At 48.2% G+C, this 249,112-nt stretch overlaps 9 protein-coding genes and 1 long non-coding RNA gene across 16 annotated transcripts; 6 read left to right on the forward strand and 4 right to left on the reverse strand.

The window, feature by feature from the left end:
- Positions 1-24,146: 24,146 nt before the first annotated feature.
- Positions 24,147-31,127, forward strand: LOC125449165 (zinc finger protein 239-like). The gene has a single exon (XM_059641892.1). The coding sequence runs from the start codon at positions 24,389-24,391 to the stop codon at positions 24,977-24,979; it is 591 nt and encodes a 196-aa protein (XP_059497875.1). The 5' UTR covers positions 24,147-24,388; the 3' UTR covers positions 24,980-31,127.
- A 19,187-nt stretch (positions 31,128-50,314) lies between these two features.
- LOC125448910 (zinc finger protein 850-like) lies at positions 50,315-109,938 on the forward strand. Its single transcript, XM_059641894.1, has 6 exons — positions 50,315-50,432; positions 51,887-52,795; positions 57,012-57,015; positions 80,061-80,326; positions 104,823-105,353; positions 108,991-109,938. The coding sequence occupies exons 2-6, from the start codon at positions 52,233-52,235 to the stop codon at positions 109,895-109,897; spliced, it is 2,271 nt and encodes a 756-aa protein (XP_059497877.1). The 5' UTR covers positions 50,315-50,432; positions 51,887-52,232; the 3' UTR covers positions 109,898-109,938.
- Positions 72,137-95,326, reverse strand: LOC125449160 (zinc finger protein 239-like). 3 transcript variants are annotated; one of them, XM_048524836.2, is made up of 5 exons: positions 95,233-95,326; positions 93,496-93,601; positions 87,899-88,779; positions 72,942-73,154; positions 72,137-72,857 (listed from the first exon to the last, which is right to left on the reverse strand). In XM_048524836.2, the coding sequence occupies exons 3-5, from the start codon at positions 88,738-88,740 to the stop codon at positions 72,251-72,253; spliced, it is 1,662 nt and encodes a 553-aa protein (XP_048380793.2). In that variant the 5' UTR covers positions 88,741-88,779; positions 93,496-93,601; positions 95,233-95,326; the 3' UTR covers positions 72,137-72,250. The 3 variants fall into 3 exon arrangements, with proteins under 3 accessions (XP_048380793.2, XP_059497872.1, XP_059497871.1); XM_059641889.1 differs by lacking the exons at positions 72,137-72,857; positions 72,942-73,154; positions 95,233-95,326 and adding an exon at positions 94,654-94,779 and having other exon boundaries at positions 85,098-88,779; XM_059641888.1 differs by lacking the exons at positions 72,137-72,857; positions 72,942-73,154; positions 95,233-95,326 and adding an exon at positions 94,554-94,661 and having other exon boundaries at positions 85,098-88,779.
- A 2,525-nt stretch (positions 109,939-112,463) lies between the features above and the next one.
- On the reverse strand, positions 112,464-115,342 carry LOC132206753 (zinc finger protein 664-like). 2 transcript variants are annotated; one of them, XM_059641705.1, is made up of 2 exons: positions 115,239-115,342; positions 112,464-113,386 (listed from the first exon to the last, which is right to left on the reverse strand). In XM_059641705.1, exon 2 carries the CDS (start codon positions 113,195-113,197, stop codon positions 112,685-112,687), a length of 513 nt encoding a protein of 170 aa, XP_059497688.1. In that variant the 5' UTR covers positions 113,198-113,386; positions 115,239-115,342; the 3' UTR covers positions 112,464-112,684. The 2 variants fall into 2 exon arrangements, with proteins under 2 accessions (XP_059497688.1, XP_059497687.1); XM_059641704.1 differs by lacking the exon at positions 115,239-115,342 and adding an exon at positions 114,519-114,819.
- Positions 115,343-118,158: 2,816 nt separating this feature from the next.
- LOC125448908 (zinc finger protein 850-like) lies at positions 118,159-182,435 on the reverse strand. Its single transcript, XM_059641732.1, has 13 exons — positions 182,237-182,435; positions 176,045-176,545; positions 161,905-162,091; positions 157,088-158,788; positions 155,129-155,229; positions 148,010-148,097; positions 141,678-141,952; positions 141,450-141,596; positions 136,750-137,373; positions 130,688-130,760; positions 127,538-128,300; positions 121,221-121,508; positions 118,159-120,222 (listed from the first exon to the last, which is right to left on the reverse strand). The coding sequence occupies exons 4-13, from the start codon at positions 158,514-158,516 to the stop codon at positions 119,256-119,258; spliced, it is 4,755 nt and encodes a 1,584-aa protein (XP_059497715.1). The 5' UTR covers positions 158,517-158,788; positions 161,905-162,091; positions 176,045-176,545; positions 182,237-182,435; the 3' UTR covers positions 118,159-119,255.
- Positions 162,621-168,536, reverse strand: LOC125449158 (zinc finger protein ZFP2-like). Of its 2 annotated transcripts, none has more exons than XM_048524832.2 (2): positions 168,468-168,536; positions 162,621-165,385 (listed from the first exon to the last, which is right to left on the reverse strand). In XM_048524832.2, the coding sequence occupies exon 2, from the start codon at positions 165,160-165,162 to the stop codon at positions 164,128-164,130; it is 1,035 nt and encodes a 344-aa protein (XP_048380789.2). In that variant the 5' UTR covers positions 165,163-165,385; positions 168,468-168,536; the 3' UTR covers positions 162,621-164,127. The 2 variants fall into 2 exon arrangements, with proteins under 2 accessions (XP_048380789.2, XP_048380788.2); XM_048524831.2 differs by having other exon boundaries at positions 162,621-165,428; positions 168,468-168,517.
- Positions 182,436-185,201: 2,766 nt separating the features above from the next.
- Positions 185,202-190,677, forward strand: LOC125449175 (uncharacterized). The gene is made up of 3 exons (XR_007246855.2): positions 185,202-185,299; positions 188,337-188,447; positions 190,561-190,677. It is a non-coding gene; the product is annotated as an uncharacterized LOC125449175 (long non-coding RNA).
- Positions 190,678-199,509: 8,832 nt separating this feature from the next.
- On the forward strand, positions 199,510-203,271 carry LOC125449162 (zinc finger protein 501-like). The gene is made up of 2 exons (XM_048524839.2): positions 199,510-199,657; positions 201,755-203,271. The coding sequence occupies exon 2, from the start codon at positions 201,803-201,805 to the stop codon at positions 203,093-203,095; it is 1,293 nt and encodes a 430-aa protein (XP_048380796.1). The 5' UTR covers positions 199,510-199,657; positions 201,755-201,802; the 3' UTR covers positions 203,096-203,271.
- Positions 203,272-215,864: 12,593 nt separating this feature from the next.
- On the forward strand, positions 215,865-221,781 carry LOC125449163 (zinc finger protein 235-like). Of its 3 annotated transcripts, none has more exons than XM_048524842.2 (2): positions 215,865-215,912; positions 216,850-221,781. In XM_048524842.2, exon 2 carries the CDS (start codon positions 217,174-217,176, stop codon positions 217,930-217,932), a length of 759 nt encoding a protein of 252 aa, XP_048380799.1. In that variant the 5' UTR covers positions 215,865-215,912; positions 216,850-217,173; the 3' UTR covers positions 217,933-221,781. The 3 variants fall into 3 exon arrangements, with proteins under 3 accessions (XP_048380799.1, XP_048380797.1, XP_048380798.1); XM_048524840.2 differs by having other exon boundaries at positions 215,870-216,139; XM_048524841.2 differs by having other exon boundaries at positions 215,870-216,139; positions 216,859-221,781.
- A 14,688-nt stretch (positions 221,782-236,469) lies between these two features.
- LOC125448906 (zinc finger protein 235-like) lies at positions 236,470-244,622 on the forward strand. Its single transcript, XM_059641733.1, has 4 exons — positions 236,470-236,747; positions 237,380-237,647; positions 241,149-241,912; positions 244,289-244,622. Exons 1-4 carry the CDS (start codon positions 236,470-236,472, stop codon positions 244,620-244,622), a joined length of 1,644 nt encoding a protein of 547 aa, XP_059497716.1.
- Positions 244,623-249,112: the final 4,490 nt, after the last annotated feature.

Below are 249,112 nucleotides of genomic sequence, written 5' to 3' on the forward strand. Positions count from 1 at the left end.
CCGAAAAGTCGGGGATTGATCAGCGGTAGTTAGCATGGATCAGTTCGAGGGAGACCAATTTAGTTCAGTACTTTTTGCAAAGGTGATTACACAGATTGATAACAGAAATACAATTGGTATGGTTTACAGAGACTTCAGTAAGGCCTTTGACATGTTCCTACATGGAAGGCTGGTCCAAAAAGTAACAGCCCATGGGATACAAAGCAAGTTGGCAAACTGGTTCCAAAACTGGCTAACAAACGGGAAGTAAAGTGTGAATAGTGGAGTGTTGTTTTGGAATTGGAAGCCTGCGACCAGCAGTACACCACAGATGCCAATGCTGGGACCCTCGATGTTTGATTTTGTACACTAATGACTTGGATGTGAATGTAGAACTTACAATTGGTAAGTTTGCAGATGACGCAAGAATTAGGGATGGTCTCGAGTTGCACGCTGATTTTGATCAGCTAGTAAACTGGGCTTAGCAAAGGCACATGGAATTTAATCCCTCTAAGTGCAATGCATTTTTGGAGGTCTTACATGCACAATGAATGGCAGGTCAGTAGGGAGTGAGGAACAAAGGAATCTTGTCATATAAAGTCCATAGATCCCTGAAGGTATCAGTACGGGTGAGATGGTGTAGGCTGCATAGTCTTCATTAGCCTGCGCGTAGGATTTAGGAAGTCTTGTCACAACTTTATCAAACATTGGCTAGGCCGCAGATAAAACCCTGTGCACAGCTCTGGTCGCCACACTGTTGGAAAAATGGAGAGGGTGCCGAGGAGATTCAAAAGATCTTGCTTGGGATGAAAAGTCTCAGGAATGAGGAAGGACTGGTTCGGCTGGGTTTGTTTTCCCTGGAAGAGAGGAGGCTGAGCGTGGATCTGATTGATACAAAATTATGAGAGGCGCAGACAAAGTAGATCATGGCCAAGATGTCAAAGACCAGACCTTTTAGGGAGCATCTGGATGAGTACTTAAAATGCTACAGCATTGTCAGCTATGGACCAACTGCAGGTAACTGGGAGTGGTGTTACTTGGTCAGTAAGCCCTACCCTTCCTTAGACCCCAGCTCCTACACACTAGAGTCAGCCGAGCGAACCTTCTTTGGACTGCTTCCAATTCAAGTGTATGCCTCGAGCAGTGAGACCAAACAGCATTCATCTCCTTCATCAGCACTCTGAAGCACCCACTTCATCCTCCATCACCCCAAAACCTTGCCCCCGGCCCCCGGCCACTGCACCTTTGCAAGTAATCGCAGCAGGTCCAGCACATTCCCTTTAACCTCCTTGCCCCTCAGCATCCAAAGCACCGAACGCCTTCCGAGTAAACCAGCAACTCGCTCGCTTTGCTGTTGATCACAGTGCAGTCTCCTCCAAACTGGTGTCCGCTTTGTGGGACGTCTCTCACCGAGTCCGCAAGCACAACTCCGACTTTCCGAAAGCATGCCTTCATAAACAAACAGGTACAATCTTAATGTGAAATAGAACATAGAACAGTACAGCACAGAACAGGCCCTTCGGCCCACGATGTTGTGCCGACCATTGATCCTCATGTGTGCGCCCTCAAATTTCTGTGACCATATACATGTCCAGCAGTCTCTTAAATGACCCCAATGACCTTGCTTCCACAACTGCTGCTGGCAACGCATTCCATGCTCTCACAACTCTCTGTGTAAAGAACCCGCCTCTGACATCCCCTCTATACTTTCCACCAACCAGCTTAAAACTATGACCCCTCGTGTTAGCCATTTCTGCAGAATTTCTGGGAAATAGTCTCTGGCTATCAACTCTATCTGTGCCTCTCATTATCTTGTATACCCCAATTAGGTCCCCTCTCCTCCTCCTTTTCTCCAATGAAAAAAGTCCGAGCCCAGTCAAACTCTCTTCATAAGATAAGCCCTCCAGTCCAGGCAGCATCCTGGTAAACCTCCTCTGAACCCTCTCCAAAGCATCCACATCTTTCCTATAATAGGGCGACCAGAACTGGACGCAGTATTCCAATTGCGGACTAATCAAAGTTTTATAGAGCTGCAACAAGATCTCACGACTCTTAAACTCAATCCCCCTGTTAATGAAAGCCAAAACACCATTTGCTTTCTTAACAACCCTGTCCACTTGGGTGGCCATTTTAAGGGATCTATGTATCTGCACACCAAGATCCCTCTGTTCCTCCACACTGCCAAGAATCCTATCCTTAATCCTGTACTCAGCTTTCAAATTCGACCTTCCAAAATACATCACCCCCCATTCAACCAGGTTGAACTCCATCTGTCACCTCTCAGCCCATCTCTGCATCCTGTCAATGTCCCGCTGCAGCCTACAACAGCCCTCTATACTGTCAACGACACCTCCAACCTTTGTGTCGTCTGCAAACTTGCTGACGCATCCTTCAATCCCCTCATCCGAGTCATTAATAAAAATTACAAACAGTAGAGGCCCAAGGACAGAGCCCTGTGGAACCCCACTCACCACTGACTTCCAGGCAGAATATTTTCCTTCTACTACCACTCGCTGTCTTCTGTTGGCCAGCCAATTCTGTATCCAAGCAGCTAAGTTCCCCTGTATCCCATTCCTCCTGACCTTCTGAATGAGCCTACCATGGGGAACCTTATCAAATGCCTTGCTTAAGTCCATATACACCACATCCACAGCTCGACCCTCATCAACTTTTCTAGTCACATTCTCAAAGAACTCGATAAGGTTTGTGAGGCATGACCTGTATGAAGGATGTAGGAGGTTTAGCAGGATTTGGAGAAAATAATTTTAACTCAGGGTGGTGGGAGTGTGGAAGGCACTGCCAGGGAGAGTGGTGGAAACAAGTCAGCTCACAAGCTTTCAAAGCTGCTTGGATGAACTTTCAAAGTGTCATTAACTTTTGAGGCTATGGGCTTAGTGTGGGAAAGTGGGTCTAGTGCACACAATAATGCATTTTTGGCTACACAGGCTGGATGGGCTGAAGGACCGCTTCTGTACTGCATAACTGAATAAATTCACCGACTTACTCCTCGCAAAAGACATTTCTGCACTCGGTCTGCAGCACTGTTCCCCACAGGCTGCAAGGACCGTGCCTGGCCTTCCAATTCAGCATTTCATTGCCTTCCTGACTCAAAATCATGTTCGACACATTTTAATGTGTGAACACTGTCTCCCCCACTCTCATTTATTTATTGTTTTGCTACACGTCATTCTAGATCTCTCGGAGAAACTACTTCACCCTTGGAAAGCTATTGCGTGAAAACATTCTACGTTTTCAAGAAGGGGCGAAAGGGATCGTTTGATTTGATTTATTTTATCACGTGTACCTGAGTACAGTGAAAAGTTTTGTTTTGCAAGCAGTACAGTGAAATCATGATACGCAAGGGCCCACAGATTGTTCACAGGTTGTTCAGACAGAGGCATACAAGGTAATGACTGCACAGGAGGTACATAAAGGCAAGGTCAATGTTAGATTGAAATTAGAGAGATCCATTCAGCAGTCTAATAGCAGCAGGGAAGAAGCTGTTCTTAAACCTGTTGGTGCATGTGTTCAAGCTTCTGTATGTTCTGCCTGATGGAAGGGGCTGGAAGAGAGTATTACCAGGGTGGAAGGGGTCTTTGTTGACGTTGGCAGCTTTCCGCTTCAACAAGAAGGGTGCATGGAGCCCGTGGATGGGAAGTGGGCTTCCGTGACGGCCTGGGCTGCGCATGCAACCTTCGGGAATTTCTTATGCTCCTGGGAAGAGCAGTTGCCATGCCAAACCGTTACGGATCAAAGGTTGTCGGGGGCAAGTGGGGACAAGCTGTTGAGTTAGCCGATCAGCCATGATCATATTGAATGCCAAAGAAGACTCGAAGGTCCAAATTGCTCACTCCTGCTCCCATTTTAACATTGCTACGCTTTTACCTTCCTTGAGCTTTGAGGCAGATATGTTCATTCTTCTGGCATAAACACCCAGTGTGAACCAATGATTTGTTTCTTGACCAACACCATTACCAATGACTGCAGGTCATACTTGACATTGACCATCTCCTGTCCTGTCCCTCATCCATTTTGTTGCCCATCCACCTACAGGACAGTGCACGCGCACTTTCACAGCACCGCCTCCAAAAAATGATGGCGGCCGCTAACCCGTTGCCTGAAGGAGGACGGCAGCCACCTCCCCATCACCGTTTGGAGAAAACGGAGGAACCGGAAATTCCGTGCCTGTGCTTGAGACCCACGCCGGGTGTTCATGTAAGCTTACCGGCCAAACAGGGTGATGACTGCAAGCTCGATAAAAGGTGCAATGGAGAGCACTAACGTTTGGCATCTGTGCCATACTTAGAGAAGAGCTTGTTACAGGAGATCAGGATGTGGAATCGGTTTGGGTGGAGATGAGGAATGGCGGGTTAGGGAAGGTGGGTCTGGATGGGATGCTCTTGGGAGTGTCGGTGTGGACTCGAATGGGCCGAATGGCCTGCTTCCACACTATGGAATGATGTGGAGGTGCCGTTGTAAGATGGCGGGGGTGGATAGGGTCAGTAATCACACCACACCAGGTTAGAGTGCCATGGGTTTGTTTGAAAACACAAGCTTTCTATGCCTCACTCCTTCAGGTATTAGTGAGAGAGATCGTATCAGACACAGAACTTATATGGAAAAGATTAAAGGGTCACACTGCTGATCAGGAAGTATTAAACAACAGCAACCCTGGCTCACAGTCACCACAACAAGACTGAATTCCACATGCTGTTGAAGAGGAGAACATTGGACCTGAAACTAGTGTTTTGAGTCTCAATAAAGAATGCAATATGGGCATAGAAGCTGAAAGAGGTGAAGTGAGCAGGCATTCTAGGGATAGATCAATGGAGACCCAGTTGCAGATACTTCAGATAAGTATAATCCTGCCATCAAGAAAAAATTCAAAAGGGGTGACCGACTGTCTATAGAAGTTTCAGAAAGCATTAAACTCAAGCAAAAAAAAAACTAACTTGTTTTAGAGACATTGAAAATATTCACAGTGTCTTCATAACAAACAATTTATTTGATTTTATCCAGAATATTAGCCCTATAACATCAGCAAAAGCCTACGAAAATGTTTCAATGTGATTTACTTGAAAGTGAACTGTAGGAGTCAACCACTTGTAGTCACTTGTGAATTCGCTGGTGTCTCACCAGGCTGGAAGACTGAGTGAATTTCCTCCCACACAATGAGCAGGTGAATGGCCTGTCCCCACTGTGAATTCGCTGGTGTCTCAGCAGGGTGGAAGAGGTCGTGAATCCCCTCCCGCACTTGGAGCAGGCGAACGGCCTCTCCCCAGTGTGAACCCGCTGGTGTGTCAGTAGGTTGGACGACTGTGCGAATCCCTTCCCGCACTGCGGGCAAGTGAACGGCTTCTCCCCGGTGTGGACCCGCCGGTGAGTCAGCAGGTCGGTCGACTGGGTGAATCCCTTCCCACACTGCGAGCAGGTGAACGGCCTCTCTCCAGTGTGAACTCTCTGGTGCACAGTCAATTGAGATGCTTGCCTGAAGCCCGTCCTGCACTGAGAACACCTGAACGGCCTCTCGTCGGTGTGAACACGTTGATGGGACATCAGTTCCCCGGAACTTTTGAAGGCTTTTCTGCAATCTGGGCATTTGAAAGGTCTCTCCTCAGTGTGGATGCGTTCGTGGCACATCAGTTCCCCAGAGCTTTTGTAAGACTTCCCACAGTCGCAGCATTTAAAAGGCCTCTCATTAACATGAACTCGCTGATGGGTCAGCAGGTTGGAAGACCGAGAGAATCCCTTCCCACACTCGAAGCAGGTGAACGGCCTCTCCCCAGTGTGGCTGCGCTGGTGAATTTCCAAGTCAGACGGCGATCTGTATCCTTTCCCACAGTCGCCACATTTCCACGGTTTCTCCACCATGTGGCTGTGTCTGTGTCTCAGCAAGGCAGACGACTGGCCGAAACCACATCCACACACAGAACACGTGTACTCCCTGCAGCGAGCGGTGCGTTTTCCTGCCATGTTCAAAATCCTCTCCTTCCAAACCCCTTGTGTGAAACTGATTTGAAATGGTGGGGGAGAAAGGGAGTGAGATAGAACCCACGCAAACACAAAGGCAGTTTAATGTTGTAGCAAAGATTTGTAGCTTCGATCGTGTTTGGAGTTCTTGGGTGGTCCACTGAGCTGACTGGTTTTCTTCCAAATGTTTTGTCTCCCTTTTTGGGTGATGAGGCTGGGTGGCCTCCAACGAAGCGCTGTTGTTTTGTCTTGCTCGGAATTTGTACAGTCCAGCCTGTCATGGCGCGTAGTCCTGTTTCCGGTTTTGCATGCTCATGGTATTCTATTTCAACACGTTTGTTTATCACACTGGTGGTCGAAAACCAAGCCTCCAGGAATTCTCATGTTTTGCTCGTCCTAGTACTGTAACCTTAAACTGATGTCCTTCTATAGCAGAGTGAACAGGAACGAGGGAGAGTTAGCTGTGACGTTTGCTTTGATTTGGTTTTCATGGATCTTGCTGGCGAGTTCCATGTAGTGTTTCTCGCAGTTGCTGCATGGTATTTTGTGTATCACGTCTGTCCTGCTCATTGTGGGCATGGGGTCTTACGACTTTGAGAGTAGGTGGTGAAGTGTGGGTGTTGGTTTGTGCATTAACATTATTCCAAGAGGTCGCAGAGGTCTGGTAGTCAGTTCCACCGTGTTTCTAGGGGACAGAGGACAGTATATTGGGGCATGCGGTGTCTTCTTGGTGTTGTTTATTGGCCAGGCATCGGCAGATAGCCATTGTTTGGAAGGACTTTGTACAGGCGCTCCTCTTTGTTTAAGCACAGCTCTGAGGTGCTGCAGTGTGTTATCGCTTGTTTAAACAGAAGCTCGACACAGCTGTTTGTGGACGCTGGGGTGGTCACTTCTGTAACTCAGAACTGGGCCTCTGTGTGTGTCGTCTTTCTGTATACGCTGGTAAGGAGTTCAGTGTGAAATGTGAGGAGGATGTTATGAGAATACAGGGTGACTTGGACAGGCTGGGTGAGTGGATGGATGCATGGCAGGTGCAGTTTAATGTGGATAAATGTCTGGTTATACACTTTGGTGGCAAGAACAGGAAGGCAGATTACTATCTCAATGGAGCCAAGTTAGGTAAAAGGGAAGTACAACGAGATCTAGGTGTTCTTGTACATCGGCCAATGAAAGCAAGCATGCAGGTACAGCAGGCAGTGAAGAAAGCTAACAGCATGCTGGCCTTCATCACACGAGGAATTGAGTACAGGAGCAAAGAGGTCCTTCTGCAGCTGTACAGGGCCCTGGTGAGACCGCACCTGGAGTATTGTGTGCAGTTTTGGTCTCCAAATTTGAGGAAGGACATTCTGGCTATTGAGGGAGTGCAGCGTAGGTTCACGAGGTCAATTCCCAGAATGGCGGGACTATCATATGTTGAAAGATTGGAGCGAGTGGGCTTGTATACACTTGAGTTTAGATGGATGAGAGGGGATCTGATTGGGACGTATAAGATTATTAAGGGATTGGACACTCTGGAGGCAGGAAGCATGTTTCCGCTGATGGGTGAGTCCAGAACCAGAGGACACAGTTTAAAAATAAGGGGTAGGCCATTTAGAACAGAGTTGAGGAAAAACTTCTTCACCCAGAGAGTGGTGGATGTATGGAATGTTCTGCCCCAGAAGGCAGTGGAGGCCAAGTCTCTGGATACTTTCAAGAAAGAGATGGATAGAGCTCTTAAAGATAGTGGAATCAAGGGTTATGGGGATAAGGCAGGAACAGGATACTGATTGTGGATGATCAGCCATGATCAGAATGAATGGTGGTGCTGGCTCGAAGGGCTGAATGGCCTACTCCAGCACCTATTGTCTATTGTTTGTCCCACCATTATGTCTAGGAACAGGGGCTGACTGTTACGCTCTTCTTCCTTGATGAATTTGATCCTGGTGAATATGCTGTTGGTAAGGTGGGGTGTTTCTAACTTTGCTCGTTTAATGATCAGAGACGTATCGTCCACGTATCTAACACATAGTTTAGGCTGGGTGTGGTGCAGGCTTGTGTGTTCAAGGTCTTGCATTACAGCTTCCGCTAAGAGACCCGAGATGGGTGAACCCACAGTTGTCCCATCAATTTGCTGATATACCTGGATGTTGAAGACCAAGTGCGTGGTAAGGCACGGGTCTAATAATTGTAGCGTGTTATCCTCACTGACGGTTTCACTGGAGGTTTGTGTTTTCGGATTGTCTGGTGATGTGCCCCGTGTCTCCTTTTCTGGTGTCATGTCGATAGTGGGGGGGGGGGGACTAGTGCTGTCGCATCGAAGAAGACCATCATTTCCTCCTTGTCGATTTTTATGTTTCCGATGTTATCCAGGAAATCCTGTGCTGAGTTCAAAAAAATCGAAACAATTCGAAAACACAAACCTCCGTCAGCAAGACCAAGATGCTAAAAAGACTAGACCTATGCCTTACCATGCACTTTGTCTTCAGCGGCCAGGTATATGAGCAAATTCATGGGATAACCATGGGTTCACCCATCTCAGGTCTCATCGCGGAAGCTGATATGCAAAGACTTGAACGCACACTCTTCCCCCAGATCCAGCCTAACCTATGGGCTAGATACATGGACGATACTTTGGTGATCATTAGACAAGCAAAGTGAGAAACACACCACCCTTATTAGCAGCATATTCGCCAGGATCGAGTTCACCAGCGAAGGAGCGAACAACAATCAAACAACTCCCATTTCTAGACAGAATGGTGGAACGAACAAACAACAGCGTACACAGAAAGACGACAAACACAGAGACCAAATCCTGAATTACAACAGTATCCACCCCAGCGTCCACAAACAGAGCTGTGTCAAGCCTCTGTTTAAACGAGCCATAACACACAGCAACACCCCAGAGCTGCGCAAAAACAAAGCGGAACACCTCTACAAAATCTTTACGAACTACGGCTATCCGATCAGCTTCATTGCCGATGCCTGGCAAATAAACAACACCAAGAACACACTCTAATGTACTGGCCACCCTACCCTACGTTCGAAACACATCAGAACTGACTGCAAGACGTCCGTGACCTCTTGGAATGACGATAAAACACAAACCAACAGCAGTTACTCTCAAAGATGAAAGACCTCCAAACCCACAATGAGCAGGACAAATGTGATACACAAAATACCATGCAGCAACTGCGAGGGACACTACATGGGACAGATGGGCAGGAACCCGACACCAGGATACACAAACGCCAACTTGCAGCAAATGGCACGACTTACCCTCCCTCGTTTCCATTCACTCTGACATAGAAGGTCATCAATTTAACTGAGACAAAGTACAGGGACAAGCGAAACAAAGACCAGCACGAGAATTCCTGGAAGCCTGGTTTTCAACCGCCAATGTAATTAACGAACGTGTCGAAATGAACCCCAGTTACATCCCCACTACGGTACAAAACCGGAAACAGGACGACCCATCATGGCAGACCGCACCAGATAAATTCAGAGCGGGACGGAACAGCAGTGCTTCAGCAGATGCTAGCCAGCACTGAAGACGTCACCCAGAAACATTTGAAGAAAACCAGTCAGCTCAGCAGACCAACCAAAAACTCCACACAAAGGCAGACTGTGAAATCGAACTGAGTGAATGTGATCATTTCTGTGAAGCTGATACTGTCTTGTAACTCCTTACTTAATAGGGACTACGGGGACAACTTCATCTCATGAACTGTAGCAGTTTATCTTCTTGCGGGCAACTGCCGCTTTACAAGAGTCATAGAGTTGTACAGCTCGGAAACAGGCCCTTCGGCCCAACCCGTCCGTGCCGACCAGATATCAGAAATCAATCTAGTCCCGTTTGCCAGGGTATTCTTCTAGTGGGTTGGCACTGTTGCCTCTCAGCGCCAGTGACCCGGGTTTGATTCCACCCTCGGGCGACTGTCTGTGTGGACTTTGCATGTTCTCCCCGAGTCTGCACGTGTTTCCTCCGCTTTCCTCCCACAGTCCAAGAGTGTGCAGGGTAGGTGGAGTGGCCGTGCTAAACTGCCCACGGTGTCCAGGAATGATTAGGTTAGGTGGGTTAGACACGGAAAACGCAGGGGTAAGGGAATGGGCTTGGGTGGGATGCTCTTCGGAGGGGCAGTGTGGACTTGTTGGGTCGAACAGCCTGTTTCCACACTGTAGGGATTCTATGATAATCATGTACCCATCAACCTGCCTTTTAAATGTTGTAACTGTGCTACTTCCTGTGATAGCTCGTTCCACACATGTACCACACCCTGCGTGAAAAAGTTGACCCTCAGTCCCTTTTAAATCATTCCCCACTCACCTTAAACCTATGCCCTCTAGTTTGGGACTCCCTTACCCTGGGAAAAAAGGACCTCGGCTATTCACCCTATCCATGACCCTCAGGATTTTATAAACTCCTATAAGCTCACCCCTCAGCCTCCGAAGCTCCAGGGAAAATAGCCCCGGCTCATTCAGCCTGTCCCGGTGGCTCAGACCTTCCATCCCCTGAAACATCCTTGTAAAACTATTTCTGCACCCTTTCAAGTTTCACAACATCTTTCCTACTGCAGGGAGACTGGGATTGAACGCAGTATTCCAAAAGGCGGCCCTAACCAATGTCCTGTACAGCCGCAACTTGACCCTCCCAGCTCCTGTACTCAGTGGACTGACCGATAGAGGAGCAAACACCTTTTTTGCTCCCTGTCTACTTTCCAGGAACTACGAACCTGCACTCCAAGATCTCTTTGTTTGACAACACCCATGAGGACCCTACCATTAGCTGTACAAGTTCTGCTTTGATTTGCCTTTCCAAAATGCAGCACTTCGCGCTGAAAGCTGCTGGGCCCCATAGGGCTCCGATGTCCTTGGAGTTTTAAACCCAGCAGCTTCTTCTTCAGCTCTAATCGATACAACAGCACTTAAAAGCTCTAAGTTGTAGATGAACAGTCAAGAGTACTCACCCCTGAAACAATATTGCTGGTTTTCAATCCCCTGCAGCTGAAAAGATATCAAATACATTGGAATTAGAATAAACACAAGCAGAAATTGCTGGAAAAACTCTGGCAGCATCTGGGGAGAGTAAACAGGTGTTTCAGGTGCAGTTGAACAGATAAGACCATAAGACATAGCAGTGGAAAGGCTATTTGGCCCATCGAGTCAATAGATAAGCAAGGCGCCTGGATACACACGAACACAGAGCATGCGTCACTACAAATTAACAAAAGCTGCACTTCATAAAGGATGTAATGGCACCGGGCCGGGAATGCAGTGAGATTTACCGGAGTGGTTGGAGGGAGGAAACATTTAAATTTCAAGGTCAGATTGCGGGGGGGTGGAAAATCGAGGAATGATTTTGATTGAGGTGCGCATAGAATCAGAGAATCCCTCTGGTGTGCAAGCAGGCCATTCAGCCCATTAAGTTTACACCAACCCTCCGAAGAGCGTCCCACCCAGACCCACCCTTCTACCCCGCATCTAAATCCACCCTCGCCTCATTGAACTGGGGGTGGACTAAGTCAGAAATCACAAGACACCAGGTTATAGTCCAACAGGTTTATGTGAAGTCACAAGCTTTCGCAGCGCTGCTGCTTTGTCATGGGAAGTGGAGGATAGCGCGCAGGCTCGGAATTTCTGTGCAGAGAGGTGACGGCCAGATAATTCTAGGGAATGAAGAGTGTCAAAAGATGAGTACAAATTGTGTGAGTGGAGAGGCGACAGGCTGAAATAATAAGTCTTTGCATAGGGCTTCCCTTCACTTGCTATTCAACTGTTGATACTTTACTCTCACCGTCTGACACTTTTGATCACCTGCAAAGACTACCCTCCACTTCATATGAAGAAGAAGAAAGGGTCTGAAAGCTTGTGATTTCAAATGAACCTGTTGAACTGTAACCCCCCTGGCATCGTATGACTTTTTACCTCACCCTAGCCTACACAACCCCCAGTCACTACAGGCAATTTAGAACATAGAACATAGAACATAGAACATAGAACAGTACAGCACAGACAGGCCCTTCAGCCCACAATGTTGTGCCGACCATTGATCCTCACGTATGCACCCTCAAATTTCTGTGACCATGTGCATGTCCACCAGTCTCTTAAATGACCCCAATGACCTTGCTTCCACAACTGCTGCTGGCAACGCATTCCATGCTCTCAAAACTCTGTGTAAAGAACCCGCCTCTGACATCCCCTCTATACTTCCCTCCAACCAGCTTAAAACTATGACCCCTCGTGTTAGCCATTTCTGCCCTGGGAAATAATCTCTGGCTATCAACTCTATCTATGCCTCTCATTATCTTGTATACCTCAATTAGGTCCCCTCTCCTCCTCCTTTTCTCCAATGAAAAGAGACCGAGCTCAGTCAACCTCTCTTCATAAGATAAGCCCTCCAGTCCAGGCAGCATCCTGGTAAACCTCCTCTGAACCCTCTCCAAAGCATCCACATCTTTCCTATAATAGGGCGACCAGAACTGGACGCATTTAGCATGACCAATCCAATTAACCTGCACATCTTTGGACTGTGGGAGGAAACCGCAGCCCGGAGGAAACCCCACGCAGGCACAAGGAAGAATGTGCAACTTCCACAGAAGCAGTCACCCCAGGGTGGAATCAAACCCGGGTCCCAGGTGCTATAAGGCAGCAGTGCTAACCCGAGCTTATGACGGCTTTTGCTTCAATAGATTAAAGTTCTTCCCTTTAGCTAACTGTGAAATAACTACAGGACAACGGTTGAGGAATTTTGCCACAGCAGGGTTGTCAAGAAAGCCGTTTAAACTTGCTTGGCACTCAACACTCACACTTAAAGATCAGACTCCTGACGAATCGAGTGATTCTGAGTTTCTTCTTGCCAAGTAACGTCCAGAAAGAGGAAGTTTGCGAAATCCATTAATATCTTTCCAAGATACAAATTCAGGGAAACTAACACTTTTCTTAGTTTGTGTTTGCTGTGTGTAAATTATCCCCCTCTAACCCTTCATAAAATGAGTTTCCAAAATCCTTCACTGTCTGTCCAGAGTAGAATTTCACAACCACAGTTCTCGATCCAAAATATTAACTCTGATTTCTCTCCGACCTGCCGAGCTCTTCCAAGCAACTTCTGTTTCGGTTTCTGATTGATGGCATCCGCAGTTCTTTCGGATTTTATTTGGTTAGCATTTCACAATGATCTCCCCTCCTGCTCATTGGCTGAAGACGACTGCACACTGCCCCTAATAAGGCAGTTAGCCTCTCCGTTAGGAGATGACGTCTCCTCACAGTTGTTAGTTCTTGTGAGGGGCCTTCACATGACTCAGCCGAGCTGAGTCAAAGATGTTCATAAATCTGGGGCTGAGCTTCGCATGAGGAAACTGGACCTGAGGGGCTTGTTTCCTTTTTCTTCATTCCCAAGGGTCACGAACAAGGAGCCGCACTTTTTGAGAAGTGAAATGCCAGACATTTAGCGGGGAATTTGAGAAATAGTTTTACACCCAGAGGTTGGTGAAGAATGCCCTGCCGAGGAGGATAGCAAACCTCATGACTGTTAAAAAGTACTTGGATGAATACTTGAAGTGTCATAATATTCGAGGCTATGAACTTCGTGTGGGAAGTTCAGTCCAGTGTACGTAAAATTTAAAAAAAACTCCGGATGCTAGAAATCTGAAAGAAGGGGGTTTGAGATGTAGAAGCTGAATAGGGTGGTGATATTTTTTCTCCTGGAGCATTGGAGGTTGAGCTGTGAAACAGAGGTTTGTGAAGTCATGAGGGATATGGATAGGGTAAACAGCCAAGATCCTTTGCCCCAGGGTAGGGGAGTCCAAAACCAGACAGCACAGGTTTAAGGTGCGAGGGTAAAGATTTAAAAGGAACCTGACGGTCAACTTTTTCACACAGAGGGTGGTGTGTGAGTGGAATGAGCTGCCAGAGGAAGTGGTGGAGGCTGGTACAATTACAACGTTTAAAAGAGATCTGGATAGATGTGTGAAAAGGAAGACTTTAGAGGGTTATGGGCTAAATGCTGGCAAATGGGAATAGATTAGTTTCGGATATCTGGTTAGCATAGACAAATTGAACTGAAGGGTCTGTATCCATGCTTCATGCTCTGTAACTCCAAATTGCTAGAAAAACTCAGCAGGTATGGCAAGATCTGTGGAGAGAAAGGAGAATTAACATTTTGAGTCCAGTGACCCTTTTGGTTTTGGGCGTCCATATCTATGGGAGGGCATGCTAACATTGGAGGGGGTCCAGAGGAGATTTACGAGCATGATCGACAATATCAATGAAACATACAGAATGCTCAGAGGTCTGGATAGAGTGGATACGGAGAAGATGTTTCTACCAGTAGGAGAGACTAGGATATAAGGGCACTGCCTCAGAGTGAAGGGACCACCCTTTAGAACAGTGATGAGGAGGAATTTCCTCAGCCAAAGGGTGTTGAATCTGTGGAATTCATTGCCGCGTAGGGCTGTGGAGACCATGTCATAGAGCATGGAGACAGGCCCTTCGGTCCAACTCGTCCATGCCAACAATATTCCCAAACTAAACTGGTCCACCTGCCCGCGCTTGGTTCATGTCCTGCTAAACATTTCCCAGTCATGAATTTGTCCATATGTCTTTTGAACATTGTAACTGTATTTGCATCCAGACACAAACCACTCTGTGTAAAACACTTGCGCCTCAGGTCATAGTGTGGGGGCAGGCCATTCGGCCCACTGGGTCCAGAGCAACCCTCCAGACAGCATCCCACCTGGACCCATCCTATCCTCATAACCCTTTATTTCCCATGGCCAATCTACCAAGCCTGGACACTACCGGGCAATTTAGTGTGGCCAATCCACCTAACCTACACATCTTCGGACGGTGGGAGGAAACCCACGCAGACACGGGGATAGAAGATGCAAACTCCACACAGACAGTTGCCTGAGGCTGGAATCGAACTTGGGATCCTGGCGCCGTGAAGTTGCTGTGCCAACCACTGAACCACCATGCTTGCCCCAATGAAATTTAAACATGTCCTTTTAAAATCTTTCTCCATTCACCTTAAAAGTATGTCTCCTCGTTTTGACCTGCCCCATCCTAGGGAAAATGGCCTTGTTATTCACCTTATCTACACCCCTCATGATTTCAGAAGTGTATTTAAGACGAGAGACGGAGAGGGTCTGGATTAGTAAGGGGATCAAGGGTTACGGTGAGAAGGCAGGAGAATGGGGTTGAGAAACACATCAGTCGTGATCCAGTGGTGGAACAGCCTCGATGGACCAAACAGTCTAATTCTGCTCCTATAACTTACTGATGAACCTTTTCTGATGAAGGGTCTCAGTCCGAAATGTCAGCTTTTGTGCTCCTCAGATGCTGCTTGGCCTGCTGTGTTCATCCAGCCCCACTCTTTGTTATCTCCTATAACCTACTGTTTTGTTTCAGTATATTTATTGGCAATACGGAAGTCCTTCTGTAGTGCCAATCAATACCATTTCCTGCTATTGCTCTGCCGGATCAATCACACACTGGGAGTCAAAACCTGAAGCAGTTTGATGGACAGGTTGTCCCCATTCTGAACACTAGGCGGCAAAGCTCCGCCCACTCATCCGCAGACATTGCCCCCTACAAACATGGCGATCGCATATGCGCTTGCTCGTGCAGCGCCCCCAACAAACATGGCGACCGACCAAACCAGCTCGCTATGTCTACGAAAACGCGTCGGGCGCGTGGGGATGGGCGCTCTTGGTAAATTAGTTTTCGGGGCTTCCCTTGTGTTTGAGATGTTCCCGGTGGGCCCAGCGCTCCGTCTTTCCCTCCTGCCCCATCTGATCCTCACCCCATCTGATCCTCACCCAAGTGTGGTCGTCAAAAAAGGGAGCATCCCTCCATCGCCGTTCCACTTTCCGCGCATGCTCTGAGCACGGAACGCCCGCGCCTGCGCGCCGCTTTCCCGTTTGTTGGACTGAGGCCGCCCTCTCGCGTGGGGGAAGCTGGGTAGCACCCCTGAAACTGAAGGGCCACATTCCTGGGTCACTTCGTTCCCCTGGTGCAAGAGTAAAGTCCCTAATGGGCCAATCAGAAATCAGGGACAATAAAACCTGCTGAAACCCACCTCAGGGCACAGTGCAACAGGGGAGGTGATGGCCTAGTGTTATTATCATTGGACTGTTAATGCAGAGATCCAGATTATGTTCCGGAAACCAGGGTTAGAATCCCACCACGGCAGGTGGTAGAATTTGACTTCAATAAATATCAGGAATTAAGAATCTAATGATGACCATGAATCCACTCGCGGTTGTGAAGGAAAAACCTATCTTGTTCACTAATGTCTTTGGGGAAGGAAACCACCATCCTTACCTAGTCTGGCGTACATGTGACTCCCGACCCATGGCAATGTGGCTGACACTTAACTGCCCTCTGGGCAATTAGGGATGAGCAATAAACACTGCCTGGCCAGCGATGCCCTCATTCTGTGAATGAATAAAGGGAAAATTATGTAATCTGCCTTTTCTTTCAACTCTCTCCAAAAATTCAGAAAGCAATACAAAGCCAAATGGTCCAGAGTTTTGTTTTACTGATGCAGCAGGATGGAGTGTCTCTGCTGGGCCAATATTTCTCACACATTCCAAACTGCCTTTTGAGTGACTTCCTGGGGCAGTAAGAAACCCACTGATGACTGGCAATTGCAATGGTTATTTTTGTGCGAATTGTATTAGAACATTGAACACAAAAATGGGAACTAATGACAAACTTGGTTCTTTCATTTCTTAATTGATTGATTTATTTCTTTTTGTCACATGTACTGAGGTAGAGTCATACAGCATGGAAAAAGACCCTTCGGTCCAACTAGTCCTTGCTGATCATAATCCCAAACCAAACTAGTCCTACCTGCCTACATTTGGCCCATATCTCTCCAAACATTTCTAACTTATGTATGTATCCAAATGTCTTTTAAACACTAAAGGTACCCCAGTGCACCACTTCCTCTGGAAGTTCATTCTACACGCAAACCACCCTCTGTGTGAAAAAAAATTCCCCTCATGTCTTTTTTAAATCTTTCTCCTCTCACCTTAAAAATATGTCCCCTGGTCTTCAAATCCTCTACCCTAGGGGAAAAAAACACCTGCCATTCAACTTATCTATACCCCTCATGATTTTGTAGACCTCTATAAAGTCATCTCCCAACCTCCTATGCTCCAATGAAACATATCTCAGTCTATCCAGCCTCTCTTTACAACACAAATCCTCCATTCCTGGCCACGTTCTGGTAAATGTGGTAGATACAGAGCAAAATGTTGATTTGTGTAATATACAGGCAAATTGTACCATACAAACTGCATCAGGTAACTGAACAGAGTGAAGAACACAGTGTTGTAGGTACAGAGAGTGACAGAGATCAGAATTCACATTTGAGAGGACAAGGTGTAGAGCTGGATGAACACAGCATGCCAAGCAGCATCACAGGAGCAGGAAGGCTGATGGTTCGGGCCTCAACCCTTCTTGAGAAAAGGGGGAGGGGATTCTGAAACAAATAGGGAGAGAGCGGGAGGCGGACAGAAGATAGATAAAGGAGAAGATAGGTGGAGAGGAGACAGAGAGATCAAAGAGGTGGGGATGGAGCCAGTAAAGGTGAGTGTAGGTGGGGAGTTAGGGAGGGGATAGGTCAGTCCAGGGTTGACGGACAGGTCAAGGGGGCAGGATGAGGTTAGTAGGGAGGAGATGGGGTGGGGCTTGTAGTGGGCAGAGGGGATAGGTGGGAGGAAGGACAGGTTAGGGAGGTGGGGTCAAGCTGGGCTGGTTTTGGGATGCGGTGGGGGGAGGGGAGATTTTGAAACCTGTGAAATCCACATTGATACCATTGGGCTGCAGGGTTCCCAAGCGGAATATGAGTTGCTGTTCCTGCAACCTTCAGGTGGCGTCGTTGTGGCAATGCAGGAGGCCCGTGATGGACAAGTCATCTAAGGAATAGGAGGGGGAGTTGAAATGATTTGCAACAGGGAGGCGCAGTTGTTCGTTGCAAACCGAGCGGAGGTGTTCCACTAAGCGGTCCCCAAGCCTCCGCTAGGTTTCCCTGATGTAGCGGATACAGTATACTACATTAACTTCATCAATTTCACCTCCAACTTCCACCCTGCCTTCACTTTCTCCTGGTCTATCTCTGACTCCTCCTGTACCTTCCTCGACATTTCTGTTTCCATTTCTGGGGAGAGGCTGGCCAGTAATATCCATTACAAACCCACTGACTCCCACAATTACCTGGACTATATATCCTTACAACCCACTTCCCGTAAAGACTCCATCCATTCTCTCAGTTCCTCCATCTCCGTCGCATATGTTCGGACGAGGCCAACTTTGGCAGGGGAGCCTCCGAAATGTCCACCTCCTTCCTCATCTGAGGAATGCCCCAGCTCCATTGTTGACAGGGCACTCAACCAGGTCTGACCCTTCTCCCGCACTTCCACCCTCACCCGTTCTCTTCCCTCCCGCAACAGCGATAGGCGTCCCCTTATCCTCACCTACCATCCGACCAGCATCCACATCAAGAAGATCATCAGATGCCATTTCCGCCACCTCCAGCGAGATGCCACCACCAGACACATACTCCGCTCCCGTCCCCTCCATTGTCCGCCTTCCGCAGGGACCATTTCCTCCAGGACGCCCTGGTCCACACTAACATCAGCCCAACACCTCCCCACAGCCCTATGGCACCTTCCCCTGTAACCGGTGAAGAGGAGGCATTTACCTCCTCCCTCCCCAGAATCCAAGGGCCCAAGCATACCTTCCAGGTGAAGCAACACCTCACCTGCACTTCCAAGAATCTAGCCTACTGCGTTCGCTGCTCACAATGTGGCCTCCTCCAAATTGGGGAAACGAAGCATAGACTTGCCGACTGCTTCACAAAACATCTCTGTTCTGCTCACAAAAAGCAGACCCTGAACTACCTGTGGTCAGCCTTGCTCAGGGACTCTTCCCTCTGGGACACCCTGGTCCACTCCAAATACATTCCCACATCCCAATGGCACCTTCCCGCACATCATTCATCATCATTGTTCCCCGACAGATGAGGATTGCTCTCTTCCAGTCTCAGGGTGAGTCCGTAAGTGACTGTACAGACCAACATGGCTATTGCAGTCTCTGTTATACTTGGGGCAGGAGGCGGTCACGGGAAGCGTTGGTGGGGCATTGGTGTGGCAATGTGCTCCTTTCGCTGTTTGAGCCTGGCCTCCAATTTTTTTTCCCTAAAGAGGAGCTCGATGCCTTCCCAGATGTTCCTCCTCCACTTTGGATGGTTTTGGGCCGGTGACTCCCAGGTGTCCGGGGGAATGCCACACTTCCCCAGTGAGGCCTTGAGGGTATCGCAGAAATGCTCCCTCTGCCCTCCTGGGGCTTGCGTGCCATTTCGGAGCTGGGAGTAGAGGACCTTCTCAGGGAGTCTCGCATTGGTCATATGGACAACATGCCCAGCCCATCACAGCCAATTGAGGGTGGCCAGTGCCTCGACGCTCGGGGATGTTGGTCTGGTCAAAGATGCTGGTGTTGGTGGGTCTTTCTTCCCAGTGGATTTGAAGGATCTCTCACAGGTAGCATTGGTGGTCGACATCCACTGGGGTCTCTGAAATGGGCTCCAGCGTCTCGGTCACGGGCCTCTGCCAGCAATCTCACGTCAGGGCTGTTGGGCCATTCAAGCTGGTCTCAACTCTCTCTCCATCAGCCATCAGAGACAGCCCCAGCTCCAGAATGCTGAAAGGGACAGCAACGGCTGCTTTCAGTAGGTCCTGGTCAGTTCACATGTCAAAAGGAACTGGGAGAGTCCAGCTGAATAATTCTCACTAAAGTCGAAGCTGATTCTGTTCTCCGTCCCTATTTGCACTGAGTTCCAAATGGCTTGAATCCTACCACACTTCCACTTCCTGTAACTCAACTTCTCGTCTGGGTTCCAAGTCTACCCTGGTGTTCATGACGTTTTCTCCCTCACACTGGGCACTGACTCTGCTGTGGCCCTTCCCGGGGAGGTACAGAGCGCAAAGAGAGTGATGTTGGAGGGTTGCTTTTCGGACTGGAGGCCTGTGACCAGCAGTGTTCCACAGGGATCGGTGCTGGGGCCACCTTTCTTTGTCATTTGTACAAGCGATTTAGATGAGAACTTCGAAAGTATAGTTTAGTACGTTTGCCGGTGATACCAAAATTGGGCGGTATGGTGGACAGTGAAAAAGATTAGCTAGGATTACAAAGAAAACTTGATCAGTTGGGTCATTGGGCTGAAGAGTGGCAGACGGAGTTTAGTTTGGATAAATGTGAGCTAATCTACTTTGGTAAAACAAACAAGGACTGGACTTACACAATTAAAAATAGGATCTTAGGCAATGTTATAGAACAGAGAGAGACCAAGGAATTCAGGTGCATAATTCTTTGAAGTTTGCACCACATATGGATAAGGTGGTTATTAAGAAAGTGTTTGACACACTTGCCTTCATTGCTCAGATCTTTTGCATATATAGTTGGGACATTATGTTGAGATTGTATAGGATGTTGGCGATGCCTCCTCTGGAGCACTGTATGCAGTTCTGTTCACCCTGTTACATTAAGCTGGGGAGGGTTCATAAAATGTTGTGGGGAATGGAGAGTTTGTTTTGTAAGGAGAGACTGGATAGGCTGGAGCTCTTTTCATAGGAGGTTGACAGGTGACCTTATAGAGGTGTATAATATAATGAGGGGAATAGATGAGGTGAATGGCAGTTGCCTTTTCCCTGGGTCGACGATGTCAACACTGGGGGGGATTTTATAAGGTGAGAGGATAAAGATTTAAAAAGTCATGATGGGTTTTTGAACAGAGAGTGTTGCATGTGTAGAATGAACCTCCAGAGGAAGTGGTGGATGCAGGTACAGTTGCAATGTTTAAGAGACATTTAGATAAGTACACAAAGAAGAAATGTTTGAAGGAAAATGGGACAAATGCAGGCAGGCAGGACTAGTTTCATTTGAGATTATAGTTAGCATGGACTGATTAGATCGAAGGGTCTGTTTCTGCGCTGTTGGACTGTAACTCTTCCCAGGCTCGATCCTTCAATGACGGTATGATCTGCCCGTTGCTGTAAGCAAAATAAAATTTTTCACTGTACCCTGGTACGAACTCCAACAGTAGGTTCACTAATGGCCACCACCATTGTAAGCCGGATATCAAACAATTACGAGATTGAATATTGGAAAGAGATAGACTGCCTCGTGGAAATGGTATAAAGATAACAATTTCTCCCTCAATGCCAGGAAAATCAGAGAGCTAATCATCAACTTCAGGAAGCAAGGAGGAGGCCACACAGTGATCTACATCAACGGAGTTGAGGTGTAGATGATCAACAGTATCAAGTTCCCAGGAATGACGATCATCAGCAAACTGTCGTGGACCACCCACATTGATGCAATGATCCAGAAGGCATAACAAATGCCCCTTCGACCTCGGGAGGCTAAGGAAATTGGGCATGTCCATAAGGACTCTTACATTAACACCATAGAAAGTATTCTTTCTGGATGCATGACAGTTTGGTACGGTAACTGCTCTGCCCAGGACTGTGAGAAACTACAGAGAGTTGTGAACATAGCCCCAGACCATGACACAAGCCATTCCATGAATTGACTGCACCTATACTTCTTGCTGCCTCATAAAGGCAGACTACCATCAAAGAATCCTCCCAACCTGGTCATAATTTCTTCCAACCATTTCACGGGGCAGAAGATACAAAAGTTTAATCAAACAAAACCAACAGATTCGAGAACGTTGGCTTCCCTGCTGTTATCATACTCCTAAATGGACCTCTCAAATTATAAATGTATTGTTGATCTTCCTTTTGTGCACCTTCTCTGCAGCCATAACTTTCTGTTCCCTGTTCTGTTGAGTCTGTGTATGGCATGATCTGCCTGTGCTGCATGGAAAGCAAAACTTTGCACTGTACTTAGGTACATGTGATGACAATAAATCAACGCAAAGGAAATCAAATCAAACCATTAATTCCAAACTTGCCAGCATAAATAAATGCCACATTTTTCCAAGGTGCTCTCAGTTCTGAAGAAGGATCAGTTGGCTCGGAAAACACTTTTCTTGTAATCTCTCAATGTCTGCTTTTGTTTGCTGCGTTGATTCTGATTGGTTGGAGGACCAGCGGCCGGTTAGGTCCTCCATCCCCGCCCCGCATTCCCTGCTCTCCGATTGGCTGGAGGATCAGCTGCTCATTCGGGTCCGCCGGGCCCGCCCATCGCTTCGTTCCGATTGGTTGCAGAACCGGCCGCACCAAATCAGTCCTCCAGCCTCACCCCTCTATTCACTCTGATTGGTTGGTAGGCTAACTACCGCCCCCGAAGGAGGCCCCGCCCACTCTTCCTCCTATTGGCTTCGACGCACCGTCAATCACCAGGCGGGAATCGTGAGTAGGAGCATGCGCGCTGTTGAGACCAGATCTGACTTGAAACGCTCGCGTTGGACGTCGTATTGCGAATACAACTGTCGGTCGGACACGGAAAGACGGGTTCGGCATTTGGGTGAGGTAAGAGGGTTATATCAACACCCGGTGTGAGCCTCGATGTCGGAATCGCGAGCTACCACTCCGGCGTTTCAGTGGATAGGAATTGCTCGGGCTTTGTCTGGGTTTCACGGTCGGTTGCTCTGCGGGGTTAATGGCTGCATCCGGGCACTTTGCCTCGCAAGCCCCGCCCCCATCCCGCACTCTGGTTGGGGCATGTTGCATATCAGTCATCCGGCTGCCGTCTTCCTATTGGCCAGGACCCGCTGTCACTCACGGACTGGCGCGCCGTGATTGGAGTGTGAGCCGCCGTTGATTTAAAGGGAACCTACTTCTGTTGGTCGCCTCTAGGGCGCGACGGAGCAGTCAGCTGACCAGTGTTTGGGGGGGCGTTGCCGGCGGGTTGGGACCACGTGATTAGAGCTGCCAGACCCTGATTCCGGGTCAGCAGCTCCTTGGCTTACAACTGCAAGGCTCTTCCTTCCGTCTGGGGTCCTGCACCTCTTCCCGGAGAAGTCTGGGGCATCGACAGGAGTGGGAGGCTGACAGTAACTGCAAGAGGTTATTAAAACAAAGAACTGCTGATGCTGGAAAGCTGAATTGGCAATAAAACTAGGTCCACTTTTGTCATTCATATAAATGATTTGGATGAGAATTTTGGAGGTATGGTCAGTAAGTTTGCAGATGATATCAAAATTGGTTGTATAGTGGACAGTGAAGAAGGTGAGATTTTTTTTCTCTCTGAAGAAGGGTCTAGGCCCAAAACGTCAGCCTTCCTGCTCCTCAGCTGCTTGGCTTTCTGTGTTCATTCAGCTCTACACCTTGTTATCTCTATTGAAGGTTATCTTGGATGGCAAAGAGATTGTGATCAGTTGAGTCAATGGGCTGAAGACTGGCAGATGGTCTTCAATTTGGATTAATGTGAGGTAGTGCAATTTGGTAAAATGAACAAAGACAGGATTATACAGTTAATGGTAGAGCTTTGGGCAGTGTCATTGAACAGAGAAACCAAATGGTTCGGGTTCACATTCTTTGAACTTTGTGTCACAAGTAGATCGGAAGGTTAAGGTGTTCAGCATGCTTGCTGTCTATTGCTCTGACTATTCGGTGTGGGAATTGGGACAGCATGTTGAAGTTGTACGGGACATTGGTGTGCTGTCTTCTGGAGTTGTGTGTACAGTTCTGGTTGCCCTGCTATAGGAAGGATATTACTAAGTTGGAGAGAGTTCAGAAAAGGTTGACCAGGATGTTGCTGGGAATGGAGGGTTTGAGCTATAAGATAGGCTGGGACTTCTTTGACTGGAGTGTGGGAGGCCAAGGGGTGACCTTTGCAGACGTTCACAAAATTGAGGGTTATTGAAAAGGTTGGTAGCAAAGACCTTTTCCCTAGGGTGGGAATTGCAATTCTAGGGACGGTATTTTTTGGGTGAGAGATTTTTAAAAGGATAGAGGGCAGCAGAAGTGGGATATGCAAGTACAGTTAAAACATTAAAACACATTTTGTATAGGTATGTGAATAGGTAACTTTCTGTGGGAAGAAAGTATATGGGATGTTGATTTGTAACTTTGGGGGTACAAGAATGAGGGGGAAAAAGCAATTCTGTAATGTTTGTTCTAAAAATCTACCTGTATGTACCACTAATTTTGTATGCTCCTATTCCAGGCTTTTGGAAGGAAATGATTTGAATTAAAGGAAACTAAAACGTCACATCAAGATTTAAATCACTTGATTCAACAGGACCTGACGATTATCAGATTTGAAATGTGTAAGGAGAAATATATCTCCGTGTCCATGGGAGAACATTTCAATCAGTGAGGCTGGAAAAGCATTGAGACACACGTACAGAAACGCAGTCTCAAGGGAGAGCGTTCCAGCATCTTTGCTGTGCAAAGAACCTGAAAGCCTGAAAAATATCGTCTTTCCAGTGGGGAAAGGAATCGTTTGTGTGTTCTGCGCGTGGACGGGGAGAGACAAAGACACCAGCACCATGGAGAAACCGTGGAAATGTGAGGACTGTGGGAAAAGATTCACTTGTTCATCCCGGCTGGATATACACCGACGCATTCACACCGGGGAGAGGCCATTCACTTGCTCCGAGTGTGGGAGGAGGTTCACTCAGTCATCGGGCCTTTCTCTGCACCAGCGGGTCCACACTGAGGAGAAGCCATTCAGCTGCACAACCTGCGGGCAGGGGTTCAAGTCAGCCTCCCTGCTGGCCGAGCACCAGCGGATTCACACAGGGCAGAAGCCATTCGCCTGCTTTGTGTGTGGGGAGAGATTCGATCAGATAGACGCCCTCCAGACCCACCACTACTTTCACACCAAGGAGGATCCGTTCATCTGCGCATCCTGCGGGAAGACCTTCAGGCGGACAGCAGACCTCAAAGAGCACCGACGCACTCACAGGGGGGAGCAGCCGTTCACCTGCTCTGTGTGCGGCAAAGGGTTCCCCTGGTCGTCCCAGCTGCTGACACACCAGCTGGTCCACAGCGTGGATCGGCTGTTCAGCTGCTCTGTCTGTGGGATGGAGTTCACTCAATCGCAGCACCTCCTGAGACACCAGCGAATCCATAGGTAACCACACTCCGCTGCATTTTATAATGTTAATCGCATCCGGGATGGACAGCCTAACAATATTGGGCTTGCGTCTGATGTTAACAACCGTATAAACTGGCTGGAGTTTACTGTTTTTATGTGATAGAAAGTACTGGAGGAAGCGTTTTCAATTCTGATGTGACTATATTCTTCAGAACTTGAGGATAAACCATCTCAAAATGGGAAGGAACAACTGCGAGGACATCTTACTCATTGTGACGGGGTCACGTTTAAAATACTCTATCTACTTGTAGATTGATGTGGTTCTGTGCCAGCAGATCATCAGAGGAAAGTGATCATCTTCAGTGGAAGTGAACCTTCGAAGCTGCCTTACACCTGTGAAGGCTCAATAATTTTTGCATCTCTGGAGGTTTCTGCTTTTCAGGTTGAAAACCTGGCTACAACCTACCAACTGATTGGTCCAACAACATCAAGGCTACAGCTTGCCAATGAAGACTAACTATTTTACTCTCAACAATTGCTTGTAAAAGGACACATTTTGTTGAAGCTTTTATCTTTGTCTTGCGCTCATCAGAGCAACGAGCTTTTTTTTTCAAATCCTCAAGTTCTGAACAACCATATTTTTAGTCTTCAGCTTTGTTATAGTCATTTGCAAAGCTGCCTGAAGAAAGAACAGAAAGGAAGTGACACTTTTGGACAACGCTGGATATTTTAAAACAAACATGCACGATCGGTAAAATGAAGAATGGTTTTTGAAAAATAGTCAATGCATCCGTGCACTTTTTTGAGAACGCTTGGTGTGGTCTTTGGAAATCAAGCAGAAAGGTTTTAAGCCTTTTTCACTGATCGGGTGGTGGTAATTTTAAAGTGAGGAATGTTTCCTTTTACAGAGTTGTAGAGAGGGATTGGAAGATCATGTTCACAGCTGCCGCATGTTCTGTGATGAATTCCAACTGTCTCAGGGCAGCGGTCCCTCAGTGGAGGGTCAGCCTGGAGGAGGAGCTCATGTTTATTCATGTTTTCTGCTACCATGGAGCTGGCCCGTTCGGAACCAATGGGCTCTATGATGTCCCACTCAGCTGGTGCTATGACCTGGATTAAGCAATGACAGCAAGGCCTTCATGGTGAAAGTGGGCTTTGTTTGCGAAGCACTGAGGCTGCTTACTTTTTAAATCTCCAAAATGCCATTCACGGAAATGAAAGTGAAGGCAGCACACAGACATCGAAATTCTGCTGTAAATTGTAAAGACAAGCGACGATGCAAATTTTGTCAGTTTAATTTCAGCGGAGCGTTGGATCACTGGGTCGAAACAGCATCGTAATCTTTCTCTTTGCAAACTCTCTCCACCAAAATTGTGCAGTTTTAGTATCTTCTGTAATTATGGCAGAAAATGTAGAGGCTAATGTCGTCCTGTATTTTGCACGATCTCCTTGTTGGGATTGATCACTGAGTGGTAATGGCAGTCGTTATAAATGTGTCTTTGTTCGCCTTGTCGCAGACGTTCATTGTGTAGATTTTTTTTTGAAAAACGTCCAGAGAAAGGAAGTGAACTGGATGGTCAGTCTCTCACACGAGCCCCGGACTGCTTTCTCGTAATTTCTCTAGCAACCTGAGCCTACAGGTACCAAAATTTTAACCAACCAGACAAATACCGAGGTTTAGTGTTGGCCACCCAATTGGACAGAAGTGTGAGTGTGTGTGTGTGTGTGTGCGTCTCTCTCTACGGTGGTGCGTGTTGTATCGGAAGGGTGTGTTGGTGTGCCTGTGCGTATTTCTGTACTCTGGGAATCCCATTAAGTGTGTTGAATGGTACCACGGTTGAAGGATGCGAGGGGATCTGATTGAGACATATAAGATTAAGGGATTGGACACTCTGGAGGCAGGAAGCATGTTTCCGCTGATGGGTGAGTCCAGAACCAGAGGACACAGTGTAAAAATAAGGGGTAGGCCATTTAGACCAGAGTTGAGGAAAACTTTCTTCACCCAGAGATTGGTGGATGTATGGAATGCTCTGCCCCAGAAGGCAGTGGAGGCCAACTCTCTGGATGCTTTCAAGAAAGAGATGGATAGACCTCTTAAAAATAGTGGAATCCAGAGTTATGGGAATAAGGCAGGAACAGGATACTGATTGTGGATGATCAGCCATGACCATAATGGTGGTGCCGGCTCGAAGGGCCGAATGGCGGCCTCCTGCACCTATTGTTGACGGGTTGGTGCTCCTACAGCAGGGTTACTGTGTGCTGTGTAATACCTGACATTTCCCATCTGCCCAGTCATTCCATTCAGTTGGCACTTGACTTGTCTGTCTGTTTCACCACATTCCCACATCTCAGTGACATGATTTCTCATGTCACTGAAAACCTGATTCTGTTCATTTGAACACGTGGCCAAGAAGATAAATGAAGGCAGAGCAGTTACCTGCATGGACTTTTCACAAGGTTCCACAGGGTAGACTGGTTAGTGAGCTTTGGATAACGTGGGGTCCAGGGAGAGCCGGGCAATTAGATACAAAATTGGCAGGACAGTAGGAGACAGAGGATTATTCTCATTCGGAGTGGCATTTTGGTTGAGGCTGACGTTACAGCTGTACTTAAGAAGGATATTCCTGGGAGTACGTCCAAGGAGGTTATTTGGGTGGAATTTAGAAATACGAAAGGGTTGATCACCTTCATTGGGGTTGTCTTATAGGCCCACCGTTAGTTGGCGGGAAATTAAGAAGCAAATTTGAAAGGCGATCTCACTTATCTGTAAGGATAATAGGGTAATAATGGTATGGGATTTTAACTTTCCAAACATAGACTGCCATAGTGTTAAGGGCTTGGATGGAGAGGAATTTGTGTGTACAAGAAAATGCTCTTATTCAGTGTGTGGATGTACCTAACGGAAGGAGCAAAACCTGACCTCTTGGGACATAAGGCAGGGAAAGTGACTGAGGTGTCAGTGAGGGTACACTTGTAGCCAGTGATAATCATTCTACGAGTTTTCAAATAGTTATGGAACACGATAGACCTAATGTAAGGTTAATATTCTAAATTGGAGTGAGGCCAGTTTTGACTGTATTAGGCAAGGATTTTCAACAGTTGATTTGGGGTGGATAAAGGGATGGCTGGAAAGCGGGAGGCCTTCAAAAACGAGAACCAGAGTGTAGAGACAATATTTTCCTGTTCGTGTGAAGGGCAAGGCTGGTAGGTGTAGGGAATACTGGATGACTAGAAAAATTTGAGGCTATAGTCAACAAAAAGGAGGTAGTTATAGACAGCTGGGATCAAGTGAATCTCTCCAAGCCAGTAGGATTATACTGAAGAGGGAAATTTGAGAGGCCAAAACAAGGGACGTGAGAGGGCTTTGGCAAATTGGGTTGAGAGGAGAATCCAAGGGACTGTACAAATACATTAAGGACAAAAGAGTAACTAGGGAGAGATTAGGGCCCCTTAAAAATCAACAAGGCTGCCTATGTGTGGAACCGCAGGAGATGGGCGAGATACTGAATGAGTATTTTGCACCAGTGTTTACTGTGGGGAAGGATATGGAAGTTAGAGAACGTGAAGAAAGGTAAATGGTGATATCTTAGTTTCCACGCTGCAGAGGAGTAGGTGCTGGACATCTGAAAACGCAAATGGGGGGGAAAAATCCCCGGGATCTGATCAGGTGTGTCCTCGAACTCTGTGGGAAGTGAGGGGAATGATTGGGCCTCCTGCTGAGATATTTATTTCATTGATAGCCATGAGTGAAGTGCTGGAAGGTTGGAGGGTGGCTAATGTGGTACCATTATTTAAGAAAGGTGGTAAGGAGAAGCCAGGGGACCTCCAGGCTTGTGATCCTTTCATCAGTGGTGGGTATGTTGTTGGAGGAGATTCTGCAGCACAGGATCTACATGTATTCGGAAAGGCAAGGACTGATACGGGATAGTCAACATAGTTTTGTGTGTGGGAAATTGTGTCTAACTAATTTTTGTCTTTTGAAGAAGTGATGAAGAAAGTTGAAGGCAGAGTGGTGGATGTTGTCTATAGGGACTTCAGCAAAGCGTTCAATGAGGTTCTGTCTGGTAGACTGGTTTGTAAGGTCTGATCATATGGAGTCCAGGGACAGCTAGCCATTTGGAATAAAAATTGGCTTGAAGACAGGAGACACGGAGATGGCGGAGTGTTGTTTCTCAGACTGGAGGCCTTTGACCACTGGTGTGCCACAAGGATCGGTATTGGGTCCATTGCTTTTTGTCTTTAATATAAATGACTTGAATGTGAATCTAGGAAGAGTGGTTAGTAAGTTTGCTGATGACACCAAAATTAGTGTAGTGGACAGTGAATGAGGTTATCTCAGAATACACTGGGATCTTCATCATCAGATGGGCTGAGGAGTGGTAGATGGAGTTTAATTTGGATAAACGTGAGGTGTTGTGTTCTGGAAAAGAAGTCAGGGCAGGACTTACACTCATAATCGTAGTGTCCTGGGGATGTTGCTGAACAAAGAGACCTTGGGGTGCAGGTTCCCAGTTCCTTTTTGAAGGTGGAGTCACAGGTAGACAGGGTATTGAAGAAGGCTTTGGTACATTTGCCTGTATTGGTTAGTGCATTAAGTAGGAGTTGGGAGCTCATGCTGCAGTTGTACAGGACATTGAGGCCTCATTTCAGAATACTGCGTTCAGTCCTGGCCTTCCTGCTACAGGAAAGATGTTGCACTTGAAAGGGCACAGAAAAGATTTACAAGGATATTGCTGAGGTCAGTATTGTGTTTAATATTCTGAACATGCCAGAGTATTTCCACTTAACACTGAAGGCCACACATGCATGATGGAGAACTCAGATGCCCAAAGGGGAACTAGCAGATATTTCTTCAAACAGATAGGAGGTAGAATGTGAAAGTCACAACCGGGGGATGTGATTGTAGTTGTCTCCAAGTTACCTCAGCAGGTAACTAACTGAACGTGAGAGAGAATGGGATGAAAAGGTAAGATGAAAGAGAATAGGAGGAGAATCTTTATTCACGTGACTGACCCACGTGAAGCTGGCAATGTGGTGGAGGACGTGAACGTGGCCATTGTCGGCCCAGCAAGCAAGAGGCAAGAGGACAGCAAATTTGCAGAATTGTGGCATGGTGTTTAGCACTGCTGCCTCAGTGTCAGGGACCTGTGCTCGATTGTAGCCCTAGGCAACTGTCTGTGTGAAGTTTGCACAGTCATCCCCCCACCCCACTGTCTGTGTGGCTTTCCTTCCGCAGTCCAAAGATGTGTAGGTTAGAATGAATTGGCCACGCTAAGTTGCCCCATAGTGTCCGGGGATGTGCAGACTGTGTGGGTTACAAGGATAGCATCGAGTGGGGTCCTGTTCAGTGAGTCAGTGTGAACTTGATGGACTGAATGGCTTGCGTCCATGATTCTATGAATTTCAATCTGAGATTGACTGACGGGGATAGGGTTTGTAAGAACTTTCAACAGCAAGCTTAAAAACATGCGAAACTACATTTGTTCTTAAGACTATTTAACATGTTCAGAATTTTATGTGGACAGTAAAATGTTTCCATTTGTTGGCATATTCAGTACTAGGGCATAAGGACACAATGCAGTTAAAAATATTCAAAGAAAACTGACCACATTGTTTGTTTAACACACGACTGATTTATCTGATATCATTTAAGAATGTCAAACCCTGTAGCTGGGCTGCAGTTGATCAACTTGAGCAGAAGCAGATATCAATGGACTCAGTTCAGTCATGGGTGTGATTAACATCAGAAACGACAGAGGTGGGGGTGATTTTTGTGGTAATGTGCCATCAGAACCCAGGCTGTGGTGGGTGGAGAAATTTGAATTAACTAAATTTCTGGAACTTAAGCTAACTTTTTTAAAACCAAACAGTGCTCCCGAAAGTACTGTCATTTGTAATTCTTGCAAATGTTGTGTTAATCACCGGCAAAAATTATGTACCTCCAATACCGTGAAGTTCATTGTATTATTCTGTCCAGTTGCTATGGCTTTCTTTTATTTACCTTGATTATAAATATACTTGTTCAATTGAATGGCCACATGAACTGTCAACAGTTGATTCAAATTCAAGTCACTTTCTCATTAACACAACGTCCAATTCATCTGTTGAGGGTGCAAATGATGAGGCTCTCTGCTGGTAAGTTTTATTTAAGGCAAAGTTGCATTATCATTTAAATAAAGTATAACAGTGACGTGTATCTCCTGCATTACATTTCTATTACTGAATGTGCGTTTTTATACATTTTAATAATGTGGGCCTTTTCTATCAGGAATATCTGATCAACGGCACACTCCTGCTCCTATGGGTGCTGGTTAATAAATGTTTGCAGTACAGAAAACCCATGGTAGTTCACAAATGTGCCACGGGGAATGAAATCTGGCATCCCCCACCCCAGACCCCTCGCTCAGTCTCGTATGTCCGTCCAGACCCAGAGAAAATGTGGTTAGACTCACAGCACACAAACCAACTCATGGGTCCAATTGAACAATGTTGACCAGATATCATAAATTAATGTAGTTCTGTTTGCCAGCATTTTCCCATATCTGTATAAATGCTTCCTATTCACGTACCTATCCAGACGCCTTTTAAATTTTGCAATTTCATAGCAGCTTGTTCCATTGATGCATAAGTTAGGTCCTCTTTATATCTCTTTTCCCCCCCCCCCTCACCTTTTTTATGTTAGGTTTGTTTTTCAGAGACCCTCACAGATTTAATGCAAGAGTAAGACCCTGGTTACAAAAACACAATCCTTTATTGGCGGAGGTGGAGGAATTGGGAATAGGGGATGGAATTTTTGCAGGAGGGTGGGTGGGAGGAGGTGTGTTCTAGGTAGCTGTGGGAGTCGGTTGGCTTGAAATGGACATCAGTTGCAAGCTGGTTGCCCGAGATGGAGACTGAGAGGTCCAGGAAGGTGAGGGATGTGCTGGAGATGGCCCAGGTGAACTGAAGGTTGGCGTGGAAGGTGTTGGTGAAGTGGCCTCAACCTCTCCACCCCTCTCACCCACTCCAACCTCTCCCCTGCAGAACAGGCAGCCCTCCGCTCCAACCCCAACCTCACCATCAAACCTGCAGACAAGGGTGGCACAGTGGTAGTATGGCGCACTGACCTCTACATCGCCGAGGCCAGACGCCAACTCTCTGACACCACCTCCTACCGCCCCCTCGATCGTGACCCCACACCCGAGCACCAAACCATCATCTCCAACACCATTCATGACCTCATCACCTCAGGGGACCTCCCACCCACAGCCTCCAACCTCATTGTTCCCCAACCCCGCACGGCCCGTTTCTATCTCCTTCCCAAAATCCACAAACCTGCCTGCCCTGGTCGACCCATCGTCTCAGCCTGCTCCTGCACCACCGAACTCATCTCCACCTATCTGGACTCCATTTTCTCCCCTCTGGTCCAGGAACTCCCTACCTACGTCCGTGACACCACCCATGCCCTCCACCTCCTCCAGGACTTCCAATTCCCTGGCCCCCAACACCTCATTTTCACCATGGACGTCCAGTCCCTATACACCTGCATTCCGCATGCAGATGGCCTCAAGGCCCTCCCCTTCTTCCTGTCCCGCAGGCCCGACCAGTCCCCCTCCACCGACACCCTCATCCGCCTAGCCAAACTCGTCCTCACCCTCAACTTCTCTTTTGACTCCTCCCACTTCCTACAGACTAAGGGGGTGCCTTGGGCGCACACGTGGGCCCCAGCTATGCCTGCCTCTTTGTAGTTTACGTGGAACAGTCCCTCTTCCGCACCTACACAGGCCCGAAACCCCACCTCTTCCTCCGGTACATTGTTGACTGTATCGGCGCCGCCTCTTGCTCCCCAGAGGAGCTCGAACAGTTCATCCACTTCACCAACACCTTCCACCCCAACCTTCAGTTCACCTGGGCCATCTCTAGCACATCCCTCACCTTCCTGGACCTCTGTCTCCATCTCAGGCAACCAGCTTGTAACTGATGTTCATTTCAAGCCCACCGACTCCCACAGCTACCTAGAATACACCTCCTCCCACCCACCCTCCTGCAAAAATTCCATCCCCTATTCCCAATTCCTCCGCCTCCGCCGCATCTGCTCCCACGATAAGGCATTCCACTCCCGCACATCCCAGATGTCCAAGTTCTTCAAGGACCGCAACTTTCCCCCCACAGTGGTCGAGAACGCCCTTGACCATGTCTCCTGCATTTCCCGCAACACATCCCTCACACCCCGCCCCCGCCACAACCGCCCAAAGGGAATCCCCCTCGTTCTCTCACACCACCCTACCAACCTCCGGATACAACGCATCATCCTCCGACACTTCCGCCATCTACAATCCGACCCCCACCACCCAAGACATTTTTCCATCCCCACCCCTGTCTGCTTTCCGGAGAGACCACTCTCTCCATGACTCCCTTGTTCGCTCCACACTGCCCTCCAACCCCACCACACCTGGCACCTTCCCCTGCAACCGCGGGAAATGCTACACTTGCCCCTCTCCCTCCTCACCCCCATCGCAGGACCCAAGATGACTTTCCACATTGGCACATGTGCAGGTGAACCTCTGCTTAATGTGGTATACTGCATCCACTGTACCGGGTGTGGCCCCCTCTACATTGGGGAAACCAAGCGGAGGCTTGGGGACTGCTTTGCAGAACACCTCCGCTCAGTTCGCAACAAACAACTGCACATCCCAGTCGCAAACCATTTGCACTCCCCCTCCCATTCTTTAAATGACATGTCCATCATGGGCCTCCTGCAGTGCCACAATGATGCCACCCGAAGGTTGCAGGAACAGCAACTCATATTCCACCTGGGAACGCTGCAGCCTAATGGTATCAATGTGGACTTCACCAGTTTCAAAATCTCCCCTTCCCCCACCACATCCCTAAACCAGCCCAGTTCGTCCCCTCCCCCCACTGCACCACACAACCAGCCCAGCTGTTCTTCCCCCCACCCACCCACTGCATCCCAAAACCAGTCCAACCTGTCTCTGCCTCCCTAACCTGTTCTTCCTCTCACCCATCCCTTCCTCCCACCCCAAGCCGCACCCCCATCTACCTACTAACCTCATCCCACCTCCTTGAGCTGTCCGTCTTCCCTGGACTGACCTATCCCCTCCCTACCTCCACCTATCTTCTTTTCTCTCCATCTTCGGACCGCCTCCCCCTCCCTATTTATTTTAGAACCCTCACCCCATCCCCCTCTCTGATGAAGGGTCTAGGCCCAAAACATCAGCTTTTGTGCTCCTGAGATGCTGCTTGGCCTGCTGTGTTCATCCAGCCTCCCATTTTATTATCGTGGGGGAGAGGAGGCCAGTTAGCATTTCAATTTCCTTCCAGCCAAATGAATACAACAATTAATATTTGATTGAAAGAAGGATTGAGGGTTGTCTGGTGGGTGGGGAACCGTAGAACATGTGGAGAGGGGAAGACCATAGAATAATTTGAAAACAAGGGACTTTTTTTCTTATACATCAAAGCATAGTTAAAATTGGGACTTGGTGGCAACGGGATGGGAGTTTGAAGCAGGGACTGGGATCATGCTTCTGGTTTCCCAATATTTTAATGGAAGAGATTTCTGCTTCTCTGGTACTGGACGACAGATCCAGTCGTGCATGATCTGGATGGGAATTTGGACATGATGGTATTCACGTATATGTGCAACCTTGGCCCTAAAAGGGAGAAGGTTGGGGAGATCGATCCAGAATATTGACATCCATAAAATCCTTCTTGCACCTAACTCTTCTCCCCTTATAGAGTCACACAGCACAGAAACAGACCGTACGGTCCAACCAGTCCACGCCGAAAGTAATCCCAAACTGCCTGCTTCTGGCCTGTGTCCCTCCAAACCTTTCTTATTTATGCACTTATTCAAATGTCTTTTAAATGTTGTAACTATGTCCACATCCACCACTTCCTCAGTAAATTCATTTCATACGCGAAACACCTCTATGTGAAAAAACATTTGCCCCTCGTCATTTTTAAATGTCTCTCCTCTTGCCTTAAAAATGTGCCGCTTGTCTTGAAAGTCCCCAGCCTAGGAAAAAGACATATCATTAATCCTATCTAGACCCCTCATGATTTTATAAACTCTGCAACCTCCTCTGCTCCAGTGAAAAAATTCCCAGCTTATCCAGCCTTTCTTCATAACTCAAACCTTCTGTACCGAGGTCTGGATCAAGCAGAAGATTCCCCACACTGAAGGACATTAGTGAACCAGTTGAGGTTTTTATGATAATCCAGCGGCCTTAATGGTCAATCTTCCTGATGCCAGCCCGATAAATAGCCAGATACAGATGGCCCGGTGGTATTATTACAGGACTATTAATCTCAGGACCCGGGTTCAAATCCTGCCGTGGCAGATGGTGGAATTTGAATTCAGTAAAATATCTGGATTTAAAAGATTCTAATGATGACTGTGAATCAATTGGCTGAAAACCCATCAGGTTCACTAATGTCCTTTAGGGAAGGAAACTGCCACCTTTACCTGGTCTGGCCTACATGTGACTCCAGACCCACAGCAATGTGGTTGGCTCTTAACTGCCCTCTGGGCAATTAGGGATGGGCAATAAATGCTGCCTGGCCAGCGACGCTGTCATCCCATGAATGAATAAAGGAACAGAAAAACAAATTGCCTCTCTGGGTTCTCTCTTTTCTGTTTTACACACATTTCACTGGTTGTCAGAATCTACAGTCAGAAATTCAAACCAAACATCGCATTAGGATGTGACAGAGTCATCTAATTTCTGACGACCTGTGGATCATCGGATTTTGAACATGGAAGCAGAAAGCACTGTCCACAGCGGAGAGAAGCTGTACTTGTGTTCTTTGTGTGCGGACGTGGCTTTAGTCAATTACCTGGCCTGTCAAGACAGAAACACAGTCGTAGGGAGGGGAAAGCATGGAAATGTGGAGACTGCGGTAAGGGGTGCAGATCATCAATGCAGTCACACTGGGGAGAAGCCATTGACCTGCCCCGAGTGCAGGAAGGGAGTCTCTCAGTCAGCTAACCGACTGAAACACCAGCAGGCTCACACCTAAGAGAGACATTTCAAATTCCAGGCCTGGGAGAAGTCCTTTAAAAGCTCCTGAGGATCATCAGCGTGCTCTCACTGACACCTTTCAAATGCCTGGACTGCATTAACGGGTTTGCATTGATGAGAGACCTTTCAAGTGTTCAGACTGTGGGAAGTGCTGTTGAACCTCGAGCGACCCACTGACCTGTTCACACTGACGGCAGACCACTCGAATGCCCTCACTGCAGGACTAGATTCAGTGCGGGACTAGCTTCAGGTGGTTGACTCAGCTCACCGTGCACCAGGGGGTTCATACCAGAAGAGGCTGTTTTTTTTTGGTGGGATAGGGGTTCATTCAGTCCTCCCGCCTGCTGAAGCAGCAGCGAGTTCATGCGTAACTACAATGCAACCAAAATGGCAGCAGGGCAGAGCGCATCTGCTTTTCCTTCTCCTCTTCTCACTATTATTTTTCCCCCTTTCCTTCCTTTTAGTTTCATAGGATCCTTCACAGTGTGGAAACAGGCCCTTCACTGAACCTCACCCTGACCCATCCCTCTATAATCCACCTAATCTACACATCCCTGAACACTATGGGGCAATTTAGCACACCCAATCCATTGGACCTGTGCATTTTCTGGCCGTGGGAGCAAACAGGAGCATGTGGAGGAAATCTGCACAGGCACAGGAGGAGAACGTGCAAACTCTGCACAGAGACAGCCGCCCGAGGGTGGAATCGAACCCAGGTCCCCGGCGCTGTGAGGCAGCAGTGCGAACCGCTGAGCCACTGTCCCACCAGTTTGTCTTTTTTTCGGCTTTCTCTGATTACCTCCGGCATGGAGGCTGCGGCAGCAACTGCAGGGCCACTGGGACTTCGGTGGCTACGTGGCGGCTCGTCGCACTCAGCAGCATCGCGGCTTCTTCGCTGTGTACAGCGACACTGCGGCTAGGCCGTGAGCACGGCGGTCACTCCACATGCACCCAAACGGCTGCGGTGGCGAAAGCTCATGGCATCATCGGGGGCGTAGGTAGAGTTAATGGCAGTTGTCTCTTCCATCAGGTGGGGGATTTCAAGACTAAGGGGCGCACGTTTAAGGTGAGAGGAGAGAGACTTGAAAAAGACATCGGGCAATTTTTTTTATACAGAGAGTGGTCAAGTGGGGAACGAACTTCCCGAGGAAGTGACGGATGTAGGTTCAGTTACAATGTTTAAAAGACATTTGGATAAGCACATAAATAGGAAAGTTTCGGAGGGATGTGGGCCAGGAGCGGACTAGTGTAGTTTGACATTAAGTTCGGCATGAGCTGGTTGGACCGAAGGGTCTATTTCTATATTGTGTAACTCTACGACTCTATTCAAACAGATAAATAAGTAAAATTCAACTTGTGGTGAATTATCTGTCTTCCTGCAATGGCGATTTGGTTATGAATTATGGTTGGACAAGGCACACTTCAGAATGATGCATCACATATTTTTCCTTTTATTTAACTCAGTGGTCATTCGCTGAAACATAACTGCTCAAGGCTGTAGATTTTCTTAAACAATAAAACAGAAGATTGTATAAAAAGGAATACAATGAAACAAATCAAATTATCTATGGAACACAGTTCAAAGAATCTTAAAAACATACAGCGAAACAAAGTCTAATCTATTCGCCAACACCACCACCTTCCAGTGCCTTAGATTCATAGAAACATCTGTTCTGTATCAAATCTTCAAGATTAACTCGTCTGTTCCTGTCCACTGAATCACATTATTCACAAAACAGAAAGCTTGGATTTTTTCAGACTTGAAATAACATGGCAATTTCTCATCAAACACTCCAGGTCTGGAGTAAGTTTTACAAGCAAACCTTCACACCAGCTTAACCGTGGTGTCCGCAAACCATCCTGTGCTTCTGTATTTGAAAGGAATTATATTTGCTTCTGAACCCAGTCATGTCTCCTTCAAAACTGACCCAATTTTCTTTCTCCTTCTCTGGATATTTCCAAATTTATAATCAAATCTGATTTATTTCAAGTTTGAAGCAAACCTATGCCTTCCAATTTTTACTCCCCCAGTCTTAAACCCTACAGTCTCAAAAAATTTCCATTAACACTCCAGGGAGTTTGCTTTGTGACACTTTCTGAAGTGGCTGCCCTGAAAGGACTCCCCGTGATCTTGGTTTTCTCTAAATCCCTCACAAAAACAATGAACAACCAGTCTGAAATCCAATCGCAATACCAAATATATACAAAAACCACATGCCTGTTATGGGTGGCACGGTGGCTCAGTGGTTAGCACTGCAGCCTCACAGCGCCAGGGACCCAGGTTTGATTCCAGCCTCGGGTGACGGTCTGGGTGGGGTTTGCACATTCTCCCTGTGTCTGCGTGGGTTTCCTCCCACAGTCCAAAGATGTGCAGGCTAGGTGGATTGGCCATGCTAAATTGCCCAGAGTGCTCAGGAGTGAGTGGGTTATAGGGCGATGGGTCTGGGTGGGATGCTTCAAGGGGCGGTGTGGACTTGTTGGGCCAAAGGGCCTGTTTCCACACTGTAGGGAATCTAATCAAAACTAACGTACACATCCTTTATTCCAAATACATTGCAACTCTGTTGGAGTTAGAGATTGATGAACTTAACAGACATTTATCATTTTATGTAATTGTAGTGTCACATACATTTTTAAAGGACTTTTTTTTAAAACAAGCCTAACCAAGCATTTTTTTAAATTAAATGTTGACTCACCTAATGACTTCAATTACAATATATTTCAGTTGTAGAGTCATAGACTTGTACAGTATGGAAACAGACCCTTTGGACCAATTATGAAAGGTATGGATAATATTAACAGCCGAGGTCTTTTTCTCAGGGTAGGACAGTCCACCAGTGACAGGGAAAATTGTAAAAGGTATCTAAGGGGCAACTTTTTCCCACAGAAGGTGTGTGTGGATTGAGCTGCCAGAGGGTGTGGTGGGGGCTGGTACAGTTACAACATTTAAGTGGCATCAGGATGGGTACATGAATAGGAAAGGTTTAGAGGGACGTGGGCTAAATGCCGGCAAATGGGGCTAGATTAATTTAGGACATCTGGTCAGCATGGATGTGTCGGATCAAAGGGTCTGTTCTGTGCTCAAACACTCCAACCCTGGCAACATGTTTTTCTGCACCCATTCAAGTTACACAACATCCTTCCTATACCATGGAGACCAGAATTGAATGCAATATTCCAACAGCAGGCTCACCAACGTCCTGTACAGCCGCAACATGATGTCCGCTAAAAAAATCCTCTGTTGCTAGCTTACTGTCACTGCAGCAAGGTTAATTAAGTGGTTACTCTCAAGAAATAGCTACTTCTACGGTGGTTTCCTGTGGTCCTTTTTGCTCACTCGGGAAGTTTGATTGTGAGAGTGACTGAATTTTCCTCTCAAAGCCACCATCTAAATCAGCTCCACTCCCATCTCAAGACCTCACACTGTCCTCTGGTACATCGGAACCAGTCATGGTACTTCAACTAAGGCGAACTATAAAAGCTGGATTTATTAGCCACCCATCTCATTGCTGTTTGCGGAATCAGACTCAAACTGCCGTGAAATAGTCAACCCGCTGTTGAAATACACGTTGTTTGTCTGGTACAATCATAAAAATACCCCAAGGGGAGTTTCAGTTGGCAAATCCTTTGACAGTGAGCCGCATGGAAAATGATAACAATGTTGGTTGGAGACAGCACTGGTCAGAGCATTGAGCACAGGAGCTCACCCTACCCACGCCCCTCATGATTTTATAAACATCTACAAGGTCACTCCCCAGCCTCCAACACTCCAGGGAAAGGAGCTCCAGTCTCTTCCCTGCACGGGTACATGAACAGCAAGGGTTTAGAGAGATATGGGCCAAATGCAGGCAAAGATTGAATTCAGGACATGCGGTTGGCACGGACGAGTCGGACCGAAGGGTCTGTTTCCACGCAGGACAGCTCAAACCCTACAACTCCGACAACATCTTTTCTGCACCCCTTTAACAACATCTTTCCCGTAGCAGGGAGACCAGAAGTGAACACAGTATTCCAAAAGTGGCCCTAACCTACAGCTGCAACATGACCCTCCCAACTCCTACATTCAATGCACTGCTCAATAAAGGCAAGCGTGGGAAATGGTTTCAAAAAAGATGTGTGTACTGAACACGCGGCTGATCAATTTGACATTTAACCCGAGTATTAACAGCTCGCTCTGGGCTGAAACTCGAGCAGAAATTGATCTCGATGAAGACCTTTGTGTTCCGGTGGCATAAACGGACACAATCCAGCGCCTAGTGCAGTCACTTGTGAACTTACTGGTGTCGGAACAGATGACCTGACTGTGTGGATCTCCTTCTGCACTGGGAGCAGCGAAACGGCCTCTCCCCAGTGTGGACCTGCCAGTGCACCGTGAGATCGGGCGCCCACTTGAAGCCCAGCCCGCAGAGCGAGCACTTGAAAGGTCTCTCGTCGGTGTGTATCCTCTGGAGGGTCAGCAGCGTGGATGACTGAGAGAATCCCTTCCCACACGTGGAGCAGACAAAAGGGTCTTTTCTTGTTCTGACCTTGGTGTTTTCCCAGCTCGGGCAGGTCGCTTAATACCTCCTGGCAGTCCCCACTCTTCCATAGTTGCTCCCCTGCATGGCTGTGCTTGTGTTTCAAGAGGCTGGAGGCTCGGCCGCACACAGGACACGCCTGCAGTTTCCCATGGCTGGCACTTCTCCCTTCCATGTTCAAAAGTCCCAGGACGTGCAGGTCGTGATAAAATTCAGCAGCCCAGTCAGATCTCAACGTGACAGTTTGAGATCCCCACTCTTTCCAATCCCCTGTGAAGTTGGTTTAAAATAATTGAAAAGACAGGTGATTAGAGTGTGCCCAGAAATGAATATGAAGGCGGCGTGTGGAATTGAGCTGAACGACTCACAATTTGCAGGAACCACTGTGACAGATTAAACATGTTGTTTCTGCAGGTAAGGATGAATGGTGAGGTCTTGAAGAAGCAGACCATTATAGTCACAAGATTTTATAGCAGAAATTCACAAGATTTTGTAGCAGAAGTTTATCATTAACCAGAGTTAGGTTCTGCAAAGGCGGCAGTTAGCACGACCAGAAACATTCTTTCTGTAGACAAGGACATGGTAGAGATAAGGGTGTTGTAGCAGAGGCTTATTTCTGCAAACTTGACAATTCACACGTACAGCATGTCTAGCACTGTTTAGGATAGCCAGATAAGGATTGCAGTAAAAAAAAGGGAATGGGGCCTTCGGCCAGCAGAAAAGGGAACAATAAACAAGGGCGGTCAGACAGGATGGGGAATGATAGGATAAGACCATTTGGAGCAGGGAGGCGTGATTCTGCAACTTGTAAACTGTATAAGAATGTTTAACATGCTTTGTGTGTGTGCCTGTCTAGCAGACACCCTTTCTGGCAAGATCGTACAGAATAAAATTGTCTTGTTTCCAAGGCTTTGTCTCAGGCTGAATTTGTGAGCAGGGACTGTTTCTCACACCAGCAAAGGAAAAAGGTTCGTGTGAAAGCTGCCAGAGTGTCATAAAAACATTTCTGGACCCGAAACATTAACCCTGCCTTCTCTTCACGACTGCTGTTGGACCTGCAGACCTTATCCAGCAATTCCTGTTTCAGAATTACAGCTTCTGTAATTCTTTTATCTTTTTCGTCAAAAAAAATCCCAATCACTAATTCCCTTTCAGGGACCCAGTTCTGGGTGCAATTGGGCATCCTGGGTGAGCAGCAGAGAGAAAGGTGGGAGAAGGGGATTTTCCAATTCAACCAACGCTGCTCAGTCCAGGAGCCCCAGGCGGAACCACGCATGCGCTCTGCCGCCCATTGCCCCCTACAAAGATGGCGACCACTGAGTCTCGCTTCCGCCCCACCCCCTCGAGGGGGAGGAGGTGGGGGGAGCAGCAGCGGGACACGCCGATGCTGCTCGCTCTGCCGCCAGAGCAGGACCGGAAGCGCCATATTCTGAGTTTGAGGCCTCCACTACGCGTTCGTAAAACCTCCGCACCCCACTCCGCCGCCTCCATTACTTCCCTTTAACCGTCCGCGCTCTCGGTACCGAGTCGATACGCGTTGATGCGCGCATGTGCCAAATGCAGCGGGAGTCCTCACGGCGCATGCTCAGACTACAGCCCACAATGCGCTTGTCAAAATCAAATGACGCCTGCGCAGAAAGGGAGTGTGATATTGGCATGGGTGAAGCAGGTTCCCTGCCCTAGGGAATGGTGGGTCACTGCACCGCCATGGAATAGCAATATTATTGAATTTAAAAATCACTTTTAATCAAATTACAATCTTATTAATAGGGACATGGTATTAAACGAATGATCAAATAATGCAGATGTTAAAATTCACAATAAAATTTACATATTTCTTTTCTGGTTCTAAATATGGGCAGAGAGAGCCCCTTTGGACCATCTTCATAAATAACCACCTCAGTATTCTAATCCCATAGCCTTGTATACGTTGGCAAGAGAACAGACCCTTTAGCCCAAGCAGTCCATGCTGAACATAATCCCAAACTAAATTCATCCCGCCTGCCTGTGTTTGGCCCGTATCCCTCCAAACCTTTATTATTCATGTCCTTATCTAAGTGTCTTTTAAACACTGTAACTGCGCTCGTATCCACCACTTCCTCTGGAAGTTCATTCCACTCACAAAACACTGTGCAAAAAAAACTGTGCCTCCATGTCTTTTTCAAATCTCTCTCATCTCACCTTAAAAATGTGTCCCCTACTCTTGAAATGCCACATCCAAGGGAAAGATACCTACCACTGACACTATCTCTAGCCCTCACGATTTTATAAGCCTCTAATAATGTGACCTCTCAAATCTCCTCTGTTGCAGTGAAAAAAGTCCCATCCTATCCAGCCTGTCCTTACAACTCAAACCCTGAATTCCCAGCAAAATACTGGTAAATCTTTCTGAACCCTCTCTCGCTTAATAATATCCTTCCTATAACTGGATGACCAGAACTGGACACAGTTCCCCAGAAGAGGCCTGACCCGATGTTCTACAAAATCCCCACAAAACTTGCCAATGAGGCTTTCTGCTTCTGTCCCATTTACGGGCAGACAGTTCAGATTCCCACCATTCTCTGATTGAAATGATTTCTTCTAATGTCTTCTCTGAGCCTTCTGCCCTTTACCTCAAATTAGGCACCCCATCCCCATTCCCAGTAATTGATATCTCCATCAGAGGGAAACATCTCTTCCTGTCTACACTACCTGTGCTCCTCATAATTTTATACATCTCAATCATGTTCCCTCTCAATCTCCTGTGTTCTACGAAAAACAATCTTAGTCTGTCAGATCTCTCCATAACTAAAGCCCAAGCAACCAGCTGCTAAATCTCATCTTCTATCACATCCATCCTATAATGTGGATTTCAGAACTGTGTACAGTAAAGATTAACAGCAAATTAACAGCAGGATAAATTTCTAAAGTTCGAAATGAACTTCAACTGAGCCTTAGAAGGTCCTTTCCCATCTATTTAAATCCCATCTTCCAACAGCTTGAACACAATTCTTGATCAAATCTCTTCCACTTTTAACGCTGTCGCTTTGAGGAAACTGAATTACCCGAATGGGCTCTCTCCACAATGTTGCTTTTGTAATACATTCAGGGCATGCGGATGTCATTGGCTAGACAAGGATTTATTGCTCATCCCCTAATTGAGGTGATGGTGAGTGCCACTGTGTGGTTATGGGGGAGGCAATGGCCACTGCACTGTTAATCCCGAGGCCGAAGTAACATTGTGGTCGTACCTGGGCTCAAATCCTGTCATGGGAAATTTGAATTCAACAAAAAATTTGGAATTAAGGGTGTAATGATGACAGTGAATCTGTTGGCGATTACTGGGGGGGAAACCCTATTGGTTTACTGATGCCATTTAGGGAAGGAAGCTGCAATCCTTACTTGGTCTGGCCTACGTGCAATTCCAGACCCCCCCAACAATGTGATTGACTCTGAACTGCCTTCTGGGCAATAAATTTTGGTCAAGACAATGAAGCTCTTGTCCCACACGTGAACAATTTAGAAACACAATACTCAACAGTCCTTTTGGAGAGTGAGTGCCAGGATATTGATGCAGTGACAGTGAAGGAGTGGTGAACACAGGTTCATGTTGGTTGCATTAAACGTGATGTTTCCCTTGCACAGAAGCCTGGTGCTCCTATGCATCTGCTGCTCTTGACTTTCTAGATAATAGAAATTTTGTTCTTATAACGTTCTAGCTAAGGCATGTTGGCGAGTTGTCACAGTGCACTGCACAGACGGTATACAATAATGGCACTGTGTCTCAATGCAGGAGGGAGCGACAGTTAGATGTGGGTGGGGGCGTGCCATCAAGCATGTCACTTCTTACTGGATGGTGACAGGCACCTTGAGCATTGGAATCTCCCCACTATGAGTTTGCAGCACAGAGGGATTCAATGGTGCACTGGTATTCTCCTCGGACAAGCCCACTTGTTTCAGGGTTTGAGAACAAAGGAAAATGCAGCAAAGGAACAGGCCCTTCTGCCCTCCATGCCTGTGCTGACACATTTTGCCTCTCCACACTAAAACTCTCTTCAATTACAAGATCCGTATCCCTCTATTCCCGTCCTCTTCATGTATTTGTGCAGGTGCTTCCTGAATGCTACTATTGCGTCTGCTTCCACCCCCTCCTCTGGCAGCCCACTGCAGGCTCTCACCACCCTTCGTGTGAAAAATCGGCCTTGCACGTCTCTCTTAAACTCCTCCTCCCAACCCTAGCTGCGCCTTGAGCCTGGGTCCCTTAGTAATTGACCCCTCCACCCTGGGAAAAAGCCTTATACTTTCCACTCTTCCCATGCCATTCACAATCTTCTCAACTTCGATACAGTTGCCCTTCAGCCTTCTGCGTCCCAGTGAAAACAAACCCAGCCTGGCCAAACTTTCTTCATAGCTAGAATCCCCCTCAGTACATGACAACATCCTGGTAAACCTTTTCTGTACCCTCTCCAAAGCACCTTTCTGGTAGTGTAGTGACCAGGACTATGCGCAGTATTCCAAGTGTGGCCAAACTAATGTTTTTATAAAGCTGCAGCAGAAATTTTACATCCTTATACTCGATGCCCCTTCCAATGAAGGCAAGAATGCCATGGGCCTTTCTTTTTCAACTACCAGTGCTGCCACCTTCAGTGATCTGTGACACCCAGATCCCTCTGCATATCAATTCTCTTAGGAGTTCTGCCAAACTCTGCGTACTTTCCACCTGTACTTGACCTTCCAAAATGCATCATCTCACATTTAACTCCATCTGCCTTTTTCCTGCCCAAGCCTCCAACTGATCTATATCCTGCTGTATCCTCTGACAAACCTCATTATCCACAACTCCATCAATCTTTATATCGCCTGCAAACATACCAACCAGATCAGCCACGTTTTCCTCCAAATTTTCCTTCACGCTGCAGATTTTCACGCATGCCGCTTCACCGAAGATCCTCAGACAGCACCTTCCAAGCCCAAGGCTGTTTCCGTCTAGAGGGATACTGCAAGTTCACCCCTGCCAGCCACTCACCACCCTGGGTTGGAAATATCTTACCGTTCCTTCACTCACGCTGGGTCAAAATCCTGCAATTCCCTCCCTCAGGGCTTTGTGGGTCTACCCCCGCAGCGGTTCAAGAAGGCGACTCAACACCATCTTCTCGAGGGCAACCAGGCACCGGCAACAAATGCTGGGCCCGGCCACTGACACCCACATCTTGCAAACAAATAAAAAAAAACATTCCAGTATCGGGCTGATCCAAATAGTTCTCCACTTTCTGAAGAGTGTTATAGCTTTATCGGCCCGATAAATGATTAAAGCACTTTCGAAGTTCAGCGCATTGGAATGCTCACACTCAGGGTTTGGTGGGATGTGTGTGTTCATGCTTTTCCAGTCATATTGACGATTCAAAACATTTCCTATGCACAGAGCAGGCATATGTTGCCCCTTTCCTGATGATAAGCAGGCTTCCAGTGAATCCATCAGATGTTGACTTGATGTAAGGTCTTAATCTCGCAACTGCCGCTACTCCCTATCCAACATCCTGTAACAGAAGTTTCAGTGGACAAGCACCTTGGAGGAGGACAATCAATAGTCCCTCCAAATTGACAGATCTGGGTTCACCACAATATGTACGCAGACTGGAGTCAAGCAAGTCTGTGTCACAACATCATGCATCAAGTTCCTGGGAGTGACGGTCACCAGCAATCTGTCCTGGAACACCCGCATCGATGTGATGGTCAAAAAAGCCTCCACTCCCTCAGGAGGCCTAGGAAATGCAGCGTGTCCATAAGGACTCTCACCAACATTGATAGATGAACTATAGAAAGCATTCCATCTGGATGCATCACACTATGGTTTGGCAACTGCTCTTCCGAAGACCGCAAGAAACTACAGAGAATTGTGAACGCAGCCCAGTCCATCACACAAGCTAACTCCCTATCTATACTTCTCGTTGCCTTGGGGAAGGCAGACGACATCATCAAAGACCCCTGGCAAGAGAACTTTCTACTCCTCACCCTGTCCTATCACCCTCCGATCGTTGTATGGTGCGATCTGTCTGCATTGCACACAAAGCACAACTTTTCACTGTACCTAGGTACACGCATAAATGATAAATCAAATCAAATGCAGTTTCCCAGATTCCTTTCTTCAACATTCCCTTACCCTTGAGCCACCGTGGAGCTCCGTGCTCGTGTGGCGCTAGCCCACGGCATGATTTTAACACCTATCACCTCGAGCCCAGAACGAAGATCACTCCAGTCTCTCTCATCAAGCTGCAGTCTGCAGACACACTTGTCCATGCGCACACATGCAGAGGCTGGGCTCCAATCCATTGCGGATGTGTGAATGATAATGACAGCACAGGTCAAAACATCCAGAAGGGAGAGGGTGTGCCACAGGGATCGGTGCTAGGTCCACTGTCTTTAGTCATTGATATAAATGATTTGGATGTGAACATAGACGGCACGGTTCGCAGGTTTACGCATGACACCAAAACTGGAGGTATGGAAGAAAGTCATCCTCAATCCCGAGGAATTGCTCAAGTACAGGATTTTACAAAAGGCATTATTTTCAGTACAGGATGAGCATTCAGAACAGATGAAGCTTACCTCACCGTACAATTGGTCTTTGATCACATGTGCCGGGGAGTGGCAGATGGGGTTTATTTTAGATAAATGTGAGCTGCTACATTTTGGAAAGGCAAACTAGGTCTGGGCTTACACGCTTAATGGTAGGTTCCTGGGAATTTGCTGAACGCAGAGAACTTGGAATGCAGGTTCAAACTTCCTTAGAAGTGGAGTTACAAGTAGACAGGATAGTGAAGAAGGTGTTTGTAATGCTTGTCTTGTTTGGTCAGCGCATTGAGTACAGGGAGTTGGGAGGGTCGTGTTGCAGCTGTACAGGACATTGGTTAAGGCCACTTTTGGAATTCTGCATTCAGTTCTGGTCTCCCTGCTACAGGAAGGATATTGTGAAACTTGAAAGGGTTCAGAAAAGATTTACAGGGATGTTGCCAGGGTCAGAGGGTTTGAAGTACAAGGAGAGGCTGCACAGGCTGGGGCTATTTTCCCTGGAGGCTGAGGGGTGACCTTACAGAGGTTTATAAAATCATGAGGGGCATGGATAGGGTGAATAGACAAGGTTTTTCCCCTGGGGTGGGGTCATAGGGTTAAGGTGAGTAGGGAAAGATGTTAAAAAGATCACAGAGCAACTTTTTCATACAGATGGTGGTGCGTATATGGAATGAGCTGCTAGAGGAAGTGGTGGAGGCTGTTACAATCTGGATGGGTACATGAATAGAAAGTGTTTAGAGGGATATGGGCCACGTGCTGGCAAATGGGACGAGATACTATAGGATATCTGGTCAGCACTGACAAGTTGGACTTAAGGGTCTGTTTCTGTGCTGTACATCTCTAAGACTCTGCAAAATAACACAAAGAATTGCAAATGTTGGAGATCTGGAACGAAAGCAGAAATTGCTCGAGAAACTCGGAAGGTCCAGTAGCATTACAGGAAGAAAGCAAAAGTAATCTGCAGATGCTGTAAATCAGGAACAAAAACAAAGTTGCTGGAAAAGCTCAGCAGGTCTGGCAGCATCTGTGAAGGAGAAAACATATGGATAATAATGGAATAGTGTAGGTTAGATGGGCTTCAGTTTGGTTTCACAGATGAGCACAACCTCAGGGCCGAAGGGCCTGTACTGTGCTGTAATGTTCTATGTTCTAATGTTTCAAGTCCGGTGACTCTTCATCATAATTCAAAATGTCAACTCTGCTTTTTTTTCTCCCCCACAGGCGCTGCCAGACCTCTTGAATATCGTCAGCAAGTTCTGTTTTTGCTTCAGAACACAAAGTCCCTCTTGGCAATCTTCTCCCATGAGACAGCACTGCCTGGGCCCTCTGCACCATTATCAAGATCTTTGGCAAACCACTGCAAAATGTTGATCAATTTTCATACTTCGGGATAGAGCAAGGACAGATATTGATGATGAAATTACGCATCAACAGCTACACAAAATATCTTTGTATTAATATTTTGTTCACTTTATTTGTGGTCATCCTCTGGCAAAACAATCCTATTAACTGTGAAAATCAAGAAAAGTGGAAAACTGAGGGAGCAAAAGTATGTCAACATCTTCAAGAGAGTGACCTGGGCCAACTGTTCCACAATCACACCTTTCTGAATTTGCTTCATTCCCCTACAATTCCTGCCAGTCAATGATTTAAATCCAGAATGGGAATAGGAAGTATTATGTTCACAGATTAAGGAGGTAATACGCGAAAGTCAGCACTGCCAAGAAAGGAGATTTAAGGAAGAGTCAGGAGGATTCTCAGATGAATTAACCTTCCTCAAGAAGATGGAAGTGGGTTATAGTTTTACAATGAAAAGTATTTTCATACCATCCAGAATACTCTGTTCCGAATGCTCATCCTATACTTAAATAATGCAGTTTGTAAAATCCCATCTTGAGCAATTTCTCGGGATCAAGGATGGCTTTCTTCCATGCTGGTTTTGTGGGTCCCAGGGAATGAAATCATTCAATACTGGATCTACAAACCTTGCCACTGGTGGGGAAGATGATATTTTCTGAAGCGGTGCAATGCTTGAGTTTTCAGATGTTTCATCCTCTTAAGAGATTTTCAAAATGTTTGGCTTCTTGGCAGATGCTACTTAGAAACATGGAGCTGTACAGCATTGAAACAGACCCTTCAGTACAACTCATCCGTGACAACCAGATATCCAAAATTAATCTAGTCCCATTTGCCTGTATTTGGCCCATATCCCTCTAAACCCTTCTTATTCATGTACCCATCCACTTGCCCTTTAAATGCTGTAATCATAACAGCTTCCACCACTTCTTCCGGCAACTCATTCTATATGCTTACCATCCTCTGAGTGAAAAAGTTATCCCTCAGGTCCCTTTTAAATCTTTCCCCATTCACCTTAAACCTATGCCTTCTAATTTTGGATTCCCCTACCCTGGGGAAGAGATCTTGGCTATTCACCCTATCCATGTCCCTCGTGATTTTATAAACCTCTGTAAGGTCACCCCCCTCAGCCTCCGACACTCCAGGGAAAATAGCACCCAGCCCATTCAGCCTCTCCCTATAACTCAAACCTTCCAACCCTGGTGGCATCCTCGTAAGTCTTTTCTGAATCCTTTCGAGTTTCACAACATCCTTCCTGTAGGAAGAAGGCTCAATGCACCAAGTGGTCTAACCAACGTCCTGTACATCTGCAAGTTGACCTCCCAGCTCCTGTACTCAATGCATGGCCAACAAAGGCAAGCATACCAAATGCCTTCTTCACTATCCTTTGAAACCGGGGACACTAGCCTGAGGTATGACACTTGAGCTGTGGCACCTATTTCACCAGCAGATTCGCAAGGTTTTGGGAAAGGTATCACTGACAAAAACCTAATTCTCTGCTGTGCATCGCCCACGTCTCCAATGAACTCGGGGTCTCAGGTAGCAGGATGTCCTGTAGACCATGAGTTTGCTCTCAAATTACAGCTCATTGTCTTCAAACGATATATTGGCCCAAGACTGTAGTAGCACACGTGCGAGAGCACATGTTCAGCGGGTGGAGGTCTGCGCATGTGCAGGCAGCGGGTGGGCCCGATCCCTCCCTGCGATTGGCTGGAGGTTTGGAACGTTCCGGGACAGCCTCCTTTCCTATTCGTCGACGGCTCAGAACGTCACGGGGTCGATTCACTACCTCTCCCACGTGGGGCGCGTGGGACCGACACGTCACAATGCTGGAGAACTAACCAATGGAGAGAGCTGGAGGACCAGAAGCGGGGTGGTCCTCCTGCCAATCAGCGCTCCCCTTTTTTTTGAATGCGGAAGTTGGGCTGATGACCTTCTGAAAGTGGTCCATTCCTGCCCAGCCGGGTCGCTGCTGCCGCCCATCTCTCTCTGAACGAAGACTGAGCTTTTTACCCCAGACTGAAGCTTTCTCGTCTCCCCAACATCTGTGAGCAAAATATTGTCTTTTTCTCTCCTTTGCAGTTTCTTTTCCCATTCTAAGGTTAAATTGCTGACTTGCAGGAACAGTAGAGAGACGAAGTGCATCTAAGGGAGGCCGCAGTCTATGGAAAGGTTGACTCAGGTCATTCTCTTAAAGACATTGAAAGTCTTTGCTGTCTGTCTCTCAGCTTCACGCATTTATTTGACTTTACTTAATCTTCATAATTAAAGGGGTGGCTCCTCTGGAAGATAGCTACAGTTTATGTAGGTGGAGTTGCTGACAGACATTTGTGTAGCTTGAAGAACCCCTACAGTGCAGATACAGGCCATTCAGCCCATCAGATTGGCACCAAGCCTCTGGAAAGCATCCCAACCAGACCCTTCCCAATAACCCTGCATTTCCCATGGCTAACGCACCTAGCCTGCACATCCCTAGACACTATAGCCAATCCACCTAGAATGCACACCTTTGGACTGTAGGAGTAAACCCATGCAGACACGGGGGACAACGTGCAAACTGCACACGGACGGTCACCAAATGGTTGAATCGAACCTGGCGATGTGAGGTAGCAGTGCTGACCCAGTTGTTAGATGGCCGTCAATTTCATTTCTGACCTGGCACTGTAGTAAGGTAGTTGCGTTTATCTATTTCCAGACACGGTCACTATACATCAGGAATCCAGTCAGCAGTTTGAGATCATGCTGAAACTGTGAAGCAATCTATTTTATCCCATTCCCTCCTCCATATCACTGTGGCTCAGCAAGTCAATTTCCTAGCCATTGGAAATCATTGATGCTCTGCTTACCTCTTCTTCAGAGATGCTGATTTCCTGACTACAAGCACTCGATGCTGAAATAAAGGTCTCCCTCATACCCCCTTTCCCCAAGCCATCTCCATATCTCTTAATAGCGGTAAACATACAGCGATGTCGACAGATATTTCGGCCAACAGACTGCAGGAAGGCCTGTGTGTCCTCGATAGAAAGCAGTGAACACGATCTGTCAGTACGTTCAAAAGAATAGGTGCTGATGAGGGCATTATTGATTAGGCCAACATTTATTGCCCATCCCTGATTGCCCAGAGGACAGTCAAGAGTCAACCATGTTGCTGTGGGTCTGGAGTCACATGTAGGCCAGACCAGTTTCCTTCCCTAAAGGAAATTAGTTAATCAGGAGGGTTTTTGCTGACAGTCACCATCATTAGATCTTAATTCCAGATTTTATTTTTAAATTGATTTCAAATTTCACCATGTGCCGTGGCGGGATTTGAATCTGAGTTCCCAGAACATTACCTGGATCTCTGGTTTCATATATCTAGTGATAATACCTATAGGTACAGCAGAGTGCATTCAGTGGTTCACAGTCTTTGCACAGAGAGGGGGATAAAACATCCACAGAACCGAGAACTGACTGAAATTCTATTTTGTGCTGACATGATGACCTCTGTAACTCCTTTCACAGGACGTTAGAAGTGCAGGAGATAGAAATCGCAATGCAAGCATGATGTGAAGATCTCTCCGAGTCGCTAAGTTAACCGGGATTTGATTGCTATTAACCACAGATGGAATAATATTCATTTGTTCTTGTCTGCTTCAGAATGTTTTAAATTGCAAAAACATGGAAATATACCAGAGAGAGCGTGTTCCAGTGAACTGATTGTGGAAACAGCTTCAACCAGTCACAGGGCCTGAAGAAGTATTGCACCATTCTGTGTGGGTAAGGACTGTACACGTTTGTGCATGTCTGTACGTGAGAGAAATTCAACAGCTGATTGTCGAAGCCACAGCCACACGGGAACATCCTCGATATGGAGAAACCATGGAACTGCGAGGACTGTGGGAAGGGATTCCATTCGCTGTCAACGTTGGAATTTCACCGGCGCGGTCACACCCGGGAGAAGCCGTTCACCTGTTCGGAATGCGGGGAGAGATTTCCGGACTCGGCCTCCCTGCGCAAGCACCAGCGCGCTGCCACCGGAGAGAGGCCGTTCACCTGCTCGGAGTGCGGGAAGAAATTCCGTGAGTACTTCACCCTGGTGAGACACCAGCGAGCCCACGCCGGGGAGGACCCGTCGACCTGCTCAGAGTGCGGGAAGGTGTTCGCTCAGTTCTCCAGCCTACGCGCGCACCAGCGGATTCACGACGGGGAGAGGCCGTTTAGCTGCTCTGATTGTGGCAAGGAGTTCAGCCAGTCGTCGAACCTGCTGAGACACCGGCGAATCCACACAGGAGAGAGGCCGTTCCGATGCTCCAAGTGTGGGAAGCAGTTCAGAGATTCGTCCGCCCTGCAGAAACACCAGCGAGTTCACACTGGGGAGAGGCCTTTCCTCTGTTCCGAGTGTGGGAAAGGATTCACTCAGTCATCCAGTCTGTGGAAGCATAAGAAAGTTCACAAATGATTGCAGGACTGTTACTCAGCACCTTTCAGACTCTCAATCTCAGCCAGCTGGAAGAATGAGGACAGCAGAGGACTGAGACCCTGCAGTGTCATGCACCTTCCTGACTTCCAACCAGGCTTTCGCAGTCGCTGGGTCAAAATCCTGGGAAATTGGCTCCCCGCCAGCACCGTTTGGGTGTCCTACAGTACGTGTGGGTCAGAGCGGTTCCAGAAGGCAGCTCACCACAACCTTCTCAAGGGCAACTAGGGACGGGCCAGAAATGCTGGCCTGGACATTTGACACCCAGCAGTTAGCACCACTGCCTCACGGTGCTAGGGACCTGGGTTCGGCCCCACCCTCGAGTTTTCCTGCCCTCCCTCACCCCAACCCCCCCACCCCTGTGTCTGCGTGGCTTTCCTCCGGGTGTCCCAGTTTCCTCCCACGATCCAAAGATGTGCAGGCTGTCGTGGATGGGAACGGTGCTGTATAATATCCTGGGATGTGCAGGCTAGGTGGGTTAGCCATGGGGAATGCAGGCTTACAGGGATAGGGCAAGTGGGTGGATCGCTTGATGGGCCAAACGGCCTGCTTCCACAGTGTACAGTTTGTATACAGTTATTTTACCCACAACTGGTAACCGAGAAAGGAAATCTATTTGCCGCAGTTTCTTTGAGTCTGCAACAGAAGACCAGCCCAGTCGACTCTGAGTATCTATATTCCACTGTCCGCTCCTCAGCTGCCCTGATCAGCATGTCCTTCTCTATTTCTTTCTGCCTCCTGTATGTATCCAGCTTCCACCTCAGTATGTTCCTGCTGCTCAACTCAACCTCTCGCTGTGGGAGCGACTTTCGCATCCTTACCAGTCGCTCGCTAAAGAATCAGAGAGGAATACAGCATGGGAACAGACCCTTCAGTCCAGCCAGTCCATGCTGACCATAATCCAACACTTAGCCAGTCCCGCCTGCCTGCTCCTGGTTCATATCCCTCCAAACCTTTCCCATTCATGTCCTTATCATTGTAACTGTACCCACAGCCACCACTTCCTCAGGAAGTTCATTCCACACGCGAACCCTCTGGGTTAAAAACAAAATTGACCCACATGCCGTTCTTAATTCTCTCTCATAGAACATAGAACATAGAACATAGAACAGTACAGCACAGAACAGGCCCTTCAGCCCACAATGTTGTGCCGACCATTGATCCTCATGGATGCACCCTCAAATTTCTGTGACCATATGCATGTCCAGCAGTCTCTTAAATGACCCCAATGACCTTGCTTCCACAACTGCTGCTGGCAACGCATTCCATGCTCTCACAACTCTCTGCGTAAAGAACCTGCCTCTGACATCCCCTCTATACTTTCCACCAACCAGCTTAAAACTATGACCCCTCGTGCTAGCCATTTCTGCCCTGGGAAATAGTCTCTGGCTATCGACTCTATCTATGCCTCTCATTATCTTGTATACCTCAATTAGGTCCCCTCTCCTCCTCCTTTTCTCCAATGAAAAGAGACCGAGCTCAGTCAACCTCTCTTCATAAGATAAGCCCTCCAGTCCAGGCAGCATCCTGGTAAACCTCCTCTGAACCCTCTCCAAAGCATCCACATCTTTCCTATAATAGGGCGCCCAGAACTGGACGCAGTATTCCAAGTGCGGTCTAACCAAAGTTTTATAGAGCTGCAACAAGATCTCACGACTCTTAAACTCAATCCCCCTGTTAATGAAAGCCAAAACACCATATGCTTTCTTAACAACCCTGTCCACTTGGGTGGCCATTTTAAGGGATCTATGTATCTGCACACCAAGATCCCTCTGTTCCTCCACGCTGCCAAGAATCCTATCCTTAATCCTGTACTCAGCTTTCAAATTCGACCTTCCAAAATGCATCACCTCGCATTTATCCAGGTTGAACTCCATCTGCCACCTCTCAGCCCATCTCTGCATCCTGTCAATGTCCCGCTGCAGCCTACAACAGCCCTCTACACTGTCAACGACACCTCCGACCTTTGTGTCGTCTGCAAACTTGCTGACCCATCCTTCAATTCCCTCGTCCAAGTCATTAATAAAAATTACAAACAGTAGAGGCCCAAGGACAGAGCCCTGTGGAACCCCACTCACCACTGACTTCCAGGCAGAATCTTTTCCTTCTACTACCACTCGCTGTCTTCTGTTGGCCAGCCAATTCTGTATCCAAGCAGCTAAGTTCCCCTGTATCCCATTCCTCCTGACCTTCTGAATGAGCCTTCCATGGGGAACCTTATCAAATGCCTTACTGAAGTCCATATACACCACATCCACAGCTCGACCCTCATCAACCTTCCTAGTCACATCCTCAAAAAACTCGATAAGGTTTGTAAGGCATGACCTACCCCTCACAAAGCCGTGTCTCCTTAAAAAAAATACCCCAGTCTTGAAATTCCCCCATCCTAAGGACAAAGACACCCACCATTAACCTTATAGATACCCCTCATGATTTTATAAAACTCCATGAGCCTCCTACCCCGCCCAGTGGAAAAAAGTCGCTGACTATCCAGCCTTTCTTTATAACTCAAACCTCCCATACCTGGCAACGTCCTGGTAAATCTCTTCTGAACCCTCTCCAACTTAAGAATAATCTACCAATAACAGGGTGACCAGAACTGGACACAGTGCTCCAGAAGAGGCCTCACCAACATCCTGTACAACCTCAACATGACGTCCCAACCCCTCCACACAAAGCAATGAAGGCAAGCGAGCGAAACACCTTCTTAGCCACCCTGCTACATGTGATGTAAATTTCAAAGAATTATGTCCCTGAACCCCTAGGTCTCTGTTCTACAATGCTACCCGAGGCCCTGCTTTTAACTGTATAATTCCTGCCCCTGTGTGTTTTACCAAAATGGAATACTTCACATTTATCCAAATTAAACTCCATCCGCCACTCCTCAGCCCATTGATCCAGTTCACCTTTGTCATCTCAGTTCGCCTTCTTCATTGTCCAGTGTATCACCAATCTTGGTGTTATCTGCAAACTTAGTAACCATGCTTTCTGTATTCTCATCTAAACCATTTGTGTAAGCGACAAATGAAAGTGGACCTAGCACCGATCCCTGTGGAATGTCGCTGGTCGCCGGCCTCCAGTCGAAAAACGACCACCGTCTCCTGTCTCCTGCCGGTAAGCCAATATTTTATCCAACTGGCAAGCTCACCCGAATTCCATGCGGTCTAACTACTGTGCCGAACTTTGTCAAAGGCTTTACTGAACGAAACCACTTCTACCGCTCTGTCCTCATCAATCTTCTTGGTTATCTCCTCAAAACAGTCAATCAAGTTTGTGAGCCTCAAACCATGCCAACTCTCCCTAATCATTCCTTGCCTCTCCAAATGTGTATACATCCTATCTTTCAGAATCACCTCCAACAACGTACCCACCACTAATGTCAGGTTGAGAGGTCCACAGCTCCCAGGTTTCTCCTTCCAAACCTTAAACAAAGACATGGCATGAAACATATCTCTCTGAGAAATAGACCTCAACTGTCATGATAGACTTAAGCACACTGCTTGTGTTTAAAAAGCAAGTAAGAATAATGTATCATGGATAACACTTTGCTTTGGGACCATTAAAGACTTGGCAGAAGTAATACTCTTGCAGAAACTGCCCACAAGTTGGACAAAGGTAATGAAGCTGTAAGGTATGCGAGCAGATATAGGCTGATAAGCCCATCGAATCTGCTCCTCCATTCAATGAGATCTGATCATCCTCAACTCCCACTTCCCTGCCTTTTCCCCATAACCCTCGATTCCCTTCCTCTCTCTAAGCGTTCAGCATTCTCCATGACCCAGCCTTGAAAGCCCTCTGTTATAAAGAATTCCGGAGGAGATAAAATCCTCCTCCTTTCTGTCTTACATGTGCGACCCCATACTCTGAGATGATGCCCCTCTGGTCCTAGACTTCCCCACAGGGGGAAACAATCTCTCCGCATCTCCCCTGTCAAGCCCTGCGCCCCCCCACCTCAGAATCTTGTCTGTTTCAATTAAGTCTCATCTCATTCGACTAAATTCCAATGAGTACGGGCTGGATCTACTCAACCTCAAAAGACAGTCTTTCCATGCCCAATTAATTTTGTGAGCATCCTCTGGACTGTCTCCAATGCCAGGATAATTTTTACAAGGATACGTGGCCCGGAACGGTTCACAGCACTCCAGGTGATGTCTTAACTCATGCCTGAAGTATCGTTCAAGCGAAAACACCTCCTTTAATACTCCATACCTTTATAAGCAGTACTGGAGAATCTTTGACAGTAATTTAAATATCCAGGGCTTTTTAGTGGACCGTGCGTGGTTTGTCGCTAGTTTGGATCGCATGTATTTCCCCTTCCCTGAATCCCCTGGCAACGGTGGAGGAGATGCTTTCTTCCATTGCATAGGGACAGCCACGTTTCTGTTTGGAAAGGAGTCGCGTGATTTTGACCCAGTGTAATTCAGGGGACAGGGATCTGGTTCTATGTGACGATGGTGAGTTATCCCCATTTACGTGCTGTCCTTGTCCTTCTCGGTGGTAGCGGAGAGGGATTTCCATTGAAGCGGCCTCGGTGACTCACGGGCATTGTAAACACGACAGCAGCAGTGGTGAAGAGACTCAGTGTGGACGGGACGCTGTTCCAGAGGCCGACCTTATCCTGGATTGGGCCTTCTTCGAGATGCAGCCCTCCAAATGCGCACCAACAAAACCCTCGCTTGCCCCTTGTGGACGGGACGTAGAACTGTCCAGCACAGGAAGGGGCCATTTTGCCCACGATGTTGCACCGAACAATGACACCAAATCCAAGGAATTCTCCCTGCCTGCCCTTGGTCCATATCCCTCGACCCAATGCATATTCATGTGCTTATCTACAAGCCCCTTAAACATCCCTGTCATATCCAGATGGTGGACAGGCTTCAAAAGCCAGGAGCTTTATAATTTGCTGCAGGATTCTTAGCTTCTGAGCTCCTTTAGTATGTAAACCACTGCATTTTTGGCTAGTTCCAGTGCAGCTTCTGGAGAATGGTAACCCCTACCCACCATGTTCATAATGATAATATTAAAAGCGACAATGTTATTGGACCATTTAGCTGTGATCTTGTTGCCAGTGGTCTTCGCCTGGCATGATATCGTCCATATCTTGCTGCCATTTGGACACTGACTGCTTCGGTATCCAAGGAGTCGCGAATGGGGCTGAACATCGTGCAGTCATCGCTGAACGTTCCCAGTTCCGACCTTACCATGGATGAAGGAGCTGAAGATGGTGGGGCTGAGCACACTACCGCGAGGAACTCCTGGAGCCGAGATGACTGACCTCCAACAACCATGACCGCCTTCCTTTATGTTAAAGAAGCCTCCAACGAGAGAAGATTCCTATTTACTCTCATTTTGCCACTGGATACCAGACTCAGTTGAATGTGGCCTTTCTGTCAGTCAGTCTCACCTCGGGCTCTGGAATTCAGCTCTTTTGTCCGTGATTGAACCAAGGCTGTAATGACAAAATAAGAATCCTGGGCAAAAACTGTTTTTTAGAGTTTCCCATTAATTAGCAAACAATAAATACCATGACTGGCTGTGTGTCTATCAATAATTTTGTAGTTCCTGTTGTGGAACCTTGACGAGTGGCAGATGGAGTTTAATTTAGATGAACATGAGGTGCTGCATTTTGGAAAGGCAAATCAGGGCAGGATTTAGAACATAGAACAATACAGCGCAGAACAGGCCCTTCGGCCCTCGATGTTGTACTGTCCTGTGAACTAATCTAAGACCAAACCCCTACACTATCCCATCATTATCCATCTGCTTATCCAAGGACTGTTTAAATGTCCATAATGTGGCTGAGTGAACTACATTGGCACGCAGGGCGTTCCACGCCCTTGCCACTCTCTGAGTAAAGAACCTGCCTCTGACATCTGTCTTAAATCTATCAGCCCTCAAGTTGTAGCTGTGCCCCCTTGTACAAGTCATCATCCTCGGAAAAAGACTCTCATTGTCCCTCTGATCATCTCGTGTGTCTCTATTAAATCCCCTCTTAGCCTCCTTCTGTCCAATGAGAACAGACCCAAGTCCCTCAGCCTTTCTTCATAGGGCCTGTGCTCCAGACCAGGCAACATCCTGGTAAATCTCCTCTGCACCTTTTCCAATGCTTCGACATCCTTCCTTTAATGGGACGACCAGAACTGCACGCAATATTCCAAATGAGGACGCACCAGCGTTTTGTACAACTTATGCACTTAATTGTAAGGTCCTGGGGAGTGTGGCCAAACAAAGAGAGCGTGGGATACAGGTTCGCAGTTCCTTTTGAAGTGGATTCGCAGGTAGACAGCAGAGTAAAGATGATGTTTGGTACACTTACCTTTATTGGTCAATGCATTAATTACAGGAGTTGGGAGGTCCTGTTGCAGCTGTACAGGAGTTGGGAGGTCCTGTTGCAGCTGTACAGGAGTTGGGAGGTCCTGTTGCAGCTGTACAAGAGTTGGGAGGTCCTGTTGCAGCTGTACAGGAGTTGGGAGGTCCTGTTGCAGCTGTACAGGATGCTGTTGGAATACTGCATTCAATTCTGGTCTCCCTGCTTTAGGAAAGATGTTGTTAAACTTGAAAGGGTTCAGAACAGATTGACGAGGATGTTGCTGGTGCTGGGTTTCGGAGTGCCTGAGCGACAGGGAGAGGCGAAATCAGCTGGGGTTATTTTGCCTGGAGCATTGGAGACTGAAAGGTGTATGTCATGAGGAGCATTGTTAGGGTGAATAGCTAAGGGAGGGGTGTCCAAAAGTAGAGGGCATGAGTTTAAGGTGAGAGGGGAAAGATTTAAAAGGGACCTAAGGGGTAACTTTTTCATGCAGAGGGTGGTGCGTGTATGGAACAAGCTGCAAACAAATACAAGTACAACATTTAAAAGGCATATGGATGCACACATGAATTGGAAGGGTTTAGAGGAATACGGGCCCAATGCTGGCAAATGGGACCAGACTAATTTAGGCTATCTGCTCAGCATGGACATGTTGGACCGAAGGGTCTGTTTCTGTGCTGAACAGCTCTATGGTTACTCTCTGGGTTTTGATGGCTGGCAGATGACAAGATGGGACTTGTGGTTAGCTCCTTCGTTCACGGAATGTTTTATTGATCTGAAAGTTGGAAAAGGTGCCAAACCTCAGGAGAAATCCAGCGGAGCGGAGAACAGACAAATTGGCTGATGGGAGCTGGGAGACAAACAGTTCCCAGATGACAGAGAAAACACGAGGGCCCTTGAATCCTTAATAAAGTCAGGCTGTCAAAACACCATGTTTCCACTGGTAATACTAACTCCGTGACCGAGGGATGGAGTGAGGGAGGCCAGCTGTCTCAGAGTTTGACTTGACCTTGGCAGGATCAGATCTTTTCTGAAGCCCCTCCAATTTGTTGATAACCTTCCCCTAACAGGATGACCAGAAGCACTACACAAAAACTGACATTGGTGAGTTAAATGCAGACCAGTCCTAGTCACCCTGTTAGGGGAAGGTTATCAATAAATTGGAGAGGGCTCAGAAACGATTCACCAAAATCTCGTCGGGACTGGAGGGTTCGAGTTGTAGGGAGAGGCTGGGACCTTTATCACTGGAGCGTAGGAGGCTCAGGGGTGACCTTGCAGAGCTTTACAAAATCATGCCTAACCCTAACCCTAACCCTATCGCAGGGACATGGTCAGGGTGAACAGCCAAAGTCTTTTCCCAAGGGTGATGCATGGAGTTCAAAACTAAGGGGCACTATTTTTAAGGTGAGAGGAGAAAGATTTAAAAGGGACCCGAGGGGCAAACTTTTCACACAGAGGCTGGTTCCTATGTGGAATGAACTGCCAGGGCAAGTGACAGATGTGGGTACAGTTACAACATTTAAAAGACCCTGCTGTATGACTCTAAATGATAGCTCGGCAACGCTCGGGTTCAGTCAACCTCCGTCTATCCTTTACAATGCATACAGCATAGAAACAGAGCCTTCGGTCCAACCTGTTCACACTGACCAGACTATGCCTGCATTTGGCCCATATCCCGTTAAATCATTCCCATCCACGTACCCTGTCAATTCCCCAATCTTCAGACAACTGTCAAGGTTTTTAGAGACTGGTATCATGGCTCCTGGGACAGACGTGGGAACTGTCCTTCTCTCCAGGGCGCAATGGTGACAATGCCGTATTTCGATGACGTTGAAGAGGGCTCAAAAGATTTACCAGGACGTTGCCGGGACTGGGCGGTCGCTTAGACATCAGCATGCGTCAGGCCTTAGTTACGCTGCCTCAAACAGAAACACCGTCACCGATAAAGGTACTTAGTCCCAATCATTTCAGAGCTTGGAAAATTGACTTGCCATTTGCAAACATCCCCTCGCTCCCAACCTCCACCCGTATGGACTTTACATTTTACGAACCTGGATCATTTGCTGTTGCCCGCATTCCATCCTGTGCCAACAAAGCCACCCCACCGCCCTTTCCTTCCTGCCCGTCCTTCTCAAAAATGGACTTATCCCTGAACGCTTTGGTTCCCAGTTTGAGCCTCCTGGTAACCACGGTCACCACGACGGCGAAAAGATCAAAGTCATGAACCATTAATTCATTTATTTTGTTCCATGCAATTATGCCGAAGGGCAGTTAATTTTTGCCACTCGACCATGTGTGTGCCCCTTTCGCCCCGTTTGCTGCTTTTTAAGAAGAAATTATGTTTGTACGCACAGCCCCCTTTCTGTCCAACATGGGCAACCTTTGATTTTGAAACAGCGTCCCTTCGTGCTGGATCTGCCCACGAAAGTGAAACGACTTTCCACATCCACTGGGTCAGGGTCTTACAAATGTAATTCAAGTCAACCCTCTTCTCAACTCAGAGCCATGCTGCACGGGAAACAGATCCCTCAGTCCAACCATCCCATGTCGACCACAATCCCAAACTAAAGTAGTCCAACCTGCTTGGCTCCTATCCCTCCAAACAGTTCCTGTTCACACACCCATCCGAATGTGTCTTTTAAACGTTGTAACTGTACCCACATCCAACTCTTCCTCTGGCAGTTCATTCCACACATGAACTGCTCTCAGGGTAAAAAATACTTGCCCCTCATGACTTTTTTCGACCTTTCTCCTCTCACCTTAAAAATATGGCCCCTGGTCTTGAAATTCCCCCGCCCTAGGGAAAAGACCTCTGTCTTTGCCCCACATGACCTTATAAACCTCTCTCGGTCACCCCTCAACCTCCAAAGCTCTAGTGAACAAGGTCCCAGCCTCTCCCTGTAACTCAAACCCTCCATTCCAGGAAACATCCTGGTAAATCTCTTCTGAACCTTTTCCAGCTCAATAATATCCTTTCTTATAACAGGGTGACCAGAACTGAGCACAGTTCTCCAGAAGAGGGCTCACCTGTACAGCCTCAATGTGACATCTCAACTCCTATAACTCAAAGGTGTGAGCAATGAAGGCAAGCGTGCTAAACGCCTTCTTAACCACCCTGTCTACATGTGACGCAACTTCAATGAATTGTGGACCTGAACCCCGAGGTCTTTCTGTTCTATAGCACTACCCAGTGCCCTACCATTAATGGTAGAAGTCCTGCCCCTGTCCATTCTACCAAAATGCAGTACCTCACATTTATCCAGATTATACTTCATCTGCCACTCTTCAGCTCGGTGACCCAATTGATTAAGATCTCTGTGTCATCTTATAATGTTCTTCACTATCCACTACACCACCAATCTTGATGTCGTCTGAAAACTTACTAACCATGCTTTTTACATTCTCATCTAAATTGTTTATATAAACAAAAGTGGACCCAGCAGCGATCCCTGTGGACACTGCTGGGAACTCGAGTGAAAATAAGCCGAGCCTGTTCCGTCTTTCCTCACGAGGCAGCCTGCTCATTACATGCCAAGTAACGTCAACCTAGTGATGCTTATTTGAACTGCCTCCAATGCATTTACATTCGTCCTTAAACAAGGAGGACCAGAACCACACAGGAACCGAGATGGATAGAGGACTGGTTGACCAGTAGAAAGCAAAGAGTAGGGGTAAATGGGTGTTTTTCTGGTTGGCGGTCAGTGGCTAGTGGTGTGCCTCGGGGATCAGTGTTGGGACCGCAATTGTTGACAATCTACAGAGATGATTTAGAGTTGGGGACGAAGTGTGATGTGTCAAAATTTGCAGATGACACTAAGGTGAGTGGTAGAGCAAAGTGTGCAGGAGACACTGAAAGTCTGCAGAGGGACATAGTTAGTCTAAGTGAGTGGGCAAAGGTCTGGCAGATGGAGTACAATGTTGATAAGTGTGAGGTCATCCATTTTGGTAAGAATAAAATCAATATGGACTATGTTTTAAATGGTAAAAATTGCAGCACGCTGCTGTGCAGAGGGACCTGGGTGTCCTTGTGCATGAATCGCTAAAAGTAGGATTGCAGGTGAAGCAGGTAATTAAAAAGGCAAATGGAATTTTGTCTGTTATTGCTTGAGGGATGGAGTTTACAAACAGGGAGACTATGCTGCAGCTGTATAGGGTCCTGGTGAGGCCACACCCGGAGTACTGTGTGCAGTTTTGGTCTCCTTACTTGAGAAGGGATATACGAGCACTGGAGGGGGTGCAAAGGAGATTCACTCAGTTGATTCCAGAGTTGAGAGGGTTGGATTATGAGGAGAGACTGAGTAGGCTGGGATTACACTCATTGGAATTCAGAAGAATGAGGGGAGATCTTATAGAAACATATAAGATTATGAAGGGAATAGATAAGGTGGAGGCAGGGAGGCTGTTTCCGCAAGCAGGTGAAACTAGGACTAGAGGGCATCGTCTCAAAATAAAGGGAAGCAGATGTAGGACTGAGGTCAGGAGGAATTTCTTCACCCAAAGGGTTGTGAATCTGTGGAATTCCCTGCCCACTGAAGCGGTTGAAGCTACCTCACTGAATGTTTTTAAGGCAAGGCAAGATAAATGTTTGAACAGTAAAGGAATTAAGGGTGATGGTGAGTGGGTGGGTAAGTGGAGCTGAGTCTCAAAAAGATCAGCCATGATCTTATCAAATGGCAGGGCAGGCTCGAGGGGCCGGCTGGACTACTCCTGCTCCTAGTTCTTATGTTCTTATGAGATGTGGTCTCACCAAAGCCCTGCATCACTGCAGCATGACATTTTCATTTTTAGTACAGTCATACAGCACACACGCAAACCCTTCGGCCCAACTCATTTGTGCTGACCAGATATCACGAATTAGTCTAGTCCTGTCCACCAGCATTTGGCTCATATCCCTCTGAACCCTTCCTATTCATATACCCATCCAGATGCCTTTTAAATGCTGTAACTGTACCAGCCTGCACCACTTCGTCTGGCAGCTCATTCCATACGCACACCACCCTCTGTGTGAAAAAGTTACCCCTCAGGTCTCTTCCTAACCTCTCCAATCTCAGTTTAAACCCATGCCCCTCTGGTGGTGAACTCTGCTACCCTCAGGAAACCTGCCTGGAAAGGACCAGATTCATGCAGCATGGAAACAGACCCCTCAGTCCAACTCGTCCAGGCCAAACAAGCTTCCCAGGCAAACGTAGTCCGAATTTGCCTGAAACTGGCCCATATCCCTCTAAACCTTTCCTATTTATGTACCTATCCAAATGTCGTTTAAATGTTGTAACTGGACCTTCATCAACCACTTCCTCAGGACATTCATTCCACATAGGAACCAGCCTCTGTGTGAAAAAGTTGCCCCTCAGGTCCCTTTTAAATCTTTCTCCTCTCAGTTAAAATCATACCCCCCAGTTCTGAGCTCCCCTCCCCGAGGGGGAAAGACCTTTGCTATTCATCTGATCTACGCCCCTCATGATTTTATAAACCTCGGTAAGGTCGTCGCTCAACCTCCTAGGCTCCAGTGAAAAATGTCCCAGCCTATCCAGCCTCTCCTTATAACTCAAACCCCTCCAGTCCCAGCAACACCCTGGCAAATGTTTTCTGCACCCTCTTCTATTTAATAACCTTCCTATAGCAGGGCGACCAGAACTGTGCATGGTATTCCAAAAATGGCCCCACCAACGCTCTGTGCAATCGCACACTCCTGTACTCAATGGTCTGAGTAATGAAGGTGGTGTTAAGAACATTGAACACAAGAGCCAGGAGCAGGAGTAGGCCATCTGGTCTCCTCAAGCCTTCTCTGCCATTCAATAAGATCATGGCTGATCTTTCTCAGGGACTCAGCTCCAGTTAACCCACCTGCTCACCATAACCCTTAATTCCTTTACTGTTCAATAATCTATCTTTGCCTTAAAAACATGCAACGATGGAGCCTCAACTGCTTCACAGGTCAGGGAATTCCACAGATTCACAACCTTTTGGGTAAAAAAAAGTTCCTCCTCAACTCAGTCCTACATCTGCTCCCCCTTAATTTTGAGGCTATGGCTCCTCATTCTAGTTTCACCTGCCAGTGGAAACAACCTCCTTGCTTCTAACTATACCATTTATAATTTTATACGTTTCTGCAAGATCCCCCCGCCCCCTCCATGAGTATAGTCCGAGTCTCTTCAATCTCTCCTCATAAGCCAACCCTCTCAACTCTGGAATTGACTGACTGAACCTCCTCTGCAGCCCCTCCAGTGCCAGTACATCCGTCCTCAAGTAAGGAGTCCAAAACGCTACACAGGAAAGATGTTGTCAAACTCGACATGGTGCAGAAAAGATTTACAAGGGTGTTGTCAGGGTTTGAATTATAGGGAGGGACTATGTCCCCCAGTTCTAGTTTCAGGTGGAAACAACCCTGTGTCGAGGAAAAATTTGCTGGCTTTATAGGATTTTTCTCACTGCATTTAGCTATACCTCAATAAATCAGCACACATTAAGTCATGTTGAACACTAAAATATGGCCCACTATTCATAGCCTGCACAGGCTAGTCTGACCTGGGACAGTCAGTCCTACACACCTGCCTCCTGGGTCTGCTTTCATTTTTGGAAGTTTAATCTCACACACATGTTTCTCCCCATCATCAAATCACTGTGGATTCTTTTTATTTCTCCTTCTATTAACCCATTTCCCTACCTGGGGCAGGACGGTGGCTTGGCGGTTCGCACCCCACTGCCTCACAGAGCCAGGGAGCTGGGATCGACCCCACATTCAGGTCAATGCCCGTGTGGAGTTTATATCTCCTCCCCAACTGTGTCTGCTTGGGGTTTCATCTGGGTGCTCAGGCTTCCTCCTACAGCCCAAAAAATGTGCACGTTAAGGTGGATTGGCCGTACTAAATTGCCCCATAGTGTCTAGGGATGCACTGGTGAGTTGGATTAGCCATGGAAGAGTTGGGGTTCTGGATGAGACACTGTTTGGAGCATTGGCACAGACTCGATGGGCTGGATGGCCTCCTGCTGCACTGTAGAATTCTGTGATTAGCCACCCAACTGATTATGGATGTGAGTTTGCTCGCTGAGCTGGAAGGTTAGTTTTCAGACGTTTCGTCCCCATTCTAGGTAACATCATCAGTGAGCCTCCGACGAAGCGCTGGTGTTATGTCCCGCTTTCTATTTATCTGGTTAGGTTTCCTTGGGTTGGTGATGCCATTTCCTGTGTTGCTGATGTCATTTCCTGTTCTTTTTCTCAGGGGATGGTAGATTGGCTCCAAATCAATGTGTTTGTTGATGGAATTCCGGTTGGAATGCCATGCTTCTAGGAATTCTCGTGCGTGTCTCTGTTTGGCTTGTCCTAGGATGGATGTGTTGTCCCAATCAAAGTGGTGTCCTTCCTCATCTGTATGTAAGGATACGAGTGATAGTGGGTCATGTCATTTTGTGGCTAGTTGACCTTGCATGAACTGTGACAAACACTACATTGGACAAACTGGCAGAAAGCTAGCCACCAGGATACATGAACATCAACTAGCCACAAAACGACATGACCCACTATCACTCGTATCCTTACATACAGATGAGGAAGGACACCACTTTGATTGGGACAACACATCCATCCTAGGACAAGCCAAACAGAGACACGCACGAGAATTCCTAGAAGCATAGCATTCCAACCGGAATTCCATCAACAAACACATTGATTTGGAGCCCATCTACCATCCCCTGAGAAAAAGTACAGGAAATGACATCACCAATGCAGGAAATGACATCACCAACCCACAGAAACCTAAACAGATAAATAGAAAGCGGGACATAACACCAGCACTTCGTCGGAGACTCACTGATGATGTTACCTGGAATGGGGACAAAACGTCTGAAAACTCACCTTCCAGCTCAGCGAGCAAACTCACATCCAGAACCTCAACCTGAGCTACAAATCTTCTCAAAACTCGCTATCCCAACTGACCATCAGGGGAGGGGAATATAAAACATCATCTCCCCCGCCACCTGCCCTGGTGACCACCTCTCTCTAAAGGCAGTGTGCGCACTGAAGGACAAGGCAAGCTCTTTTTCCAAGGACACCGGCCACAAATGTAACCACGAAAGAGAAACAGATAGTCCGGAGATATGTCCCCACTATAGCTGATGCCTGGACCCTTCAATAGCCACTTGGCCAGGCCCAAGAGCAGACCTATGAGAAGATCCTCTGACTCACCAGAGCTCCCCTGCCACAAATGCCCAAACGTGGAATAACTTGAGAGTGGCTAATGTTGCGTCTTTCTTTAAGAAGGAATGGAAGGAGAAGCCTGTGAACTTCAGATCTGTTAGTTTGACTTTGCTGGTGGGTCCGTCGTGGAAGTGATTCTGAAAGATAGGATTTACATGCATTTCAAGAGGCAAGAACTGAGGAGGGAGAGCCGGCATGGTGTTGCGCGAAGGAAACTGTGTCTCACAAACTTGGCTGTGTTTTCTTTTGAGGAAATAACCAAGGAGATTGATGAGGACGGAGCAGTAGACATGGTTTAGTTCAGTAGAGCCTTTGACAAGGTTCGGCTTTGTTCGTAAGGTTAGACCATATGGAATTCAGGGTCAGTTTGCCATTTGGGTACAAAATTAGCTGGACGGTAGGAGGCAGAGGATGGTGGCGGAGGGCTGTTTTTCAGCCTGGAGGCCTGTGACCAGAGGTGTCCCATAGGGATCGGTTGCTGGGTCCACTTTTGTTTGTCATTTATAAAAATGATTTGGAAGAGAATATCGAAAGCGTGGTTAGTAAGTTTGCAGATGACACACAGATTGGTGACGTAGTGGACAGTGAAGAGGGTTATAAAGATTATAAAGAGAGATTATAAGATTATACAGAGAGATCGTAAGATTATAAAGAGTGATCTTTGATCAGTTGGGTCAATGGGCTGAGGAGTTTAATTTGGATAAATGCAAGGTATTGCATTTTGGTAAAAAAAACTATCAGGGTCAGGATTTATACAATAAAAAGCAGAGCCTTGAGTAGTGTTGTAGAACAGATCCACTTGGGGGTTCAGGTACATAATTCTTTGAAGTTTGCCTCACATATAGACAGGGTGGTTAAGAAGGTGTTTAACATGCTTACCTTCATTGCTGAGGCCTTTCAATATAAGACTTGAGGCGTTATGTTGAGGACGTTGGTGAGGCCACTTCTGGAGTACAGCGTCCAGTTCTGGCTGCCCAGTTACAGGAAGGATATAATTAAACTGGAGGGAGTTTGGAGAAGATTTACCGTGATGTTGCTGGGCAGGCTGGGACATTTTCACAGAAGCCTAGGAGGTTGAGGGATGGCTTTATAGAGGTTTACAAAGTCAGGAGGAGTATGGATAAGATGGATAGCAGGTGCTTTCTTCCTATGGTGGGGCATTTCAAAAACTAGCAGGCATATTTTTAAGGTGAGAGGAAAAAGGTTTTGTAAGGATGGGAGAGCTGATTTTTTTTACATGGAGAGTCATTTGTGTGTCGAATGAACTTCCAGAGGATGTGTGCGCAGTTACAGCGTTTAAAAGACATTTGGATAAGTAGATGAATAGGAAAGGTTTGGAGGGATAAGGGCCAGAAGCATGCAGGTGGGACTAGTTTGGGATTATGGTTAGAGTCGGAGCAAAGTGGGCTGGAGGCCTGGAGCTGCTGAGAGCCAGAGCAGAGTGGGAACGGTTGTTGGACTGGGGGTCTCTGCTGGGGTCCTTTGTACCTATGTTGGTGCCATAAGAGGAAATCTTGCAACCTTTTCACTGTACTCCTGTACTTGAGTACACGTGACAGGAGAGGATGTTCAATTCTATTGCTACATCCTGGCTGATAAATGTTACTTGTGAGAATGGAATTCGTGGGCTGCTGAGAGATTCCATGAGAGCCCCCCTGGAACATCGCACCTTGAACTAAGGAAGCTTCAGTGAAGGCCACTTCAGAGGCACAGCAATTTCATTACCTCCTCTCTGTAGGAAAGCACTTCCCACGGCATGTTTCCAGACTGCAGCCATGATTCAATAGAGGTGTTTGTGCATTACTGTTCCCGATGCGCAAGTGTGTTCTGCTTGAGGACATGTCCTTATACACCCCTGTACTGCAGGCCAAAAGAAAATACAGGTCTCAATCTCAGCGCTGGAAGCCAGTCACCAACTGTTTTGAAACTGACCACGAGGCTGGCAACATCAATGCTAGCGAACGTCACAGCTTCAACATTTCGCTCTGTTCTTCCTGATATTTCAGCACACCTTCTAACTTATATCTCTCTTTCAACTCAATTTTAACCCATATGCACATTGGGTTACTACTCATCCTCCAGTTTGGGAACTAAACTTTCTTTAACTCAAGAAAGCGAATTAATATTGACTTCTTTGAAAATATATTCATTTGCTTGCGGAGAAAACAGGTGGCGTGGCGGTTAGTCCCGCTGCCTCTCAGCATTAGGGACCCAGGTTTGATTCCACTGTCGGGCGACTGTCTGCGTGGAGTTTGCACGTTCTACCCGCGTCTGCGTGGGTTCCCTCCAGTTTCCTCCCAGAGTCCAAACATGTGCGGGTTAGGGCGGATTGGCCATGGGAAATGACTCCGTAGCATCCAGGGACGTGCAGGCTAGGTGGGTTAGCCGTGGAAAAATCCAGCTTTACGAGGATGGGGTGGATCTGGTGGGTCGCTGTTTGAAGGGTCGGCATGGACCCGATGGGCCGAATTGCCTGGTCACACGCTGTAGGGATTCGACTCTGTGAAAAGTGTCCACTAAGGATTTGGAGGGAGGAAGTGAACACGTGGACGAAGACTGCACAGGCAGATAAGCTGAGGAGTGGCAGACCGAGTTTAATTTAGATAAAGGTGAGGTGCTGCCTTTTTTGGACTTAAAACACTTAATGGGAAGGTCCTCTGGAGTGTTGCTGAACAAACAGACCTTGTAGTGCAAGCTCACAGTGGAATTGTAGGTCGATAGTATAATGAATAAAGTGTTCTGTACACTTGTCTTTATCGGTCAGTGCATCAAGTATAGGAGTTGAGACGTCATGTTGCAGCTGCACAGGATATTGGCTAGGCGACTATTGGAATACCGCAGGCAATTCTGGTCTCCCAGCTGCCGGGAGGGTGCTGCGAAACTTGAAAGGGTTCAGAAAAACGTTGCAAGGATGTTCCCGGGTTTGGAGGGTTGGAGCTACAGGGAGAGGCTGAATAGACTGGGGCTATTTTCCCCATTGTATTGGACGCTGTTACCTTACAGAGGTTTATAAAATCAGGAAGGGCGTGGACAGGGTGAATGTTCAAGACCCTAGCCCTGGGCTGGGGGAAGTCTAAACCTACAGGATATAGGATAGAGGTGAGGGGGGAAAGCTTTAAAAGGGTCCTAACGGGCAAATTTTTCACGCAGATGGCATGTTTGGAACAAGCTGGCACAGGAAGTGGAGGAGGAGGGTACGATTACAACACTTGAAGGACATCGGGATGGGTACATGAATAGGAAGGGTTTAAGATGGATTTGGGCCAAATGCTGGCAAACGGGACCAGATTAATTTGGGATACCTGGTCGGTGCGGACGAGTCGGGCCAAAGGGCTCAGTGTTCCGTATAATTCACCAACGCTCTTCCGACACCGCCTTCCAAACCTGTTACCCCCGTCAGCCAGAAGGGGTAAGGCAGCAGGTAGATGGGAATGTCACTATCTAGAGGGTCCTCTTCCAAGCCTCACGCTACCTGGACTTGCTGTTCCCTCCACTGCTGGTGGGTCCGAGTCCCGAAACTTCCTTCCTTCCTGACACATAATGGCGTCTACACTTCCAAAGACTGTTGTGGTTTAAACAAGACAGCTGACTGCTGCCTTCTCCCAGCCAAATTAAAAATCTGCAGCAAATGCCTGCTTTGCCAATGAGAAAGAAGTGACAAGCAATTTGCTTCCTCGTCACTCAACTCCTCTTCCTCCTCCTTCAGATCCTATTAACGGTCTGCACCTTTAACCCGGCTTTTGTTAGCCATTTTCCAACACCTCCTTCTTCGACTTGGCATCGAGTTTCGTCTGATTTGGAAAGGCAGACTTCAGGGAAGAGTCCTGGGAAACCGAGGCCTTGTTTAAAATCAGATTGCCGGCTGGGAAAGTAACCGTACTAAAAACGAAACTCGAGCTGGGTTAGTAATGATTAGCAAGGACCTCAATTGAGGACGGAACAGGTTTCGACAAGCTGAAAGGCCTCCTCCTACTGCTGTGCTCTTGCCCCAAATCCCAGTTTCAGACGAAAGGTCATGGAGAAACTATGGACAGGGCACTGCGACAGGGGACCAGCACTTCAGCAGAATTCCGGAGTGGGAGACTTCTGGAGAGAAAGGACATATTGTGACAATACTGTCACTTTAAGAGGTTACAGCGATTTTATTTTTAAAAAGAGACGATGAAAGGCAGAAGCGTCGAGCTGCCTAGTTAAAACTGCTTGAGTAAACAGGTTGGGAGGGGTTTTTGTTAAAACCAGCTCTCTCAGATCGGGGTTTCCAGGTTTTGGTTTTGGTTTCTCGATAATGTCGGAAGTTGTTGGGCTCTCAGCAGAGTAAATGTCTCCTGGCTGCTACTCTCTCTGGATTTTCTCGATTTTTTTTTACCCTTCTGGATTGGAGAACTGCATGTGAGAATGCGTGTCTGAAGTTTCCTTTTTGCCAAGGTATGTGTTTACAGGATGTTATTATATTGGAACAGTTAATTAGAAGAGTTACTATTATCTATTATACAGTTAAGTTTTCAAGTAGTTAAGTTATTCTAAATTCCTTTTTCTTTGGATGTATTTTCACTAGTGTTTAAATACATTGTGTTTTGCCCTTAGCGTTGACTGGTGGGATTGGTCGCATTGCATCTGGAACACACACTTCATACTTGCCTTTAAAATAAAATAAAATAAAATGTTAGGATCTCCGTTACCTTCTCAAAGTATTTTGAGGGGATCTGGCCTGGTCCATAACACATAGCAACTGCTGTAGGCCGTTCAGCCCCTTCAAGACTGCTCTGCATTTCATTCAGACACAGACTGGTCAACATTTTCCCATCAATTTTTATTCCATCTGTACCCAGCACGTTGAACACCAGGCCAGCTACAAGGAAGGTTTACAGCAGCTCAGGCAGTCGCACCTGTCTAAATGAACGTGGCTTAGTCCTGGATGGGACTGACAGAGGAATTCAGACCTAGTGAACACTTGTGAACTCCCTGGTGTCTCAGCAAGTTGGATAACCGAGCAAATCTCCTCCCACACTGAGGGCAAGTGAATGGCCTCTCCCCAGTGTGAAGCTGCTGGTGTCTCAGCAGGTGGGATGACTGAGTGAATCTCTTCCCACACGCCAAGCAGGCAAACGGTCTCTCCCCAGTGTGAACCTGCCGGTGCATTAGCAGATATTTTCTGCTCTTGAAGCACTTCTCACAGTCAGAACATTTAAACGGTCGCTGATCGCTGTGAACGTGCCGATGCTCAGCAAGCTGGGACGGCTGAGTGAATCCCCTCCCACATACGGAGCAAGTGAACGGTCTCTCTCCGGTGTGGATCCGCTGATGTATCAGAAGCTGTGGGGAATCAGTGAAGCCCTTCCCACACACACAGCAGGTGAATGGCCTTTCCCCGGTGTGGACTCGCTGATGTCTCAGACGATTGGACGATCGGGTGAATCTCTTTCCACACACGGAACAGGTGAATGGCCTCTCCCCCGTGTGAACCCGCTGGTGTGCGGACAGATCCTGCTTGCTTTTAAAGCTCTTCTCACAGCTGGAACATTTAAAAGGTCTCTTCTCAGTGTGAACTCTCTGGTGTGTCTGCAGTTGGGACAAACGTCTGAATCTGCTCTCACACAGGGAGCAAGAGAACGGCCTCTCCCCGGTGTGAATGCGTTGATGGAATTGCAAATCATTTTTACTTTTAAAACATTTCCCACAGTCACAGCACGAGAACGGTCTCTCATCAGTGTGAACGAGCTGGTGTGTCAGAAGGTAGGATGACTGAGTGAATCCTTTCCCACAAAGGGAACAACTGTAAGGTCTTAGCCCCGTGTGAGTGCGTTTGTGTCTCAGCAGCTCCTGTTTGCTTTTAAAGCCCTTCTCACAGTCAGAACATTTAAAGGGCCTCTGCTCAGAATGAACCCGGTCAATCAGGAGGCTCAATGAAGCATCACATTGTTCCCGACAACCAAGGCTGTCAAACGGCTTCTTGCGAATATGTACCCTCTGGTGTAAATAGAGGCTGGATGAATAAGCAAACCTTTTCCCACACTGGGTGCACGTGAATGGCCTCTCTCCAGTGTGCCTGCGTCGATGGATATCCAATTGAGAGGGGTACTTGAAGCCCTTCCCACAGTCCCCACACTTCCACGGTCTCTCCATCTCGCAGACGGCCTTGTGACTCTCCCTGTCGGATAGTGAGTTGTCCGCGCATGGGACACACACGTACTCGCCTTGTGACTGCAAATGGGGCAATCCAAGCCGCGAAACGGGCAAAACCTTTACCTACTCTCACTCGGCTGCATATCTCAGTGATCTTCTGGCTTCACGGACGCTGCCCATAGACAGGGCAAACAGCTTTCCTTCCACATTCAGATTCTGGGACATTCAGGTCCTGATTAACTGAGTGCAACAACCAGATCTTGGAGGATGGTTTGGCTCGAGTCTTGCACCTTTAAATCCTTTGTTGTAATACCCTGCAATGGGAGTCTTTTAAAAAAAACTCATCAACGTCAGTCCAGAACAGAAACAAAGTCGCTGGAAAAGTTCAGCAGGTCCGGTAGCATCTATGGAGGAGAAAACAGAGTTAACGTTTCGGATCCGGTGACCCTTCCTCAGAACTTGTGGGCTTTATTGCCTGAAAGGAAAAGGAAAAAAATTCCTTGTGAGCACGACGAATGAGCTGGAGGATGAAGTGGAACTGCGGAGTGGTGCAGCCCTGAGCCAGCGTGTTACGATGCTGTTGGAGAGAAAGGCTGAGGGCACGCATGTGCCGCTGCATGGCACTGAATGTGGACCTCAGCATGCGGCGAGAGCAGCTGAACGTCATGGAGGTAACTGCGATTCCTGGGAGGATTCAAAACATGAAACTTGAGTTGGAATCCACGTGGGGTGAGTCTGAGCCGGAGGCAGTCACTGAGGAACGCGATACGGCCGTGGAAATGGGTTTTAGCAAATACCTGGACTAAAGTCGGTGGGGGGGGAGGCACAAGAGAGATTGGAATGGAAATCCCTTCGGAGAGAGGAGCAGAACTTCTTCAAGCCCCCCCGGTGGCTGCAGGACATGCGGCAGTGAGTTAATTACTAAATAAGAACCAAATCAGGAGCAGAAAGAAAAGTTGCTGGAAAAGCTCAGCAGGTCTGCGGAGGGGAAAACAGAGTGAACCTTCCGGGTCCGGTGACCCTTCCTCAGTCCAGAACAGACAAGTCCAGTTTCTCTGGTAACAAAGTGTGGAGCTGGATGAACACAGCAGCATCTAAGGAGCGATGCCTCTTGGCCTGCTGCGTTCATCCAGCCCCAGGCCTTGTCATCTCGGATTCTCCAGCATCTGCAGTTCCCCTACTCAAGTCTCAAGTTTCTGTACAACATTTTTATTTCCCTTCTTGCTCCATTAAAGTTGTAAATCTAGATCCCACAAAATGCCCCTCCCTCCTAGACTGAAACTTAAACCCATCTCACCGTTTCTTTCATCCAACTTCCAGCTCTCTTCCTTTTTTTTTCTCCCTCACTCTCTCTGCTCCACCTGACTTCAGGTCAACAGCTGAGCAAGACTTCCACTCCACGGCGCACACCGATGATGCAACGAGGAGTAGAGCAACAGAAGGGCGGGGTGAAGCCGGGTGATTGACGGCAACTGGGGCGGGGCTGGAGGACCGTCTTCGGCTGGGGGGTGGGGTTAGGGAGTCGTGGTCCTCCAAGCAATCAGAATGAACGGGCTGGCCTGGAAGACTCGGCGAACGCGGCTGGTCCTCCAACCAATCGGAGTGAGCCAGGTGGGCGGGGCTGCAGCCTCGGTGCGGGCCTCTAACCCAATCGGCGTGAGTGAGATCGGTGGTGCTGGAGGACCGGGCCGGAGCGACTGTTGCCCCAACCAATCGGAGCGGAGGAGGTGGGCGGGACGAGGGGGCGTGTCTGGCCATCCAACCAATCCCGGTGAACGGGGGCGGGACTTGAGGCGGCGGACGCTGTCCGTGCGCAGGCGGAAGAGGGGGAAGAAGGAAAGCTGACGGGCAGACAGGCCTCGTACGCTTTCAGTTCCTCCACCGTCAACCCAGCACCAGACACCGAGGAACCTGCATTCCCATCAAGCCGGGTGTCTCAGCTCCGACGGGAGGCTGGCGCTGCGCTCTGAGAGCAGAGAAGGTAGAGAGAGATGATGGAGAACTGCAGATGCTGGAGAATCCGAGATAACAGAGTGTGGGGCTGGATGGACACAGCAGGCCAAGCAGCATCTCAGGAGCACAAAAGCCTGACGTTTCTGGCCTAGACCCTTCATCAGAAAAGCGATCTGATTGAACAGGAACAAAGTTCGGAGGAATTAGACAGGGGACAGAGGGAGGTACTTCCCCATTGTGAGAGGGGGCTCAAAGACCAGGGACGTAGACTGAAGGTAAAGGGCAAGGAGGTTTGTATGGCGGGGGTGGGGTGGGGTGGGGTGGGGAGGCGGTATTGGAGGATGGTACTTTTCACCCAGAGGGTGGTTGGCGTACAGTCATAGAGATGTACAGGACAGAAACAGACCCTTCGGCCCAACCTGTCCGTGCTGACCACATATCGTAAATTAATCCAGTCCCACTTGCCAGCATTTGGCCCAAACCCTCTAAACCCTTCCTATTCATGAACGCATCCAGATGCCTTTTAAGTGTTGTAATTGTACCCACCTCCACCACCAGGTCCTTTGGGACTTATTGCATACACGCCCCACCCTTTGCGTGAAGAAGTTGCCCCTCAGGTCCCTTTTACATCTTTCCCCTCTCACCTTAAACCTCTGGTCTCTGAGTTTTTGACTCCCCTACCCTGGTGAAAAGACCTTGGCTATTCACCCTTCTCATACCCCTTGCGATTTTATAAACCTCTATAAGGGTCGCCCTTCAATAGCCCCACCCCATTCAGCCTCTCCCTACAGGTCCAACCCTGGCAACATCTTTTTAAATCTTTTCTGAACCCTTTCAAGTTTACCATAGCAGGGTGATCAGAATTGAACATAGTATTGTAAAAGTGGCCAAACCAATGCCCTGTTCTGGTGCAACATGATCTCCCAACTCCTGTACTCAACGCACTAACCAATAAAGACAAGCGTGTCAAATGCCTTCTTCACTACTATCTGCCCAGCCTAAGAGCCCATCTGATCAAGGTCCCATTGTACTCTAAGATAACCTTCTTCACTGTTTATTAGGCCACCAAATGTCTAACCTACTGCCTGAAAAGGTGGTAGAAGCGGGAACCCTTGCAATGGTGAAAAAGCATTTGCCAAGATCCAAAACATCATCAGTGTTAAATATGGAAACACAATACAGTGCTTAGAAACATAGAAAATAGGTCCGGGAATGAGCCATTCAGCCGTTCGAGCCTGCACCACCATTCAATATGATCATGGCTGAGCACACAATCTCAGTATCCCATTTCTGCTTTCTCCCTATATCCCTTGATCCTTTTTGCCGCGAGGACCACGTCCAGCCCTCTTAAATATATCTAACAAACTGGCCCCTACAGCTTCCTGTTGGAAAGAATTGCCCAGGCTCACAACTCTCGTGAGTGAAGAAATTCTTCCTCATCTTAGACCTGAATGGCTTACCCCTTATTCTGACATGGAGATGCCTAGGGCTGGACTTACTCAACATCCTAGGACATTGTTCCCATATCTAGCCTGTCCAGTCCCATCAGGATTTTATATGTTTCTACGAGATCCCCCCCGCCCCACTGCTTATTCTTCTAAATTCCAGTGAATACAATCCCAGTCGATCTGGTCTGTCCTCATAGGTCAGTCCTGTTATCCCGGGAATCAGTCTGGTGAACCTTTGCTGGACTCCTTCAATATCAACAATGTCCATCTTCAGACTGGGAGACCAAAACTGCACACAATACTCAAGGTGTGGCCTCACCAAGGCACTGTATAAATGCAGCAAGACATCCTTACTGTGGTACTCAAATCCTATCGCTATGAAGGCTAGAACGCTGAGATTTCTGTTTTGGTTGGGGAGTGAGCGTGCACATATGCTTAGCGCAGACAAGATTTTAATTGATCTGACGTTTCCAGTGCTGGAGACAATCTGTGAAGGGTAGGGATAGTGGAAAGAGATTTCATTCCTGGCAGACCCCGGAAATTCACCGGTGTGTTCCCACCAGAAAGAGGCCTTTCGCCTTCTCCAAACACGTGACGGGCTTCACTCAGTCATCATCACCTCGCTCACGCTGATAAGAGACCTTCCAGGGAACTGTGTGCGGCTCTGGTCGCCCTGTTCCAGGAAGGACCTTATTAAACTGGAGAGGGTTCAGAAGAGATTTACCAGGACTCTGCCAGGGAGGAAAGGTTTGAGTTGTAAGGAGCGGCTGGGACCTTATTCACTCCTGTATAGGAGGTTGAGAGGTGACCTTATAGAGGCTTATAAAATATTGAGGGGTACAGATGAGGTGAATAGTGGTGTCTGTTCCCTAGACGAAGTGAGGGGAGAAACATTTAAAAAAGATTTGAGAGGCAATTCTTTCACACAGAGTTGTTCGTGTGTAGAACGAGCTTGCAGAGGTCTTGGTGGTGTGAGTGCAGTTCCAACATTTAGAACACATTTGGATAAGCACATGAATAAGAAATGTTTGGAGGGATGTTGGCCAGGCGCAGTCAGGCAGGACCAGTTTAGTTTGGGATTATTGTTGGCACGGACTGGTCGCTGTTTCCCCGCTGCATGACTCCATAAATATTCTGAAACAGTGTGTGGGTGGGTGGGGGGGGGGGGGGGGGGGGGGGGGTGGTGGTGTGCTGGTGGAGAGGACACAGCGGCTTCTCAAATCTGTGAGCAGCTTCAAAAAGAGAAGGGGCAACTGTGTGAGGTGGGCCCATTTCATAGCGATAGGATTTGAGTACCAGAGTAAGGATGTCTTGCTGCATTTATACAGTGCCTTGGTGACAGAGAATGCCTTCAATCTGCTAGAGCTGAAGATGCAACTTCGCCAGTAGGTGGGCATTTCCTCCACATCTGTTTGCATTTTCCCAGTGGAATCGGAAGACGGTATTGCAGCTAAAGATGTCAGGAGGTTGACTGAAAATATTTGACATTTCAAGTGTGGGAGACCAGGATTTACAGCATTTGTGAGGCACAATCCTAGAGTCCCTACAGTGGGAGCAGGCCATTTGGCCCGTTGAGATCACACCGACCCTCTGAAGATCATCCCATCCTTACCTAAACATTCCCCCCCCCCCCCACCCCCACCCTATCACTGTAAACATGCATTTTCCATGGCTAAGCCACCTAGCCTGCACATCCCTGGACACTACGGGACAATTCAGCATGGCCAATCCACCCTAGCCTGCACATCTTTGGACTGTGGAGGGGGAAACCGGAGCACCTGGAGGAAACCCAGGCAGACACGGGGAGAACATGCAAACTCCACACAGACAGTCGCCCAAGGTTGGAATCGAACCCGGGGCCATGAGGCATCAGCGCTAACTGCTGAGCCATCAACAAGAGGAAATGAGGTTTCATGGAAACTGGAATGATCTGTTTTGAGTTTCTATACTGTGTGTAGACTGCTGACTTCTGTCAAACTCTCTTCACAGGGGATTAGGGAAGGATTGACAGAACAGAAATTCAAACAGAACATTCCGTCAAGATCCTAAATCATCAGGATGGCTGTACAGGACGTTGGTGAGCCCGCTTTCGGAATACTGTATTCAGTTCTGGTCTCTCAGTTGCAGGAAAGATGCTGTTAAACTTGAAAGGGTTGCAGAAAAGATTTACAAGGATGTTGCCAGGGTTGGAGGGCTGGACCTATAGGGACAGAGGCTGAATAGGCTGGGGGCTATTTTCCCTGGAGCGTCGGAGGCTGAGGGGTGGTTTATAAAACCAGGAGAAGCATGGTGCGGCACGGTGGCTCAGTGGTTAGCACTGCTGCCTCACAGCGCCAGGGACACGGGTTCGATTCCCACCTCGGCAACTGTCTGTGTGGGGTTTGCACATTCTCCCCATGTCTGCGTGGGTTTCCTCTGGGTGCTCCGGTTCCCCCCCACCCCCACAGTCCAAAGACGTGCAGGCTAGGCCATGCTAAATTGCCCGTGGTGCTCTGGGATGCGTACATCACGCGGGTTACAAGGGGGCTGGTCTGGGTGGGCTGCTGCGAGGTTCCGTGTTGGACTTATTGGGCCGAAGAGCCTGTCTCCGACACTGTAGGGATTCTATGGATGGGGCGAACAGCCGAGGCATTTTCCCCAGGAGCCCAAAACTGGAGGGGTGCAGGTTTAACGTGAGAGGGGACAAGACTTAAAAGGGACCTAAGGGGTAACTCTTTCACACAAGAGGGTGGTGCATGCATGGCAGGAGCTGCCAGAGGAAGTGGTGGAGCTTGGCACAATTACAGCATTTAAAAGGCATCTGGATGGGGATAAGAATGGCAAGTGTTCAGAGGGATACGGGACAAACGCTGGCAAAACGGGATGAGCTTGACTTCGGGTGTCTTGGTCGGCACCGACGGGGCTGGGACCTGATGTGGTGGGGTGGGGTGTGGGGGGTGTCTTGTTTCGGCGCCCTCCAGCCCGCTGGTGAATGTGGAAGGTGACAATATCTTGTCTTCCAGCCACCGGATGAGGACGGAGAGAGAGAGGGCGCTTTCCCAATGAATTGGCTGTGACGGAGCGTTTGGGCTCGGCCTGCACAGAAAGATCCAAGCTGCTTCCGAGCAGAGAGACCGGTGCCCCAGCACATGGAGAAGCCGTGGAAATGCGGGGAGTGCGGGAAGGCGTTCAGTTATCGGTCGCTGCTGGAGATCCACCGGCGGGTGCACACCGGCGAGAAGCCGTGGAAATGCGGGGACTGCGGGAAGGGCTTCAACTACCCATCGGAGCTGGAGATCCACCGGCGGGTGCACACCGGCGAGAGGCCGTTCGGCTGCCCGGCCTGCGGGAAGGGCTTCACCAAGTGCTCGGCCCTGGTCACTCACCGGCGGGTGCACACCGGCGAGAGGCCGTACGTCTGCGCCTCCTGCGGCAAGCGGTTCAAGCAGTCGTCTGAGCTGTCGGTGCATCGGCGAGTGCACACTGGCGAGAGGCCGTACGTCTGCACCGTGTGCGGCAAGGGCTTCAGCCAGTCGGCGAGCCGGGTGGCCCACCAGCGGCTCCACGCTGAGGGGAGGCCCATCGGCTGCGCGGCCTGCGGCGAGAGGTTTCAGCAGCCAGCCAGCCTCAGCGCCCACAGCCAGCTCCACACCGGTGGCGAGAAGGAGTGAGCGGCCCACCCCCTGGTGCCGGGGCAGCGCCTCGAAGCAGAGGGAGGGAGGGTCTGCCCTGAGCGGGTTGCAAAGGCTTCAAACTGCCCGCCCCGTCAGTTTGGTTAATTGCACCGAGAATTGACCAGGGCGGCGGGGAATGGGTGCTTTGCTCTCGCTGACTTTGAATGGCGCCCTCCCGAGCCTTGCGCCCACAGGTTTGTTTCTGCCCTTCCGGGCTGAAACTCTCAGGACCCCTATCCCCACCCCACACCCCAACCGCCACCCCACCCCCGTTCCTGTGTTCGTCCAGATGCTTCTCGCTTGCGTCTGTTCCTCAAGCAGCATGTTCCATGCACTCACCCCCTCCCCTTTCTTACACCCCTTCCCCCGTCTCCATCTCCTTCCCCGCCCCCACTCTCCTTACCACCCGTCTCCCTCTCTCCTACCCCCTCACTCACTCCCCCATCCCTCTTTCCCACTCCCCCATCCCTCTCCACCGTCCCTCTCCCCTTCCCCCCCCCCCCAACCTCTCCCTCCTTCGCCCCCCCCCCCAACCTCTCCCTCCTTCGCCCCTCCCCAACCTCTCCCTCCTTCGCCCCTCCCCAACCTCTCCCTCCTTCGCCCCTCCCCAACCTCTCCCTCCTTCGCCCCTCCCCAACCTCTCCCTCCTTCGCTCCTCCCCAACCTCTCCCTCCTTCGCCCCTCCCCAACCTCTCCCTCCTTCGCCCCTCTCCCTTCCCCCTCCCTTTCCTTCCCCCTTCACCCCTCCTTACTCCTTCCCCTCGCCCCCCCTTCCCCTCGCCCCCCCTTCCCCTCGCCCCCCCTTCCCCTCGCCCCCCCTTCCCCTCGCCCCCCCCTTCCCCTCGCCCCCCCCCTTCCCCTCGCCCCCCCCCTTCCCCTCGCCCCCCCCTTCCCCTCGCCCCCCCCTTCCCCTCGCCCCCCCCTTCCCCTCGCCCCCCCCCTTCCCCTCGCCCCCCCCTTCCCCTCGCCCCCCCCTTCCCCTTGCCCCCCCTTCCCCTCGCCCTCCTTTCCCCCCTTCCCCTTGCTCTCCTTCCCCCCCCCCCCCCCTTACTGTCGCCCTGTGCGGGAAAGCTTGCCTCGCACGTGTCTAATATACTCCCGCCAGCCGCCCACTTAGTAACTGACCCTCATCCTGGTGGTGGGGTGGGGATAAAAAGCCCGGTACTGTCCAAGCCATTCGCAATCTTATAAACAACTCCTGCAAATGATCGGTGTTTAGTGTTCTGGTTACGAGGTGTCATGTTCTCAAAAGATTGTCCATTTGCAGCCTCCTACTTCAGGAGTTCAGCGCCGAAAACGCATTTCCCAAAAAAAAACTGTGAAGCCGTTACTTCCATCCTAACGATGTCTCCAATCTGTCGATCTCACAGCCTGAGAAGTTCCATGGAGTGACATCTCTGATTCGAGATTGCTGATTAATCATTGCTGACATTTCTGCCTGACTGACTTCCATGTGGAAAGGCATCAATACATGCACATGCAACCTCGTGAGAGTATTCCAGAGCAACAATCAGGTGAAACTTCAAGGCACACACTCAAGAAATTGTCGGGAGAACAAAAAAAACCCATCTCGCAGAGGGAAGGAAATTGCTGTTCTCAATTGGTGTGGCCTCCATATGACTCCAGACCCACGCAGCAATGCCCAATGGGCAATAAATGCTGGGCCAGTTATGAATGGATCAAGAAAAAAAAAAGCAAAAACCTATCTGATGCCTGACATCAGTCCAACAGCTAGAGTATCGCAGCCTTGAACAGGGCCAGGGCAGTGGTGTGAAAATGGAGGGACACTAGAAATGGTGAGTGGGTCAGTGTACGTCAAGAAATCCCAAACTGCCTGAAACCACAGAAATCTACGTGCGATGTATAACAGGACTGAGATGATGTTTGTTCCAACCAGTTTCTACTCTCAGGGTCATTGGAGCTGGATCGTTAAATCAGGGCTGAGATTGACTGATTTGAATCTGTAAGGGAACGGAGGGTTACGAGGTCAAGGTAGGAAAACAGAGATGACAATCAGATCACAGTACAGACTCGATGGGCTGAATGGCCTACTTCTACTCCCATTTTTTTTTAAACCGCTTCGAGTGTCTTATTTTGGAAAACCATCTCTGCAGAGATTGTCATTTTGTGTTGTGAGGGTGTGTCTCTGTTTGCGATTAAACGGATTTTCTTTGTTAAATTCTGGATTACGGTTTAGATGTTAATGAGTGTTTATTTTAAAAGTAAGTTTGGATTCTATTAAACAGATAATTTTGAATTCTTTCTTAATTAGGAAGCCTAATTAAAATCCCTTTATTCCGGGGACAGGAGGACAAACAAGAATTAATTGGCCATTTTGCTGATGAAATAAGAGATTGATTGGTTTCAATGAGTATCAAACTGCAGATGCTGTAGGAAGGGTCACTCAACCCGAAACGTTAACTCTGATTTCTCTCCACAGATGCTGCCAGACCTGCTGAGCTTTTCCAGCAATTTCAGTTTTTGTTGATAATATTGATCCTAACGGTGTGGCTGGTGGAAGAATGGGGCTTAATCACAGGCATACTTCTCGCAGTCAGAAGAAACATACTCATCAGTTTCAGGCAGTAGGTCCTATCTGTTGATATCTCACATCAAATCTTCTTAGAGTTAGAGTTGAACAGCACGGAAACAGACCCTTCAGTCCAATTCGTCCATGCCGATCAGATATCCCAAATTAATCGGGTCTCATTTGCCAGCATTTGGCCCATATCCCTCTAAGCCCTTCCTACTCACGTACCCATCAGGTGCCTTTTAAATGTTGTAACTGTACCAGCTTCCACCCACTTCCTCTGGCAGCTCGTTCCATAAATGCACCACCCTCTGTGTGAAGAAGTTGCCCATTTTAAATCTTTACCCCTCTCAAGTTATAAGCTACACCCTCTAGTTTTGGACTCCCCTACCCCTCATGATTTTACAAACTTCTGTAAGGTCACCCCGCCACTCCAGGCAAAACAGCCCCTGCCTATTCAGCTCTCTCCCTATAGGTCAAACCCTCCAAACCAGCAACATCCTTGTAAGTCTTTTCTGAATCCTTCCAAGTTTAACAACATCCTTCCTAGGGAGACCAGAAATGAACGGAAGTATTCCAAAAGTGGCCCTAACCAATGTCCTGTACAGCCGCACCATGACCCTCCCAACTCCTATACTCAGTGCACTGACCAATGAAGGTAAGCACACTGAACACTGCCTTCACCACCCTGTCTACCTGAGAATCCACTTTCAAGGAACTATGAACCTGTACTCCAAGGTCTCTTTGTTTGGGAACACTCCTCAGGACCTTACCATTGAAGCTTGTAAGTCCTGCCTTGATTTGATTTACCATAATGCAGCATTTATATAAGTTAAATACCGTCTGATCAAGGTCCCACTGTCCAATATACCATCGAATTTGTCATCTGCAAAGTTACGAACCATACTTCCTAGGCTCACATTCAAATCAGTTATCTAAAAATAGCAAAAAAGCAGTGGACCCAGCACCGATCCTTGTGACACTTAATAAAAAAGCTTTACAATTATCTGTGATTTCAACCCAACTTTTGGGTAATCTCTAACTTCTGGACTAAAATCTCACACTTGCCTCAGACAGCGACCGTAAGATCTGAGAACTGAAAATAATCTGGATTAATGATGGCTCAGGGGTTTAATTTTCATCTCCGACTCAGGTTCTATGATATAACATCTCAGGTTGTGGATTCGAACCCAGGTCCACACCCCTGCTGTCGGAAAGTTGTTGCGAGACGCGAAAGGGTTCAGAAAAGATTTACAAGGATGTTGCCAGGGTTTGAGCGATAGGGAGAGGCTGAATAGACTAGGTTTTTCTCCGCCTGGAGCATCAGAGGCTGAAGGGTGACCTTAAGGAGGGTTATAATAGAGGGGCATAGATAGAGGGATTAACCAATATCTTTTCCCCAGGATAGGGGAGTCCAAAACTAGAGGGGCATAGGTTTAAGGTGAGAGGCAACTTTTCCACGCAGAGAGGGTGCTGTGTGTTTGTAAAGAGTTGCCAGAGGAAGTGGTGGAGGCTGGTACAGTTACAACATTTAAAAGGCATCTGGATGGGTACATGAATAGGAAGGGCTTAGAGGGATATGGGCCAAATGCTGACAAATGAGACTAGATTAATTTAGGACATCTGGTCAGCATGGACAAGTTGGACCGAAGGGTCTGTTTCCGTGCTGTATGACTGTAATACGAGATAATGGAACACGGCTGTATCAGAGGTCTCATCTTTGAGATGAAACCTTTGACTGTTATGTCCTCTGCTGGGAGTAAAACGTTCCCGTGATGTTATTCTGAAGAGCTGGGAGGGGGCGTTCTCCCTGGTGATCTGCTCAGTATTTATCCCTAAATATACGCTACAGTGACATATTTCTGTTGCGAGATCTTACTGTGTACAGTTTGACCGCTGCATCTTCTACATTACAAAAGAGATTATGTTTCAAAAGACCATCACTGGCCGTGACGTGCTCCGAGACACCCTCAATCTAAAACTCTTCCATTAACAAAGGAGAGAAACAACCCGAACAGTCATAAACAGTCCCTGTTTGACACAAGGACTGATTTTATTTAATCTATTTACAGAATATTAAACACCTGGGCCCAGTTACGGGGCCTCCTGACATCAGCTGAAACAAGCTCCTGCTGTCCCAATAGACACTGTTCGAGTCTGGAAGGTGATTAACAGTGGGATCCAGACCCTCTTGTCGTAAATTCACTGGTGTCTCAACTGGCTCAGCATCTGAGTGACTTCCTTCCCACACTCGGAGCGGGCAGTCTCTCACGGTGCGTTCGACAGGGCAACCTGAATCCCTTCCCACAGCCTTCGCGTTGTGAATTTCCTGGCACCTCTCCAGTTTGGAAGCCTCAGGCCTGCACAGTTTGCCAAAGTGTCGATCCCTGCTGTGAATGACATATCTTTCCAGACAAATCAGGAATACCCTCATTCTAGCACGTGCGTGTTTGTCTCTGTGATTTTTCACCACGTTATAAAACCATTTTATCGCCGTCCTCGAAATGATATTCAGATTCTGAAAAATTGTTCTGTCAGATCTTGACATCTTGTTTGTTTTAAGATTCTGCTCTGCAAACCAATATTCTGTATAAAGAGTCGAGAAGTCAGTCCAAGTAGCAATTCCGAAACAGAGTTTCTGTGGGATGTTCTTTCCCCTTTTATTACCCGAAATATTTGGCATTATGGCGCAAAAAATAGTAGGCATCAGAGTCCTGGTGAACCACTGCGCTGCTGTCTCATTAGAGAGAGAGACAGGGGTGGTGATAATTTAACATCTCAGGTTTAGAAGGAGAGTAACCTTAGTAGCCTAAAGAAACCAAAATCAGCAACATATTCCCAAGGAAAGCGAAGGGAATCTTCCTAGAGTTGCAGGTAGACAGGGCAGTGAAGAAAATGTTTTGTATGCTTGCCTTTATGGGTCAGTACATTGAGTATTGGAGTTGAGAGATCATGTTGCGGCTGTACAAGACGTTGGTTCGGGCCACTTTTGGAATACAGCGTTCTGGTCTCCCTGTTATAGGAAGCATGTTGTGAAACTTGAAAGGGGGCGGAAAAGATTTGCAGGGATGTTGCTGGAGTTGGAGGGTTTCAGCGATCAGTAGAGGCTGAATAGGCTGGGGCTATTTTCCCTGGAGCCTTGGAGAATGAGGGGTGACCCTATAAAGGTTTATAAAGTCACGAGGGCCAAAGGTCAGTTGAATAAGCCAAGGTCTTTTCCCCAGGGTGGGGGTAATCCAAAACTTTATGTTTAAGGTGAGGGGAGAGATTTGAAAAGGACTTGAGGGGCAACTTTTTCACACAGAGGGGGTGCGTGTATGGAATGAGCTGCCAGAGGAAGTGGTGGAGGCTGGTACAGTTACAGCATTTAAAAGGCATCAGGATGGGTACGTGAATAGGGGGGATTTAGAAGGATGCAGGATAAAAATGCTGGGACGAGTTCGGTTTAGGATAGCTGGCCGGCACGGATGAGTTGGACCGAAGGGCCTGTTTCCGTTTCTCACAAACGACCAAGCAGCCCCTTCGCCAGAGACCTGGTCCCCTGCGTTTCGTTCTGTTGCCCACAGGGGAAGCAAATTCTCGGCAACTACTCCATCAAGACCCTACAGAGTCACCACGTGCTCCCTCAACGAAGGAAGCGGGCCAGGCAGTGGGCAGGACGGGGCCGGTAGTGTTACATCAGACCATTCTTCATCGTACTGAATGGCGGAACACTCAGAGGGCCCAGAACGTCTTCCTCCTTGGTCCACTGACTCTCTTCAGCCAACACAGGCCCCAGACGTCCTGGATCGACGAACTGTCGTAGGCTCGGACCTCCCCCAGCCCTCTCTGAAGTGGGCGGCATGGTGGATCAGCAGTTAGCGCTGATGCCTCATAGCGCTGGGTTTGAATCCGCCCTCGGGTGACTGTCTGTGTGGAGTTTGCACGTTCTCCCCACGTCTGCACGGGTTTCCTCCCGCAGACCAAAAGATGTGCAGGTTAAAGGTGGATTGGTCATGCTAAACTGTCCCGTAGAGTCCAGGGATGTGCAGGCTGGTTGGGTTAGGCACGGGAAATGCAGGGTTACAGGGATATGGTGGGGGTGCCTGGGTCTGAATGAGATGCTGTGCAGAGGGTCAGCATGGACTCGATGGGCCAAACAGCCTGTTTCCACACTGTAACCCTGCATGGCTAACCCACCCTAACCTGCACATCCCTGTGCACTATGGGTAATTTCCCACGGCTAACCCACCCTAACCCGCACATCCCTGTGCACTATGGGTAATTCCCCACGGCTAACCCACCCTAACCTGCACATCCCTGTGCACTATGGGTAATTCCCCACGGCCAACCCACCCTAACCTGCACATCCCTGGGCACTATGGGTAATTCCCCACGGCTAACCCACCCTAACCTGCACATCCCTGTGCACTATGGGTAATTCCCCACGGCTAACCCACCCTAACCCGCACATCCCTGTGCACTATGGGTAATTCCCCACAGCTAACCCACCCTAACCCCCACATCCCTGTGCACTATGGGTAATTCCCCACGGCTAACCCACCCTAACCCGCACATCCCTGTGCACTATGGGTAATTTCCCACGGCTAATCCACCCTCACCTGCACATCCCTGGGCACTATGGGTAATTTAGCACGGCCAATCCACCCTGACATGCACATCCCTGGGCACTACGGGTAATTTAGCCTGGCCAATCCACGCTGACATGCACATCCTTGGGCACAATGGGTAATTTAGCCTGGCCAATCCACCCTGACATGCACATCCCAGGGTACAGTGGGTAATTTAGCACGGCCAATCCACCCAAACCCGCACAATCTGTCACTGCTGGTGGGCTCGCTGGTGCCTCATGAGGTGGGAGGACTGACTGAAGCCCTTGCCGCACACGGCACAGGTGTAGGGCCTCTCGCCGGTGTGGACCCGCTGGTGGGTCAGCAGGTTGAAGGAGCGAGTGAAGCCCTTGCCGCACACCGAGCAGGAGTACGGCCTCTCGCCGGTGTGGACACGCTGGTGGGTCAGCAGGTTGGATGAGTGGGTGAACTCCTTCCCGCAGTAGGAGCACTGGAACGGCCTCTCCCCGGTGTGGACCCGCTGGTGGGCGGCCAGGTGAGATGACCGCCGGAAGCCGGCCCCGCAGCGCTGGCACTGGAATGGCCTCTCGTCGGTGTGGACCCTCCGGTGGCGCATCAGCTCGCCGGAGCTCTTGAAGGGCCTGCCGCAGTCGGGGCACTTGAAGGGCCTGGCGTCAGTGTGGACCCGCTGGTGGGTCTGCAGGTGGGATGGCTGAGCGAAGGCCTTCCCGCACACCGAGCAGACAAAGGAGCCACCGCCGGCGTGCGCCCGCTGGTGCGCCAGCAGGGAAGCGGAGCGAGAGAATCCCTTCCCGCACCTGGGGCAGGCGAAGGGCCTCTCGCCACCGTGGCTCTGCCGCTGGTGCTCGGTCAGGAGACGGGCTCTCCTGAAGCCAACCCCGCGCTCAGGGCAGCAGAGCTGCCCTTCCTCAGGCCGGCAAGCCAGCGAGGCCCCAAGCTGCCGGGCCTTCCCCTCCGCCAGGCAACACTGATGCGCTGACAGATCAGGCAGCTGGCTGAAGCTTCGCCCGCACTCGGAACAGATGTACAACTCCTCCCCACCTTCCGCGTTCGGCGTCTGACCGCATTCGGACCCCGAGGTGCTGGGAGACCCCATCGGATTGCCGGCCGGAAGCCTCCTTCCCTTGCGGGTATCCTGCAAAACCGAGTCGAGACAGGAAGGCAGAAAATGAGAGAGAGAGAGGGGGCACCCTGTCCAAGAAGGGCTCAGCGTGAAATGGGTATGGGTATTCCGAAACTCTGAAACTGAGTCGAGCAAAACAGGGGGAGGGGAGATTCGGCAGCCCCCGGGGTACCTTTGCATGAACCCGGAGAACTGATCCTGTGGCAGCAGATGGTGGAAATTTAAATTCAAAAGTGGTTGGGGGGGGTGCTTTTCAGGAATTAAGATTCCCGATCTTAATTAATTCACTGGAATGAACAGCCTCATGACGACCACCAGTCAATTGTCGGGGAAATACCCATCCTGGTTCACTAACGTCCTTGAGGGAGGAAAACAGCCATCCCTTACCTGGGATAGCAAGGCGTAGAGCTGGAATGAACACAGCAGGCCAGGCAGCATCAAAGGAGCAGGAAAGCTGACGTTTCAGGAAGGGTCCAGACCCCAAAACGTCGCCTTTCCTGCTCCTCTGATGCTACCTGGCCTGCTGTGTTCACCCAGCTCCACACCTTGTTATCTCAGATTCTCCAGCATCGGCAGCTCCTGCTATCCCTTACCTGGCCTGGCCTACGCCTGTGACTCCAGACCCCGCAGCGAACGTGGTTGACTCTTAACTGCCCTCTGGGCAATTAAGGATGGGCAACAAATGCTGGCCCAGCCAGCGACACCCTCATCCCCTGTGAATGAATTTTTTGGTTAAAAAGTTGGCACGAGGAAAATATGGCCACGAGAGCCACCAGATTGTGACAGAAACCCATCTGGTTCGTTCATGTCCATCAAGGGAGGGTAGCTGCCACTGGGTCTGAGCTCACTGTAAGACTCTGCAAAATATTACAAATTACACCCTGCACGCCACGGTGTTTACATAAATGAGAAGGAAGCGGGAGTTCTAACTGCAACGTCAGGGCGAGCTCCACAAAGACCCTTCCTGCAGTCCGAAGGACATCGATGAACCAGTAATCTCTTCCTCCCGCCTCTCAGTCCCCTTCATATTCCAGTTGCTGCTCGTCACCTCTATTCCACGTGGTCTACCTCACTCACAGGTCTGTTGCCTAGTGTTTAATCGAATGCATTTGGGAGGCCCGTGTGTCTATTTTCCGAACCAACCTGTTCAGTGATGTGATTACCCACCTCTGGAGCAGGCGGGACTTGAACCCCAGGCCTCCTGCTTCAGAGGCAGGGACTTTACAAGGCGCCACGAGAGGTGAAAACACAGAATCCCGACGGTGCGGAAGCAGGGCCTTCGGGTCCACGCCGTCCCTCCCTAGAGCTTCCCACCCGGATTCGCCCCATCCCTGCACCTCCCCCCATGGCTAACCCACCTAGTCCGCACATCCCTGGACGCTGTGGGAGACTTGGCGCGGTCTAAACTGCAGATCTTTGGACTCCGGGAGGAAACCGGGGAGCACCCGGACGTAACCCCACGCAGACACATGGTTGTTGGGGGGGGGGGGGGGGGTGCAAACTCCGCACAGACAGTCCCTGGTGCTGTGAGGCAGCAGTGCTAACCACTGAGCCACACATCAACAACATGACTCTTCACAACCCTCTCTGCTTCCTCCTCAGAGAACATGAGCACAGTAGTTAGACTGGAGTCCTTTTTAACCAATCCACACTGGCTTTCCTTAATTAATTAACCTGACTCGGCTCGAGTGATGATGAATCTTGTTGTGCGTGGCGGGTTCTGAAAGCTTCCACACCGCCAGAGTTTACTGACTAGTCTGTCGTTGCTCAGCTTAGCTTTACGTCCTTTTTTCTGAACCAGGGTGTAACATCTGCAAGTCTCCGTTCCTCTGCCACGGTCCCTGGCTCGAGAGAACATTAGAAAATTGCTTCCACAATGTCCACGCTCACTTCCCTCACTAATCCTCGGATGTATTTCATCGGGTCCTGATTCCTTATCAATTTTAAGCCCTTTGGGTAGCTGAGTTTCCTTCTCATTCTCCATGATCTGGTATCTTCTTCCTCCATAAAGCTTGGTGGAACATCTCCATTTAATACCACAGGCACGGCCTGTACCTTGGGCAGCACTGCTGCCTCACAGCGCCAGGGACCCGGGTTCAACTCCACCCTCCGGCAACTGTCTGTGTGGAGTTTGCACATTCTCCCCCTGTGTCTGCGTGCGTTTCCTCCCATGGTCCAAAGATGTGCGTGCTAGAACATAGAACAATACAGCGCAGAACAGGCCCTTCGGCCCTCGATGTTGCACCGACCTGTGAACTAATTTAAGCCCATCCCCCTGCACTATCCCATTATCATACATATGCTTATCCAAGGACTGTTTAAATGCCCCGAATGTGGCTGAGTTAACTACATTGGCAGGCAGGGCGTTCCACGCCCTTACCACTCTCTGAGTAAAGAACCTGCCTCTGACATCTGTCTTAAATCTATCACCCCTCAGTTTGTAGCTATGCCCCCTCGTACAAGCTGAAGTCATCATTCTCGGAAAAAGACTCTCACTGTCCACCCTATCTAATTCTCTGATCATCTTGTATGTCTCTATTAAATCCCCTCTTAGTCTCCTTCTCTCCAATGAGAACAGACCCAAGTCCCTCAGCCTTTCTTAATAGGGCCTAAGCTCCAGACCAGGCAACATCCTGGTAAATCTCCTCTGCACCTTTTCCAATGCTTCCACATCCTTCCTGTAATGGGGCGACCAGAATTGCACGCAATATTCCAAGTGAGGCCGCACTAGCATTTTGTACAGTTGCAGCATGACATCACGGCTCCGGAACTCAATCCCTCTACCAATAAAACCTAACACACCGTAAGTCTTCTTAACAGCACTATCAACCTGGGTGGCAACTTTCAGGGATCTATGTACACGGACACCAAGATCCCTCTGCACATCCACACTACCAAGAATCTTTCCATTGACCCAGTATTCTGCCTTCCTATTATTCCTCCCAAAGTGATTCACCTCACGTTTATCCACATTGAACTCCATCAGACCCAAGTCCCTCAGCCTGTTAAGGTGGACTGGCTGCGCTAAATGGTCCTATAGCGTCCAGAGATGTGCAGGTTAGGCGCATTAGCCATAGGAAATGCAGGGTTACAGGATAGGGTAGGCGGCTGGGTCTGGGTGGGATACTCGTCAGAGTCAGTTTGTTTCCTCACCGAAGGGATTCTGTGATTCAGTTCTGAACTGGGCTCACTTATCCTTAGACATTTTAATTTGCGCCTATGTTAGCGGTTCAAGAAGGCAGCTCACCACCACCTTCTCAAGGGCAACTAGGGATGGGCAAGAAATGCTGGCCAGCCAGCGACGCCCACGTCCCACAAATGAATAAGAAAAAACAAACTCATACGGTTATACAACACGGAAACAGAACCTTTGGTCCAAGCAGTCCATGCCGATCATAACCCCAAACTCAACTAGTCCCAGATGCCTGCACTTGGCTCACATCCCTCCAAACATTTCTTATTCATGTACTTATCCAAATGTCTTTTAAACGTTGTAACTGTGCCCACATCCACCACTTCCTCAGGTAGTTCATTCCACACACAATCCACCTTCTATTTGAAGAAAATTGCCCCTTGTGTCTTTTTCAAACTCCTCTCCTGTCACCTTAAAAATATGTCCCCCCTCCCCCCACACCGGTCTTGAAGCCCCCCCCACCGTAGGGAAAAGGCACCTGCCACTTATCTTATCTATACCCCTCATAATTTTATAAACCGCTGTAAGGTCACTTCGCAATCTCCTCTGTTCCAGTCAAAAACCCCAGCCAATCCAACCTCTCCGTTAACTCGACCCTCCATTCCTGGCAACATCCTGGTAAATCTCTTCTGAGCTCTCCTCAACTTAATTGTATTCCTCCTGTAACAGGGCGACCAGAAATGGACACAGTACTCCAGAAGAGGCCTCACCAACAACCTGCAGAGCCTCAACATCCCAACTCTTATACTCAAAGGTCTGAGCAATGAAGGCACGCATGCTAAATGCCTTCTTAACCACCCTGTCTGCATGTGATGCAAATTTCAAAGAATTCTGTACCTGAACTCAGGTGTCTCTGTTCTAGAATGCTGCAAGGCGGCATGATGGTTAGCACGGCTGCCTCACAACACCAGGGGCCTGGGTTCGATTCATGCTTGAGCAACTGTCTGCGTGGAGTTTGCACGTTCTCCCCGTGTCTGCGTGGGGGCTTCCTCTGGGTGCTCCAGTGTCCTCTCAGTCCAAAGATGTGCAGATTAGGTGGACTGGCCATGCTAAATTGCTCACAGTATTCAGGGATCTATAGGTTAGGTGGGTTTGGGGAATGGGTGTGGGTGGGATGCTCTGAGGTTCGTGGTGGACTTGTTGGGCTGAAGGGCCTGTTTCCACACTGTAGGGATTCCAGGGAAGACTACCCAATGTCTCTTTATTATACATTCTCTTTCCTCCTATTATCTGTTTATTCAATTACCCTCGAACATTTTAAATTCAGCTTGGTTCACAGTTGAAATATCAACCTGATATTTTTTTCCAAGCACACTTTTCTTTTATACCTTAATTTCTCTCTCCCTGTCATCGAGGCCGCGCTAGATTCATTTGTCCTCCTTCATGGGAAAATACCTTACCTATGTCTTAAAGGCCAGTTGTTTAGTTACTGTTGCATTGTCAGATCCATTCATAGCCTCTTGAAGTTATCTTTCTACCAATTATATATACTTGCTCTGCGCTAAAATCTTTGCTCACAGACTGAAAAGACATACCTTTTCATCAAAAAAAGTCAAGACTTGATATTCAGATCCTAATGAATCGAGTGATTCTGAGGCTTGATTCGAGTTTCCCAGCTGTCAGCGCTCTGCTTCTGATACTCTGCAAAAGAAATGTGCAAAACATTCATCGCCGTCAGTTCAAGAACAGAAATTCATACGTGTCGTAGAGACGAACAGCGCGGAAACAGAGCCTGTGTTCCAAACCGTCTGTGCCAGATATCCTAAATGAATCTAGTCTCCAGCAATTTTGCTTTCATTCCAGACTTCCAGCATCTGCAAATCTTTGTTTTATTTTGAGAGTCACAGAGATGTATAGCACAGAAACAGACCCATCAGTCCACCTTGTTCCTGCTGACCAGTTATCCTGTATAAATCTAGTTCCATTTGCCAGCATTTCGTCCATATCCCTCTAAACCCTTCCTATTCGTATACCCATCCAGATTTTAAATATTGTAATTGTACCACCATTACCTCTGGAAGCTCATTCCATACATGCAACACCCTCTTCATGAAAAAGCTACCTCTTAGGTCCCTTTTATATCTTTCCCTACTCAACTTAAATGTATAGCCTCTAGTTTTAGACTCACCCACCCCAGGGAAAAGACCTTGTCTACTCTCCCAATCCATGCCCCTCATGATTTTATAAAGGTCAGCCCTCAGCCTCCAGGGAAAACAGCCCCAGCCTATTCAGCCTCTCCTTATAGCTCCATACGTCCAACTCCAGCAACATCCTTGAAAAGCTTTTCAGCACCATTTCAAGTTTCACAACATCTTTCCAAAGCAAAAGGAAAAGAGTTGAATGCGGTATTCCAAAAGTAGCCTCACCAATGTTCTGTACGGCCCCAACATGACCTCTCAACTCCTGTACTCAGTGCACTGATTAATAAGGACAAACGTACCAAACACCTTCAATGTCTTGTCTAGCTGCAATTCTGCTTTCAAGGACTATGAATCTGCACTCTCCAAAGTCTCCTGGTTCAGCAACACTCCCCGGGACCTTCATATTAAGTGTCTAAGTCCTGCCCTGATTTGCCTTTCCAAAAATGCAGCACCTCATGTGTATCTGATCACTCGAGCCGAAACGTTGACTCTGATTTCTCTGCGCAGATGCTGCTAGACCTGTTGAGATTTTCCGGCAATTTCTGTTCATACCAAACACCCTGTCCACCTGGGATTCTACTTTCGAGGAACTATGAACCCGCACACCGAGGTCTCTTTGTTCGGAAAGCGACAAGCATTGCTCTTGGCTGCAAACAGAAAATGCTGGGACAACTTAGCAGAGACCAGATTTAACGTTTGAAATCCAGTGACTTCTCCTTTTCATTCAAAACATGAAAGCTGTTTGTTTATCCAGAGATAATGCCAGACCCGAGGGGTTTTTTTTTCCTTTATTCCCTCTCGCTGTGATTGTCTGGTGTGCAAATTCTCATCCCGCTTTGGGAAAGGAGTGCATTCAGCTCCAACCGTGTCACAGCCCAGTCCAGGAAGGACATCTGCAACACTGCTTGGCTCAGAGACAAAGGCGCATGCGCCCTGCCGCCCACCCTATAAAGATGGCCGCCGCCGTCCGGGGCCTGTTGCCGCCGCCCCGCAGCTTCCGGCCCGCTCACTGTCAATGCGGGACCGGGGGTGTCTCCTTCGAGGTTCGACGCACTCTCTTGGCGTTGAGGAAGCTTTCCCTCCCACTTCGCCGCCCCTGCGTCTGATTTTCTACCGCCGCCGCCGCCTCACCGTTGACGGAACCGAAACGTCTCCATCCGTCCGCTGGCGATGCCCTCGACGCGCATGCGGTGCTTGCCATCCGTTCTGCGCATGCTCGCGTTACTCAGGGCACAGCGCCTGCGCGAAGGCACCTCTTGTGTTGGAGATAATGGGAACTGCAGATGCTGGAGATTCCAAGATAATAAAATGTGAGGCTGGATGAACACAGCAGGCCAAGCAGCATCTCAGGAGCACAAAAGCTGACGTTTCGGGCCTGGACCCTTCATCAGAGAGGGGGATGGGGGGAGGGAACTGGAATAAATAGGGAGAGAGGGGGAGGCGGACCGAAGATGGAGAGTAAAGAAGATAGGTGGAGAGGGTGTAGGTGGGGAGGTAGGGAGGGGATAGGTCAGTCCAGGGAAGACGGACAGGTCAAGGAGGTGGGATGAGGTTAGTAGGTAGCTGGGGGTGCGGCTTGGGGTGGGAGGAAGGGATGGGTGAGAGGAAGAACCGGTTAGGGAGGCAGAGACAGGTTGGACTGGTTTTGGGATGCAGTGGGTGGGGGGGAAGAGCTGGGCTGGTTGTGTGGTGCAGTGGGGGGAGGGGATGAACTGGGCTGGTTTAGGGATGCAGTGGGGGAAGGGGAGATTTTGAAACTGGTGAAGTCCACATTGATACCATATGGCTGCAGGGTTCCCAGGCGGAATATGAGTTGCTGTTCCTGCAACCTTCGGGTGGCATCATTGTGGCAGTGCAGGAGGCCCATGATGGACATGTCATCAAGAGAATGGGAGGGGGAGTGGAAATGGTTTGCGACTGGGAGGTGCAGTTGTTTGTTGCGAACTGAGCGGAGGTGTTCTGCAAAGCGGTCCCCAAGCCTCCGCTTGGTTTCCCCAATGTAGAGAAAGCCGCACCGGGTACAGTGGATGCAGTATATCTTTCTCAGCACCTGCCGACGGAACCAGATCATCCCCAAGGGACTACAGTCCACATTTCAGCCTTCCCAATTTGGCCCCAACCGTGACCACCTCTACACCCAGAATATTCAGACCCTTCAGAAGTCAGCTTTTGTGCTCCTGAGATGCTGCTTGGCCTGCTGTGTTCATCCAGCCTCACATTTTATAACCTCTTGTGTTGTCTCTGTTTCATTGTGAATGGCTACTGCAGCCGGAGTCGGCCATTCAGCCCTTCGATTCTGTGCAGCCATTCAATGAGATACAGTCATACAGCTCAGAAAGAGGCCCTCAGTCTAACCAGTCCATGCCGACCATAATCCCAGACTAAACTAATCCTGCCTGCCTTCGCATGGCCCATATCCCTCCAAACCTTTCCTATTCATGCAGTTAACCAAATGTCTTTTAAACGCTGTAACTGTCCCCACGCCCACCACTTCCTCTGGAAGCTCATTCCACACACGGACTCTGTGTAAAAAGAAATTGCCTTCATGACTTTTTTACATCGTTTGGTGCTCACCTTAAAAATATGTCCCTCGTCCTGAAATCCTGTACCCTAGGGAAAATACACCAGCCATTCACCTTCTGTCTACTCCTCATAATTTTATAAACATTTATAAGGCAAAGTCTCAACCTCCTACGCTCCAGTGAAAATGTCCCAGCCCATTCAGCCTCTCTTTATAACTCAAAGCCTCCATACCCAGCAACATCCTGGTAAATCTCTTGCAAACGCTCTCCAGCTTAATAATACTTTTCCGATAACAGGGAGACCAGAAATATACACAGTACTCCAGAGGAGGCCTCATCAATGTCTTGTACAACTTCAACTTAACGTCCCAACTGGACGTTATGATCTCTTAATCTCCCACTCCACTTTACTGCATTTTCCCCATTACCCTCAATTCCCTCGCTGATTAAAAACCCATCTCCACCTTAAATATCTTTAATGAAGCAGCCTGAACAGCCCTCTGTAATAAAGAATTCCACAGAATCACTTGCCTCTGTCAGATGCTGGGTAAGAGCCCGGCTCCTGACAAGTGATGTTGTTGTGCTGGAAATGTATGTTTTGCGATCTGATTATGAATTTCTGCAGTTTGCATGCAGAGCCTATGACAATTAACAAGGTTTCTCCGACCCAACGAAAGTAAGAGTTGCACCCCAGTCTCTGATACAGCTTTGAATTAAGAAAAATTATGTATTTTGAAGTTGATTCCAAATTTAACGTCGAAAGTTAAGTTTATTTGTCGTCAGATTAAGCATGGCCCTTATATATCTCAGTCTATTTTTAATGTAGTTTCCCTTGTACCATAATCTGTTACAGAGGTTATGAGAGAAAAGAGAGACAGGTTTGTTGGAGCTGTAAGAAACCCTGGTTCGTTCACACCAGGAGGACTGTGAATAGCACCTTTTGTATAGGCCATTGGTAAGGCTTCTTCTGGAGTACTGTGTCCAGTTCTCATTGCCCTGTTACCGAAAGGATATTATTCAGCTAGAAAGGGCTCAGTAGAGATTTACCAGGATGTTGCCAGGTATGGAACGTTTGAGTTATAAAGAAGGGCTGGGACTGCTTTTCTTCTGGGTCGTAGGAGTTAGAGGGGTGACCTTATGGCAGTTTATAAAATCATGAAGGATATAGATTCGGTTAATGGTAGGTGTCTTTTTCCCTAGGATAGGGAATGTCAAGACTAGGGGGTAGGAGAGAGTGTAAAAAGACATGAGGGGCAGTTTGTTTACACAGTGGGTGGTTCATATGTGGAATGAACTTCCAGAGGAAGCTGTGGACGCAGAGGGAGCGACAGCATTTAAAAGCCATTAGAAAAGGAAAAGCTTTCGGAAATATGGGTCCAAAGCAGGCAAGTGGGACTAGTTTAGTTTAGGATTATGTTCGGCATGGACTCGATGGACCGAAGGGTCTGTTTCTGTGCTGTATGGCTCCATAAGGGATCAATGCTCACCTGAGAAGTTTCAGTGGAGCCACATTGCTGAGGTTGGTGGGCTTTGGAAACTGAAATTGAGTGGGCAAAGTTTCCCCTCACTGATCACTTCATGTTAATGTCTAACGCAGTTGATGCTGTTGCTGGCTGAACACCTCTCCCAAGTTTGAACTATACCTGATGTCATTGGGTGTTCCTGCTCCCCTGTTTGTCCCTCCTCAGGCAATGTTGTTTCTTGCTACTCCGAACAAGACCGTCAGGCTCTCCGGGCCTTCCTGGTCATTATAAATTATCATTTCCTGGAACAAGTGAGGTTGAAATTTTAGTTTCCCGTTCCTTATGAGTTATGGCAACTAGTTCCTAAAGTCCCTCGAGATACTGGAAAGCGAAACATCAAAACAGGCTGAGCTGATGAGCTGCAGGGTCTTCATCTTAGAGTCATACAGCATGGAAACAGACCCTTTGGTCCAACCAGTCCATGCCAACCAGATATCCTAAACTAAACTACTCCCATCTGCCTGCACTTGGACCCATATCCTTCCAAACCTTTCTTATTCATGTACTTATCCAAATGTCTTTTAGATGTTGTAACTGTATCCACATCCACCACTTCTTCTGGAAGCTCATTCCACACACGAACCACACTCTGAGTAAAAAAAGAAGTTGCCCATCAAGTGTTTTTTCAATCTTTCTCCTCCCTCCTTAAAAATATTCCTCCTGGTCTTGAGATCCCTTACCCTAGAATTGTGCTCCAGCACAATCTATAACCTCATGGCCTGGCATATCCCCCACTCAACCATTACCATCAAGCCAGGGGATCAACCCTGGTTCAATGGAGAGTGCCGGAGGGCATGCCAGGAGCAGCAGCAGGCTTACCAAAAGATGAGGTGCCAACCTGGGACCACTTACAGGCCAAACAGCGAAAGCAGCAAGTGACAGACAGAGCTAAGCGATCCCACAACCAACGGATCAGATCTAAGTGAAAACCAAAAGATCTGTTGATGCTGTAAAGCAGGAACAAAAACAAAGTTGCTGGAAAAGCTCAGCAGGGTCTGTCAGCATCCTGTGAAGGAGAAAACAGAGTTACTGTTTCAGATCCTGTGACCCTTCCTGGTGTTGGGTCAGATCTAAGCTCTGCAGTCCTGCCACATCCGGTCGTGAATGGTGGTGGACAATTAAACAACTCACTGGAGGAGGAGGCTCCACAAATATCCCCCCTTCAATGACAGGAGAACCCAGCACATCTGTGCAAAAGATAAGGCTGAAGCATTTGCAGCTATCTTCAGCCAGAAGTGCCGAGTGGACAATCCATCTCGGCCTCCTCCAGTGGTCCCCAGCATCACAGATACCAGCCTTCAGCCAATTCAATTCACTCTACATGGTATCAAGAAACAGTTGGAGACACTGGATAATGCAAAGGCTATGGGCCCGGACAACATTCCGGCAATAGAATTGAAGACTTGTGCTCCAGAACTTGTTGCTCTCTTAGCGAAACTGTTCCAGTACAGTTAAAACACTAGTACCTACCTGACAATGGAAAAATTCCCCAAGTATGACCTGTACATAAAAAGCAGGACAAATCCAACCTGCCCCATCGGTCTCCTCTCGATCATCAGTGAAGTGATGGAAGGTGTCAGTAACACGGCTATCGAGCTACACCTGCTCAGCAATAACCTGCTCAGTGACGCCCAGTTTGGGTTCCGCCAGGGCCACTCAGCTCCTGACCTCATTACAGCCTTGGGTCAAACATGGACAAAAGAGCTGAATTCCAGAAGTGAGGCGAGAGTGTCAGCCCTTGATACCATTCGACCGAGTGCGGCATCAAGGAACCCTGGCAAAACTGGAAACAGTGGGTATCAGGGAGCAAACTTTCTGCTGGTTGGCGTCATACCTGACACACAGGAAGATGGCCGTGATTGTCGGAGGTCAGAAATCTCAGCTCCAGGACAGAGTAGTGTCGTAGGCCCGGCCATCTTCAGCTGCTTCATCAATGACCTTCCCTGCATCATAAGGTCAGAAGTGGGGATGCTCACTGATGATTGCACCGTGTTCAGCATCACTCGCAACTCCTCAGACACCGAAGTAGTCCGGGTTCAAACGCAACAAGAACTGGACAATATCCAGGCTTGGGCTGACGAGTGGCAAGTGACATTCACAGTCTCAAATGCCAGGCAATGGTCATCTCCAACAGGAGATAATCTCACCACTGTTCCTTGACATCCAATGTTGTCACATTGCTGAATCCCACACTATCAACATCCTGGGGATTACCATTGACTGGAAACTCAACTAGACTTGCCACATGAATACAGTGGCTACAAGAGCAGGTCAGGGGTCAGGAATAGTGCGGAGAGTAACTAATCTCCTGACTCCCCAAAGGCTGTCCAAGACACAACTTAGGAGTGTGATGGAAAACTCCCCACTTGCCCTGGAGTGTGGCCCCAACAACACTCAAGAAATTTGACACCTTTCAGGACAAAGCAGCCCGATCGATTCACACCACATCCACAAACATCCATTCCGTTCACCACTGATGCTCAGTAGCTGCAGTGTGGACTATCTACATGATGCACTGCAGAAATTCATTGAGGGTTCTTAGACAGCACCTTCAAAATCCACAACCACTGGAAAGACATGGGCAGCCTGCAAGTTCCCCTCCAAGCCACTCACCACCCTGGCTTGGAAATGTATCTCCATTCCTTCAGTTTCGCAGGGTCAAAATCCTGGACTACCCTTCCAAACAACACAGTTGGTCCACGTACAGCACATGGACTGCAGTGATAAAGGAAGGCAGCTTCTGAAGGATAACGAAGGACTGGCAATAGATGCTGGGCCACCGTCTGTACAAATGTAACCGTTTCAGGTCTGGTGACCCTCCTTCAGAACAGCAAGATTCAAATGTGCAGAAAGAGCTATCAATAGATTTTGTAACCACTCAACGTTAACTACAGCATGAACTGCTGCTGAAATGTTAAAATGAGAGATGGCTCAGACTTCAACGTCGAGTGAGATCCACAAACGTCTGACCTGCAGAAATATGAGGATTCACATCTCTTGGAGGGAAGAGATTGACACCGTGTGTGTGCATGTGAGAGAGAGTGTGAGTGCATGTGAGAGTGTGAGTGCATGTGTGCAAGAGAGAGTGTGAGAGTGTGTGTGTGTGAATGTGTTTGAGATTGAGAGTGTGTGCATGTTTGTAGCAGTGAGTGTTAGAGAGTGAGTGTGTGTGAGCGTGAGACTGTGTGTAAGAGAGCAAGTGTGTTTGTGTGTATGGGAGAGTGTGTGTGTGTTCTCTCATCAGCTCCACTCTCAAACTGTCTCCAAACTTTCATTTTTTTGGAAGAGCAGAAATGGAAAATGGAGGGATGGACGAACACAGAGACCAAAGAAGTGTAAAAAGCTGAGGTGTAAGCACAGAAATGAAGAACAAATTGAGAGACAGATACCGGAACAAATACCCTTCATCATCCCCCATTGCTCGCAGAAATTGAAAAGAACACAAACAAACATTTAAACTGGGCCTTTCACCACCTCAGAACAACAGAAGTGACCAATGACATTAAAGTTTACTCACTTTCGAAATCTTATGACAGAGAGGTTGATAGAAACGGTGATTCAATGTTTCCAAGTGCTCTCATTACAAAACCATTCTCTCCATGTGCCTCGGCAACCTCGTAGAAGTTTATAGAATAATGAGGGGTATAATAGGGTTATTGGTAAGTTGTATTTTCCCCAGGAAGGGGGGATTTTAATACGAGGGGGGACATTTTTAAGGTGAGAGGAGACAGATTTACAAAAGACACCAGAGGTAATTTTGATGTTACACAGAGGGTAGTTCGCATGTGGAATGAACTTCCTGAGGAAATGGTCGCTGTGGGTATAACTACAACATTTAAAAGGCATTTGGATAAGTACATGGATAGGAAAGGTTTGCAGGGATAAACCTGTTGTCTGGCCAACATCTCTGTCTCTGGACAAAAACCAAAAGAACTGCCGATGCCGTAAATCAGGAACAAAAACAATGTTGCTGGAAAAGCTCAGCAGGTCTCAGAAGTGAGGAAGGGGGTCACCGGACCCAAAACGTTAACTCTGTTTTCTCCTTCACAGATGTTGCCAGACCTGCTGAGCTTTTCCAGCAACTTTTATTTTTGTTATCTCTGTCTCTGGCTTGCTGCAGTGTTCCAGCAAACCTCAACACAAGCTGGAAAAACAAACACCTCATTTTCCGCTTGGAAACCCCGCAGCCCTCCGGACTCAATATCGAGTTCAATCATTTTAGGGCCTAAACTCTCCGACGTCCCAGCCCCACACCCCACACACCAGGCCTTGTTATCACATATAGTAGGAACTGCAGACGCTGGAGAATCTGATAACAAGGTGTAGAGCTGGATGAACACAGCAGGCTGAACAGCATCAGAGGAGCAGGAAAGCTGACATTTCAGGCCATTATCAACTCTTCGCCCTCCCAGCGTTATTAACTCTTTGTCTATCCGATTGCTCTTCTCTCTCTGTAGGCTCTATCCTATCATTTACTCCCTACGCCAGCCCCCTCAATTTTTTCTGCATATAAAGTGACGTTTTCCCAGCCACCATCTGAGGAAGGGCCACTGGCCCCCGAAACGTTACCTCTTGGCTTTCCGTGCTCAGATACCTGCTGAGTTTTTCCAACAACTTTGTTTTTGTTGCAGGGATATGGGCCAGGCGCAGGCAGGTGGGACCAGTTTAATTTGTTATGGCCTGGTTGGACTGAAGGGTCTGTTATTTTTACCAATCGACCACATTGTTTAAATTGTTGCTCAGTAATTTTTATTTGCAAAAATATATTTAATTAGTAAATTACCCACAAGTGAGGACAAAGGTCTGAAACATTTCAGTCCAAATTTGCATAAAATACAATTCCTCACAAAAAAAGGGTTTTTTTTAAATAAAAACATTGGAAAATTCTCAATTCTATTAAATCTGTATCAATCTCCCTCTATATTGGATAACAAAGTGTGAGGCTGGATGAACACAGCAGGCCAAGCAGCATCTCAGGGACACAAATGCTGACGTTTCAGGCCTAGACCCTTCATCAGTGAGGGGTCTAGGCCCAAAACGTCAGCTTTTGTGCTTCTAAGATGCTGCTGGGCCTGCTGTGTTCATCCAGCTTCACACTTCATTATCTCGGATTCTCCAGCATCTGCAGTTCCCAGTATCTCTCCCTCTGTATTGGAACCGACTGCCACTGAGTAACCAGAGAGTTCCCCATTCATAAACTAATGAATGAAAGTGGCGCGCTCCGGACGGGGCATGCGCGGTGGTGATGCTACCCCGCATGCGCAGGCAAGCTGCCGTGGCTGCGTCGTGAACTCCGCTGGCCTCGGCTCTGCAAATGGTGAGGGAGAGAAAATAAAATCGACCGTATGGAAGGTAACGGAGTGGGATTTGGGGGGCGGCGGGGGGAGGGTTCATGAGTACTGAATAAAAACCTCCAGTCTCTTTCCCAACTACCCCTCACCCGCCAGAATCGCTGGCGGGGGTCGAACCCGAGCAGCGGCTGCGGAGCCACGTGCCCCGCTCCGGGTGCCTCCTCGCTGCCGCCATCTTTGTGGGGGGCAACGGGCGGCACGGCGCATGCGTGGACACCCCAGCCCGTCGTTCGTGCAACCTTGGAGTAGATTTTGCTCGGATGAAGTCTCATCTGGATTCAAAATTTCATCTGGCTGTCCCTCCAGGGATGCTGCAATGACCCACTGTGACCCCCCCACATTTTTCTTTTTCCACTGCAAACAGAGCCTTTGGTCCACCTGGTCCACACCGACCATCATCCCAAACCCAATCTGAGCTTGCCCCAGCTCCCTGCTACTGGCCCGTATCCCTCCAAACCTTTCCTACCCATGTACTGATGCAAATGTCTTTGAAACGTTGTAGCTGTACCCGTGTACACCACTTCCTCTGCACGCCAACCACCCTCTGTAAAAAGAAAAGTTGCCCCTTGGGTTTTTTTGTGAAATCTTTCTCCATAAAAAATGTATCCCCTAGTCTTAAAATCCCCGAACCCTCGGGAAGGGACACCTGCCGTTCACCCCGCCAAGCCCCTCATGATTTTATAAACTGCTCTAAGGTCTCAACCTGCGACGTGCAAATGGAAAAAAAAACAAAATTCCCAGCCGATCCGGTCTGTCCCGCTAACTCAAACCCTTCATTCCTGGTAAATATCTTCTGAACCCTTTCCATTAATTATAATATCCTTCCTACAGCAATCTCCTCGGGTCCAGTGGGGAAAAGAAAAGTCCAATCTTGTCCGGTCTCTCCCCATAACCCAAAACCTCCACTTCCCAGCAACATCCTGCAAAGTCTGTGTGATGAAACGTAAATGAACTTCTGGGGTTTTTTAATGACAATCTTTCAGGACGTTCAATTTCACGACCTGTCCTACGTGTTCCTTGTGAGTGCGCTTTCTAATTCTCCTTTCTTTCTCTCTCTGTCCTGTTTGAAGCCAGTTTCACAGAGTCTTGGCAAGGGAAGGCTTGACTGACCGTTCGGGAATTTCAAAAGTGCGGCGGGGCGGGGGTGGGGTGGGGGGTTGGTGGTGGGGGAGGTCGATCGTCTTCGAAATGAAAGGAAGGAACGCCGCTGCAGGCGGGCGATCGCCTGCTCCGTCGAGGCGCAGGCTCGACCAGAAACCATGGAAGTGTGGAGACTGCGGGAAGGGCTTCGGATACCCGTCCCAGCTGGAAGTCCACCGGCGAAGCCACAACGGCGAGAAGCCGTTCGCTTGCGCGGACTGCGGGAGGGCATTTGCTCAGTTATCCAGCCTGCTGAAACACCAGCAGATTCACACCGGGGACAAGCCGTTCGTTTGCGCCGAGTGCGGGAAGGGATTCGCCCGACCCTTCGGCCTGGTGAAACACCAGCGGGTCCACACCGGGGAGAAGCCGTTCTCCTGCTCCGAGTGCGGGAAGCGCTTCACTCAGTCGTCCAACCTGATCTCGCACCGGCGGGTCCACACCGGGGAGAGGCCGTACACCTGCTCCGAGTGCGGCAGAGGCTTCAGTCAGTCCTCCTACTTGCTCATCCACCAGCGGGTTCACTCCGGGGAGAGACCGTACAGCTGCCGAGTGTGCAGCAAGGGATTCTCTCAGACGTCTCACCTCCTCAGGCACCAGCAGGTTCACACCGATGAGAGGCCTTTCAAGTGCCACGACTGCGGGAAACGCTACAAAGGTTCCGGAGAACTGAAATCCCACCGGCGCAGACATCACTCCGACAAGAGACCGAACAGGTGCAGTTTTATTTTTCTTCTCTCTATTCATTTCTGCGAATGTAGACTTTCTGGACCCAGCAATTGCTTGCCCATCCCTAGTTGCCACCAGCCCCTATGAGAAGGTGTGAGCGAGCTGCAGCCGGTTGACCCACAATGTTCCACAGGGAGGGAATTCCAGGATTTTGACCCAGTGACCCAAATCGGGATGCTGAGTAGCTTGGAGGGGAACCCCGAGGTGGGGGAGTTCCCATATGTCTGGGTGCCCCTTGCACTTCTAGATAGATGTGGTCGTGGGTTTGGAAGGTACTGTCTGAGGATCTTTGGTGAACTTCTGCAGTGCATCTTGTAGATAGTACACACTGCTGCTACTGAGTGTCGGTGGTGGAGGGAGTGAATGCTGTGGGTGTAGTACTAATCGAGCGGGCTGCTTTGTCCTGGATGGTGTCAAGTTTCTTGAGTGTTGTTGGGGCTGCACTCATCCAGGCAAGTAGGGAATAATCCATCACATCCTGTCTTGTGAGAGGGCCTAGACCCTCTGATGAAGGGTCTAGGCCCGAAACGTCAGCTTTTGTGCTCCTGAGATGCTGCTTGGCCTGCTGTGTTCATCCAGCCTCACATTTTAACATCCTGTCTTGTGCCTTGTAGATGGTGGACAGGCTTTCAGGGGTCAGGAGGTGAGTTACTTGCTGCAGTATTCCCAGCTTCTGGCCTGCTCTTGGAGCCACGGTGTTTAGGTGGTGAGTCCAGTTGAGTTTCTGGTCAATGTTGATAGTGGGGGATTCAGTGATAGAAACACCATTGTATGTCAAGGGATGACTCTTACTGGCGATGGTCACAGCCTGGCATTTGTGTGGTGTGAATGCCACTTGTCAGCCCAAGCCTGGACATTGTCCAGATCTTGTTGCCGTGTGAACACGGACTGCTTCAGTATCTGAGGAGTCATGAATGGTACTGAACATTGTGCAGTTTGAGTTCCGAGGAAGGGTCACAGAGCCATGGCGCTGCACAGCACAGAAACTGACCCTTCGGTCCAACTCGTACATGCCGATCAGATACCTGAAACTAGCCCCATTCGTCAGCATTTGGCACAAATCCCTCTAAACCCTTCCTATTCATGTACCCATCCAGATGCCTTTTAAATGTTGTCGTTTGTACCAGCCCCTGACAACTTCCAGCTCGCTCCATACAGGCAACACCCCCTGCATCAAAAAGCTGTCCCTCAGGTCCTTTTTAAATCTTTCTCCTTCACCTGAAACCCATGCTGTCTAGTTTTGGATACCCCTGCCCTATGGAAAGAGACCTTGTCCATTCACCCTCTCCATGCCCCACACGATTTTTATAAATCTCTGTAAGGTCACCCCCAGCCCATTCCACCTCTCCCTGTTGCCCCAGCCCTGGCAACATCCTTGTAAATCTCTTCTGCACCCTTTGAAATTTCACAACATCCTCCCTCTAACAGGGTGACCGGAGCTGAGCGCAGTATATCAAAAGTGGCCCTAACCAATGTCCTGTCCAGCCGCACCCAACTGTTACGCTCAATGCATGGTCAGATAAAGGAAAGCGCACCAAACACCATCCCCAAACCCTGTCTGCCTACAACTCCACTTTCAAGGAACTGTGAACCTGCGCCCTGAGGTTTCCTCAGTTCAGCGACACTCCCCAGGACCTTACCATTTAAGTGGATAACTCCAGCCCTGATTTGCCTTTCCAAATTGCAGCACCTCCCATTTATTTGACCGCTCGACCTGAAATGTTCCCTCTGATTTCCCTTCGCGGATGCTGGCAGGCCTGCCGACCAAATTCGATTTTTACCGTATCCGCGGTTCTTTCGGCTTTGATCGGGAACCGTGGGACTGGGTTCAGGGAGGATGTGAGCTCACTGGGGAGACACCGCTGACCTGAAATGATTTTGGGAAGGGAGTTGACGAGTGACCGTAGTATTCGGCTTTTGCTGCTAACCGCATCCGGGACTGACCCACAATCGTTCGGCCTTTTTATTCATATCCTCCGCGCTGAGGTTAGTTAACTAGTGTAACTAAGATTTTGTACCTTGGTGCTTGACACCTAAGATGGAGCCATGTGGGGTCTCGCTATTCCCCTGTACTCGAGTACACTCAACAATAATACATTAGTCTAAACTTTTGCCACACGTCCTTCAGAACCCTTCACACTGTGGACCTTTGGATTTGGGAGGCTCTGTCAAAATTCCCGTTGTGTTGCCAATGTGTGAAACCCATGTCCATCGCCCCCTCCTGTAACTCGCTCTCTTTCATCCCTGTGTTAGTGTTTTCTGTGGGCTCAGGGTAGTGTCTCTGCCCTCGTTGGTGAACCGGCATCTTTTGACATGATTCGATGAATTTCGTATGAATACAGACAGGGCATTGGGCGAGCGCGCTCCCGAAAGCCCCCAAAATGTCGGGAAAATTTCACTCTGAAGCTGACCGACGGGAGAAGATATATCCCGTGAGTAGAGAGCATGGAAGGTCTGAGGAGCTGCCTCTCCCAGGGCTCGATACTCGTGCGTTCAGCACTGCGGCCTCACGGTGCCAGGCACCCAGGTTCGATTCCACCCTCGGGCCAATGTCTGCCTTGTGTGAAGTTTGCACATTCTCCCCGCTGTGTCCGTGAGAGTTTCCTCTGGGGGCTTCGGTTTCCTCCTACTGCCCAGGGATGTGCGGGTTAGGGTGGGATGGCCGTGGTAAATTACCCATAGTGCCCAGGGATGTGGGGGTTAGGATGGGTTAGCCGTGGGGAATTACCCATAGTGCCCAGGGATGTGAGAGTCAGGGTGGGTTAGCCATGGGAAATTACCCATAGTGCCCAGGGATGTGCGGGTTAGGGTGGATTGGCCGTGCTAAATTACCCATAGTGCCCAGGGATGGGCGGGTTAGCCGTGGGGAATTACCCATAGTGCCCAGGGATGTGCGGGTTAGGGTGGGTTAGCCGTGGGGAATTACCCATAGTGCCCAGGGATGTGCGGGTTAGGGTGGGTTAGCCGTGGGGAATTACCCATAGTGCCCAGGGATGTGGGGGTTAGGGTGGGTTAGCCGTGGGGAATTACCCATAGTGCACAGGGATGTGCGGGTGAGAGTGGGTTAGCCGTGGGGAATTACCCATAGTGCACAGGGATGTGCGGGTTAGGGTGGGTTAGCCGTGGGGAATTACCCATAGTGCACAGGGATGTGCGGGTCAGGGTGGGTTAGCCGTGGGGAATTACCCATAGTGCACAGGGATGTGGGGGTTAGGGTGGGTTAGCCGTGGGGAATGTGGGGTTACAGGGATAGGGTAGGTAGGGTCGGGTAGTGCGGGTGGGTGGTGGTGGTTGGTGGCTGGTGGCTGGGATTCTGTCTGGAGCGTTGGTGCGGACCCGAAGGGCTGAACGGCCTGCATCTGCCCCACAGGCGCTCGGTTTGCGGCACCGCGGTGGGAACGGAAGGGAGAGGGAAAGGAGCTGCGCAAGCCTCGGCAGGGAATCTCCGGAGACGGGGGGTGGGGGGGGGGGGCGCGGAAGTGCGGACGCTGGAGAAGCTGAGACCGCGGGCTGTGGGGGCTGGACCAAGGAGAGCTGGCGCTTCGGGCCTGGAGCCGCTTTGCCCCGAAACATTGGCTTTGCGGGCTCCTCCAATGCTGTAATTTGTCATATCTGTAATTTCAGGGACTCGGGAGGGAAGGAGTCGCAGACGGGACGTGCTGGCTCGCTGAAGCCCGCTGCCCGAGGAGGCGCCAAGCCGTGGAAGTGCCCGGACTGCGGCAAAGGCTTCAAGGCGCCCTCCGAGCTGGAGAGGCACCGGCACAGCCACACCGGCGAGCGGCCGTATGCCTGCGCCGAGTGTGGCAGGGCCTTCGCCGTCTCCTCCTCACTCCGCAAGCACCAGCGGGTCCACAGCGACCGGAGGGACTTCGCGTGCCCCGAGTGCGGCGGGCGCTTCAAGAGCCCGGACGTGCTACGGCAACACCGGAGCGTCCACACCGGCGAGATGCCTTACGGCTGCCCGGCCTGCCCCAAGGCTTTCCGCACGGCCTCCCAGCTGCGGACGCACCGCACGGTCCACTCAGACGAGCGGCCGTACCCCTGCCCGGATTGCGAGAAGCGCTACAAGAGACCCGAGGAGCTCCGGCGCCACCGGCGCGTCCACACCGGTGAGCGGCCGTACCCATGCGGCCAGTGCGGGGCCAGCTTCCGCCGCTCCGCCGACCTGCTGCAGCACCAGCGGACCCACACCGGCGAGCGGCCGTACGCCTGTGCCGAGTGCGGCAGGGCCTTCGCGCAGGCCGCACACCTGAGGAGCCACCGGCGGGTCCACTCCCAGGAGAGGCCCTTCCCATGCCCGCTTTGCGCCAAGCGCTTCAAGAGCCGGCAGGAGCTGGCCTGCCACCGGCGGGTGCACGCCGACCTGCGGCCCCACCGGTGCGCCGAGTGCGGGGCCGGTTTCAGGCAGTCGGGCGACCTGGCCCGGCACCGGCGCACCCACACCGGGGAGAGGCCGTTCGCCTGCCCCACCTGCGAGAGAAGCTTCGCTTTCCTGGCCAACTACATGAGGCATCAGCGGCTCCACCCGTAGGTTCGTGCCAATACCCTCCTCCCTTCCCCCCTCCCCCCTCAGACCCCTCCCCCTCCTCGGCTCCCAGCCCTTCCTCCCCCTCATCTCCTCCTCTTCCTCCCCCTTGTCCCCTCCCTCCCCTACCCTTCCCCTCGTCCCCCTCCCCCCTTCCCCTCATCTCCCTCCCCCTTGTCCCCTCCCCAGTTTTTCCTGTTCCCCATCCACCCCCTCGGCCCCTTCCACCTCCTTCCCCGTGCCCCCTCCCCGCTCGTGTCCCCTTCCCCCTCCTCCCCATGTTTCCCCAGTTCCTCCTTCCTCTCCCTCATTCACCCCGTCCCTCCTTCCTCCCCCCCGTCCCTCCTTCCTCCCCCCCCGTCCCTCCTTCCTCCCCCCCCGTCCCTCCTTCCTCCCCCCCCGTCCCTCCTTCCTCCCCCCCCGTCCCTCCTTCCTCCCCCCCCGTCCCTCCTTCCTCCCCCCCCGTCCCTCCTTCCTCCCCCCCGTCCCTCCTTCCTCCCCCCCGTCCCTCCTTCCTCCCCCCCGTCCCTCCTTCCTACCCCCCGTCCCTCCTTCCTACCCCCGTCCCTCCTTCCTCCCCCCCCGTCCCTCCTTCCTCCCCCCCGTCCCTCCTTCCTCCCCCCCCGTCCCTCCTTCCTCACCCCCGTCCCTCCTTCCTCCCCCCCGTCCCTCCTTCCTCCCCCCCCCGTCCCTCCTTCCTCCCCCCCCGTCCCTCCTTCCTCCCACCCCGTCCCTCCTTCCTCCCCCCCGTCCCTCCTTCCTCCCCCCCCGTCCCTCCTTCCTCCCCCCCGTCCCTCTTTCCTCCCCCCCGTCCCTCCTTCCTCCCCCCCGTCCCTCCTTCCTCCCCCCCGTCCCTCCTTCCTCCCCCGTTCCTCCTTCCTCCCCCCGTTCCTCCTTTCTCCCTGCGTTCCTCCTTCCCCCATTCCCCCCTTGTTATCCCCCTGTTCCCTCTCATCCTTCCTGTTCCCCCATTCGCCTCTCCCTGTTCCCCTCCCTTGAATAGAATCCTACCACAGTGCGGAAACAGACCATTCCGCCCATCACGTTTGTGTTTATCCTACACCCCCCCCCCTTCTGTTCCCGTGGACTGGACGCTACGGTGCATTCAGGCCAACCTGCACGTCCTTGGACTTGGGGTTGGGGGGCGGTGTGGAGAGAGCAGAGGAAACCCTCGCAGATATTGGGGGAGGGGACAGAATGTGCAAACTCCACACGGGACCGGTGGCCCGAGGATGGGTTCGAACCCAGGACCCGGGCGCCGTGAGGCTAACCGCTGAGCTGCCACCCAGGTAGTTTGGTCCTATAGCGGTCTCACACCCCTGTTACTCAGGATCCCCCCCACAACCCCTGCCTTTCCCGCATCCCGACAGTCAGCATGGGTAGCTCAGTGGTCAGCACTGCTGCCTCACAGTGCCAGGGACCCAGGTTCAATCCCACACTCGGGGGGACACTCTGTGTGCAGTTTGCACATTCGTTCCCCACCCCATCACCTTGTGTCTTCCTTCCACAGTCCAAAGATGTGTAAGAGTGTCCGAGCTAAATTGCCCTGTTGTGTCCAGGGGTGCGTAGATTCGGTGGGTTACAGGGGGCGATGGGTCTGGCTGGGCCATTCCGACGTGGACTGGTTGGGCTGAAGGGCCTGGTTGGACAATGTAGGGTCTTTGATTTCTACGACCCTCCTGTTTAATACAACTGAAACCCACTCAGAAGCGGCCTTGAAGTAAAGATGAGCAACTCACCTCTAAGAAGAGGAAGGAAGGGGGAGTTCTGTAAAACGTGGACCGAGAACTCGGTGATTTCTCCCCTGAGGTGAGGCTGTTTGAGGCCATTACTGTTTGGATGTTGTATGAATTTATTCCGAAATAAACTCGCCATTTTGATAACATCGGGCCCTGCTCCCTGCTGTAATTAACACTCACGTTCAAAGGTGATGTGAGGGGCAAGTTGGGAGGTATCTGGAACACTCTGCTAGCGGGGTGGGTGGTGTACGTAGACGCGACAGGGGCTTTTAGCTGAGCAACAAATAGAAGGATGTGGACAATGGCAGGCAGAAGGGATTAGTTTAATCTGAAGAATATGGTAAACAAGAGAATGTCTGAGGATGAAGGGAGTCCAAAACTGGACAGCATAGGTTTGATATGAGAGGGGAGAGATTTAAAAGGGATGTGAGGGGCAGCTTTTTCACACAGAGGGTGGTGCATGTATGGAAGGAGCTGCCAGAGGAAGTGGTGGAGGCTGGTACAATTACAACATTTAAAAGGCATCTGGACGGGTATAGGAATGGGAAGGGTTTAGAGGGATATGGGCCAAATGCTGGCAAGTGACTCTAGATCTGGGCTATCCGGACTGAAGGGTATGTTTCTGAGCTGTATGATGCTTTGACTTTGATTTGAGAGATTCTGGGCGCGTTACCCATTCGCTGGATCCCAAAGCTGGGGTAGAAAGTGAGGTTTAGCTGCGTGAGTAACCGAAGTACTGACGGTGAAACAAGTGAGTGTCCCGAAACGGAACAGTGAATGACAGAGGCCGAATGCTCTCCTCTTCCACCGAAGGAAAAATGGACAAGCACACATTGTGACTCTGCAAAAGCTGATTTATTCAACACCCATCCAGGAATATTAAACTCCAGCCTGGTTAACGGGGATCAGCGACATTAGCACTCACCGGGGTCTCAGCAGGATTGAGGGAATCCCTCTGCCAAAACACGGAGGGTGAGTGGCTTCTCCCCACAGCGAGGGGGCCTCAGCTTCCCGCCCGGAGCCCACATCCGCCCTCGGGCGGCATGTTCGACCGCTACTTGACGGTGTGAGCGCGCTGATGCGAAGTGAGGGTACTCAACCGAGTCAGTCCCTTCCCGCACACGGGGCAGGTGAACGGCCTCTCCCCGGTGTGAACCCGCTGGTGCCTCAGCAGGGTGGAGGACTGGATGAAGCCCTTCCCGCACACCGAGCAGGTGAAGGGCTTCCTGCCCGTGTGCGTTTGCCGGTGCCTCATCAGGGTGGAGGACTGGGCGAAGCCCTTCCCGCACTCGGGGCAGGCGTACGGCCTCTCCCCGGTGTGAGTCTGCTGGTGCTGCATCAGGTGGTTCCTCCTTTTGAAGGTCTTCTCGCACTCAAAACATTTAAGGGGCCTCCTGTTGGAGTGCGCCCGCTGGTGGGCCAGCAGATGTTGCAACTGAGCGAACCCTTTCCCGCACTCGGAGCAGATGAACGGCCGCTCCCCGGTGTGGCTGCGTCGATGGGTTTCCAAGTGGGACGGGTAATCAAACCCCTTCCCGCAGTCGCCGCATTTCCACCGCTTCGCCATGCGGCGATCTTCCCCGTGTCGGATTGTGAGTTGAATCCTAGCCCGCAGCTGCTGTGACGGACGCTACGTTTTCTTCTGTCTGCGTAGCTCTTACTCGAGTCAGGCCACTGCAGCGCTCTCACGGCTGAATAAGACTCCAGTCCTGGCAGGTTTCAGCTTAGCATCTGCAAATTCTCTCCTTCTAATCACCTGTAGCAAGAAATTACATAACTCATCAGTCTGAATATAGTCATGCAGCATGGAAACAAAGCCTTTGGTCCAACCAGTCCACGCCAGCCACAGTCCCATACTAAACTGGTCCTGCGTTTGGCCCATATCCTTGCCTTTCTAATTTATGCACTTATGCAAATGTATTTTCAATGTTATAACTACCCACATCCACTACTTCCTCTGGAAGTTCATTCCACACATGAATGACTGTGTATGTGAAAAGAAAAGCTGCCCCTCAGGTCTTTCTTTTAAGTCATTTTTTTACTCTCAAACTATTTCTCCTCTTAAAAATATGTCCCATAACCTTGAAATCCCACCAAACCCTAGGGGAAAGACACCAGCTATTCATCTTATCTCTCCCCCTCATGATTTTACAAGCCTCACCCCTCAACCTCCTACACGCCGGTGAAAAAAAAAGTCCCAGCCTATCCAGTCTCTCTTTACAATGCAAACCACCCCGCCCCCCCACCCCATTCCTGGCAGCATCCTGGTCAAATTTTCCTGAACCCACTCTGGTGTAATACTATCCTTTCTAAAGCAGGCCAAACAGAACAGGACTTAAATACAAGGTCAAAATTCAGAACAGACATCTGGGGAACGAGCTTATTTCCTACCGTGTAAAGAAGTGGGATGTTGGCAATGTCACTGCATTGATAACCCAAGAAAATGGTTCAAATCACACCATGGCAGAAGGTGCAATGTCAATTTCAGTTGAATAAATTTGTAAGTAGACTATGGCCGATTACCAGTTGTCATAAATATTCATCTGGTCCACTAATGTTCTTCAGGGAATTTCTCATTGGTACCCTTACCAGCATTTATGTCTCTCTCGGCTTATCATCAGCAATCTCTTTGTTTGCCCATCCACTTTTTTCTCTCTCTGGGCACCCTCATACTTTATTCACTCCCTACCCACATTCCCCCCCACCCCCCATATTTATCAGCATAAATACCGACTTCTCCCAGCGATTTTCAGTCTGACGAAGGAGCACTAGTCTTGAAACATTAAACTGTGTTTTCGACCTGTTGGGTTTCTCCAGCACTTCCTGGTTTTTGTTTCAGAATTCCTGCACCCACAGTTTTTTAGTTGAAAAAGGGTTGCCATCCTTACCTGGTCTGGCCTACCTGTGACCCATTGCAATGCTCATTCCCTTTGCAATGTCCCAGACAGTCACTCAATTGCAGGGGCATGAGAGTCACCTCTTTGTTTTTGTGTGTTACAGATATTTTGTAACTAAGCCGACTACTGAGATGTTCTTACACACTTCTGGTGCAGGAAGGAGCTGAACCAGAATCTGCCTGTTCAAAGATAAGGGGCACTGCCACTCCTTCCCTCTCTCCCCCTGGCCCAGACACTGTGCAAACCATCCTCCGCTCACTGACCCTGGGCCAGGGTTCCAGCCATTGACGGAGCCCCGCCTACCCATTCAATCGGATTGGTTGGAGGTCCAGGCTCATCCCTCTCGTTCATCTCGATTGGTTGGAGGACCGGCCGCCCGTCTCACCTACCCAGCGCAGCCCGGTTCTCCTTCATTCTCATTGGGGTTTGAAGACTCACGCCCCACCCTCCAGTCACGCCCACCATTCATTCCGATTGGTTGAGTTACCAGACGGAACCACAGCACTCCAGCCCCGCCCTCTCATTCGCACCGATTCCTTGGACGACCAGTCCCGCCCCCTCTTCCTATTGGCCCTCAGACGCCGCCAATCACGCTACGTCGGGGGCGGGGATGCGCATGTGCATTTGGTTAGGAACCCAGGTCTGATCGATATGTCGGCGCGTTCGTTACGAATATTTCACAACGACCCACTGGCCCCCCCAAGCCCTTACGTGCCGTCTCCGGGTTTGATGCCCGGCAGCGCAATCCGCCATTTATTTCCGGTCGAAGAACTCGAGCTGCGGCCGCCATCTTTATAGGGGCAAACCACGGCTTCAGGCGCACGTCAGCGCCATCTTTGTAGGGGGCGGAGGGCTTGCGCTTTGACGCCGGGGGAGGACACACGTGATCATTGGCAGATGCTGCAGACCTGCTGAGCTTTTGCAGCAATTTTGTTTGTGGCCATGTCCATTGGCAATGCGAAAGTAGAAGAAGGGAGGGGGGCTTGAGAAAGTTCTCTCTGAGCCAGGATTCCTTGCAATATCCCTGGGGAAGGTGATGGTGAGCTGCCGTTTATATTTGCACTCGTCATTGGAGTGTCAGGGAGGGAATCAGTGACTATCTTTATCCCAAAGAAAGCAGAAATTGCTCGAATATCTCAGCAGGTCTGCCAGCATCTGTGGAGAGAAATCCAGAATAAACATTTAGGGTCCAGTGACCCTTCCACAAAACTAACAGATTTAAGAACAGCTTCTTCCCCACTGTAGTCAGACTTCTGATTGGTCTTTTCACATATTAGAGGTGATCTTCCTCTACACCATCTCTGTAGCGGTTACACTATATTCTGCATTCTATTCTGTTACTTTGATTTACCTATGTAAGGTATGATTTATCTAGACAGCACGCAATACAATAGAGCCACACAGCATGGAAACACACCCTTCGGACCAACCAGTTTATGCCAACCATAATCCCAAAGTAAACTAGACTGACCTGATTGCCCATATCCCTCGAAACTGTTCTTTTTCGTGTTCTTATCCAAATGCCTTTTAAGTGTTGTAATTGTACCAGCCTCCACCACTTCCTCTGGCAGTTCATTCCATACACGCACCACTCTCTGTGAGAAATTGTTGCCAGTTATCTGTGGAAGTTCATTCCACACATGAACCACTCTGAGTTTTTTTTTAAATGCCCCTACTGTCCTTTATAGAATCTTTCTTCTCTCACCTTAAAAATATACTCCCAAGTCTTGAAATCCCCCACCCTAGGGAAAAGACACCTGCCATTAATTTCCCCTCCCTTGTGATGTTATAAATCTCTAGAAAGTCACCTCTCAACCTCCTACACTCCAGTGAAAGAAGTCCCAGCTTCTCTTTATAACTCAACAATTCTTTGCACTGTATCTCAGTATATGTGACAACAAGAAATCAAATCAGGCTACTGGCTTGATCCAGCTGAGTTTCACAACCTAATCTTGTGTTGCTTTTTTTCCTCTCTCTCTGTTTTTAAAATAATTCTACACAGTGCCCAAATGACCCAACATTGTGTCAAGACCTGATGGAGTCTCCTAGACGTTTTCTTTCACGTGGAAGGAGAGAAACTGTGCGCGTGTCTTAATTGCGGACAGGGATTTAGCCAGTCCCCCGGCCCACCAAAACACTGGCGCATGACAGTGGGCAGAGATCGTGGAAGTGCTGGAACTGCGGGAAGGCTTTTGGTTCCCAATTTCAGGCTGGGGATTCATCGGCACCTTCACACCGGGTAGAGGCCGTTGACCTACTCCGTGCACGGGAAAGCATTCACTTGGACAGCCCACTTTCTGAAACACCAGCCAAAGCACAAATAGCTGCTGGGAATACTGCGGCGAGTAACTCACCTCCTGACTCCTCAAAGCCTGTCCACCATCTACAAGGCACAAGCCAGGGGTGTGACGGAATACTCCCCACTTGCCTGGATGAGTGCAGCCCCAACGACACTCATGAAGCTTGACACCATACAGGACAAAGCAGCCGCTTGATTGGCACCATATCCACAAGCCCCGCTCCCTTCACCACTGACGCTCAGTGGCAACAGTGTGTTCTATCTACAAGATGCCCTGCAGAAATTCACCAAAGATCCTCAGACGGCACCTTCCAAAACCCTTGACCACTACCATCTAGAACAACAAGGGTAAAACCTTTTGACCCCTTTAATGTTACGAACTAACAAACAAGGACAGGCCTTACACAATTAAAAGTAGGGGCTTGGGTAGTGTTGTAAACCGAGAGACCTAGAGGTTCAGGTACATAATTCTTTGAAGTTTACATCACAGGTAGGATAGTTAAAAAGGTGCTTGGCACACTTGCCTTCATTGCTCAGTCCTTTCAGTATAGGAGTTGGGATGGCATGTTGTACGGGACATTGGTGAGGCCTCTTCTGGAGCACTGTGTCCCGTTCTGGTCGCCCTGTTGTAGGTAAGACATTATTAAGCTGGAGAGGGTCCTGAAGAGATTTACCAGGACATTGCTGGGAATGGAGGGTTTGAGTGAAGAGGAGAGGCTGGAGAGACTGGGATATTTCAGTGCAGTGTGGGAGGTTGAGGGGCAACCTTATAGAGGTTTGTAAAGTCATGACAGGTATAGATAAGGTGCCCTTTTCCTAGCATGGGGCTTTGCAAGATTAGGGGGACAAATTTTTTAAGGTGAGACAAAAGAGATTTTGTAATAACATGAGGGGCAATTTATTTTGAGAGTGGTTCATGTGTGGAATGAACATCCAGAGGAAGTGATGGATGTGGGTACAGTTACAGCATTTAAAAGACATTTGGATAAGTACATGAATAAGAAAGGTTTGGAGGGATATGGTCCAAGCAGGTGGGAGCAGTTTAATTTGGGATTACGGGCAGCACAGATGAGTTGGACCGCGAGGTCAGTTTCTGTGCTGCATGACTGACTTTATTTCACTTAGATGAACTTGATTTTCCTTTAGTTTCATTGTGGCTTCATTTTACTCAACCAACTCTCACCTGAATCTCCTCTCGTAGAGTTTAAATGTTGCTTTCCCATTACTTTGGTACTTCCTGTGACATGTGCAGATGGTGAGAGAAAAAGATGAAAGAAAACACAATAAAAAAAACTTTGACAAAATGTATCTTTATTTTCAGTGAAACCTGAGTTCTGTTCTACACCAAATTATTAATAAAGCTTACAACAATTGAGAAACTAAGCTAATACTGTTAGGTCTGGCTAATGTGGTAGACACTTTATTGTTTCAATAAATCTTACTTAAAACTTCGCTTACACCGATGCAAGGAATTCCCACACATACCTAATGACTTCATTCCATACAATGTCCACAACTAACCATCAATTCATGGTTTGTAATTAATCTCTGTCAATACAATTAATGTCCAGTGGGCTCTGGTGGAGCAGTGGTAGGGGTCCCATCTCTGAGCTAAGGGGCCCAGCTTCAAGTTCCATCCGCTCCAGAGGTGTGTACTGACTTCTTAGAACAAGCTCATTGGAAACTATTTACAATTAATGCCCAAGGAGCTCTTGTGTCACAGCAGTAATCTCCGTCCCTCTGGGCCAGGGGAGCTGGGTCCAAGTCCAGAGGTGCATCATATGGCAACTGCTCTTCCCGAGCGCGCGAGAAACTCCAGGGAGTCGTGAACACAGCCAAGTCGATCAGGCAAGCCAGCCTTCTACCCATCGACTCTATATAAACATCCTGCTGCCTCAGAAAACTCACCAACGTAATCAAAGGTCCTTCCCACCTTCCGCTTATACGCTCTTCCATTGGGCAGGAGGGAGAAACATGTGAATACACATACAAACAGAGTCAAAAACAGCTTGTTCCCCGCTGTTATCAGACTTTTGAATGGATTGCTGATATGTTACTGCTGATCTCTCTCTCCGCACCTTCTCTGTGGCTCTAACACTTTATTCTGCACACTATTCTTCTACCCTGATGCACTTTGTATGGTAACGATCTGGCTGCATAGCACACAAAACAACACTTTTCACTGTATTCGGTACACGTGACAACAATAAATCAAATCATAACATGCCTGAACCACTTGATAAAAATAACTGCAAATAAGGCCCATTGTCAGAGCAGCTAAATGCACTTGAATCATTGCAAATTGAATGCCGCAGTTAAGCCCTCCATGAGCTGTGCAGAACCATTCGTCTCTCTCACTGGTATGGACTTGGCTGTCTTTCTTCAGGCTGGATAGACCAATAAGATTCCTTTCCGATGCTCACTTGCTGCTACCCGCTGTGAACCTGCTGATGTCGTCGTAGGTGCGATGACCGGGTGAAGGCCTTGCCGCACACCGAGCAAGCGAACGGCCTCTCCCCGGTGTGGATACGCCGGTGCTTCCAGAGGGTGGACGCATCGGCAAATCCCTTCCGGCAGACCAGGCAGGTGAAGGGCCTCTCCCCGGTGTGGACCCGACGGTGGGCCAGCAGGCTGGTCGACCGGTTGAAGGCCTTGCCACAGGTGGAGCAGGCGAACGGCTTCTCTCCGGTGTGGGCCATCCGGTGCTGCTCCAAGTTGGTGAGCCGGGCGAATTGCATCCCGCACGCGGAGCATGCAAAGCGCCGCTCGGCTGAGTGGGCTGTGCGGTGGTTCTGCAGCGCGGACAGGTCGCCGAATCCCTTGCCGCACTCGGAGCAGTTGAACGGCCTCTCACCGCTGTGCACCCGCTGGTGCAGCCGCAGTTGAGACGGCTGAGCGAAGGCCTTCCCGCACTCGGAGCAGCGGAACGGCCTCTCCCCGGTGTGGACCCGCTGGTGAGTGATCAGGTGGGACGACTGAGTGAACCCCTTCCCACACTCGGAGCAGCGGAACGGCCTCTCCCCGGTGTGGACCCGCTGGTGAGTGATCAGGTGGGACGACTGAGTGAACCCCTTCCCGCACTCGGAGCAGCGGAACGGCCTCTCCCCGGTGTGGACCTGCTGGTGAGTGATCAGGTGAGATGACTGAGTGAACCCCTTCCCGCACTCGGAGCAGCGGAACGGCCTCTCCCCGGTGTGGACCCGCCGATGGGTGACCAAGTGGGACAAGTGAGTGAACCCGTTACCACATTCACAGCACATGAACGGCCTCTCCCCGGTGTGACTGCGTCGGTGAATCGCCAGGGCAGATGGGGACGAAAATTCCTTTCCGCAGTCCCCACATTTCCACGGTTTCTCCATGGTGCAGGGGTCCCTGTGTCTCTCCAGGTTTGGCAATCAGTCGAAACTTCGCCAACACCCCAAACAGAGGTATACTCTTTCCCGTTGTGAATGTGCAGTGCTTTCTCTGTTTGGTCAGTGCACTGGAACACAATGTGGATCGTTGGATACTCCTTCAGTCACACTGATGTTTAAAACCTGTTGAAGCAGACAGAACAGAGCAAACATTTCTCTTTCTTTATTTAAATGTTGATGATATTCCACTCCAATGAATTGAATGACTCCATAAGATATTGACATATCTTTGTTTTGAGATTTGTGTGTGTGTCAATCTTACCCTGTAATCAGTAGGTGAAAGAAGTTTACACAAGTTGTCTCTGTCAGTACATGATAGAAATTCATCTTATGTGAGTATGTTATTTAATTTTAAAATATGAGCTTTGGAAATCCATATTACGTGAATGCAAGTGTTATTAAAGCTCATATTGTGTGTGAATGTATGTTATTTAATTTTGAAAAGTAGTCATTATACATACTGTTTGTGATTAAAGGTAGATGGGGGTGTGAGGAAGAATATCAACGAAGGAGGAATCGGGAATGACTTGGAACTCGCTGCCTACATGGTTGTTGAAATTGGGGACAATGAATTGTTACAAAATAAAATTAGATGAGCATTTGAAAGAAACGAACATGCATCCTAGTGTAGGTATGACGTGCCTACCACGTTAAAAGACTAGACATCATTAGAAAGCTTAGAAAATCATAAATAACCTGTCAAAATATACCACATAACACCAGACTGAATTGTCTTGTTAATTGACAGGTTACTGAAATGAGAAACTATCCCTTTAAGTTGTGAACTTTAGGAAAGAGGCCATTCTTTTAGCCAAATTAATATATCAAAGTGAGGGAGCAAAGAATGTCAATGTATGGAAGAGAGAGACAAATTAACCAACCTTTCCAGAGCCTGCCTACTCCCTGGATTCACTTCCTGTCCCTTCAGTTGCTGCAAGGGACCAAGGGAGCATTTTTCTCTCTCCCTCCCTCCTTCCTCACGGATCTACTTCCGCGTTGTGACGCCCTCCGCAGTGGAGGGCGGGGCCTTCCCGAAGCCGCCAATCAGAATGACAGTGCTCGTAGTTGACGTCCTCGGCTTCCATGCCAGGGGCGCGATCAGGATCGCCCCGCCCCGACCTATTGTTCCGCCTCCCGGGGCCACGGTTTCCAGGGCAACCGGCCCCGGGGCCGAAGCGAGTGACGTCCCGGCGACGGCGGCTGCTTCCCCCAAGGGACAGATTGAGCCCCGCCCACTTGCGGCACTGCGCCTGCTCCGGACAGCCGCCCCTTCCAAGACCACGACCACCGCACTCCGTCCGTCCGGACAGCGGGAACCGCACTGCGCATGTGCGCTGTTCTGCAGCTCAGTGAGGTCGGAGGCTGCTTTGCAAAATGACTTCCCTTCATTCGCCTCCAAGTTTGATTTTCGTGCAGCAATGTTTCACTTTGTTAGAGAGGAGGAGTAGCCAAACCCCCCTGATAATTAAACTAAAACACAAGCGCCAATCCGTTATGACGGGAGTAGAGGTTCCCCTCTCATAATTACCTCCCCCGCAACACTCAGAGAAGCTCGACTTTCCCCTCGTAATCTGTTAAAAGAGTGACTAAAAGAAAGAAAATCCCTGATCTCCAATTTACAAATAACAAGACACAATTGTATCAGGGATAATGGGAACTGCAGATGCTGGAGAATCCAAGATAATAAAATGTGAGGCTGGATGAACACAGCAGGCCCAGCAGCATCTCAGGAGCACAAAAGCTGACGTTTCGGGCCTAGACCCTTCATCAGAGAGGGGGATGGGGAGAGGAAACTGGAATAAATAGGGAGAGAGGGGGAGGCGGACCGAAGATAGATAGAGGAGAAGATAGGTGGAAAGGACTGTATAGGTGGGGAGGTAGGGAGGGGATAGGTCAGTCCGGGGAGGATGGACAGGTCATGGGGGTGGGCTGAGGTTAGTAGGTAGGGGAAGGGGAGATTTTGAAGCTGGTGAAGTCCATATTGATACCATTGGGCTGCAGGGTTCCCAAGGGGAATATGAGTTGCTGTTCCTGCAACCTTTGGGTGGCATCATTGTGGCACTGCAGGAGGCCCATGATGGACATGTCGTCTGAGGAATGGGAGGGGGAGTTGAAATGGTTCGCGACTGGGAGGTGTAGTTGTTTATTGCGAACCTATTCCCAATTCCTCCGCCTCCGCCGCATCTGCTCCCAGGATGAGGCATTCCACTCCCGCACATCCCAGATGTCCAAGTTCTTCAAGGACCGCAATGTCCCCCCCCAGTGGTCGAGAACACCCTTGACCACGTCTCCTGCATTTCCCGCAACACATCCCTCACACCCCGCCCCCGCCACAACCGCCCAAAGAGGATTCCCCTCGTTCTCACCCACCACCCCACCAACCTCCGGATACAACGTATCATCTTCCGACACTTCTGCCATCTACAATCCGACCCCACCACCCAAGACATTTTTCCATCTCTACCCTTGTCTGCCTTCCGGAGAGACCACTCTCTCCGTGACTCCCTTGTTCGCTCCACACTGCCCTCCAACCCCACCACACCTGGCACCTTCCCCTGCAACCACAGGAAGTGCTACACTTGCCCCCACACCTCCTCGCTCACCCCTATCCCAGGACCCAAGATGACTTTCCATATTGAGCAGATGTTCACCTGCACATCTGCCAATGTGGTCTACTGTATCCATTGTACCCCGTGTGGCTTCCTCTACATTGGGGAAACCAAGCGAAGGCTTGGGGACTGCTTTGCAGAACACCTCCACTCGGTTCGCAATAAACAACTGCACCTCCCAGCCGCGAACCATTTCAACTCCCCCTCCCATTCTTTAGATGATACGTCCATCATGGGCCTCCTGCAGTGCCACAATGATGCCACCCGAAGGTTGCAGGAACAGCAACTCATATTCCACTTGGGAACCCTGCAGCCTAATGGTATCAATGTGGACTTCACCAGCTTCAAAATCTCCCCTTCCCCCACCGCATCCCAAAACCAGCCCAGTTCTTCCCCTCCCCCCCCATGCATCACACAACCAGCCCAGCTCTTCCCCTCCCCCCAGTGCATCCCAAAACCAGACCAGCCTGTCTCTGCCTCCCTAAATAATAAAATGTGAGGCTGAATGAACACAGCAGGCCCAGCAGCATCTCAGGAGACAAAAGCTGACGTTTCGGGCCTAGACCCTTCATCAGAGCCTCTCTGATGAAGTGTCTGGGCCCGAAACGTCAGCTTTTCTGCTCCTGAGATGCTGCTGGGCCTGCTGTGTTCATCCAGCCTCACATTGTATTATCTTGGATTCTCCAGCATCTGCAGTTCCCATTATCTCTGCCTCCCTAACCTGTTTTTCCTCTCACCCATCCCTTCCTCCCACCTCAAGCCGCACCTCCATTTCCTACCTACTAACCTCATCCCACCTCCTTGACCTGTCCGTCTTCCCTGGACTGACCTATCCCCTCCCTACCTCCCCACCTATACTCTCCTCTCCACTGATCTTCTTTTCTCTCCATCTTCGGTCCGCCTCCCCCTCTCTCCCTATTTTTTCCAGAACCCTCACTCCATCCCCCTCTCTGAAGAAGGGTCTAGGCCCAAAACGTCAGCTTTTGTGTTCCTGAGATGCTGCTTGGCCTGCTGTGTTCATCCAGCTTCACACTTTATTATACAAGAAACAATTTATTTGTTTAACCCTAACAAGGAACAAATGAGCAGAATTACTAACAAACTGAACAAGTTGCTCCAAGTACTATTTCCTAACTTTCCAAAATCTCCTGGAATACTGTTCAAATAAACACAAGTCTCACATAATAAACTCAATTAGTAAAAGAACAATAAGTTATAACTTAATCTCTCCAAGTTCGGTGTCTTTTCCACTCTATTCACAAATTCCCTTTCTTCCTTTAATTATACAATCAAGGATATTTATATCTCTCATTTCTTCAATGAGGACTCTGACCTAAAATACTGTGGCACCTTAAATTAATTCAGTGGCCTTTCTCAGAGCTGAATGATGCTAACTCTGGCATGCCGTAGATTGCTTTCTCCGATTTTCCAAATGTCCTTGCTTATAAACCCATAATGACTGAATCAAATTTTTATGATTGGTTTCAGGTTGTCAATACCATCAGTTTAAATTCAATTGGCTTTCTGTATCTAGGCACATGATTTAAATTAATTAGCCAATTTCAAGCTTGTTGCCCTTGAACAAAAAAATGTTGCTTGGCCGTTCTATACAAAATGTTTCCATTAGGGCACTCTGTGAACATGTATTTATAAACTTCCAAACACAGGCAAAGCATAAGTTCTTAGAGGGACCACAGCACTCTTTTCCCCACCATAATTTTTCACCAAAACAAATTCTAATTTCCTGCCTTCCAATGCATGAGTACTCTACCCAACTTCATAACAACATTAACTGAAACTTCCTCCTCTGTGCAGCATCTGTCAGTAAAGCAATTTCCAGACCTTCCCCAGGATTGAGAGAGCTATCGGACTCTGGAGCTGGAAGCGTTAGACCTGCTCAAGGATGAAATGCTGGGCATTTTATGCAACCTATTTTTCTTTCGGGAGTTATTTCCAATGCAACTAATCCAGTCTAAGGTCAAAACTTTCTAATCTATTTACCAGAGGTTGAAAAACAGAGAGGCGAAGCATTTACATTTGAAGGGAATCACCCCATTTTTGACCAAGAATCTTCCAGCAATAATAATAAAACTAAGAACTGCAGAGCCTCAAGACCTGGAAGAGAAACAGATGACTCCAGCCACCACTGCAGGCTCTGAAACTCATGAGATTTGGCAGTTGGGTGGTACTTCCTGCAGACAGTGTCGTCATTGGCAGCATCTACAACTTCTCATAGATACACGTGCTGAAGCTGCCACGGCATGCTTTCACTTAATATAGAATGCATGGTTAGTAAATTCGTAGATGACACCAAGTTTGGTGCTGTAGTGGACAGGGGAAAAGATTATCTAAGATTACAAAGAGATCTTGATCAATTTGGTCAATGGGTTGAAGACTGGCGGATGGAATTTAAATTGGATAAATGGGAGGTATCGCATTTTGGCAAAACAAACAAGGGCAGGACTTATACAATCAACAGTAGAGCTTCAGGTAATGGTGTAGAACCGAGAGACCTAGGTATTCAAGTACATGATTCTTTGAAGTCCAGCCTCACATTTCATTATCTTGGATTCTCCAGCATATGCAGTTCCCATTATCACTCATCTATACCTGTAGTCATTTTATAAACTTCTATAAGGTTGCCCCCTCATCCTCCTACGCCCAGTGAAATAGATCCCAGCCTGCCCAACCTCTTCTTATAATTCAAATCCTCCATTCCCGGCAACATCCTGGTAAATATCTTCTGAACCCTCTCCAGCTTAATAGTATCCATCAGATGAAGGGTCTAGGCCCGAAACGTCAGCTTTTGTGCTCCTGAGATGCTGCTGGGCCTGCTGTGTTCATCCAGCCTCACATTTCATTAACAGGTATAGATGAGGTGTCTTTTCCCCAGGGTGGGAATTTCAAGACTAGGTGAGAGGAGAAAGATTTTATAAAGATATGAGGGGCAATCTATTTACATAGAGAGTGGTTCGTTTTTGGAATGAACCTCCAGAGGATGCAGGTACAGATACAACATTTAAAAACATTTGAATAAGTACATAAATGAGAAATGGTGCGGAGGTGCTGGCATTGACAAAGTCAGAAGTTGCAGCACACTAGGTTATAGTCCAAAAGATTTATTTTACGTCACAAGCTTTCAGAGATGGTCCCTTTGTCAGGTGCAGTGACAAAGGGGCCGTGCTGTGAAAGCCTGTGATTTCAAATAAAGCTGTTGGGACAATAACCTGGTATTGTGTGACTTCTGACCATGAGCAAGAAATGTTTGGAGGGATATGGTCCAAGCGCAGGCATTTGGGAGCAGTTTAGTTTGGGATTTGGGTCGGCATAGATAAGTTGAACCAAAAGGCCTGTTTCTGTACTGCATGACTATGACTTTATTTCACTTATGTGAATTTGATTTTCCTTTAGTTTACTCATTGGAGCTTCATGTTACTTGACCAATTTTCACCCGAATCTCCTCTCATAGAGTTTAAACGTTGCTTTTGCTTTATTTTGGTATTTCTTATTGTGCAGATGATGAGATAAAAAAAAAGATGAGATTAAAAAACTTTGACAAAAATGTATCTTTATTTTCAGCAAATCCTGGCTTCTACCCTACACTACAACTATTAATAAAGATTATGACTATTGATAAACTAAGCTAGTACTGATAGGTCTGACTAATACAGTATACACTTTCTTATTTCAAGAAGTCTTACTTAACACATCACTTACCCCAATGCAAGGAATTCCCACAAGTACCTCCTGACTCCATTTTCTGTACAACGTACTCAAGTAGCCATTGATTCATGAGGAATATAATCAATCTCAGTCAGTACAATTACTGTCCAGAGGGGTCTGGTGGAGCAGTGGTCATGTCCCTATCTTTGAGCCAGGAGGCCTGAGTTCAAGTTCCACCTGCTCCCAGTATGTACAAACTTCTCTGAACCAGCTCATTGGAAAATATCTACAATTAACAACGTAGGAGCTTGGAACACAGCAGTAAATGTCCGTCCCTCTGGGCCAGGGGAGGTTGGGTTCAACTCCAGAGGTACATCATACGGCAACTGGTCTTCCCGAGCGCGCGAGATACTATGAGAATCGTGAACACAGCCGAGTCGTTCAGGCAAGCCAGCCTTCTACCCATCGACTCTATATAAACATCCTGCTGCCTCAGAAAAGTCACCAACGTAATCAAAGGTCCTTCCCACCCTCCGCTTATACGCTCTTCCATTGGGCAGGAGGGAGAAACATGTGAATACACATACAAACAGAGTCAAAAACAGCTTTTTCCCCGCTGTTATCAGACTTTTGAATGGATTGCTGATATGTTACTGCTGATCTCTCTCTCCGCACCTTCTCTGTGGCTCTAACACTTCACTCTACATTCTGTTCTGCTACCCCTGATGGATTTTGTATCGCGTGATCTGGCTGCATAGCACACAAAACAACACTTTTCACTGTATCTCGGTACATGTGACAACAATAAAACATTGAGTCTGAACCACTCAACAAAAATAACTGCAAATAATGCCCATTGTCAGAACAGCTGAACGCTCTGTAATCGTTGCAAATTGAATGATTTAGTTATGCTCTTCTCACATGCTCAGCAGAGCCATTTGTCTCTCTCGCTGGTATGGACTTGGCGGTCTTTCTTCAGGCTGGAGAGACCAACAAGATTCCTTTCCGATGCTCACTTGCTGCTACGCGCTGTGAACCCGCTGATGCAGTCGTAGGTGGGATGACCGGGTGAAGGCCTTCCCGCACACCGAGCAAGCGAACGGCCTCTCCCCGGTGTGGATGCGCCGGTGCTTCCGCAGGCTGGATGCATCGGCAAATCCCTTCCGGCAGACCAGGCAGGTGAAGGGCCTCTCCCCGGTGTGAACCCGGCGGTGGGCCAGCAGGCTGGTCGACCGGGTGAAGGCCTTGCCGCAGGTGGAGCAGGCGAACGGCTTCTCTCCCGTGTGCGCCATCTGGTGCCGCTGCAAGTTGGTGAGCCGGGTGAACTGCTTCCCGCATGCGGAGCAGGCAAAGCGCCGCTCGGCCGAGTGGGCCGTGCGGTGGTTCTGCAGCGCAGACAGGTCGCCGAATCCCTTGCCGCACTCGGAGCAGTTGAACGGCCTCTCACCGCTGTGCACCCGCTGGTGCAGCCGCACATGAGACGGCTGACCGAAGGCCTTCCCGCACTCGGAGCAGTGGAACGGCCTCTCCCCGGTGTGGACCCGCTGGTGAGTGATCAGGTGGGACGACTGAGTGAACCCCTTCCCACACTCGGAGCAGCGGAACGGCCTCTCCCCAGTGTGGACCCGCCGGTGGGTGACCAAGTGGGACGAGTGAGTGAATCCGTTACCGCACACGCAGCATGTGAACGGCCTCTCCCCGGTGTGACTGCGTCGGTGAATCGCCAGGGCAGACGGGGACGAAAATTCCTTCCCACAGTCCCCACATTTCCACGGTTTCTCCATGGTTCAGGGGTCCCTGGTTCGGTAATCAGTCAAAACTTTGCTCACACCCAAAACATTGATATACTCTTTCCTGATCTGAATAGCGCGATGCTTTCCTCAGAGTGTAACGATTGGTCAGCGCCCTGGAACACTGTGTGGAACGTTGGGTACTCCTTCAGTCACAGTGATGTTTAAAACCTGTGGAAGCAGACAGATTGGACAAATATTTCTCTTCCTTGATTTACGTGCCAATGATATTCCACACTGATGAACTGAGTGACTCCGCAAGACATTGATGTAATGTGTGTTCTGAGATTCGTTTGTATGAATGCTCCTCTTTAATCAGCCTGCAAAAGGAGTTTACACAAGTTATCACTGCGAGTAAATAATAGAAATTCACATTACATGTGTACATATGTATGTAATTTAATTTTAAAATGTGTGCTGCTGAAATCCATATGTATGTAAGTGTTATTAAAGTTTATACTATGTGTACATATATGTTATTTAAAGTTGGTCATTATGCATGCTGTTTATGATTAAAAATACATAGGGGATGTGAGAAAGAATATTATTGAGGCAGGAATTGATAATGATCTGGAACTCGCTGCCTACATGGTTCTTGGAATTGGGGTTGATAAATTATTACTAAATAAAATTGGACGAGCATTTTAAATAAATAAACTGGTATCCTATTATTGTGTAGATATAATGTACCTACAGGACTATGTTAAAAGACCAGAAATCTTATAAATGAACCTTAGAGAACCATACATAACGTGTCAAATATTCACCAAATAACATGAGACTCAATTGTCTTATTAAATTGACAGGTTACTGAAATGAGAAATTACCCCTTTAAGTTGTGAAGTTTAGGAAGGAGGCCATTCTTTTAGCCAAATTAATCTATCAAGGTAGGGGAGCAAAGAATGTCAACGTTTGGAAAAGAGAGGCAAGTTAACCGACCTTTGCAGAACCTGGCTGCTCCCTGGATTTACTACTTCTCCCTTTAGTTACTGCAAGCGAGCAGTATTCCTCTTCCCCCCCAAGGATGAGAATAGGAATGGAAAGCAGAAAGGACATTGCTTTGCTCCCAGCTGTTCCACAGAGGAGATCGCTTTGAACCTCACAGAATAACTTCCGCGTTGTGACGTCTCGGTGGAGGGTGGGGCCTGCCTGAAGCCGCCAATAGGAATCACATTACTCCCTGGTGACGTCTGCGTACATCCAGCCCCAAACTTGGTTCTCGAGGGATTCCAGAGCCACGCCCCTCCCCTCGTGCCGCCTCCTGGAGCCGCGGTTTCCAGGGCAACCGCCTCGGGAGAGGGCGAGGGGCTGCTCGGGGATCTGCCCCTCCCCCTTCCCCCTGGCGACGGCGGCTCCCAGGCGGGAGTTCGAGCCCCGCCCACTAGCGGCAACTGCGCCTGCGCCGGGCAGCTGCTCACCCACATCCCACCCCCACGACCGCGCCAAACGGCGCCTTTTCCCTCCAAATTTGATCGTCACGCACATGGCGCCAGACCTGCTGAGCTTTTCCAGCAACTTTTGTTTTTGTTCTTGATTTTCATGCGGCACGGGATTTTATTTTGAGCTTCCCATTGACTGAAACTTCCTCTGCGCACCATCTGTCGGTAAAGCTCCCAGGGATTTAAGAGAGCTGTGGGACTCCGGAGCCGGAATCAGGGCCTGACCTGTTTCGGGGGTGAAATGGTGGGTATTTCATGCAACCTATTTAATGAGGTATTTCCAATGCAGTTAATCCTGTCTGAGGTCAAATCTTAGACCATAAAGTCGGAGGAGTGGAAGTAAGGCCATTCGGCCCATCAAGTCCACTCCGCCATTTAAACCATGGCTGATGGGCATTTCAACTCCACTTCCCTGCACTCTCCCCGTTGCCCTTGATTCCTTCTGAGATCAAGAATTTGTCGATCTCTGCCTTGAAGGCATCCAACGTCCCGGCCTCCACTGCACTCTGCGGCAATGAATTCCACAAGCCCACCACTCTCTGGCTGAAGAAATGTCTCCTCATTTCAGTTTTAAATTTACCCCCTCTAATTTTAAGGCTGTGCCCACGGGTCCTAGTCTCCCCGCCTAACGGAAACAACTTCCTAGCGTCCATCCCTTCTAAACCATACATTATCTTGTAAGTTAATGTTAATCTTTGCAATCTAATTACCACAGGTTAAAAAACAGAGAGGTGTAGCATTTGTATTTGAAGGGAAATCACTCCATTTTTGACCAACAATCAGCTCGGAATAATAATAAAACTAAGAACTGTGGAGGGTGAAGATCCGAAAGCTAAACAGAAATTGTTGGAGAAACTCAGCAGGTCAGGTAACACTGCTTTAACCCCACTGATGCTGCCAGACCTGCTGAATTTCTCCAGCAATTTCTGTGTCAAAAGAGTTGTTACCTTGGGACATTTGATTCAGCTCAGAGCTTAGCGTCAGAGAAGAAGAGTTTGACTTTCTTTTCAAAACATTTTCCTGAAAATCGGGGTATTGATGACACATGCGTCACATTGTTCAGAGTGAATTGATATTCTGCTGGAGTAAGTGGTATTTACTATTGTTGGGATAGCAAGAACTGCAGATGCTGGAGTCACAGATAACAAAGTGTGGAGCTGCAGGAACACAGCAGACCAGGCAGCATCAGAGCAGCAGGAAAGGTGAAGGAGGCTCCTGACCTGAAATGTCAGCTTTACTGTTGTTGGTGTAGTTTGTAAAAAAATTCTCCACTAAAATCCAAAGATGTGCAGGTTAGGTATACTGACCATGCTAAATTGCCCACAGTATCCAGGGATGAGCCGGTGGATTGGCCACGGGAAGCATGGAGTTTAGGGATGGGGGATGTCGTGGCGGGATGCTCTTCAGAGGGTTGGTATGGACTCAAAGGGCTGAATGGCCTGCTTCCACACTGGGGATTTATTAATTAATTATGTGCATTTATACCTACATGATACAGTGAGGAATATTGTTATACCTCACTGGGGGAGCACACAAAGTCAAAGAACCTAATTCCTGGACATGTTCAGAAGTTAAAGATTTTCAAAAGCGTGCAGAATCACCCAATTTACTGTCTCTCAGAACCAGATTAACAGAAAGCACGGAGTTGTTTTCCCAACAACAATGCTAATTATTACAGACAAAGAGACTAACTACAGGGCAAAATAACGATTAGCACACAACTATACTCATTGAATATCTAACTTCCCTATAAACCTCCCCTCTGTATACACAGACACACACAATAACACTTTCCTTAGAAAGGAAAATGTTATCATCATAGAATCCCTACAGAGGGGAAACAGGCCCTTCGGCCCAACAAGTCCACACCGAACCTCAGAGCATCCCACCCAGACCCATCTCCCTATAACCCACCCAATCTACACCTCCCTGAACACTACGGGCAATTTGGCATGGCCAATTCACCTAGCCTGCACATCTTTGGACTGTGGGAGGAACCCGGAGCAAACCCACGCAGACACGGGGAGAATGTGCAAACTTTGCACAGACAGTCGCCCGAGAGTGGAATCAAACCCGGGTCCCTGGTGTGAGGCTGCAGTGCTAACTACTGAACGATGGTGTTATGGACAGAGGGAATGAATGTAAAAGCAGTGCACATGGCTTTGCTCATCGGACGCACTGAACTGGTCCTTTTTGGCTTCTCAGGACATGTGGTTCCTCACTTGTCTTTACATACTTCTAAAAAGTCATACAACACAGAAAGAGACCCGTCAGTCCAACTTGAATATGCTGACCAGATGTCCTAAATTAATTTCATCTGAATTTGCCAGCATTTGACCCATATCCCACTGAACCCTTCATATTCATGTACCCATCCAGATGCCTTTTAAATGTTGTAATTGTACCAGCCTCCACCACTTCCTCTGGCAGCTCGTTCCATATATGTACCACCCTCTGTGTGAAAAAATTACTTCTCAGGTTCTTTTTAAATCTTTCACCTTTTAAACCCACCCTAAAGATCTCAGCTATTCACCCTATCCAAGCCCCTCATGATTTCATAAACCTCTGTAAGGTCACCCCTCAGCTTTCAATGCTCCGGGGAAAACAGCCTCAGCCTATTGAGCCTCTCCCTATTACTCATTTCCTCTAGTCCTGGCAAAATCCTTACAATTTTTTTCTGGATCCTCTCAGGTTTAACAACTTCCTTCCTATAGATGGGCGACCAGAATTGTACACAGCATTCTAAACGAGGTTTGTACAACATTACATCCCAACTCCTACACTCAATGCACTGAACAATAGAGGTGACTGTGCCAAATGCCTTCTTCACAATCTTTTCTACGTGCAACTCCATTTTCAAGGAACTATGCACCTGCACCCCTAGGTCCCTTTGTTTAACAATATACGCCAGGGCTCCACCATTAATTGTATGAGCCTTATCAAAATGCAACACCTCACATTTACCTAAATTAAAAGTCCATCTCCACAAGGCACCTTTGCATTCCGAGATAATCTTTGCTCACTTGTAGAAGGCACAGGGTGGCTGGTTCACACTTATAATTCCTGTGACCCGTTCATTAAGAACCACAGCATACAGCAATCACAATGTCATCCAAGACAGAAACAGACCCTTTGGTCCAACCAGTCCATAATCCCACATTAAACTAGTTTCACCTGCCCGTTCTTGGCCCATTTTCACCCAAACATTTCTTAATCGTGTATTTATCTATCTGTGTTTTAAATGTAACTGTACTCGTATCCACCACTTCCACTGGAAGTTCATTCCACACACAAACCACTCGTGTTAAAAAAATGCCCTGATGTATTTTTAAAATCTTCCATCTTCCACCGTAAAAATATGTCCCCTAGCATTCAAAACTCTACCCTAGGGAAAATGCACCTACCATTCACCTTATCTATAACCTGCATAATTTTATGAACCTCTATAAGATCATCCCTCAACCTTCTGTGCTCCAGTGAAAAAAGTCCCAGTCTCTCCTTATAACTTAAACCCTCCATTCCTGGCAAGATCCTGCTAAATCTCTTTTGGACCCTCTCCAGCTTAATAATATCATTCCTCTAACAGGGCGACCAGAACTGTACACAATACTCCAGAACTGTACACAATACTCCAGAAGAGGCTTCAACAATGTCCTGTACAGCCTCAACATGACGACCAAACTCCTATACTCAAAGGTCTGAGTAATGAAGGTAAGTGTGCTAAAGTGCCTCTTTGCCATCCTGTCTTTGTACGATGAAAACCTCAAAGAATTATGTACATAGGTCTCTAAGTTCTCCAGCAGTGCTCAGGGGAAGAAAACAAAACTGGCTACCTTCAGGCTCCAGGTGCCTTTTTATTTCAGAGCAAAAGCAATTCCTTCCTCTCCAGATGTCCGACAGTTTGTGTCAAGATGTTCCCAGTCCAAGTTACTCGACATCCAATTACAAAGTTATTGGCAAGTGGAAGGCTTTCGTCAACAATAGCTGGCCGCTACTCCACTGAACAGCCAAAACTCATTGGCTCATGCTTGTCTGCAGATTGGGCTTCCACTACTCATAGTCATAGAGGTCTACAGCACAGAAAAAGGCCCTTCGGCCCCGTGAATCTGGACTGGTCAAAAACAATACTCTAATCCCATTTTGCAGCACTTGGTCATCGCTTTGCATTGCAAGTGCACATCTAAATGCTTTTATTTAGAGCAGAGAAGACATGGGGGGTGTGGAGGACGATTGAAGTATGTGAAGTTGAGGGGTATAGTCAGGGTGAGTAGGAAGCAGCCGCTCCCCTGGGTTGACGAATCAAATCACGAGATTTAGGGAAGCTTCAGGGTGAGGGGCAGTAGGATCAGAGGGGATTTGGGAACAATGGTTTTCACTCAGTGGGTGGTGGGAATCTGAAGTGCACTACCTGGGATGGCTGTGGAGGCCGGACACCTTACAACTTTTAAAAAATATTTGGATGAGCACTTCGAATATCATTACATTGAAGGATGTGGGACAAGTGCAGGAAATTAGCACACTTTCAGTGGTAGTTACATTGGTGCTGGCTCGATGGGCTGGAGGGCCTTTCCTGCGCTGTGTGAATCTGTTCTTAAATGACATGAGGGTTTGTTCCTCTATCACCCTGACAGGTAGTGAGCTCCAGATTCAACACCCTCTGGATGACAGCATTTTCCTCACATCCATTCTGAACCTTCTATCCCTTACATAGAACATAGAACAGTACAGCACAGAACAGGCCCTTCAGCCCACAATGTTGTGCCGACCATTGATCCTCATGTATGCACCCTCAAATTTCTGTGACCATATACATGTCCAGCAGTCTCTTAAATGACCCCAATGACCTTGCTTCCACAACTGCTGCTGGCAACGCATTCCATGCTCTCACAACTCTCTGTGTAAAGAACCTGCCTCTGACATCCCCTCTATACTTTCCTCCAACCAGCTTAAAACTATGACCCCTCGTGCTAGCCATTACTGCCCTGGGAAATAGTCTCTGGCTATCAACTCTGTCTATGCCTCTCATTATCTTGTATACCTCAATTAGGTCCCCTCTCCTCCTCCTTTTCTTCAATGAAAAGAGTCCGAGCTCAGTCAACCTCTCTTCATAAGATAAGCCCTCCAGTCCAGGCAGCATCCTGGTAAACCTCCTCTGAACCCTCTCCAAAGCATCCACATCTTTCCTGTAATAGGGCGACCAGAACTGGACGCAGTATTCCAAGTGCGGTCTAACCAAAGTTTTATAGAGCTGCAACAAGATCTCACGACTCTTAAACTCAATCCCCCTGCTACCTTAAATCCAAGCGCCCTGGTCATTGATCTCTCAATGAAGATCCTTCCTGTTTACCTTGTCTGTGCCCCTCACAATTTGATCTATCTCAATCACATGGCTCCAAGTCTCCGCTGTTCCAAGGAAAGCAGCCCCAACCTATTAACATAATGAAACTCTACAGCCCAGGCAACATGCTGGTCAATCTCCTCTGCGCATCTCTCTAGCTGCAATCGCACCACCCCCCCAAACCCCGGTACAATGTGGATTCCAAAACTGTACACAACATTCTATCTGTTTTGGCTCCTCATCTATTGCTCTGGTTGTGGAAGGAGGGGAGCAAAGATTTGCCAGGCTGATCCCTGGGATAGCAGGTTGAATGTTTGGAGAGAGACCTGGTCGGTGAGGACTACAATCACTGGTTTTTCAAAGAATGAGGGCAAGATCTCAAAAAAAAACCCTGCAAAATTCTGTCAGGACCAGACAATGTAAAGGATGTCCCTGATGACCAGGGAATCCAGAACCAGGGGTCATGGCAGTAGTATATGAGGTAGGCCATTCACGTCCGAGATGAGGAGAAATTTCTTCACCCACGGAGCAGATGAGCCTGTGGAATTCTCCGTCACAGAAAGCCAAAATGTTTTCAAGAAGGAGTCAGGTATAATTTTAGGGCTATACAAACAGAAACAGGTACTTTGGTCCAACCGGTCCATGCCGACCCCAATCCCAAACTAGGCCGACCTGTACACTCCTGACTGTTATCCCTCCAAACATTTCTTAATCACGTACTTATCTAAATGTCACTTAAACATTGTAACCGTGCCCGCTTCCACCACCTCCTCTGGAAGCTCATTCCATACACGAACCACAGTCTGTGTAAAAAAAAAAATTTGACCCCATGTCTTTTTAAAGTCTTTCTCCTGTTACCTTAAAATCATGCCCCCTCGCCGTGAAATCCCCACCTGAGCGAAAAGACACCTACCATTCACCTTATCTACAGCCCTCGTGATTTTATAAACCTCTATAAACCTCAACCTCCTATGCTGCAATGAAAAAAGTCCCACTCTACGCTTATAACTCAAACCCTGTATTCCTGGCAACATCCTGGTAAATCTCTTCTGAGCCCTCTCCAGCTTCATCATATCCTTCGTACAACAGGGAGACCAGCACTGGATGCAGTGCTCCAGAAAACGCCTCACCAACATCCTGTACAACCTCAACATGACATGATATACCCAAATGTCTGAGCAATGAAGGCAAAAGCATGCTAAATGCCTTAGTAACCCTCCCTGTGATGCAGACTTCAAAGAATTATGTGCCTGAATCCCTAGGTCTCTCTGTTGACAACACTACCCAAGCCCCTACTTTTAACTGGTTAAGGCCTGTCCTTGTTTGTTAGTTCTTAGCATTAAAGGGTACGGGGGGGAAAGCAAGGGCAGGGAACTGAGTTGGATGATCAGCCACGATCGTATTAAATAGCAGAAGCTTGAAGGGCTGAATGGCCTGCTCCTGCTCCTACATTCCACTTTTCTATTTCTGATTTGGCAGCAAATTTGCAGTATTCACTGCTGTTCTTCCTGACTGTAAACACAGTTGGAATAATGCTTCTGTTCTAAGCCTAGGGGCTCTGAACCATTGAGAACAGTGACTGAAACACATTTCTTACGTACCTGTGGATTAATCCGCATCTTCAGTCCTGGAACGTGAACAGCGACAGCAAGATCCAAAACCCTGCAGTCAGTCATGATCTACCTGGTGCCTCAGAAGATGGGAGGAGCGAGTGTACCCCTTCCCACACACGGGGCAGGTGAATGGTCTCTCGCCGGTGTGAACCCGCTGGTGGGCCTGCAGGGTGAACGCCCGAGTGAATCCCTTTCCGCACTCTGAGCAGGTGAACGGCTTTTCCAGTGTGTGGACCTGCTGGTGCTGCAGTAGGGTGAACGAGCCTGTGAAGCCCTTCCCACAGACCGAGCAGACGAATGGTCTCTCCCCGGTGTGAGCGCGCTGGTGTTTCAGCAGGTTGGACGAACAGGTGAACCCCTTCCCACAGGTGGAGCAGGTGAACGGCCTCTCCCCGGTGTGAATGCGCTGGTGCTTCTGCAGGTCACTGCTGCTTTTAAAGCTCTTCTCACAGTCGGGGCACTTGAACGTCCTCACGTCGGAGTGGACGAGCTGGTGCCTCAGCAGGTTGGATAAGCGGGAAAATCCCGTCCCACACTCGGTGCAGGTGAATGGTCTCTCCCCGGTGTGAGCCCGCTGATGAATTCCCAACTCAGATGGATAATTGAATCCCTTTCCACAGAATCCACATTTCCAGGGTTTCTCTGTGGTGTGGCTGGCCTCGTGTCTCTCCAGGTTGGATGATCAATTGAAGCCACCTTCACAGTCAGAACATTTTTAACGGCTTCCGCCCCACTGTGAGCGATGTGATGTTTCTCAGGCCATGTATTAGTCTTTCTCAGGGTCAGTGCATTGAAACACAATCGCTCAGGCGTGCGCACATCAGTGCTGTTCCAGGCACACTGATGTTTGAAATCTTCCCACTGACAGAACGAACATTTCTCTTTCTACATTCATTGGCCAATGATCTTCAGCATCTGTTGAATTGAGTGAATCAGTCAGATGATTGTGATATTTGGTTTCCATCTCCTGTTCGCAAATAATTTCATTCTAATCCTCTGTAAAAGGAACTCAGCGTCAGCATCATGTTCATTGCAGGAAAGAAATTCACAACAGCACGTACTTTCCTTTCTCTCGTTTTCTCTAAGGTCATTCAGTTGAACTAAAAGAAAGAAACGTCAGAATAAAGTCCCAACGTAAACAAAGGCAACCTTTCTCACTAAATTCAGTTCTGGTCTCCACGCTGGAGGAAAGATGTTGTGAAACTTGACAGGGTTCAGAAAAATGTGTTGCCGGGCTTGGAGGGTTTGAGCTGTCGGGAGAGGCTGAATAGGCTGGGGCATGGACAGGGTGAATAGCCCAGGTCTTTTTCCCAGGATAGGGGAGTTTAAAAGAAGAGGATCTAGGCTGATGTGAGAGGGGAAAGATTTAAAAGGGACCTGAGAGACAACCTTTTCAAGCAGAGGGTAATGCATGTACAGAACAGGCTGCCAGAGGAAGTGTTGGAGGCTGGTACAATTACAACATTTTAAAGGCACCTGGATGTGTACGTGAATAGGAAGGGTTGAGAGGGATATGGGCCAATTGTTGACAAATGGGACGAGATCAATTCGGGATATCTGGTCGGTATGGACAAGTTGGGCTGAACAGTCTGTTTCCATGCTGTACATCTCTATGACTATATTAATCAGAATGTTACTCCCAGTGTTAACACGAACTCTATAATCATGAGGTCAGCACTGATTGTGGAAGGCGTCAAACATGTGATCCCTTGCCAGGATAACCTGCGGTCAGAAATCACATGACACCAGGTTGCAGTCCAGGTTTATTTGAAATCACAAGCGTCAGGAGTGCTATTCCTTCAATTGATGAAGGAGCAGTGCTCCAGACACTTGCGATTTCAGATAAACCTGTTAGACTATAACCTGGTGTCATGTGATTTCTGACCATGCCCACCTCCACATCAGGATAATCCAGGCAATGGCAAGATTATGGAAGCAGAAACCGTCAGATTATCTATGATCTTAATGAATTGCAAACCAGGATCGATGGGGCAACTTGGACTGTTTTTGCAGCTATTTCATTTCTACACTCAGAATGGCTGTCCCCACTCACCCCATCCTGCTGCTATAACCCACAAAGCAGCCTCGTCACCTAAATTATACAAATCACTGTTGTAAGCAAGCGCGTGCCAGTAGGAAAGCCCCTGACTAACCCCTGCCCCGCTAAACTGCAGAACTAGAGTTCTAAGACCATATGACATTGGAGCAAAAATAAGGCCATTCGGCTCACTGAGTCTGCTCCGCCATTCAATCATGGCTGTTCATTTCCTCAACCCTATCTCCCCATTACCTTTGATAACCAAGAGCCTATCTATCTCGGTCTTAAATGTACTCTTCTGTGCCAGTGAATTCCATAGATTCACCACTCTCTGGCTGAAGTAGTTTCCCCTTATCTCCTTATCTAAAAGGTCTTCCCTTTACTCTAAGGCTGTGCCCTCGGGTCCTAGGCTCTCCTACCAATGGAAGCATCTTCCCAACATCCACTCTGGCCAGGCCATTCAGTATTCTGTAAGTTTCAATTAGATCCCCCTCATCATTCTAAACCCCAATGAGTATAGTCCCAGAGTCCTCAAATGTTCCTCATATGTTAAGCTTTCCATTCCTGGGACCATTCTTGTGAACTTCCTCTGAACCCGCTCCAGGGCCAGTACATTCTTCCTGAGACATGGGGCCCAAAACTGCTCACAATACTCCAAATATGGCCTGACCAGAGCCTTATAAAGCCTCAGTGGTACATCCCTGCTTTTATATTCAAGTTCTGTCAAAATAAATGCCAACATTGCATTTGCCTTCCTGACTACTGACTCATCCTGCAAGTTTACCTGAAGAGAATCCTGGACTAGAATTCCCAAGCCCCTTTGCACTTCAGACTTCTGAATTTTCTTCCCATTTATAAAATAGTCCACGCTTTTATTCTCACCAAAGTGCATGACCTCGCACTTTCCCACGTTGTACTCCATCTGCCAGTTCTTTGCCCACTCTCCTAATCTGTCCAAGTCCTTCTGCAGCCTCGCCACCTCCTCAATACTACCTGTCCTCCCACCTATCTTTCTATCATCTGCAAACTGAGCCAGAATGCCCACAGTCCCTTCATCTAGATCATTAACGTACAAAGTGAAAAGTTGTGGTCCCAACACTGACCCTTGTGGAACTCCACTTGTCACCGGCTGCCATCCTGAGAAAGACCCCTTTATTCCTGTTCTCTGCTTTCTGCCAGACAGCCAATCTTCTATCCATGCTGGCACCGTGCCTCTAACACCATGGGCCCTCATCTTACTCAAGTCAGAGACGTACAGCACAGCAACAGACCCTTCAATCCAACTCCTTCATTCCGACCAGGTATCCTAAATTAATCTAGTACCATTCACCAGTATTTGACCCAAATCTCCCTAAACCTTTCATATTCGCGTACCCATCCAAACGCTCGTTGAATGTTGTAATTGTACCAACATCCACCACATCCTCTGGCAGCACATTCCATACATGCACCACTCTCAGTGTGCGTCCTAGCGCCGTAGGACAATGACTGGCTCATGGTTGTAGCTGACATTTGCATCCTGGAGGAGTCCATGGGCCATGTATTTTTCAGGCCCATGTATGGTGACTTGGAGGAGTCGCATCACAATGTTTGGAGGCACTTTCAGCCCCACGCGCCTGTAAAACAAGACCTTGATCAGATGGGCCACCCTCTGACTAACCCCTGCCCCGCTAAACTGCACAACTAGAGTTCGAAGACCATATGACATTGGAGCACCACCCTCTGTGAAAAAGCTGCCCCTCTCACCTTAAACCTATGCCCTCTTGTTTTGGACTCCTTTAGCCTGGGAAAAAGACCTTGGGTATTCACCCTAACCTTGCCCCTCACAATTTTATAAACCTTAATAAGTTCATCATCTTCTCAGTCTCTGACATTCCAGGGATAATAGCCCCAGCCTATTCAGCCTCTCCCTATAGCTTAGGCCCTCCAGCCCAGAAACATCCTTGTAAATCTTTTGTGAACCCTTTCATGTTTAACGACATCTTTCATATGGCAGTGAGTCAGAATTGAATGCAGTATTCCAAAAGTGGCCCAAATAAATGTCCTGTACAGCTGCAACATGACCCTCCCAACTCCTAGATTCAGTGCACTGACCAACAAAGGCAAGCGTACCAAATGCCTGTGACACCACATTCAAAGAACTATGAACCTACACCCCAAGGTCTCTTTGTTCAGTAACACTCTCCCAAGACCTTACCATTAAGTGTATACACCCTTCTCTTCCAAAATGCAGCACCTTACATTTATCTAAATTCAACTCCATCTGCCACTCCTCCACTCACTGACCCATCTGATCAAGGTCTTGTTTTACAGGCGCGTGGGGCTGAAAGTGCCTCCAAACATTATGATGCAACTCCTTCAAGTCACCATGCATGGCGCATGGACTCCTCCAAGATGCAAAAGTCAGCTGCAACCAGGGGAGTAAATGAACCTGCTGAATGAGCCAGTCATTGTCCTATGGCGCTAGGACCCAGTGGTGCTAATCAGACGCCTCGGTTCCCCTCCCGTTACGTCACTCAGGCGTTCGCGCCTGCGCACAGCTCCCCGCGTATCCAAGATGGCGGCCGTCTACCAGGACCTGATCCCGGGAAAAGGCCCATGGTCACAAACTCGGGGCTTTCAGGTCGTCAAACGAAGCTAAAGGTATCTAGTAAGTGTTTATAAACTCTTCCTGTCCACCCGCCGGCTCCAGCTCTCCCTTCCCGATCCCGTATCCTCACCGCAAGCAGAGGAGCAAAATCGCGATGTCTCTGTTCGTTGTTGTCACCATCTCTGCGCATGCTCCGGGCACTGGGTGGGACGACGTTTGAGCACTGCTTGCCTGGATAGGGGACAGTCATCACCGCGGTGGATGGTGGGTAAGCACTCTGCCATTAGTGTTTTTTTTTGTCATGAAGTTGAAAGTAAGGCAGAGGTGGTAATTAGACAGTGAAATTTTATCGGAATACCGGCATCGTAACGGACAATGAAGGGCACGAGTTCCTAAAGTGTTTCCATGAGAATATTTTCTTCATCACGGGGATTTGGGCTTTGCTGTCTGTGCCAGTATTGATTGCATATCCCCAATTATCCATACGAGGGTAATATTGAGCTGCCTTCTTGAATCGCTGCAGTCCGTTTGGTGTAGGGACAGCCACAATTATGTGCGGGAAGGCGTTCCAGGATTTTAACTCAAAAATATGTTTTCGGTAATACAGCAAAAGAGGCACTACTGAAACTCGTTCTTGGAAATGAGATGGGTCAAGTGTCATTCAGTGAGAATTTAAAGGATTGTGACTGTTGTATCATAAGATTTAGTCTGACAATCATGAAGAGGATATGGAACAATCCAGAGAACTAACAATTAACTGTGAAAAGCCAACTTTAATGGGGTAAGGACAGATGGGTTACAAAAACATAAATTGCTGGAAAAGCTCATCAGGTCTGGCAGTATCTGTGGAGAGAAATCAAAGTTAATGTTTTGAGTCCAGGCTGATTGTTATCCACTCCTTTGTCTGTCCAACTATTCTCCTCTCTCTCTTTTGTTCCTGTGTCTGCCTATCATTTGCTCCTTAACCCCTACCTTATCTTCTGCATTAGAAACAGCTTTTTCCTAGCTCCCATCAGTTCTGAGGAAGAGTCTCCAGACTCATAATGTTAACTCTGATTTCTCTCCACCAGATTTGCTGAGCTTTTCCAGCAATTTCTGTATTTATTTCTGATTTCGTGTTCTGCAATTCTTTTAGTTTTTATTCAGACTGGAATTACAGATTGGCAAGAAAATTTGCAGTTGAATAATTGCTTATCTTTTCAGAAGAGGAATTTTTGACACAGCCAAGTCAAGTAAGGTTGGGTAAATTAATCCAGAGCTCCCAGGATGACAAAAATAATTTTTAAAAAGTAAGATAAAGGAGAAAAAGAGCTCTTTTGCCAGATGTCAGATGGAAAATATATTTGAGAACAAGGCTGAATAAAGAAATTTCAATCGTGAAATGAGAAAACAAAAAAAAACAAAAATTGAGTATGAAAGGTGACTTGTCATCTACATCAAGGGGATTCTATGGTCTAAGATTCCCGTTTTGGGCATATAATCAGTAGAAGTGTGATAAAGGAGCATAAAGTCCCAATTAGGGACCTAAAAGGGGATTTAATAGGGTGTAGCTGAGGTATTAAATTAACACTTTGAAACTGAATTTACTAAAAAACAAGATGTTACGTAGAGCATGACGCATGATGCAACGGTTCAGGCACTTCACTCTCTGTAGAGCAATCCAGTCAGTCCCATTCCCCCTCCAAATCCTATTTTATTTTCCTGAGTGAACCTGTTCAAAGAGATTATTACACACCTGTAGGGCAGGGGCTTGAACCCACGCCTCTTGTCCAGAGGTAAGGACACTAACATTGCACCACAAAAGCCACCCCCTCGATAACCTCCTGATTTACCTTTATTAATTCACAAGATGTATTGTCAATTGGTATTTTCCCAGAGGAGCATTAAGAGTCAATCAGTCTAGAGCCACATATAGTTGAGATAAGGACATAAGCAAACCAATGGTTCATTCCCTACACCTTCAAAGTTATCATTTAGACTTTTAATTCCAAACTCCATATGCCATGGCAGAATTCAAACCTGATTACTCATACTGTTACCCAGATCTCTTGCTTAATCGTCTGGTGATAATACCATTAGGCGATCACCATCTGTCTATGTTTTCCAAGCATCCTGGTCAAAGATGTTATTACACAGTTCTGGAGCAGCTAGGACTTGAACCAGGCCTCCTGGTCAGAGATAAGGACACTACACTGCACTGTAAGAGTTCCTTCTATACCCTCCTTTCCCTGCAAGTTTATTTACATCAGCTGTTCATCACAATTTCCTTTTGGAATTATTACCACTGTTCCCATAGGGACAGAGTTCCAGATTATGACAATTCATTGCCTAAATAAGGTTCTTACTCAGACCTCACTGAACTTCTAATGAAATATTACGTTCTGGCATATTACACCCATTTTTAGTCCAGCCATTGTTAGATTAGAGGACAGAATAGATTAAGTAACAAAAAAGTAAGGGAACAAAAAACAAAGGCTACAAATTGGTTGCAGCAAGGAAACAACACAATGGGAGAATAAAACAACAAAAGGCTCTCCAATTCTTCTCCAAACAACAGTTCCATTGGACTTGAAGCATTTCTCTTTAAATCTGTATCTTTCTGTGCTGATAGTGCTGCATTTTCCCAGTACCATTGCTGCAGAAGGCTGTGGAGACCAAGTCGTTGTGTGTTTTCTGATAGAGATAAATTAGTTCTTGATTAGGAAGGTGATTGAGGGTTATGGGGAGAAGGCTGGAGCATGGGGTTGAGAACCATCAGTCACAATCCAATGGCGAAGCAGTACTGATGGGCTGAATGGCCTAATTCTACTCCTATATCTTATGATTTTGTTTTGCCCGGGCATGGAGGGTGGGAAGGTGTGAAGTGTGAAAGGAGGAGAGACCACAAACCTTGGATAAGAAGCTGAAGATCTCAGTTTGCAGCTCTCAGGCTTTTGCCTGGGAAAAAGATCCTGGTTAATGGCTGCCATCTTGTTTGGACACACAGCAGCATGCATGTGCCCTCACACAGAAAATGAGTGGAGGTTTAAGGTCCTGTGACCAGGAGAGAACTTTACTGCCTCATTAATTTCACTTTGCATAGAGGAGCTGGTGAGTAGCCTGGGTGGGATGATAGAGTCAGATAAATAGATTTCAACCATTCACTGACTTGTTTCTCAGGGTGATGGGATGACCAATCAGGAGTTCACAGAATCCCGACAGTGTGGAAATGGGCCATCTGGCCTATTGAGTCTGCACAGATCCTTTGAAAAAGTATCCCACCCAGATCCAACCCCCCCACCCCATCCCTGTAACCCTGTATTTTCCCATGGGCTAACCCACATTTCCCTGGGCACTATGGGGCAATTTAGCCTGGCCAATCTGCCCAACCTACACACCTTTGGACCATGGGAGGAAAGCCATGCAGATATGGGGAAAATGTGCAAACTCCATGCAGACAGTCACTCAAGGATGGAACTGAATCTGGGTCCCTGGTGCTACGAGACAACTGTGTTAACCACTTAGTCATCATGGTGCCTCAGTTAACCTTCCGAGTTTAAAATCTAAATGTAGTCTCGGAATTAACTGCCTGTCGTCACTAAATGCAGCATTCAACATGACAATGCCTCTCCTAATCAGAGTCCCCTTGTCAATCAATCAGCACTGACACCTCATAGAGTCTGAATGTTGGTTTTCCTCCTCATTGGAATTCTTGCAAATTGTCCTGGTAAGTGCAAGACAAAAGCCTTTGACAAAACCTGTCAGTTTTCAGCTACACCAAGTTTTGGTCTACCAAATGACTATTATATATAAATCCCTCTCTTTTGCACGTATATCTCTATCACTATCTAACCCTGTCTGCCCGTTTCGCTCCTCCATTGTCTTGTGTAGGTCCAGAGAAGCTCCCTTCTCTGATAGACAAGAGTGAACATGTTTTGGGCTTTTACGACAATGCAGCAGCTTTAGCAGTCACGTTTAGTTCATGGAAAGCCCCCAGATTCATGCCTCTCAATTTCACAACCTACGGTTGTGTTTTTCTCAGGGTTACTTCCTTCCTCTCTGTTTCAAATCAGGTTCACCATGCAAGGATCTGACAGAGTTGCCCAGTTTTGATCAGCCCAAAAGTCGTCGGATTTTGAACACGGAAGGAGAAGGCACCATTCAGTTAAGGGAGAAAGCCTTCACGTGGTCTGCGTGCGGGCAAGGCTTCCGCCAATCATCGGGCCTGAAGAACCACAATTGCAGTCGCACCCGGGAGAAACCATGGAAATGTGGGCACTGTGAGGAAGGATTCAGATCCCCATCGGAGTTTCAAGTTCACCAACGCAGTCACAGAAGGGAGAGACCATTCACCTCCTCCAAGTGTGGAAAGGGATTCACTGGGTCATTCACCGTGATGTTCTGTCATTGTGTTCTCATTGAGGAGAGATCTTTTAAATGCTCAGGCTGTGGGAGGTGCTTATAAAAGCTCTGGGGAACTGATGCGCCATCCGCGGGTTCACACTATGTGGTCAGACTGTGGAAAGCATTTTAAGAGCCCTGGGGAAGTGATGTCCCACCAATGCATTTCCACAGACAAGAGACCATTTGGGTTGCTCTAAGGATGGGGCCCGTTTCAGGCGATCGTCTCAAGTCTTTGTCCACCAGTGAGTTCACACTGGAGAGAGAAAAATTCATCTGCTGCGAGTGCGGGAAGGGATTCACTCAGTCATCCAACCTACTGAGCCACCAGCTAGCTCACAGGTAGTCCCAGTGATTGGGTTTTGCTGTTAGTCACATCCAGGCCCCAACAACGTTCACTTAGAAGTGGCTCAATTACTATGAGCAACACTGGATGGGTCATCATTTATTGCCCATCTCTAGTTGGCCTTGAGATGGTGCCAGTGAGCTACCTTCTGCTACAACTTGTGTCGGGAAACTGACAGTGCCATTAGGGAGGGAGTTCCAAGATTTTGACCGAGTGACACTGAAGGACTGGTGATGTATGTCCAAGTCATGCTGATGAATGGGATTGGAGGGGAATTTGCAGGGGATGACGCTCCCATATATCTGCTGTCCATGACGTCGGGGATGGGTTTGGAAGGTGCCATCTAAGGAGCCTTGGTGAATTCCTGAAGTGTGTCTTGTAGATGTCACATACTTTTGCTACTGATCGTCAGTGGTGGAGTGAGTACTTGTTTGTGGATGTGGTGCCAATCAAGCAGGGGCTGGTTTGTCCCTGGATGGTGTCAAGCTTTTTGAGAGCTATTGGTGCTGCACGCATCGAGTGGGGAGTATTCCATCACACTCCTGACTTGTGCCTTATCGATGGTGGACAGGCTTTGGGGTGGTGTCAGGTGGTGAGTGCCTCAGTGCAGGATCCCCAACCTCTGACCTGCTGTTGTAGCCACTGCATTCATATGGGCTGATCCTGTTCAGTTTCTGGTCGATGCTAACCCCCAGGAGATTCAGTGATGCTTATGCCTTTGAATATCAAGGGGCAACGGTTAGATTGTCTCTTGCTGGAGATGGCCATTGTCCGGCACTTTTTCTGGTGTAAATCTCACTTGCAAGCCCAAATCTGGATATTGTTCAGATCTTACTGCATTTTGACATGGACTGTTCCAGTATCTGAGGAGTAGTCAATGGTGCTGAACATTACGCAATCATTGGCGAACATTCCCAGTTCTGACTTTATGGTGGATTGGTCATTGGTGCTTGAGCCTAGGACACTACCCTGAGGTACACCTGCAGAGATGTCATGGAACTGAGATCATAGAGTCTCTACAGTGTGGAAACAGGCCCTCTGGCCCAACAAGTCCACACCAAACCTCAGAGCATCCCACCCAGAACCAACCCCCCGACAACTCACCTACACTACACTTCCCTGAACACCACAGGCAATTTAGCATGGTCAATCTACCTAGCCTGCACATCTTTGGACTGTGGGAGGAAACTGGAGCACCCGGAGGAAACCCACGCAGACACGGGGAGAATGTGCAAACCCCACACAGACAGTCACCCGAGGGTGGATTCGAACCCGGGTCCCTGGCGCGGTGAGGCACCAGTGCTAAGCCCTGTGCCACCATGCAGCCCCTCATGACTGACCTCCACCAACCATGACCATCTTCCTATGCGCCAGGTAAGACCTCAGCCTACTGCAGCTATGACTGTAACCAGTGGAGAGCTTTCTCAGATTTCCATGGACTGCAGTTTTGCTAGAGCTCCTTGACACCATGTTCAGTCAAACGTAACATTGTTATCCAGGGCAGTCTCTGTCACTACATTTCTGAATTCAGCTGTTTTGGACTAAGGCTTTGATGAGGTCAGGAGCTGAATGACCCTGGCAGAACTCAAACTGAGTGTCAGTGAAGGGCATTGCCAAGCAAGTGCTGTTGGTAGCAGTATTGATGACACCTTTCATCACCTTTCTGAGGAGCAGTCCGATGGGGCGATAATCGCTGGTTTGGATTTGTCCTGCTTTTTGTGTACTGTGCACAATTGTCAGAAAGGTGCCAGTATTTCAGCTGTTAGCTCATTTGGCTGGATGGCTGGTTTGTGATGCTGATAGCATGGGTTCAATTCCCTCACTGACTGAGGTTGCCATGAAGGACCTTCCTTCTCAACCTCTCCCATTGCTTGAGCCCTGATGGCACTTGGTTGAAGCCACAAGCAGTCCTCTGTCTCGTGGGAAAGCAGCCCTAGGGTCTAGTAATACAATGGAAACTTTACCTTTAGTTGTGTCATCCCAGTGTGGATAGTAGAGTGAACCAGATGCATTTTCTGTGACAAGCCCAGATCCTGTCATGGTCACTGTTTTCTGTGACCCACAAATGATCAAATTAATTCAGCGCAATTTCACAACCTGTTTTTGGTGAGTTCTCTCTCATGACTTTTGTGTGTCTTAAATTCATATCACAGGGACAGGAAGGAGGTTTCACTAATGGAAAACTCAAAAGAAAACATCATACCAGCATCTGACACAGTCATTTAATTTCTTTGCAACCTGAACACTGTTGGATTTTGAGAACAGAACATTTACAGCAAAGAGAAACTGTACATGGGCTGTGTGTGTGTGAGTGTGAATGAGAGTGTGCGTGTGTGTGTGTGAAGGTGAGTGTGTGTGTGTTTGGATGAAGTTTCAATCAATTCTCTGAGCTGTTGAGACACAAGTGGGGAGGGTCAAGAAACAAGAGAGAAAGATTTCCCTTAGAAATGTAGGGATTATGAACAGAATTTCAGATTCCTGCCTGGGCTATTAGTGCAGTCACACTGGGGAGAGGCCGTCCTCCTGCTCTCAGCTGGTAAAGGATCCACTTAGTTATTGAACTAGGTTCGCTCTGAGGAGAGACTGATTAAGTGTCCAGGCTGCGGGAAGCATGGCTGCATTACACACTGTTTAGATCATCTTTGGCAAACTGCATTAAATTCTAGTCTCCCTGCTACAGCAAAAAGGTTACTAAACTCGAGAAGCAAAGGTTCACAAAGATGCTGCTGGGATTGGAGGGTTTGAGCTATAGGGTCAGGCTGAATAGGCTGGGGCTGTTTACCCCGGAGCATCGGAGGCTGAGGGGTGACCTTATAGAGGGTCATAAAATCATGAGGGGAATGGATAGGGTATATAGCCAAGCTCTCTTCCACCAAGGTAAGAGAGTCCAAAACTGGAGAGCATAGGTTTAACATGAGAGGGGAGAGATTCAAAAGGGATGTGAGGGGCAACTTTTTCATGCAGAGGGTGGTGACTGTATGGAATGAGCTGCCAGAGGAAGTGGTGGAGGAGGCTGGTACAATTACAACATTTAAAAGGCATCTGGATGGGTATATGAATAGGAAGGGTTCAGAGGGATACGGGCCAAATGCGACTAGATTAATTTAGGATATCTGGTTGGCATGGATGAGTTCGACTGAGGTTCGACTCTGGTTCTGTGCTGTATAACTCGATGACTGTAAGTGCTTATAAAAGCACCAGGGAATGGCTGACACCATCTATTGTATTCACACTGATGAGAATCCATTCATCTGATCTCGCTGTGCAAGTGGCCTCAGGCAATCATCTCAACTTACTGTATGTCAGAACAAAGAGCAGGAGTTGGCTGTTCAGCCCCTCAAACCTGCCCTGCCATTGGATACAATCATGGCTGATCTCACCTGGTCCTTAACTCCACTTCCCTGCCCGCTCTCCATAACCCTTCAACCCCATTACTGATTAAAAATCATTCTGTCTCCTCCTTAAATATACTCAATGTCCCTGAATCCACCACCCTCTGGCAGAGGGAGTTCCCTTTGAGGGAAGTAATTGCTCCCCATCTCTGCTTTATATCTGCCCCCATCCTTATCCTAAAACCATGCCCTATCGTCCTAGACTGTCCCACATGAGGAAACATCCTCTCTATGTCTACCTTGTCAATTCTCTTTCACATCTTCTGTCCCTCAATTAGATCTCATCTCATTCTTCTAAATTCCACAGGTATAGATCGAAACTTCTCAAATTTCTTGCCTCATCTCGGGACTCAATTAGTGTACACCAATGAATTCACAAACAGAACAGCAGAAAGGACATTAAATTGGAAGGGGCGCAGAAAAGATTTGCAGGGATGTTAAGACGATAGAATGATTTGTGTTATAAGGAGAGGCTGAATTTTTTTTTCCCCTGGGGTGTCAAAGACTAGCAGGTGATCTTGCAGAAGTGTATAAAATCATGAGGGGTATAGATAAGGTGAATAGCAAAGGTCTTTCCCCCCACGGGGACGGGAATTCAAAACTAGGGGACTTTTTTTTTAAAGGTGAGAGGAGAAAGATTTTAAAGGGACATGAGGGGTAACTTTTTTCTCACAGAGGATAGTGCGTATGTGGAATGAACTGCCAGAGCAAGTGGTAGATGCAGGCACAGTTACAATATTTGGAAGATGTTTGGAAAGATATATGAATAAGATAGGTGTAGAGGAAAATGGGCCAAACGCAAGTAAATGGGACTAGTTTAGTTTGGGAAAGCTGGTCAGTCTGGATGGGTTTCTGTGCTGTATGGCTGTATTGTGCTGGTTCTGAATTTGGGAACTGAACCACAAGCAGGGGAGTTGATGGTCCAGTGGAATTTTTACTGAATCCAGAGAGCCAGGTTCAAATCCTGCTAGGACAGGTGGTGGAATTTGAATTTAATAAATACCTGAAATTAAGAGTCTCATGCTGTCCATGAATCCATTGTTATCCATGGGGGGAAATCCCATTGGTTCACTAACATCGGTAGTGGGGAAAATCCTCAATTCTGTTATCAAGGAGCAGAACATTTAGGAAGCAGTGGTAGGATCATACAGTGCCAACTTGGATTATGAAGGGGAATCATGCTTGACAAATCTGTTGGAATTCTATGAAGATATAACTACTGGAGTTGACAAGGGCGAGCCAGTTGATGTGGTATATTTGGACTTTCAGAAAGTGCATGACAGAGTCCCATAAAAATCATTATTGTACAAGATTAAAGTGCATGGGTTGGGGTAGTGTTTGAGATGGATAGAAAATTGTTTGGCAGAGAGCAGACAAAGAGTGGGAATTAATGGGTCCTTTTCAAATTGGCAGGCAGTAACTAGGGGCTATCACAGGGATCAGTGCTGAGACCCCAGCTATTTTATAATATGTACTGATGATTTGGATGAGGGAACAAAATGTAACATCTCAAAGTTTGCAGATGATACCAAGTTGGGTGGGAGGCTGAACTATGAGGAGGATGCAGAGATCCTTCAACATGATCTGGTCAGGGTGAGTAAGTGGGCAAATCAATGGCAGATGCAGTATAATTTGGATAAATGTGAGGTTATTCACTTTGGAAGCAAAAACAAGAAGGCAGATTACTACCTGAATGGCTGTAAACTGGGAGAGGGGAATGTGCAGCGGGACCTAGGTGTCTTTGTGCACTAGTCGCTGAAGGTAAGCATGCAGGTGCAGCAGGTGGGAAAGAAGGCAAATAGTATTTTGGCCATCATTGCAGGGAATTTCAAGTACAGGAGCAGGGATGTGTTGTTGCAGTTATACAGGGCTTTGGTGAGGCCACACCTAAAATATTGTGTGCAGTTTTGGTCTCCTTGTCTGAGAAAGGATTCTCTTGCTCTCAAGGGAGTGCAGCGAACGTTTACCAGGCTGATTCCGGGGTCTGATGCATGAGGAGAGATTGACTAGGTTAGAATTGTTTTCACTGGAGTTCCAATAAATGAGGGGTAATCAAATAGAGTCTTATAAAATTCTAACAGGACTAGACAGGGTGGATGCAGGGACAATGTTCGCAATGGTGAGTATGTCCAGAACTATTTAGGACGGAGATGAAGAGACATTTCTTCACCCAAAGGGTGAACACAGGAAGTAGTTGATGCCAAAACATTGAATGTATTCAAGAGGCGGCTAGATGTAGCACTTGGGGTGAATGGGATCAAAGGTTATGGGGAAAAAGTAGGATTAGGCTATTGAGTTAGATGATCAGCCGTGATCGTGATGAATGGTGAGCAGGCTCATAGGGCCGAATGGCCTTCTCCTGCTCCTATCTTCTATGTCTCTAATGGAAAGAAAGCTTCCATCCTTACCTGGTCTGGCCTGTATGTGACTCCAGACTCCCAGCAATGTGGTTGACTCTTAACTGCCCTCTGGGCGATTAGGGATGTAGCCAGCAACACACTCATGAATGAAAAAAAATCTATTTCATCTTACATGTTGAAGTGCCAATGGGCTCACACTGGAGAGTGGCTCTTTTGTATACACCATCCCGATGGGTGTAAGTAGAGAGTCGCTCACCAATCCACCCTTCTGAGACATTAGGAGGTTTGCTCTGACAAGATGCTTTTTCAAGGCCCAGATGAGGCAAGGAAATGAATGTCCCATTAATTTGTCATGCTGATGAGAAACCATTCAAATGCTCTCACTGTGGGACCAGGTTCAGGAGATCACCAAATACCAGTGAATTTACATTGGGCAGAAACCATTCACCTGCTCAGTGTGTAAGAAGTATTTGTTCGCTCATCCCACTTACTGAGTCACCAGTGAATTTGCGATTAACTGCAGGATTTCACAGTTAATCACATCCAGGACTGAATGATCTGTTGCTGTTAATAAACTCTTAAGTCAGCTCTGTGTTACGCACAGCATGTCAAGTCTTCTCAATGTTTGTAACACAAGTTAGTTACTTTTGAAGGGCTCGCTCCTGCTGTGGAACCCCACAAATGACCCTGTTGAAAACTATAAGCTCAGGGATTGGGAGGTCCAGTATTGGACGGTCGGAAAGCTGGGTGTCAGTACTTGCCTGACTAATATGTGGTGGGGAATCCTGGCAATGGAACATTCTGAGATTTAATTGTCATCGAAGTGTGATGATGCTGTGGTTTTAAGAGTTGTGTTTTGTCCTGGTTCCTTTCGGAGAGCAACTGGGGGAAAGTGATGGGCAGTCTATGAGAAGATAAACCACTGGTGAAGCCTTGGGTTTTTTTTTGAAACGGAACAATAGAAGCAGCATGGCTGGGTGTGACCAGCTCTCAGAGACCAGAATTTTGAGGGTTTTTTGTTTAGATTTAACTTTAAGCAATTGCTGCTGTAGTAATTGTCTCTTGGCTGCTCCTCTCTCTGGAGTTTTTGCTTGGTATTTTTTCCTCACTGCTGTTGAATTGCAGGTGAGGCAAAATCTGTTTTGTTGAATTTGCATTACTGCCACAGGGTCTGTTGTGGGATGTTACTGTACTGGAACAGTTAAATAATAAGTTGCTGTCTTTATTATCCTGTTAGAATAATAACTCTATTATAAAATGTAAGTTCTTCTTTCTTTTGTTGTATTTTAACTGTAGTGTTTGAATAAATTGTGTTTTGTTTAACGTCAAGTACTTAAATTGCATCTTGAGCACTTTACACACTCACCTTTAAAATATAAAAGGTTAGGATGTAGGCTACCTTCTTAGAATATTTTGAGAGCATTTGGACTGGTATGTAACAGTCGGCATAGGGGTGATCAATTCCTGACTTCCTGAGCTGTCGGGAACTGTTTGGAACAAGATGCTTTCAGTTTCTCAGAGAATAAGGGCAAAACATCCCCGACAACTGATGGCGGTGAGGGGGGATGCAGCCTTCATAAGAGGTAAAAGATCTTTAGAAAAGGTGATGGAATAATTTTGGGAACCTTTCCAGTTGCACCAGGACTGTGTAGATAGTTAAAAGTTGAGCCACTGAGAGAAACAGTTCGGGACAGATTGAGACAGTTTGCCAGGCTAGGACTGAGCTTTTCAATGGCAATGAGTCATCAATACTAAAATAGAAAGTGATTGTCATCTTGGATAAAACAAGATGAATAAAATAAGATGAAAAAAGACGTAGGGGCAATTTTTTTTTCACAAAGCTGTTCTTGCGTTGAATGGACTTCCAGAGAAAGTGGTGGATCCTGGTACAGTTATAACATTTAAAAGATACTTCATTAAGTACTTGAATAAGAAATGTTTGGAGAGATATGGGCCAGGCACAGGCAAGTGGGACTAGTTCAGTTAGGCATTATGGTCAGCGTGAACTGGTCAGGTCTGACGCTGTTTAAAGGGCCCCCTTCCCCTTTCTTCAACAGTTCAATGGAATCAGAGCTTGTGCCCCCAGACTGGCACTGAGGGAGGGCCACATTCAGCAGAAGGGATTAAAGCAGAACCAGATAAACAAGATCCGCATTTACCGATGTTTACATTTTATTCACTGATCCTCGTACTTCCACCTCTCAGCCTGCACCATCATGGCAACACTTGGGAGTAAATGACAGGGCCGAGGCCTGACTTGGGATATAAACACAAGAACCACCTTTCAGTCACAGAATTTACAGCAGTGGAGGCGGCTATTCGGCCTCCATTCACTGGTTGAATGTGATCGTTGCAGACTGAACCCACTTTCTAACTATTGGTCCATCATCCTGTGGATTACAGACCTCCACCGCATACTGTCACAGTTTCTACTTCCAGCACACTTCCTGTGAATTCCAGAGCCCCACCAGGGTCTCAGTGAAATATATTCCACCTCAACTTTCCTCCAGTCCTTCTGCTGATTACTTTAAATGGATGTCTCTGGGTTTATTGACCATGCTGTCAGTGAAATGCATTTCCAAGTTATCTGAGCCCCTAATAATTTTATAATCATCAATTAAAAATCCCTTCAGCCCCCTCTGTTGTAGAGGAAACAACCTCAGTCTATCTGACCTGCTCTTCTTCAAAATTCCCAGAATCTGACAACATTGACTCGTCCTGGTGCGATCATATCTGCATGACTGGAACCATACTCAGTCTCAATTGCATGTTTTAGACTTCGAGTCATGCAATACAGAAACAGATTCTCCAGTCCAACCAATTCACGCCAAACATAATCCCAAACTGAACTAGTCCCACCTGCCTGCTCCTGGCCCCTGTCCTCCAAACCTTTCCTACTCATGTACTTATCCAAATATGTTTTAAACATTGTAACTGTACCCACATCCACCACTTCCTCTGGAAGTTCATTCCACACTCAAACCACTCCCTGTGCAAAAAAACTGTCTTTTCTAAATCTCTCTCCTCTCCTCTCCCTGGAAAAAAAATGTGCCCCATTGTCTTGAAATTCCCCAACTTATGGAAAAGACACATGTCATTAACTGTATATATAACTCTCATGATTTTACAAACGTCTATAAGGTCAGCCCTCCACCCCCTGCGCTCCAGTGAAAAAGTCCCAGCCTATCCAGTCTCTCCTGACAACTCAAACCTTCCATACCCAAGTAATCAATCAATCTCCCTCTGCTATTGGCTTTAATGTAACAGAAGATGACAGTTGGTACCTGTTTGCAATTGAGAGATATTTACAGATGACTGGATAGTTTCTTACAGTTGAGATCTTTCTCCTGTTCTGTCCACTCAGGATGATTGACAAGAGATGCTGTCCTGTGAATATCTGGCTGGAGGACTGAGCCATGTTCATCACATACTCTAAAAAGAACAAAGAACAAAAGAGCAGAAGAACTGGCCCTTTGCCCCTCCAAACCTGTGCCGACATATTTTGCCCCTCCACACTAAAACTTCCAGGATCTCTATCCCTCTATTCCCTTCCTATTCATGTACTCGTCCAGGTGCTTCTGGGGTGCTGCTATTGTGTTTGCTTCTACGACCACCTCTGGCAATGCATCCCAGGCACTCACCACCCTTTGTGTGGAAAATCTTGCCTTGCACATCTCTTTTAAACATCCCCCTTGCACCTTGAAACTGTCCCCTCTGGTAATTAACACATCCACCCTGGGGGAAAAAGCCTCATACTTTCCACTTTATACAGGTCATTCGCAGTTTTATGAACTTCTGTTTGGTCGTCCCTCAATTTGCTGCGTTCCAGCGAAAACAAATGCAGTCTATCCAACATTTCTTTATAGCCAAGAGCCCCCCCAAACCAGGCAACATCCTGGTAAACCTTTTCTGTACCCTCTCCAACGCATCCACATCCTTCTGGTAGCACGGTGACCAGAACTGTACATAAATATTCCAAATGTGGCCTAACTAAAAGTTCTGTAAAGCTGCAGCATAACTTGTCTATCCTGATACTCGATGCCCCTTCCAATGAAGGAAAGCATGCCATAAGCCTGTTTTACTACCTTCTATACCCGCACACTCAAATCCCCTTGCATATCAATACGCCAAAGGGTTCTGCCATTCACTGTATAATTTCAACCTGTATTTGACTTTTCAAAATGCATCACCTCACATTCGGATCAAACTTCATGTCTTTTTCCTGCCCATGACTCCAACTGAGCTATATCCTGCTGTATTCTGCGACAATCCTCCTCACTATCTGCAACTCCACCAATCTTTGTATCATCTGCAAACTTACTAATTGGACCAGCTATGTTTTTCCCCCCAAATCATTTATGTAGACCATCCTCAGCAGAGGTCCCAGCACTGATTCCTGTGGAACACCACTAGTCATAGCCCTCCGTTCTGAAAAGCATCCACCACCCTCTGTCTCTTATGATTAAGCCAGTTCTATATCCATCTTACCACCTCACCATGTGACTTCACCTTTTGTACCAGTCTGCCATTTATCAAATGTGGTTTCAGTCACATTTCCCCTAAAAGACTGTCTCTCACTGACTTTATTAGCAATTAGGTAATGATACAGACAAAATGTTGTTATCTGTTCCAGAGAACAGTGATAGGACAGTGAATTCACAGCTCTCAGTATGTAACAATAAAGTATAGTTACCCAATCCAGTGAAGATGGATAATACAGTGCATTCAGAATTCTGCTCTCCCCACGTCTAACAAGCTGCAGCTATGCAAGAGATTTTACAATTAACTTTTGTCATCTGACCCTGCACAAGGATACCTGTGCATTGTTCTGACTGTCAGCCTAAGGCTGGATCAGTTTCATACACAGACACCTGTTCCATGTTTCACATCTCCAGACAAAGACCAGCTCTTTTCACGTTGCCCTTTCCTCATAATCATAGCCAACATGAGCAAGGACTCATTAACACACACTCACGACAGCAAAAGTTCCACTGGGACAGTGGTTCAGACATTTTCCATTACAGGCACAATGACAAAGCAGTACAGGCATAAATTGCACAAGGACGTCATCAGTCTGCAGGCTCCTGTTAATTACATTTTCTGAGGGGATTTTAATTTAAAAAGAGACTTGCAGGCTTGGTTCACACCTTGTGGGTGAGAGAGAGAGAGAGACACTGTGGGACACACACTTAAGTTCAGTCACTGTAAGCCACTGGGTTTTCTGTTTACCGAAAGAATGACAGCTGAAAACGATCTCGAGTTATAAAGGAGAGAGAAAAAAAAAGTCAGTCCTGGGTTTCATTCTCAGCAGTGACAACATTTGCCGACAATGTGTGAGTGCGCTGATGCCTCTGCAGGTGGGAGGAGTGTCTAAATCTCTTCTCACACACAGGGCAGGTGAATGGTCTCTCCCCAGTGTGAACACGCTGGTGTCGCAGCAGGTTGAATGAGTGAGTGAATCGTTTCTCGCACACCGAGCAGGTGAATGGCCTCTCCCCAGTGTGCACACGCTGGTGTCTCAGCAGGCTGGACGAGTGCGTGAATCCTTTCTGACACACGGAGCAAGTGAATGGCCTCTCCCCAGTGTGACTTCGCTGGTGTCTCAACAGATGGGATGAGTCACTGAATCCGTTGCCGCACATGAAGCAGGTGAGCGGCCGCTCTCCCGTGTGGGTGCCCTGATGTCGCACCAGATCAGATGAATTAATGAATCTCTTGCCGCATTCAGAGCAGGGGAAAGGCTTTTCCCCACTGTGAACATATTGATGTTTCAGTAAATCATGCTTTCTCTTAAATGTCTTTTCGCATTCGGAACATTTAAAAGGCCTGCTGTCAGAGTGAACACGTTGATGTTCAGTGTATTCAGACGACTGAGCGAATTTCTTTCCACACACAGAGCAGGTGAATGGCTTTTCCCCAGTGTGAGTGCGTTGATGTCTCTGGAGGCTAGATGACTGAGTGAAACACTTTCCACACAGAGAGCAACTAAAGGCCCTATTCCCAGTGTGAACAGACTGGTGTTTCTGCAGGTGGTGAGAACAAGTAAATCCTTTCTCACACACCGCACAAACATACGGCCTCTCCCCCGTGTGAACACGCTTGTGTATCACAAGGTGGGAAAAACGAGGGAAACTCTTCCCACACTCGGAGCAGGTGAATGGTTTCTCCCCAGTGTGAACACGTTGGTGTGTCAGGAGGTGGGATGAATCAGCAAACCTTTTCCCACACTTGGAGCAGGCAAATGGCCTCTCCCCCGTGTGAACTCGTTTGTGTTTCAGAAGGTCGGAAGACTGAACAAATCCCTTCCCGCACTCTGGACAAGTGAACGGCCTCTCCCCAGTGTGGACATGGTTGTGTATCTGAAGGTGGAACAAACGTGTGAATCTCTTCCCACATTCAGAGCAAGCAAACGGTCTCTCTCCCGTGTGAGTGCGCCGGTGAATCAGCAGGCCACTGCTCTTTTTAAAAACCTTCTCGCATTCGGAACATTTAAAAAGCCTCTTTTCCGGTTGAACCAGCTGGTGCTCGGTGTCACGGAGGTGCTGAGTGAATCTCTGCCCAAACTGAGGGCACTCAAAGGGCCTATTGCTGTTGTCCACTTGCTGGTGCTCTGCAAGATGCATTAACCCACTGGATCTCTTCCTGCTTGCAGAGCTGGTGGTGAACTGCCTCTCACTATTTCGAACTTGCTGGCGAGTCAGCATGTTGACCCCCTGCATCAATCCCTTTCAACAGGAGGAGCAGGTGAATGTGCAAAACATAACTTTTCACTGTACCCAGGTCCATGTGGCAATAATAAATCAAATCAACATCTCCCCAGATTCCGGTTGAGTATGTAGGCGGTCACTCGGGCCTTTTCCAGTCGCCCTGATGTTGGTGCTTTCCCACTCTGTGACAGATGTCTCATTGGGTTTTCCTGTGGGTCTATAATTCCTTTTCCTGATATCCTTGTAGAAGTTGTTCATTTTCAAAAAAATACACAGTCCTGACTCTGTGGACAGGATAGAAAAGAAAACAGATAATTCTAGCTCCTGTGCAGCTTGATTCTCCCCTAAGACTATGAGCCCCAGTCTGCCTCTCAGGGAAATACCTGAGCCCTGTCCAACATGGCGCGGGCCATTGGGCGTCGAACCACACCCAGAGGTCCGCCCCTCAGTAACTCCGATTGGTGAGAAAGCAGCCACCTACCGGACCTCCAGCCCCGCCCCTTCGCCCGCACCATTGTTGGGAGGACCAACCGCCGCATCCCGCTGTCCTTCAGCCCCGCCCCTCGTCCACTCCAATTGGCTGGAGGACCAGCTCGTGGTCTTCCAGACCGGCCCTCCTGCGTCCTGTTAGTCGACGGCCGCCGTCAGACCAAGCCGGCCAGGTGCATGCGCACTTTCGGCGTTGACTGCGTACGGGTGGGAGCACCGATGGCTGAGACGCCACGGGAGGGAAGAAAAGGAATGGAGTCTGAGGGGATGGAGAGAGAGAGACTGTTACAAACCATATTCATGCGGTCTTCATCCGAACAAGAAGGTAGCGGTCAGACACTTCTAGCGGCTGGTCGGGCTTTTTTTTACTGCAATACACGGTGTCCGTTAAGGGCCGGAGCTTCTTGGGACGGCGAGCGCATGCGCAGAAGGCCGGCATCGGCGAGCCCGACGTCCACCCCCCCTCTGATTGGTTGGCGGCGGCCCTCCCGCCCGGCTTTGTCGCCAGTCCCGCCCCGTTTTTCTATTGGGCCCCGTGTCCAATCCCATCGCTTCCCGCCCGAAAGTCCCAGCACCCAGGGTCATATGAATGAAGAGCAAGATAGAATTGCCCCAGGGTTGAAATGGGCCGTTCAGCCCATCGAATTCACATGACCCTCCCTAGTGCAATCCGACCCCACATTATCTCCTTGCAACCCTGCATTTCCCATGGCTAACCCACCTAGTCTTCACATCCTCGGCCATTATGAGACAATTTAGCATGGCCAATCCATCTAGCCTGCACATTTTTGGACTGCAGGAGGAAAACAGAGCAATTCCCATTAGGGTTTGAGCTGATGGCTCCACATTCCCAGTCCCTTCCTCCCACCTCCATCCTTTCAAAGAATCGATCCACCTCCACGTTTAAAAAAACGACTGCACCACTTTTCAGGGCAGCTTCAAATACACTCAAACCTCTTGAGAACAAAAGCGTCATTCATTGCAGTTTTAAATGGTGGTGTGGCAATCTTTACACATTGACCTATTTGGGAACTTTGAGGCTTTTCAATCACATTCAGGAGGTTTGAACAGGTGGCTTTTGAATTCAGTTAGCGCAAGAGGGAGTGCGTGCAGCTTAGGGATTTAAATCTCTGTCGGCAGTAAAAAAATTCTCGAATTGCCGATTCTGAATTTGCAGCGAAGAGTCTTCTCATCATCTTTAGGTAAGGCCAGGAGTGAATTTACTGTTGAGGAATTGAACCAAACTTCATGTCAAGATCTGACAGTCACTTGGTTAACATGACAGGAGAAATATTTGTCACTTCTGCCTGTGGAAAAAGATTGTAAACTGGAAAAGAACCAAGACACACACGTCTCCGTGGGAGCGTTCGAGTAAACCTGTGCAAAGAGTTTTAACCATTTACAAGGGACAGTTACACATACTCTAGATAAGGCTTCAACTCATCACCCACAGTATCGAGAAACCTTTGGAAATGTGATGACTGTGGGAAGGGATTCAAGTATCCATCTGTGCTGGAAACCCATCGACCCAATTACACTGGGGAGAGACCATTCTCCTGTGTGGAGTGGGCAGGGTTTACTCAATCTTCCAGCCTCATGTTACACCCGCGGATTCACACCAAGGAGAGACCGTTTAGCTGCACTTTGTAAGGCAAGCGGTTCAGGTATTTGAACAATTTCACCGTGCACTGGCAGCTTCATACTAGGGAGAGACCCTTCAACTGCTCCGCCTGTGGGAACGGCTTCACTCAATGGGGGAGCCTCGTGTCGCACCAGAGAATTCACTTGGAGGAGAGACTGTTCAGCTACAATTCCTGCGGGAAGAGGTTCCGGCAGCCTCCCAAACTCACGGTGCATCTGCAGGTCCACACAGGGAACAGACCGTTTCATTTGCACTGTGTGGCTATGGATTCAATCATTCATCTGGCCTTTGTTCACACCAAGGAAAAGCTGTTCAGCTGCACTTCCTGCGGAAAGCAGTTCTGTTCGGCATCCAATTTCAGTGTGCATGAGCATGTTCTCACCATGGAAAAGCCATTCACTTGCTCTGCGTGTGGGAAGGGATTCCCTCAGTCACCCAGCCTGTTGACACACTGGTGAGTTCACACCAGGGAGAGGCCATTCACCTGCAACACACGTGAGCAGTGCTTCACTCGGCTATTGAGCCTGTTGATGCACCAGCGTGCTCACAGCAGGGAGAGGTCATTCACCAGTTTAGAGTGAGGAAATGGATTCACTCAGTTACCCTGTTGCTGGCACAAGAGTGAGTTCACACTGGGGACAGGCTGCTCACCTGCTCTGAGAAACAGAAGGGATTTCCTCAGTCATCTAACTTGCTGACACACCAGTGATGTCGCACTGGAGGGAGGCCATTTATGTATTCAGAGTTTGGGAAGATATTCATTCCTGTGATACAAACAAGTTAACAATTGACTTCATAGTAGAGTTCTTCTCTCTTTGCTGCCACGTCAAGGACTTGGAACACTCTGAGCAGTTTTGTGCCCAGTATCTAAGGAAGGATGGCCTTGGAGTGGGTGCAGAGGAGGTTCTCAAGAACAGTCCTCAGAATGAAAGGCTTGTTATGTGAACAGCGGTTGAGGACTCTTGGTCTGTACTCTATGGAGTTTAGAAGGATAAGTTGGGGGGAGAGGATGCAGAATCTCGTTGAAACTTAGAATACTGAGAGGGCTGGATGAGTGGACGTGGACTAGGACAGTCTAGGACCTGAAAGCACAGCCTCAGCGAAAGGATGACCCTTTAGAGCTTAGATAAGACAGAATTTCTTCAGCCAGAGGGTGGTGAATCTGCAGAACCCAGTGTATTTAGGGCAGACATAAATAGGTTCTTGATTGATAAGGGCATCAAGGGTTATGGGGAGAAGGCAGGAGAATTGCGTTGAGAAATATATCACCTGTGATCAAATGGTAGAGCAGACTTGATGGGCCGAGTGGCTTAATCTTCTGTGATAACTTGTGACAGTCTGACAATATTGGGTTTGTTTCTGCTGACGTACACAACCCTGTGCCAAGCTGGAATTGGATATCCTGGAAATGTCACTTATTTTCATGGTGCTCATTTTGAGAAGCTCCACCTCCATTCTGAAATTATCAAGGAACATAAAATGCAAAGTATTTTACAGGAACAGCAACAAAAAAATCTTCATCAATCCACATTCATATTGACAAAGTTTGGAAGTAGTTCTTGGGTGGAACAAACTTCCTGAGGAAGTGGTGGATGTGGGCACAGTTACAACATTAAAAAGACATTTGGATAAGTACATCAATAGGAAGTGTCTGGTGGGATATGGGTCAGGAGCAGGGAGGTGAGACTGGTTTAGTTTGGGATTATGGTCGGTGTGGACTGGTTGGGCTGAAGGGTCTGTTACCGTGCTGTATGACTATGTAATACAGCAATGAATATTAAGAGAAATAATTCCGATTTTTTTTTTAAAAAGCATTCACTTCTTGCTTAGTAGGGGAGGAGACAACTGATTATTTAGACAGCTCCAGTTGCAATAATTAGTTCCTACCATTAATATCATAGAATCATGATTATTAATAAAACACACGACTTACACAAGAACATCCTGATTGTTGCTGCAGTTGACACCAGACTGTTAATGCAAATGGGATTTTATTAAGGTGACAGTCTCCTGAATCTTAAAGTAATTGAGCTCTGATAATCAGCTTCCAATTACGTTCGTACTCAATGTAATCAGATTCCCAGCATTGGTGTGACAGGATCGTCCTTCCTGATGCAATAGGATTCTAACTATGAATGAAACTAAATCCTAATGAAATCATTACAAAGCTGGTTGTTGATGCAAGGTGATCCTGATTATTGAAGAAATTGAATTTCTAAAACAAGAAACAAACGCCTTTTCCTTTTCACAAGCTTTGTTTTTGCATCAGCCAGTGAGCCTCACAGAGGAGTCCGTCCTCACCCAGCAACAAAATAAGGGAAGGGCTTAAAGGGCTCTCACAGCTATCAGACCAGTAATCCAAGCCACTCCCCAGGAGCCATTATCTCAGAAAATTTCTCTCTCAATCCTGCATGCCAGGGAGTCATGACCCACACTTTGAAAACAGTCTCTCATTGAGACTGCAATACTATTGTCACGAGGCAAGGCAGCAGGACTGGAAATAATTTTCTCGTTTTTAAAAATACAATCTTAAAGATTGAAGCGTTTCAATCAGGAATTTCTTCCATCCTCAGTAGATGATGTTGCTTTTCAGTGCCGTCCTGAATTTAATCTCTGTGACGCTTTCAAGTGGCACTAGATATTGTAAAACATTAATATATGCATGATTAATAAAATGACAATACAACTGACACTTGCAGTCTGTGGATAAATCACTTGACAATGGCTGAACGCAGGGCACAACAGTGTGGGAGCATCTTCCTAACATGCCTCCATCACCGTCTCTGGCAGCAGATTTCAGATCCTCACCAGCGGGACATAACACCAGCGCTTCGTCGGAGGCTCACTGATGATGTTACCTAGAATGGTGACGAAACGTCTGAAAACTAACCTTCCAGCTCAGCGAGCAAACTCACATCCAGATCTTCACCCTTTGCCATGCAAAAGTACTTTTCCTCATCATGCCATTAATCCATTCCCCCCCCCACTACCCCCAGAGCAGTGGAGGCCAAGGGTTGACCTTTATAGAGGTTTGTAAAATCATTAGGAGAGTGCATATGGTGAATAGCCAAGGTCTTTTTCCCCAGGGTAGGGGAGTCCAAAACTAGAGGGCATAGGTTTAAGGTGAGAGGGGAAAAGATTTGAAAAAGACCTAAGGGGTACCTTTTGCATGCAGAGGGTGTGTGTGTATACGGAATGACCTGCCATAGGAAGTGGTGGAGGCTGGTACAATTATAGCATTTAAAGGGCATCTGGATGAGTACATGAATAGAAAGGGTTTAGAGGGATTATGACCCAAATACCAGATATCTGAAATTAATCTAGTCCCATTTGCCAGCATTTGGTCCAGCTTCCTCAGTGCTCATTTATGTGACTCTTGTTCAGAATGGTAACGTACGAAACCGAACTGTCATTTATTAGCATCAGGACAAAGAGACCCAACAAACCCGGCAGCATCCGGATACGTTTAACAGCAAATTTAGATGGTTGCAGTCACTTGTGAACTTGCTGATGTCTCAGTAGGTAAGCTGTGCGTGTGAATCCCATGCCGCACTCCGAGCAGACGAACGGCCTCTCCCCAGTGTGAACTCGCCGGTGCGTTGTGAGTTGAGATGATCGCCTGAAACCATGCCCGCAGTGAGAGCACCGAAATGGCCTCTCGTTGGTGTGAGCACGCTGGTGGAGTATCAGCTCCCCTGAGCTCTTAAAGCGCTTCCCACAGTCTGAGCATTTGTAGGGTCTCTCATCAGAGTGAACACGTCGGTGGGACATCAGATCCCTCGAACTCTTAAAGCACTTCCCGCACTCTGGGCACTTAAAGGGTCTCTCTTCTGAGTGAACACGCTGGTGGGACAGTAGATTGCTGGTACTTTTATAGCAGTTCCCACAGTCCGGGCATTTAAAAGGTCTCTCCTCAGTATGAACAAGTTGATGGCGGGTCAGTTCCCTGGAACTTTTAAAACTCTTCACACAATCTGTGCATTCGAAAGGCCTCTTGTCGGTGTGAACGCGTTTGTGGGACACAAGTGTGCTGGAACTTTTAAAGCACTTCCCGCAGTCCGGGCAGGCAAAAGGTCTCTCATCTCCGTGCAGACGTTGATGGGACGTCAGGTTGCTTGAACTTTTGTAGCACTTGCCACACTCTGGACATTTAAAGGGCCTCTCGTTGGTGTGAGCGCGCTGGTGGAAGATGAGCTCCCCAGGACTCTTGAAGCACTTGCCACAGTGTGGGCATTTGAAAGGTCTGTCTGCTGTGTGAACCCGCTGGTGCCTCAGCAGAGTGGACGTTCGAGTGAATCCTTTCCCGCACTCGGAGCAAGTGAACGGTCTCTCCCCGGTGTGAATGCGCCGATGGGCTTCCCGTTCCGATGAGCAGCGGAACCTTGCTCCGCAGTCGCCGCATTTCCACAGTTTCTCCGCAGGGCGACCGCACTGGTGCCTCTTGAGCTGAGCCGATTGGCTGAAGCCTTGTCCACACACACAAGTGTAGAATTTCTCCCCAATCTGAATGGTGCTTTCTCCCTCCATGGCCAAAGCCCAGTGACAGTCAGGTTACAGCAGAATGGGTGACTCAGTCAGATCCCGTTGTGAAGTTTAGCTTCAGTCTACAATTGGTGAAGTCCCCTTCTCACTGCCTGGGAGGAAGCGACCATAAAATCTGCTGGATTGTTGGAAAATCGCAAATGGTTCACTGATGTCCATTGGGGAAGGGAACCTGCACGCAATCTGGACCTTGAGAAGAATCTGGCCCCTGTGGGAAGAGATTGAGAGGACTGCGTACAATTCTGGTCACCCTGCAGTGGGAAGGATATTATTAAACTTGGAGAGAGCGCAAGAAACAGTTACAAGGAAGTTACCAGGACTATAAGGCGAGGTTAGACAGGCCAGAGTGTAGGAGGTTGAGGGGTGACCTTATAGAGGTTATAAAATAACGAGAGGGATAGATAAGGTGAAGAGCCAAAGTCTTTTTCTTAGGAGAGACAAGTTCAAAACCAGAGGATACAGGTATTAATCAGGCAAGCAGGGAAAGGTTGTGTGCGTGCGCGCGCGCGCAGAACGAGCTGCCAGAGAAGTGGTAGAGGTGGTTACAATTGCAACATTTAAAAGATATGGGCGCAGATATATGGATAAGAAGAGTTTAGAGGGATATGGGCCAAATGCAGGGAAGTAGGACTAATTTAGTTTGGGGAACCTCGACAGCATGGATGAGTTAGGTCTGTTTCTGTGCTGTATGACTACGAGAAAGGACAAAGAAAGGGAAAGGTGGGGAAGAGAGGGGGAAATGAAGAGATAGAGTTTTGGAGAATGGCAAGAAAAGTCAGGGCCAGAGGGAGACAGTGCAGAAAGAGTGTGCAGGCCACAAAGGAATTGTGAATTGCAGGAGGAGTGCGGGTTGGGTAAGCTGGACAAAGGAGCAGGGAGAGAGAAAGTCTGGAGAGGAGACATTTTCTGTATCTACCTTGAGCTCCAAGAAGGATCACAGTTGTTGGTGTATGTGAACAACATCAGATCTGATTACTTGTCCCACTCTCACACCATCCCAACTGGTCTGACTGACATCCAGAAATCTTTTGCAGTTCAATACTGGACAGACCAAAGCCATCACCCTCAGCCCAACTACGATCCCCAAGAAGCAACTCCGTTCCTCTCCCTGGCGACAGTCTGAGGCGGAACTGGACTGTCCACAACGTCGGAGTCACGTTCCACCCCAAATTTAAGATCCTAATCACATATCTACATCATCACCAGGTCACCCAATCCGCACAAGTCTCATTTCCTCTGCTGCTGAAAATTCTCTCTTGCTCCATTACCACCTCTGGACCTAACTGCCGTAACACACGCCACATTCAACACCCCATAATCTTGAGGCCATCCAACATTCTGCTGCTCATGTCCTTACACAAATGATAGAATCCATACAGTGTGGAAACAGGCCATTCGGCCCAATGACTCCACACTGACCCTGCAAACAGCATTCTCCAGATCAGATGCAAAACCCCCTCTCCCCAGCCTATCCCTAGCACTGAAGGTGGCGCAGAAGAGGTTCGCTAAATTGGTTCCAGAGTTGAAAAGGTTGGCTTACTGAATAGACTGGCACTATACACGTTGGAATTTAGAAGAATGAGGGGGATCTTATAGAAGCATAAAATAATGAAGGGAATACATAAAATAGAAGCAGGAGGTTATCTCCACCAGCTAGAACTAGAAGTAGGAGGCATAGCCTCAAAATGAGGGACAGCAGATTTAGGACTGAGTTGAGAAGGAACTGCTTCATCCGAAGGGATGTGAATCTGTGGAATTCCCTGCTCAGTAAAGCAGCTGAGGCTACCACGTTGAATGTTTTTAAAGCAAAACGTGATAAGGAATTAGGGGTTACGGTGAGTGGACGGGTAAGTCCACAAAAAGATCCGCCATGATCTTATTGGATGGTGGAGCAGGCATGACAGGCCAGGTGGCCTGTTCCTGTTTCTTATGTTGCTCCTTACAAAAGCCATCCCTGTCTGTCCAGCATAGAAAGTCAGAAGAAACAAACACTTCATAGAATCAGTACAATACACATGGAGGTCATTCAGCCCTTTGTGTCTGCACTGACTTGCTACACAAGCATCTCAGTTAGCATCACTCCACCTCCTCCCATAACACTGGCACTTTCTTCTTTTTCAACCAACCTTAATCAATGCCATAACTGAACTTACCTCAACCACATTCTGATGCAATGACACCCAACCACGTAAGAAAAGATTTCCTTCTATCACTTTTGCTTCTTTTTATGAATTATGTTAAAATAGGTGCCCTCTCCATCATGATCCAATGATGAGATCTCTATCCAGATTGCTGATGACTTTGAACATTCTAATCAGATCTCTGCTCAGACTTCTCTTCTTCCAGGAGCACATTCTCAGTTTCCATAATCTATCTGCAAAATCTATTCCAGTAAGGCTCTTCACCAGTTTCTCCTCACATTCTCCCTCGCGTTTGCTGCCCAGAACTTGACACACATATTTCAGAGTTAGCAGAACTGTAGATACTGAAGTCAGAGACAATAATAGTGTAGAGCTGGAGAAACACAGCAGGCCAGGCAACATCAGAGGAGCAGGCAAGTTGACATTTCAGCTCAGGACCCTTTTTCAGAAAAGGGGCTGGGTAGGTGGGTGGGTGGTGGAGAGTGGTCGGTAGGAAGGGTAGGGTGCATAGGTGGGAGAGAAAAACCGAAAGAACTATAGATGCTGTAAATCAGGAACAAAAACAGAAGTTGCTGGAACAGCTCTGTGGGTCTGGCAGCATCTGAGAAGGAAAAAATCAAAGTTTTGGGTCCAATGACCATTTCTCAGAACCCTGTAGGTGGAAGAGAAGATGGACAGGTTGTGTCAGGTCAAGCAGGTGGGGATGAGAGGGAGGTTTGGAAATGGGATGAGGCCGGGTCGGGAGATTTTAAAATATAAGGTGTGGTTCCTCCAGTTTGCGGGTGGTATCATTGTGGCACTGAAGGAGGCCCAGAATGGACATGTCACCCAAAGACTGTGAGGGGGAGTAACATGTTTCAGCTCTGGTCATCAGACCAGGTCTGGCAGCGCATGCGCACCCCTGAATCTTGTCCCCAATAAAGATGGTGCGTGGTCATGCGCATAACTGAATATCGCCCCCTACAAAGATGGCGGCGGCTACACGGGACTCAAGCGTATAGGAATCTCGCAACTACAGCCACGCCGGCTGCAATTGCGCGATTCGGAGCAAGCGGTTCTGGTTTGGAGGCCTAAACCGAGTATTTATGAGTGCTCAGAATCCACTATAATTCCAGACTATTTTCCTCCCATCCCTCTGCTCCGACTCACCCTCTACCGCCACACTGCTCCTTCAACTGCAGGACTCTCGCGATCCCTGCGACACTGCGTGTGCGCGATATGGAACGTCACGAGAACGTGACCGGCCCGTGCACACCCATTGGCTGGAGGACCAGACGAACCCACCCTTCTGTCCTCCCATTGGTTGGAGGCACGGCGAGTCATCAACGACCCTCCAGTCTTGCCCCACCCTTATTGGTTTAGACTCCATCAATCATCCGGCCTCTCTCTTGTGAGGTGAAAGCGCGGAGGTTACAAATAGAAGGGAAGCCCAGCCACTCTCCCTGAGTAAAACAGTCCACCAGGAAATGTTAAACTGTGAAATGCACCGTCAAACTCCCGAGTTATTATTCAGCCCGCTCCATATTTACCTCTCACTCCCGTCTATGCAGGAACAAGTTATAGCAGACGCTGTAATGTGTTACTGAAAACCAAAAAAATGACACAATTGTAACTCCCCAATATCCTTACCACACCTGAACCAACATCCATTCATAAGAGTCATCCAGGATGCAATCAAGACCCTTCAGTCCAACCTGTCCATGCCGATCATAATCCCAAACCTAAAAGTCCGACCTGCCTGCACTTGGACCATATCCCTCCAAACATTTCTTATTCGTGTAATTATCCAACTGTATTTAAATGTTGCAACTGTAACCACATCTACCAATTCCTCGGGAAGTTCATTCCACACACGAAGCACACTGTCTCTTAAAAAAATTAAATCTTGCTCCTTTCGCCTTAAAAAATATGACACAAGTCTTGAAATCCACCCCCCACCCCACACCATGGAAATGACACCCACCATTCACCTTATCGAAACCCTTTATTGTTAAATAAACTTTCATAAGGTTACATTTTAACCCCCTAAGCTCCAGGGAAATCATCTCAATTTTCCTCATAACTCAAACCCTCCATTCCCAGCAATATCCTGGTAAATATTTTCTGAACCCTCCCCAGCTTCATAATATCCTTCCTGTAACAGGGTAACCAGAACTGGATGCCTTACTCCAGAACAAGCCTCACTAATGTCTTGTACAAGCTCAATATGATGTTCAAACCCCCATGCCCAAAGTCTGAGCACTGACGGCAAGAATGCTAAATGCCTTCTTAACCATCCTGTCTATGGTGATGCAAACTTCAAAAGAATTATGTACCTGTACCCCAAGGCATCTCAGTTCTACAAGACTACCGAGGTCTACTTTTAATCGTATGAGTCCTGCCCCTCGTTCGTTTTACTAAAATGCAATATTAATGAATGGTATAGTCTAACTGCTGAGTAACTATTCAGCAAGCTCCACATTTCTCTCTCACTCCCCCAGTTGCACGTTCCCAATATCCTTACCACGCCCAGACCAACATTCATTCAGATCGGCGCAGAGGTGGGGTCTCACAGACAACATGACCATTGTGAAGGTGTGAGGTGATATGGAAGATGAACTGCAGAATGATGCGGCAGATAACCAGGAATTTTACAGTTTGGGCAACATGACAAATGGAATGGAGAAAAACATGAGATATTCTCAATCTTTGCATCAAAGACTTCATATGGGTTGTTGGAGGTGAGGATGAAGGAGTCAGGGAGAAGAGATCTGAAAGAACTCATTCAACGTAGAGGCATTTAAGAGAGTCAACACACTATTTAACAGACAGCTGATTTTGTTGGAGTCAGGTGTGGTGATAAAGTCACTGAGCTATTACTGAAGAACTCCTGGCAGATATTCTGAGGACATGGCTTTGAATCTGCCAACTGAAGGTCATGAAGTTTGAAATCAATCAACAGCAGGAATGTAACCTTCGTTAATTTTCATGAAGGAAAAGTCTGCTTGGTTCACTAATCCGCTGTGCTCATCTGGTCTGGCTACAGGAGTCTGCAGACCCACAGCGATACTGTTGACTGGTGTCTGGGCAATTAGAGATGCACAACAAATCAGAATTGCCCTCTGGGCAATTAGGAGTCAACCACATTGCTGTGGGTCTGGAGTCACATGTAGGCCAGACCAGATAAGGATGGCAGTTTCCTTACCTAAAGGATATTAGTGAACCAGATGGGTTTTTCCAACAAGCGACAACAGATTCAGTTATTGTTAGATTGCTAATTTCAGATATTTATTGAATTCAAATTCCACCATCTGCCATGGTGGCATTAACAGTCCAGTGATAATACCACTAGGCCATTACTTCCTCCTTATTGATCCCCATAACTAGGCTGGAGTTTATTAACATCAGCTAAAATCTGACCCCAACGAACAGAGTTCAGTTCCCGATGCGCTTAACAGAAACATCTCATCACAGAAGCTGTTTATGAATCCTCTGGTGTCTCAACAGGGTCATGAATCCCTTTTCGCACTTGGAGCAAGTGTGTAGTCTCTCCCCGGTGTGCACTCGCGGGTCAGCAGGTTGGACAACTGAGTGAGTCCCTCCCCGCACACAGAGCAGGCAAACGGCCCCTCCCCGGTGTGAATTTGTTTGTGGTCGCTGAGCTGAGATGACCATCTGAACCTGGTCCCGCAGTGAGAGCACCGGAACAGTCTCTCATCGGTGTGGTACATCAGTTCCCAGGAACTTTTGTACCTCTTGCCGCAGCTTTGACATTTGAAAGGTCTCTTGTCGGTGTGAACTCACTGGTGTGTCAGCAGGTTGGAGGAATTCGTGCATCGCTTCCCACACTCCGGGCAGGCGAACGGCCTCTCCCCAGAATGGACTCGCTGGTATGTCAATAGCTGCGACGACTGGGTGAATCCCTTCCCACACGCGGAGCAGACAAACGGCCTCTCCCTGGTGTGAACCCGCTGGTGTGTCAGCAGGTCAGACGACTGAACGAACCGCTTTCTGCACTCGAAGCAGGAAAGCGGCCTCTCCCCGGGGTGAATTCTCCGGTGCACAGTGAGCTGAGATGACCGTCTGAACCGAGCGCTACACTGACAACATCGGAACAGTCTCTTGTCGGTGTGGGTGTGTTGGTCATACGTCATCTCCCAGGAACTTTTATAGCACGTCCCACAGTTTGACACATCAATGGCCTTTCCCCCGTGTGAACCCGCTGGTGTCTCTGTCGGTGGGCTGAGATGGTGAATCCTTTGCTGCATGTAGAACAGCTAAATGGCTTCTCCCCAGTGTAACTTCGATGCTTTTCCAACTCGGATGGAGAATATGAACGCCTTCTCACAGTCCCCACATTTCCACGGTTTCTCCCCAGTGTGACTGCACTTGTGTCGCAACAGGCCGGACTAATGGTTGAAGCTTTGTCTGCAGACAGGACACACATACAGTTTATCCCCAGTGTGAACTGTCCTTCTGCCTTCCATGTTCAAAATCCAACAAAATTCAGGTGATGACAAATTTGGCACTGCAGTGAGATATGGGTATATTGTTGAGTTTGAGGTCCCTGACTATAAGCACTCCTCTTCTGATACCCTGAGGTTTAAAACAGGAGAAGAAGAAAGAGTGTGAGAGAAACAAGGGTGGGGCTTGTGGAACTAAATTGAACAAAACTGATAATGTGTGGAGTCAGAAGCTTAAGGAACCAAAATGTTAAAGGAACTGGATTGCCATAGAAATCCAACTCATATCCTTCAGGGATCTGAACCTGTCATCTGGTCTTGGTCTATGCTAGACTCTGGGAGCAGAAACAGAGCATAGGAGGTTCAGTAAATGTTGTAACTGTACCAGCCTCCACCCCTCCTCTGGCAGCTCGTTCCATACATGCACCACCCTCTGTGTGAAAAGCTGCCCCTTACGTCCTTTTTAAATCCTTCCTTTCTCACCTTAAACCTGCCCCCTCTAGTTTAGGACTCCCCAGCCCAGGGAAAAGTCCTTGGCTATTCATCCCATCCATGCCCCTCATGATTTTATAAACCTCTATGAGGCCACCCCTTGGCCTCTGACACTCCAAGGATAAAGGCCCCAGGGTATTCAGCCTCTCCCTTTAACTCAAACCCTCCAACACCAGCAAGATCCTTGAAAATCATTTCTGAGCCCTACTGAACGCAATATTCCAAAAGTGGCCCAAATAAGTGTCCTGTACAGCTTCACCATGACCTCCCAACTCCTATATTCGAGGCAGTGGCCGATAAAGGCAAGCATATCAAATGCCTACTTATATAACACAAAAGCAAGGATTGACAGTGTTACGTAGGCCACAATCGAACCTTAAGTTAGGAGCAGAGAGAGAGAGAGAGAGAGAGTGATTCACGCATTGAAACAGTTGGAGCCAGTGAAGTCAGAAATGTTCAGTGAGAGCCTTTTTCCTCGGATGGTGATGGCTAGCATGAGGAGACAGTTTCAAATTGAGGGGTGATAGATATAGGACAGATGTCAGAGGTAGGTTCCCTAAGCTTCTGACTCCACACATTATCAGTTTTGTTCAATTTAGTTCCACAAGCCCCACCCTTGTTTCTCTCACACTCGTTCTTTTTCTCCTGTTTTAAACCTCAGGGTATCAGAAGAGGAGTGTTTATAGTCAGGGAATGAGCAGAGGGCAAATATCTCAGAGGGCGAGTGAAATTGCAGCGATAGGGAGGGATGAGGGGATGGAGGCATCTTAAAAATGTGATGCCCATTTTAAAATCATTACCTGAACAGGAACCAATGGAGGTTAGCAAGTACAGGGACGATGGGTGAGCAAGGCTTTGCTTCAGAAAGCACACAGGCAGCAGAAGTTTGCATAGACTCAGAGATTTACAGCATGGAAACAGGCCGACTTGTCTATGCTGCCCAGTTTTCATAGTTAATACAGTCACATTTGCCAGCTTTTGATCCACGTCCCTACATACATATCCCATCCACGTAGCTGTCCAAATGTTTCTTAAATGACAGAATTGTACTTGCCTCCCAATACCTCTGGCAGCCCATTCCAAGACTCTCACCATCCTGTGTGTGATATAAAGCTGCCCCGCCAGACCCCTTTGTTTCTCTCCTCTCTCACCTCAATCCTACGCCCTCTAGTTTTTAAAATCCCCTTACCATGGGGAAAAACTGTTGGCCATCTACTTTAGAGTTGTTAAAAAGGCGTACGGTGTGTTAGGTTTTATTGGGAGAGGGATTGAGTTCCGGAGCAGCTGGACAAAACTCTGGTGCAGCTGCACTTGGAGTATTGTGTACAGTTCTGGTCACCGCATTATGAGAAGGATGTGGAAGCTTTGGAAAGGGTGCAGAGGAGATTTACTAGGCTGTTGCCTGGTATGGAGGGAAGGTCTTACGAGGAAAGGCGGAGGGACTTGAGGCTGTTTTCGTTAGAGAGAAGGAGGTTAAGATGTGACTTAATAGAGACGTACAAGATGATCAGAGGATTAGATAGGGTGGACCATGAGAACCTTTTTCCTCGGATGGTGATGGCTAGCATGAGGGGACATAGTTTTAAACTGAGGGGTGATAGATATAGGAGAGATGTCAGAGGTAGGTTCTTTACTCAGAGAGTAGTAAGGGTGTGGAATGCCCTGCCTGCACAGTAGTAGACTTGCCAACTTTAAAGGCATTTAAATGGCCATTGGATAAACATTTGGATGATAATGGAATAGTGTAGGTTAGATGGGCTTCAGATTGGTTTCACAGGTCGGCGCAACATTGAGGGCCGAAGGGCCTGTACTGCGCTGTAGTGTTCTATGTTCCACTCCTCTGATGATTTTAACAACCTCTACCCCCTCAGTCTCCTCCAGTCCAGAGGAAAAGTCTCAGCCTATCCAGCCTCTCCTTACAATTCAAACCTTCCAGTCCGAGTAGCAACTTTACTGCGCCCTTTCTGATCTGGCTTTTCTGCAATGCAGTGGGCAGGCTGAAAGTGAGAGGTTGGCCATGAATACACTGGAATTCAGTGTAACCGCAGTCTGGATGTGGATGAGGGTTCCAGCAACAAATGAGCTGTGTTCCGCTGGTGATGGGCACCATTACGGAGACTGAAATGTATGGTACTGGTAACATGCAGTTTTGGAAGGTCATTCCAGGGCGAAATATGAGATCAAGACTGTGAATTGTGTAGTTCATAGCCTCAGGCTGTTCTCACCGAATGGTCAGACTTGATTGCTGGGGAAAGGAATTTATAGATGTACTTGAAAAGAAAGGCTTTGGTCTTTGTAATATTGAAGTGGGTGAGAATTTCTGCTTCTCCAGTCCTGGATGGCTGATAATTTAGCAACAGTGGTAGAATAGAGAGAGGGATGGTGGTAAGTTGGAGCTGGGTGCTGGAAGTGTATAGGTGGAAGTTAATGAGGTGCTTTTTGATGATGTCACCCAGTGGCAGGATATACAGCAGTAATAAGAGGGGTCAGGGATAGATCATTGGGGCACACCAAGTTTGAGGGCTTTGACAAGAAAACTGAGGCTGGAGGTGGGGCAGTAGTTTGGAAAGACAATGTTCTGTCAAAGGCTTATTTAATGACTGGTGAGGACAATGTATCTCAACGTTGAGAGGGACAATGAGAGAAGACGGAAATACTAAAAAAAAATCATCTAACATTTGGGCAGTTACTGACAACGAGGTCTGACAGAAGACAATTCGGAGGATGAGTAAATTGTAGAATGCCTACAGTGGGGAAGCAGGCTATTCGGCCCAATTGAGTCCATACCGATGGTCTGTAGACCATCCCATCCAGACCCAACCCCTCTACCCTATCTCTGTAAGCCTGCATTTCCCATGGCTAACCCACTTGAACCTGCGGATCTCTGGACAGTATGTGTCAATTCAGCACGGCCATTCCACCTTAACCTGCAGCCTAGCCTTTGTCAGCGGGAGAACCGGAGCACCCAGAGGAAACCCTATGCAGCACAGAAATTAGAGAAAAGATGGAAGTTGAGGGTTTGGACCAGGAGCGATTTCGGAGGTAGCCTCGTGACAAAGAATAAGCACATTCTGAAGATTCGGATGCTCCAAAGAAGGTATTGCTCTTTGATGGAAATGATAAAATAAATGCAACACTTTACGTGTTCAATGCAAAGCTAAACTTATCCGACTTTTATGCAAAATACTAGCACCTATAACTGAAAACGGAAATTGCTGGAAAAGCTCAGCAGCTCCGACAGTGTTGTTGGAGAGAAATCAGAGTTAATGTTTCGAGTGGGATGACTTGCTAGAGGTGTACAAGACACTCACAGGTACATATCGAGTGGACAGCCAGAGACCTCTTCCTAGGGTGCAGGCAGCTATTGTGAGGGGGCATAGTTTGAAAGTGAGTGGAGGTAGATATAGGGGAGACATCAGAGGTAGGTTCTTTACTCAGAGAGTGGTCGGGGCGTGGAATGCAGTGCCGGAGAGGGCAGTGGAGTTGGCCTCATTAGGGCCATTTAAGTGGCTATTAGATGGGCATATGGATGGTAGTACAAGGTTAGGGGCGGAGGTCAGATAGACCTTAGGTTTGGGGTAAAAGTTGGCACAACATCATGGGCCAAAGGGCCTGTACTGTGCTGTACTGTACTGTTCTGTGTTCTTCTGCGTTCGAGTGACCCTTCCTCAGAACTGAGGAAAGTCAACTCTGACTTCTCTCTGCAGACCTGTTGAGCTTTTCCAGCAATTCCCGTTGTTTCTGACTTACATCCGCAGTTGGTTTTTATCTGGTACTGCAAAGTGTCATTACCGTAAGCCTCCTGGCTGTGGGGGTTCAGTCCGGGGTGTGCTCGGTTGAGATCGCTGTCAGTCCGCTGTGTTGCGGCTGGTGGGATAACCGAGTGCACCGCTTCCCGCACGCCGCGCAGCCGAACGGCCTCTCCCCGGTGTGGACCCGCCGGTGCCTCTGCAGGCTGCTGGACTGGGTGAACCACTTCCCACACTCGGGGCAGGTGAACGGCCTCTCAGCGACGTGGACCTGCTGGTGTTTCAGCCGGCGGGACGACTGGGCGAAGCCCTTCCCGCAAACCGAGCAGGTGAACAGCCTCTTGCCGGCGTGGCTGCGTCGGTGGGTCTCCAGCCGAGACGGGTATGTGAAACCTTTCCCGCAATCCTCGCACTTCCACTGCCTCTCCCCGGGTCGGCGGTACATCGTTACTTCTGTGTGAGACTTTCCGCTCCCTGAAACGCAACGGCGCTCAGCTCGTAACTCCGGCAGCTCCTGACTCCGAAATCCGGCCCTTCTCATGCCCTGTGAAAGTAAAACAGAGAAAGGTGGTGAAGAGAGAATAACCAGGTGTGGAGCTGGATGAACGCAGCAGACCAAGCAGCCTCAGAGGGGCAGGAAAGGTGACGTTTCGGGTCTGGACCCTTCTTCGGAAATTCAGCAGTTCCTACTGTCTCTGAGCCGGTTTTTAACCCCACCGCGAAGCCCCTTCTATCTCGGATTCTCCAGCATTGGCAATTCCTACTATCTCTGAAGATCATGACAAGGACTTTTGCTGTGCTAGGTTGTCAAGTTGTGCAGTGATTGAATCTGGTCACTCGTGGGGCCGACATGAGTCACAGAGAAGTCCACAGCATGGAGACAGGCCCTTCGGCCCAACTTGTCCCTGCTGCCCAGTTTTCACAACTCCAACTAGTCCCATTTGCCCGTGTCTGGTCTATATCCCTCCATACCCGTGCTATCTGTCTACCTGTCTAAATGTTTCTTAAACATAAACAGGAGTTTGCTGGAGAAGCTCAGCAGGTCTGGCAGCATCTGTAGAGAGAAATCAAGAGCTAGGGTTTCGGGGCCAGTGACCCTTCCTCAGAACTGATGGTGGCTGGGAAAATGTCAGTTTATGTGCAGAAGATAAGCTCGGGGTAAGGAGTAGATGGTAGGCCGGGATAGAGCCCAAAGAGAGAGAGAACAGTTGGATACTCAAAGGAGTGAGTAATGATCTGGCTAGGAGGGTGAATGGCTGTTAATGGAGGCTGTTTGTGGCTAACAGTGGGTGGTGTGTAATAACAAATTATAGGATAACAAGGCCTAGAGTGCACAGATTGTTGGGGTCAGGACATGGGAGAGCTCAAAAACCCTGAAGTTACTGAACTTGATATTGAGTTCAGAAGGCTGCAGGGTCCCCAAGCAGAAAATGAGACGCTGTTCTCCCAGCTTGCGTTGAGCTTTGCTGGAGGACTGCAGCAAGCCTGAGACAGAGATATTGTCCAGGGAGCAGGGTGGTGAGTTGAAGTGGCAGGCAACTGGAAGCTCAGCGTCTTTTTGTGGACACAACATAGATGTTCTACAAAGCAGCCACACTTTGTTTCCCCAAGGTAGAGGAGGCCAGGCTGTGGCAGCGAATGCAGTAAACCAAAGTGTGGGAAGTGCAGGTGAAGTGCTACATCACCTGGAGGGTATGTTTGGGCCGTTTGATACAGAGGAGGTAAACAGATTGGTGTTACACATTCTGCGGGTGCAGTGGAAGATGCTATGAGGCTGTGGGGGTTGGTGTTGGGAGTGAAGGAAGAGTGGACCAGGGTGTTCTGGAGGGAATGGTTCCTGTAGAAGCTGGACAAGGGAGGGGTGAGGAATATTTGTCTGGTGGTGGCATCTCGTTGGAGGTGGCACAAATGGTGGTTAATGATCCTCTACATCTGGATGCTTGTGGGACGCTAGGTAAGGACAAGGGAGATTCTACTGCTGTTGCTGAAGGGAAGACAGGGTATACGGGCTGAAGTGCAGGAGACGGGTCAGATCCTGCTGAGGGCCCTGTCAACAACAGTGCTGGGGAATCCTCGATTGAGGAAGAAAGTGGACATGTCAGCGGCCCCTCTGTGAAAGTTTCTTCGGTTGTACTCGCCACCACCACTGACCTCTGGAATCCCTTCCCAGACACGCACCAACCTCTGTGCGAAAAAAAAAACTGCCACATCAGACCCTTCTTGCACCTCTTCCCCTCTCACCTTTAACCTATGCCCTATGAAGAAGAAGTGACCACAAAGTCTGCTGCACTATTGCAAAAAGTCAATTGATTCCCTCATGTCCATCAATGAAGGGCTGAACCGACAAAACAGCTGATCTCTTTGAGAGGAGAGGCAGAGAGACAAGACACAAAGGGTGAAGGAGAGATGTCCTCAATCTTCAGCTTGACCAGAATTGACAGATTCTTCCAAAAGGACTAACTTGCGACTGCTCAAAGGATCAGAGCGGTAGATGTTGGTCAACACTATTACTTCCAAGCACCCTTTTAAGCCAGTCTGCATTCTTACTTTGAAATGTCCCTCTGTCAGAGCACACTGAGTCTACCTACTGCAGCGATTCCAGAAGGCAGCTTATCACCATCTTCTCAAAGGGGGTAACAAGGAAGAGACAATAAATGCTGGACCAGCTAGCAACACCACAGTTGAATTTAAAAAAAACTCAGAAGGGAGATGATTCACAGCATAGGGAAGACAGATCCTGACCGTGGAAGATCCTGTGGGATGAAAAAGCTGGAAAACCTGCAGGACACAGTCAGGGTTGGGCAGCAACTTCATTTGGACGCAGTTGACTGAGGAAAGAACGTGTGGTATTTTGGAAAGGCAAATCAGGGCAGGCCTTATATACTTAATGGTATAGTCTTGGGGAGTTTTGCCAAACAGAGAGACCTTAGGTGCAAGTGCATTCGTTCCTTGAAGGTGGAGTCACAGGTAGACAAGATTTTCGAAGGGTCTAGGCCCAAAACATTGACTCTCCTACTTCTGTGATGCTCCGTGATCCGCTGCATTCCTCCAGCTCCACACCGTATTGACTATGACTTCAGCATCTGAAGTCCTTGCTACCTCATGGTGAAGGACGTGTTAGGTATGCTTGCCTTTAATGGTCAGTGTGCTGAGTATAAGATTAGGACATCATGTTGCAGCTGTACAGGACATTGGTTAGCCAACTTTTGTTCCAATAAAGATTTTGTTAAACTTGAAAGGGTGCAGTAAAGATTTATGAGGGCATTGCCAGGGTTGAACAGTGTGAGCTAAAAAGAGAGACTGGATAGGCTGGGCTATTTTCTCTGGAGCGTCGGAGGCTGAGGAGTCACATTTTAGAAGTTAGTAAAATCATGAGGGGCATAGATAAGGTGAATGGCCAGTGCTTTTCCCTAGGGTGAGAGATTTCAAGAAGTGAGGGCATATATTTTAGGGTGACAGGAAAAAGATTAAAAAGGGCATGAGTAGCAATTTTTTTTCCCCTTATAGAGGTTTATAAAATCATGGGGGTATAGATAGGGTTAATGCCAGGTGTAATTCTCGATCTTCGGGAAAGGACAAGACCAGAGGGCAAATTTTAAGGGTGAGAGGAGTCAGATTTAAAAAAAGACATGGGGCAATATTTTTACGCAGAGGATGGTCCGTGTGTGGAATGAGCTTCCAGAGGAAGTGGTGGATATGGGCACAGTTACAATGTTTAAAAGACAGATGAATAAGTACATGAAGTGGAAAGGTTTGGAACGATCTGAGCCAGGACCAGGCAGATGGGACTGGTTGAATTTGGGATTATGTTCAGCACGGACTGATTGGATTAAAGGGTCTTTTTCCATGCTGTATGAATCTATAAGTGATAAAGTTTTGGAACTCCATGCTTACACTCAAAGCCAGTCACAGTGGATTGTGAAATGTTTGGAGGGATATGGACCAAGTGCAGGGAGGTGGGAATAGTTTAGTTTGGAATTATGATCAGCATGGTCCTTTGATTAGGACCGAAGGGTCTGTTTCTGTATTGTATGACTCGAGTGAGGCTATGATTCCATAACTATAACAAGGACCCGATGAATTGGGTCATGCTTTAAAATCTTGATGTGATGTTTAGTTTGAGTCTCCCATCTGCAAACTCTCTTCTAACATACAATGTTTTAAGAAAAAGTTCACAGAAGCTATCACAGTCAGTTTAGAATAGAAATTCAGGAGAGACAGGAAATTCAGGACAAACATTTCTCTTGGAGAGACAGCAGGTTTAACATTTCTAGTCCAGTGACATATTTTTGGAACTAGCCTCTTCTGAAAGGGGTCACTGGACTCAAAACATTAACTCTGCTTTCTCTCCATGGATAATACCAGACACGCTGAGCTTCACAGCAATTTCTGTTCCTGCAGGTTTTTGTTTTAATGCTAACCTTCCTTCATGATTTGAGTTTGCTGTGTGAAATTCCGAACCCCTGAGAAAAAAAATGAGTTTTTAAAATCCATCCCTGCCAGACCAAGGACAGACATTCACCATGCTTGTAACTGATGTCCTCCATCTCAGGCAACCAGCTTGTAACTGATGTCCATTTCAAGCCCACCGACTCCCACAGCTACCTAGAATACACCACCTCCCACCCACCCTCCTGCAAAAATTCCATCCCCCATTCCCAATTCCTCCGCCTACGCCACATCTGCTCCTACGATGAGGCATTCCACTCCCGCACATCCCAGATGTCCAAGTTCTTCAAGGACCGCAACTTTCCCCCCACAGTGGTCGAGAACGCCCTTGACCGCATCTCCCGCATTTCCCGCAACACATCCCTCACACCCCGCGCCTGCCACAACCGCTCAAAGAGGATCCCCCTCATTCTCACACACCACCCCACCAACCTCTGGATACAACGCATCATCCTCCGACACTTCCGCCCTCTACAATCCGACCCCACCACCCAAGACATTTTTCCATCCCTACCCCTGTCTGCTTTCCGGAGAGACCACTCTCCCCATGATTCCCTTGTTCGCTCCACACTGCCCTCCAACCCCACCACACCCGGCACCTTCCCCTGCAACCGCAGGAAATGCTACACTTGCCCCCACACCTCCTCCCTCACCCCATCCCAGGACCCAAGATGACTTTCCACATTAAGCAGAGGTTCACCTGCACATCTGCCAATGTGGTATACTGCATCCACTGTACCCGGTGTGGCTTCCTCTACATTGGGGAAACCAAGCGGAGGCTTGGGGACCGCTTTGCAGAACACCTCCGCTCGGTTTGCAATAAACAACTGCACCTCCCAGTTGCCAACCATTTGCACTCCCCCTCCCATTCTTTAGATGACATGTCCATCATGGGCCTCCTGCAGTGCCACAACGATGCCACCCGAAGGTTGCAGGAACAGCAACTCATATTCCGCTTGGAAACCCCGCAGCCCAAAGGTATCAATGTGGACTTCACCAGCTTCAAAATCTCCCCTTCCCCCACCGCATCCCAAAACCAGCCCAGTTCGTCCCCTTCCCCCACTGCACCACACAACCAGCCCAGCTCTTCCCCTCCACCCACTGCATCCCAAAACCAGTCCAACCTGTCTCTGCCTCCCTAACCTGTTCTTCCTCTCACCCATCCCTTCCTCCCACCCCAAGCCGCACCTCCATCTCCTACCTACTAACCTCATCCCACCACCTTGACCTGTCCGTCTTCCCTGGACTGACCTATCCCCTCCCTACATCCCCACCTCTACTCTCCTCTCCACCTATCTTCTTTTCTCTCCATCTTCGGTCCGCCTCCCCCCCTCTCCCTATTTATTCCAGAACCCTCACCCCATCCCCCTCTCTGATGAGGGGTCTAGGCCCGAAACGTCAGCTTTTGTGCTCCTGAGATGCTGCTGGGCCTGCTGTGTTCATCCAGCCTCACATTTTGTTATCACAGACATTCACCATATTCTCTCTCCTGGTCCAGGATGACGGGCGCTTTGGGTCTTCTAGCGACTGAACAGATACATGGGGCATGGTGTGATTGCATGAGGTAGCATGTTCCAGAGCGCAGGAATTGCTTCTTTCTCTCTCTGCCCCAACATTGACACCTTGGGACCCAGGGCCTGGAGCAGTTTTGATGGACAAGTTGCTCTCATCGTGACATCATAAACATTCCAAAGCTACTGCCCCCTACAAAGATGGCGGACGCCGCGCGAGCTCCCTGTTGTCCATTGCCCCCTATAAAGATGGTGGCCGTTAGCCCAGGGCCTACCGTTGGAAGGAAGTCCCACTCTATCGCCGCTTTGAAGCAAAGCTGAGGGCCGCAGCTTGCTTATTCGGGATTGGCCGCGTACACAGAGCGTTGACGAAGTCTCCTCAAATGCCGACCCGGTCCGCTGCCTCTTCCGCTCCGCCTCAAACCTACCTTCTGTTCTGGTGGAGCCGAGAAAAAGAACCGTCGCTGCTCCACAGCATCATTCACTGCGCATGCTCCGGATGTGGGAGGCAATGAGCATGTGCGCGATCCAGTTGGTGGGAGGGGACTGGGCATGTGCAGCTCTGCAAATGGATAGAGAGGGAGGAACGTGAGGCGGCCGTTCGGCGAGATCTGTGGCACACCTCCACATGCCTGCCTCTGGCTTTCTTTTTGTTAAGCAATAGGTGCCCATCTCACGTTGAAATGTGGGGGTCGAGTGAGAGCAAGAGGGAGAGGATATGGGGTGAGTGAGAGTGACAGAATGGGAGGGGGACAGTAAGAACCACAGCGTGGAAAAAGTCACCTCAAACCTGCGTATTCTGCCTGATTTCTGGTCATTTGTTTTTTAGCCTTAACCAAGACAGACAAGGATGAAGGCTCTGGTTAAGTGGTTAATGTCAAAACTCTCCCCTTCTGTCTGCCTCTGTCTATCTGTCTATCTCACCCCTCCCCCTCCCTGCACCTGCACCCCTAGGTCCTTCTGTTTTAAAACACTATCCAAGGCTCTATCATTCATTGTATAAGCCCTACCCTTGTTTGTTGTACCAAAATGCAATACCTTGATTAAGTTCTTTGATGAAGTGACACAGGCAGTGGCTGAGGTTAGTGTCACAGAAATGGTATATTTGAACTTACAGAAAGCATTTGATACCATGCCACATGGCATGTTGGTATCAAATTAGAAATCGTTGGGATTGATAAATCCATGGCAACATAGATTAGAAGTTGGCTAAAAGATAAGAAACAGAGTGTAAACACAGATGGACATTTCTCAGATTTGAGACAGGTTGAAAGTGGCGTTGGCACTGGGAGCCTTGCTTTCTTCTGATTTCATTAAATGATTTGAAGATTGGTGTTGAGAGCAAAATATCTAAATTTGCAGATGATTCTAGGCGAGAAAGAATAGTGAATTGAGAGGATGGCACTGGGAGAAACCATGACAATTTGGCCAAGTGAGCTGACACTTGGCAGATGAATTTCAATGGAGAGAAATGTGAGGTAATGCTTTTTGGAAGAAGAAACACGGAAAATACAAGGTCAATGGTACAAATTTGAGGGGAGTACAGGGGCAGAGGGACCTTGGGTTTCACGTGCAAAATCTCTGAAGGTGGTCAGGAAAGTTGAAACAGTGTTAAGAAGGCTTATAAGATCCTTGGGTTTATAAATAGAGACACTTGTGCTGCTTTTATTCTGGGACGGCAGGATGGCTCAGTGGTTAGCACTGCTGCCTCACAGCACTAGGGACCTGGGTTCGATTCCACCCTTGGACAACTGTATGGATGGAGTTTGCATGCTTGCCGCCATGTCTGCATGGGTTTTCTCCAACTGACAGTCCAAAGATATGCAGGCAAGTGGATTGGCCATGCTAAATTGCCCATAATGCTCAGGGATGTGTGGCTCAGGTGGGTTATAGGGTGGGAGTCCACATGGGATGCTCGGAGGATTGGTGCCAACTTGTTGGGCCAAAGGGCCTGTTTTCACACTGTCAGGATTCCATGATACATAGAGGATAAAAGCAAGGAAGTGATGCTACATCTCTACAAGTCATCGGTCAGACCACATTTGGAATATTGTGTTCAGATCTAGTCACCGTATTTAGGGAAGGATGTTGAAGTGCTGGAGAGAGTACAAAGGAGATTTACTAGAATGCTGTTTAAGGGGCAGGATATAGCCTCCCTACGTTTCTGTCAGACTATGTTTGGTGTAATGGTGAAAGAGCAACAACCTGCTGATTTGAATCTGCAGTTGCCACTTTTTTCTGACACCAAGCGATTGGAAAGTGCAGGTTAAAATCCCACTTCTAACGCCTGTTTCATTCATTCTGGAGCCTTGGAAAGGAGAATCATTGATGGGCTTGATTCCTTGTCTGAAGTGTGACTTCAACTGACCGCTATTAACAGAGGTCTCACTGCAGGAGACTTCAATGATCGTTTAATGATCATTAAATGTTCTCTAATGATCTTAATGATCAGAAATACAGGCAGGTTTGAAGACGCTTTCTAACAATCAGGGATGAAACAGGAATAAGTGAAAGTTACTCAGTTAGGCTTGTGTACAGACTGTAGAATGAGAGAAAGCATGTTCCACGGTATTGAGTTAAGACTTAACTTTATCGATACTGCATGAATGGCCAGAATGGTTCCTGGCTAAAATGTCAAACAGTGAACTATTCTTCCATCCATTCCCTCATTCCCTCTTTTCTCACTGTTGAATTATCCACTTTTCCACGCTCACTCCTTCACTGACATATCAGAACAACTCCCAGTAACGAATCATAGCGTTATTGATTTTTTTTTTTGCATCGGGACACTCAGTGGATAGCCATCATCCGCAAAACGAGGGGGGCCTTTATTGGTCAGCACGTTAAGTCTAGGATAACAAAGTGTGAGGCTGGATGAGCACAGCAGGCCAAGCAGCATCTCAGGAGCACAAAAGCTGACGTTTCGGGATGAAGGGTCTAGGCCCGAAACGTCAGCTTTTGTGCTCCTAAGATGCTGCTTGGCCTGCTGTGTTCCTCCAGCTCCACACTTTATTATCTTCTGTCTATTGTGAACTTAACCGTCGTCAAACACCTTCCTATTTTTGTCCCAAAAGTTTAAAAAGAATTATCTTCGCAAAATTGGGCTTAAAAAGTGGCCTACATCGTATTTTAAGGTATAATTTACTGCAGAATGAAAAATACGTTGCATGGCACTGCTTTCACCCAGCATTCTCCGCGGTTGGGAATGTCCCCTAGCTACAGTATTAGTAATCAATGCGCATGCGTTTTGCGTGACAGGCCGAGGATCCGGAGCTTTTTCTCCGCCTCGGCTCAAACAAAAGGTAAAGATGAGGCGGCGTGGAGGTGTCGATGCACGGGTATGTAGACCGGGAGGCTTTGTAAATACTTTACTTAGGTGCTAAACCACAGGCCCCCTCTCCAGAATTTTAAAAAAAAACACGTTTATCGCGCCAACAACGGGAGGCGCCTGAAAGCTCCTTCGCCGGCAACGGGCGGCGGGTTGACGGCCACCATCTTTGTAAGGGGCAAGCGCGCGCGGGCCTCCGCCATGCTTGTCAGGGGCGATGTGCGCCATCTTGGCCGGCGTTGTGAGCGCCAGTGCGCAGGCGTGGCGGCCATGTTTCAAATGGGACAATGGTTTGGGAATTCCAAGCTAATAAAGTGTGAAGCTGGATGAACACAACAGGCCCAGCAGCATCTCAGGTGCACAGAAGCTGACGTTTCGGGCCTAGACCCTTCGTCAGAGCCTCACATTTTATTATCTTGGAATTCTCCAGCATCTGCAGTTCCCATTATCTATGGTTTGGGAATTGATACTTTTTGTGATGTCACAATGGAGGGGCGGGGTGACAACTTGTCTATCAAAACTGCTCCACGCCCTGGGGCCCCCAAGGCCTCAGTGTTGAGATAGATCCATATCAATGGAGGGGAGAGAGAAAAGCCCTGTTTCCTGCACTCTGCACCACGCCACCTCATGCGTTAAGATCCTTCCCTCTCTGTCCATTGACTTGGAGACCTGTCGAGTGGCTGGAAGACCCACAGCGCCGACTCGGGACACTCAGTAGACAGCCATCATCCGCAAACCAAGGGGGTCTTTATTGGTCAGCACGTTAAGTCTAGGATAACAAAGTGTGGGGCTGGATGAACACAGCAGGCCAAGCAGCATCTCAGGAGCACAAAAGCTGACGTTTCGGGATGAAGGGTCTAGGCCCGAAACGTCAGCTTTTGTGCTCCTAAGACGCTGCTTGGCCTGCTGTGTTCATCCAGCCACACACTTTATTATCTTAGATTCTCCAGCATCTGCAGTTCCCATTATCACTGATCACATTAAGTCTAGGAGTTGGGTGTCTGTTGGATGCGTGCAGGACACTAGTTAGGCCACTTTTGGAATACTGCACTCAGTTCTGGTCTCCCTGCTGCAGCAAATATGTTGTTAAATTTGAAAGGGCGCAGAAAAGACTTACAGGGACTGAAGGGTTCGAACTACGGGGAGAGGCTGAATAGGCTGGTGTTATTTCCCTGGAGCATAGGCAGCTCAGGTGGGGACCTGTTGAGGTTCATAAAATGATGAGGGGTATGGATAGAGTGAATAGCCAAGGCCTTTCTCCCCAGGGTAGGGGAGAAAGTGGTGGAGGCTGGTACAATAGCAAGATTTAAAGGGGAGCATAACTAGAAAGGGATATGGGCCAAATGTTGGCAAATGGGACAAAATTAATTTAGGATATCTGATCGTCATGGACAAGTCGGAAGAAAGGGTCTGCTTCCATGCTGTATGACTGTATGTGCCACTGGGCAGCCTTGCAAAGTTAGAAATGTGGACCACCTGTCACCTTGGGCCGGGAGAGAAAGTATTGTGTCAGACTTGGTGAACAAAATTAGGGCACATGGTATTGGTAGCAAAATACTGAGTTGGATTGAAAATTGGCTGGCTGACAGAAAGCAAAGAGTAGTGATAAACGGGTCCCTTTCGGAATGGCAGGCAGTGACCAGAAGGTTCGGTGCTGGGACCGCAGCTGTTTACAATATACATTAATGACATAGACGAAGGCATTAAAAGTAATATTAGCAAATTTGCCAATGACACAAAACTGGGTGGCAGTGTGAAATGTGAGGAGGATGTTATGAGAATACAGGGTGACTTGGACAGGCTGGGTGAGTGGACGGATGCATGACAGGTGCAGTTTAATGTGGATAAATGTCTGGTTATACACTTTGGTGGCAAGAACAGGAAGGCAGATTATTATCTCAATGGAGCCAAGTTAGGTAAAGGGGAAGTACAACAAGATCTAGGTGTTCTTGTACATCAGCCAATGAAAGCAAGCATGCAGGTACAGCAGGCAATGAAGAAAGCTTATAGCATGCTGGCCTTCATAACGAGAGGAATTGAGTATAGGAGCAAAGAGGTCCTTCTGTAGCTGTACAGGGCCCTGGTGAGACCGCACCTGGAGTATTGTGTGCAGTTTTGGTCTCCAAATTTGAGGAAGGACATTCTTGCCATTGAGGGAGTGCAGCGTAGGTTCACGAGGCCAATTCCCGGAATGGCGGGACTATCATATGTTGAAAGATTGGAGCGACTGGGCTTGTATACACTTGAGTTTAGAAGGATGAGAGGGGATCTGATTGGGACGTATAAGATTATTAAGGGATTGGACATTCTGGAGGCAGGAAGCGTGTTTCTGCTGATGGGTGAGTCCAGGACCAGAGGACACAGTTTAAAAATAAGGGGTAGGCCATTTAGACCAGAGTTGAGGAAAAACTTCTTCACCCAGAGAGTGGTGGATATATAGAATGCTCTGCCCCAGAAGGCAGTGGAGGCCAAGTCTCTGGATACTTTCAAGAAAGAGATGGATAGAGCTCTTAAAGATAGTGGAATCAAGGGTTATGGGGATAAGGCAGGAACAGGATACTGATTGTGGATGATCAGCCGTGATCATAATGAATGGTGGTGCTGGCTCGAAGGGCCGAATGGCCTACCCCAGCACCTATCGTCTATTGTCTAAGACAAAACCCTGAGCAGGCGTCACCCTCAAGTTGAGGTGCAGCTGCTGGTTGAGAGGACTAGGGATGTTTCTAAAGTTGCCACCTTCATGGGTGCAAAAGTGAGAAAGGGCGCTCTGGGCCAAGTAAGTGAATGATATGAATATATCTCCTGGGCAGGTAGGATGGGGTTTATAAAATCCTTTTTACAAAGAGGGGGTGATGTTAGAAGGAGAAGGATTTACACACAGCAAATTCGAACCAAGAGAAATATTCTGAAGAGGGGTCACACCACTCAGCTTTCTGTCCACTATTTGCTGCCTGACCTGCTGAGAGTCTCCAAGTCAAATATTTGCCTTTTCTGAACTTCTATCCTGAACTGACAGTGATGATTTTGTAAACCTTTTTTTTAAACAGGATATTGGAAGAGGATTTGCAGATCGGTAACTGAAACGCCGCACCACATCACGATCTGACAGTGACTCGATTTATTATTCATTCAGCATTGGACATTTTTGACCGTTGAATGTAAGCATTGAATCCCAAGGCAGTCACACATTCTGCATAAAATTACCATCACACCGTACTTCTTGCTCAGTGTTTTAATTATGTACGTAATCTTTTTACCATCAGCGAATGGGAACCGCAAATCTTGTTCAGCCCTATATTACCCTGTCATCAATTTGTAAGAGTGAATTCTCTTTGCTGTACAGGGAACATGCTCAGTTTTTCCAACCTGACCTTAAAACTAAAATTCCTTGAACTTTTCTGCTAAATCTCCTCTGCACCCTCTCAGTTTGTTCTCTGGCGTACTCAGAGCCACGTGCTCTGTGTGCATTTTGTCCTGGTGTCATGCACAGGGAATTCCACAGTGACATCACCCACCCGCCAGGTAAACCTTTCCTGAACTCTCTCCAGCTTAATCATGTCCTGCCTAGAGGAGGCCTCACCAACGTCCTGTACAACTTCAACGCGACGTCCCAACTCCTATACTCAAGGATCTGAGCAATGAAGGCAAGCCTACTGAACGCCTCCTTAATCACCCTGTGTAGATATGACGCAAATTTCAAAGAATTACGTACCTGAACCCTTGGGCCTGTCTGTTCTGCAACACTAACCAAGGCCCTACCATGAATTGTGCGAGTCCTGCCCTTGTTTGTTTTATTAAAATGCAATACCTCACTTTTATTTTCTTTATTCATTAATGGGATAAGGACGTTGCTGGCTAGGCAGCATTTATTGTCTGTCCCTAATTGCCCAGAGTCAACCACATTGCTGTGGGTCTGGAGTCACATGTAGGCCAGACCAGGTAAGAATGACAGTTTCCTTCCCTAAAGGGCATTGGTGAACCAGGTGGATTTTTCCAACAGTAGACAACGGGTTCATGGTCATCATTAGATTCTTAATTCCAGACATTTTATTGATTACAAATTCCACCATCTGCCAAGGCGGGATTTGAATCCAGGTCCCCAGAATGTCATCTGGGTCTCTAGATTAATAGTCCAGCGATAATACCAGTAAGCCATTGCTTTCTCCCTTCATGAATCCAAGTTAAACTCCACCTGCCACTCCTCAGTTCATTGACCCAATTGATCAAGATCCCATTGTAATCCTAGATAACCTTCTTCACTGTCCACAGCCACCAGACATGGTGTTGTCTGCAAACTGACCTGCCATGTCTTCTATATTCTCGTCTAAATCATTGATATAAATGACAAACAAAAGTCGGCCCAGCAACCGATCCCTGAGGGATACCGATTGTCACAGTCCTTTGAGAATTTTGTCTGTTTCAATAAGGCCTCCTCAATCTTCCTGTTGCAATCCTCCTGCTGCCCTGCACTTCGTGGGTGGGGGGAAGTTAGATGCCTGGAAGGCTTTCTGGTCTGGTTTTAGAGAAACACGATCCCTCTCCCTCACCCTCACCCGCCTCTCCCCTGCCCAACCATTTCCCCCCCACCGCCACAACCCAGCTGAAACTTGAGAGGGCGCGGTAAAGATTTACAAGGACGTTGCTGGGTTTGGAGGGTTCGAGCTACAGGGAGAGGCTGATTAGGCTGGGGGCTGTTTGTCCCTGGAGTGTCGGAGGCTTAGGGGGTGACCTTTTAGATGTTTATAAAATCATGAAAGGAATGGATAAGGGGAGTAGATAAGGTCTTTTCCCTGGGGTGGGGGGAGTCCGAAACAAAAGGGACATGGGTTTAAGGTGGGGGGGGGGGTAAAGATTTAAAAGGGACCTGAGGGGTAACTTTTTCACGCAGAGGGTTGTGTGTGTGTGGAACGAGCTGCCAGAGGAAGTGGGTGGGGGCTGGCACAGTTACAGCATTTAAAAGGGATCTGGATGGGGATGTGGATAGGAAGGGTTCAGAGGGATAAGGGGGCCAAATGGGATCAGATTAATTTAGGACATGGGCATGGGCGAGTTGGATGGAAGGGCCTGTTTCCATGCTCTACATCTCTGCGACATTTTCCCTTCTCCGAAGTCCAGGATTTCAGTGACAACCCAGCGGATTGCGTTTTCCTCTTTCTCATGGCTCCCTGCTCTGAAGCAGTGGCCTCAGTGCCCCCCCCTCTCCCAAAACCTACCTTTGCGTTTATTTTGATGTAGGTTCTCTCTCTCTCTCACCTCTTTTCTGTGCTGTAGCTCAGTCTGGGAGAATATTATCAAGGATGGCTCCTGCTCGAAAGCGAATGAAAAGTCACGCCGGCATTGTACCGTACCTGAACGTTGTTGGGTTCAGCAGCCACGCCGGGGTTGGGGGTGTTGGGAGAGGGGGGAAGGGGGCCATTCAGTTTGCTGCGAGTGTGGGAAGCGGTTCCCCCCACCGGCGTTCCCACCCGCCCGGAGGGCGCGCGGCGGCGAGAGGCCGCTCTCCTGCTCTGAGACTCGGAGAGACAAGCACCCGGCCCGCGGCGGGCAACTCGAGGATCCTCGGGAGTCAGTCCCCCCGACGCTGCGGAGAGGTTGGTTCACCGGATTGCGGGAAGGGGATTCCAGAAACCTCGTCCGACCCGCTGAGGCGCCGGCAAATCCGCACCAGCGAGAGATATATGGGAACGCCACCGCGTCTCCAAGTCATTCACCGTCCTGACTCTGAAATACATCGGCGCTGCTGGTTCGAAAATCCTGGAATTCCCTCCCTCGTGGCACGGTGGGTCCACCCACAACAGGGGGAATGCAGCGGTCCAAGGAGGCAGCTCATCACCACCTCCTCAAGGGCAACTAGGGATGGGCAAGAAATGCTGGGCCTGGCCAGTGATGCCCACATCCCACAAAATGAGTAGAAAGAGAGGAGGCTGTTGCCCCCCCCCGCTCTGAGTGTGGCAAGAGATTGGCTTCTCCCTGCCACCTATTGAGCCGCTCGTGGGTTCACGGGGAATAGCAGTGATTCCGTTTCGCCGGCTTCAACATCCGCTGATTCACCACGCCTAGTTCTGCTGCTGACTTTATTAAACTCCTCGGCCTCAGTTTTCTGGATGGAAGCCAAATAAATTAGCTCTTTGCGAAGTACAAAGTGCCTTGAGTGTCTGTCCTGCACGTTGGTCCCACTGGAGTGTTTAGGACTGGGCTCACATTCTCTGGATAAGGTGTGAGTCCGTTAGGGCTGAAGAGACCTGCCAAAGTTGAGTTTGGGTAAAAGCGAGCTGTCGATAAAACAGGCGAGAGTTGTACATCTCAAAGTCAAACCCTGGATAGTCGTGGAGTCATACAACATCGGAACAGACCCTTCGGCCCAACCAGTCGTGCCAAACGTAATCCCAAACTAAACCATACCCACCTACCTGCTCATGTTGTAGAATAGCAACACCTGGGTACAGGTATTTCTGCTATAGTGTGTATTTCGTTAATGCAAATTGGCTGTAAGGAATGAAGAGTGAATGCTGTTTGGATAATGCAAACTTTCCACAGTACAGTATGGAAATTTTCTATAGTGATATCCCATAACGTGATTTTCAATGGGGAGTTTCTGTAGTGTGAGATCAGACGAGAACGCAGTTATTGTGTTATCGATGAAATACCCAGTAGATAGTTCTTTGAAATTTGCAGCACACATGGACAGGGAGGTTAAGAAGGCGTGTAGCACGCTTGCCTTCGTTGCTCAGAGCTTTGAGTGTAAGGGGTTGGGATGTCACGTTGACGTCGTACAGGATGTTGGTGAGGCCTCTTCTGAAGTCCTGTGTCCAGTTCTGGTCGCCCTGTTATACGATGGATATCATTAAGGTGGAGAGGGGTCAGAAGAGATGTGCCCGGATGTTGCTGGGAATGAAGGGTTTGAGTTCTAGGGATAAGTGGGGACTTTTAGCATTGAAGCGTAGCAGATTGAGGGGTGACCTTACAGAGGTTTACAAAATAATGAGGGATAAAGATAAGGCGAATGACAGGTCTCTTTTCATAAGGGTCAGGGATTTCAAGACTGGGGGCAATTATTTTAAGGTGAGAGAAGAGAGATTTTATAAAGACATGAGGGATAATTTTTTTTTTACACAGAAAATGATTTGTGTGTGGAATGAACTGGCAGAGGAAGTGGGTACATTTACAGCGTTTAAAAGATATTTGGATAAGTACATGAGTAAGAAATGTTTGGAGGGATATGGTCCAGGAGCAGGGAAGTGGTACTAGTCTAGTTTGGGATTATAGTTGGCACGGACTAGTCGGACTGAAGGATCTGTTTCTCTACCGGAAGTGGTGGAGCAGATTGCAAAGATTGTAATGGCTCTCTGCTCCTTCACAGCAGCAATAGTGTGAAACAATCATGAGCAGTCATGTTTACAGAGTGGCAGCAACAGGGTCTGGGTTGATGTTCAGAGTCGCAGAGAGAAAAGAAAAATAAAGATTGAGGCACATTTTTAAAAAAATTGTATTTTGCCATCTGCTGAATCCTTTTTGCCCCTTTCTCTGTCATTAGATTACAAATACAACACAACCATTTTCCCTGCAGTGCCAGAGACTGTGGGGTGATCTTATAGAGGTTTATAAAATCAGGGGTGCATGGATGGGGTGAGTAGCCAAAGTCTTTTCCCTCGAGGGTAGGCGGAAGTCAAAAACCAGAGAGCCATAGGTTTAAGGTGAGGGGGAAGTTATTGAAGGACCGAAGGGGCAACTTTTCGCAGAGAGACCGGTGCATTGTACGGAATGAGATGACAGAGGAAGTGGGTGGGGGCTGGTACAGTTACAACATTTAAAAGGCATCTGGATGGGTACATGGACAGGAAGGGTTTGGAGGGATACGGACCAAATGCTGGCAAACGGGATGAATTAATTTAGGATTTCTGATTAGCATGGACTATTTGGACTGAAGGGTCTCTTTCGGTGCTGTAGAACTCTATGACTCGACTCGAACCGAGACTACATTTCAGAAGGACGGTATTGTCAGATGCCAGGGAACCTCTCTCACCTCTACGCTGGGCTCGCTTCCCGAATTGGGCATGATCTCCGACTGCCAAAGTCCCAAGCCAGGCAGAAGATGAAGACAGACGAACATTCAAGCCGAGACTTCCACCACAGGAGGGAAAGTCAATTCATAGCCATCACCGAATCACCCTTTATTTACACAAACAGGGTTTGACTGTAGTATTGCCGCATGCAGAGTCAGGCACCAGAGTGTTGGTATCTCTGACTCTCACCCTTTTCACCCATCATCCAGGGCTCCCTGACTGGACCAGATTAACAGCTCCAATCAGGGAACTCATATTCCGAGGTCCCGCTATCTGACCACATCACAGTTATCATTCATCATTTGTGGTCCCTCACAAATGAAGATGTCTCTCTTCCACTCTCTGGATGAATTTGTTGGTAGCTGTTCAGCCGGGAAGGGTTGGCAATGGCATTAGATTCCTTTTGCTGCTTTCTCCTGGTTCCCACTTCCTCCCCCGACGACAAGTCTCCTGGCACTCGACACCCTCCGGGATGCTCCACCTCCACGTTGGAAAGCCTTGGGCCAGTGATTCCCTGGTGTCGTCGGGAATGCCGCACTTCCCCAGCGAGGCCTCGAGGGTGTCCCAGAAGCACTTCCTCTGCCCACCTGGGGCTTGCCTGCCGCTTCGGAGCTGGGAGTAGAGCACCTGCTCGGGGGCACTTGTGTCGGTCTTGCGGACGATGTGCTCAGCCCGTTGCAGCCAGTAGAGGGTGGGCAGTGTCTCAACGCTGGGGATGTCGGCCTGGTCAAGATTGCTAGTGTTTGTGCGTCTTTCTTTTCAGTGGATTCACAGGATCTTGTGCGGGCAGCGTTGGTAACATTGCTGCAGAGCCTCAAGATGTCTGCTGTAGACAGTCCGCAACTCAGAGCCACGTAGGACGATGCAAAACATCTTCTCAGCCCAACGTTTATAGAACTCTCCCAGCCTAGCACTTTTTAAAGTCCACAATCACAATAGCAATGAATTGACTTTTCTTCCTATGGTGAAAGTCTCTGTTTGAATGTTTGTCTGTCTTCATTTTCTGCCTGGATTGGCAGTCGGAGATCAAGCTTAATAGGGGAAGTGAGCTCAACACTGAGCTGAGGGAGGTGCAGGCAACTTGAGGTCTCCTGGAGAGCATGGTGAAATGGAGGAGAACCCTTGTAGGGAGTGCCAGCCCAGTGTGGCTAAGCAGTTATGAAAGACCATTGAGCTTTTAACTTTATTTCTTCATTTTCTATCTAATACTAAGACAGACCGTAACGTTTAACTTTTCACCTTGTTTCTTTATTTTTCTACTTTGTACCTAAGGTTTTGTACCCAGGGACCTTTGTACCGAAGATGGTACTGGGAATGGAAACATTGAACCATTTTCACTGTGCACATGTACTCCTGTACTTGATTACATGTGGCATTAAAACTAATGCTGATTCTAATTCATCTCTTCCACTCTGTCAATGTACGTTAATATTTACACAGAGTTGTATCCATTCCTTCTAGTGTCTACCCCACTCTCTAAGTCTATCAGTCTCTATTTCTATTTCTGCCCCTTCAATTCTCTCAATTTCTCCATGACTTCCTCTTTCCTGCTGTTGCTCTTTGAGAAACTTGATATTCAGTGACATTTTGACAGAGCAGCTGCTGAAACCCTTCTCTCCCAGCCAGGATGCTTCAAACTGATTTCACAATCCCCAGGTAACGTATCAATCTGTAAGGTCTGAAGTGAGGAGACTTTTTTTTTCCAACAAAAGATTAAGAATCCTCACTGTCCCCCAGCTCGGAGGTCTTGGTGAGTATTGAAGACTGAGATTGAGAGAGTGTTGCTGAAGCAAATAAATGGCGATTGCAGGAGCTGCTAAAATGGAGGTTAGGACTCCAAGTGTGGTTATGAGCTGGAATTTCAGGACAGGTAGACGGATAAGCTCTGAGACACCAAAGGCCTCTTTGGACTACTGACTGAGATCTGACAGCTTTACTCCCTCTCTGACGGGCCACTGCTGCTCAGCCCTCAACTCTGACTGAGGGTCATTTTCAAACCTTAAAATGCAGCTACCATGGGAAATGATGTAGGAATGACTGGGCTACTGAGATTGGTCTTAAAATTGCATTTGAAGATGGCGATCTGCCATAGTTTAGTGAAGTGGCAGAGGAACCTGAGGCCAGATTCCTGCTCCTTTTTACACATTCCATTGCAGTGGAAATGGCAATTAAAACAACTATTAACAACACTGTTAGTGCATAGCATGGCCACACAGTCTGGTACCACTGGTTTCAGTGGTAGAGTCAAACAGCATGGAAACAGACCCTTCAGTCCAACTGCTCACCATAATCCAAAAGCAAACTAGCCCCACTTCCCTGCACTGTTGATTGATTGATTCTGGCCTTTATCCGTCCAAATCTTTCCTATTCATGAACATATCTAAATGCCTTTTAAATGCTGTAACTATCTGCATCCTTCACTTTCTCTGGCAGTTCATTCTACGCACAAGCCACACTCTGTCCTTTTTAACTGAATCTCCTCTCACCTTAAAACTATGCCCCCTAGTTTTGAACTCCTCACCCTGGAGAAACGACCCGTGTCATTCACCTTATCTACCTCCCTCATGATTTTATAAACCTTGAGAAGGTCACACTCAACCTCCTACACTCCAGTGAAACAAGTCCCATTTTTCTCAGTCCGTATTTACATCTGAAACCCTCCATTCCTGGCAACATCCTGGTAAATCTTTTCTGAATCCTCACATGTTTGATTACATACTTCCTGTGACAGGGTGACCTGAACTGCACCTAGTACTCCAGAAGAGGCCTCAGAAATGTCCCGTACAATGTCAACATGATGTGCCAAACCCTACATTCAGTGGTCTGAGCAATGAAGGCAAGCGTGCTAAATGCCTTCTTAATAACCCTGTCTACCCGAGGTACAAATTTCAGATGTTTGTACTTTTTCTCACTGGATGGGTATGTGAATGGCAAGTGTTTTGTGGCTTATGGGCAAAATGTTGGCCAATGGGCCTAGGTCAGATTGGTGATGTCAGTTTCTGTGTTGTATGACTCTATGAATCTATCAAATGATGGAACATCTTAGAAGGTTACTTGACCCACTGTGTTCATCTTAGGTTTCTTGAAGAGCTGGCCAATTGTTTTGAATTTTCCTTCCTTTTTCCCCCAACCCTGTGATATGTGTCCTTTCAAGTCTCTGTCCCATTCCCATTCTTGCCCTTTCACACTCTCGCCCTCCATAACTCTCCTACCCATTCTATCTCAGCAATCACTCCTCCATTCATTGTCCCAGCAGTCACTCTTGCTTCATTCACTCTTGTCCAATACTGGCCCCCCTACAAATGACCATCTCTGTCTCCTTCATGCCCCCCCAGTAACTCCTATAAATTAACCTCAGTAATTCATATCAACACTATTACCTTCTGTAAACCCGAGTGAGTTCAGACTTGAGTAATACAATGGTGGCCACAGAAACAGAACTGGCTGGAAAAGCTCAGCAGGCCTGGCAGGATCCCTGGAAAGAAAGCAAAGTTGAAACATTTTGGGTACAGTTCTGAAGAAAAGTCACTGGATCCAAAACGTTAACGCTGTGCACTGATTGGAATGAGGGCCAGGTGGTTCCCATTGACTCTGAGATCTCTGATTGGGACTGTTAACCTGTACCAATAAGGGAACCCTGGCTGACAGATACAGACAGGGGATTCAGAGTCTCCTGTCTGCAGGAACTGACTCTGGACTTGGCCGCAGCCAGTGTCTTGCGCACAAAAAAAAGACGATAGATATCAGATTCAGGGAGTCTCCTGATTTGAGGGACTGACTCTGAGCTGCTTGGTCAGAGCCCGTGCACTGTACACATGTAAATAAACATAGAACATTACAGCACAGTACAGGCCCTTCGGCCCTCGATGTTGTGCTGACCTGTCATACCGATCTCAAGCCCACCTAACCTACACTATTCCATGTACGTCCATATGCTTGTCCAATGACGACTTAAATGTACTTAAAGTTGGCGAATCTATTACCATTGCAGGCAAAGCGTTCCATTCCCTTACTACTACTCTGAGTAAAGAAACTACCTCTGACATCTGTCCTATATCTTTTACCCCTCAATTTAAAGCTATGCCCCCTCGTGCTCACCGGCAGCATCCTAGGAAAAAGGCTCTCCCTATCCACCCTATCTAACCCTCTGATTATTTTATGTGTCTCAATTAAGTCACCTCTCAACCATCTTCTCTCTAATGAAACAGCCTCAAGTCTCTCAGCCTTTCCTCGTAAGACCTTCCCTCCATACCAGGCAACATCCTGGTAAATCTCCTCTGCACCCTTTCCAAAGCTTCCACATCCTTCTTATAACGCGGTGACCAGAACTGTACGGAATACTCCAAGTGTGGCCGCGCCAGAGTTTTGTACAGCTGCAGCATAAATAAAGGGTGACTTGGTATCAGTGATAATGGGAACTGCAGATGCTGGAGAATCCAAGATAACAAAGTGTGGAGCTGGATGAAAACAGCAGGCCAAGCAGCATCTCAGGAGCACAAAAGCTGATGTTTCGGGCCTAGACCCTTCATCAGAGAGGGGGATGGGGAGAGGGTTCTGGAATAAATAGGGAGAGAGGGGGAGGCGGACCGAAGATGGAGAGAAAACAAGATAGGTAGAGAGGAAAGTATAGGTGGGGAGGTAGGGAGGGGATAGGTCCGTCCAGGGAAGATGGACAGGTCAAGGAGATGGGATGAGGTTAGTAGGTAGGAAACGGAGGTGCGGCTTGGGGTTGGAGGAAGGGATGGGTGAGAGGAAGAACAGGTTAGGGAAGCAGAGACAGGCTGGGCTGGTTTTGGGATGCAGTGGGGGGAGGGGATGAGCTGGGCTGGGTTTGTGATGCAGTGGGGGAAGGGGAGATTTTGAAGCTTGTGAAGTCCACATTGATACTGTTGGGCTGCAGTGTTCCCAAGCGGAATATGAGTTGCTGTTCCTGCAACCTACGGGTGGCATCATTGTGGCACTGCAGGAGGCCCATGATGGACATGTCATCTGAGGAATGGGAGGGGGAGTTGAAATGGTTCGTGACTGGGAGGTGCAGTTGTTTGTTGCGAACTGAGCAGAGGTGTTCTGCAAAGCGGTCCCCAAGCCTCCGCTTGGTTTCCCCAATGTAGAGGAAGCCACACTGGGTACAATGGATACAGTATACCACATTGGCAGATATGAAGGTGAACATCTGCTTGACTTGGAAGGTCATCTTGGGGCCTGGGATAGGGGTGAGGGAGGAGGTATGGGGGCAAGTGTAGCACTTCCTGCGGTTGCAGGGGAAGGTGCCGGGTGTGGTGGGGTGGAGGGCAGTGTGGAGCGGACAAGGGAGTCACGGAGAGAGTGGTTCCTCTGGAAGGCAGACAGGGGTGGGGATGGAAAAATGTCTTGGGTGGTGGGGTCGGATTGTAGATGGCGGAAGTGTCGGAGGATGATGCGTTGTATCCGGAGTTGCTGCTTGGCCTGCTGTGTTCATCCAGCTCCACACTTTGTCATCAAAGGGTGATTTGGTGACGGGATACCGGCCTCTGTGCAGTTATTTACACTCTGCTTTCTCTGCACAGTCGCTGCCAGAGCTGCTGAGTTTGTCGAACAGTTTATGATTTGCCCCTTTACTCAGCATTCCCAGCTCTGATTTGCCCCTTTACCCAGCATTCCCAGCGCTGATTTGCCCCTTTACCCAGCATTCCCAGCGCTGATGAATGTCCCCCAGCCGCGGCATTGACGATCGCTGCGCATGCTCATTGCCTCCCCCCGACCCCCAACGCCCCCCCGACAACAAAAAAAAGGCCGGGGCATGCGCAGTTTGAGCGATCCTGAGGAGAAGCCGCTTTTTTTTCTCGGCTCCACAAAAGGTAACAATGAGGCAGAGCGGAGGAGGCGATGGACCGGGCGGTCGGACGCAGAGGCCTCGTAAACATTTTGTGCATCCGGCGGACCCCGAAAGAGAAGACTAACGACCCCCTTTTGTTCCGAACGGTGCATGAGCTGCGAGCTTCCCCGCGGCGAGAGGCCGCGCGTTTGCGGCCGCCATCTTTGTAAGGGTCGCGGGGCAGGGCGCGCGTGCGCGGGCTCCATGTTGTCGGCGTCAGCGGGCGGCAGGGCGCGTGCGTGAGCGTCTCGGCGCAGCCTGGGGTTGACCACAGTGTTCTCTGCAAGGCGGGTGAAGCATTTACAAACTGCAAACTCCAAACGTGGTGACTTTTGTAAACCTTTTACAGGATAATAGAAGAGAAGTTGCAGATTGGAAGCTCAGCCCAGGCACACTACGCCGAGATCTGACGGTGTCACTCCTTTGCTTCCTCATTCAGCACTGGAGAAAGGTAAAGTTTGCACTGGACCGTGGGACTGCTGTCTCATTACAGAGCGGTCACCACTGGCGCTGCATTTACCTGATGGTCACCATGCCTCAGGTGAGCAGAGAGGTTGGGAAGGAGAGTTCCTCACGGTAAGGAATACTTCACGCAATTCTGGTCTGCCTGCATCAGGAAGAGTGTTGTGAAACTTGAAAGGGTTCAGAAAAGATTTACGGGGACGTTGCCACGTTCGGAGGGATTGAGCTACAGGGAGAGGCTGGGGGCGTCAGAGGCTGAGGGGGTGCCCTTAGAGAGGTTTATAAAATCATGAAAGGGGTCGATAGGGTGAGCAGACCTGGTCTTTTCCTGTTCCCTGACCCCCTGAACACAGGTGGGACGGTTAAAACCGAGAAAGCTCAGGAGGTCACAGTCGGAGCAATTGCAGATATCTCTGAGGTTTTGTTTTTATCTCTTTCCTAGCGTGTGGGCCTTGTGAGGCCAGTGGAGCTTAGAGAGATAAGAGTGGTGTAAAACAGTGAAAAGGTTTGAAAGGAAGAAGAAGAAGAAGAAATTTAAAAACTTTAGATCAGCGAGCATGATTAGGTGAGTGAGGTGGTTAACACTGCTGCCTCACAGCACCAGGGACCCAGGTTTGATTTCTCCTTGACTGTGTGGAATTTGCACATTTTAGCCCGAGTCTGTGTGGGTTTCCTCCAGATGCAACAGCTTCCTCCCTTGGTTCAAACAGGCTAGGTGGATTGGCCACGGTAAATTGCCCCATAGTGTCCAGGGATGTGCAGGCTAGGTGGATTAGTCATGGTTAATGCGTGGCTACAGCAATGCAAGAGAGTTGGTTCTGAGTGGGGTGTTCGTTGTAGAGGTGGTGTGGACTCAGTGGGCCAAAAGACCTGCACCCACGTGGTAGGGATTCTATAATTCTAAGGCTTGGTGCAATGACGCACATAGGCAACAGCATTTTGAACGGCCTCAGGATTCACTTGGTGGTTGAATAACATGTAACTCCTTCCCTTACAGCATTACAGCAGCTGATGTGAGAATATAAACCTACCAAGGCAGCAAAAAATACCTGGGGTAATGGACAAGTAGATAAAGTCAATGGAAGTAACAATGGGACAGTAAACAGCTCAAATACACCCATAAATAGAGGCAGAGGAAGTTAGACAAGAACATAGAGGGATTGTGAGAACTGTGGAGATTGTGTTTGGGCAGTTAACTGTAGAGATCTCAACGGGAGGCACTGGCTTAGTGATATTATGGCTGAACCAGAGACCTAGGTAATGTTCTGGGGACCTGGTTTTGAATCCTGCCATGGCAGATGGTAGAATTTGAATTCAACAAATGGCCGGAATTTAATGATGACCATGAACCATTGTCGATTGTTGGAAAAACCCATGTGGTTCACTAATGTCCTTTAGGGAAGAAAACTGCCATCCTTACCTGGTCTGGCCTACATGTGACTCCAGACCCACAGCAATGTGGTTGACTCTTAACTGACCTCTGGGCAATTAGGGACAGGCGAAATATGCTGGCCCGGCCAGCGACACTGTCATCCCGTGAGTGAATTTTAAGAAAAGTGACAAAAGGTGAGTGTCTCAGCAGCAGATGGACTGAGAGTACGAGTTGGACGATGTCATTGAGGTGGAAGTGGACAATCTGAGTGATGACAGGGATGTGTGGTTCATTTCAGAATGAAGTGTCACGCCGCAGTCATGACATGTTTGGTTCAGCCTCAGACAGTTTGCCAGGGAGTCTGTGGCGAGACTGCGGAGTTGGTTTTGTTGCCGTTATTTAATGGGAGGAAGCCTCTGCTCCTTCGGGAACTGGATCTCTGGCAAGCCAGGACAAGTGTGTGTGAGACCCGGAGGCAACTTGGAGGTGATGGTATTCAGATCAACTCGCAATCCCCTGCTCCCTCTCAGCGATACAGTTGGAAAATTCTGCCAAAGGTCTGCCCGGGTTGCTGGTGTGTAAAATGCCTGTCCTCCAGCCTCTGCCTTTCCTTTTCCCTCTCCATCTACACATAGATGCCAGAGTGTCACGTTCATGCTCTCACTCTCTTGTTTTTTTTTTCTTGTTGTTGTTGTTTGACGATCGATTTCCCAGGGTGTTAGAAAGGGAGGATTTACAGAGCAAACACCATACCATGATCTGATGGAGGCGTCCAGTTTGTCACAAATGGAATGTCATCAGATTTTGAACATGGAAGGGAAAAGTACCACTCACAGCGGAGAGAAACCGTGCACGTGTACCGCGTGTGGTCAGGGCTTCAGCCAATCTTCAGACCTCACAAAGCACAAGTGCAGTCACTCCGGGGAGAAACTGGGGAAATGTGGGGATTGTGGGGAGGAGTTCAGTTCCCCGGCTGAGCTGGAAGCTCATCAGCACAGTCACACCGGCAACAGGCCGTTCACCTGCTCGGTGTGCGGGAAGGGCTTCACCCAGTCGTCTAACCTGCTGCAACACCAAGTTGTTCACACCGCGGACAGGCCCTTCAAATGCCCAGACTGCGGAAAATGCTACAAAACCTCCGGGGACCTGATGTCCCATCAACTAGCTCACACGAACGAGAGACCTTTCAAGTGCCCAGACTGTGGCAAGTGCTACAAAACCTCCCGGGACCTGGTGTCCCATCAGAACGCCCACACGAACATGAGGCCTTTCAAATGCCCCGACTGCGGAAAATGCTACAAAACCTCCGGGGATCTCATGTCCCATCAGCGTTCTCACTCCGAGGAGAGACCCTTCAAGTGCACGTGCTGTGGCAAGTGCTACAAGACGGCCAGGGACCTGATGGCCCACCAGCGTGTTCACTCCGAGGAGAAGCCCTTCAGTTGCTCCCACTGCGGGATCGGCTTCCGGCGGTCATCTGACCTCATGGAGCACCAGCAGGTTCATACGGGGGAGAGACCGTTCTCCTGCTCCGAGTGCGGGAGGGGCTTCACTCGCTCGTCCAACCTGCTGAGACACCAGCAGGTTCACACCGCGGAGAGATCCTTCAAATGCCAAGACTGTGGCAAGTGCTACACCAGCTCCTGGGGCCTGACCTGTCATCAGCGCGTCCACACCGGAGAGAGATCTTTCAAGTGCCCGGACTGCGGGAAATGCTTCAGGAATCCTGTGGAGCTGAAGTCCCACCAGCATGTTCACTCTGAGGAGAGGCCTTTCAAATGCTCAGACTGCGGGAATCACTACACAAGTTGCTGGGGGCTGTTCTACCACCAACGCGTTCACATTGAGGAGAGACCTTTCAAGTGCCCAGACTGTGGGAAGAGCTACCGCAATTCCGTGGAGCTTATGTCCCATCAGCACGTTCACATGATGAGAGACCTTTCGGGAGCTCTCATCGTGGGGCTGGGTGCGGGCGATCATCTCAACTCTCAGTACCCCAGCGGCTTCACGCTGGGGAGAGACCATACGCCCGCTCCGTGTGAGAAAAAGACTTAGCCCATTCGTCCAGACAGTGGAGAGCTCGCACTGGCGGAAGGGATTCACTCGAGACATCCCGTCTACCAACACCAGTGAGTTTGTATGTAATTACAGCGATCGGGTTTTGCTATTAATCAAATTGAGGAGGTTAAAAAAGAAAGGAAGTTTTAAACTTCTGGATTAAAGTCAAATAAATCAGCTTTTGTGTTAAAACATAGTGTGGAGATCGTTTTAATCTGACAGAAAGAGCAAAAACTTGGCCTGAAAGAACTTTTTCCGAAGGTCTGTTCTCTCCCCTGCAACTACACCTCCAACAGTAAGCGTGGGGAGTTGATGCAGTTCATTATAAATAGGGTTGAGACGATCTGATCACGGCTTCCCGTCCACCAGGCCACTCGTTCCTCTCGACCTCCTATTTCTCAACTTTGTTTCTTGTCTCCTGTCCATCAGGCTCCCAGTCCCTCGACCCCATTCCCACAACTCCAATGAGCGTCCAATCTCCCCATGTCGTAGAACCCCTCTGGCGTGGAAAGAGGCCAGTCGGCCCATTGGGTCAGTGCCAGCCCTGAAAACAGCATCCCACCCATACCCACCCCCACTACCCTATCCCTGTTACCCTGCATTTCCCCTAACCTGCACATCCTAAGACTGTGGGAGGAAACCAGAGCACCCGGAGAAAGCCCCACGCAGATGGTGGGGGGAGAACGTGCAAACTGCATGCAAACAGTCGCCCGAGGATGGAATTGAATCTGGGTCCTCTGTGCCACTGACATCTTTAAAATTCTGTCCCTATCTGCCTCTCACCTTTCAGTGACCTGGTGATGGCTTAGTGGTATTATCGCTGGGCTGTTAATCCAGAGACCCAGGAACGTTCCAGGGACCCGGGTTTGAAACCCGCCACAGCAGTTGGTGGAATTTGAGTTCAATAAAAAGAAATGAAATCTAGAATTACAACAAATCAGTAGCTGGGGGAGAAACCCATCTGGTTCATTAACGTCCTTTAGGGATGGAAACTACCAGCCTTACCTCTGGTTAAAAATTGGGAAGACCAATCCCTAACTCCCAGGTCTGTCCCGCTCCTAGGGAGTGGGTCCACAATTTTTGACCACCTGTTTAGTCCTAAAATGAGCTTCTGAACACACACACCTCACAGGGACTGGAGAAGTTTCTTCGACGGGAGAAGGTTGACCTTTATTGGAAATTGTCAACGACATTGGGTTGGAAATGCTTGCCACTGCAGGACAGTTGGTGACCACAGTGCACAGTTCCACAATAACCAACAGAAAAAGAATCTAGGGCGAAGACAAGGAGAGATTATTTCACCCAGTGAGGTTTCTGATGATCTCAAGGATGTTGCCTGAATTCCTGATGGGAGCTGGTCCAGTGGTAACTTACAGAAGTGATTTGGACTTTTTCCTCAAGAACGAATGAGTATTCACTCAGGGTGAGGAAGAAGGACAGGTTGCTCAAATTTTCAGAGATGGCACAGACACAAGGGATCGAATGGTCCCCACCAATAATGTGTCTATTGTGCAGTTTTGTGAGAATCGTTAAACTAGAATCTTACAGCACAGAACAAATGGAGGCCATTCAGCCCCATTGAGGCTGCACTGAGTCTTACAAATCCCACTCCCTCACTTCCCCACATCACCTCGAACAAGTCTCCAACCGATCATTTGGCCTGCCAGGACAGAGGCACAAGGGATGAACCAGGGAGTGTGGGAAGGGACTCAATTCCCCAATGGGGAGGCAGTGGCCTGATGGTATTATCGCTGGACTGTTCTTCTAGGGACCCATATAATATTCTGGGGACCCAGGTTCGAATCCTGCCACAGCAGATGGTGGAATTTGAATTGGATAAATATCTGGAATTAAAAATCTAATGATGATCGTGAAGACATTGTCAATTGTCGAGGAAAATCCCATCTGGCTCACGAAAGTCCTTCAGGGAAAACTGCCATCCTCATCTGGTCTGGCCTACATGTGACTCCAGACCCACAGCAATGTGGTTGACTCTGAGCTGCCCTCTGGGCAATTGGGGATGGGCAATAAATGCTGCCCTCATCCCGTTAATGAATAATAAAACGATTGAGCTGCAAAGTTGTCCCCATGTGTACCGGGGAGAGGCTGTTCACCTGCTCCACATGTGGGAAAGGATGCACTCTGTCATCCAGCTTCCCAACACACCGGTGAGCTCGTCCTGGAGAGAGAGAGGATTTAATTGCTCACACCATGACAGTTGTCCTGTCAGTTTGTACCAAACCCAAGGGGATCGTGAGAAACCTTCGCATTCGGACCTGGGACTGCCAATCCCTGTCTTTTTGTTTTGTTGATGGGCATGGCCTTGTGGACTGACATCTCACGGCTACTGGTTTAAAAAAAATCCTGAGAGAAGAAAGGTGTTTCATTTTGGAGAGAGTCAACTTGTACATTACTCAGGATCGTCTTGCCAAGCAGCACTGTAATGTGTTAATAATCCATTCTTAGATTATCATAGAATCCTTACAGTGTGGAAGCAGGCCATGGGGCGTGAGTCCACACCAGCCCTCTGAAGAGGATCCCACCCAGCCCCAATCCCGCCAGTCCTATCTCTGTAACCCTGCATTTTCCATGGCCAATCCACTCAACCTGCACATAGTATTACAGCATGGCCAAAGACCCTTCAATCCAACTAGTCCATGCTGACCACATTACCAAACTAAACTGCCATGCATATCCCTCCAAACCTTTCCTATTCATGTCCTTATCTAAATGTCCTTTAGACATTATAATTATACCTGCATCCACCACTTCCTTTGGCAGTCTATTCGACACACAAACCATTCTCTGTAAAAAAGTTGTGCCTGTCTTCTTTTAAACCTTCTCTCACCTTTGGGAAAAGACCTCGCTATTCACTTATCTATGCCCTTCATGATTTTGTAAACTTCGCTAAGGTCACTCCTCATCCTCCTCTACTCCAGTGGAAAAGTCTCAGTCTATCTTTATAATTATAAATCCTCAATTCCCAGCAAATCTTTTCGAGCCCTCTTCTGTTTAATAATATCTTCCCTACAACTGGGGTGCCCAGAACTGCACCCAATACTCCACCAGAGACCTCACCAACATCCTGAACAACCTCAACACCACATCCCAACCCCTGTAGCTTCAGACAGTGGGAGTATCTGGAGGAAACCCACGCAGATATGTGCAAACTCCAAAGAGACAGTCGCCCGAGGATGGGAATGGAACCCGGGTCCCTTGCACAGCAGTGCTAACCACTGAGCCACACTCAGAATAAAATCAAAAGCTTATGTCAATAGTGAGCAATCTGTTACATCAATGCTCAGAGTCGACTACATTAATAGTCAGGTTCCTGGTTACTTTCTGACATGTTACAGCACACCTCTGGAACAGGAGAAGCTTAAAGTTGCACCACAAACGCTGTATAGACTGCTGTGCCTGGTATTCCCAGTTGGTCCTCCAAGTGACTGGTCTCCAGGATGAACATTTCCAGTGCTAGCCAAGCTTGAGACTGCTTGGTTTCCAAAATCAGCATTTTCAGACCAGTGTAATAAAATGTGAGGCTGGATGAACACAGCAGGCCAAGCAGCATCTCAGGAGCACAAAAGCTGACGTTTCGGGCCTAGACCCTTCATCAGAGAGGGGGATGGGGGGAGGGAACTGGAATAAATAGGGAGAGAGGGGGAGGCGGACCGAAGATGGAGAGTAAAGAAGATAGGTGGAGAGGGTGTAGGTGGGGAGGTAGGGAGGGGATAGGTCAGTCCAGGGAAGACGGACAGGTCAAGGAGGTGGGATGAGGTTAGTAGGTAGCTGGGGGTGCGGCTTGGGGTGGGAGGAAGGGATGGGTGAGAGGAAGAACCGGTTAGGGAGGCAGAGACAGGTTGGACTGGTTTTGGGATGCAGTGGGTGGGGGGGAAGAGCTGGGCTGGTTGTGTGGTGCAGTGGGGGGAGGGGATGAACTGGGCTGGTTGAGGGATGCAGTGGGGGAAGGGGAGATTTTGAAACTGGTGAAGTCCACATTGATACCATATGGCTGCAGGGTTCCCAGGCGGAATATGAGTTGCTGTTCCTGCAACCTTCGGGTGGCATCATTGTGGCAGTGCAGGAGGCCCATGATGGACATGTCATCAAGAGAATGGGAGGGGGAGTGGAAATGGTTTGCGACTGGGAGGTGCAGTTGTTTGTTGCGAACTGAGCGGAGGTGTTCTGCAAAGCGGTCCCCAAGCCTCCGCTTGGTTTCCCCAATGTAGAGAAAGCCGCACTGGGTACAGTGGATGCAGTATACCACATTGGCAGATGTGGTACCAAGCGGAGGCTTGGGGACCGCTTTGCAGAACACCTCCGCTCAGTTCGCAACAAACAACTGCACCTCCCAGTCGCAAACCATTTCCACTCCCCCTCCCATTCTCTTGATGACATGTCCATCATGGGCCTCCTGCACTGCCACAATGATGCCACCCGAAGGTTGCAGGAACAGCAACTCATATTCCGCCTGGGAACCCTGCAGCCATATGGTATCAATGTGGACTTCACCAGTTTCAAAATCTCCCCTTCCCCCACTGCATCCCTCAACCAGCCCAGTTCATCCCCTCCCCCCACTGCACCACACAACCAGCCCAGCTCTTCCCCCCCACCCACTGCATCCCAAAACCAGTCCAACCTGTCTCTGCCTCCCTAACCGGTTCTTCCTCTCACCCATCCCTTCCTCCCACCCCAAGCCGCACCCCCAGCTACCTACTAACCTCATCCCACCTCCTTGACCTGTCCGTCTTCCCTGGACTGACCTATCCCCTCCCTACCTCCCCACCTACACCCTCTCCACCTATCTTCTTTACTCTCCATCTTCGGTCCGCCTCCCCCTCTCTCCCTATTTATTCCAGTTCCCTCCCCCCATCCCCCTCTCTGATGAAGGGTCTAGGCCCGAAACGTCAGCTTTTGTGCTCCTGAGATGCTGCTTGGCCTGCTGTGTTCATCCAGCCTCACATTTTATTATCTTGGAATCTCCAGCATCTGCAGTTCCCATTATCTCTGATACTATTTTCAGACCAGTATGGCCACTAATCAGTATCGTATTACACGCTAGTCTGTCCCACAGGGCGAAAGAACCTCTCCACTTCTACCCTGCGTCTCGCCTTAGAATCCTATCTGATTCAATAAGTTCACCTCTCATTCTTTCAAACTCCACTAAGTACAGGCCCAATCTACTTGAGCAGCCCTGCTAGAAAGTCTCTCCAATATCAATGCATCCATCCTATGACATGGGGGACCTGAACAGTTTGCAGATTTCCCTGTTTTTGTAGTCCATTCCATTTGCCTTCCCTGTGACCTGCTGGAGCTCACAACATCGAATATTACAGCACAGGAACAGGCCCTTCACCCCATCATATCTATGCTGACCATGATGCCATTCTAAATTAATCCCAACTGCCTGCACATGGTCCATATCCCTTTATTCCTGCCTGGTCATGTGTCTGTCTAAATTCCTCTTAAACTTAGTTATCTGCTTCTACCACCTTCCCTGGCAGTGGGTTCCAGGCACTAACTACCCTCTGTAATAAAAAAAAACTCACCTCAGGCATCTTCTTCAAACTGCCCCCCCCCCTCACTTTAAACCTATGCCTCCCAGTGTTTGACATCTGCACCCTTATCTGTGCCTCTCATAATTTTATGCACTTCCATGAAGTCACCCTTCAGCCCCGGATGTTCGAACAAAAGCAGCTAAAGGTTTTTCAATCTCTACTTATAACCAACACACTCCAATCCAGTCAACATCCTGGTAACCCTCTTCTGCACCCTCTCCACATCCTTCCTGTAGAGTGGAACCAGAAATACACACAAGACTCCAAATGTGACCTGACCAAATTCAGTGCCCCGACCATTGAAAGTAACCATGCTATATGCCTCCTTTATCAACTTAACCATTTGTACTGTCACTTTCAGAGAGCTATGGACTTGGACTCGAAGACGCCTCTCAATCAATGCTTCTGAGCATCTGGCCATTTGTAGTATACTGTTGTCTTGCATTTGACTTACCAAATGCATCATCTCACATTTGTCTGGATTAAACCCCATCTGCGATTTCTCCGTCCAACTTTCCAATTGATCTGCAACTTTTGTTTGTCTATCCTTCCTCACTATCCAGAGCTCCCCCAATCTTCGTGCCATCTGCAAACTTTACTAATCAGACCACTGATATTTTTATCTGAATCATTTATCGGTCGAGGCACTGATCCTGGTGGGCCACCACACCTCCACTCGGAAAAAATATCCCTTTCACAACTACCCTCTGTCTTCTATGGGCAAGCCAGTTTTGTATCCAACTTGCCAACTCACCATGGATTTCATGCCATTTGATCTTCTGGAGCAACCTATCATGCTTGACCTTGTCAAATGTTTTAGTGAAGCCCATGTCGACAACATCCATTGCCTTACCCTCATCAATCCTCTCCGTCACTTCCTCAAAAAACTCAAACAGGTAGATGAGAGTAAACCGGTTGATGTGGTGTATATGGATTTCAGCAAGGCGTTCGATAAGGTTCCCCTCAATAGGCTATTGTACAAAATGCGGAGGAATGGAATTGTGGAAGATATAGCAGTTTGGATCGGAAATTGGCTTGCTGAAAGAAGACAGAGGGTGGTAGTTGATGGGAAATGTTCATCCTGGAGACCAGTTACTAGTGGTGTACCGCAAGGGTCGGTGTTGGGTCCACTGCTGTTTGTCATTTTTATAAATGACCTGGATGAGGGCGTAGAAGGATGGGTTAGTTAATTTGCAGACGACACTAAGGTCGGTGGAGTTGTGGATAGTGACGAAGGATGCTGGTAGGTTGCAGAGAGACATAGATAAGCTGCAGAGCTGGGCTAAGAGGTGGCAAATGGAGTTTAATGCAGACAAGTGTGAGGTGATGCACTTTGGTAGGAATAACCGGAAGGCAAAGTACTAGGCTAATGGTAAGATTCTTGGTAGTGTAGATGAGCAGAGAGATCTCGGTGTCCATGTACACAGATCCTTGAAAGTTGCCACCCAGGTTGACAGGGCTGTTAAGAAGGCATACAGTGTTTTAGCTTTTATTAATAGAGGGATCAAGTTCCGGAACCAAGAGGTTATGGTGAAGCTGTTCAAAACTCTGGTGCGGCCGCACTTGGAGTATTGCGTACAGTTCTGGTCACCGCATTATAAGAAGGATGTGGAAGCTTTGGAAAGGGTGCAGAGGAGATTTACTAGGATGTTGCCTGGTATGGAGGGAAGGTCTTACAAGGAAAGGCTGAGGGACTTGAGGCTGTTTTCATTAGAGAGAAGAAGGTTGAGAGGTGACTTAATGAAACATATAAAATAATCAGAGGGTTATATAGGGTGGAGAGGGAGAGCCCTTTTCCTAGGATGGTGACGGCGAGCACGAGGGGGCATAGCTTTAAATTGAGGGGTGAAAGATATAGGACAGATGTCAGAGGTAGTTTGTTTACTCAGAGAGTAGTAAGGGAATGGAATGCTTTGCCTGCAACGGTAGTAGATTCGCCAACTTTAGGTACATTTAAGTTGTCATTGGACAAGCATATGGACGTACATGGAATAGTGTAGGTTAGATGGGCTTCAGATCAGTATGACAGGTCGGCACAACATCGAGGGCCAAAGGGCTTGTACTGTGCTGTAATGTTCTATGTTCTGTAAATCAGTTTGTGAGACAAGACCTCCCCTGCATAAAGCTATGCTGACTGTCCCTAATATGTACATTCTTTTCCAAATGTAAGCAAATTCTGTCGCCAAAAATCTTCCCTAATAATTTTCCTACAACTGATGTAATGCTCACCAGCCTATAATTTACTGCTCTTCTTAAACAAAAGAACAAAATTGGCTATTCTGCAGTCTTCTGGGACCTTGTCTGTGGCTAAAGAGAATATAAAGATCCCTGTCAGGGCCCCAGCAATCTCCCCGCTTGGCTCCTTCAGTATCCCGGGATAGATCCCATCTGGCCCTGGCGATTTATTTATCTTAATGGTTTTTGAGAATCCTCCTTCTCAATAGTGACATGTTTTAGAGCGTATCAACAAACCCTTCTCTAAACTAACCATCAGCATGCCTTTTTCCTTGATGAATAGTAATGCAAAGCCATGAAGGGCCTCACTCACTCCTTGTGTTGACCTAAACCTGGATGCTTGCTTTTTGTGGTTAATCTATGGGATCCCCAAATCCCTTTGTGTTGCCACTTTCTGCACTCTCCATTTAAATAAGATCCAGCTCCTTTCTGCCAGAGTGCAAAATCTCACAACTTAACGCACATATAATATTGCACCAACCAAACATTTTCCCACTCTCTCCATCCGACTATGATTTCCCACCTACAGAGCGTGGCTTACATGTGGAACGAACTTCCCGCGGAAGTGGTGGATGCAGCGCAATGACAACATTTAAAAAGCATTGGAAAAGTACATGAGTCGGAAAGGTTTGGAGGGATATGTGACAGGAACAGTCAGGTGGGGCTAGTTTAGTTTAGGATTATGTTCAGCACAGACCGGTCGGACCCAAAGGTCTGTTTTCGTGATGTATGAGTTCATGTCTCTTTCGAAATTCTATTGGATCAGCAATGAGGATCCTGAAAAGTTAATACTCTTGCTTTCTCTCCACAGATGCTGCCAGACCTGCTGAGCTTTTCCAGTGATTTCTGTTTTTGTTCCTGATTTACAGCATCCACAGTTCTTTTGGTGTTTAAGTCCTATTACTGAAAGATTCAGGAGAGCAATACATTCATAATCTGATCTGATTATTTGCACAGATCCTGATCTATTAGTAATAGATCCTATCCACTACCAATCCATCAATGATATGGATCCTGTAACCTTAAAGTCATTTGCTGATTGTGTCTACAGTCCTAATTAATGAAATGAATAATGAGGATCCTATTGCATGATTAATCAAGGTCTGAATATTAGGAATTAATTTATTAATAAACGTTCCACTGCTCATAATGGACAGGTCTTTCTCTTTCTCCATCCCTCAATAACTGCCAGAATCCCTACACTGTGGAAGCAGGCCATTTGGCCCATCACATCCACACTGACCCTCCAAAGAGCTTCCTGCCCAGACCAAGCTCCATACACTGCCCTGTAACCCCGCTTTTCCCATGGCCAATCCCCTTAGCTGGTATATCTCTGGAGACCATGCGGCATTACTAATCCACATAACCTGCACTTCGTTGGACTGTGGGAGGGAACCAGAGCACCTGCATGAAACTCAGACAGACATGGGGAAAATGTGCAAACTCCACACACAGATACATGGAATTGAACCTGGGTCCCTGGGACTGTGAGGCAGCAGTACTAACCACCGAGCTACCATGCCACCCACCTCTGTGAAAATCTATTCTGGGGTCACACAAAGTCTGGAATATTAAAACAGGGCCACACAAAGAAGGAGTGTTTTAATACTATTGTTTTCTGGACTTTAATTGCACTGGTCTCATTACTCATCTCATTACTCACTGTCACATCTCCCTGAGAGAAATTATTATTGTTCATGGTCATCAGGGATCGGTGTTGGTTAGGGATTTTGAAGTTGATGCCTGTTTCTGTCTATTCCTCATCTTGAAGCTGTTGGGCATGGCGCTGTCAGACCATATAATACAGGACATGCTGATCATGAAATTAGAGTCACATTGAGTCATACAGCATGAAAACAGACCCTTCGGTCCAACTTGTCCATGCTGACCAGGTATCCTGAACCGAACTTGTCCCATTTGCCTGCATTTGGCACATTTCCCTCTAAATCTTTCCTATTCATGTACCTGCCTGACTATCTTCTAAGTGTTGTAACTGCACTCACCTATACCACATCCTCCGGCAGCTCATTCCATACATCTGCATCGAAAAGTGCCCCTCGGCTCCTTTTTAAATCTTCCCTCTCTCACATTAAACCCTTGCCTTCTAGTCTTGGATAGTAGGAACTGCCGATGCTGGAGAATCTGAGATAACAAGATGTAGGGCTGGATATACACAGCAGGCCAAGCAGCATCAGAAGAGCAGGAAAGGTAATGTTTCAGGTCGGGACCCTTCTTCAGAAAGGGTCCAGACCCGAATTGTCAGCTTTCATAGAACATAGAACAGTACAGCACAGATGTGCCGACCATTGATCCTCATGTATGCACCCTCAAATTTCTGTGACCATATGCATGTCCAGCAGTTTCTTAAATGTCCCCAATGACCTTGCTTCCACAACTGCTGCTGGCAACGCATTCCATGCTCTCACAACTCCCTGTGTAAAGAACCCGCGTCTGACATTCCCTCTATACTTTCCTCCAACCAGCTTAAAACTATGACCCCTCGTGTTAGCCATTTCTGCCCTGGGAAATAGTCTTTGGCTATCAACTCTATCTATGCCTCTCATTATCTTGTATACCTCAATTAGGTCCCCTCTCCTCCTCCTTTTTTCCAATGAAAAAAGTCCGAGCTCAGTCAACCTCTCTTCATAAGATAAGCCCTCCAGTCCAGGCAGCATCCTGGTAAACGTCCTCTGAACCCTCTCCAAAGCATCCACATCTTTCCTATAATTGGGCGACCAGAACTGGACGCAGTATTCCAAGTGCGGTCTAACCAAAGTTTTATAGAGCTGCAACAAGATCTCACGACTCTTAAACTCAATCCCCCTGTTAATGAAAGCCAAAACACCATATGCTTTCTTAACAACCCTGTCCACTTGGGTAGCCATTTTAAGGGATCTATGTATCTGCACACCAAGATCCCTCTGTTCCTCCACACTGCCAAGAATCCTATCCTTAATCCTGTACTCAGCTTTCAAATTCGACATTCCAAAATGCATCACCTCCCATTTATCCAGGTTGAACTCCATCTGCCACCTCTCAGCCCATCTCTGCATCCTGTCAATGTCCCGCTGCAGCCTACAACAGCCCTCTATACCGTCAACGACACCTCCAACCTTTGTGTCGTCTGCAAACTTGCTGACCCATCCTTCAATCCCCTCATCCAAGTCATTAATAAAAATTACAAACAGTAGAGGCCCAAGGACAGAGCCCTGTGGAACACCACTCACCACTGACTTCCAGGCAGAATATTTTCCTTCTACTACCACTCGCTGCCTTCTGTTGGCCAGTCAATTATGTATCCAGACAACTAAGTTCCCTTGTATCCCATTCCTCCTGACCTTCTGAATGAGCCTACCATGGGGAACCGTATCACTCTAAGGGAATGGAAGGGAACAGGAAAGACCTCCTTTTAGTCTTGGACTCCCCTACTGTGGAGAACAGGACCTTGGCTTTTCACCCTATCTATGCCCCTCATGATTTTATAATCTTCTGTAAGGTCACCCCCTCTTCCGCCAATGTTCAAGGGGAGAGAAGTCCCAAATTATCCAGCCTTTTTATAACTCAAAACTTCCAGTCCTCGTAACATCCTTGTAAAATTTTTAAGTGTTCTTTCCTTTTTTTTAGATTAGATCCCTACAGTGTGGAAACAGGCCCGTCGCCCAACAAGTCCACACCGCCCCTCGGAGCATCCTACCCAGACCCATCCGCCTATAACCCACACACCCCTGAACACTACGGGCAATTTAGCACGGCCAATCCGCCCTAGCCTGCACATCTTTGGACTGTGGGAGGAAACCGGAGCACCCGGAGGAAACCCACGCAGACATGGGGAGAATGTGCAAATTCCACACACTTCCAGTTACCTGAGGATGGAATTGAACCTGGGTCCCTGGCGCTGTGACAATTTAATAACAACATCGCAATAGAAGGGCAACCAGAATTGTATGCATTATTCTAAGAGTAGTCTCACCAATGTCCTGTACAGCTGCAACATGACCTCCCAACTCCTATACTGAATGCACTGACCAACAACGGCAAGTGTATCAAACACCCTCTTCACCACCCTGTCTCCGTGTGATGCCACTTTCAAGGAACTAGGAACCTGCACACCTAGGTCCCTCTATTCAACCACAGTCCGCAAATAATGTGTAAGTCCTGCCCTGGTTCATGTTATAAAAATGCATTAATTAAACGTATGAGTAAAATAAGGGGGTCTTTTCCTCTGATGAAGGGTCCAGGCCCGAAACGTCAGCTTTTGTGCTCCTGAGATGCTGCTTGGCCTGCTGTGTTCATCCAGCCCCACATTTTATTATCCTGGGTCTTTCCTGTTCCCTTCCATTCCCTTAGAGTTATAGAATCATACAGCACAGAAACAGACCCTTTGGTTGAACCAGCCCCAGTCCATGCCAACCATATTCCCAAACTAAAGTAGTCACACCTGCCTGCACTTGGTCCACATTCCTTCAAACCCTTCTTATTCGTGTACTTGCCCAAAATCTTCTAAGTTTCGTAACTGTGCCTGAATCTACCAATAACTCTGCCAGTTCGTTCCACATATGAACCAGTCTCTGTGTAAAATGGTGCAAATGTGGAAATAAACTGTTGGAGGAAGCGTCGGATGCAGGTTCAGTTACAACAATTAAAAGGCGTTTAGATCAGTCCATAAACAGGAATTGTTTGCAGCGGTATGGGTCACACAAGACAAGGGCCGGTTGAACCGAAGGGTCTGTTTCCAAGCTGTATGAGTCTATAAACTCTGCAAGTGCGGCTGCAGAACCATGGAGCTGTGCAAAGTGCCCCCAGTCCTGGCGCTGCAGCAAACGCGGCTGCAGGCAGAACGCATGCTCCGCAGACGGCGCCGGCGCCGCGCATGCGCACCGGCCTCCAGCGGCGCGGCGCCGGCCGGCTGGCGCGCAAGTGCGCAGGCCCAGGCACGGCGGCGGCCCGAACATGCGCAGTGCCAGAGTGCGGGCGGAGAAGGTCTGCGGAGGAGCGGAACGGGAACCGGGCCGGTGACGATGGTGAGGTGATGGACGAGGGGAGAACGGAACGGCTGGGGAGAATTAAGCTCAGGATTATTATAGACGCCCGGAGCGGCGGGGGCCCGGAGCCTGGAGGCATTGAATAAGAGCTCAGTATTTACCCCGCGGCGCCCTGAAGGGCGGGGGAGGCAAGCCCAGGTCTTCATGGCCGCCATGTTGGTGAGGGAAGGCAATTGGGCGGAATCTCTGCACTGACCACCATCTTGGTAAGGGATAAGCGAGGCGCGGCCTCTGTTCCTTTTGTTATCTCGGCCGCCATCTTGGTAAGGGATAAATGGGGCGCGGCTTTTTTCTGTCCGCTTTGTTACCCTGGCCACCATCTTGGTGAGGGAGTGATGGTCCATTGCTCCTCACCAAAGTTTCTGAACCTCCTAGGTGCTGCGTTATTTGGGCAGCCCATGCTAGGCATAAAGGGGCAAGTTGTTCTCTCAGATGAGACCTCCACTCATTCATTCTACACCCAGTTGCATGACCTATTAAAGTCCCATGCATTGCTTTCAATATTCAGTTGGCAATCAATGGGAACTGTTACAGCACAGTGGCTCACTGGTTAGCACTGCTGCCTCTCGGCACCAGGGAACCGGTTTCGATTCCACCTTCGGGTGACTGTCCGTATTGAGTTTGCACGTTTTCCTTGTGACTGAGAGTTTCCTCCAGGTCCTCCGGTTTCTTCCCACAATTCAAAAATGTACAGTGTAGGTGGATTGGCCATGCTGCAGTGCTCCTTAGCTTCCAGGGGTGTGTAGGTTAAGAGGAATAGCCATGGGGAATTGCAGGGTTATAGCATGGGGGGATGCTTTTTGAAGGGCTGGTGTGCACTTGATGGGCTAAAATGGCATGCTTCCACACTGTAGGGATTCTAGAATTTCCATATTCTACTGGCAGAAGCAACTTTTGCAAACTCTCTTTTTGACAGGGTATCGAGAAAGAGGATTCACGGATGAAATATTCAAATTGAGCAGCACGCGGCGGTTGTATAAGAGTCACGCCAATTCCCAGGCATCTGAATATCACTGGCCTTTGAGGGCGGATCGAAAGAAAAATGTTTGTCATTGTGTCTGCTGGCTTTCAAACTTTGGTGAGACCAGAACAGCGGGAAGGCATCCAAGTGAAAGTCTTTCAGTGCAATTACCCAGGTCCACAGCCTTCAGTAGCACTGCACCACTCAGGGTGGTATGTGTGACCTGTGTGTATGTGTGTGAAACTTTAGCCAGAGAGAGCAACAAGAGCACTTTACACCATGGAGAAGCCATGGAAATGTGGGGACTGTGGGAAGGCATTCAGCTATCCATCGCAGTTGGAAAACCATCGCCGCAGCCACACCGGGGAGAGGCCATTCATCTGCTCTGTGTGCGGCAAGGGCTTCGCGCAGTCCTTCTGCCTCCAGTCGCACCAGCGGGCTCACACTGAGGAGAGGCCATTCAGCTGCACGTACTGCGGGAAGAGGTTCCGGTGCTCGTCCAACCTCACAGCCCACCGGCGGGTCCACACGGGCGAGAGGCCGTTCACCTGCTCGGTGTGCGGGAAGGGCTTCACCCAGTCCACCACGCTGCAGACCCACCAGCGGGTCCACACGGGCGAGCGGCCGTTCGCCTGCTCCGAGTGCGGGAAAGGGTTCACCAACTCGTCACAGCTGCTGAAGCACCAGCGGGTCCACACGGGCGAGCGGCCGTTCACCTGCGCCGCCTGCGGCAAGGGCTTCGCCCAGTCCAACAACCTGCTGCGGCACCAGCGGGGCCACGCCGGCGAGCGGCCCTTCTCCTGCCAGGTCTGCGGCAGCGGGTTCACCCACTCGTGGAACCTGCGGGCCCACCAGCGCATCCACAGCGGCGAGAGGCCGTTCGCCTGCTCGGTCTGCGGCAAGGACTTCACCCGCTCATCCCACCTGCAGACTCACCGGCGCATCCACACCGGGGAGAGGCCCTTTGTCTGCTCGGTGTGCGGGAAGGGCTTTACCCAGTCACAGCACCTTCTGTCCCATCAGCGAGTCCACAAGTGACTGCGGGAGGTGGATTATCCAAATACTACTGGTCACATCCGGTGGTTGATAGAACCCCTAGCGGGGAAAGGGGCCGTTCGGGCTGTCAAAGTCTGCACCGACCCCTCCAAAGGGCGTCCCACCCAGACCTGACCCCTTTCCCTGTCTGTAACCCAGCATTTCCCATGACTAATCCACCCGGCCTGCACATCCCCAGATTGCCACGGGATAATTTAGCACGGTCAGTCCACCCTAACCTGCACGTCTTTGGACTCTGGGAGGAAACTGGAGGAAACCCGTGGCAGGGGCGGGATATCGTGCAAGCCCCACATGGCCAGAACTGGAAGCGAACCCGGGTCCCTGGTGCCGCGAGGCCGCTGTGCCAGCCCCCTAAGTCTGACAGCGTTTGGTTTGTTTTCCGCTGGCATCGACGTTCCCCAGTAACCGGCTGGAGTTTCGTATTCTGGAAACGTTGGTGATTTTTGCAACTGCTTTGTTCCATTTAGCATCTTTCCCCTTAATCCGTGAACTCTTAGCAAGAGCCATAAAGTGTGGAACTCTCACCTCGTCCTCGGGTTCACTTTTAGGACAAAATGAACAGTGCAGTGCTTTAAAGTATCCACCGATTAACATTTCCAATTAGAAAGCGCTGATTTCTAAGAAATCAAGGGAACGTTGCCACAGTCCTACAGGATCCCTCCAGCTTAATAATATCCTTCACTGGTGAGAGAAGGGCCAACGCCTTGTGGTGATTTTCGCCTGAAGGTCACTGTACCTCAGGTGAGTTGATAAGAATAATCCTTCAGCTTTTGTGGGGATTGAACCGGCACTGCTGACATCGCACTGCACCGCAAGCTGGCCAACGGAGCCCCCAGAGTGCCATTTAATCCTTGTCGACACTTCCTTCCGACTCTCACGTTCTTCACAGTCGCACCTTCGTTGTGAAATCAAATCGCGAGGGGCTGAAAGTGAAGTGAAGGGCTGTAGCCCCAGAGGTTATCCTCCCTTCAGAGTGAAATAATATGTCGCAGGTTTAACCTGGTGGCAGGTGGCAGGGGGATCATGGCATTTTGGCCAGAACTGAGAAGGATGGGGTCTTTGCAGAATCGATCCCGCACTGTTGGGGTCGCTCAGCATCGCAGACCTGCCACTGTACCCAGGGTCATTCGTACAGCATGGAAGCAGACCCTTCAGTCCAACCAGTCCATGTGGGGCCTAATCCCAAACTAAACTTGGCCCATCTGCCTGCGCTTAACCCATATCCCTCCCTTTCTTATTCATGTACCTATCCAGATGTCTTTTAAATGATGTAACTGTACCCACCCCCACCACTTCCCCAGGAAGTTCACACCACACACGCACCATTCTCTGTGTAAAGAAAATTGCCATTTATGGCTTTTTTACATCTCTTTCACCTTTTAAAAATAGTGCCCCTTCGTCTCGAAATTCCCAACCCGAGGGAAAAGACACCTGCCACTTGCCTCACCTATACCCCTTATGATTTTATAAATTTCAACCATCTGCACTTCAGTAAACATGGCCCCAGCCTCTCCTTCTAACACAAACCCTCTGTTCCCGGCAACATCCGGGTGAATCTCTTCCGAGCCCCCTCTGAATAATATCCTTCCTGTAAACAGGGAGGCCGGAATTGGAAATGTTACAGCTGTGAGTCAACGTTGATGAAGTCACGCTTCAAACTCAGCATCTCCAGCACTTGGTAAAGGCAGAATGCGCAACAGAGATTTTCTTTTAATAAAGGATCCATTCCCAGCATGAAGGTGTTTCTGGCTAGGCTAGCACTTGGTACCCATCCCTAGTTGCCCAGAGGGCAATTGAGTCTGGAGTTACATGTAGGCCAGATCAGGTAAGGATGGGAGTTTCCTTCCCCAAAGGGTGCAGGATGAGTTTTCTGCCCCAAAACATCATGATTAGACTGTCAATTTTGTTTTTTCTAAAATTGAAGTTGAAATTCCACCATCTGCCATGGCAGGATTTGAAGCCAGGGGGTTCCCCTGGAACATGACCTGGGTCTCTGGATTAACAGTCCAGTGAAGATACCACTAGGCCATTGCCTCCCCTTGCTGCCATTGGTCTTTGAAGTGAAAAGTGAAACCAACTGGACGCATGACGTTAATCCAGCACCGAGAGCAGTGCCAAACCTGGACAGCAACCAACAGAATTATCAACGGGCTGAGAGAGACCATGCAAACAAGCACTGGGTCAGTTATGGCAAGCAATCCGAGCTGCCCACGACAGTATAGATTGACGTGCTTTGTATGATGGGATCTAGATGGTGCTTGGGCTTTCACCGTTCCCGGGGTTGTCCCTCCCGAAACTGGCAAAGCTGCCCTGACTGACAGGGAGCAAAGAGTTGTCCCGTTGGGCTGAACACGGCTGTGCTCCCCGTGAGGTGCCCATCCTCCCAGCGTCTGACACTTTCCCAACGCTTCCTGGTTAAGTCGGACGAGGAGCCCTGAACGTTGGAAAACGGCTGCTAATCGTTCAACCAGCACAGGCGGCGATAGCCTGTCAGCTGCGCTGCTCAAACATTGCAAAGTCCTGACCACTCCTACTGCTTTGCAGGTTTCGACAATGTGATCAGCTCACATGGGCACTGACAGCGTCACGGGCGTTTTGAGAGTTAAAACGCTGTGCTGGATAAAACGCTCTGCCTTTTGTGAACTATTCAGGCCGCTTGTTATCTCTGACTCATGAGTGCTTGAGAAAGGGAGATATGAAGTGGAACTCTAAATCAGTGGCAAACACTTCTGTCTCAAATGTAAAAGCACAGTCCAGCACCACCAAAGTAGCATCATTGTTTCTGAATTTGGAGTTGATAAAATAATTTGATTTGCTGTTTCAATGAGTTGGACCAAAGGGTCTGTCTACTGTCCAACTCTGAGCCTAAGCACGTAAAGGAAATGTTTAAGTGAGGTTTATTCTTCTGTAAACTTAACAAAACGAGAAAAAAAAAGCAATCTACGTAATTTCTGAGTTGCCAGAGAAAAGTCGGGAAGTCGGATAAGTTCCAGAGGACATGCCCGATTGAAAAACGCCAACACGGATTACAACACTAGGGGAGATTAGAACAACTTCAGGGGCAGCTCGCTCAGTGTCATGGAAGGAGGCCTTCAGGAGGGTCAGGTTCGAAAAGTGTCTATCCGCTCACAGACCGAGTGTGGCCAGAGACTCAGCGAGCTTTCTGCACCAGTGGATCGACGGGGAGGACACGGTCCTCTCTGCAGACCAGCGAGATTGACTTCGGTATCCAAACCGTTGCACGGCGTCAGCAGGTCAGGACTCGGCAAAGGATTTGGAGGAGAATCAACCCACCCACCAGTGCTCCCCAGTCCTCTCCTTTCACAGCCTGACTGCACAAAGTCGAATGAAGAACGAGTGAAACAAACACAGCATTCGACGATTCGCAGCCACTTCTGAGCATCAGGAACAAGAATGACGTCTTTCGGAGAGACGGAGCAGGGAGACTTGAAGTGAGGAATGGGAACAGTGCATTTAAAGTCTTGCAAAAAGGATCACACTAAATCGCAACTTCCCAATCCTCAATGTTGCAATTCTCCACACCGTGTGTGAGCCTGGACTAATTCTTTCTCGGGAACGAGAAGGGGGAATGTGTGAGACTTAGTGGTGGGTCGGGGAGTGGTGAATCTTCACCTACTGAGCAAGTAGGGAGATTATTACCTGATTAATTTATCAGGACTCTGATTATCAATGTGATCCAATTCAGACCATTCACCTCACAGAGCTGGAACATAAACATGAGGATCCAAATTATTGATGTAATGCAGCTCTGATCATTAATGGAAATGATTGAGATTCTTTTTAAAAAAAACAGCTTCTTGATTGTTGGAATTAGTGACTAATTATTTATGCAATAGAAAATGTGTCGTTAATTAGATCCTGATTAATTTTTTTTCTGTCCATTCAAGGGAAGTTGGTATGGCCGACTCAGCTAGCATTTATTGTCCATTTTTAAATCGTCCAGAGAGCAGTGCTTCTGTAGTTCTGGAGTCACGTGAAGGCCAGACCAGTGAGGATGGCAGAATTTCTTCACAAAGACATTAAGTGTTGTAACTGTGCCCACATCCACCGGTCCCTCTGGAAGTTCACTCCACTCACAAACCATTCACAGTGTTTAAAAAAATCAGTTACTCCTCAAGTCGTTTTGAAATCTTTCTCCTCTCAGCTTACAAATATGCCCCCTCAGCTTAAAATCCCTCACCCTGGACAAAAGACACCTGTCTTATCTGTACTCCTCATGGTTTTATAGACCTCGATATCGTCACGCCCCCCCCCCCCAACCCAACTTCCTATGCTCCAATGAAAATAGTCCCAGCCTATCAAACCTCTCCTTTTCACTCAAACCCTCCATTCCTGGCAAGATGCTGGTAAATCTTTTCTGAGCCATCTCTGGTTTAATAGTATCCTTCCTATAATAGGGTGACCAGAACGGCACAGTATACTCTGGAAGAGGCCTCACCAATGCCCTGTACTACCTCAACATGATGTCCCAACTCCTACCCTCAATGATCTGAGTAACGTAGGCAAGCGTGTTAAACTCTGTGATTACCTACCCGAACCCCTCTGTCTCTCTGTTGTACAATTCTAACCAAGTTACTTTTAATTGTATAAGCCCTGCCCTTGTTTGTTTTATCAAACTTTTTTATACAATACTTCGCATTTATCCAAGTTAAACTCCATCTGTTACTCCTCAGCCCGTTGACCCAATTGGTCAACATCTCTTTGAAATTTTAGATGACCTCTTTGACTATCCACTAAACCACGTCTGCAAGCTTACTAACCATGCCTTGTGTATCGATGAACCACATGGAGCTTGTAACCCCATTTGATGGCAGTTGCATGGTCATCATTGGACTTCTAATTCCAGATTTTTTTGCTTTCACTAAATTCACATTTCACTAACTGCCACGCTAGGATTTGAACTCAGGACACTGGAACACTACCCGGGGGTCAATGAATTCATCATCTAGTGATAATGCCACGAGGCCGTTACCTCCCCTGTGCCCTTCTGACCACAATTAATATAGAACTGTACAGCCTAGGAACAGGGCCTTCGGCCCACAGTGTTGTGCCAAACATGACACCAAATTTAACCGATCCCTTCTGCCTGCCCTGGGTCCATACCTTGCATATTTATGTGCTTATCTAAACGTCCCCTAGACACCTCTATTGTACCTGGTTCCACCCCGGCAGCATGATCCAGACTCTTAAAAAAAACCTTGCTCCTCACATCTTTGAAAATTTCCCCCCTCATCGTAAGTGCACATATTAGACATTTCAACTCTGGGAAAAAGATTCCAACCATCAGCCCTGTTCTGTGCATCTCATCATTTCATTGACTTGGATCAAGTCTCCCCTGAGCCTCTGGCACTCCAGAGAAAGCAATCTCTGGTTTATCGACGCTGTCCCTATAGCTCATACCCTCTAATCCAGGCAGCATTCTCGTAAATCACTCCTGCATCTCCTCCAAAGCCTCCACATCCTTCCTGTGATGTGGCAACCAGAATCGAACGCAATACTCTCGGTGCGGCCTAACCAAAGTCTTATAAAGCTGTGACATGACGTCCTGACTCTTGTACTCAATATCCTGGCCAATAAAGGCGCGTGACATATGCCTTCTTTACCACCCTATCTACTTGTGTGGCCACTTTCAGGGAGCTATGGACTTGAACTCCAAGTTGCCTCTGTAAATTAGTTTTGCCATTAACAGTATGCGTTTCCTCAACATTTGATCTCTCAAAGTGCAGTACCTCATGCTTACCCAGATTAAACTCCATCTGTCATTTCTCCACCCATATCTGCAACTGATTAATGCAATTCAATCTTGAAGTTAAAATAATAGGACACCAGTTATTTGTACAGTTAAATCTTGGTTGTTGAGGCAGTAGGTACTGGACATTTAATGTGATCGTCTCCTGAATACTAAAGCAAATAAGATTCTGATCATAAAATGTAGGTGAATTGCAATTCCCAATGCATGACGATGATAGATATTGACGCAAAAATGATCCTGATGACTGAAGGCGTCGACTCGAAAAAAGGAAATAAACTCCTTCCTTCTCAGGTTATTTTTGTGGTGGCAGTTGGGCATCAGAGAGCAGTCCACCAGGGCCAGGCCCATCAACAATGAACACATGAGGATTTCAACAGAGCCTGCAGAAATCAGACGTCAGTCTCCGTAACTGCTCTCTGGGAACCTGCACCTCCAAAATTTCGTCTCGCGATCCCTCTGGAGTTCACGACATTCAGTCTGCAAAGCCATGACTCCCGCTGAGTTTGTAAATTGTCACAGTCTGAGCAGTGAAATCCTCTCTCTCACTCTCTCTCTCTCTTTGCAGTCGTGAGGCTATACCTGGTGTATCTGTGTACAATCTCCTTACTTGAGAAGGGATGTACTGACACTGGGGCGGGGGGGGGGGGTGCAGGGGAAGCTCATGATTATGGAGTTGTGAGGGTTGGCTTACGTGGAGAGAGTGAGTAGATTGGGACTTGTTTGGAATTTAGAAGAATGGGGGGAATCTTAAAGGAACTTATAAAATTATGAAGGGAATAGGTAAGAGAGAAGCAGGGATATTGTTTCCACTGGGGGGGGGCGGTGAAACTAGAACAAGGGGGCATAGCCTCAAAATAAGGGAGGAGCAGATGTAGGAATGAGTTGAGGAGGAACTTCTTCACCCAAAGGGTTTGGAATCGGTGCCCAATGAAGCAGTTGAGGCTACCTGGTTGAATGTTTTTAAGGCAGAGCAAGATTTTTGAACAGTAAAGGAATTAAGGGTGATGGCAGGTAAGTGGAGCTGAGTCCATGAAAAAGATCAGCCATGATTTCATTGAATGGTTGAGCAGGCTCGAGGGGCCAGATGGCCTCCTCCTGCTCCCTTGTGTGTGAGCTCGCTGGTGTGTTTGGGAGCTGGATGACCGAGTGAATCCCTTTCCCACACGTGGAGCGGGGGGATGGCCTGTCCCGGTGCACATGGGGCAGTGAGTTTCCAGCTCAATGAATCCCTTCCCACAGGTCCACGGTTTCTCCCCGGCACCCGTGTCTCAGAGGCCAGATGACCTGCTGAAATCTTGTTCATTCATTAGCATTGACTGGCTTGGCCCTTGACTGGGCCAGGGCAGGCGCAATGGGTCAAATAGCTCCCGTTTGTGCTGCAATATAAGATTCGAGAGCAGTCTAATAACTCATCGTAGAGCAGAGGAAATAGCCAATCAGCCCACTGTACCTATACTGCCTCTGCTAATTTGTCCTGAAAAATCCTCCCTTATTGAGGAATAGTTCACGTCACTATTGGATCTGATTTCACCAGTGTCCCCCATATCGTGAGAACTCTCTGAGTAAAAACCCTCATCCCCTCATCTTCACCCTGGATTTTTTATTTGTTGATTATTTTACAGCCCTCTGCTTTCTAACCTTCTGGCCAGTGTGATTAATTTATCTCTACGTAGATGAAAGCTCCTTAAAAATAATTCAACATCACTATTAAATCACTCCCTCACTTTTATTGCTCCAAGGAGAACTGTATTGTCAGGCTGAAAGGAGCTAATGGGTTCTTCCGGGTCTGATCAAAATGATATGATTAGAAGAATGCATTTTCACTTTGCTATGAAGTGACTGTATTAGTTTAACATATATTAGTGACATTCAGGGCAATAGAGTGGCTCAGTGGTGTGCACTGCTACCTCATAGTGCCAGGGACTTGGGTTTGATCCCACCCTCGGGCGACTGTCGGTCTGTGTGGAGACTGCATGTTCTCCAAGTGGCCTGCGTGGGTTTCCTCCCACAGTCCAAAGACGTGCAGGTTGGCCGTGCTAAATTGTCCCGTAAGTGTCCAGGGATGTGCAGGCTGGGTGGGTTGGTGATGGGAAATGCGGGGTTACAGGGATGGGGTGGGTCTGGTTGGAATGCTTTTCAGAGGATCGGTGGGCCAAATAGCCTGCTTCCGTACTGTGAGGATTCTAGACCAATGCTAATGAATGAATCTATGAACTTAAACTCCTTTAGACATGTTGAACGATGAGTCTCCCTGCCTCCTGCCCATCAGGATGTCAGGCCGGGGAACTCAGGGTTCCTGGCACCATCTGTGATCTCAGGCCAATGAATGAGGCAAAGTCCCTGATATTAATACTATTCTGAATCTACTATACCGCAGCTGTATCACCAGTTTGTGGCACTTCCTCAGACCTTCCATTTGGCAGAAAACGCTATCCAGATGGCCCCCTGTTAACTACATAGAAGAATGGTTCCCACAGCCAAGTCAGTGTCACATGTCAGTCAAAACAGGCTGTTTTTGCTTCAGGCATTTTTAAAATGTACTTTTCCACATTTATATTTCAATTGCTGACTTCTGAAGTGGTGCATGTAGGTACAGTTCAAAATACATTTGCCTAAGTACATGAGTAGGAAAGGTTTGGAGGGCAGGAGCGGGCAGGTATGACTGGTTCAGTTTGGGATTATGTTCGACACGGACTGGTAGGGCCGAAGGGCCTGTGTCCCTGCTGTGTGACTCTATGTCCACTTAATCATTAACGATGAACCCTTTAATGGTCTGGTTTGAAGACATCATGTTTTTAACCTACAAACCCAGCCTCTCCACTGAACTGAAAACCCGCATCCCTGACACTATTCTGGGAAAATGTCTCTGCAACCTCTGGGACTCTCCTAGGCTGCGGTTGTCAGTACTGAGAGACAGAATTTCAGCTGAGTCTGAACTGGTGATTGAGAAAGATTCAGCATCAGTTCCTCGCTCTTCCACTCTGTGCTTCCACTGAGAAAGCCAAAGACGCCCATCAGATTTTTTTTTTCAAACTGTGTGAACAACTTGTCACATAGAGACATACAGCATGAAAACAGGCCTATGGACCAACTCATCCATGCCTATCAGGTTTCCTAAACTGAACTAACCCCATTTGCCTGCATTTGGCTGATATCCCTCTAAACCTTTCTATCCACATATGTGTCCACATGTCTTTCAAGTATTGTAACTGTACTCACCTCTACCACTTCTTCAGGCAGCTTGTTCCCATACACACACCATGCTCAGCATTAAAAAGTTGCCCCTCAGGTCCCTTTTAAATCTTTCCCCTCTCACTTTAAACCTATGCCCCTCTAGGTTTGGACTCCCCTACCCTGGAGAAAAAGACCTCACCCATTCACCTTATCTGTGCCTCTCATGATTTTATAAATCTCTAAAAGGTCACCCCTCAGCCTACTATACTCCGGGAAGGAACGTCCCAGCCTCTCCTTCTAACTCAAACCCTTCCATCTCAGTCACATCCCGGTAAATCTGTTTTTGCACCACTTCCAGTTGAATAACATTCTTCCGATAGCGGGGTGACCAGAATTGTACTGCAAATGTGGTATTACTATTGTCCTGTACAGCTGTAACATTGTGTCCCAAGTCCAATACACAACGCTGTGACTGATGACTGCAACCCCTTCTTCACCAACCCATCTACCTGTGACGCCACTTTCAAGGAAACATGTACCTGTACCACTAGTTCTTTCTGTTAACTTTGTCTATTTACACTCCATCACTCAGTTTAAAATTGGACCATTTAGTTTGCTGTATCTCTCCTCATTGCTCCTTCTAAACTCCATCATTGACTGTGAACCACTTTGGGATGTTCTGAAAGTGTGAAAGAACACAAGAACTTTGTCTAAAATCGTGGATTTTCCACCAAAGATTAAATCGATATCAAAGTTCAAGTATTCAAAGAAACAACTTCCATTGGGAATCAATGAATGAAGAAGAGAGATCCCAGGCAGCGGTTCTTCAACGTCATAAAATCATAAGGGAATCTCCCAACCACAGCCACACGTTTGTGACCTGGGCCCTGTTTTGTTTGTAATTTAGATAAATGACTTAGACAAGAATATCGAAGGCTTGTTCAGTAAGTTTGCGGATGACACCAAGATTGGTGATATAGTGGACAGTGAAGAAGGGTTATCGAAGATTACAAAGGGGTCTTGCTCAACTGGGTCAATGAGCTGGGGAGGGGCAGGTGGAGTTTAATTTGGATAAATGTGAGGCATTGCACTTTGCTAAAACAAACAGGGGCAGGCCTTACACAATTAAAAGTACGGTTTCGGGCAGTATTGTGGAACAGAGAGACCTAAGGGTTCAGGTGCATAATTCTTTAAAGTTCGTGTCACGTGTAGATGTGGTGGTTAAGAATGTGTTTAGCACTCTTGTGTTAGAGAATATTAAAAAAACAAATTACTTGACACAAAGCAAATTTGTCTGACCTTTTATTAACATTGAAAACCGAGCTGGGGGAGGGTCACAAACAACAGTGGGCCTTGTCGTGGGTGCGAGTGACAGCAAAGCCCCGGGTCCTGGCAGGTCCCTTGTGGGCCCGCTGGTGTGTCAGCAGGTAACAGGTCCGGGTGAAGCCCCTGCCGCACTCGGCACAGGTGAATGGCCTCTCCCCGGTGTGGACCCGCCCGTGGGTGGTCAAGTGAGACGACTGCCGGAAGCCCTTGCCGCAGCGGGAGCACCGGAACGGCCTCTCGTCGGTGTGGGCCCACTGGTGGAGGATCAGCTCGCCGGGGCTCTTGTAGCTCTTGCCACACTGAGGCTACAGGGTGTGGCTTGCTGTTGTAGAAACTCCTCTGATGGCCATCAGGTCAGGGAACCTGCTACCCAACCCGGACCCTGGCAAGAACCTGTGAGAGACAGAGAGAGAGAGAGAGAGAGGGGGGGTGAGGGAGAGAGAGGGGTGAGGGGACAGTGAGAGTCAGAGGGAGAAAGAGTTTGAGAGAGACAGAGACAGATGGGAGGGAAGGAGGAGGCGGGGGAAGCTAGCTAAGGGGAGGGGAGAGATGGACCATTGAAAGAGGGAAGCTGACAGAGAGAGAGAGAGAGATGGTGAGGGGGGATGAAGGAGGAAGACAGAGAGATGGGGTCGGGGGGGGGGCGAACAGGGAGTGAGGGAAGAGGGCAGGAATGGAGAGAGGTGAGAGAGGAGAAGGCAGGGAGGGGAGGTAGGGAATGAGCCAGAGGAGGGACGGATTGGAGGAAAGAGGGAAGGAGATGGAGAGGGGAGGAAGAGAAAGAGAAAAAGATGGTGCGGGTAGGGAGGGAAAGAGAGGGGAAGAAAGAGAGGGGGGAATAAGAAAGAGAGAAGGAAGGGAAAGACAGAGAGAACAGGGAGTGGAATGAGGAAAACAGAGAGGGGAAGGGATGGAAGGAGAGAGAAGAGAAAGAGAGACAGGAAAGGGGGAGGGAGGGAAAAGGGGGGGAGTGTAACAGTGGGGACGGAGACAAAGAGAGAGGGAAGACAGAGGTGGGAGAAACAGCTGCGATGAGGAGTCAGGGTCCTCGTACCGAAAATCAACCCCAAAATTTCCACACCCTCAACATCGAGCTGTGAGCGGGATTGGGGAGCAGGAATACGTGAGCACCATGGGCTCTGATGTCCCCCCGCCCCCACACCCCCTCCACCCCTCACACTCCATCCTGACTGGACTCACACCCGGAAAATTCTTCTGATTCAGTACTGGGATGAAGAACAGGTCCGACATACCTTCAATCCTATCTCCAATCCCGAAGAACTGACTGCATCCTTCTCCCTGGCCACTCTCTCCCACTCAACCTGACTGTTCACAACCCTGCAGTCATGTTTCACCCCAAAAATGTACAATAGAGTAACAGGATCTGCAGAGAGTAGCGCTATAGAACAGAGAGGCCCAGGTACAAAATTATTTGAAGTTTGTGTCACATATAGACAGGCAGGGGGTGGGGGTGGGGTTGGTTAAGAGGGTGTTTAGCACGCTTGCCTTTGTTGATCAGACCTTTTGAGTTTAGGAGTTGGGATGTCATGTTGAGGTTGTGCATGACATTGGTGAGACCTGTTCTGGAGGACTGTACCCGGTTCCGGTTGTCCTGCTGTAGGAAGGATATGATTAAGCTGGAGAGGGTTCAGAAGAGATTTACCAGGATGTTGCTGGGCACGGTGGATTTGAGTTATAAGGAGAGGCTGCGACTTTTTCCTCGGGAGCGTGGGAGGGGTGACCTTATAGATGTTAATAAAATCATGAGGGGCACAGCTAAGGTGAATAGCCAGTTTCTTTTCAAAACTAGGGGCATATTGTTAAGGTGAGAGGAGAAAGATTTACAAAAGCGGGGCAATTACTATTTTACACAGAAAGTGGTTCGACTGTGAAATGAACAGCCAGAGGAAGTGGCAAATACAGGTACAATGACAACATTTAAAAGCATTTGGACAAGTACATGGATAGGGCAGGTCTGGAGGGAAATGGGCCCAGCAGCAGCCGGCAAGCACGTAGGACTGGTTTAGTTTGGGGATTATGGTCGGCGTGGACTAGTGATACTGAAGGGTCTGTTTCCGTGCTGTGTGCCTCTGTAAGTACTCGTGTCTAAAACTGGGGCGGCACGGTGGCTCAGTGGTTAGCACTTCAGCCTCACAGTGCCAGGGACCCGGGTTCGATTCCAGCCTCGGACGACTGTCTGTGCGGAGTTTGCACATTCTGCCCGTGTCTGCGTGGGTTTCCTCCAGGTGCTCCGGTTTCCTCCCACAGAGCAAAGATGTGCAGGCTAGGTGGATTGGCTATGCTAAATTGCCCATAGTGTTCAGGGGTGTGTGGCTTATAGGGAGATGGGTCTGGGTGGGATGGTCCAAGAGGCGGTGTGGACTTGTTGGGCCGAAGGGCCTGTTTCCACACTCTGGGGAATCTAACCTAAATTACATTGCATGGAGAGTATCTGATTAGTAAACTGAGCGGTCTTTTTGACGGTTGTGCATTGGAAATACCTGGGCCTGACTGGGTCACAAAGGACTTAGGATAAACCCAGTAATTCCTCCTCCATCTCCATTCCAGCATAGACTGATACGAAGTTGGGCACCTAAAGGTGAAAAGAAAATTGGGGGGTGGGGGGAAGGGAGGGAAGTGCTGGTGGGGGACCAGCTGGTTTGCATTTGCAGACAGTCAACGGTGAAACAACAGCATTTGGAAGATCGCGAGCAGCAGCTTTGAGCCCTGTACTTAAGGGAGGGTGTGCTGGGCTTGGAAGGTGTCCAGAGGAGATTCACAAGAGCGATCCTAGGCTTGTCATAAGAGGAGCAGTTGAGGACTTGGGGCTTGTACTGGATGGAGTTTCAAAGGGTCTCGGTTGAAACCTCTCGCCCTGGATAGAGTGGACGGGGAGTAGATGTTTCCACCAGTAAGAGAGACCGAGGGCACAGCCTCAGAGTGAAGGGACAACTGAGATGAGGAGGAATTTCTACAGCCAGAGGGTGGTGAATCTGTGGAACTCATTGCCGTAGAGGGCTGTGGAGGCCAAGTCATTGAGTGTATTTAAGACAGAGATGGACAAGGTTCTTGATTGGTAAAAGGATCAAGAGTTATGGGGAGAAGACAGAATGGCGTTGGGATCGAATGGCGGAGCAGACTCGATGGGCTGACTGGCCGAATTCTGCTCCCTGTATCTGATAAATGCCACCCCCTCTCTGTAGCGCAATCACTCAATGGCAACAGGTATGAGAATCCGAACCAGGGCCCAACTTCTGTAACAAACCCACACTATGACACAAATCAGTTCTTCATCAATCCATCTGGGTTTAGTTCTGTGAACAGTGAGAGAACGAAAGCCAAATACAGTGGTCGCTGGGCATCTGAAATGAAAAGAGCAAGCTCTGGGGACACTCAGCACCTTAGGCTGTTAACCAGAAAGCGACAAGAGAGTTGACATCTCGACGTGAGCAGAATTAATTACAATTAGGCTTGTTTTCCTTCCTGTATGGGTACTGTGAGCTCAGAAGTGGAAGAGAAACGCTCTCTAATGCAGGAAGAAGCAATTCCTCGTGTCACGACACTGTGTCTTTAAGGGGTTATTTTGTCCTTTTTTTTGAAAGAGAGGCTTTAAGACTGAGGTGGGCAGCTATCTACTTAGAAAGCCAGTAAAATAAGCGGCTTATGAGGCCTTGTTTTTTCAGAAGTTTGCAACAATAGAAGCAGCCTGGCTGGATGTGGCCAGTTCTCACAGACCAGGATTCCTAGTTATTTTTTATTTTTAGCCTTAGTTTTAAGAATTGTTGTTGCAGTCTCAATCGGGCATAAATTGCTGTAATTTTGAAGGAGTAGAAGCTATCTCTCTCTTTCAGTTACAGCTCGAAGCTGGGGATTCTCTCTGCTGCTGGATTGCCTGTGAGACAAACCTATTTTTCTGAATTTACCTTTTTGGCAAGGGGTGTGCATGGGAGATGTTACTGCAATGGAACAGCTAATTAGTAATAGGTGCTGTATCCTAGACACGCCTGTTCCCTCCATCACTGCTTCAGATGTCAGATCAGCCTTCCTGGGAGTTGACCCAAGGAACGTGATGGGGCCAGATGGTGTCCCTAGCTAAGCACTCAGATCCTGTGTGGACCAGCTGGTGGAGGTCTTCACCATCATCCTCGAGCACTCCCTCCTACAAGCCAAAGTCCCTACCTGCTTCAAGAAGACCACCGTCATCCCCATACCCAAGAAAGCACATGCAGTGTGCCTTAATGAGTACCGCCCAGTGGCTCTGGCCTCGATAATCATGAAGTGCTTCGAGAGGTTGGTCATGGCCCACATCAACTCCAGTCTCCCAGCCTGCCTCGATGCCTTACAATTTGCCTACCGCTGTAACAGGTCCACAGAGGATGCCCTATCCCTAGGCTTGCACTCATCCCTGGAACATCTAGACATCAGAGACACCCATGTCAGACTCCTGCTTGGTGACTACAGCTCCACGTTCAACACCACTATCCCCTTCAGATCTGTCTCAAAACTCTGTAACCTTGGTCTCGCTGCGCCCTCTGCAACCGCATCCTCAGCTTTCTGAGCCACAGGCCGCAATCACAGAGGATAGGTAACTGCACCTCCTCCATAATAACACTCAACACTCGAACTCCCTGAGGATGCATCCTCAGCCCCCTACTGTACTTCCCTTTATACCTAAGACTGTGTTACCAAATTCTGAACAAACGCCATCCAGCATTTCGCTGGCGACATCGCAGTAGTGGGACAGATATCTAACAACGACGAGACAAAATACAGAAGGGAGATAGAGGGCTTGGTGATGCGGTGCAGTGAAAAGAATCTCTCTCTCAACGTCGGCAAAACTAAAGAACTGATCATTGACTTTAGAAAGAGCGGAGGAGAACACGCCCCCACCTACATCAAGGGAGCTAAGGATGAGAGATTTGAACAGCATCAAGCTCCTCGGACTGACCTGTCTTGGACTTCCCACGTAGATGCGACAGTCAAGAAGTCACAACAACATCTCTTCTTCCTCGGGCAGTTCAGGAAATTTGGCCTGTCCATTAGGTCCCCCACCAACTTCTGCAGATGCAACACTGAAAGCACACTGTCCGGGTGCATAACTGCTCTGCCCAGGGCTACAGAAGAAACCACAGAAGGTGGTGTGCACAGCCCAGACCATCGCGTAAGACAACCGCCCATCCACGGACTCCATTTACATCACCTGCCGCTGTGGAGAGCGCTGCCAACATCTCCGAACACCCCGGTAATGATTGCCTACAACCTCCTCCATCAGGCAGAAGATACAGAAGCCTGAAGACACACACGAGCAGGCTCAGGAACAGCTTCTTCCCGGCCACTATCAGATTGATGAATGGACTCTCCAGCCTCAAATGGTGCTGACCTCACTAACATTAATCGTGCCTCACGCATACTCTGTGCAATGTAACCTGTATGCCTCTGTCTGAATCGTTTTGATCCGCACTTCCTTTGCTTAGTATGATCTGCCTGGACCGCTCGTAAACCAATTTTTTTCACTTTACAATTAATCAATCAATCACTCGATTATTCTGTTCAGTTTTCCACAAGAATTAAGTTGCCTTAAGTTCTTCTTTCTTTGGTTGTGTTTTAACTGCAGTGTTTGAATAAATGGGTGTTTGACTTAATGTCGGGCAGTTTGCCCAGTTAAGTTGCATGTGGAACTTCACATTTGCCTTTAAAATAAAAAGTTAGGGGTCTAACCTACCTTCTTAAATGTTCTGAGGGGGCTTGGCCTGCCCCATAACTCGGACCCTGGGAAGACTGCAGCTGGAACATCAACACCGAGGCCTGTTGCCCTTCGGCCCACTGAATCTGTACAAGCACCTGGCATTTCTAATCCCAATTACCTGCACTCAGCCGACAGCCTTGCAACGGCAAGGGCTCATATAAACACTTAAGAAGCAGCACAACTCCAGTTGGAAGCTTCATTTCGATGCGGTGGCAGAAGTTACAGTAAAATCTCAAACATTATCAAAGCCAGAGAGGTGATCACGGAGGGGTGAGATGAAACAGAGCGCGGGATGGGTGTGGACCAGATCCCCAGCACAGGAGCTTCGCCGACTCCAAATGTGGAAGAAAAATTTTACATCGCAAGGGTAGATGGGAATTTAGGCCAAGACGGAAAAGGCCGCCATGGGAGAAACTGATAGCCTAGAGAAAGAATTTTAATTAGTTAGCATGTGGGATTTTGATGAGCTTAGCAGAAGTCGGGAGGTAGTTACTCAGACTGTGTTATCACTGTATGCATATTATCTTAGCTAGAGTTAGAGATGGATTTTTTGACATATTGTCACTATACTAAGGTTTTAGGCTGAATTAGAGATGTCCCTTGTATCCCTGAGGAGCCTAGTTACTGATAAGCTAGAGCTTCAATCAAACTGTATATCATTCCCTATGCTAGCTGCATGCCGAAGGTCATTTGAAAAAGTAATTATTAGGGTATCTGTAAGACAGCATTCCTGTTACCTCGGGCAGTCTCTGTTTTCTTTAAACTTACAATGAATGAATCAACTAACACAAGATGTCACAGGAACACTCTGCTCTGAAGATAATGATAGAAAGGAGATTGTTATGCTCTGTGTGGAGTGAATCGGGTGTCGGTGGAGATCGACACTCACTCTCCTTGGCACCAAGTAAGAAAACAAACTGCTTCGAACAGGAGCTGGAGTCAAGGCTCGTTGTTAGTTAAGTAGAAATAATAAAAGTTTCTACAAGACCAAGTCACAGAACTAGAACACAGATCACAAAACTCTAAACTGCAGAAGAATCCTCCATAATACTCACCCCTGAAATAATTTCATTTCCAAATTTAAAATCTCCTGCTGGTGCCTGTGGTTGGAACGGTGTCAGGAGTACAGCAGTCAGAGAAATGTCTAGTTCCCTGCAAAAGGAATTTGCAAAGTTTCAGTCGAGGTTAAAAAAAATCAGAAGAGACAAACCTTACTGTCGGTTTGCGTTTGCTGTGAGGAGATCCTCTGCTTCGCATGCTGTGTGAAGCGACTTTGCAAAACGCATCACTGCCAGTTTAGGGTAGAAATTCCCAACATTCTCTCTCCTGTTTCATGGTTTGAGATTCCTTAAGCAGTATCGGAAGCAGTTCAATTAAGGTTCATTCTTGGAACGAAGGGCTTTGTCCAGTCAACAAAGTTTTAAAACTCTTTGGAGTTTAGAAGAATGTCAGGTGATTATCCTGAAATGTGTGTGAATCTGAGGGGAATGACAGGTATCCAGGCACAGTATCTAAATAAAGAGGCCTGCCACTTAAGATTGAGATGAGGTGAAATTTCTTCTCTTGGAGGTTCATTAATCTTTGGAAGTCTCTCCCACAGGCAGCAGTGGTCATTTAACATATTTAAAGCCGAATTTTTATCTAGCCATGGTCTTAATCAATGGTAGAGTCATACAGTCAATCAATATGTAGATGGCCCTACTAGAGAAGGGGCAAAATGCGACCTCCTCTTGGGAAATAAGGCAGGGGAAGTGACTGAGGTGTAAGTGGGGGAACCACTGATCATAATTCCATTAATTTTAAAATAGTTATGGAAAAGGATAGGTCAAGTCCATAAATTAAAGTTTTATATTTTTATAGTATTAGACAGGAACTTATAATGTTGAATGGCGGAAGCTGTTCGCTGGTAAAGGGACATCGAGCAAGTGGGAAGTGAGATAGCGAGAGCATGTTCCAGTTAGTGTGAAAAGGAAGGCCGGCAGGAGTCGGAAACGCTGGATGGCTAGAGATGTTGAGTCATATAACAAAACAGGCCTATGGTAGGCACTGGCAACAGGGATTGAGTGAATCCCTTGAGGAGTGTAGTGGGTGTAGGAGTATATTTAAGAAAGAAATCACAAGGGCAAAAAGGGGGCATGAGAGATCTTTCTCAGATAAGGTAAAGAGAATCCAAACAGATTCTACAAGTATATTATGAGGCAAAAGAGTAACTAGGGGGATAATACGGCTCCTTAAACATTAATGAAGCTGTCTCTGTGTGGATCAACAGCAGATGGGTGAGATCCTAAATGAACATTTCTTGTCAGTATGTACAGTAGAGATAGACATGGAAGGGTAGGGTCTCCATCCATTCCTCACTAGGTTACTAACACCGTCTATCATGTGTGCTACACCAGGTCTGAGTTCGTGAACCCACCCTTCTTCATGTTGGGCAGTCAAAGATTAGAAACGTGGGGCTGTAGCGTTCAGCACCTCCTATAGGAGTTGAAACTACATACACATGACACACAAGGTCCTTGAGAAGAACTCTCAATGCTGTTTCAGACAGATTCTCTGCATCAGCTGGAAGGAAAGGCGTGCAAACATCAGCACCCTCAGAGGAACCAAAAACCCCAGCTACAAGGCCATGATCATTGAAACCAACTCTGCTGGGCCAGCCACGTGCTGGGAATGTCCGACTTTGAAAGCAAATCTCGCTCACCCGGCTCAAGGACGGCCCTCGGATGAGAGGACAAAGGAAGCAATTCAAAGGCTCCCCTCGAGAAATGCAACTGAGGGGTAACTTTTCCACGCGGGGGTGGTCCGTGTACAGAACGAGCTGCTAGAGAAAATGATGCAGGCTGGTACAATTACAGCATTTAAAGCGTTTACACAGATGCGGGCCCCATGCTGGCGAACAGGACTGGATTCATTTAGAATATCTAGTTGGCACGGACAGGTCGGACCAAAGGTTCTGTTTCCATGCTGCACAGAGCTACGACTCCGTATTTCACTCTTGGGCAACTATCTGTGCGGAGTTTGCACATTCTCCCTGGGTCTGCATGGGTTTCCTTCCACAGTCCAAAAAATGTGCAGCTTGGGCTGGATTGGCCGTGCTAAATTGGCCATAGTGTCCAGGGATGTTTAGGCTAAGTGGGTAAGACGTGGGAAATGCAGAGGTCAGGGAATGGGTGTGCAGATGATGTCAGAGGCAGGTTCTTTACGCACAGAGAGTTGTGAGAGCATGGAATGCGTTGCCAGCAGCAGTTGTGGAAGCAAGGTCATTGGGGTCATTTAAGAGACTGCTGGACATGTATATGGTCACAGAAATTTGAGGGTGCATACATGAGGATCAATGGTCGGCACAACATCGTGGGCTGAAGGGCCTGTTCTGTGCTGTACTGTTCTATGTTCTATGATATTGTCCCCAGCGCTAGGACCCAGTGGAGAAGTAAATCAAACCCCGAACCCTCACGCATGCGCATTGCTCCCAGCATATTCAAGATGGCGGCCGTTCTGCCGGAGCTGATCCCGGGCAAAGACCCCCTGCCTCACAAATGGGGCAGTTTCAGGTTATTATTCGAGTTTCGAAGTGTTTATAATCCATCCCAGTTCCCCCGCTCCGGCTCCAGCGCTCCCTCCGCGGTCCCGCATCCTCACCGCCTGCAGGAGACGATAAAAACAGCGCCTCTGACCCTGGTGGTCACTCACTGCAGATGCGCCGGGTGGAATTGCGCATGCGCGCTGCTCTCCTGTGACCTGCATAGGGGACGTTCTTCACCGTGCGGAATGATGGGTAAAGACACTGCCATTGCTGCGTGACTTTCTGTCCTGCTACGATCTGGTGGTTATGCAATTTTTTTTTGGTGGTGGGGGAAGTGGGCCAATCAATTAAATTAGGAACCCAACTGCAAAGGCGCCGTTGCCATAGTTGCAGAGCGCTGCAGTCTCATTAGAGGGAGTGAATGGGTGGTGTATTGAACCTGGGGGCCGGCACACCTCAGGCGAGGGGTGGGTTTGTGAAGACGAAACCTGCACGATGACGTCAGCCAGTGCATGGAATCTGACTTGCTCAGATGATGCCGTACACCACACACCAGCCACCTGACCCGTACATGAAATTGTAGTGCAGTAGCGGTGGAGGAAAAGGCAATAGTCCCGTGAATGTATGTAGACAGAAAAAAAATTCTACCGTGGTAAGTTTATGTCCATTGAAAGAAGAGGGTACTTTTCAACCTAGTTCTTGCGAATTAGGTAGCTCAAGTGTCAATCAGAGAACATTGTAACGATACTGTGGCTTTAAGACGTTATTGTATCCTGTTTTGTTTTTAAAAGAGCGGTGAAAACTCATTAGGTAAGCAACTTGAGACCTTGTGTTTTTTTAAAAAAGCTGGAACTACAGAAGCAGCCTGAATGAGTGTGGTCAATATCGTCGCAGTGTTTGATGATAATTATCGACGTATGTGAAGTTTAAGGTGATAGCTAAAGGAACAAGGAACACTCCAGAATAAGGCCTTAGAAGGAAACAGCACTGTTCAAAGTGGTGAGAAATCATATACGTGTGTGTGTTGAAGAGGCTTCAGCTGATAGCTGTCCTGTTGAAGAAAAGCACATCCACACTGGAGAGACTCCATAGAAATGTCAGGATTATGGGAAAAACTGAATTTCTCAGATGAGATGGAATGTCATTGACAGTCATATCAGGAGCAAGCATTCACTCGTTATCTGTGTGGGAAGGATTCATTCAGTTATCCGACCTGCCAAGACACCAGCAAGTTCATATTGATGAGAGACCTTTTAAATTTGTGGGAACTTTAATCAAGTTATTCAGACACATTGTGACACATGACATTCGCTGATAGAATTTGAATCTGGGCCTTTTAGGCAGAATGTAGGGACATTATCACTCCATCTGTGTGGAGGATAAAATCTTCCAGAATACTTTAAAATAATGTGGACTTTTCTGATGAAAGTGGATGAAAGTTAAAGCCCAAATTTGCAGAGCTTAATGTCCAAGGGATTGGGGTGCAGGTAAGTTCGTGTCTCCAATGATAAAAAAAAGTCTCCCTTACTGAGGTTTGGATGGAGATTCTCAGTTTACTGAGAGTTGTTTCCAGCTGGCTAGTTTCAGCGATTCATTGCCAAAATGATTAATAACAAAAATTACTCGACAGAACAAACATTTCTATCATTACCATTAAACAAAAGAGATGCTACTATTTATGCTCACTTGTCCAGGAGGATGTACAACACACTTTCAGCAGTGGCATATCTGTTGTAAAAGTCTCACAGAACTGATGTTAAATCAACCTGTTCACTCTGATGACAGACCGAGGGGCCAAGTAGCCTGATCCTGCACCTATGTTCCACCCCTTCTCTCATTTCCCTCCCCAATACACATGCGCTCTCTTACTCTTTCTCTTCCGTCTCTTTGCTTCCTCTCCATTTTGCTCACCCCTCTCTCTCATGGTCGCTTGGTATCATGCACTCTCCATCTACCCCTTCTCCTGTGCTGACTTTCTCTTGTCCCAATCTCTCCTGTTCTTGTCTTGATTGTAACCTCTCTCACTCTCTTCCCTCCCCCAACTCAAACTCATGCTCTTGTGTTTCACGCTTTCTCTTGCCTGCCTCTCTCTTTCATCCTCTTACTTCCTTGCCCCCCCACCACCTTTTTCAGTTACCCCTTCTCTCTCACCTCATGTCTCCAACTCTTGCTTCACTGTCACTATTGCCTCACCCCTCGCAATCTTACCTCTCCTTTTCCTGACTCTCTCCTGTCTTGCCACACCTCTTCACTTCCACTCAATATCCACTCAACTATTTCTCAACCCCACCATACCCTCTCTCATCCTGGCTGCCCTGTTTACTCTGTGATCCTTTCTCTCTCTCTCAGCCCCAGATTCTCAATTTCTCTCTACCCTCTTTTCTTTCTGTCTGTCTCTTTCATCACCTCTGCCCCTTCGCCCATAAAGACTGCAACCCTGTGTAGGTCCAAACCAGGTGTCAGGTTGCCTTCCCTGATGGACATGAGTAAAACTGTTTGATTTCTACAATAATCCAACAGTTTTCATTTTTTAATCCTTCCTGGTGGCAACCCCACAAATTACCAGATTCACAGAGTCATACAGCACAGAAACAGACCCTGTGGCCCAACTTGTCCATGCCGACCAGATATCCTAAATTAATCTAGTCCCATTTGCCAGCATTTGGCCCCTATCCCTGTAAACACTTCCTATTCACGTACCCATCCAGATGCCTTTTAAATGTAGTCATTCTACAGTCTCTACCAGTTCCTCTGGCAGCTCAGTCCATACATATGCCACCATCTGCGTGAAAAGTTGCTTCTTAGGTCCCTTTTAAATCTTGCCCGTCTCACCTTAAACCTATACCCTCTAGTTCTGTACTCCCATACCCTGGGAAAAAGACCTTGATTATTCACCCTATCAATGCCCCTGGTGGTTTTATAAACCTCTATAAGGTCACCTCTCAGCACCCAACGCTCTAGGGAAATAGCCTCAGCCGATTCAGCGTCTCCCTATTGCTCAAACCTCCAAACGCGACAATATCCTTGTAAATCTTCTCTAAACCTTTTTAAGTTTAACAACATCTTTCCTGTAGCAGGGAGGCCAGAATTGAATGCAGTATTCCAAAATTGGCCCAACCAATGTCCTGTACAGTTGCAACATGATATTGCAACTCTTATATTTGATACACTGACTAATAAAGTCAAACACCTTCCCCACTTTCCTGTCTACCCATGATTCATCTTCAAGTAACTATGTACTTGCAGTCGATGGTCTCAGTCCAGCAACTCTCCTCAGGACCTTACCAGTAAGTGTACAAGTCCTGCCCAATTTGCCTTTCCAAAATGCAGCACCTCACATTCATCTAAATTCAACTTCATTTGCCGCTCTTTAGTCCATCGGCCCATCTGTTCAAGGACCCCTTATACTCAGAGGTAAGCTTCTTCACTGTCTGCAACACCTCCAATCTTCATTTAGCTCAATTTCACAACCTGCCTTTGAATCTTTGCAGGACTACTCTTGCTGTCTGTTTTCCGTTTCAAATCAATTTCACAGGTCTTTAGAAAGGAGGATTTGCGGTCAGGAGACTGAAAATAAACATATCGTCAGGATCCAACAGAACTGCCCAATTGACTTGAAAGTCGTGAGATTTTGAACAGCGCCGTTCACTCTGCAGAGCAGCCGTACCTGTAATCTGTGTGGGCGAGTTTTCAGTCAATCACCTGGCCTCAACACACACAAGCTCAGTCAAGTCGAGGGAAGACTGTGGAAATGTGAAGGTAGTGGGAAAGGATTCAGGTCATTGACGAAGCTGGGAACTCACAGGCTTGGTGACGCCGAGGAGACACTTTTCACCTGTTCCGAGTGTGGGAAGGGATTCGCCCGGCCATCCGTTCTGCATGGACACCAGCGGGTTCACACCGAGGAGAGGCCTTTTAAATGCCCAGATTGCGGGAAGTGCTACAAAAGTTCCGGGGAGCTGATGTGCCATCAATGTGTTCACACCGGCGAGAGACCTTTTAAATGCCCGGACTGCGGGAGGTGCTTTATAAGTTCCACCAATCTGGCATCCCATCGACGTGTTCACTCTGAAGAGAGGCCTTTCAAGCGCCCGCACTGTGGGAAGTGCTTTAAAAGTTCCAGGGAGCTGATGTCCCACCAGTGGATCCACACCGAGGAGAGGCCGTTCCGGTGCTCCTGCTCCAGCACGGGGTTCAGGTGGTCGTCGGCAGTCACTGAGCACCAGTGCATTCACGCTGGGGAGAGGCCCTTCTCCTGCACCGAGTGCGGGAAGAGGTTCATTCGTTCGTCTGCCCTACTGAGGCACCAGAGAGTTCACACTGCGGAGAGACCGTTCACGTTTCTGGACTGCTGGACTGTCTCCAAAAGCCCCTGGGGACTCACGTCTCAAAGCATTCAATCTGAGGAGAGAATGTTGAGGTGCTCCGACTGCGGGACTAAATTCAGATCATCGTCCTGACATTTTTTAAAAATTATTCCTTCATAGGATGAGGGCATGGCTGGCCAGGCAGCATTTATTGCCCACCCCAGAGGGCAGTTAAAAGTCAACCACATTGCTGTGGGTCTATAGTCATGCGTAGGCCAGACCATGTAAGGATAGCAGTTTCCTTCCCTAAGGAATATTAGTGAACCAGATAGGTTCTTCCAACAATCGACAATGGATTCACAGTCATCGTTCGACTTTGAATTCTGGATTCCAACAAAATTATTCAATTCAGATTTCACCATCACCCCATCATCCCATAGTGGGATTCAAACCCGGGACTCATTACCTAGGTCTCTGGATTAATAGTCTAGTGATAATACCACTAAGCAATCGACCCCCTACTCTAGAGTGCGCGCGCACGCACGCACACACACACGTCCATGCTGATCATAATCCCAAGTCAAACTGCTTGCACCTGCCTGCTCCTGGGCCCACGTCCCTCCAAACATTTCTTGTTCATGTACTTATCCAAATGTCTTTTCAACATTGTAACTGTCCCCACATCCACCACTTCCTCTCGAAGTTCATTCCACACATGAATCACACTCTTGTGTTTAAAAAAAACTGCATCATTTCTTTTTTTAAATCTTTCTCCTCTCACTGTAAAAGTGTGTCCCCTGGCCTTGAAATCCTCCACCCTCGGAAAAAGACACGTGCCATTCACCTAATCTATGATCCTCATGATTTTATTAACCTCTATAAGGTCCTATCCTCCAGTGGAAGAAGTCCCAGCCTCTCCAGCCTTTCCTTATAACACAAACCCTGTATTCCTGGCCACATCCTGGTAAATCTCTTCTGAACCCTCTCCAGCTTAATAAGACCTTTCTTAAAACAGAGCAACCAGAACTGCAGAAAGCGCTCCAGAAGAGACCTCACCAGTTGTGTTGTACAACCTCAATGTAACGGCCCAGCTCCTACACTCAAAGCTGTGAGCAATGAAGGCCAACATGCTAAATGCTTAACTATCCAGTCTACATGTGATGCAAACATCAAAGAATTATATCCCTGCACCCTTCAGTCTGTCTTTTCTACATCACTACCCGGGGCACTGCCATTAATTGTGTAAGTCCTGCCCCTTGTTTGATTTCCCAAAAATGCTATACCTCGCATTTGTACAAATTAAACTCATCTGCCACTCCTCAGCCCATTGACCCAATTAATCAAGATCCCTTTGCAATCTTAGACAACTTTCTTCGCTCTCTACTATACTACCAATTTTGGTGTCATCTGCAAACTTAGTAACTGTGCTTTCTATATTCTCATTTAATTCATTTATATAAATGACAAAGAAAAATGGACCGAGTGCTGATCCCTGTGGAAAACTGCTGGTCACAGGCCTATATAGGTCCAACATGTCCTCCCTGCTCTTATAATTTATGCCATGACTGATAAGTGCAAGGGACCTGTTTTCCTCCTCCCTGCCCTATGTCCTGCCACCTTCAGGGATCTTGATCTGTGGACAAGCACCCGAAGATCCCTCTGAGCTTCCTAGTGTCCTGCCATTCATTGTGGAGTCCCTTAGCTTGTTCTTTCATCTCCCACTTTTGAATCCTTGATTTTATTAACTCATCCTCGGGGGAACATTCCCGGGGAGCGGGGGGTTGAATCTCTGAAATTCCTTCCTTAAATCACTCGATGACTCCTCTGCCTTTCTCCTGACTGAGTCATAAAGCATGGAAACAGACCGGTTGATCCAACTCGTCCATGCCGACCATGATCCCAAACTAGGCTAGCCCCACCTGCCTGCGCTTGGCCCATATCCTTCAGAACATTTCCTATTCATGGATTTATCCAAATACCTTTTGAATATTGTAGCTATGCCTGCACCCACCATTTCCTCTGGAAGTTCATTGCGCACACAAACCACTCTATATGCTCACGTCCATTTTTTGAAAATTTCTTTTGGGAAAAAAAAGCCTCAGCCTATCCAGTCTATCTTTATAATTTCCAGCAATGTCCTTACTCCCTCGGTCACTCACAGCCTCCCCACCCTTTCTGTCTCCTGCTAATAAACCAGCTGTGAAGGGGCTCAGATCTTTACATCATACAGATGGGGAGCAGGTAGACGTTCCTGTCGGGGCTGCAGCCCCAGGCTTGTGCTCAACAGCACTTATTAAAAAAAGTTTCATTCAACTTCGTTTGCATGAAAAGTTGCTGCTGTCTCAAGGTGGTCATTTTGTACAAAGTGCATGGACAGCAGAGCGCCCTCTTCTGCTCGATGATTCTACCCTGTGGTTCTGTGATATCTTGTTGAACGACCCTCGAATCTGAAGTGGAGGTCATCTAGTCCGCCTTGGCCCCGTTTAAAGAGAAATTCAGGGAATTGCCACCCCCTGGCCCTTCCCACGTCGCCTCGGACGAGCCTGCTGCTGTCTCTGTGAAACACAAGCTCTTGTCACCCTTGGGCGGAAACCGTGGAGACGTGGCGACTGCGGGAAGGGATTCGATTCGTGTGTGGAGTGTGCTCATGCTGGGCAGGGGCCATTCTTTCCGAGGCGTGGGAAGGGATTCACTTCGTCATCCAGCTTCCGGACACACCAGGCAGCTCATCCTGGAGAAAGAGAGGGAGGACTGAACCGCTCAGAGTTTGACAGTGACGATCGCTTTACAAGCCCGTTCCTGTTGAAATACTCAATTTCCTAAACTGTTGGGTCCCTAACCCCTTGTGGGAGGAGAACACTATTTGAAGTTGCTGCTGCTGTAGAGCTTGGACTGATGCCTGACAGCTGTGTGGTCCCTTTAAATCCTCAATTTGTTTTTTTTTATTGATGGGAGTGACCCAGTAGACTGCTCTCTGAGGCCTGATGGTTGTGCCGTGCAAAGGAAGTTGTTTATTTCTTTTGTAGAAGCGATGTCTTTGATACGCAGTGTCATAACGTATTCTTAATCACGACTCTGTAACATCAGTACCTTCTGTCACTAACGAAGATCTTGTCACATCAATGCCCAGTGAGTCCAACCGCATTAATAATCTGCTTTGATTTTGTTTATTTCTTGTATCTTGTTGCAATGCCGTCTGAAAACACAGAAAAATGAGCCACAACCTAGAACAGAAAGGCAGAGAAATGAAAGAGTGAAGAACACGTCAGACTTTACAGTCCTTCCTGTTCAGTGCTCCATCACGGGCCTGGGGTCTCCTTCACCGTGCTGCCAACACAACTGAGCTAAGCAACAAAAATAAAAGAGCAAATAAGCGAGAAGAGAGAAAAAAACAAACAGAACATAAAGGAAAAGTAAAGCGGACCGAGTGGATGAGCTCTGAGCTCAGAAGTCTTACTCCAGTATCATTTTAGTGGAAGATTACATTCACGGTCAGAGTCCTGTTACTTTAAGATTTCAGGACACGATCACATTAATAGTCAGCTACAGCAATAGTTAGGACCTTTAAACGAATCGAACACTGATTATTTCGATAATAGTGGAGGTTATATTACATTCCAGGATCTAATTATGTGGACAACTCTTGTATTAGAAACATGTTGCCAATTCCACCAATAATCAGGAATCTGTCAGCATCTGTGGAGAGAAATCAGAGTTAAGATCCAGTGACTATTCCTCAGAACTTGACCCAAAACGTTAACTCTTTCATAGAGTAATAGAGATGTACGGCATGGAAATGGATCCTTTGGTCTAACTCATCTATTCTGGCCAGATATCCTAAATTAATCCAGTCCCATTTGCCAGCATTTGACCCATATCCCTCTAAACCCTTCCTATTCATGTCCCCATCCACAGGCCTTTCAAATGTAGTCATTGTACCAGCCCCCACCACTTCTTCTGGCAGCTCCTTCCATACACGCACCAGCATCTGCATGAAAAAGCTGCCCCTTAGGTCCCTTTTAACTCTTTCCTCTCTCACCTTAAAACTGTGCCCCTCTAGTTTTATACTTCCCCACCCTGGGCGGAAAAGACTTTGTGTATTTATCCTATCTGTGCCTCTCATGATTTTACAAACCTCTATGAGGTCACTCCTCAGTATCCGTTGCTCCAGAGAAAATAGCCCCAGCCTATGAAGCCTCTTCCTTACGACTCAAACCCTCCAATCCAGGCAATGTCCTTGTAAATCTCTTCTGAACGCTTTCAATTTTCACAACATCCTTCCGATAGCAGAGAGACCAGAATTGTGCACGGTATTCCAAAAGTGGCCCTAACCAATGTCCTGTACAGTCACAACATGACCCTCCCAGCTCCTCCACTCAATGCACTGACTGATAAAGGCCAGTGTACCAAATGCCTACTTCACCATCCTGCCTACTTGTGACTTCACTTTCAAGGACCTATGAACCTTCACTCCAAGGTCTCTTTGTTCAGCAGCCCTCCCCAGTCCCTTACGATTAAGTGTATAAGTCCTGCCCTGATTTGCCTTTCCAAAATGCAGCACCACATACTTATCAAAATTAAACTTCATCTTCCACTCCTTGGCTGATTGGCCTATTTGATCAAGGTCCCTCATACCCTGAGGTAACCTTCTTCACTGTCCACTACACCTCCAGTTTTGGTGTCATCTGCAAACTTACCAAACATACCTCCTATGTTCACATCCAAATCATTTGTATAGACGATGAGAAGTAATGGAGCCAGCACCGATCCTTGTGGCACACCACTAGTGACAGGCCTCCAATCTGAAAAGCAACTCTCCACCACCACCCTCTGTCTTCTACCTTTGAGCCAGTTCTGTATCCAAATGGCTGGTTCTCCCCATATTCCATCTGATAATTCCTTGCTAACCGGTCTACCGTGAAGAACTTCATTGAATGTCTCACTGAAGTCCATACAGATCACATCCACCACTCTGCCCTCATCAATCCTCTTCGTTACTTCTTCAACCAAATCAATCATGCGTTCTGTCTCTGAGAAGCTGTTCTCTCCTCCTCTGTCTCTCTCAGGATGGTCAGCTGGTCTCCTCAGAAGGTTCAAGAGAGCAGTCTGCAGGTGAACCCTTACTTTTGTACCTTTCTTGATGGTTTTTCTGGAATTTTCTACAGTTCTGGCCAATCAGGGAGATACATTTAATAGTTGGAAACATTGTCAGTCATTTGAATGGATTGCTACTCTTTGCTTATTTATACAGCAGGCTCTGGTGCCTTTCTGTCTGGGCCCTTCTCTGTTTGGTGAATAAGTTGTCGGGGGGGGGGGGGGGGGTACATGTGTCCAGAATAACTGTTGCTTTTACATTGTGCTCATGTTATTGGCATCTGGCTGCCGTGTTTGCAATATTTCTGGTGTGTAGGTTTTGGAAGTTCAGCGTTTTACTTGGCCAATGTACCCAGCATTCCTTGCTGCTTTGCCAAGTTAGCGATCCATCTGTGTTTTAACAGCCAGGATGCTTCTACACCTCCCACCCTTCCTCTTAACAACTCTGATTCTCACCTGCCAGAACTTTAGCTTGGAGTCACACAAACCCTTAAAACAGGCTTACGGCAGGGAATACTTGGGATGCAGTGATTTGGTACAATCTCTTTTTGAACTTTAAAAGCACCCGGCTCATTTCTCATCTGGTCATTCAACACCACGTCTCCCCGTTCTATCTCTCCGAAAGAGGTTATCATTGTTCACAATGATCACACATCATCGTGGAGTGTTCATTTTGGTGCAGGCATCTGTTTCTGTCTATTCCTCATCCTGAAACTGTCTGATATGGCGCTGTCAGGTTGTACAGCACAGAGCACATCGTTACAGAGAAGGGTGGCTAAAACCAAGAGGTTTTGGTGAATTTTTTTTCAACTTGTTGTAGTCAAGCACTTCTTTTTTTCAGATCCACTGAAGTAAAGAGGCAAGTCCTGTTCCCTACACCTCTGTTGTAGCTGGTGCATTTCTGCCTTCACTTGGTCTGCAAATAGATGAATTCTTTTCAACATGACCCCAGTGAAGACCACGGACCACAAATGATGTCCCTGCAGTGAGTGCAATCTCCTACAGTACCTTTGTTCTTGATAAATTGTGAAAGGTTTTCTTTTGCATCAGAGATATCCTGTGGAACGGGCCAGCAGGGGAGGAAGCATCCATACAGTCATACAGGACAGAAACAGACCCTTTGATCCAACCAGTTCGTGATCCTAAATTAAACTAGTCCCACCTGCCTGCTCCTGGCCCATGTCACTCCAAACATTTCCTATTCATCTAGTTATCCAAAGATTTTTTTTAAATGTTGTAACTGTGCCCACATCCACCACTTCCTCTGGGCTCTAGGACACATGCCACATTACTGTGCAGTTGAAGGCCATCGTTTCAGCGAGCTGACTGGTGTGCCGTGAGGTCAGACATCTGAGTGAATCCCTTCCCGCACGTGGAGCGGGCAATCTGTCTCTCCCCGGTAAGGATCTCACTGATGTTTTGCAAGGTTGTCTCGAATGCCTGAACCTCATTCCACAGGTAGCATGTTAGCTGAGGGGCATCATGTCCATGTGAGCTCGCTGGTGTGATGCAAAACTGAAAGAGGCGTTACTAAAGTCCAACTAAACGTCTACTACTGTGCCCTCATCCATCTTCTTGGTAACTTCCTCAAAAAACTCAGTCAAGTCGGTGAGACATGATTCCCCTTGCACAAAACGATGCCGACTATCCCTACTCATTCCCTTGCCTCTCCAAATGCACGTAAATCCCATCTTTCAGAATCACTTCCAACAACAAACCCACCACCGAAGTCTGAGTCTCAGTTTTTGGTTAAAAATTCTGGTTGCACTGTTATAGGGAGGATATTATGAAGCTGGAGAGGGTTCAGAAGAGATTTACTGGGATGTTGCCGAGAATGGAGTTATAAGAAGAGGCTGGGTCTTTTTTTCGTAGGAGGCTGAATGGCGACCTTATAGAGGTTGATAAAATCATGAGGGGTGTAGATAAGGTGAATGCTAGGTGTCTTATCCCTGGAGTGGGGGAATTTGAAGAGTAGAGGGGCACATTTTTTTTTAACACAGATTTTTTTTTTTACCCTTTTATTGAAAAAGGGTGGGAGACAACAAACAGGTAACTCTAAGCCATTTAGCTTAACATTGGTCAATGGGAAAGTATCAGACTCTATTAGAAAGGGAGTAATTCAACGTCAAGGGGAAATCATGTTTGGCAATTTTAGTCATGATGTGGATGTGCCAATATTGGACTGGAGTGGACGAAGTCAGAAGTCACATGACACCAGA

This window comes from Stegostoma tigrinum, chromosome 43 (assembly GCF_030684315.1).
Source record: "Stegostoma tigrinum isolate sSteTig4 chromosome 43, sSteTig4.hap1, whole genome shotgun sequence".
NCBI classification, from domain to species: domain Eukaryota; kingdom Metazoa; phylum Chordata; class Chondrichthyes; order Orectolobiformes; family Stegostomatidae; genus Stegostoma; species Stegostoma tigrinum.

Excerpts from the sequence above, each read along its gene's own strand:
- LOC125449165 (XM_059641892.1), top strand. The coding sequence starts at position 24,389 with ATGGAGAAACCGTGGAAATGTGAGGACTGTGGGAAAAGATTCACTTGT.
- LOC125448910 (XM_059641894.1), top strand. The coding sequence starts at position 52,233 with ATGGAGAAACCATGGAACTGCGAGGACTGTGGGAAGGGATTCCATTCG. Across the intron at positions 80,327-104,822 it reads CTGTCGGTGCATCGGCGAGT|CCACAACGGCGAGAAGCCGT; the intron begins GCACACTGGCGA and ends CCACCGGCGAAG. Across the intron at positions 105,354-108,990 it reads TCCGACAAGAGACCGAACAG|GGACTCGGGAGGGAAGGAGT; the intron begins GTGCAGTTTTAT and ends CTGTAATTTCAG.
- LOC125449160 (XM_048524836.2), bottom strand. The coding sequence starts at position 88,740 with ATGGGGTCTCCCAGCACCTCGGGGTCCGAATGCGGTCAGACGCCGAAC. Across the intron at positions 73,155-87,898 it reads CAGTCCTCCCACCTCATGAG|ACACAAACGCACTCACACGG; the intron begins GCACCAGCGAGC and ends GGAGCTGCTGAG. Across the intron at positions 72,858-72,941 it reads AGGCCGTTCTCTTGCTCCCT|CTGTGAGAAGAGCTTTAAAA; the intron begins GTGTGAGAGCAG and ends TAAATGTTCCAG.
- LOC132206753 (XM_059641705.1), bottom strand. The coding sequence starts at position 113,197 with ATGGCGAAGCGGTGGAAATGCGGCGACTGCGGGAAGGGGTTTGATTAC.
- LOC125448908 (XM_059641732.1), bottom strand. The coding sequence starts at position 158,516 with ATGCAGGGGGTCAACATGCTGACTCGCCAGCAAGTTCGAAATAGTGAG. Across the intron at positions 128,301-130,687 it reads GCTGAATCAAATGTCCCAAG|GAACCATGGAGAAACCGTGG; the intron begins GTAACAACTCTT and ends CCAGGGACCCCT. Across the intron at positions 121,509-127,537 it reads CATCAGCGGGTTCACAGCGC|GGGCGGCTGTCCGGAGCAGG; the intron begins GTAGCAGCAAGT and ends TGGTCTTGGAAG.
- LOC125449158 (XM_048524832.2), bottom strand. The coding sequence starts at position 165,162 with ATGGAGGGAGAAAGCACCATTCAGATTGGGGAGAAATTCTACACTTGT.
- LOC125449162 (XM_048524839.2), top strand. The coding sequence starts at position 201,803 with ATGGAGGCGTCCAGTTTGTCACAAATGGAATGTCATCAGATTTTGAAC.
- LOC125449163 (XM_048524842.2), top strand. The coding sequence starts at position 217,174 with ATGGAGAAGCCATGGAAATGTGGGGACTGTGGGAAGGCATTCAGCTAT.
- LOC125448906 (XM_059641733.1), top strand. The coding sequence starts at position 236,470 with ATGACACACAAGGTCCTTGAGAAGAACTCTCAATGCTGTTTCAGACAG. Across the intron at positions 236,748-237,379 it reads TCGAGAAATGCAACTGAGGG|CGCTAGGACCCAGTGGAGAA; the intron begins GTAACTTTTCCA and ends TATTGTCCCCAG. Across the intron at positions 241,913-244,288 it reads TCTGAGGAGAGAATGTTGAG|AGAAATTCAGGGAATTGCCA; the intron begins GTGCTCCGACTG and ends CCCCGTTTAAAG.